Source organism: Amblyomma mixtum, chromosome 3 (genome assembly GCF_055824585.1).
Source record: "Amblyomma mixtum isolate Tamu chromosome 3, ASM5582458v1, whole genome shotgun sequence".
NCBI classification, from domain to species: Eukaryota; Metazoa; Arthropoda; class Arachnida; order Ixodida; family Ixodidae; genus Amblyomma; species Amblyomma mixtum.
The window spans coordinates 68,241,186-68,508,242 of record NC_143014.1 but is presented as its reverse complement, the minus strand read 5'-3'; the positions used below and the strand labels follow the sequence as shown (position 1 = coordinate 68,508,242).

The window sequence follows — 267,057 nt, the reverse complement described above, 5'->3', positions numbered from 1 at the left end:
GCACCCCGGATTTATGTCAGCAACATCACCTTGGTAGGCTCTCAATGTCTCGCCAGCAATCGGTTACTCGTTCTATATGCCGGTTAAAAAAAAAAAAAAATGTCTCATACCCCGAAATTCTGGACAAGCGCTCAACGGTAGGTTGTTTAAAATGCATTTTTTTAGCATCTCATAAGATTACAGCATAGCAATCGATATATTCGTAAATCCCTCCCCAGGCGCTTGTACTTTTCCGCTATTTATTATCACAAACGCACCCCTTTGATTTCATATATGGCAGCCTTAAATATATACTCGCTGCGAGCGCAGGACAAACTTTAAAAGCAAGCAATTGTTGCTCATCGGAATGTTAGACGATTTCCGTCAATATGTCCAAAACAGCATCTTACAATATTCCACAGTTGCCTCACAATTCAAAGTGCTGTCCAAAAAAGCTGGACTTTCTTATCGCATATGAAAGCAAGCACTTTGCTCTTTCTCGCTGGTATTTTACGCGTAAATAAACTGCTAAATAGGTGCAAATAATTGATGACCGTTTCAACCGCCGGTTAAGTACGCGGATCTAAGTCGCAATGACATAGGACTAATATTAAAGGAGAAATATTTGCGGCTACTATTGGTGGATACTGTTTTACTCATCGTATAAGAAAAAGGAACATACCTTGAGGAATCGACTGAACGTGCCAACGGGCCTTTCTTACAGCCACTGAGGTTGCGGGCACACCAACTCATGACGGTATACCGGCCGAACCCGGCAATTGTGTGAAGTGCAAAGCAAGTGTTCTTGCCGACGGCTGTTCAAATATTAGACGTCATAGTTTTATTTCCGCAAGAAAGCCGCTTCTAGCGAATGCTTAAAGCTAAGGGCCTTTCTATTCGTAGCATTTTGGAGAAGCGTTCCCATGAGAATCGATGCGCTTTCTTCGCACTGGTTCAGATATAAATATTATTCAGTCAGGGCCAGTGGCGCTCACAGGTACTTAGCAAATATATTTTACTTAATTATGGTCATTTATTTGCCCAAAACAAAAAATACTACTCCAGCCATTGAGCTGCAAACAGATATTGGAAATGGCACACTAGTTGACACCATATTCGGTTTATGCCCCGTGAAAATCTATTCGGAAATCAAAAAATAAAGACACTTGCGCACCGAAAGCACACCCTCAAGGCTTCGTTCTTCAATCGAATCCGCCTAAAAATTGAAAATAAGAGCATAATATGGCTAAATCGGTGCCCACAACCTCATTAAGGGCGCAGAGTGTTATAGAGAGCGAGAAAGAAAGCATTCTATTGTAAACCCCGCTCCCCTCCTCCATTTGTTTTGGTTGAGTGTGTAATTTACGTGAGACACTACAAACAAGGATAATAGTGGCGTTTTTGAGAGCAAAATGGTTCTCTGAGAGCTTGCATACAACTCCTGCGGAGACCTTGAGACGACGCGGGAACTGGCCTCATTTCTGTGGCCCCTTTCCGGTGCGGGCAGAAATGTATCACACTGCCTCCTGGCAAATCACTGAATGATTGCTGTTCGATCATAATCAAAGACGAACGGGAAATAGCCTTTGGCGGGGCACCACACCTCCTTCAGAATGTTCTCACGATTCCAGCTATGGAGCACAGCCCCCACCATCCATTTTTTTCCCCCTTCCTGTCCGGGAGATCGGTTCTCGAGATGCATGGTCGACTGCAAACTCACCCGCCGTCACCGACGAAAGCGGCGCTCACTCGTAGCTGCTTCTTTTGCTAGAACGCCTACAAGAGTCTAGAAAAGGCTGAATATGTGCAAATGTTCCATGGTATGCAGTTCACGACACGGTAGAGCAGATACGACAGAGAAGCATGCATGATAAACTCCACGAATTACTTCTGCAGCGGACAAATTTCTGTCGACACCCCCGAGGCCGCACACCGATAGCTCAACAATTAACTACACCTATCGGGCTGGATGAAGGAAAAAAGGAACAAGCAGCGAAACACCGCGAAACAGTGATAGCGCAGCTAGCTGCAGTCCCTGTTCAAATATAGCGGACGTCGGACCATTAGCATGAGCCCCCGTGCAGGTAGAGAGGCCGCTTCATGGCGTTATTCATTCATATGACACCCGTCTCGACCAGCTAAGCGCCTCCATAATACAGTTTCCCCATTTCTGCACTCGCCATGAGCTACGACGCGAGGCGTTTCATTAATCAAAGGGCTCAGCCAACTTTTAGCGGGTCGGGTGCAGCTGCGATACCGGAGTCCTTTGACAAATCCAAGGTGCTCGGGACCGGCGCCCGCTCGACGCTGATCATTTGGGCATCGATCTGCGCTAGCAGCCATTACCATCGATCAGGGCTGGAGGGTCGTCTTTCCGCCGTGACAAGTAAGTACCCGATATCCATCACGGAAGCGTCGCGGTGGACGATTACGGCGCCTCCCAGCGGCCGGCGACGGACGCACGGCTTCGGCGGAGCTGGAGTTAATTTCCACCACACCGCGGAGACCTGCGCATAAATGATGACGACGATTTTGAACATTTCCGCTCGCTCAGGGCTCGCTCGAGAAACCAAAAATTCGCAGACTGCCCGCTATAAGAACGCCGAATGTGCGGGCATAATTCCTCGTTAATACACTTCTCGGGCCGCTTTGGTTAGAAGGCGCAAATTAATTTCAGGTACTTTCTTTTTTTTTACCAATGATAGCAGTGGCACGCAGTCAAAGCCCCACCCTGCCTCCATAGAAAATCAAGAACGCCACGCAGGGAAGACCATTGTTGAAGATGCAGTGTAGCATACGTTTGATTTCCACAGTTCTCACAAAGTTCAAAGGCCTTAAGCATTTACATGAAAGCAGAGGCACAAGGACCAGTCCTCTGTCCTGCGTCGTCACCTACTTTCTTGGATATTGCTTGATTACCTTCAGGAGTTTATTTATGGGTAGCTCTGGGTGCGGGTCCCATTCGAACCATGTATTTCGTAGACATTTTTGATCGAAAAAAAAGAGCTCTAGCATGCTTCCTTACGTTAAATTTTACCCTTAGTGAGATGGAGGGGGGGGGGGGGGGGATGACGACCACCTCCCCCACCTTAAACTGCCCCTGATCATGTCTTTTTTTTTTTTTTTCACCTGAACAGCGCTGGCGCATGAATGTAGGCAGCTGAAGGTGGTCACGTGGCCAGAAGAGTGTGCGGCGTATCAGTCTTCACGGCAACGTAATTCCGGTACGAAATACCAAGGCACTTTACCGGCGGCATTGCTCGACGCCGTCAATATACTGACACCTGGATACAAGAGCAGCTGCGAAAAGCGGACTCGTAAAAATAATGTGCATCGAAGCATCTGGTGGTCGTTATTGCTCCTCTTTGTTGGGTAGATAATATTTAAGTTACGCGCACAAGCTATGTCCGCACGCCATCATTTTTCGCTGAACTCAGAATCGTGGACTTACACAAGTTGTATGAGTTTAAGCTACTGCCAATACTTACATCTGAAGTACGTAAGGGCACACACTTTAACAACATTGACAAATTTGCAAAGCGACGCTTCTTAACGCTCACTGAGGCACATAGGACTTCCGCATTTCCCAAGATCTCGCACAAACTATGGATTTCAAATGGTTCAGTCTAGCGTTCCACAGGTTTTAAATAAATGGCACCTCACAACAGAGAAATGGCCCACAGTTTATAAAATTGACTTATATATGTTTTTTTTGTATAATGCCTGTTAACATTCGTTTTGTTATTCTATTTGTTATGTAACCAAGTAGTTTGCATCTTATATCTATATTTTACAAACCAGTATCGCAGTTGTGATATTCTTTGCGTTAATTGTGCTGCTTACCTCGGCCAGTGTTCACTGCCGTTTATTGGGAGGTGGGGCTAGTCAAACTATTTGCATATGGTTTTTTTCCCACCTTCGCAACCACATCTCATGTGCAAATTGCATGTCCTTTGTGGTAAATAAATCAACTGTTACGTATAGTAGGATACAGCTTAAGTCTGCAGTGAAACTCCGCCCACATTCATGACCGTGGCACAGAATTTCTCCATGACAAAAAAATAGTCCGTTTTTAAAACTTTTCTTGTCACCTAAACAAGAAGCTAATCACATGAAAAAAAAAATTATAAGCTTTAGAATTTTGATACCTAACTTGTTTAGCAAAGTCAAACATTAAAAAAGCCGCCGCGGTGGTTCAGTGGTTATGATGCTCGGCTGCCGACTCGAAAGATGCGCGTTCGATCCCGGCAGCGGCGGTCGCATTTCGATGGAGGCGAAATTCTAGAGGCCCGTGTCCAGTGCCATGTCAGTGCACGTCAAAGAACCCCAGGTGGTTGAACTTATCCGGAGCCCTCCACTACGGCGTCCCTCATAGCCTGAGTCGCTTTGGGGCGTTGAACCCCATAAACTCAAACTCAAACATTAAAGAGCTGATTTCGTTTACTGCTGTGTTTGGCTAGCGTAGTAATACAAGACACCGCGGAACGCGGCCCAGTGTTACCAACTGTTGTTTTTGTTTAAGTTGTATCCTACTATAGTCATTTTACGAGGCTGCTACATAGTCGGATACAACATAATTCGGCAGTGAAGCTGTACCCATATTTAGGACCGGCACACACATTTCCACCGCGACAGAAAAGTAGTCCGTTGTCATAGCTTTCGTTATTACCTAAGCAAAAAAAGTAATAACAAGACGATATTATAAGCACAAGAATTCCGACACCTCTGGCTTGTTTGATATAGACAAAAGTTAAAAACCTGATTTCGTTTACTTTTGTGACTGATCATCGGAGTGATACAGGCTGTCGCGGACCATTGCCCATTGTTACCAACTGCTGTTTTGTTTTATTTGTATCCTACTATAATGCATACACATTCATCCCTCAACATATATTCGGAGTCTGCATCCGGCATAGCTAACAGACTGAAATTAGATGCAGGGCTTGTACACAACTCTAATTTTCCCATCTTCCGTTTGCCGAATCAGAAGGTACTGCTTTCGTGCTCAAGTCGCTGCTATTGCAAACACCTGAAGCCGGCCTTAATTTTCAGCGTGTGCACACACTTCCGTGTCCAATATTTCCTTCATGCGTGAATTAGAAAGGAAAGCCGACAGACACGCGGCAAAGGGCCAAGCCCGCTAACGCTGATTTGCGCAGTTACGGTCGTCGTGAACGAGGAAACGGCATGACGTGCCTAGTTACGTTTCGAGACAGCCAGTTTGAGGCATCTATAATTTGTAATAGCCTTCCTCACGCGAGTAGTCTATGGATTAACGAGTGGCCAGTACATTGTATTTGTTCAAGAAAACATCTTTGAATGTCCGGCTAGCAAAATGGTGGAGTGTTTATTAAGACGTTACAAAGTTGAAAATGCGACACAGTAATAGCGTTTATGTCAGAGTCAACCAGTGCGCACGAGCAAGCGAAGGTTTTAATGAAGGAAAAAAGTCAAGTTAGACGAGCTTGGCTCTGTCGGGCTCTTGTCTTTTCAAGAAAAGGAAAAAAAAATGCGTCTCTACTGCTGGCGAAGATTGCTTATGTTTCAGCTGCCATTAGAAAAAAAGCACCTTCTAGTAAACTTCTTGTGAGGAATACATTCCCTACATTGACGATGACAACCCTACACTTCGAAGACGAAAGCAGCTTGAAGACACCGAGTAGGACCTGGACAATATTGCCTTTTTATTCAGTTTCCATTAGATTTCGGCGATTTTTGACCTTCCTTGGTTTCAATCTTCAAGTAACAGCGCAAAAACACAGACGGGACACATAGAACGAGAACACACAACGAGCGCTGCGGAGCCATTGCTAACATGATCGGTTAGTATCGGCGCGACAAGAGAGTAAAAATGACGGACAATTTAGCGTGGTTTGGCCAAATGCGAATTATGTGCTCTAGAACTTCGTTTTTCATTGCGATTTCGGTGTTCTGGATGCACTGCGCACAGATGGAAGTCGATGAGGACGACGACATCCAAAGAAAAGCTTGAGCGACTGGCATTTAAACTCTCAGTATGTTCGGCAGCGGCAGTGGCGTGTGGCGGCGATGTATGTGTGTGCCTCCCGGAATTTTTATGTGCGGTCAAATAGATAGCAGGATGCTGGTGTGACTATGGATGACGGGTTCGCGGAATGCGGCCTGGTTGAGTAAGGCTAGAAGCCTATCAGTGTTGTACTTCCATCTGCTGTGTGAGTGCCCTGATTTGGCGACCGAAAGACGTACGCTGCGTTGTGCCCTGGGGAGCCTCGATCCTCGCCCTTTAAGAGAAAATAGGATACTGGGACCGTGACCACAACAATCGATGGCCCTCAAGGCCTACAAGGCACGGCTTTGCTTCCTGAGCGCGACTGGCTTGAGGGACCAGTTGTGACTGGGCCCCTCGCCACTTCTCTCTTTCTCTTCTTAATCTCATCACCCCTCCTTCCAAGTGCAGGGTGGACAACCAGAACACTCTTCTGGTTAACATCCCTGCCCTCTTCATCTTTATCTCTCTCTCTCTCTCTCTCTAAATGCAATGAATAAAGAAAAAGCTGGGCGATGGCGTATTGGTTTAATGCATTGGCCAGCGAAGCTGGTCTGTTTGCTTCGCCGCGTGGTCGATCCTCGCAAGGCCAAGGACCTCACCCGACACGGCGGCGACCACCTTCCCCTTCTCCTTCCCTTCCCCTCCCCCTTCCCCTGGTCCCCAAGAGTGATGCCACTAACTGGCCAACATACGCCGGGACCAGTATCCTCTCCCAAGAATATCTCATAGTATACACCACCACCACCAGCTCCTCGCAGCCATAAAGTGTCTCATTTTAGTTTATTTTACTTCATATCAATCTTAGCCAGACAGAGAGTGGCGAAATAGGTGAGTGGGGGTTTTGATGCTGGCACACTAATATAAGAGAAGCGAAGGATGACTATGGTCTCGTCCGCGGTTTTTGTCAGCAGGTGGAGCCATGTCGAAGTGATGTGCTGTTGTCCTGCATGTGCTTGGGCGAATGCCACGTTTAGTCACAATATCGCTGCGTTAAAGCGCGAAAACGGCAGGTTTGGGCATCACAACCCTGTGGCCTGGTATTTTGTCTTCTCACTTGTCAATGCTGTGCGATAGTAGAACGGAAGACCGCATGTTTTGTATTATTTGTAGTGGTCCTTGACACGAAGTCGTAATTTTTTTAGAAGCACTTTTTTTTTATGATTCTTCGAAGGCACCTGATGTGGCGTTGCATTGAAGACTGGGCGAGAGATACCGTGAAAAATGATTGGAGCTAAATTTTTACCCACGCCTTTTCAAGGAAACACCATAGAAGACTTGTCTTCCTGCTGATTCCATAGCTGACACGTTCCTGGTTCTACCTCTCCTTCGAAAGGAGCATCCCACCGCGGGACATTTTCGTCGCGGGCCTTTACTTTTTGTTCTGTAAGCACGTGAACTTTGTATATGGACGCTTAATTAATTGCTTCAACTTGTACGTTCAACGAGCAGTCTTACCACGCAGAAACCTCTTCTAAGTGCGTTTGAGGAAGAGTTCTACCACGTGTACTTGCTCTGGTATGCGTGTTCTCTGAACAGTTAGGCCACAGAACCTTTGCTCTGCACAATGTGATCTGAACAGCTCCACCATGAACCTTGTGCCCTGTGTGTTCTGCCAACAACTTTACCACGGACGATTGCTGTGTGACGCGGAGGACAAGGTAGGGTGCTTTTTTAAGGTGGAAGCCTTTAATGCCTCATCATTGTAAGCAGGAGTTGTCGACAGGAATGTCACGCTTTTCAGTTGGTCGAAATGGTTGTGACGTCACAGTGTGCGAATTTCAAACGGGGCCATTGTACTTTGGCTGGTAACCATGCAACCAATTAAATGGATGGTATAGTGATGCTCCAAACAAAACCGTAGGAAGTTGGCCGAGTTGGGGAATCGAACCGAGGTCTCCGGAGTGCGAGACGAGCACGGTAACCACTCCGCCATGCCAGCTCGATGGTTCCGAATGGACAAAGGCGCGTCTAGTGAATACGGTGTTTTTGTTCACTCCCATCTTCCTCCCTTCCCGTTACGGCGAGGTTCAGGTGTCCACCGAGACATGCGAGACAGATACATTTACTTTCCTCAAAAACCACTTTACCGACGGGCAAGGCGTAGAGCCGAAAGGGCGATGGCGTTCTGTGGACTCCCTGGCAGCGTTGCAAGACGCTGTCGCGTTCCACTCTTACAGTCGAAGCTTAACATCTTAACCACGAATCAGTGAGACAAACAGCAACACTGCGCTTAAGGCTTCCCCCTCACCGCGCTTTAGGTCAACAAAGTGCCCCCCGGAATTTTACTGTGATGTATTCGATAGTCAGCAACTGTTTCTCTTGTATCGAGCGCTCTTGTAGCGATGACTCTGCTTCTGACGAAGAACCACGTCTCCAAGTCAGTTTTAGACGATTCGTTCTAAGCCATTCCTGCGCCTACTTACGCAACCAGAATAACGAATGCGCCTGTTTAATTGGGCTCCTCTATGATCCTGTAATTTCTTTAGGCATTCGATGGCACGCAGGTGAAATGCACGTGGCTGCGAGGTAATGCAGAACACAATACCAGGAGTGGATTTAAAGAGGTTGGAGGTGCGGTCGCTCTGCTCCTCCAGCGTGAAATTTTCTCTCTGGTCTTCCTGAGTTACCTTGACATTACTGGAGGCATGATATTGGCTGTCATGACATGGTGTCTACCACTGGCACGGAGAGTTCCTCCACCCCCCCCCCCCCCCTCCCCATTTTTTTTTTTTGGCAAGTGCCAGTATAGCGGGGCCTGCTGGGCCTGTGGGAATAGCGAATGCAGGCATCGTGAGCCTGTTGGGTGTCTTGTCGGTGAATAAACGAACTGCTCCCTTCGCTTACCCATACCCATGCGTAAGATTGTCCCTCCGCATGCAACTACCTGCAAGCTTTCCCGACAGTCAGTTGCGCGAGGTAATGAAGCCGTAATAGCTATGTCAGGCGGAAATTTCGCAGGCCATACAACTCACAGTCTGTCGTCTTTCGGTTCAATAGAGCATACAGCGTTGCTGCAAATAAGCGGCTCCAAAGGTAATCGAGTCAACAGCCTGCCGAGTATACGGCGCAGCGCAGAAGCCTAAAAGATTTGGGAAGCCTTCGAGTGTCGCCAACGTGCACTCTCGGAAGTCATCATCGTGTGCTGAGTTATGTGCCGTGAATGAAGTTACTTAGTAGAAATTAAAGAGAATTAAATCAGCCAAACTACAACAACACTGCTGCCAGCACGACCTGAAAACGCCCCCTCCCCAAGCCAGAGTCATACAAAAACCCGAAATCTTCTGTGTAAAATGTGCGCGTGTGCAACTATTACGTATGAAGAAACCGGCGCAATAGGACAGCATTTGAAAACACTTGAGAAACAATAAATACCCGAATTGTTGAAGCGGCAAGCTAATGACTCTTGAACATGCAGAACCACAAGCAGCGATGACTGCGCAAGAACGGTTTAGTGTAAGATTATCGAACTTTTCAACAGCGATAGAGCTTGCCGTGAAGACGCTACACATGTGTACAGACTGTATGCAGTACCGTTCCCACTTCAAACTGTTGATCAATTCCCTCTCGCCGTACCATATGCTAGCCGTTCCGGTTAGTTTAGTTGTTAGAGTGACTGTCCTGGTGAGGCGGTAGGTCTCGGGTTCAAACCCCGGACCAGCAAGAACCTTTTTTCAACTATGAAGTTTCTGTGGAAGCTGTATATGTTTGCTTCACAGCCTTATGGGTGCGCTTGGGTGGATGCTAATCAGTAGTTACCTCCTTATTACAAATCAACTCCACATTGGGGGATTCTCCTAAACATTCAACGAACAGCTACATCGAGTTCGAAAGACTTGTTCGCTTTTGAAAGAGCCAAGGGCATTCACAACAGCCACCTCTAAACTGCCGCATATTCAGTTGACAGTCGTTGCTCACTCGCAGATTATGCTCAGACTTCCCAGTAAATTAATGTCTACGCATGTAGAACTTAATGGGCACAGATCCCACGGTAGGTTTTTCGGACGACTATTGCGTACTACCTTTCTTACCGAGGGAACTCGCCATTTTGCATGACCGGTTATCCACCCTTTACTGCACCGCAGTCGGGTCTGTCATGGACAGCCTTAAATGACGATGTGGGTTGCATTCCTGCTCATTGCAAAAATAATTAATAGTACTGATGCCTTTCAAGGCAGCATCGCAATCATGCGGAACACTAATCCGTTCATTTACCTTGTGCAGTTCTGCAGCCTTCTCGTAAGCACCACAGTGAGCTGCCCGGACGTCATCGTGGTCATCAAATCTGCGCATGACCACCATGCATAACATGGGCATGTGGATCAAGATTTTCACCTGCCAGCGTCCGACCCTTGGCAGTTCCTGCATCACCATTCCGCGTCAACATGCACAGTCTACTGTGGGCTTGAACTCCAGGTGGTGACACAGCGCAATGAAGCTATAAATGAGCCTCGCCCTGGCTTCGCAGTCACAGGACAGGGCAGCATCGGAAGCATGCGGTACACTCATCCGTTCATCTACCTTGTGCAGGTGAGAAGGAATTAATGCTTTAGTTCTAATAACCTATTCCTGCTGGTGCTGTCTTGCCTCATGCTTCGTTGCATGTTTCATGGCTTCAGGTTTTACCCGAGGAAAATGTTATCGCTGGGAAGAGACATGAGAGTCTAACTCTGGCCCTGACTTGGCGCAAATTTCAAAACAACTCAAGGGTGTTGCAGTTGATATCAAATACATAAGCGAGCCGATTAGAGGATATAGGAAAGAAATTAGGTGAATTATAGAAGCTCGGGAACAGAGTCAAGTCCTACCAGGATCACACTGACCGCATGAGTACTGAGTACTCATGCGGTCAGTACTGAGTACTGAGTACTGAGCATGAGTACTGCTACTCAGTTCTTGAGGTAACAATAGATAACATAGAGAATTACAGCAGAAGTTCAAACGTCATTGTTTATGACATTAAGGAAGCTGACGAAGAAGCGAGTGAAACCCTGCAAAAGATTGTCAACGAAGAAATTTTTGAAGACATTCTGGAGCTCGATCCTATAGCTATTGAGCACAACGCAGGCTAGGCAAGCAGTCAGAAAACCATACACTACCTCCAGGACAGCAGCTTGGGCATGTTGGTTATTCATTTGTGACGGAACAGCGCAAAACACAGGGACAAGAGACAAGCGCTGACTTAAAACTGGTTTTTATTTCGAAGAAACATTGCTTCTTATACCTGCTTCTTATAGATAACATAGAGAATTACAGCAGAAGTTCCAACGTCATTGTTTATGACATTAAGGAAGCTGACGAAGAAGCGAGTGAAACGCTGCAAAAGATACACTACCCTACACTACATACATACATACATACATACATACATACATACATACATACATACATACATACATGCATGCATGCATACATGCATACATACATACATACATACATACATACATACATACATACATACATACATACATACATACATACATACATACATACATACATACATACATACATACATACATACATACATACATACATACATACATACATACATACATACATACATACATACATACATACATACATACATACATACATACATACATACATACATACATACATACATACATACATACATACATACATACATACATACATACATACATACATACATACATACATACATACATACATACATACATACATACATACATACATACATACATACATACATACATACATACATACATACATACATACATACATACATACATACATACATACATACATACATACATACATACATACATACATACATACACTAAAAACACGGTATACACTGAAGGCCAAAGATTTTTCCGTTGGTGGGGAGTTTTCTAGAAAAGTGCGTGACGTGAGAAAGAAACTTCCGTCGAGAGCAAACCGTGAGCAAACCGTGAGAACAAAGAAAATGTTTTTTAGTGTACCTCGCAAGTGAAAAAGCACTCTTGTCTGGGGATGAATCCTCAGGGCACAAATAAAACACTTTACGACGGCGAGTGCGTTTCGAGCCCGGGGCGAAGCGAGTAGATCCGCTTTGCTGGTCACTGTAGTAGACCACTAGTCATACCATCGCCGCGATGCGAGTCGGGCGATCTACCTCTTTACTATCGCCGCAGCCGAACCGTCCCGCGAGCTAAAACTGAGTCTCTACCGCTGTGCCTTGCACGTCGCAGTCTTCATCAAATTCCATCCGTGCGCAATGGATACAAAAGCCGATGCCGAAGGGAAAAACGAAGTGCTTGCGCACCGAATTCTCATTCGGATTAAGTGCCTCGCTAGCGTAAAAGCCGTCTCGTCAGGGGGCTAATTAACGGATGAGCCAACTGCCACAGTTGACAGGGGGCAAAATAGAGAGAGGGAAATCTTCCCTTTCGTCCTGTACGGGAGAGATGGGAGAGACAAAAAACTCAGGTATAACGAAAAACCCGAACATAACGAAAGCCTTTGAAGTGTTCTTCATTACTGCTTAAAGGGAAACTGAAGAGGTTTTAGAATTCGATGAGTTTAAGGTTGCCGAATGTGCAAAATGTGCAGGTAAAGCCTACGAAATCGTTTTGCTCTACCACTTGAAATGGTGGCGTAATCACCGAATAAAGTCGTCGTCGGCATTCAGCTTCTCTTGAAGTGCACAGCGACGGGCAGAGGCCCCGATAATGACGTCACGTATGACGGCACTACGTTTCCAGCGAAGAAATGGTTATTCCATGGAAGAAAGCCAACGCCATGGAAGGTGAAGCTCACGATGCATTGTTTGGCGCCATCCGACGACGCACAGCAGCATGCAGGCGTAAGCAGCGGGAATCTGAAATTTCGGCAACAATGACGTCACTGCCGAGTTTCCTCCAACGTACTGAGGAGAAGCCTAAACATCGTCGTGGTTTTAATCGACGATTATGACGCCAATTAAAATGCCAGAGCAAAATTACTTTTCATGCTTTATCTAGAAGCTTGATAGATTCGAATTCTTGAATAACCTCGAATTCTCAAAAAAGTGTTTCAGCTTCCCTTTAAGCGGATTGAAAAGGGTGCATGCTTTCGCATTTCCGCCGCATCTGTAAAATTGGTCGCCCTAAATTTAACCCCCGATGTACTGCTAGCAGCACAATCACCAAGATTAACGAAATATACAAAGTTAAGCCAAATGACTGCGCTAGCGCACCTAAATAGCATGTAGTTTAACAGAGAAATCAGTGGTTAATTTTTTGGTATATGATAAGTTAAAGATCAATGAGGTGGCTTAAGTTTCGGAGAGCGAAAGAAATGACAGAGTGCCGGCTCAAAAAAACTTAAAACGACTAATGACGCGATGCCAAACGCAGTTGCAGAACCGCACTTCTTTGGAAGCGAGAGCGAAACGTTTATAACTTCGGGCTTTGCTCACTAAAAAGATCAGCTTGTTACGCAATGGTGTTACAGTGAAATATAAGGAAAAGTGGTTGAGAATTGTTCATATTAACGCACGCAGTGTCCTGAACAAAAAAAGATTTACTTGAAATTAAATTAACCGAAACTTGGCAGCATAATGACATAATCGATGGCCTGGTGTTTCCCTCTGACTATAAAGCTGTTCGCAAGGAGAAGGTGTCTAGAGATCGCGGAGTAGTCGTTATCTTGAAAGGCTCTATCGAATGTGTTCTCGCAAATGGCGTTCCTTATCTTGAATATCTCTGCATAAAATTATCTTGCTGACATTTACGCTATATATTTGGTCCTCCAATTCATGTCGTCGGTGCGAGATCCTCATATGTGGGCAATATTTAACTACTCCCATTCATCACTGAAATTTCCCTAGAGCGCTTGTTCAATACCTGGGACTTTGGGCTGGTATACTTAAGAAAATTTCCAAAGCTACCAAAAATAACCACACTATACAGCCTTCCAGTGGATACCTGTCCATTGCCTTATTCCTAGAAACACCGAGGCGGATGCAGCAGCTACAATCAAGCACACACCAATAATTCCACTTCTGCCTTCCGTTTTCGAGATGTGCAATGTGTAGTTTTTAAGTCCGGGCATATTGAAATGAGCGAAAAGATGCGGTTTCAGCCAAAACATGAAAGTTCTGATTTATATTTCATCGATGTATTATCATGGTTTGATATTTCAGTACCTCTCAACAGAGGTTTGGAAACTCTCACCGTTTGTGCCTGGGAGCAGCCCACAGGAAACCCTTTCTGCGTGTAAAGTGTCCGCGCACTGCGCGTACAGTTCACCGTGTGTGTGCGTGTGGTCATGAAGACGAGCGTATAGCTCACCTACGATTGCATTACCCAGAACATGAGAAATACAGGACATGATAGAAGTGGGACCTGAACGTTCTTAATTGATAGAATGCCGTTAGTCTTCAAAAGCTACTATGCCCGTGACCGACGCGTGCGCAGCAAAAATTAGCACTGATGGCACTGCAGTCATTCCTCGAAGACAGCGGCATCCTTGGGAATTACTATAGGTACTACTTGAATTGAATTGCTAGACGTTAGAGCTGCTACCTCTCTTCATTGGTGTCTCGTGAGCGTCTTCAATAACTTTAATGTTCAATTTCCTGTGATGACATTATCAGTTCAAGATAGCGATAGTAGCCGGAGAACCATTTTTGTGGCTCACATTCATGCGTCTACGATTAAGCCATTCTTGTCTACTTATGTCCTTGATTATGAAACTACCTGAAGTGTTTGCTTATTATTGCGTTCTTATGTCTCCCTAATGCCGTCAGTACGAGTGCGACAGTCTTTCCGAGCTGTATCACAAATATGGCTAATAGCTTCGGAGATTCCGACCGATGCCGAATTTAGACCCATGCCGAGGGGTGTGCCGATGTTCGAAATTTTCGAATGTCCTATTCGATTCGCTTGAACGAATCAAATAGTTCATGTTCAAAATTATTCGAAACAAATAGAATTCTTTCTCAGGTTTTCGGACAGTTTTCGAATAACTGGGACGAAGCACGCAGTAGTTTTTTTTTCGACGACTGTTTCAAAAACGGGCCCACTCCGAAGCCTCACAGCATATATACTGCCGCTGTCTGCCTGCGCAGGAAGGAGGGTTCATCGCTGTGAGGCGGTCCATTTGTGTAACTGCATTTATAACTGCCATACATATGGCCTTCGAGATTGGGCGACGCGAGAAAGTTCAGTCAGGTCTAGCAAAACCTGCCGATATGCCAATATCGGAGGCCCCGGCTCGAACTCTCGCCCCTTTCATCAACTGAAATTTGGGGATAGTTTATTCACTGCCATCGTCAGTATCAAAAGGTAGTTTTCGTGTGCGTATGACATGAAGGTCATAGCAAAAATATAATAGATTCGTATTGGCGGTCCCCTATAGTGGAGATCAGTGCTGCGGCTTTCGACAGCTAAGGTATTAAACCCCTGATTTACAGCGTCGCTGCCGGCGCTTCGCTGTTTCGCATGCATATTAGTTTTGTACGAATATTCGCACAGGTAACGAATAATCACGCAAATATTCCATTCGTATTGGATTCGGTTGTTTCACTATTCGGTCTTTAACTACACTATTCGTATCGAATTCGGTAGAAAAGCTAGAATATTCGTATTCGTTTCGGTTTCGGAAAAATATACTAAACGCACGTCCCTACCCGTGATTATAACGTGGGAAACGAAGATTACATGAGATAGACCCAAATCATATGCCGCCTCCTGAGGATGCCAGTGTTGCTTTGGCGCAGGTGATACGAAGTCGTATTCGTGTTTGTGGACAACTCTCAACATTGGAAGTTTGAGCATTTTTGGACGCGTCAGGAAATGCGAGATCTGCATCCTGATCAGGTAACATTATTTTGCTTATCTTTGCGAATACTAAAAAAGAAGGTAACCCCGAGAGTTTCTGTACACCAAGGAATGATGCCTGGATTTACAAAACGCTGCCGTTTTCTCAGAAAGTCACTAGGATAGTTTTCTTATTATATACGAGGTCTGTTAGAAAAATATCCGACTTTATTTTTTTTTGCGAACACCTGAAGGATATGAAACAAGCGCTCTTACAGCAGCTGACCTTGAACCCTCGTGCGCATGCACGAATTTTTTTCCGCCTGCCGATAGCGTCAGTCGCTGGGAAGCAGCATTTGAGTGAGGCAGTGCGCAGTGCTCTCGTCGGTTTTTTGTTGCAAGGAAAATGGCGGAGCGAGAGGAGCAGCGCTACTACCTCAAATTTTGCCAGAAACTTGGCGATAGCCAAGTGGAAACCATTGGAAATGTTCAGACGCCTTTCGGTGATGATGCTATGAGCAGCACACAGATTAAGCAGTGGTGCAACTGGTTTAAAGACGGCCGCACATCTGTGGAGAGAGAGCCACGCTCCGGTCGGCCATCAACATGCCTAAATTACCAGGTAATTGCCGAAGTGAACGCTGTGGTGATGCGGGACTGTTGTGTGACTATCCGAGAAATTGCGGAAGAGGTGTACATCAGCAATTTTTCTGCACATTCCATTATTACCGAAGATTTGGTCATGGAGAGAGTTGCGGAGAAATTCGTGCCGAAGCTTCTGACGGTGGAGAAAAAGCAGCTTCGTGTTGAAGTCTCACAGAAGATGCTGGATTGCACAAACAGTTACCCTGACTTCACCGACGCCGTAATCACTAGTGACGAGTCTTGGGTGTACGGGTACGACCCGGAAACCAAATGCCAGTCCTCACAGAGGACGCATTCCGCGTCACCAAGACCAAAAAAGGCCCGCCAAGTGCGCAGCAATGTCAAAGTGATGCTGACTGCTTTTTTGACTCCCTCTGTGTGGCACACCACGAGTAGGCACCCCACAGGATCAAAGAATGACTAAAGAGTACTACAGGGATGTCCTCCATCGCCTACGTGGTGCTGTGCGGCGCAAGAGACCGGAATTGAGGTCAACAAGAAATTGGCGCATCCCTCGCGGCATTGCTCCTGCAGATTCCTCGCATTTGATTCAGACTTTTCTGGCGAAAAACCAGACTCCTGTAGTTCAACAGGCTCCTTACTCTCCTGATATGTCGCCCTACGACTTCTGGCTGTTTCCTAAAATCAAGAGACCATTGAAAAGAGCGCGATTTCAGAAAAGAAAGGACATTATGGCTGCAACGACATCAGAGCTAAATTCCATTCCGAAAAGGGCCTTTTCGGAATACTTCCAACAATGGCAGCACCGCTGGGAGATGTATATGAAGCCCCAAGGAGACTACTTTGAAGGTTATTAGGTTTCTAACGCTCCAGCTATGCCAGTTTTTTTTTCTTGGGCCAAAGGTCGGATACTTTTCTAACAGACCTCGTATTGAAGCCAATACGAGTACACCATCCGGCCAACTATAGCCTGACATACTGGATCGCAATTTGCAAGATCTCCTGAAAAAGCTGTTCAACTTGACAGCACGGATCATTCCAAAACATTGCGTGCGTGAACAAGTGACAGTTGATGTTCTCAAGGTCAGTTAAAAAGGTGCGCTACCCTTCGCAGAGCTGTGCCGTCACCGCCGTAATTCGTCAATGTACAGAGGGCAAAACACGACCGAACTGCGTGTTTCGCAGCTCCCAGAGCAGCTGCGACCAGGAAAGCAAGAAATGATGACGAAATCCTACGAGCTTGCCATACTGACATCCAGATCATTTTTAACCAAATGTTATCTCTAGATATCGCGTGTTAAGCCCGAAACATGCCCATAACGTGTTCTAGGCAAGCGTTTTTCCGTCTGTACGTGCCGGTACTCTATGGACGAAGGGGCTTGAAAGACAATAACGCTAAAGAAAGTTTCTTAACATGCCATTTTCTGACAGGGGCACCCAATGACATAGGCAATCTGAAGCGGAGGCGATCGCCATTGGAGGGACAGGCTTTGTGCGGTTTTCGTCCTTCTTGACGCATAAGTGACAACATAGATGCATAGACCACCAAGAGGAATGAACTCTCAGGCCTGAAGACTCCAGAGCTGGATCACGTGATTGCTCATTTTCAGTGACCAGCAGGTAAGCACGGATATGCTCCATCCTCGTTGGTCAGCAAGTGATATATCATGAACGCGGGAGTGGTGTTGTCATTCTCTTTTTGTTACCATAAACGTATACCACCACTTCATCTTTAAGCTCCAAAAGCCTCCATGATAAAGTTATACACCGGAGTTGGTGCGAGAAAACGGGCGACGGAAGAGACATCCCTTTTTTTACGGGCGGGGTCCGGGGACGTCGGCTGGCTGATATAAGGCTGACGACCGCAGAATTGGCAGAACAAGCGACGATGGCGTGGCAGCTGCCACTGCTGCAGGCTCCAAGTTCAACACATGGACAATAAACAGAGAAATGAAATTAAAGGAGTCACTGGTCCTCACTGACAAGGCGTCTGTGTGGCTACACGTACCCATGGCGTTCATCGTGTTCTCTTTGATATTCGACTAAATTGGCAGATGGCAGCGAGCGGTACGCATAGCTGGCGACTCTTCCGTTGGACTGCCATCGCTGGGAACAACGAGCCGCGTCCGCCAGCGAAGAGAGAAAGGGCTGTCTCGTGCCAACTGGCCTGTCGGCCGGTCCGCCATCGTGGAGCGCCTCTATCGAAAGCCCTTTTGAGGTGCCGCCGTGTAATTATCAATTACAACGGCCGCTATTCCGGGTGGGGGCACCACTGCCCACCCCCATCCCCTTACCCTCGAGCGGTCGGTCTTGTGTGCTCCGTCTTTCTTGGCTATCTTGATTTCCCCCTCGCACATCCTCCCGCTCTCCGCTTTTATAAGTATTTTGCCATCTTGATACTCTTTGTTTCTCCGTGAATGCTGCCGGCGACAAGACCGCCACTTTCTGCACACGAACGCGGCCCTTTTTTCTATTTTTTTGATTGCTTATGCATAGTCGATGAATGTTCACAGTCGTTGACTGGTCACGTGTGCAAACTATATCTGTCGTTCCCGTCACTTTAGCTAAAGGGCATGTGTTAGCTTCTAGCTATTGCTTGCGCAATATAACAGCGTTTAAATAACAGAACGTGCTGTACAAATGAGAATACAGCTTAGATAATGCCATTAAAAAAGTGTGATTAAGCAATACACCAGATTTAGTTCATGCCGGTAGAGTGCACACGTCTGAAAGGAAATGAGAACAGACAGCTTCATGAACGGGCCCTCGCCAGCCATTTGTGTAGCTGCATACGTACAGCCCCTGTTAAAAGTATACAGCCCAAGATGTTTGTTTCTAAGATATTTATCGCGGCTCCCTAGCGCATCTAGCACTCCAAATCTTGGGAGCATTCAGGACGCAAAGCCATTCCTGTTACGAGAGATTACGATGCATTACGAGGCACGCTGCAGGCCTCGCAAGCAAATCCCTTGGGCTGTATACTATTGACGGGGGCTGTACATGGAGTGCAGCGAGTGGGAATTTCTTAGGGATGAACCTAGACGTGTCGGGTTACGCTTGTGTTGAATAAAATAAAAAGGTAAAAAATGGCATAAGTACGGAGTTACACGAACAAGAGAATCAGCCGTATAAGACCAGTTCTGTCAGGGACTAAGGCTATAACGAGCGCGGTGGACGAGAGATTTTGCTGTTTCAGTATTCTCCACACTACTTGGTTCGTGTAGAGCCTTGGTTCTCACGATTTTAAGCATTTGTACCTGAGAAAAATGAAGGAAATGGGAGGCTGTTGTGAAAGCTGGAAAGCTTTAAACCTTGTGAACAGCAGACACTGTGCGGTTGCGTTAGAGACCTCGCATATCTGCACATTATTGAAGCGAAAAATGTAGCTATAAAACACCCCGTGCAAAAGGCGAGGACCGTACAGACGTTACACTCGCAACTGAATCAAGTCAGAATGCGTCCCACCAGTGAGCAAAATAATATTCTTATCGTGCTTCCTCCACTGAGAATTTATGCTCAGCAGCATGCGAAGAACGACGTGCGGATTGTAAGCGGCGCATCCGCACTGCCGCTCAGCTGTAATTGTCCATTGGAAATTTATTACTGGTGATGTCTAGCTCAGCCGTCTATAAATCAGCATGGGTCCAGGTGTGCACCGGTTCAGATGGTATAATGAGAGTGTATATCATATAAATGGTGTGAGAGTTAAATTCTCACAACAGCTTTCACCCGTAGCGTTAGCCTGCCCTTCAGTTATCTCTGTCTATTTTTTTCCCTGCAATTTTATTCAAGTGGTCCTCCGGAACACAACGGTTCCGCACCGTTTGCCTGATGCGGCTATCTTTCTATCGACATTACCTACTCAACAAACCATATTTATCTTGGCTAATCTTCGTCTACCCAGCATACTTCGTGCATACTTCGCAGTGCTAGTTTTAATTTCCGTTGAATAATGAAATGTGGTTTTTGCGCCCTCATAAAAGCCAGAGTGAATTCGACAAAGACCCCTTTTTAGCCTCGCAAAAAAATACTAATTTCGTTCAAGGCGTGGGCAGCACAGCTGCAGTAGATCGGACATATACGTTGGATGCACTGCTGGATGCGCGTCGGAAATCCAGAAATGACGACTCATATATGTGCCACGTCATGGCTTTTCCGTAACTTGCCCCGGCGCCAAGCTGCTCGTTCGCGTCTAATCCCTCCTCGCCCCTGGCGTCTGCCCAGAGCGCGGAATGCCGCGGCATGAATTCGCGCGAGAGAAACGCACGCGCCTTCCGTTATTAAGACATTCTAGTTTCGTTTCTCTCCATCTCCTCTTTCCTCCCGTGAGCGTTTAATTTGGCCGAGGCGTCAGCGCGCGACGGCCGGGACCGCAGTTATGCTCGGGGGGTCACGACTGTGAAATTCGACCCGGCCACAATAGATACGCGTGTTATGGCACGCAAACCGCTGCTAGTCAACCGCCGCCGCAGAATGGATCCGTTTTCGGTCGGCCCCGTCAGAGTAATAGAAACCGGCCGCCTCTTGGCAGGTGCCAAGGAAGGGGCCCCGGGGTTGCGGCGCCGCCTCCTCGCCTCAACAGGCCCCATCGGCGACGGCGGCGGCGCAGTTATCTAATCGGTCAAGGGAGCTGCAGCCGGTCGCGAAGGCCTCTAATTAAATGACAGAGTGGGGCCGGCCAATGAAGCTGTACGCGAGGAAACTGCCAAAGAAAGGCGGGGCGCCGCGCGTAGCGGTTATATTGACGCATCGGTGTCCCGCGCAGCAGCAACAGCCAGGGCGCCGCGGCGACTTGCCCGCGCATGCGGAGAGCCGAGTGCCACTCGTTCAGCACACTCATCCATCAACGATCCTGCCTATTGACCGTGGTCGAGTGCGGCACCCGCAACAAGGTGTATCCTGTTTAACGGCGTCAAAGGAGCTTGATAGATGATTACTCGGAGAAAACATTCTACATCGCATCGATCGTGGCCGCCGGCCCCGTCGGAGCGAGCGCGCGCGCCAGCTGCTGCCGCCGCCGCCGAGGCTCCGACGGCGCACCGTAATCAGGCTGGAGGCGCGAGGCCCCTTCGGCGTCGCCTAATCAAGAGGGCCGCCTAAACGCGCCGGCCGGCCTTGAGCGAGCCGCGTCGACCCGCTGCGGCGACTCTATATGCGCGACGGATTGAGAAGGATGAGCGCAACATTATTATCACGATAGCTGCGAACAAACCCGTCGGCAGGCGTCCCACTTTGGCCCTCGCTTCCCCTCCAGGGGTGTACGACAATCTCGGAGGTGCTGCCCGGCCGAGCCGTGCCTCGGGTGCCGAGGCAGCTGCGCTAAATTGCCGAGAAAAAAAGAAGGAAGTCCCACGGAGAATCCTGTGCCCGCCGATTGGTCTTCCTGTACACTCTTAAACTTGCCAAGCTCGCACACTTCTAGTTACGACGTGCCGAAGAAAGAGCGCCGACCACTTCTGATAGCTTAGGTAGCTATTTTGTGCCCGAAAACGAGTTCTCTTTCTCCTTCTTTTCCTGCCGCACTTTCCATCAAAAAACGCCTGCAGTAGTACACCAGAGTATCTGCCTTGTCACGGGCAGCAACACCCATGGTGATGGAGTGCTGGTACGGCAGTTCAGGAGCTGACTGCTCTATACCGGTGTGTATAAAACCTATAAGAGTACTCTGTGCACAACGCACATGCACAATCAACACAGGCACGCGCACATTTGAACAAAACGACATGCTGAGGCAAAGATTTGTTCATCAAGCTAATCAATCCCCTTTCCCATACTCGAAGTTCACGCACTTATTGTCTTTTGCAGAAAAGGATGCCTACAGGGAAAGCAACCGCATTAGCAGGCTATCGCAAGACGTCTGCCGGACGGGGTGACAACTGCATGCGTCGCCTCGAACGCAGCAAAAGTCCATCGCCAAATCCTCCGATTGAGTATTACTGATTCCACATGCACGGGCTCAGTGAAATCTACAGGCATGCGCTAAAGACGCTTGGCTGGTAGTGTAAGAGGAACTCGACGCAGAGACTTTTTCGAGTACTATAGTCTCTATAGTATCACAAGCAATGCAGCAGCATCATGGGCCCTGGCCGCGGCAGCCCGAGTGCTGCGCGATGTCAGTGCGCTTAAAGAAAGCCATGTAGTCGAAACTGAGCTGGACCTTTCTATTGTGGCCCGTCGTCATCACTCCCTCACTTCATCTCCTGCTCCAACCCTTACCTTACAGCGCGGTTGAGGTGTCCATGCAGCATGAGTCCGGCAAGTTACTGCGTCTTTCCTTTACTTATGCCAACCTTAGCCACATTTTCATGGTTGTACGATATATGCACCTCTTCTGGGCATCTTCACAGAGATAAACACGGAATGCAAGGGCGCACCAAAAGTATTAGAGAGCAGCTGCGGTGGCTTCTCGGTTATGGTGCTCGGCTGCTGACCCAAACGACGCGGGTTTGATCCCGCGGCTGCGGCGGTAGCATTTCGATGGATGCGACATGCTAGATACCAGTGAACTATACGATTTCAGGGAACGTTAAAGAACCCCAGGTGGTCGAAATTATCCGGAGCCCTCCACTACGGCATCTCTCATACCCTAACAAGCTTTCGGAGTTAAACCTCGTAAACCAAAAGTATTAGGTGTGCGAAGAAAATTGGTTTGGTTTATGGTTTACGGTGATTTAACGTTCCACAGCGACTCAGGCTGTGAGGGATGCCGCAGTGAATGGCTCCGGAAATTTCGACCACCTGGGTTTATTTAACGTGCACTGGCATCTACAGTACACGGGCCTCTAGAATTTCGCCTCCATCTAAATGCGACCGCCGCGGCCGGGATCGAACCAGCGTCTTTCCGGTCAGCAGCCGAGTGTCATAACAACTGAGCCACTGCGTCGGCTTACGACCAACGTGTTCTAGATAACACTTAATCAATGAGTAGGTAGACATCTCTAGATTACATTAACGAATATCATTTTCAAAGACTTTCCGCCAGAATCTTCACATTCTCAAGGTGGTGCTGACATTCGACCCTGTCGTTTTTTGTTCATTTTGGTATAGAAAATAGCGCGATCGGACGAAAGACAGGGAGCAAGGAAATACACAGACGAGCGCTGACTCGCAACTACAGTTTTATCCAGAAAAAAAAACAAACATAGCTGCAGCTAACAATCACGTGACCTAGTAGCTCCCGCGCACATGCCCAGAGTACATCATAGGATAATTTCTAAAAACCCCTACACCCCGATAGCAGGAGAGCTGCGGCAACCAAAAAGTGCGAAAAAGCTTCTTTTTTTTTTTTCTGAATAAAAAAATATAGTTTGGAGTCAGCGCTCGTCTGTGTATTTCCTTGTTCTCTGTCTTTCGTCCGTTCGCGCTGTTTTCTACCCAAAACGAGCCCAACTATCCATTCTATTACATTTTTTTCGTCCAACATGAAGGGGTGTCCCATCGATCCATAGTGCTTTACTCCCACAGCAGGCATAGCCACTGATTATTTATTTATTTATTTATACAGAATACCCCTAAAGGCCCTCGAGAGGGTATTACATAGGGGGGGGGGCACAGGCAATTGAACAGAATAAAAAAAAAAACCACAAATATAAAACAAACAACAAAAGCACAAATAAGACACACTGTATGAAATAAGTAAGCAAAAGAATCAATCAAAGGCACAAATAAGACACTTTGCATGACATAAGTAAGCAAAAGAATCAAAAGAATGGCAGCGCGGCAAAGAACGAAGATTACTGCATTATTAAAATTATACAAACAGAACACTAATACAATGAATCTTTTTAGTAACAAACCCTGCAAAAACAAACCCTGCATTACCTTGTATAACAATCGAAAACGCAATTACCCAATCATGTACAAGTGCATTCTCGCTTTTTCATCATTTCTGCTTTCTAATGTAGCTCTTTGATGACATCCCGAACACGAACTCCCGATATAAATTCCGGCTTAACTAAGACGTCGCACTTGGACGTGTCTCGAACACTTTCGGGATCTGCTCATGCCAACAGATGACGCACGCACTTGTGGCCGCCGATATAATTCTATCGCAAATGTGCAGTGCTTTTTAAGAATTATGGCACCAGTTCACATGTGAACGAAAATCTCCCCTGGTGTTGCCGGATCACTTTTGTCGTTCTCTTGTGGCTCCATAGTTTCCTTATGAGAAGGGCAGTTCTTATTCCAGTCAAGGCGCGATTCAGAGCTGTTCCTATCATACGCGATGCGACCTGCTCAGAAAAGCACTGTGCTATAAGCGATGTCGAACATGTCCGGGCACCAACAGGTGAAGAGCCGAGTACTTTTGCTCAGCAGGGGCGTCTGCAGCCCCGGTCAGGCTGTATGGCGATACTGAGCTGAAGCAGTCGCGACGGCCTCCGCGAGCGGGCAAGCAGACTCTTGGCAAACAATCATCTACTCTTGATGACTGCACATTCAACGAGCGCACGGCTCATGTAGCGGGCGTAATGAGGTATTAAAGATTATCCCGGTAATTTGATTGCAGCAAAAACCAGTCACATGGCTTGAAATCTGTAGTCGAGCCATTTTTAGGGGTGCACCAAAGTACACGGATTCGTTTAGGCAGAAATAAAAAGCAACGTTTGTTGCTTCAATGCGAAAACATTAGATGGCTCACCAACACTAAAAACCCGGCGTCACCCAAAAAGTGGCTGCGTTACAAAACTCGCGACTGGTCGAAACGGTGTGACGTCATCAAAGGCGGGAAAATAAGAGACGTTAACCAGTAATAGTAAACACTAATACTTAAAACTGCTCCAACTACAAGGGAATAGAAAAGAAATAGATTAAATTGGATCAGAATTGGAATTGAATTCGAATAGAAAATGAATAGAATTAGAATGAAATTCGAATAGAGTTGCAACACGTTGCAATGCTTTCGCATTATTCTCACATAAGTTCCCGCGTCCGCCAAATTTTTCTTTTTTTTTTTTTGACGAATCTCCATAGACATATAGGTCCTATTGGCTTCACCTTTCAATGGGGGCGATAGTGAGGGCTACCTTGCCGAGTAAATTTATTTATTTACTACATATTTTTTACCCTTTTTTAACCGTTATTCCAGTTCTGGCTCTTTCCCTCTCTAATCTCTTTTTTGTGTTCTAAACTTTATTATTTTGATTTTTGTGACAGTCCGTGCAATTTATTTATCCCACTTTGACCTAACCAGTACTAGCCTTCTCTTGCTCCCTGTACCGCTGATGCTTTAATTTTACCAGCACTAATACTACATCAATACGGTGGCGCCACATAGTGGCGAGGTCGGCCGGGTGCTGCCTGCAACATGATGGCGCCGTTTCTATAATGCGTTTTAGGGCTTTTGCACCAAAAATGGCCTTGTATAGGTCAATACAAAACATCTTTTCAATGCCCTGCTTTTCGCTCTGAACTAATTTTTCCAGTATCATAAGTTTCACCTCGTACAGATCATCACCATAAAGTAGGAGTACTCTCATGTCGCACGAAAGCTTGTTTTCATTCATTCATGCCAAGAACCTCGCACGAGTAGAATCACCTTGCTTGCCTTGCAGCCGATATCCGAAATTACCACCTGTTTTGTAACAAAATATCAAGCATTTTTTCAACAGAACCGTTCTCTATAACAAATAATGTCCTGATAACGTTGTACCACGTTTCTTTTGGCGTACTGTATGTTTAACTGTCCTGCCGTTTTTTGTGTGCTATTACATTTTAGCACTTTGTTTTCGCTGCATTTTTTGTGTATTATTTTGGTGTAATTCCCGCCCCTCCCCTCTCTAATGCCTAACGACCTTGAGGATAAATAAATAAAAAAAAACCATTGGACCCATTCTCCTCTGTTACGAAATTGCCTGCGACTGCTCAAGGCGTCAAAAACAAATGTCGCCCGATGTCAGACCGTTGATATCGTCACCCAGCGCGGTATACCTGCGATGAGTGTTTTTTCTTATCCAAGGAACAATGGGTCCCGTGTAACATAATATCACTATAATGCTATTAATTGAGGAGTTGATGATGATGATGCGCTGCAGACAAGGCACGAAAGTGTGGCAGTTGATAATGTCTCCTTTTCGATTGGAAAAACACTTTCTCACACTTCGGTTGCATATGTACGGCAACAATGCAGATTTACTTGGGCAAATCATTCTATCCATCGAACAGGCTGCGTAGCTCTCGCTATCGTGTTGCTATGCAACGCTCCCCCAAGACTAGCAAAAACAGGGCACCCTGCATGCTGCGGATGGAATCACGAGGGTACACGCCGCTCTCAGCCGCAGTGGCGGTCTGCAGTGCGGCGCTCCGATCGGTAGCTTCATCTTCCGGGAGGTCAAACCTAACAGGTGGCTCAAAAGAAAAAAAAAAGACACGCTTCAGCTCGGAGGCGCGAAAGGTGGGCGTGGACTCATGATGTAACTATGGTTCCGCTGCTTGCGACACCACAGGCCGCGAAGGCAAGTTACTGCGGACCGTACCCAGCGAGATAATTACCCGTGTTAAAGTGTGTATTAGGGTGGAATAGATTATTGACGCTGACAGCGGCCTGTGACAATGCTCGTGTTTGCAACTTCATTAATTATTCAGTTCTTAGTGAAGAAAGAATTTCGAATAAGAAATAACCATTAACCCCTAACTACAGGGTGCCCGTGGAGACCAGGTGTTCAGGAGAGAAATTAACGCCGCGCCGCGCACGCGAGCCGTTAAGAGATCCCTCGACCGTTAACGCTTTACAAAGCCAACGGCGAAACCAGCCGCTGAAGGCGCGCATAGAAGACCACGCTTATCTCCACGACGCATTCGCTGTTTCCGGGTGTTCGTGTCCTCGCCATCGGAGCGACCCAGCTCGCCAGCACGCGCGCAACTCAAGAAAAGAGGAAGCAGCAAAGGAACGGACGCCTGTGGAGCGCTTTTCCGCAGCTATGCATTTATATCTGATAATGTAGAGCCATTACCAATACGGGGGTGACTACAAAGCCCCGGCGCATGCTCTTGCGGAAGCTGCGGGGACCGGCGGCGGGCGCGGCGTAAAAGAGGCGATCGATTTCCAGTGCCGCAACTCACGACTGCTCGCCGCCGGTGCCAAACCTGCAGACGCGCGGCGTGAAAGCCAGCCGCGGGGCACTTTCGGATGGAAACGGCCCCGCAGGGTCATCCATCCGCAATTAGCTGCCATCGGCGCGCTTATCGCGGCCGCCATCGGCGCTACCACCGGCCGGCCGGGCCCCACTTAATCAACTTAACAAGTAATTTGGCCGTCCTGGGCCGGCCTGCTCGCGCCTCCCTTGCGCGCTCTTCGGGAACTTCCCGACTGGCCTCATTTAATTGCTCTCTTTCCCGCCACTTTTCATTTTCTGGCGCACCTGTCAGCCGTGCGCGCGCGCGGGCAACAACGCGCTAAACTGGCAAAAACGGGCGGGACGCCGCCGCCCCCCTCTTCTCCGCGGCGTGCTCGACGCGCTGAGTGCGCACCTGACGCCCATGGGCTGCATTGTAGAGATCTCGTAAGTCCCCGCGCCTGCGGCCGGTTTTGTTGCATTCCTACGGGATCTCCCGGGACCTTGTCAGGAGCCGCGAAATTCCTTGAGGGCGGACCGCGAACTACACACTCCGCTTGCATGCACAGCCTGGCTCTTGTCGCAGTAACGAGTTATGCTGCGGACTCAATCAGGCCGAGGCTCTCAGAATAGAGGGCAGCTATTTACGAAGTGGAGAGTCGGGAACTTAGTGAAGGTTATAATGACACGAGGCACGAAAAAAAAAAACGATCTCATTCATACCATTGAAGAGGCGTAGCTTGTTGGACCAGTTGGTGCATGGAGTAATGCAGTAATGCATGCAGTAATGAGCGCGCGTGAAAAAATACTTGACCTGATGATCGCAAAGTACGCTGCAAACCCAACTGCATCGCTTTAGTAAACTTCCAAATAGTTAAGGTATCTCATAAGAGAGTCCTCGCACAGCTGCCGCCCTCACAGTTTGATGACGTCACGCCTGGCACTTGCAGCATTACTACGCGCGCCTCTATTGTTGAGGGTCACGCTGTGGTCAACACTCAAATGTTGCGTTACACGTAACAGCAATGTTCTGGTAGCTCAGTTGGTGAAGCGCTGTTTGCGACATACGTAGGTCGTGAGTTCGGATCTCATCGGCGGCATGTGTTTCTTTTTTTCTTCTTTCAATGTTTACTGTGCTGATTTGCCACTGATCAACACCACAAATAAAAAAAAAAATTTCTATGCTTTCCCTGGAGTCTATGAAAGTTGGCTTTCCTTCATAAGTTCATATGTAGTACGTCATAACGAACCCTTCGTTTCCCTACCCTTGTGTGCTCAGTTCCCTGTTCAAGAGAGAGGAGTGCACAGTCATGGGTGAAGGGCGCATAGAAAAAGAAGTAAAAAGGATGATGGGACGCAGCATGGTGAGCTGTGATCGGCCGACCATCGGCCGTGTCTTACGTGCAGGATCGTACCAGCCCGAGCACTCAGCCCGCCAGCAACATACAGGTCGTTTCACCTAAGATTTACCACATTTTTTTTAAAATAGTTTTTTTTAGTTAGGAGAGCGCTTTTGTCGGCATGACATTGTCAGTGGCGTAGTACAGCAGACTACAGCTAAGGCATACTAACTAGAAGGCTGTTTAACTAATATTGAATAATTAACTGTTTAATCATTACTGTTAGGCTCCCTAATTATTGAGAGGCGTGTAGCCCACCGTAAGTAATGTCTATATCAGTTTATAGAATTTCGAAAACACAGCTACCCTGGGCGCTGTGGCCCAAAAAATTCTGGTTACATCGCGCCACAATGCATGCGCTTTCGAGACGCTTGCAGGCAAAGCAACCTCTCCAGCTCACGTAATTCGTCGAAAGAACCAAAATTTGCCAGGCCACAGCGCTGAGGGTAACTGCGTTTTCGAAATTCTATAAACTGATATCCATATTACTTACGGTGGGCTACAAGCCTTTCAACAATGAGGGAGCCTACAGTTAATTATTCAATATCAGTTAAACAGCCTGCTAGTTTGTACGTCTTATCTGTATTCTGCTGTACCACGCCGCTGACAATGGTATGCCCAAAAAAGCTCTCTTCGCATTCAAAAGGCCTATTCTTAAAAATTGTGCAAAGTCTCAGATGAAACACTCTGTATAGGCTTACAGGAGAAGAAATGGCAACATTCAATGAATGCGTTTGGAGTATAAAATAACAACTTATTGTCGTCATCTGTGCGTAATCCTGAAAACGTTCTGCCGCCAAGAAAGGAAACGGCGCCTATTAAATAACATTTTTCGATAACGGTTACATATAAGCTATAGTAGGGCTCACCTTCGAAAAAAAAAAAAAGCAGCTGGTAACAGTGGGAAATGTCCAGCGGCGTCCCGTATTAATCCGCTGGCCAAACCGAAGAGTAAACGAAGTGAATTTTTTAATGCTTGACTCTATCAAATTAGAAAGAGACATCAAAATTCTTGCTCTCATATTTTGTCTGCTGGTTATCTTATTGTTTAGATAACAAGAAGGTATTTAACAACGGACTGCTTTTTCTTCGAGGCGGAATTCTGTGTGGCGTTCCTGAATGTGGGCGGAGCTTCACTGCAGACTTGTATTGCATCCGACTTAAGATGGTCAGGGACGTATAGTGCGCGAAAAAAGATCTCAAAAGGCGACGAAGCTGCAGGCTCGTCTTTATGAGTGCTTTTTTCGTCCATCACGGTTTTTACTTGACTGCTGGCAGACCAAGCCACGAATGGCACAAGTGTACATGGTTTGGTTTGGTTTATGGGGTTTAACGTCCCAAAGCGACTAAGGCTATGAGAGACGCCGTAGTGGAGGGCTCCGGAAATTTCGACCACCTGGGGTTCTTTAACGTGCACTGACATCGCACAGTACACGGGCCTCTAGAATTTCTCCTCCGAAGAAATTCAACCGCCGCGGCCGGGATCGAACCCGCGTCTTTCGGGTCAGTAGCCGAGCACCATAACCACTGAGCCACCGCGGCGGCCACAAGTGTACAGAATGGGCTGCTTGAATGGGCTGCTTGAAATGAAGCGATATTCTGAAGTCCAAGACATGGCGCACAACCTGAGTCCTAGTTTAGGCCACGAGCCAGTTAAAAAAAAAAATGATCACCAACCCTCAGCAGTGGAGCAATTTCCATATCATTTTGTGATAAGCTCAAGACAAAGGAATTAATTTCGACTCTTTGCTACACTTAAGGGAGCTGTTGTGTCCCGCGGGTTTTCTGCTTGTTTGTTGTACATGCGCTCTCGTCATCCACAGGACGCGACCGCCTCATGCTAATGGTGGCGACATGCGGACATGCTGTCGGATTGCGCTAAAAAATTACAAGGCTCATCTGGGTTTCTCAACTGCGGCGCCTCTCATCGCCCATGGTAGTGTTTGGAGTTGTATAAAGTTTTCTTATTCGGTACACGGTCCTTTTCGCTCTCAGTGGCAGTGAAGCTGTTCCGCTGACTTCCGACGTAAATATTTCTCTTTGTAAATGATCCGGAACCTTTGAAAAGGGAATCTTGGCAGGATTATGAGCCTTAGAACACTAGAAAAGCAAAGAAGGCATGGCTGCATATACTGGAGGTCGCACAGTAAATTTAATCGCTCCTTTTCGGCTTACTTGATACAATGTTTTGGAGAATCGCAACATAATAAGGCCTTTCGGTTTTGTAAATGTTCCGCCTCCTGATACATATTGGCATATAGCACCGACTTTTGCCTGCGCGGACGGCGTAGAGGCCGCACCGATGGAGTAAATGTAGAACATCTGCTTCTTGCGCAGATGGTGCTGAGTTCGAATCCAGGTGCCGCCATAGATATCCATGGGTTGTTTAAAACTCCCCGAGTGTAACTGGCACTGAAACCAGGCTAGGGGTGCTGCCACATCCCGGCGAACAACTCCTGAGGCTGTATGCTAGACCAAGTGCACTTACACTAAAAAGGCGCACTGAGTGCTCAGCAAAGAGCGTTCCCTCCCAGAGCAGGTGTTGACCACCCAGGTCTAATAAATCGCCTACCACCTCTCACATGAGCACGAAAACATAGATGAAGAGATGAGGACAATATGGTGGCCGCAGCAGGCGCTGGGTAACGCTGATGGGAGGTGCGTGGGAAAGCAAACTTTCCTGCGCTAGAGACGTAACCGGGGTGCTGGTGATGATTACGGCGTGCATTTCTGAAGAACGCTGACGAAGTTTTGGGCCATGTTAGAACTGTTCCGAATGGATTCACTCATTATATTAGAGGTGAGCAATGCCATATCTTCATACCAGCGCAGAATGAGGGCAAACGAGACCCTCTGTTTAAGAGGTTCAGCCCTTGCGAGGAGCCGGTTTCCAAAGTTTTCGCGAACGGTCTGCAGTTCTGGAAAGAGTGCTCCTTCGAACTATTCGCCCTTTCCCGCCAGTGAAATCCGGATGCTGAAGTGCTGCGTTTCCTTTCGACGCACTGCGGTTGCCCAGTGTGGGCCCACGGCAACTGAGGAAGCCGCATTCTGATAGAAATAAAACGCAAAAACCAAAAGCAGATGGTGGATGCAAAAACCACATGCTGGAATCAGTATAAAGCTTTCCCCTCCAGCACGATTCATGGCCGTTGTACCCGCTTTCGCAGATGAAAATTCATTTACAGTTGAACCTCGTTATAACGAAGTTTAAGGGGCCCGGCGATTACTTCGTTATAGCTATAGCTTCGTTATCGCCCGTGTTGACCGAGCTTCCAAGGGGAATCGTCATTCCTGAACTATCTGCATTATTTCCTAATAAACCATTTCGTTGTAACTAGGTTAGACTGTATTATTGTAACATTTCACCAGACGCCCATCCAAATGCGCTAAAAGATGCCTTCAGTCATTTTCAAGTTATCACCAGCTGGGGTGCCAACAACAATTCTATAATAGTCATGAACCTTTCTGAAGAAACAAAGCAAATCTCTAAAACAACGTGTCTGAAATAGATCACATGAACAATCGGGTGAGTGGAGAACGGTGAGAAAAATAGTTCGAACTTGTCACTAACGACGCGCGCAGGTCGAATGCAGCTTTAGAGATTGCGCATGCGAAAGTCGGGGGTGGGGAGACGTATGTATACGCGGTTACTGCAAGTACAGGTTAATTAATAGGCAACATAGAATGCTTTGTGCGAGTAATATTCCACTGATTTGAGTGCTTAACGGAATAAGAGAAGTATGCTTGCATCGTTGCATATGAGCACTTGCGGCGGCATCATGCGTCGCTCCTGTGAGGTGCTTGGAGGCGATTCCAACATTTCTCGTTCCGAGACGTTCGCTTTCTTGTACGGCCGTTGCCGTCGATCCATAGTGGCTAGCGCTTTTAGTAATAATAGCTGTCACTAGAGGGCGATAGCGCCCAGCGCCTGAAGTCACTTTCGAGCATCTACGTCTCCTGGCGAGTGGCGTGGCCCACAGCTGAGCACGGGTGTACCTGATGGCTGTTCATGTGTCGGTGGCGTAACATATGTATTTACAGAGGCGTGTTAAAACCCGCCGGTCTAGGTGCATACAAGCATGGGGTGCTTTATCCTAAGGCTCTGAATGGGATGATGTGTTGAATAATAATTATTTTTATTTTAAAATGTAATTCGTACCAGGACGTGTCCCATATTTGACTACTGTCGGCACCTTTTTGCAGTTCTTGGCTTGCGCCGCCCCACTTGGTAAAGGAGATGGCACAGGAGATGGTAAACTGAGGTAGTAGCCACGGAATAGAGGAGACAGTAGAACTTGCAAGAGCCAAACGTGACGTTGCGAATAGCAATCAAGCATCGAACAATATTGCTGAACACGTTGAAACACATCATCATAATATCGACTGGGACAATGCCACCGCCATAGCTAAAGAGAAGAGCGTGTCATCAAGGCTGCTACTGGAATCATTGATCAATGGGGAACCACTAACACTATGAATAGGACAAATGGAAATCTGCTAGCAGTTTACTTACGGTCATTACGTCACATACTACGTGCTTAAAGGACGACCGAATCTTCGCCACCTCAGTGAAAAAGGAATCCGCATGGGTTCCGAAACGTGAGTCATAACTTCGACATGGTCAGTGACCTTCAACTTCATCAGTAGAACTTTCTCGACGCAATGTTCCCAGTATCCATGACCCTCAGATATTGCTGCCAGTATGGGTGGCAGTTTGTTATCAAAGCACTGGACAACAATACGCTCCGTCAGGGGAGTGCTCTTAGTCCAGACTTGAAGAGTGCTGAGGCAAGCACGAATCGTAATTATTAATGACAGGGGCAGTGTGCAGAAGAGGTACGCTTTACGAACGTGCACCCAAACTATTGGTTATGCACTCGCGGAACAAATTTCTAGTTTTGCTCGCGCGCTCATGTGCATAAAGTATATACAAGGACTGCAAGCAGTTACTTGTATGCTTCATGCAAATATGAGCTAGTGTGATTTGAGCCGGCCGTGGTTATGGAGCCATTACTAAAGCTTTCGCTGTCCTACCCCCCTGTTCCTCTCTGAAACCCGCATAGTTATGAAAATATACTAGTAACTTAGTATGACGTCACAGAGTAACAAACAATGAACAGCTGATGTAGACTATATACAGCTACTGTACACAGAGGACTGTATAGAGGTAGCTGCAATACGAAAGAGAACGGTCAACTTGTCCACAAGAAAGAATTCTGTTGTTATTTTTGCACTGAAGTTGAAAACATCTCGCGGGTATGATACGTCCAGAGGAGAACTACTTGGAAAACAGGGTAATGGTGCGCTGGTCACTCATACTTACAGAATACAGACACTGGTTAATGCTCAACACGTGTTTCGTCTCATATTGGAGCCACGTACACGTTACATTAATGATATGCGCAGTGAGGATGTCTTGATGGTTGGTACTCGCAGCCGGCAGCAACTTCTTTCCATCCCACTATCGACTTCATATACACGTTTTGCCAGTGCGCGGTGAAACGTCGATGTGCCATGCGGTCGTTTCGTCGCTCTCCTCCGCCGCTGCAGTATCACAGTACGCATGCTGCGGTGCTCAAGAAGCCATCGATCGAACGCGCACGCCACAAATGCGCGCACGCGGTGGCAATCGCCGGACTGGTGCGCGCACGCGAAGGAGCCATCCGCGAGCCCGGGAGCTGCGTCGGCGGCGGTGGTGGCGAGAAGAAAGCCGGCGTGCGGCGCATACGAGCGCTTTGAGGAAACGCTATCCCAAGTCACGAACGGCAATATGGGTCAAACACGCTGCACGAACCGCCTTTCTGAGCGGCTCATTGGCCCGAAGAGTAAGTGTGAAATCTATAGCACTCCTGGCTGTACAAGAGTGCTCAATGCGGTGTGTGTGCCTTTTCTTTAGTGGCTCTAATGCAAGGCGGCACGCGACGGTAGTATTTGTGTACACGTGAGTGTGTGGGGTGAAAGCATTAGTTTCGCAAAAGACGTCAGCCAATCGGTGGTGTTAGCTTACGATTGGTCTCTGCTTCCCGGCGAAGAAACATAATGTATTAATGACTCTGCTTTTTTTTTAATATTGCTAATGTTATTCCCAGTTGCAGACATTTTTCAGTCGGAAAGCCACCTTGCAACAGGCGTTAACATTTCATTCGACGCTTTCGGGCAAACCGAACCGACCATTTCCTCCATCCTAGAAATTCGGCGCGCTCCCCGGCAGCAATTTAAAACATATGCAAATGAAAAATCTATCGGCGGCCTAACAACAACGAAACTGTATTTATCGCGCTCTGTGTGGTGCACACGAAGCGGTCTGCCTTTAGAGGCGGGTCGCAGTCGCATGTAGTACGATGCATAAAATGCTGCTCACGGGCTTTCAGGGCACGTACGGCTGCGGCACTAACGCAGTGCTGCTTGAGCTAGTCCCATCTCCCACGCAGTCTCCGACGACGCACTTTACCGCGCGCCACACCGGCGAGGTATGGCGTGATCGACGCTGAGGATCCCCCCCCCCCCCCCCCCCCCCCTCATCAAGTTGTTGGCTGCATATCGATGAAGCGAGCCGAAATTTCTTCCCAGCTACAGCACCAAGGGTCGCCTTCCTAAATCGGAAGCCGCGATTATGCACACCCTTGTAAAGTGCAGTGGCTTAGCGCCGTTTCGTTATTAGCGTGTATTAGTAAGCAATCGGTGAATTCCGCGGAAAAAAAAAAAACAACTTTAAATGCGGATATAAATCCGGCAGCGAAATTATCCTCACTTTAGCAACAATGCCTTCCTTAAATGACAACTTTGTTCCTACTTCTTCTGCAAACTGCGAGTCGAGTGAGCTTATGCGAGAACAAAGCATCATTACGCAGTATTACTTTGGTGTACTTGCCATTTACTGCTGACCTTGTTGTGTGCTATCTGCGTCACGTCGTTGTATACCGCGATATGTTTCTGTTTGTTTTTTAGTGCCCGTGTCTGTGGGACTTATTTTATGACATGTTTAGGATTTTTATATGGATCATTGTTTTTGGCTCTGCATTCTGTTTGCATGCACGCCATTCACGACTGTTTATGAACACTTTGGCCTCAGTCGTACTTAGTTCATTTCTAGAGGCACAACACGGCACCGCCTACAAAGCAAGGTCTAAGGAGGAAATAACACCCTGATGTCTGTGCTTCCCCGGACACCACATTTGCAGAGCAGTCCATATATGCACCATAAAGAACTAAGAGGAAATCAGTTTAAAGGTATGCATGGCAATCTTGGCGGCATAAAAATAACGATGTGCCTAGATAAAAAATATCAGACATTGCAGTCAATATTATAACAAACCTGCATGCACAGGAATTCGAAAGTTAGGAACAGTACCCCACAAAAAAGATGGCATTTATGTTTATCCATCGATGTCACTGGCAAAAAAGCAAAGGCTGTGATGTCAGTACAGTCACTAATGCCTGTGTCGAGTGCCACTGATCACAGTATTCAAAAGAACCTTCTTCAGAAAGAGGTAAATCATTGTCCTGATACAATATGGTATGGGGTTCAACGTCCCGAACCTGCACCGTAGGGTTCCGGAATAATTTAGTCCTCCTGGTGCTCTTTAACGTGCACAGAGACCACACGGCAAAATGGCGTTTATGCATTTGAAATGCGGCTGCCGCGGCCGTGGTTCTATACAGCGAAGTAATGGTCAGCACAGAGCACGTTTTAGTCACTGAGCATTGGCGTTGGCTTGTAAGGCAATGTTCTGGAATGGGAGGCAGCCCATCTGGTAACAATCTAACTGAACAATCCACAAAGACTTCTTATTTAATAAAAAAAAAAGTCTTCTTTTAGTTGTTCATTAAACTTCTAAATACATATATCAGCTCAGCACCAAAGAGCTAAAGCCTGGCTGGATTGGGATCAGAAGGTTGCGAGGATGACTTTCTATATTATATGTACGGATTCGACTTTTCGGTTTAAACAGATGAAATTACGTTGAATTCAGTTTTCCACATTCGGTTTTAACCGAAAAAGGTCTGTATTCTCGGCGTACAGGGCATTGCTATTAGCTGGCTGTTGAGTACTAGTTACATTCGGTCAAAGCTGAAAATCAACTAGGTAGGGAAGCCACGGGTTCGATGCGACGGTGGTAATGCTGGATGAACAGCGCAGCTGTGCGATTTGAGGCAGGCACGTAGCAAGGAATTTTTTTCCGGGAAGGTGCCAAAGTGCCTGATTTGAGGTGTTTCTCCGCTAGCCTACACGCCTCTGTAGACCGGGAAACACCACCTCCTCGCCGCCTGCTAGCTAAATGAACATAGCTCCTTTCCATCAGCACCCGCTTAGATCAGATAGTCGGTTATGTAGGTTTATCACCAGCATGACACCGACATGAAATCGTGCATGGGCGTCACGAAAAAGTATCATGTCCTGGCTACCCCAGAGATTGCGCAGCAGTTACATCCCTGCTATTAACACGCAGAGCACGTAATTCCCCACGCTAATTCCCCACTCAGGATTTCGACATTCAGTAATTCAAGTCAGTAATTCATTCCTCGAAAATAGCATACGCAAAAAAAAAGGGCTGTGTTCTAAATAAAGTTCGAAAAAAGTCCACGAATTTTCAAAAAATGAAATCGAAAAGCCCAAGCTCTAATTATATGCCAAGGAGCACACTTCGAAGCGCTTTTAAAGGCTGTCGATATGTGGTTACAACGGTCATTCCATGTACAGGGTTGGTCAAAAGTTCACAGGCCAGAAATTTTGCTTTTCAGCAGTATAGTCGGGCGTTCACGGCGCCTATGAACCTACCAAGTATGTCAGAAGTGAGGGTGAAGCTTCTCCTCCCCTCCACAGATTCTCAAGCTCCGGGGCTGTCGTAAATGCAGCACGATAAGGGCCAAAAGCTGACCCTGTGGCCTGAGATTGACCAACCTTGTACCGACGTATACATGGCTGCAACGAATTAAAACTCATTAAAAAAAACGGAGCTGTGGTAACGGTGCCAAATTAAAGCTGAAAATTTGGTCATCATCATCATATTATTATCATTAGTATTTTATGATGATTATGATATCATGGACTTCGTGTATGAGGCAAGAATTACTGCCACCCATCAATTATTCCAACAGGGTAACGCTTTCTTTTCTGCTCGCAATTTTACCGTCTGCTTCTGGCTTGCCCCAAGCCAAAATGGCTGAAAGTTGATATGGAGTGACTGTGCTTTTGCGCTAAAAAGAACGCCATTCTCCAGTATTCGATTACCTGAATTATGCCCGCAAGAAATAGTAACCCGTTCGCGTATTCATAAACCGTACAACTTACTGCAAGGGCAGTGCCACACTCGCCCACTAACTACAACGATTACGGCACAACCGACAACGCCCTGTACGTAGTGTCGCGCTCGTTGCAGAGCTAAACACGCCCGTGACTGAGTAATTAGCGTCTAAACGACATCAGGCGCAAATCACCGCACCGTCCATCCGCATTTACGCTCGGTATCGGGTCACTCGGAGCGAACGAATAGGCGCCGACGTTTCTCTTTCCACTCCGTCCACACCACCCCTCCCCCCCTTTTTTTTCGTTCTCCATTCTTTATTCGTTCTTCAGCTTGCGTAAATGGGAGAGAGACAAGGAAATTTAAACACCACGTACAATAACGGGCAACGTGGAGCGGGGTGGGTGCGGCGGGTCTTGCAGCCAGATCTTCAAGCGCGCTAGACGAACGCGGAAAACGGCGGCGCTCAAAACGAACGGCAATCAGAGAGCCCTCAGCAGATTTTTAAGCCTCATTATCAACCACCCCTGCCGCGCTCTCACCCACTTTTGACTTTGGGCACCGCCGGTTTATTTTTTCTTTTTCTCGCCCAACCTCCCGTTTTCGTTCGATTTTGTGCTTTCTCCGCTTCGATATCGCGGATGGCGCTTCGCGCCAGCCTCAAATGGCGCACAGAAAGGAATACACACACACAGACACAGGCAAAGCCGCCGCACGAGAATTGGGTTCCATCGACTTCGTTAAAAACCCAGGGACGTGCGACACGAAAGGATTTAAGCCTCGCAGACGACCGTATTGGATCGCTCAGCAAGGGCGCACGCGGGGCCTGGGAGCGGCCCGGAACAGAAACTGCCGGCAGAGAAAGGAGAGTAATCGAAACAAACAAAAAATTACAAAAGGAAAGCGAGAAAGCAGCAGAAAGTGAAAAAAAAAAAACGAACTCCACGCTGATAAACACACACACACACGAGGGGAATCGAGAGAACAGCTGCAGTTTTATTTTAATCGACTGCATGTCCTCTCGGTTCCGTTCTGCCTCAGTCGTTAAGCACCATTAAGTAAGAGTAATTTTAACTGTTCCTCCCCCCTATTCGTCTCGACAGCAATTTTAATGGGATCCTGATTAGGTTTGCTTGGAAGGCGCGCGCTAATACATTGCCCAGCGAAGCTGAACGCGATACCCGAGCGCATTCGGATATAAAAGCGCATGCCGCCGGCCTGTGCGGCGACAAGGCGCGCTGATTTCTTTCCTAATGACAGGAGGGGGGAGGGGGGGGGGGAGGGGCAGGCGGGCGCGAAACAGAAGGCACGCACAGAGGAGGACGAAGGAAAGAAGGTACGAATGCCGCGCTGTCGACGTGGATCGAACACTCCTAGGATTTTATTTGTTCGTCGATACCAGGCCTCACATAACAAATGAGGCTAAACTGAAATGATTGCCCAACAGTTCCAGCTTATACACGCTCTTCGCGACAGCCGCAGCGCAAAACAGTTTGCTGTTGAGATTCTAGAAGCGTTGTTTTAAAAGTTATAGTGGAATACGTATTTACTTCAATAATCGTGCACGAATAGCGATCGCCAGCAGAGACACGTTGTATGTTACAAGTGCACTCAAGAACAAAACATACGATACATTGCTGCGTACATGCCCAGCAGTTTTGGACAAAAAGCATTTTTGAGCGGGACACCTTTTAGGAACGCAGTTTTTTCACAGAGTGTAAGATTTCACTGTAACAATAAATATATCCGCAGGTCGCCCGATGGAAGTCTAATTTTTATTAAGATCTTTAAAAGAAAGATCTTATCAAATATCAGTAGAATGGACCATTACCTTCAATATTTCCGTAGAAGTATCTGACAATTTTCCAATTTTCAGAATTTTTGTCCGAAATTGTTGGACATGTAAAAGTAGGATCTCGGTGACATGCTCGTGATATAAAGTACCGCGATCGCGTCACGTTTGTGTGGGGCCGAAGTTATACCGGTGTTTAATCAGAGTCAGTAAGCATGCATTATGTGCAAAGCGCTTCGCCTTCGGACGAAGCGGATCGACGCTTTCTCGGTTAGTGGTGAACAATAAGAAACTGCCAAGCCGCTGGTACACAACCCCAGTGGGCAGCCAGCCACAGGCAATGCCTCCTGTATTTCAGTGCATGGCAACCACATCGCTCGCTTCGCAACGGGACCCGTTAGGACGCCTCGGTTCGTTTACTCACCGGAGTGTGGCCCCACTTATGTAGACAGGTGGATTACGTCATAGCGCCAACTGTTGGCATGACTGCTGAATGTACATCTGTGAAACGCCGACTCCCGAAGATAAAAAGAACAAAAATTACTTCACCTGCTTCCCGTGGCACATCATCAGTTATAGGACTGTCTCTCCCTCTTACTAGACGTGCTGAGCAGGCACCAAGGCTAGCGAACAGGACAGCATGAGGAAGGGTAATAGGAGTTCTGGATATGTCGATAGCAGCCCATATAGTAGGCACTCAAGTCGAGGAGGTGTTGCCGAAGCGGACAACACAGATCTCTCGTGCACCACCGCCTTCCAAAACACGATACAGAGCAATAGCAGCCATTGTCTCGAGACAGCCTCCGGCGGCAGCGGCTCCAGATTAGCTGCGTTATCATTGAAAAATTCGATGCATACAGGGGCGCATATAAGCTCCGGAAGATGAGGAGGAGCCAGTTTGTTTCGGTCGGATATTTGCATTATTTTACTAGCCTTGAAACAGAATCGATAGACCACTTGCAGCTGTTTTGCAGCCTCGTCTCCTCGTTGAGAAGAAGAGTGTTAGAGGGGCTGTTCATCCGTTTGGCCTCAGTTAAAGCAGTCCTATCTTGCTGTCATTCGGCGCCAGCATGCGGGCATAGTCACAGGAGTGTTGGTTCCAACGTTCAAAATATCATATTGCAGTCACACCCGTTGCCATGCTAAATCTCACAGTATTAACCCTTTCTGTCTTTCGTGAATTTAATTTAACCCCCCCCCCCCCCCCCCCCCCCCCCCCCCCGTGTTTTAATAGGCCCGCCTGTGCTCTACCACGCGCGTTATCGTTATTTTTTTTTTTCCTTATCCAAAACCATGTCCTGCTGATTACCCTTCTTGCTCCCCAATTCTTCGCCGATCCTCCTTTGTGGCCTCTATAGACGCCTGGATGACTACAGTAACATATTAGGCGCCCAGGGCGTCCATAGCTTGGCGCACCAAAGGTCGTCCCGCTGGGTGACCTGAGTACCAGAAAACTATACTATTCGTCACCACAGTAGGACAATCGACGACATCACCAATGGCTACACAGCACTGAAAGAGTCTGACCATGATGTTGAAAACGGGGATACGCTACATGCCTTCAACATTCTCACGCTTGCAGAGTGTTACTGTAACATCACTGGTCTCATTTGCAGGGCGCGCTTTTACGCACTATGGAAAAGTATGCTTCGCGAAATTGAAGGAAGAAAGGTTAAGTTTGCAGGCCGTACAGCAGAAGGTCATAAGCATCTCACACCCAGACGCCGTTGACTTGATTCTCTTTAGTTTTTATGTTAGGGGGCTCGTCGCGCTGCTCCGGCACGGATCGCCCGGCAGCTTTAAGAAAATACTGCAAATGACGTCCAGTGGGAACGGCGGTTACCCGACATGTATATGAAGCGGCGAGAAAAAGAAAGACGACGAAAAGAGCGGCAAGCCAAGACCTTGGAAGGTCGCATTGCTGCCGAAAAGCGAAGCCGACACGCGGGACTCTCGGGATTGGAAAGGGGCGTGTATCGTAGCAGTACGACGGCGCACCGCGCGACGAAAGACAGATGCCCCAGAGACGGACACGAAAGGGTGAGTGCGCTGCCGCTTATGTGTGCGCAGCTCCGGCTGCGTGCTAGTATTATTCCTGTTGTCGGCGTTTTTTTTTGGGGTGTGTTTTTGCTGTGTGCTGTAACCATGAGCGACAGCGCTTAACGGTTTCGTGGAACGGGGACAGGCGGAAATGCGCATGACGCGAACATTACCAAACATAAGCTGTCAAGGACGATTCCTGGAAACACCGAAGCAATAAATAACCGGCTTCGGAGGCTTCACCCGGTGGATACAGCTCCGGGCAGCAAGGCGTTGGGTTCGCCTCTCGTTGTGCCCTGAGCACAACGAAAGTGACGAGTTTTCGGCCATGCTTCTGTTTTCGTTGTTTTGTTGGCGTTGTCTTATTTTCGTAATAACCCCGTGCTATAGTATATAGTAACAACGAGGGATGCAGAAATAGTAGGCTAGGACAGTATTACGCAGCAAGAGCAAAAAATGTGTTTGTCGATTCTGGAGAAAGGTTGGTGTTTCTTTTGCTCTCTACCTTGTTTTTTTTTTATTATGCGCGAAAACCAAAATGTAAGTTAAGAATAATTGCGTTACTTTTCGGAAGCAATTGTAATTTCATTGTTTTCGAAGCAGTAATTGGTAATGGAATACAATTACACTGGCGCGATTTTAAATAATTAGTAACTTGTTTAATTACTTTTCAAAGTATTTGGCCATGCCTGCTCTACACACCACAACGCCACGTGAGAGAGGGTAGATGATGACGTCATTAACGGAACAATTCAGATTTCTGCGTTTTCAGCATCTTGGTGGAGTTCGTTTCCTTCTTTCGGGCATTTCCCATCAATAGTTCTCAAGTTCAAGCGCAAAAAAACTTGCCTGCTTCACCTGCAAGCTTGACGCATTCAAATTCCTTGAAGCACATCTAATTACAAAACTTGTTTAGTTTCCGTTTTGCTGTTATTTAATTGTGCCGAAGTGTTTAAAAAGGGCACGGAGCGCAAAAGCTTGGTTCGCAACCTAACTTAGCACGAATAATCTCGATTCTTCACTAACTAGCGGCGATCACTTCTAACTTGATTCAGCGACCCATTTAGATAGACATAATGAAAAATTCCAGTGGCCGCAACTGCCAAAGGACAGAGTTAATTGGAGAGACATGGGAGAGGCCTTTGCCCTGCAGTGGGTGTAGTCAGGCTGATGATGATGATGATGATGAATGAAAAATTGCATAACTTTTGAACTTCATTTTGGAACACCACGGAACTTCATGCGCGCATGGACGCTGCAAGCCTTCGTAGACCAATTGCAAAGTCAAACAGACTGTATTAACTAATTGTAATAATCGACTTTCCTTTGCGCATGGTATCTTCTAATTTCTGCCGTGTTAAAATAAAACTTTCGGTCTTATTAATATGTTCTCAGGCCAAAAGGTATGCTTGGTTGCTGCGCGGCTAGCACTACATCCCCAGGTCTCCAAATGTGTTCAAGGCAAGAAGGGACTTTCCTCCTCACCCCTCAACAGCTTTCAAGTGCCCGGAGGGCTTTTAAAGCTCCTCTGCCCGACGTCCGAGGAGCAAGCTCGATGACCAGACTTTTGAAAAAGGGACGTCCGTACAGCACGAGAAGCGCCATCTCCTTCCCGCCGCTTCACGTGTCTTGAAAATTTTATTGATACAGAGACAGGTGAGACGAGCGAGCTACAAGGAACAAAACCTTTTGAGATCGAAGGCTCCGTATTGACATAAGCGGGAAATTTAGTCACTTTCAAAGGGCTGTCAAAACTAGCTCGTTCATTTCAGTCCATGGCAGGGAGAGGGTAGGCAGATAGTTTCTTGACACTCACAAAGTGAAAAAGGCAGTAGGAGAAGGCCTCAGGATGCTTGTCAACGTTTCGACAAAAGGGCTTGTCGAGATGAATACAAGTGCGACAATGTCTCGACAAGTCCTTTTGTCAAAAGGTTGGCAAGCACACTGGGACTTTCCTCTCCCTTGTTCACTTTGTGAGTGCCGCTGATTTCAGGTTTTCTTTCTCCCCTATAGCTGGAGCATGAGCGAAGCCTGCTTGAAGATGCATACATGTTGCGAAGAAAGAAAGCAATTCCATCGTGTAGCATTTCGCATCGCTAAGAGCGATACGTCCTGAACTCAAGGCTCTTACGAACATCGCTTTGTTATTGTTGTCCAAATGGATGAGCTTTCGTGCACACGAACGCAACAAAAGCATTAAGGATAAATTTGTCTAAAATAACCTTACCTCCCTATTAAAGATGTTAACTAATGGTAAATTAAAATTCTCGCAGCAGACTATAGATCAAGTACCAGCCCGAGCTCGCCACGCGTCAAGCAGAAACAAGAGGCACTACCTATCCTCTTCAAACAAAGTGCAGTGCGTCACCCAGAACACTGTTACAGCAAACTGTGGATGGCACGTGTCTCCTGCAAAACATTTTAATTAAAGTTGTGACAGTTTATTGATTGAGGAAGACTTCGTTATTAGCAATGAAAGTAGGGAGGATGGTGAATCAGCCGGATCCCGTGAGTCCCGGCGGCCTCCGCGGCTAATGCCATTACAGTCGCTTGAATGGCAGGGCTACGCTGCGCATCAGTGCCTTCCACTGCTCCATGGTGTAGATATTACAGCGGGGGGTTGATAGTTACGGACATGCTCATAGAACGTGGGTTAGGTTTGCAGGTCCGTTGCAAAGCTTCCACGCACTGGTGTAGCGGCCTGGATATATGTGGGCGTACAGAGCGGGGTGCGGGTATGTGTTGGTCTCCAGGCGGCGCCAGGCATGCTCCTGGCCCTTGGAATAGCGCCTTGTGTCCCGCCGGGTACCTGCGGCAGGCCACGCTTATATTGGTGATGGCGGTGGTGGTGGAGAGGGCAAGCGCAATGGCTGTCTCTTCGGCCACCTCTGTGTCGATTGCGCGTAGTGTTCAACTAGTGAGGGGGATGCCGTTCACGTCTGTCACCACCGCTTTCATAGCAGGACAGAGGGCGTGATCCGCTGCATCCACGTATACAGCGTCTACGTCTTGATGGTAGCGTTTGGTGCAGGTGTTTGCATCTTGCTTGCCGTCGTTCTACATGGAAGTCATTGTGCATATTCCTGAGAACTGGGGGGACCAGGAGGCGAGCTCGGATGGTCCGTGAAAGGGTGTTTTTCAGCCACGTCGTGCCTTCGCGGTGAATACCAAGCTCTTGGAGGCTGTATCTGCCCGTGGAGGCGGTCGTAAGCCGTGTATATTGGGAATAGACGTGAGCCTCGATCATTTCTTCGATCGTGTTGTGGAGGTCTAGGGCTAGGAGCTTCTCTGTAGAGGTGTTCTGCGGGAGTCCTCGTGCACTTTTGTACACCCCCTCCCCAGGATTAGACGGTGGCGACTACTCGAACTATGTGCTTGTGTGCGCTCCGTATGACCACGTTGCGCTCTACTCTCTTAAACACTGTGAATCACTTTAGATTCTCAGGTTGGTAGTGTGGTCCAAGTACACTCAAGGTCTCAGAGCCGCACCATGTAGAGTATATGCTGCCGGCCATATATAAGCCAGGCTCGCGCGCTCCCACTTCATCAAAGAGCAGGTCTGCCCATTTTAAGGGACTTTCACCGAGCGCCTATAGGCCACCACAGTGAAAGCAGTTATATTCTTATAATGAACAAATTTACAAAAATAAGTGATCCTCGAGCCCGTGCTCCAAACCAATTTTTCATATCGCATCACCGTACGGGACACTTACTGTAATCACTTCCTATCAGCCAGGTTAACTTCCTGCTAAATCAACGCAAAAAACTATGAGTTGATTTCTCACCTTTTAGTGGAAGGCAGATTCGCGAGTGCTTTGTGAAGCCCTGATGTTATTCTTTTGCATATTTTTGTCACATCGTTGCATTATTTCCATGGGGGGATTACGCATATACATAATTATTCGCTGTAAATATTTCATTATTTTTACTCTTAGCGCTGCGTTTCAGTTATATTTTTATATAGTTGCTTTTCCTACCAAACAAATGCCTTGAATTGTAAGCTGCTGTTGTTATGTCTTTGCTTTTTTTTTTTTATCTACACGAGCTTTCTGCTAAACTGTCGTCTGCTGATGTACGTGTAGGCACCCGGCTCATTCAAGCGGTCTGCGATTAATTTTTCGCCGGGTGCCCACAACCTGGAGTTGGAAAATAAAAGATTGATTGATTGATTGATTGATTGATTGATTGATTGATTGATTGATTGATTGATTGATTGATTGATTGATTGATTGATTGATTGATTGATTGATCCATTATAGCGCTAGCTGGACGTTGCTACGGCAAGAAGAGGCAACAAGTTTTCTCTGTGGCATACCAGCCAGATGCTATTTGTGGATTAAATTTCCTTCGTGGCCGTTTCTTTAGTTTATGTGGTCATAGGTAATTTTAATTTCGCTCAGTGGGTGCAGCTGTCTTGAGCTGTTAAGATGCAGGCTATGCCATCGTTCTGCTACCAGCAAGGAGTTACGACTCGCAGCAAAAAAAGGAGAAAGTAGTTTACGAGAAACAGCTGAGTCAGAGCATCCAAGCTTAAACATGAAAGAATTACCTGTATTAACAGCCCCCCCCCCCCCCCCCCCCTTCAACATTTTGAATGCAGAGGCATACATCAACTGAAAGTAATATAGCCGGTATACTCTCTAATTTCCCCTTTCATCGTTTTTCAATTTTTTTTCCCTTGTACTAATGCAGAATCTTGAGGCTAGCGGTAAACATTCAGGATTGACTCGTTATGATTATTAATAAAGCGACAACACCAATAACCATACCGAAGCTGCAGAACCTACAAGACCCAAAAACTCCTTCACGGACGCGCAGAAGACTTCATCTGTTACATACTTGCGTGATAGCTGCATGCAACGAAACGTTGGGCGGCTTTTTCGGGTAAAAAACGACGTACTCGTAAGTGTTTGGCTCACTCTTTGTGTCGCTTATAGTTTAAGCGGCATTCACGGACGTTTTCATAGCTCTTGCTATGACACTAAACGCATTTTCCGCGAAGTAAATGCTGGAAAGTGCGACCACTTAACACAGAAAGACCTCGAAAGGCTTTCTTTCTAGCTCACCACGAGAGACAAGCTAAACGACAGGGGCCTAAAAATGACACGTTACAGGTGGGATACGCGCTTAAGATGACGCATTTCCTCCAGACGAGCACAAGTGGACGCAGATGAGGCGGCGGCTTACTACAGCACCCTTAAGACGAGGCTACAAGAGGCAATAAGGATACGCCATGACGAACACATGTCAAGCACCCGCCAGCAAGAAGATAAAAAAAAAAAGACACCGCGCATTATAAACCATTACGGCGCTAATGGCTTGACGTATGTATATTTGTGTGTTTATTCGTTCGTACCTTACACGCCCGCAAGGGCATAGACCAAGGCAGTCACGAGTTAAAAACCAACGCAAAATTTCAGAATCACTTTCGTAAGTTGATTACAAAACTATGAACTGTATGTAAGATTCAACAAGGGGAAGCTTTGGGCCAGTTGGTCTGACATGTTGGAGAGGAGGAATAACCGCGAACTTGGACGAGACTTAAGAACGAGAAGAAATAAGGACGAGAGGACGAGACAGACCGCTCGTCCTGTCTTCTTCTCGTTCTAAAAGTCTCGTCCAAGTTCGCGGTTATTCCTCCTCTCCAACATGTATGTAAGATATACGAGGTCTGTTAGAAAAGTATCGGACCTTTGGCCGTAGAAAAAAAAACTTGCACAACTGGAGCGTTCCAAACCTAGTCACCTTCAAAGTAGTCTACTTGGGACTCCACACACTTCTCCCAGCGGTGCTGCCATTGTTGGAAGTATTCCGAAAAGGCCCCTTTCGGAATGGAGTTTAGCTCAGCTGTCGTTGCTGCCCTAATGTTCTTCCTTGTCTGAAATCGCGCTCCTTTCAATGGCCTTTTGATTTTGGGAACCAGCCAGAAATCGCAGGGGCCATATCAGGAGAGTAAGGAGCCTGTTGAACTACAGGAGTCTGGTTTTTCGCCAAAAAAGACTGAATCAAGTGCGAGGCATGTGCAGGAGCATTGTCGTGATGGATGCGCCACTTTCCTGTCGACCTCAACTCCGGGTTCTTGCGCCGCACAGCATCACGTAGGCAACAAAGGACATCCCTGTAGCACTCTTTGGTCATTGTTTGACCCTGTGGAGTGCGCACTCGTGGTCTGCCACACAGAGGGTGTCAAAGAAAGCAGTCAGCATCACTTTCACATTGCTGTGCACTTGGCGGGCCTTCTGAAGTCTTGGTGACGTGGAATGCTTCCACTGTGACGACTGTGATCTGGTTTCCGGGTCGTACCTGTACACCCAAGACTCGTCACCAGTGATTATGATGTTTATGAAGTCGGGGTCACTGTTTGCGGAATCCAGGATGTCCTGTGAGACTTCAACACGAAGCTGTTTTTGCTCCACCGTGAGCAGCTTCGGCACGAATTTCGCCGCAACTCTCTCCATGGCCAAATATTCGGTGATAATGGAATGTGCGGAAAAATTGCCCATGTCCACCTCTTCCTCAATTTCTCGGATAGTCACGCGATAGTCCCGCATCACCACAGCGTTCAGTTCGGCAATGACCTGGTCATTTCGACATATTGATGGCCGATTGGAGCGTGGCTCGCTCCCACCGATGTGCGGCCATCTTTAAATCAACTGTACCACTGTTTAATCTGTGTGCTGCTCATAGCATCGTCACCGAAAGCCGTCTGATTATTCCGAATGGTTTCCACTTGGCTGTCGCCCAGTTTATGGCAAAATTTGATGCAGTAGCGCTGCTCCTGTCACTCCGCCATTTTCCTTGCAATAAAAAACCGACGAGAGCACTGCGCACCGACTCACTCAAATGCTGCGTCCCAGCGACTGACGCTATCGGCAGGCGGGAAAAAATTCGTGCATGCGCACGAAGGTTCAAGGTCACGTGATGCAAGCGCGCTTGTTTCATATCCGTCACGTGTTCGCAAAAAAAAATTAAAGTCTGATACTTTTCTAACAGACCTCGTATTGTTGTACAAACAAGCGCACGCGTGACGAAATCGCACGAGGTCAGCAAAAAACACAGAGAACAAAACACTAGCAACGGACAAGTAAATTAAGTGATCTTCGAAGCTTTTCATCGCTTTCTCGTGAAATTATTGGCGGTTGGATATGGAAGCGATTTATTTGTTCAGGGAGGCAATTTCAGTGTTTGATGGCCCGAGGTAATGCCATCAGTTTCCAATTGCGGCCGGACAGGCCACCATTGGAAACTGAATCTGGCAACGTTTAACACAAGAACCTTATCCAGTGAGGCTAGCTTAGCAGTGCTGTTGGAGGAATTAGCGCGTATTAAATGGGATGTCATAGGGCATAGTGAGGTTAGGAGGACAGGTGAGGCGTATACAGTACTAAATGGCGGGCACGTACTGTGCTATCGTGGATTAGCAGATAGACGAGAACTAGGTGCGAGATTGCTCATAAATCAGGATATAGCTGGCAACATCGAGGAGTTTTATAGTATTAACGAGATGGTGGTAGCTATCGTAGTTAGGCTTAATAAGAGGTACAAGCTGAAGGTGGTGCAGGCCTACGCGCCTACATCAAGCCATGATGACCAGATAGTTGAAAGCTTCTATGAAGATGTGGAATCGGCAATGACCAAAGTAAAATCACAGTACACTGTACTGATGGACGACTTTAATGCGAAGGTAGGTAAAAAGCAGGCTGGAGATCTGGCGGTAGGTGACTATGGCATAGGTTCTAGAAATAGTAGGGAAGAGTTGTTAGTAGAGTTCGCAGATATAAATAATTTAAGGATCATGAATACCTTCTTCCGCAAACCAGTAAACAGGAAGTGGACGTGGAAGAGCCCCAATGGTGAGACTAAAAATGAAATAGACTCCATACTGAGCGCTCAACCAGGCATCGAAGAGGATGTGGAGGTCCTCGGAAAGGTCAGTTGCAGCGACCACAGAATGGTAAGGTCTCGTATTAGCTTAGATTTGAAGAGGGAAGGGAGGAAACTAGTGAAGCGGAAGGCTATTAATGGGTTCGTGTTAAGAGGGAAGGTAGAGGAATTCAGGATGTCGGTGCAGAACAGATTTTCCGCTTTAACTGAAGACGACGACCGTAGTGTTGAAACAATGAATGGTAATCTGACACCTATGGTTACAGAGTGCGCTGCAGAAGTATGTGGTAGGATGGTTAGACAGGATACCGGCAAGCTATCTCAGGAGACTAAAGATCTGATTAAGAAACGCCAAAGCATGAGGACGTCTAACTCCACAGACAGGATAGAACTAGCAGAGCTATCGAAGTTAATAAATAAGCGCAAGGTAGCCGACGTAAGAAAGTTTAACATGGAGAAAATCGAGCATGCTATAAAGAACGGAGGTAGCCTAAAATCAGTGAAGAGAAAACTGGGCATAGCTAAAAACCAGATGCATGCGCTAAGAGACAAAGAGGGCAATGTCATTAGCAATATGGATAAGATAGTAGCCGAAGAGTTCTACACAAATCTATACAGTAGCGAATGTAATCATCAAGTTACTGAGAGATGCAGTCGAGCACAGCAATGGGACATCCCACCAGTAACGAAGGAGGAAGTAAAGAAAGCCTTAGGAGCAATGCAAAGGGGGAAAGCAGCTGGTGAGGATAAGTGTTACTCGTGCGTCCCACCGGCCGCAGCGTCAGTAAACGACCACCGCAGACAGCGTTGCCCGGCGAATGAACACACGTTTAATCTCGGCTTGAGAATATAGGAAAAGCATTGGAAAGAAGAAAGATAAAACGTGAGGAGGGAAAAGGCGCGACGCATGCGCCGGTAGCCAGGGGCCGGTTATCAATGTCAGCCTTCGCCGAGTCGAACTTGGCTATCAGCAATAAGGTAACAGCAGATTTGTTGAAGGACGGAGGAGAGATTGTGCTAGAAAAACTAGCCACCCTGTATAAGCAATGCCTTGTGACCTCGTGAGTACCTAGAGCTTGGAAGAACGCTCACATTATCTTAATTCATAAGAAAGGAGACGTCAAGGACTTGAAGAATTACCGACCGATCGGCTTACTGTCCGTTGCCTACAAGGTATTTAATAAGGTAATCGCTAATAGAGTCAGGACAACCTTGGACTTCAATCAACCAAATGATCAGGCAGGTTTTCGTAAAGGATACTCGACAATAGACTATATTCTCACTATCAATCAGGTGATAGAGAAATGCGCAGAATATAACCAACCCCTATATATAGCCTTCATTGACTAGGAGAAAGCATTTGACTCAGTGGAAACCTCAGCTGTCATGCAGGCACTGCGGAATCAGGGTGTAGAAGAGTGTTATGTGAAAATATTGGAAGATATTTATAATGATTGCGCAGCTACTATAGTTCTCCATAAAGTCAGCAATAAAATTCCAATACGGAAAGGTGTCAGGCAGGGAGGCACGATCTCGCCAATGCTCTTCCCTGCCTGCTTACAGGAGGTATTCCGGGGACTGGAATGGGAGCAGTTGGGGATAAGAGTTAATGGAGAATACCTGAGTAATTTGCGATTCGCTGATGACATTGCCTTGGTAAGCCACTCAGGACAAGAACTGCAAAGCATGATCAATCAGTTGGACAGGCAGAGCAGAACGGTGGGGCTAAGAATTAACATGCAGAAAACCAAAATAATGTTCAACAGCCTCGCAAGGGAACAGCAGTTCGCAATTGGTAGCGAGGTGCTAGAAGTACTAAGAGAATATGTCCACATAGGGCAGGTAGTGACCGCCGATCTAGAAGAATAAGAATGGGATGGAGTGCGTATGGCAGGTTCTCTCAGATCATGAATGGCAGTTTACCAATGTCCCTCAAGAGAAAACTATACAACAGCTGTATCTTACCAGTACTCACCTATGGGGCAGAAACGTGGAGGCTAACAAAGAGGGTTCGGCATAAGTTAAGGACAACGCAGCCAGCTGTGGAAAGAAAAATGATAGGTGCAACGTTAACAGATCGGAAGCGGGTGGAGTGGGTGAGGGAACAAACGCGGGTTAATGACACCCTAGTTGAAATCAAGAGGAAGAAATGGGCTTGGGCAGGGCATGTAATGCGAAGGCAACATAACCGCTTGTCCTGAAAGGGCAACTGAAGAGTTTTTAGAATTCGATGATTTTAGCCGAGCCGAACGCTTGAAACTTGCAGGTAAAGCATGCGAAATCTTTTTGCGCTAGGATTTGAAATGGTGATGTAATCGCCGACTAAAGGGGCATCGGCGTTCAGGCTTCCCTGCAGTGCACAGCGACAGGCAGAGGCCCCAGTGATAACGTCACATACGGCGGTGCTACGTTTCCAGCGAAGAAGCGGTTGTTTTAAGGATGAAAAAGAATGCCGTCGAAGGTGAAGCTCATGAAGCATTGTTTGGCTGCATCGGAAGACGCATGGCAGCATGTAGACGAAGGCAGTGGACATCTGAAATGCAGTCAGTTATGACGTCACCACGAGTTCCCTCGCGCTTCTCCAACGCAGTGCGGAGAAGCCTGAAAATCGCAGTGATTTTAATAGGTGATTACGTCCCCATTTTAAATGCCAGCGCAAAACTACTTTACACGCATTACCAAAAAGCTTCATAGATTCGAATTCTCGAATAACCTCGAATTGTCAAAAAACCGTTTCACTTTCCCTTTAAGGGTAACGGAGTGGATTCCAAGAGAAGGCAAACGTAGCAGGGGGCAGCAGAAAGTTAGGTGGGTGGATGAGATTAAGGAGTTTGCGGGGATACGGTGGCCGCAGCTGGCACAGGACAGGGTTAACTGCAGAGACATGGGAGAGGCCTTTGCCCTGCAGTAGGCGTAGTCAGGCTGATGATGATGATGATGATGATAGTAATAGAGATTTCTTTTACGCTAGAATTGCTGCTGTATGGATTCGAGTAATTCTGGACGGCTTTTAACATGCAGGTTAGGCAATTTTGATGTGGTGACCAAATAGATGACGCATACTGTAAAGGGGGCGAAAAAATGTCAAGTCAGTTTACGAATATCAGTTGTCGCATTTCGCAAGTGTCGCTGTAAGTAATCTAACGTCTTAATGCGATAGCATTTAGGTTGCCGTTTTGTAAAAAAACCACCGTGTTCCTCCCCGATTAAATTCCCTGATTGGTCACGAGGGTCGCGACATCATCACCACCACAAATTATGAAAATGTTAGGACTAGAATGTTCGAGTACCTTCCATTTGATTATCATATGGGATTGCACTAACCAAACCCACTAATATGCATTAATAAACCCACAAATCCGGGATTAATAATCCGTCGTAATCCATCAAGTAACCCCACTAATCCGCATCAAGCCATCAACGAATCCCAACTAATCCACCTTAGTCCATTTTTTGCGGTGTGCCTATGGTTCCAAAATTTTGGGGGCCCTTTCTAATTCTCAGGAGTCGGCCAGCTTTCAAATGTTACCGCATTTTCTTCTTTAAGAATGTGGTTGAGAAGGCCCTCAAGTTTTTATTCTTTAGCACAATGGCAGAAATGTGCGTCGGCCATGAAAGGTTGTGTCAGATGATCCCCGAGGTATACGTAGTGACTCAATTCACACTAACGTTATCTATCAGGTAGGTGAGGTTAGATAGGGCTACGTACGCTTACCGGCAAACATGATCAACTTGCACTTGATTTATTTAGGGTCATTAACATTATGAGAGCGCCATCTGTGTATTGCATGACGATCACTTCGAAGCGCCTGGTGGTCATTGTTATTACTGATTGTGCAGTAGATGAATGCACTCATCGCCAAACAGTCTGATATGGGATGAAATTTTATTTCGCTTTGGTTTGGTTTATTGGGTTTATAACGTCCCAAAGCGACTCAGGCTATGAGGGACGCCGTAGTGAAGGGCTCCGGAATAATTTCGACCACCTGGGGTTCTTTAACGTGCACTGACATCGCACAGTGCACGGCCGTTATTTGACAGACCATTAATATAAATACGAAAAAGTAAGGATCCAAGAACGCTTTTTTATTGTGCACTGTATGAAACATAAGCGGGCGAGGAATAATTAATATTTACAGCTATAATTTGTTGGCGGAGAATTAAGAAAATTCGTATCCATGACAAGGTTAGAGAGTCAGCATAGCTGGAAAAAAAATCGGGAAAGGGAACACACGGACAAAGAAGAATTACAAGGACAGGTACTAATTCGCAACTGAAGTTTCTTCGAAAAAGGTACGCGTATAAATAGGGACACAAATGGCGCAAAATACACAAATGCAGCGACCATCACATTTGACACCACGCGTTTGTTTTCTGAACTGACTATTATAACATGCAGTGCCCAAAGCAAAATAACTATCACGAGACAATGTGTGGCCCTACTTGCGCTACGCCTATGTTTCTTGCCACATCGGAGTTTACTGGCTCTATAGGGCATTACTTGCACTAGCAGATATGTCACTGGGAGAATATCGCACGTAATCACCCTGTAAGTTGCAGTCACAGTAAAGGGCTCGGCTGATCATCGGCGCCAGGATTTATAGGGAATGCGCGTAGTCATGCTGGTAGCACGATGGGCCAGCGCAATGTACGGCTGTGTGTTTCGCCTCGCCAGAAGGAAGCTTGTGAATTAAGCACGACAGATGTCTGCTCTCGAAAGAGAAAACCAGAGTGAAGAACACAGTGAAAACGAGGCTTTTGACGATATATACCGGGTGTCCCAGCTAAATGTAACCAAACTTTTAAAAAAGGCTAAGTGTGCTAGTCCAGTGAAACCAACTGAGGGTTGTTCATAGTCGCGTGGCCTAGTCTTGAGTATTTTTTTTCGCTCTTCAAAGTTAATTAATTAGTTAAGTTCAATTAGCTAACTTTTTAATTATTAACTTCAGGAAGAAAGCGTCAATAGAAAAGTTTTAGATCACCTCGAAAAACCGCTAACAGTGCTGTTTCCGTCAAGTTACGATTTACGTAGCTTTATCTATTGGCCTTAAAAGAAAGTTGTCACGTGACCAGCTGCTCGCTCACTTCTCTGCCCCAATGTGCACCCAAAGTCTCATCGAGGAGAGGACTTCAGAAAAAAATGGATTTTATTCTTTAAGGCGCGTCTTGGGACGTTGAAGTGGCACAGTTGTCATGTGGAAGCTTTTTCTTATTGTGCGGGTTATGGTTAAAGGCCGGTAAAAAAACTATACTTTACGTAAATATTACTTTGCTGCAAATGTCTCAGTAAGCTGTTTCTCAAAGCGATCTACAACTTTTCCATTGACATTTTGTTCTTCAAGTCAATAATTAAAAAGTTAGTTAATTAAGCTTAACTAATTAGTCAACCTTGAAGAACGAAAAAGATACTGCAGACTGGGTGACGCGACTCCAAACAACCCTCATTTGGGTTCAGAATAAGCAAGGTCTTTATTTATATATATATATATATATATATATATATATATATATATATATATATATATATATATATATATATATATATATATATATATATATATATAAGGGATAACAAAATCTTCAAGGCAACTGATTAAAAATATAATAAGTTGGGGAAGTCACATTGAAAAACTTAACAGATTTATTCAACGTTTCGACCAGGGACTGGTCTTTTTCAAGAATGATCATACAGTGCATGGAAGGGTCTTCTTATAGCAGTGAACATGGCACACACAGGGCTTGAAAAAGAAAAATGAGAAAAAATCAAAGGGGAAAGAGGAAGACAGCCGAGACACGAAACCCAAACGCCAAGGTGCGCCAGCAAAGGCGCCGCCGTGAAAGAGGTGAAAGAGGGTGGTGGGCCTGGGCGGGCACGCGACTAGTTAAGGGGAAAAAAAAAAAGCCTAGGGGTGGTTAACAAAAGAAGTCAAGTGCCTGCCAATTGTGTGCGTAAGTATCGCCTCTAGCCACCTCTGTGTGGCCCCGCGCGACTCCAGAAGAAAGCACGAGAACGCACAGGTTGCGGTTGAGCTAAGTGTCTCCACGGGTGGCACGCGGACTCCCAAAACCAGATGAGGTTGCATATGAAGACCATATGGAAAGCTCCTTCTTTACAGGAGTAGAAAAAAAGAATAAGTAAAGACAAAAAATGGCACTGTGATGGCCGAAGGAAACAAAACCACATGAGGGTCGCACGTGAGAACCACATGGATAGGCTCCTTCTTTACAGGAGTGGGAAAAAAAAAGTATAAATAAAGACAGAAAATGGCACTGCGATGGCCGAAAGGAACAAAAACACACACACGCAGAGGCGACATGAATACACAGAATATACACAAAATTGTGTCACTTTTGTAGCATTCTTTAGCAGAGGATAAGTGGGGAAATGCGTAAAAGCCCACAAATTATGTTAAAGGCAGCGCCAGAGTGTTAGAAAGTGTACCAAAAAGGCAAATTTCATTACAGGAAACACCGCTTAGGAATAACACAACAACAATATTAGAATAAATACAAATGGCACGCGAGATAATACAGGCGCCCAAAATAATAGAGTTCAAGAGTGTGAAAAATTGTCCCAAGAAACAAAGTTTACCCAAACGCCGTGATCAGCACCAACAAAATGATAATAATGCGGTGAATACACATAAGAGACACGCGTCACAGAATTCGTGCTTAACCACAACAAAAATAATGTCAGTACCTCGACTAGAAATGAAAGTGTTAAATACATAACAAATCGTTATGCAACTGTCATCATAGTAGATTTAAGAAACAATATTTTCGATGCAAAAGAGTTCACAAGGAAAAGAAAAACAAACAAACAAAACATTGCAGGAAGATTTAGCCAGAAAGGCAGGAGAGTTTGCCAGGGCTTTCATTAATTCCAGCAGACAAGGTGTTAAATTTAAATATTAGATATGATTCACAGGCTTCCCTGTCGTAATGTGTCTGGAAGCCAGATTGGAGTATGGTGGCCTTGAAGTTTCCAAATGAATGGCCTTTTGTCGTTACGTGTCTTGAAAGAGGCAGATCTGGCAGTGATCTTATGTGTGCTCTGTGGTTATTTATTCTCAATCGGAAAGGAGTTTCAGTTTGCCCGATATACTGAGCACGGCACACACCGCACTCGAGGAGGTAGACTACGTTGCTGGTGTCACAGTTGAAATCTCCTCGAATTTTGAATGAGAAAGACGACGCTGTGCTGCGAGCTTCTGTGACCTTATTCATCACTGGACAAAGTTTACAGCGCGGTTTATTGCACTGTATGATCATTCTTGAAAAAGACCAGTCCCTGGTCGAAACGTTGAATAAATCTGTTAAGTTTTTCAATGTGACTTCCCCAACTTATTATATATATATATATATATATATATATATATATATATATATATATATATATAAATAAAGACCTTGCTTATTCAAAAGGCCTATATATGCAAATTATGACGGGTTGTTAAGACTGCATAATGTTTTGTTGCGATTGAAAAAAGAAAAAATCTCTTCCTCTCCCGTAACGGAGAGTAGAGTAAGCATGAAATGTTTACGGGCCTAATGTCATCTCGGTGGACACCCGAACCGCACCGTACAGGAAGGGAGGAACGCCACCACCCGTTCGGCGCCTTTGAACGCAGCGCTTCTCCCCCGGATCACGTATGACAACGAAGTGTAACGTGGCATTTATGTGCTTTTTGCACGCGTTATTAGAAATCGAAAATTATAATTCCGTGCATTATCAAACCCACAGCTCCACTGATATCTTGATAAACATTGAGAAGGCACTGGCAGCAGTTATTTTTTGTCTCATTTGGAGACCAACCGGCGCTTTCATGCCGGTCGCGTAGGAGGGCTTAGAGAGTCTCGTTAAATCTCGTTAAGTCTCGTACGGTGCCCGGATGTTCTCGTTTCAGAGCCCGGATGACTGGAATTCAGTGCCCGGATGAGTGGATTTCAGTGCCCGGATGAGTGGATTTCAGTGCCCGGATGACTGGAATTCCGTGCCCGGATAACTGGAATTCAGTGCCCGGATGAGTGGATTTCAGTGCCCGGATGACTGGAATTCAGTGCCCGGATGAGTGGATTTCAGTGCCCGGATGATGGCTCTCGGTCTCGGTGTGACGTCACCACACTGCCGACAACGGGAGCTAAAAGCATTTCATGCTTAAAAAAAACTGTGGTTCCGGTGCCCCTACGGGTTGGCGGACTGTACAGTACGTCCAACTACCGTGGTAGTTCAGTAGCTTTTGTGCTAGACCGTTGCTGCCAAGGTCGCGAGATCGAATTGCGGCTGCGGCGGTTGCATTTTCACGGAGACGAAGTGTTCTGTGAGATGAGAGCGCACGTTTAAGAACCCTATGTGGTCTAAATTTTAAGGATCCCATGTGGTCTACGACGTCCTTCATAGCCCGCCTGCCGCTTCGGGACGTAAATTTGCATATATTACCTGCAGAATCGGTCCCTGCGGAAGAAGTACCGAGGGCAGGCAATTTCACATGAAATTGTTTTCAATAAAAATGTGCCTATTGCGGCATATAGGCCAGAAATTACGGTAGTTTTCAACTTATGCATGTTAGAGAAATAGGTCCGTAGTGTTTCGGAAAGCTTTTATAACGAATTTAGCCTTTTAAGCGCCATTTATGATTTTGATTTTAAATATATATTTCCTCATTATAGTATATACTATAATATCAATCATCTGCGCATAACATGACGTAAACATTAAGTAGGCACAGACACATAGGCAGTCTAAAGCCAAAGAAATTGCGTGAGTACTTTCCATTCCTTTCTTTTTGAATTTTCCTTTCGGATTTGTTTTTATTCTCATTTCTTCCGGCAAAAGCTTTTTAGTATGTCGTATTTTATTAGATATTCTATTGATCTGCACTTTTCATTCTTCGTTGTTATGAAGATGACGTGCATGGCGCTTTTCCATATAATGCAGATATTATATTTGTGGTGTTCCAACTTAGTCTTTCCGTTGTGCACGGTGTACGTTGCTGTAATAACAAATCCGCATTTTTTTTCTTTCGCAACACTGTTATGCAGGCATGGGCAGTATCGAGATACATGCATCTTTCGCACTATCTTTCGATACATTTTGCGTATCGATGTTATTTATCGCTTGCAAAAAAATTAAAGTATCGGAGTATTGGTATCGAAAGTACAGTTTCAGTGTGCCTTGCATTTCAGTGATACTCGATACCCAAAAAGAATAGTGCAGATGGTTTCGATGCCGCCGAGAGTCAGACTTCGAGCTGGCGGCACTTGCTCAGGCAGCAGCACACTTCCAAAAAAAAAAAAAAGGATATAGAGTAGAATTAGTAAGAGACGAAGCCAATATCGTTTTCCCGGTCAGCCTTCTTCCTTAATGCGCTCGTTGTTCGGAAGGGAGACGACATATATGTTGCGCTGCTGCACACTAGGCGACAGAAGGGACGAGAAGGCAGCCTCACCGTTGTGGTAGAAGCAGCAAACAACTCTCTTGTACAGCTGATGGTGATACCGATGCAGCACAACTGGTGCAAACTGAGCATAGTAAAAAATACACTAAGCTGCAAAAGCTGCTCACCGAGACGGTGTTCACGAAGGCACGTATGCGGGGCTAGCCAGTGCCCAGACTGAAATGATTTGCAACATTTCTGGGTACAGTTGCGGACAGATTTGCGCGCAGGTTCGATTATCTTTTGGAGGTAACAGCAAGTGAAAATGAAGCGAAGTTTTTGCTGTTCTTGTTTCAAATTGTGGTGGATGTCAACAGAAATTGAAGACTTCCGCAGTCGGGCTCAGGAGCTTACAGAACAAGCTGTTGACTTTGCCAGAACGACGAAGGTCAAGTGCTCTTCCACACACTGATCAATGGGATCATCAGCGCCGGCATCCTCTAATGCATGAGCTTAAGCGTTCCTTTCGTTTGGACAAGAAAGCGCTACAGCAAGCCGTAGTTCTCAAGGGGCGCTATAGAAGCTTGATTTATTCGAACCAGACCGCGGCGGCCGCGTTTCGATGGAGGCGGAACGCAAGAGGCGCCCGTGTGCTGTGCGATGTCAGTGCACGTTAAAGATCCCCAGGTGGTCGAAATTATTCCGGAGACCTCCACTACGGCACCTCTTTCTCTCTTTCTTCTTTCACTCCCACCTTCCTGCCTTTCCTTACGGCGCGGTTCAGGTGCCCACCGAGATATGTGAGACAGATACTTCTCCATTTCCTTTCCTAAAAAAAAACAAAAAAAAACAATTTACCAACTACCTCCAAGGTCCTCAAGTCGGCGAGGTTATCCTTCGCTCTTATCCGTTGAGAACAGGCGCCTTCATCAAATACAGCACGGCAACGCATGTCTGCTCCTGTAGAAAGGCTTTTAGCATCTGCTTCGCTTACAGCACGGCTGCATGGTATGAGGAAATGCTGTTACTTAAGACCTTTAAGTAGAGGGAACATCTAAATAAAATAGATCAGTCAGATATGTTTCGCCTAATATAACTTTCAACCCTTTTATTTTTTGCCGTTTTCTTTCTAGCTTTTAACACAGAATATTAAACTTCAAGCGTCTGTTAAACACTGTGCTGGGGAAATAACTGCCCGGCTTTCCCAAGCACATGGAGCTCGCATCACTTAGCACAGGACAAAGGAAGAGGCAACGCGGTAAGTATACTGCAGTAACAACCTAAAACATCATGAAAAAATTCAAGTTTCTTTGTAAGTAATGAAGTGTCCACAGGACGGTTTGAATGAAGAACAGTAGCGTTCAAACAGATGTTCCCTGGCTGCTTATGTAAGTGACCGTTTAAACATCACCATTACTTCAATCCCATGCTAAAGCTCTGAAAAAATCAGGTGTGCGGACAGTGCAGCTTAAAGAAATTGGAGCTTTAAAAAATCCGTGCAGCTGGATTTATTTAAGCCCTTTCATGAAAATGCAGAAACCAAATTTTTTTTGATAGGCAATCATATTACCGGCCTTATTATTGGCGATTTCAGTGATGTATCGAAGTATCGACCGTACAATATCGAGTATTTGTATTGCAAATCAATTTCGGTTCTATATCTTGTATCGGTATTCGAAAGACAATTTTGGGGAGTACCGGGTATCGATACTGAAGATACTTTTTTGAAGTATCCTGTCCAACCCTGCTCTAATGTAAAATTATATTGGGCCCCGTCAAGCTGCTTAGTTAGCCCTTAGCCCGGGAGATCATAGTTTTTCTAAAAAAAGGAATTAATTATTAATTAATTAATGACTGTTCAGGCCTCAAGAAAGCCATTCGTTAGTTTTCTGACGCAGCACACAAAAGGTTCATTTATGCACGCATGTCCAAAATTTCTTACAAGCTGTCAAAATAGTTGAAAACTGGAATATTAAAATACCAGGATTTGTGTAATTAACAACATAGGTATCGCGCTCGCTCTTTTGAGAAATATTTGCTACATTCGTTAGTTGGCAAAAAAGTAGCTTATTTGCAGGATGAAGGATGCTAAATTCGCCTGAAACAACAAAATTAGTGCCTGGTAGAGTACACTTTGAGGAAATCTGCGAGTCCACGATGTATAAAATTGTGTACAAGGCGCCTCCCAGCAATTCTGTACAAAAGCATTTTTTAGCGGGAAACCATTTATGAACGCAATTTTTTTTATAATGTAAGATTTCATTATAACAATAAATAGATGCGCAGATCACGCGACGGCAGTATTGTATTTTTTTTTTTCTAGTAACGCTTTTGCTATCCCCCATTGCTATCTCCATTGATTTTCTATGGCAGCCTTAACTTTTCGATGCGATCGATGGAAAACTTAAAAAAAAAAAATTGCTACATATCAGAAGAATGCGCGACTACCTTCAATGTTTCCATAACAGTGTCTTGTAATTTTAAAGTTTTGAAAATTTTCGTCCGAGAATGTTGGACATGAAGGGTTATATATCGGTATAGCTTTGGCGATCTTCCAATCAGCAGGCGATCCGCCGTTTAACAATGGCTGGTTAAAAATATGGCACACAGTTTGCTTGCAAATGGGTGCAATTTTAAGATCGTTATCTTGAAATTAGTGTTATCTATACTAGCACAAAACGACATTTCAAGTTATACGATAAATTGTGGATCACAATGTGCAGTTAGTATTATTGTTCCATAAACCGATATTTTGCTCTGTCAAAATGGGAACGCTGGAGTGAGCCTGCATGAAAACGGACGGAGACAACGCATTGAAGGCAGACGAAAATCCTACACCTGTAATCAGAGTTCGAGCCCTCATTGTACAACCGCACCTGATTTGAGGCAAGAGCAGGGGAAATTGCGTAGCAAAACTTTTGGGCATTATTTTAAGGCGGAAGCCTTTAATGCCTCATCGTTGTAAGCAAGAGTTGTCGACAGAAATGTTACGCTTTTCAATTGGCCTAAATGGTAGTGACGTCACAGTGCTCGAATTTCAAACGGGGCCAATTGTATTTTGGCTAGTAACCATGCAACCAATTAAAGGGATCGTATAGTGAAGCTCCAAGTGGGACTGAGTTTAGTTACCTGCTTAATTACCCGAATAGTTTAATTAACCTTTCTAGTCAGGCCAGATAAATAAATAAAACGGAGTAGGAAATTGGTCGAGTTCGGGAATCGAACCCCGGTCTCCGGAGTGCGAGACGAGCATGCTAGCCACTCCGCCATGCCAGCTCGATGGTTTGGAATGAACTAAGGCGCGTCTAGTGAATACGGTGTCTTCGTTCACTCCCATCTTCCTCCTTTCCCGTTATGGCGAGGTTTTGGTGTCCACCGAGATATGAGAGACAGATACATTTCCTTTCCTCAAAAACACATTTACCGACGAGCAATTTACCGAACGGGCGATGGAGTTCTATGGACTCCCTGGCAGCGTTGCAAGACGCTGTCGCATTTCACTCTTAGTGGCGAAGCTTAACACCTTAACCACACATCAGTGACACAAGCAGCAACACCGCGCTTAAGGTTTCCGCCTAACCGCACTTTAGGACAACAAAGTGCACCCCTGAATTTTTTTCAGAAAGAAAGGAAGATTGTGCGAGAAGTGTTTGTTCTATGCTGCTTTGCCATTCCGTCGCCATACAGCAGTGGCATTACTGCCGTCAAATTTCGTTTTGATAATTGGTAGTTGAACTTTTGAAGCATACAGCTGAACATCTCAAGGAAAGCGTCAGTGTCAAACAGGTTGTACGCAGAGTCGCAGGAGGCTGCCGTCATGTTGTGATGTATGGTTTTATTGTATGTATGGTTGTATCTATGTTGTACGTTGTATGTGTGGCTGTGATGTATGGTCTCGGAGCGTTGTGTGACGGTATCCGACGACGCGCGGCAGGGTTTGGCAAAGACAGCGGAAATTTGAAATCTTTCCGTCCGTGAAGTCAGCACCGAGCTTCCCCGCACTTTTCTGACGCTGTGAGGAGCAGCATGAGCTTTAGTCGGCGATAACATCATCATATTAAAAGCTGGCGTAAAGAACCTTTCCATGCTTTATTTATTTGCCTACTGCTTATTTGTTACATATAGTCGATATAGATTTGAATCCTTGAATACTGCCGAATTCTCAAAAAGTGGCGCAGTTGCAATTTAATGCCCACCTTTGATGCAAGGCTCCATGCAGGGCTCCTGTGAAAGAAAGAAGTAAATAATTAAATAAAGGAAGTCACCAAGACAGAAAACAAATAATGAATTCAAGAATGAATAATTAAACAAATTATGACCACAACAAGTGATTTAGCCATTTAACTAAGCGTAAGCTAAGCGTAGTTCAAAGCACATGTAATGCACTGCTTGAGGCAATTTGTACCGCATGTAATAAAGACTATAAATAAACACAATCCTTGGATTACACGTGAAGTGATCCGTTTAAAACGCAGAGTAAAAGGTTAAGAAAATCTAATAAATTACGCCCAGTTACAGATTACCACAAAAAAGTGAATTCATTAAACAGACAAATAAAGGAACAAACAGCAGCAGCCAAACAACGCTTTTGCAGTACAACGCTGAGCAATTTTATCAAAGATTCGCCCCAGAAATTCTGGCCCTATATAAGTCACAAAGATAACACCCGAGAACCGTTGTCACCAACGGAAGGAAGGCAGCAAGCTGAAGCGTTCAATGCCTTCTTCCATTCCGTATTTACTCCTGATAACGGCACGATTCATGATTACAGGCCAGAAATTATGCAGCAAAACGATGCATTAGGTGCACCAGTTATAACTGAAGCAGGAGTGTTCTCGCTGCTGTTAAATTTAGATGACAAAAAGTGTAATGGCCCAGACGGTATCCCTAATTGTTTTCTTGAACATTATGCGGAACCCATAAGCAAATATTTATGCCTAATTTACAATAAACCCATCAGAGAACAATGCCTCCCAGCGGATTGGAAAATTGCAAAAATAGTGCCTATCTTCAAGTCGGGAGATATTTTTTGCCAGTCAAATTATAGGCCCATTTCTCTGACGTGTACTTGGCGCAAAATTTTAGAACATATAATTTTAAAATTTATTACGCAGTTTGTCGAAGAAAGTAACATTCTTCACCCTCACCACCATGGCTTCAGAAGAGGTCTGTCTACTGTCGCCCAACTTGTTGTGATTCCACATGATTTCGCTAAAGCAATTAATGACCAAAGACAAATAGACATAATTTACCTCGACTTTTCAACAGCCTTTGACCGTGTTTGCCATGCAAAATTGCTTCTGAAACTCAAATATATTTTAGGGGATGGGCCAGTTGTGCAATGGATCTGCTGTTACTTATCTGACCGCCGCCAGTTTGTTCAGTTCGGCGCCCATACTTCCCGAACAATGCCAGTCCTCTCAGGTGTACCACAGGGCTCCGTTTTAGCGCCAACCTGTTCATCTTGTTTATAAACGACATAATTAGTCAGGTGGATTCCAAGATAAGACTATTCGCAGATGACTGCGTCCTGTATAGAGAAGTTCTGGACTGGCAAGACCAAATTGCTCTCAACAAGGATTTTGGTTTGATAGCCCAATGGTGCACGGTCTGACAAATGGCCATAACCCTTAGCAAAACAGTGTCAATGTCTATAACAAAAAAGAGATATAACCTTTGTTATTCGTACGGATGTACGAATGTACGAAACAGTCACTCAGTATAAGTACTTGGGCGTCGTGGACTCATCAGATCTGGGATGGTCAGCTCATGTAGACTATGTTGCAAACAAAGCTATGCGGAGGTTAATGTATCTAAAAAGGGCCCTGCGGTACTCTACGAGGGAAGTCAAACTTTTGGCTTATGTGATGTGTATTCGCTCGATCTTGGAATGTGCGGACATGGCATGGTTTCCGTTTGTCCAAAATCAAATATCTACGCTCGAAGCTGTCCAGCGGAAGGCCACGCGTTTTATCTGCAAGAGATCCCAGCGCACCGACTCACCCACGCAGATGCTGACCGAGATTGGGCTTCATACACTAACCAGCCGTGCGATGCTACAACGTGTGAAATTTTTAGAACCTATCTTGCATAACACGATTAAAGTAAATCCTGATACCTACATTTCTTTCAATACTTCCATAGAAACCCATCATAAGCATCAATTCACACTCCAAGATTATTTTTGTGCCAATAATACATACAGTTTTTCGTTTTTCCTGCGAGCTGTGCGTGAGTGGAATTCTTTAGATCAGAGTGTGGTCTCGCAGTCTACTATTGACGAATTTGTTGAACTTTCTGGCAATTCTGTACTGTCAACAACGAGGATGTGATGTCATCAGCAATGTGTCTTTCTTTTGCTTTTTATGTATAAATGTAAATCCTGTGATAACGTCAGTGCATGAATGACGGTATCTTAATTGTTTTTTTATGTGCTTGCCTCTTCTTTGTTGTAGTGGTCTTCGCATACTGTTGTGTACAAACGTGTGTATGGCTGTATGAGAAAATGTATACGGGTCCTTAATCCACTTCTGTAAACATCCCTAAAAGTATTGACAGTATCTCCAAATAAAAAAAAAATGAATAGCCGGTGCGCCCTGCCATGCCTAGTGGCATGCTTCGTTCAGCCAGTTGCACACCTGGCAGTAGCACGAAGCCTTCTTTTTTAATAGTGGTGTAACTGCATGTAACACACACACACACACACACACACACACACACACACACACACACACACACACACACACACACACACACACACACACACACACACACACACACACACACGCACACGCACACGCACGCGCACGCGCACACACACACACACACACACACGCACGCACACGCGCACACACACACACACACACACACACGCACGCACGCACACACGCACGCACACACACACACACACACACATATTGCGGGAGAGCTCTATTCACAGAGTGTATTTTCTTTTTTCTTGGCAGTTCGCCCTCAGAGGCTAGAGGAACGAGCATTTTTTCTCCACTCATAGTTCTAAATGTACGCTATGCATGGTTTATAGAGTAATTGCTTGAATTCAAACTTTTCTGATGGCGTGATCGGCTCGGCATTTGACGGATTCTATGTTTCAATAAGTGTCAGCCATAGTCATAATAGTGTACATGCTCTGAACCAGCTGGGACAAAGGCGCAAAAAAAGGTATATAGTTTCGCTCTATCTCACGTTTAAATATTAATCATGATATCACAATTGATATAATTGATATTTGGGCTTCCACAAGAGTGCACATTCATTTTTTCCTTTTGTGAATTAGCTTTGTATGCACGAACCCTTGCCTAAAGTCAGTTTACTACTCTATGTCCCACAAAAGCAAGCTCAAGGGTCTGAAGATAACCAGAACTATTCCTGCATGATTACCTAGCACGAACCTGTTCGTTTATTAGTGCCCTCTTATTAAAGCATTTCCTTGAAGCGAGCTTCTTTTTGTATCAGCGGAAGGTGTGGAAATCAACAAACGACATATTTACGTCAGCTGAACAGTTTGCCGTACAAACTGTTTCTTGCGTAGGACTGTGCACGACGACCTTTCGTTCAGCTCTCGACTTTAGGGCAAAGCAAAGTCACCCTGGTGATTGCAGCGACTGCACTCAAGGCGTTCGGCAAAAGCTGTCGCCTGGGGCATCGTGTCTTCACCTTATTCGGTTACCGAGCAGAATCCGATTGCCTGTCCGTACCTAACATTAAGGCAAGGCGATCTTGCGCATTCACGCTACAGTGAAGGCTCTGCAACCCACCTGCTTTAAAGTACAAAACGTCCCTGAGGCACACTTGTCCCGTAGAGCAATTATCCCAGTTTCTGTCCCCAAGTGTGATAGATCACTGTGTCGGCCTCTTGGACATGCAAAGTGCGCCTTATCGCAGGAGTTGGTGAGCAAGGAATGACCAGTGCCAAGGCAAAAACGCCGCCCGATAATAGCCGTGACTTGCACCAGGCCTGTGATAACGCTTAAATACCGAGAGCGGGGGGGGGGGGGGGGGGGGAATAATAAATAAACAAACTAAGAACCCTCGGGTGGGGAAGGGGGGGGGGGGGGGGACAGCAGCGCCGGTTCGCATTGTCAGATTTCTTGATGTGACGCAGATATTGGTATATATAATTACAGGGCAAGCAGCTGGAGGCAGAACGCGCAGTGCATCGTACTCGCGGTATATTCCGTGTCGTGAACAATATTACTGTGAGGTTACTCAGATCAGGCACCTTTTTTCAAGCTCATTTTTAGCACAGCTGTCGCTGAGCTCCAGGATTAATGATGCACCTGACAAGTGTTTTTGTATCTTGTTGTTACAAGGTAACTTATCAACAAACTAATGACTCTTCAGAACCGGCCCCCCTCGTCGAAATTCCGCGTAGTTAAGCTTCACGCAGGCAAGCGCTTTAAGTTAAACTAAACGGCAGACGAAAAAACAAAACAAAGAAAAGAAAATGCGGCCTGCGCAGGACATCGCGCACATTGCGGAAAAACAGCAGTGAAAAACTGTCGTTTGGAACCGGATGTCGTCGACGCTGCAGTCCTGGTCGCCGCAACTGGCGGCGGCAGCGGCAGCGACGGCGCTGTAGCTGCGAGACGAGGAAGGGCGCGCCGTGGGCGGGGGAGACGGGCGGCCCTGCGATGGAAGCGCGAGTTTACCGGATTTCAATTTATTTGGCCACCGCAAACTGATTGCAACCCCGGAGCCCGACCGAGAGGGGGACATTCCAGCGGAGGAAGATAAACAGCAGCGATCAGGGCGGGCCCCGATTTGGGGCGGCATCTGAAAACGTCGCCGAACGTTCAGCTCGCCTCGGCGGCAAGAAGCAACGGCGTTGCGCGCGCGTCGGCCGCGACGCTGTCATGGCATCGGCTTTGCCGCCGAAATTCCGGACCGGTGTATATAAACGCTGCGCTCCGGAGGCTCTGAAAGCGAGTTGGCGTCCCACACAGGAGGGGCACATTTCAGCGCAAGGCCGGCAAAAAGCCCCCACGCTGCCGCTTTTCATTCATCTTTCCCGGTATTGCCCCCGAGCAGCAGTGGTGGTGTGGTGATCGCTTTTCTGGCTGGAATGCGAGCGCTCCTCAAGGCGAGAACTTTTGGCGGAGTTGTCGTAGTGGGGGGACAGGGCGCGGCACAAACGGCAAATTGCGCGCAGGCTCTTCGCTTTTGTCTGCCGCGGCTGCACCAATGAGCGGCGTCGGCGGCTGAGTTGAGGAACAACCACGAGCGGAGGGGAACATTCCAAAGAGGTCCTACAAGTATCAGTACATAGTTTAGCTTCCCAACAAAACCATATCGGCTTCCTTTTGTGAGAGCCGAGCGCACAGAGCCGCAGGCGCAGCCCGCATAGCTCCCATCATTCCAGCGATCGTTGTGCGCGAACGCTCGACGCGCAGAACGAAAACACCCGAGCACTCTTTGTTCCGTTTGGGCGCGCCGTGTGCGACTCCTCTCTCCAAGACATTTCGAGAGGTTTCTTCGCAATGACAGCTGCATCCTTGTGAAGCGAGCAGATTCGTGAAGTTCGACTTGTATACGCTTGTAAGCTGCTGTGGCAGAGTTATATGAGTTTACCCCTCCAGAGCACGCGTCTCATTCGCCGTGGACTGAACATCAGTCTGTTTGGTTGTTGCGGAAAACGCCTTCATTGCAAATGTTTTAACACGAAGCACCCATCACGTGAGGTTCTTGGCAACATCCCATTTCGGTCGCCAAAGCCGAGATACGGTGCTTTGCAATTTGCGGCTGGATTTGGGGCCGTGACTTAATCAAAAAGTCCAAAGACTACCTTGTGCACAGGAACATGCAGTCACGAACCCGGCGCAAGCGTGGGAGCAGTGTGCGGTATGCCGCGGAGCACTGGCCACTCAAAAACAGACTTCAAGGCGCGGGTACCACGGCGGCCATCTTGGAAAAGATAGATTCCCGGACAGGGCATGGTTTCGCAGAACTGTCATTTAGCGTCGTTCAGATATTTCTTCTCAACAAATATTTATTGATATGCACAGCTGAGCTGACATTGTAATATCTACTAGCGGGAAATAAGATGAACACAGTTCCGGTGATATAAGAATGCGCCTTCGTCGATCACACCATGCATAAGAAAACTGGGGCATTCAATTTATTGCGTAGTTACAAACGCGCAGGAGCGGACTTTAAGGACATCAAGTGCGGGAGCGCCATATGGAGAAGCGCGAAATTTTTCATAGCCAAACCAAAGAAACCGAATTTTATCGATTGAAAATGTGCAAGAAACAGATTGTAAAAATAAGACTCCCCCCCCCCCCCCCCCCCCCCCCCCCCCCCCCAGCCTACTCTAAAGGTGGCCCATAAACCCGCCCCTGTCCATAATGCCCACAGGGTGCCTCCAACTTGGTCAATGTTGAGCCTCAGAACATTCTCGGAACCGTTTTTATGCCTAATTATGAGCCCGCTCTTGTACAGTCTTTGTCAAAAGTTTGGAGCCCAGGGAGTTCACTTCCAAGCTTTATACTGGGACTCCATGAGCATTCATGGAAGTCCTACCTATTGCAGGAGGCAGTACCAGAAATCTTCTCATGTCCACGAAATCTGCAGCGCTAGAGATCCATTAAGAATGACATGGGGCTCAAAAGAAAACCCCCTGGGCTCCAAACTTTTGACAAAGGCTGTACATTTCCACGGTACGAGTGCATTTCCGATATGCGAAGAAATAAGTGACACGTATCGTTTAAACATTTTAGGTTACCTAAATATATGCTCTTATACATGTGTGATATACGGTACATTGATATATGCATAGCTTCCTGAGATCCGAACAACTGACTGCCCGTGGTCATCTAATTGTGTGCTTCCAGATGCCTGCCTGTAAGTAGCTGCAACGGTCCGATGTTCGTCCCTGATCACTACAGCTTAAACTCGGTCGCGATCACGATCGATCATGAAGAACCACAGAAACTTCCATCCCAGACCTTATCTTGCGATTTTCGGGCACAAGGACCGAGTTTCAACTAAATACAGCCTTGTCCTCCTCCCTCCTCGCTAAATTTCTGAGCGCAGTGGTGATACGGCCCAACTGAGTATTACTTACTTGCTGATATGAAGCTTTACTCTGCAAAGAAGATGGCGTAGATCGACGCCCGTTGAAGATGCTTTGTAAGCTGTACATATTGTCAGAGAAAGACAAATCTAGTATTCCGTTTAAAGTGGCAGACCGTGGTACGGAAGATCTGTGAGGTATAAGGATGAACATGTGTCAGAGGTGCCATCTGTTTGCCAAAGAAAACTCGGCCTTGTTTCTTTCAGGACTAAGGGAAAAAGGAGGCCGTCGCTACAAAAAGATACAAAACTGTCGGATCTTCGTTTAGTAAATAGGAACAAAGGAGAGAGAAAAAGAGAGAATGGTGCGTACGCAGTGGCCATCTAACTCTGCTGAACTATAAGTGATTACTGACGCCTGTAGCCGCATAACGGGCGAGGAGGATCACTTGTCGATCGTATTTTTTCGTGTGAGTCGTGGAATTATACGCCTTACCTTGAGAAACGCGTTGTAATAGGAAGAAGCAAAGACTGGCTAACAAGATAAATTATGGTTTATGGGGGTTTAACGTCCCAAAGCGGCTCAGGCTATGAGGGACGCCGTACTGTAGGGCTTCGGAAATTTCGACCACCTGGGGTTCTCAACGTGCAATGACTTCACACAGTACACGGGCCTCAAGAATTTTGCCACCATCAAAATTCGACCGCCGAGGCCGGTATCGGACCGCGTCTTTCGGGTCAGCAGCCAAGCGCCATAGCCACTGAGCTACCGCGGGAGCTGAGAAGAGAAACTATTAAGCTGAAAGGATGCATACATCAGGACGCACATGTGTTTGCAGTCCATGCATATATTACTATGCGATAAAGGGCGTTTTTAAGATAATGATCCTGTTGGCACATATGGTAACACATCATGTTTTGGCACATAAATGTACTGCTTGAAACTTCTTGGAAGTTAGCGCGCGTGTCCGTCTCCGTTTCTGTGCCTCTCGTCTTCCGCTGCGCCACAGTTTGTTTATCGATATAGGAACTGAGCGGGGGCGTGTTTTCAAAAGTAGAACGCGCGGATTAAGACGCCAGGCATGTGCGTGGCAAAAAAAAAAGGGGGGGGGGGGGGGAGAACTAAACAGAGGGCAGCAGCGGCCAGGGGTCTCGTGGAGACTGGAGTGATGCAAACTCAAACGACGCGCGCGTTTCTTCTCTTCCTTCTCGCTCTTTTCACACATCGGCGCACATCAGACCGGCTCGCAAGGTGGACAAAAAATGATTCGGGGCGCGCATTGCGCGGCTTCCGTCGTACATTTACGATGCTCGGGGCCTCGTACAGACCCCGAACTCTATAATGACTCCGTCCTCACGACACATGTCCACACACCTCTGGGCGAGCAACGCGCCGCCGGAGCCCTCGCACTTTATGTCGCCGCTATCGCTGAACAAGTCTTTGTACCATACCGCTGTCGCCGGAATGTCTTTTTCGCCTCGACTCCGTCCGGTTAACCAAGGCACATACACTTGGCGCCGCTGTGTGCCACGAAATGCTATGTAATAATGGTGTTTCCGGCGAACGCTCTAGTGAGAAAGCATTAAGGAAGCCATGGGCTGTTGCACAGTGCTCCAAAGACGGGACGGTCTTCTTGTTGCAACGACGCTGCGTCGTTCTGCTCCTCTTTCTTGTTCGTTTTTCCTCCTCGCTTCGTGAAGAAAGTCACGCCAGATGCCATTTTCCGCTTTGTTGCTTCTAGCTCATATGAGCCATTCCGCCAGCGGAGCCGTTTCCAACTCCACTTCAGAAAGAATAATAAAAAAAAAGACAACTGCTAAATGCCTACTGGGCAGTAGATTTGCTATACGACACCTTGAAGACTCGCTGCCAGTGCATGCCCGCTGTTCTTTCCTTCATTTTCGCTGCTGGCTCTCTTGGCTCTCTTTCCTGTCTCGTCTCTAACGCGCTTGCTTTTCATGCAGCTGTGCTCCCGGTTTTTCTCCCCCCAACTCGGCATTCCGGCAGAAATGTAGACAGTGGAACCAACCCGCTTTTTAAACTGACTCGGGCTTTAAGTGACTAAGATCAGTGCGCAGGTAAATAGCGAATTAGCACATACCTTTCAAGAGCCATACGTAATGCAGCTGTGCCTAATAACGCTCTGCGCTAGTGGTATGCTGCCTGCTACCTATGTATTAACTCAGCTTCAGTGACTGGACGTGAATTACTTCCTGCAGTACGAAAGTGCACAACGCTTAAAGTGCAACATATCGTCTCTCCATAATTCACGCACACCTTGGCAAAAAAGTGATAAATTAACAAATTTAAAAACTGACATTAGTATTCCGAAAAATTTATTGCGAATTAACTTTTTTATTTCGATGTTTCTAGGGAATGCTAGTTTGAAGAAAAGCTATTGAGGTCATGTCCACAGTTGCGTATGATAATTTTGGTAAAGAGTTCCCAGCCCACACTCGCTGCCGCTGGGCCGTGCAGATCGGCCGGTATTCGACACCCAACGCTCCGAACATCTGGAAGGGGAGAAGTACTCTCGTCGTCACCCCTGCGAAGCTTTGTGGTGCGAAGGAAGGAGGCTCAGCAGGAAGCATGACACGCGGCTTGGGAAATTTTGATGAAGATTGCCTAACTTACCGAAACACGCTAAACTCCGCGAAAATCTCGTTACACCTAAACGTTATGGCATGTATACGCATTCGATAGTAACGTCTTGAAGCAACGTGCATAAGAGAAGGGTAGTGGTCATGTTGCAGGGTGTATACGCATCGAAAGTAAAGTCTTAAAGCAACGAGCATAAGAGAGGATTGGTAGTCATGTTGCAGGAAAATTTACTCAAGAAACACGCACAGCCCCTATATTTACACCGATAAGTTATGAGAAACTTTCTCCACAGTAAAGGCACTGACGAGGGTGGTATACCGTAACTGAAAAGTCTCGCATTCACCGCCTACTCGAAGATTTTCCCCAGGATGGCAGCATGCAGTACCTTTGATGGTATACACTGCCATGGTGACAACAGTGTCCAAGAGGGCAGCACTGCACTTGGTAGGTAACACTGCCCAGATAAACTACACTGTCATTGGTGGAGCACACTGCCAAGTTGGAAACACTGTCTTAGGGTAGACAACGATGCCATGGTAAGCAACACTATAGTGGGCATGCTGGGTTGCCATGGTGGGCAACCGTAAGGGGCATGTGGGCCAGGAAAAGGGCGCCCATGCGAATGCGTCCTTTCTTGTCAAGTGGTACAGGCGTGCCTAGTAGGAACCCACCGCGGTGGCTCAGCGGTTCCAGCGGTCGGCTGCTTATCCCAAGGTCGCGGGATCCAATCCCGGCTGCGGCGGCTGCATTTCAACGAATGCGAAATAGAAAAATTCCCGTGTGCTGCGCGACGTCGGTGCGCGTTAAATAACTATAGGTGGTCTAAATTAATCCGGATCCCTACACCACGGCGTCCCTCGGGACGTTAATCCCAACTTACCGCCTACCAAATACGGCTTGGAAGGAGTGCACTATATGAGTGCAGTGAGGTGCTCCGGTGCGATTACGGGTGCATGACGCAAAAGTCTACTTTTTAATACAGACACGCATTCTTGACATCCACCTGTCATTTTCCGCTAGTTTGTCCGGAATGTGGTCTCATCCATCGGGTCATTGCTACTAGGGTGCACATATACACCTTGCGCAAGCTACAGAGTGAAAAAACTACGCCATTTCGATCCCCAGATGCAGTTTAATGGCGCTGCGATATTGTTGCAGGCGGCGGCAGTTTTAGACACGTGCGCCATGACGCCGTGCCATACCACTGCCTGGTGTGAAAGTATTAGTTACAAAAAAAATTATTGAAACTCCGTGTTCGCACTGCGGCTCTGCGCAGTGTATATGGTTCCAACGCTAGAGATACGTAGTTCTTGTGAGCGATCATGTGACCACCCTGAGTCACGTAGCTCTTAACTCACACTTCGTGCAGCCTTCCCTGCCATCGGGTGGGACGTGCGGTTGTAAGACGCCGTCAAACGCTTCGAAATGCCCCGTTGGTCGCGCTGAATGCGTCTGTGCGCAGGTTGCTGAATGGCAATGCGCAGTAGCAGTCTTAACAGTGGGTGAGCACCTGGGGCCATATACTGTAAGGATCCACTATCAATTTTCCATTTCGGGTCCATTTGGTCATCTAGCACCGGTGACTTGTTCGGTGACGTAGCTAGGGCTTTCAAGAGTCCGTGAGAAGCGACCGGATCTCGCAGCATTCGCTTCATATCGCAACCAACCGTTAACTGGAGCATGAGGCGTGTGTGTCTCCGTGGGGGCATGATGGATTGTGATTTCTGTGATTGGCCACTTGCTACTTTCGTTTATAGCTGATGTCACTCCAAATGAAATAAAAAATGGGTATCCATTTCAAACGGATTCTTGAAATCCGTACCGATCGTACGTACGGATCGTACCGATCCCTGGATCGTACCGTGAAGGGGTGAAACCGCAGGGGTGAAACTGAGAGAGATTAAAGAAAAACTTAGGATCGTCTTAAAGACATATGCTTCAAGAAGAAAATGCGATGCGTATGGAAGCTGGCCCACACCCGAAAATTTCAAAGGACCCCAAAAATTTGGAAATAGGCCCAAACCAGAAAATGAATTTAGCTGGATTAGTATGGATTAGACTAATAGATATTGGTGGAAATTAGTGTGGATTAAGGTGGATTGGTGGGTCGCATTAGTATAACCACATATTATAATCCAAAGAAAGATAGCCGAACATTCTATTCCTCAGATTTCCAGAATTAGCGGTACTGATGACATCGCGGCCCTCTCAATGAATCAGGCAATTTCCTTACGGAGAAACCCGGTGGTTTTGGAAGACGACAACCTAAATGTTATTGCATTAATAAAGGCAGACAACATTTGCCTTTCATCAACAAAAAAACCTTGCACAATCACGCGCAAAATGTCGCCACACTGCATTTCGCATCAGAAGGCTTCAGCGCAGCGGAGACAATCTCTTTTGTAAAACGAAAGCGCTATGTGGGAGGCATTCCACTAAGGAGCCACGCGTCGTAGCAGTCACGCTAATTCGCATAGCTAACCCCACCGACACTTCTTAGCCAAGTTCTAGGCGTCGCCACTGGATGGCGCTGCGGGATCTCGCATCGTGCTTAAGAGCAGAAGTTCAGTCGAGATTAGACGTAAATCAGAGAGCTGTTGGAAGATTAGCACTAGGTGCCCACGGCAAAACCACAAACGAGGCAGTACAAGGGGATATGGGCTGGGCATCGTTCGAAGCACGGGAAGCTAAGAGTAAAATACTATATGAAGAACGCCTGAGGAAATTGGACGATAACAGATGGGCAGCTAAGGTATTTAAATATTTATACAGAAAGAACGTTGACTCACAGTGGCGGAAAAGAACTAGAAAACTAACCAGTAAGTATGCCGGTCATGAGGACGGAGAAAGAAAGAGCATTAAACGACAGGTTAAAAACGCGGAAGTTAAAAATTGGATGAATTCAATGGAAAAGAAACATAGTGTAGAACTATACCGATACTGGAAAAGGCAGATCAGGAAAGAATTTTTCTATGATAACTCAAGAGGCAGTGCCCTACTTTTTGAAGCTAGATCAGGGTGTCTTAGAACGCGCAGCTACAAAAAGAAATTTAACGAAGAAGATGACACATGTGCAGTGTGTGGTAGATCTGTGGAAACAATTGAACACCTCATAATCAAATGTGATGGTATCCATCCGGATGTCGATGCAGGCACAGTCACTCTTTCTGAGGCCCTAGGGTTTAAAGATAACAATGGACATGTAAATAAATCTGCAGTGGAAGTCAGCAAAAAGCGATTGGAGGATTGGTGGCTGAAAAGCAGAGATGTGGCATAAGGTTAGAATTGTAAGAAACCGTAGGTAAAGGTGATGGCGAATCTTAATGAGAATTGCCAACACAGTAAACAAAAAAAATAATAAAGAAAGAAAAGCTGAGCATGGTGGCAATTGCCACCACCCCGTTTCAAAGGGGGCGCTCCTATCTATCCATCCATCCATCGTAGTGTTTCTCGATATAGTACCGCGTTGCAGCGTGCCTGGATGTCCACTTGTCTCCGGAGTTCGCCATCGAGGCATTCTAGCGCACTGGAGTTTAAGGGCCGGAGAGAGGGCGCTGATGCAGTGAAAGCGAGAGGGTGCGGAGGAGGTTAGCACCGGCGAGGGGGTGAAGAGCTTCGTTGCAAACACGGCGGTTGGTGAGCAGAGGTAGTAGAGATGCACTGCTTTCTACGTCATCAGCATAATTAGCCTGAAAATGTCAATCGCAGGACAAAGGCCTCTTCCATATCTCTCCAATTAGGAGAGCAGAAAGTTGGGCTAGTTGGTTGGTTTGTATCGGCTTAGTCCTTATGTTTCTGCGCAATTTTTTCAGTATGCTCTCCAAATAACCCTGTCCTGTGCCAGCTGCGGCCACCCTATCCCCGCAATCTACTTAACCTCACCCGCCCAATTAACTTTCCGCCGCCCCCTACTACGCTTGCCCTCTCTTGGAGTCCAGTCATCTACCCTTAATGACCATCGGTTGTCTTGCCTTCTCATTACATGCTCTGCCCAATTGCATTCTTCTTCTTGATTTCCACTAGAATGTAATTAACCCGCGTTTATTCCCTCACCCACTCTGCCTCTTCCTGTCTCTTAACGTGACACCTATCATTTTCCTTTCCATAGTTCGCTGCGTTGTCCTCAATTTAAGTTAAACCCTTTTCTTTAGTCTCCACATTTCTGCCCCATAGGTGAGTACCGGTAAAATGCAGCTGTTATATACTTTTCTCGTGAGGGATATCGGCAAACTGCCATTCATGATCTTAGAGAACATGGAAAATGCGCTTTACCCGATTCTTATTCTTCTAGCTATTTCACTCTCGTTATATGGATCTGCGGTCACTACCTGCCCTAAGTAGTAGTATTCCCTTACCGCTTCTAGCGCCTCGCTACCAACTGTAAACTGCTGTTCCCTTCTGAGACTGTTAAACATTACTTGGGTTTTCTGCATATTAATATTTAGACCCATGGACCGTTCTGCTCTGCTCTGCCTGTCTAAGTCATTTATCATGCTTCTCAGTACGTCCCCTGAGTGACTTCGCAAGGCAATGTCATCAGCGAATCGCAGATTACTCAGGTATTCTCCTGTAACTCTCTGAATACCTCCTGTAAACAGGCAGTGAATAGCAGTGGCGAGTTCGTGTCTACCTGCCTTATACCCTTCCTTATCGGAATTTTGTTCATCACTTTATGGAGGTCTATGGTGGCTGTGCAGCCGTTATAAGTATCTTCCAGAATTTCTCATTAGGCTAATCTACCCCCTGATTCCGTAATGCCTTCATGACTGCTGATGTTTCGATTGAGTTAAATGCTTTCTTGTAATCTATGAAGGCTATATATAGCGGTTGGTTATATCCTGGGCATTTCTCTATCACCTAATTGATAGTGAGAATAGGGTTTATTTTGAGTAGCTTTTACGATAGCCTGCATGATCATGTGGTTGACTGAAGTCTAAAGTGGTCCTCATTCTATTAGCGATTACCTCAGTAAATAAATACCTTGTAGGCAACGGAGGGTAAGCTGTTCCTTCTGTAATTTTTCAAGTCCTTCAAGTCTCCTTTATTATGCATGAAGATTATAGTATCGTTCTTCAAAGCTTCTGGTACGCTCGAGGTCATAAAGCAGTGCGTATAGAGGATGGCTAGTTTTTCTAGCACAATCTGCTCTCCATCCTTCTACTGTTACCTGATTCTCAAGAGCTGCTTTCCCCCTTTGCATTGCTCCTAAGGCTTTCTTTACTTCCTCTGTCGTTAATGGCGGGATGTCCCATTGCTATGGACTACTAGATCCTGATTATATCGGCTACTGCATAAATTTGTGTACACCTCTTCGGCTGCTCTGTCTTTTCCATATTGCTAATGACACTGCCCCCTTTGTCTCTTAAAGCGCACATTTGATTTTTTCCTATGCCTAGTTTCGTCTTCACCGCTCTTGGATACCTCCGTTCTTTAGAACATGCTAAATTCTCTCCATTATAAACTTGCTTATGTCGGTTACCTTGCGCGCATTAATTAGCTTTGGTAGCTTTGCCAGTCCTATTCTGTCTGTGGGGTGAGAGTCTTTCATGCTGTGGCGTATCTTAATCAGAACTTTCGTCTCCTGAGACAGCTTGCCAGTATCCTGTCTGACCAACCCTATCGCCTACTTGTACTGTGCACTCCGCAATGACAGCTGTGAAATTAACGTTCGTTGCTTCAATAATAAGGTCGTCATCCTCAGTTAAAGTCGAATATCTGTTCAATAACGAGATCCTGAATTCCTCTACTTTCCCTCTTACCGCTAACACGTTGATGACGTTCGCCACACTAGTTTCTTCCGTCAAACGTCATACTACGTCATACTAACGTCATATTTTCAAACGGTTGGCGCGAACGAGTTTGCATGCGCGCGTGTACAGAGATTATGCCTTAACGTCCTATGGAGTGGCCGCCATTTTGTTGTACATGAAGCACGGCGAAAGAGTGCTACCGTTACTAATCTGTTTATCGTTATCTGTTCCTGCCTGCAACAATGAAGCTGCACGCTGTGCAACAAAACGGCATCCCTGATGTCATTTGAATGCCCCTACAGACGTCGTGCACGTTACGCGAGCCAGTAAGGGCCGCCGCGGTGGCTCAGTAGCTTTGGCGTTGGGCTGGTGAGCCCAAGGTCTCTGGATCGAATCCTGGTCTCGGCCGACGCATTTCGACGGCGGTGAAATGCAAAAACGCCTGTGTGCTGTGCTGTGTCAGCGGATATGAAAGAACACCAGGTGGTCTGAATAAACCCGGAGTCCTCCTCTACAGCGTTCCTCATAGCCAATGTACCGTTCAGGGAACTTAGTCTGAACATTCCACCTTGTATATGCACCCCCCCCCCCCCCCCCCTCGTGTATTTCTGATTGTGCTAGGAAAACTTGCCGCCCTGTATACGCAATGCGCAAGACCTCGAGCATACCGGAATCTTGAAGGAACGCTATCATTACCTTAATCCTTTAGAAAGTGGACGCCAAAGACTTGAAAAACTACAGCCCGATCAGCTTACGGCATCAAGAAGCTTACAGCTTCTTTAACACTGTGAGGCCCTGCTGTCGTGGAGGATTTCTTCCGCTGCAGGCTGTAGGAAAGCATTTGGCTTGGTGAGGGCACGTAATGACCGCAGGAGGAGGTCTGCTGTGAAGATGAGACAACGGTGAAGATGTGGGTGCCCTCAAAATATTTCTCGGCTAAGTAGGCGAGGGCAGCTTGCAGTAGCGCAGCTTGTGGAATGCGACTCTTCGCATTCACGCCTGGTATAAACTGTTTGATCTTTTGAGGCGAGAGTGTCCAGGGGGAAAGGACGGAATCAGTAATTATTGTGGCTGAGTAATACAAAGGAGGTGCAGGAGTTGCACAGCTTGGCCGAAGCCAGAGTTACTGTGGGCTATATTGGACACGGTGTAGGAAGTTCTTCCCTTGGACTACATGCCGGAGATGGGTACGCATAGTCTCCTTGGAGGTGATGACATCTAGCGGGAGACATCCTGCTTCCGCTACTGTTCACGCGGCACATGATCCATTTAGAAGGCCAGGACAGATTTGCAGGGGGTTCCGCGCGGCTTGGTGGTCTTCTTGGCTGTTGTGGATCGAAATACCGATAAATAATATCGTAATCTTTCTTCAACATAGGCTTTTCGAAGCAGAACTCTTGAGCGGCACTTGCTGCCCCATCGTGCTCCCGCTATTAGCCTAAAAATTTGTGAAGCTGTCGCAATCCTCTCACGGAGTTTCCTAATCTGAGATGTCCCAGAGAGATTTTTGTCAATCCCAACACCAAAGAATCACTGGGACAGTACGTAAGGTAGCACGCGTCCACCTAGTAAGAGCGAATATCTGGTCATTGTTTTTATTACGAAAGCCATGAAAACACTTTTTTTTTTGGCGAGAGACGAAGACCTCGGGGAGTCAAATACATAGAGATGTTCAGTAACGCTCCCTCAAGATTTGACTGGGTGATGTAGCGCGAGCGTGATGCCCTCCAGATACAGATATCATTTGCATAAATCATCCTTGGGGTCCCCACCAGTCTGCTAAGAAGAATGGTAATGTTCCAGGAGACGAAGGCGGGAGTTACGGGGTAGCTTAGCGATAGCTTCGTAGCTCACTTCGTCATGGCCCGGTGGCGTGCGCCTGTTTGATTCGGCGATGGTTGTGGTCAACTCTTGAGTAGTGAAGGACAGATCGAATGCAGGCACTCCTCCCGTAGGAAGACCGACTGACCATCTGCGGAGAATGTCGAAGGCCCTGACCCCGCTGGAAGTAGTCTGCAATATTCTTCGAAAACTTCCTTTGGGGATTTTCGTTCATGGACACACAGTGCGGCGAAGAGGTTAAGCTGTTGGGTTGGCGTGCGCATACCTGTAACGATCAGCCAAATTTTGGTCATCGGTCGGCGCACATTCAATGTGGAACAAAAGTCACGCCTTCTTGGCCGACTAAGTTTATTCAAGTAGCGGCGATTATGTCGTTATGCCCGCCGGCAGGCGCGATGATCTTCAAGGCTGTTTGAGCTGAAAGCTATCCTTTCAGCTCGCCTGCGAATAGCATACGTCCTTTAAAATTCCTCGTAATTTGATGGTAAACAAACACTTTTAGCTCTCAGGTTGAAGCAGTGATTCCCCTGCTTGCAGGTACTTGTATGCATCCCAGCCTGTACATTTTATAGGGATTTTCTTTAGTGGCATCTGCGCACGTACAGCTGATACAAGAATAGGGCAATGATCACTTCCCCGCGTTTCCATGTCGGTGCCCCAGCCAGTGTTATGGGCAACTGAAATTGTAGAAAAGGTCGCGTCGATATTGCTGGTAGTCGTCCAGCCTCAGAGGTAGGCAATGCTTCCGTCATTTAGAGGTTGACTCGAATGCTTAGAGAGTAGGTCTGCAAGCCTGGCACCTCGCGCACGTGTGTGTGTGAGCTGCCCCAAATTTCATGACGAGCATTGAAGCCTTCACAAATAATATGAAGGTGTCGTCGCTATCAAGTTTTCAAGCCTCAAAGTGTCGAATGGCCCCCCTGGCTCTAGGTATACTCCAGCGAGATTGTACTCTTGCTCGTCAATTACTCTTACGGCATGCACGTATTCGATGTCACTGTGAGGCAGGGCATCGACCAGAGAGGCCAGGATAACCTTGCGAAAGCCTACCAGTAATCTGCTGACGTAATCGCTCGTTGTGAATGGTGAAAATAGTATCTGTTCAATCTAAAATGTTCCTCGACAAACGATTCTGGGATGACCATGAAAGGAGAACGGTACGCTCGCACTGCCTGTCGGAAACATGAAAGTTTCGAGCGTAAGCCGCGAGCCCTCCTCTGGAATATGGTGCATTTGCAAAAGATGTAGTGGATGGTCATCTCAGGGGAGGCTGTCGTTGTATTACGACCCTGCGGAGCGTAAGTTTCTGACACCAACGGCTCCACTGCCAGAACAGCGTATACTTCTGGGAGACTTCTTGACGAGTGGTTCGCGCGGACAAGAGTCTTGATGGCTGCGAACAGTATATATGAATAATAAGCTTGTAGTGTCTTGTTCGGTGCCTGCGTTTAGCTGGCTTTCGCACGTCGTCCTGTCGCATTGTGGTGTATTAGTCTGCTTGCCGAATCTTGTTTGGAATGTTGCGGTAGCTTCGCAGAAGGCCGCGAACCCGTGAGCTTGCCTCGCTTCTTTCTGGCCGCGGCTGCGCATGTTTCCAGCTGTCTTTTCCCGTTGCGACGATGGATATTGGTAGAGATCTGGCGTGTTTGTGAAAACAACCCGAGTATAGGCGGTGGTTCATGGCGCTTGGGCGGTTTACCTTGTACTTGTTCTATCGTGTTAGCAATCGCGGCAGATTTCTTTTTATGGCACCCTCCGTATGACGGAGGGTGTGGGCCCACCACCGCCGCTTGTGCATTTAGGCTGCGCTCTCTAGATGCATTCTTTGTGCGAATGGAGGCCAGCACACACTTTGCAACAAACGGGGCCGGCACAATGCCTCGATATGTGGCCATGTCTCTGGCATTTGTAACATTGCGCAGCTGCTCCAACATAATCAGTTACAGGGTAACTATACAATCCAAGCGTAACCTGTTTGGGCAGTGAGGATTCCTTGGGGAATAATAAGAGAACCGAGCGACGACGTACCTCTTTGATCATGCTACCGGCTTCAGGAATGTAAATGGTGAGCCTCCCGACGCCTTGGTCACGCAGGTACTCCTCTAGGTCTTCACCTCAGTAAGCGACAGTTACATCTTGAATTTTGCCTTAAAAAGGCGTGTACCAGTATGGGAGCGGGCTTATACAGCCCTCCAACCTGCTCAGTTACTGTAAGCAGACGACTGGCGGCGAGCAGTGTCGATACTGTAACCATCAAGCTTCCGTCCTTGTTAAGGCGATGGCTGAGAACTTTCTCTTCAGCCGACGTTACTACCCCAGATGCTATGATCTAGTGTTGGTTTTCTATAGGCTTCCTCCATCCGAGGTGGGCCAGAAGACTATAGGAACACCAGCCGCTCTTTCTTTCTTGCAGGATAGATATAATTGTGAAGGATGCTTGGTCCCTCTCCTCTGCACTTTCGGCCGAAGGCTCGCAGGTGGCTTCTTCGTCTTGCAATCTCTTGTTCGCAGGGCCGTGGTCTTTGGCCCCGACTACAGTGGCTGTTGGATTAGAGGCAGCCACTCCTGCCATAAGTGCAACATGGAGTGCAGCTGGCGGTGAGGTTCCGAATCGGGGAGGATACGTCGCAGAGCGCCTAGGAGCTCACTTGACGTGTTTCTCCCGGTGAGCGGGGACCCCAGATTGTCGCACGCCGAGTGCACAACCCAGTAAAGTGGTAAAGTCGTTTATAGTGAGAAAAAAAAACAGAGAAAATTAAGGAGTGGTCTCAGACAGACAGACTGCTAATCCGAAATAAAGAAGAAGAAATGGGCAGAACATGTAATGCGAAGGTAAATAACCGATGGACCTTTCGAAAGCGAGTAGATTCCCAGAGAAGGCATGCGTAGCAGAGGCCGGCAGAAAATCAGGTGGGCCGATGAGATTAAGAAGTCTGCGGGGATGAGGTGGCCGCAGCTGGCACAGCACAGAGAGAAAGGAATTTTAATGAGGGAAAGGTGGAGAGGTCGGCCGGTGGTAAAATACGGCTATGGGAACTTGCAGCGAACGTAGGTAGGCTGGTCATGATGGTGATGACCCCTATACCGTTAGTAGGCGGTGAAGGGATAACGCGGTTGTGACGTCACGACAAGTATGTTTGGAACCGTCGATGTCAGGGGACGCTGTGTGATAATTATTTGCCGCTCAGATTGGCGATTTACGCAGCAAAGTTAAACACTGCACAATTTTTTTTTGTGTGCGTGTGAACACATGATCCATTTAATGTATTTTAAGCTCGATACTGAAGTAAAAATGCATTAGGTCCTTTTGTGCGAAAAAGTTTTCCTTTCAAATTCCTCCTGCCTCTGCTGCCATTCCATTTCCTTTTAATTACTCGCTTAACAGTGGTCTCTGTAAACTGTTTCTGTGGCGGTCCAGTGATTCGTTCCGCCGTCAGGCAACAATAAATCCGCCTTGTGCGGTAAAAGGCCGCTTCTAGCCCTATTTAGTGCTGTAAACATGTATAAAATGGAGGACTAACGTGACGCAAGGTTACCGGTACACACTGACGAAGCCTTCGAATGAAGTCACGAGTCTCGTGAGTGCCTGGCATAAGTGCCGCCTCTGCCACATGATTCTTGTCAAGATGCTTACTGTAATCATATTTACAGGCCATTGATAAAAAAAAACCTTCATTTTTGGCGAAAACTATATACTTACTTGCAAGACAGCATACAGCGAGAGGCGAATAGCAATAATGCCTATCTGTATGCGTCCAGCAATGCCGCACGGCAAATGAACGTCACAGTGGAAAGCTGGAAATCACTCGGAGTTCTTCACCTCGTGCCCTGATCGCAGTGATTTCCGCAGGGCGGCTATAGAAGTGTGGCGCCTGTGACGGGGTGTTGAACTCACGATCTCGCTTCCAGCAGCCGCAAGTCCTGCAAGTGTCTATTGAGCTGCACCAAGACGTGCCTTGGCGCGCCTCGGACAATGGCAGCGCGGGAGCCCCGCTCCATGTGTGCCAAGGTTAGCGCGTACAGGAGTGAGCTATCATCGACTGCAGCCCACGCTCGGCAGACGTGGTCCTCGAGAGGGCGGTCGCGTGCTCCGCGTGCAGCGACGAGCCCAGCAGCATACGGAAGTGATCGCCGATGTCGGCCCCATGGGCGAGCGGTTTCTATGGAACGCGGCGGGCTGCTCAAGATGGAAGCCTGGCCGACAGGTCTACAAGCTGTCAAGAAGCAAGATGGGGGGAAGGCAGGGGTGGGGATCTTACAGCTCACGTGTCGACTCCCATCACAATTAGGGCTCGGACACCTCAACCGGCTGCGCCGGCCGCGTCAGGAAAAATTGACTCGTTACCGTCCCTTTCGAGGCACCAGTAATTAGTGGCGTTGGGCGCGAGGGGTCTCCGGGGCCTTTCTCCTAATCGGGCGCCGCGGCGTGCAGGGCATGCGTGGGACCACCCACTGGCGGCGGCGCTGCTGCGGCTCGTGATTCGTTTGCGGAGCGGCGGCCGCCGTCTTCCGCCTGCGCACGAGCGAGCGGCGCCTTTGATGCTGCGCTCGACACACCCCGGGCCGCCGATGCCAACGGGCGCACCGCGGCCTCTCGCATTTGTCATCCCTTCTGGCTGCTGCTGCTGCTCCTGCCGCTGCGGCTGCTCGGATGACTCTCTAATGGAACGCCCGCCGGGCGTCCGGCTTCGTTTAGCGGGTGATGAATGCCTGCGACGTGTCAAAAGCTGCCTCAAAGCGCGTCAGACCTCCTCGTTGGCCGGGCAGCGAGCACCGCGCGTCCGATCTCATGCTGCACTTGCGGCCGCCGCGGCTGATGAGCCGTGCGCCGGTGGGCGACGAGCCGCGGGACGCGCTGGGCGCACAATCGAGCGCGGCCGCCCGGGGCACGCGGGGCGCCTCAAACGAGCCGCCAGGTGATCCCAAGGCGTGTCCCTCGCTATCGGCGCGTCCACCACCCGTTCTCCGAGAGCGCCTCCGCCTCCCTCGACCCGACTCTGCTCCCAGCCCTCAGGTTCGCCCCGCACTCATCTCCAGTGCATAGGGCACGGAACGCCCGCCGCATGAAAGGAAGGCCGCAAGATGGTCAGGTGCACTTGGAGCGGCGCAGTTCGATTACAAATGATTCCTCCCGCTGAGCGTGCATGCATTGTTCAAGTGGAGCTCATTATTAATGCCGCATCCCTTTAACAATAAAGAAAATCGCAAGTCTGCTGTGAAAGGATTCGCTTGTAATGTCGGACAGACTTAACACGAGAAATAGCAGCCTTCCATGCGAGACCCCACAGGTGTACAGCATAATTTGACATGAAGCACTGTCGGGTGACGTTTCGTGCGCGTGCACCCGTATGCGTGACTATTTTTAACGCTAGTCTTGACTGACAAGACACTATTCTCTGCTTCAGTTCGCGAGGGCCTTCTGAAGATGAACAAGCGCTCTTCGCTGCAGATATAAAGGAAAGCCGCCTTCAAGAGTGTCTCGCGTATCATCCACGAGAGAGTTAGTGCTTGTGTGATAAGGTTGAACTATGTAATCCACTCATTCAGAAGCCTCTGAAACGATTTCCTTAACACAACCGGCTCTTGAGAACTACAGAAAACGTATCCAGGCCGATGAAAAATATATATAGAAAGCTCTTCACGCGCATAGGAATCGTGTGATCCTTGGAAACTAAATGCATCAGTTAATGCAAACACACTCCTCACGACAGTCACAAAATGATATACTGGTACAGACAGTGCGCCTGCATGTGATGAAGGTTCTTTAGGGCGTGAAAATGAAATCCCAATAAGCGCATTTTCCGCACTGTATCCGCGCAGACAGCACGCAGGCCGAAATTGCCTGTCTGGAATGTCGCCGGCCAGCCCAGAGTGCGCATAGTACTGGAGGTTCCTGGTGCTCAGTTCTGCCGTGATTCAACTGTACCGAACTCCTTCCTAATAGCTAATGGCTAACTTAATGGTTTATTGGTTATAAATCAGACAAGGATGATATGCCGGTAACGCGCGCTGGCGCGTGTCAGGTACACACGTGTCCTTACTCAACCACGTCGACATCTGCTTCGTCAGAAAGCACACGAACTGCACTTGTATTTCCTGCTTCGAAGGTTGTCTGTTCCGCCGTTACTGAGCAAAGTACAGCCTTTGTCAAAAGTAAAGAGCCCATGCAGGTGTTCGCTTCTAAGCCGTGTAGCCCTTTTAGCACCTGCGGAAGTCTCAACTTCCACAGTGGGAAGGATGAGAGTTCCTATGACCTTCCATTCATTCGTAACGCCGGCAGTAGCAAACAAGCCACACAGCATGGCCCAGAAGCAGACTCTTTGGATTCTATACTTTTTACAAAGGCTGTACCTTTAGGAAAAGCCGACGTCACACTCGAGAAAATCCCCGGCGCGAATCATCCCAGGTTTTCGTGCAAAAATTTCTCCCGTGCCGGTTGCCCGCTCAGAAGCGGAACTGGTGGTGGTGGTTGTTGTCCTCTGTTGGAGTGGCGGTGCTCGAAGTGGCTAGGCCGCGACGGAGAAAGAAGTTGCAAGTTTCATTACAAGCGGTAGCAGTTACGGCACAATTTACCTGGGCGCACCAGGACGGATCAAGGGCGAACGTTACTTGCCAACACGTCGTGCGGCTATGATAGGTCCACCGAAGGACATTTAGTGGCCACATCGCCACCGACCACGACACTATATACAGTCCACATTGCGCAGAGTTGAGAGACTGAGGCGCGCTACTGGGCCTCTCCGTTCAGATTCGCAGGTCGGCTTCGCCATGAACTTTTTTGCATCTTCAGAAAAGGGAAGCCGCCATACGGAGGAATTTCATGCTTGTAGCCCGCAAAGGAACATGAAAATGTTTTTGGCGCTTTCAGTTTTTCAGCTTCAGCTATATGCGATAAGACGATTTCATGCAATAAAACAGACAAAACCTTTACAGTGGGACGAAAGGCCACTGCGACATCTGGCAAGTGTTATTTCTTTTCTGTTCGTGCCACTCATTCGCTGAGATGAGATTTAGTATACGGCTCCGAAACTGCACCAGATAGCCGACTGCCATAATAGCGACCATGTGTCCCATAAAGGTCTACGAGGCATGCCAAATGTCAGGTAAGCATCTCGTAATGATATTATTCTAGTTACAAGCCCAGATAAACTGGGCTTAATTTAGTTAAGTAAACAAATAAACGACGCTAAGCAATTCAAAAGGACAACCGCATAGAGGTAAATAAAGGGTGCGGTGCTGATGACCCAATGACTGAGTGCTCGTTTCTTTCCGGTACAAAACAGTGCCCATCAACAGCTGTGTTCTGCGGCCACTGCTCTGTCTTACTGCTTTCATCATCCCTATCCGCTTCAGCGCACGGAGCAATCCTGCGCCGTCGCAGAGGCAAACAATCGCTCGCGGATAGTCGACTGGGGCCGGCGAAGCGAGCAGTGCAGCGCACGAGCCACGCTCTGCTCGTGCTCGGTGGGCAGCCCATGGCGGAGCGTGCACCGAGCAGCACGGAGCCGGTCGGCGGTGCCGCGTTGCAACTTCATCGGTGGGGCGGCGGCGGTTCCTCGGCGTCGGCGGCGACCCCCCACAATGAGGCGGCCGCCCGCCTTTCTCGCACCTTCTCCGTGATGCGCGGCGCCCTGACAACAGGGCTGCCTGAAAGAGCTCCTCCACGCCCAGCGCCCTCTTCTGCCATCCTTCTTCCCCCGCCGATAAACATGCCCCCTCCAGTTTAAGGCACGCTTTCATCTTGAGCGCCGCCGCCGATGTTCCCGGTTTCCCGATGGCGGCGAAAAAGCTGACGAAAGTGCAGGGTGTCCACTGGCTGTTTGGCCGCCGCCGTGATCGCGCGGGGGGGCCCCGCTGACGCCCGGAAGGACGGCGCGTGAGCGGTCTGACGTCGGCCGCAGGCAGCGGACAAACGTCGGCCGCGCGTCCCGAGGCCTGTTTGACTACAGCTCGTCGTGTTTGACGAGACGTGGCAGACGGTCTACTACTATGCTGTGTGTGAGGTGCCGTGCCATGAACTACTTGGCCTGTCACTAGGATTCAGTGATCAACCTAAGGAGGTAAAAAATGAACATAAGGAAAAGTACGAGTCAATGGCAAAAAGAAAATTACCAACTTAGAAGCAACCGAGGACCGATTCAATTTTCCTTCAGACGTCACTGCACGCAAGGAAGGTCTCGGAGATGCTGTGGCACGACTTCAGTCGGATTATTCCTTGGCGTGATAGACTGTGACACGTCTGTTGCAATTCTGCTGAGGAAAGGGCCACCAGTGTTTATCGGCTTGGCCAAGAGGCAAATGCCGAAAAAGTAAAGTCAGGCAGAGTCAAGTCAGACCGGCTGGTCACCCTCCACATGCGAAAGGAAGACAGTAGGACGCTGCTGGGTTGAACACGGCTTTAATAACGCCGCTGAGGGAATAATGGCCAATACACGCGCTCTCGGACTGTACAGCATGACTAAACATACAGACAGCCCCGCAAGCCTTCTGAGTCTTCTTATGATGACACCTTACAAACCAGGCCTACGAATATCGAGAAAACATGTGCCAAAAGAAAAGGCATATGAGGTCAAAACATGAAAAGGAGACCCCAGTAAAGTCCAGCGTATTTACCCTGCCTTCTGCGAGCTTTTCTCGCGGTATTGTGAGGGGGTTATGCTTTCTTGTCGCATAAACAGCGAAACCATTCAGCATGCGATATGCATTCCATAACCTGCAACGACACTGTCACGTCGTATGCCTTTTGATATGAGGTTCACATCTGAGGCTTCGGCAGTGAGACACAGGAGCAGTTGGTCTCCTTGGCCTGAGTTCAAGTTTCATCATGTGAACAATGCCTTGAGGGTGACCTATAAACTAAAACCACAATGGCAGCGATGATGATGTGCTTAACGTTGTCAGGCCAGAAGTTATAAAAATGATTGTCTGCTTTCAAAATGCATGGACCTGGGCTACATCAAAAGGGCTGACAATGGGACAATGTGCCAGCTATTTCCCAAAAGTTCTTACGACACTGCAGCAAAAGTTGTGGCAGGCGCCATGTCTTCACTACCTTGAAACCCTTGAGATACCATGTTTAATAGAAAGACCTCCTTCCTTCCTTTAAACGGTCCATGCAAGCCAAAAGAAAGTCCATTATCCTGTTTTTCAACAAGCTTAGAACGCCCACTGCTCATTTTCTACAGGTATGTACAAGGTTATGTACAGATTGTCACGATGATCACACTATTGTAACATGCTTCTAACGAGCATAATATACAGAGAGAGTTGCTCACTTTTTTCAGGTAAGGCAGTCGTATCAACTACTCCGCATTCGTGACTGCGACACTCCGGGAACTACCAAGCTGGCTACCAGTGATTTGAAGTTTGTGAGCAATGCCTATATACGCGGTCGTAGTATCCGTTAACGCCACGGGGGAGAATGCGCAGCCTCTTTTTTTTCTTCGAAGAGTGATACGTTCTTGCGTCCGCATCGTCCTTCTTTGAAGACATCACCGTGACAACGTCGTAGGTCACACAGCGTGCGCATAGCGCCCTCTAATTTCTCAACATGTTCGCTGTATTACGTCCTGCGTGCAGCTCAGTATGGTCGCAGTAGCTCGAATACCCTTGCTGTGCAGCCAACGTAGCAAAGCAAGCACGCTGAAGACTGAATGAGCGGCCAGGAAGTGCCGCGTGACTCCAGCATGCTGCAAGGCTTTCCTCTGAATACAGTGTCAGTTCAGGGACAGCAGAGATCTTTTTTTTAGTTGTTGTTGTTGTTGCAAGTGACAGTTTATTTCCCACGGCCCGAAGGCATCTTTTCCTTCCTTTCTTCGATCACATCCTCAAAGATTGGACAAATCTTACACGCCTGTTCCATGGAATTCTTGTTGTCATCTCCACAGTCCACATAGGGGGCTTTCACCACTCAGATTCCCAAGGGTTCGTCAGTATACTATTCATTGGCACCACGCAGTTAATTTTTTCACAACAAGAAAGACAGCACGGGAAAATTTTTAGGTAGGAATAAGAGTGAGTAAACGGGAAAATCAGCCGCGCATTCTTATGCACACCTCGAAGCGCTGCTTTGCGAAAATAGTGAGCATATATTCGCCGACATTAAGGAAAGAAAACACGACGTTTCGGACCCGTACGATTCCCTTGATCACACAGAGCACTGGATAGAACGACGATGGCTTATGTACGGCTGAAATTGCGCAGTGAACTATTGTAGATTTCAGGAAGGTTTCCAGGAGTTTTGTTAAGAGCATGTTTCGTGTTACGTACACGAAAAGATTATAAAAGGCACGATTGTAAGTTTTTTTTTTCTCTGTGGCGATGACAGATGTTTCGTCCCAATCAATGGTGTGTCCCACTGATTAGCCGTGCTAGCCGAAACATTAGACGTAGAGCGGCCGTTCCTGACGTCACCCTGACGCTTTTTGAGCCTTTGTCTATAGCTCCCAGTTCCGCCGATATAGGTAGCGTCGCAGTCCTGGCAAGGTATCTTGTACACTGCGCCAAGGTATCTTGAGCATTCTAGGCAGTCTCTTATGTGAACCAGCTGCCGTTTTAGTTTGCTGGTTGGCACATAGGAAATATGCACACCATAGTCTCCAAAGCTGCACTTTTTCCAAGCTGCACTTAGCGATAAATCCGAGACAAAATCATTATGTCAGCTTCCACGCCTACGTCGAAGCACTTGCGGCCAGGCTGTTTTGAACAGCATTATTTTCTATGTTAGTTAAATAAAAAAGGAACATCGGTTACGGTAGGAATAGCCCTGAATTTGCCTAAAGTAAAGAAATGACTGGCAAGCGTAGAGTACACCATGAAAATGCTGAGAGCCCGCTATGTACATATTTTTTATACATAGCTTCTCCAAGGGCTAATGCGGATCTGCCGTCTCCACTCGCTGACTGTCATGATATGCAAAGTATCAGTACATAAACCCCTAGTGCAGCTGATTTGACTACATGCCTGGCGCATATTGAGGCTAACAAATACCGTTCCCGATTTGGAGAACATTAAACACTATAGTCGCTAATATAGCTATGATGTAAAGGGACACCAAAACACTTGTATACAGCGCATTCTCATGATCTCTGAAGGCTGGCTATTCCTATCGCTCCTTCCTCCTCCTGTTACACCATATACACAGACTCGATGAACGCAACTCGCTTCTCCAATCCCCCATCCTCCCGGAAGACCTCCATGATCAACTCTGTGACATCCTCATCTCCCTTAGACGCGCCACAGTAACAGTTAAGTGAATACCTGGCCACGCTTGGATTGCAGGTAATGAGCTGGCACATCAAGTCGCCGGCGATACTCTACACCGGGCAACTACGAACCCCTGAACAAGTCCACCCTCTGGTGAAAGCGCTCCTCTACAAGAAGTAAATCATGCAACACTACTCCCATTTGTGGGAATCACTGCAGGCACTTCCGTCCCCCGACCCGAATCTCTCACACCCACATCCTCCGAAAACTTCAGCTGAACACGCTCCTCTCTCCAACCGATTATTCGTCTTTCGGGCACATTCCGACTCCTCCTGTCCAAACTGGCCCCACCCATACGACAACCTAGAACATCGCTAATTCTAGTGTTCCATCGCCATGCAATCCCCCTATCCCCTGACCTACTCCTGGCGTGCATGGCAGCGACCGGCACATCTAACCGAGCAACTAGCCCTGGTGCGACAGGCCAAAGACATCCTGGGGCTTAATTTGTCGCCATATAAAGTGTTCCTCTCTTTCTTTTCCTGTCGCCATGGGTGTTGTAAGCAGGTCTAACGCAGATGCGGCTGCGCGGATGCGCGGCTGCGGCTGCATTTCATGAGTAATGTCTTTTATTTTACAGTTGTCGCGGACGTACCTCCCCTACTATGCTGTTGAGGCCGCATATATCGAATCCGGATATTTCGAATTACAGGATATATCGAACCCGCTTGTCATCCACTTGAAAATCCCGAGTGAAAGTATATAGGAAAGTCGCTCAGTATATCGAAATACAATTTTGCCAGTCGTTCTACATATCAAACTTCGCGCCCCACCCTTGCAAGTGGCACTTCTCCTAACGGTGCTTTCGATCACTTTACGCCCGCGGAGACAGGGTCGGCTGCGCGTCCTTGTGCACCTGCTGACAGCACTAGCCCTGTAGAACCGTGTGATGAGATGAACGTGGGGCGTGCTTGAGGGCAGGCTTCGATCACTTGCACTCATTTTCCACGCCACACTGCTTACATGCGGAGAAGCCAATCCAATTATCTAAAGCCTGTCGACGTCCCCCGCCTGGCATGCTTCGCTGCCGAAGGCGTTGCGGAAATGACTGTACCAATGACACATTATTATATTTATAGTACACTGGTAACAGGATTAGGCCTCTTATGATAGGTAGTTGTTCCAAAAACTAGTCCACTGCGGCTTCGGTGCGAAGCAGGTTAGGCCTATGAGCGATACGCGCCAGCACGGAGCGCGGGGGGCTGCACGTCGCTGTAAAAGGTACTTTCTCCAGAGCATAAGCACTCACGGTTACCTCCTGCTCATGTGAATCGAAGCAGACGTGGCCGATTAAAGCATTATAGGGGGCGCTCTTGTGGGGTGAGTTGACGGCGCATGTTGCAACTTCTTCGCAGCAGAGGGCGAAAATTCTGGGAGATTTTTAGCGGCGCAGTTTATGAGCACTGATGGATAAATTATATAGAAACGACTGCAAGAAACACAGAAATAAGAGCGAAAATGGACCGACAGTTCTGCTCTACATAAGAATTCTCGGCACAACGATGCCAATGTTGCGTTTGCTGGCCAGTTTACTTTTGCGTGCATAACGTCGGTAACGCGTTATCAAGATTTATAGAGGGCCCTCTTACGCTGCATATATCTGCGCACCTTCAGGAAATGGGCTGTTTTACACTACTGAGAATGTGACTGCGAAGCTAAATGTTCTCTCCGCTCATACAGAGAAATTTTACGTTCACGAGTTGTCAGTTGATAAACTGCTCACTCAAACGACTCTTCGTGTCGTTGTGTTCCAGCCTTTTCCATATATTACCAGAGTTCGCTGAACTACGGCTATATTTTTTGCGCTCGCTGTTCTTCATCGTTTCGACCTCTTTCAGTGCGTGACAAAAAAAAAAGAAAGCAGAGAAAAACAGCGTCGTGCTAGCCAAACTGTCTGGCGCGCCGCGAATGCCTACGGGGCAATCTTCACCGACGGCTCCTTGCTGTTAAAAAGGAGCCGGCAATTAAACAAGCCCGGGCCCGACGTGGCCCCCGTGGCATTTGGCCGAGCGCGAGGCGAAGAAAGGGGCGCTGAAGGGCGCGCATTAAGGATTATTCTCGGCCCCTGCGTCCGTTATGCAGCCCGCTCCGTTGCGACACGCAGCGGCCGCTCGGGGCGTTGCTTCCTTTTCTTCGCTCCTGCGCTGCTGGCCAATCTTTCGAAAAGGTCCGAATCGAGTAAATGGCGCGTGACAAAATGAGCCGCTCTTACGCCGGGCCGGCGACGAATGTCACCTCATCATTTAAAGCTGGCGCCCCCGACAGGCGGGCGCAGGCTAATGGCCGCCGCTCGCGCCACTTCGTCGTCTCCTCCTGCAGCGTCCTAGTTCCCCGCATAATGACGCGCGTAATTCATGAGTAACGAGGGCCGCAGCGCCACCAAGGGAAAGGGTTGGGGAAGAGAGACGCGTTTTTTTTTTTCTTTTTCTGTAATGCGCTGTGTGCAAACATTCGCGCGCAAAGGACCGTTCGGTTCAGGTTAAAAGAAGCTGAGATACGAGGAAGGTTGGCACCCACAGTCTTGATAAAATATGCACTGCCAAGTCAAGCGCGACCCACACTATCGCGAAACAGACGAATCCGCCCACGTAGCTGGTCCACTTTTCGAAGCCATCATGAACTGCGTGCGATGCTCGGTTAAAGCACTAGTGTTCTGCACGTACAGTATAGTGAGCGACATTCGAATTCACAGCCGGATGCTTTCATTGCAAGACATCTAAGCTGTCCGTGAAGCGAATTGCAGGAAGCATCTTTCTGCACAGTTTCAATAGGCAGTTCCTAAGTCAGGGTAATTCTGTTCAGTTGCAGCATCGTAGCAAGGTAATGCCCCCTGTGTTTAGCCCTGAACAAGGGCTTTAGTGCGCGCCCTTTTACTTGTGTTACTGCTCTATACAATGTAAGGAATTCTGCTCTTTTTGCTCACTTTTACTAAATCTACTTTGCATGACTCGGTTTGGTTTATGGTTTGGTTTATGGGGTTTAACGTCCCAAAGCGACTCAGGCTATGAGAGACGCCGTAGTGGAGGGCTCCGGAAATTTCGACCACCTGGGGTTCTTTAACGTGCACTGACATCGCACAGTACACGGGCCTCTAGAATTTCTCCTCCAAAGAAATTCTAGCCGCCGCGGCCGGGATCGAATCCGCGTCTTTCGGGTCAGCAGCCAAGCACCATAACCACTGAGCCACTGCGGCGGCCCTTTGCATGACTCGATCTGTTGCTTTAGAGATTGTATGGAAACATTTTCTCATCGCTACAGACCTTTTCATGGCCCTCAGAACGCCTTTTTTTTGTTGTTGGACTGTGAGGAGAACGGGTGGAAGCGTGGTATCTCAACTCTCCCTAGTCCTACAATTACACCATGCCTACGAACAAGTGTTCGCAACCGCCCCACAGTACTAGACTGAATTAGGCGGCGGCCCTCGTCGTCTGGGGTGAAGCCTTATGGACACAGGGGTGTAGAAGATAGGGCGAGCTGTTTATTCGTGACAACAGCAGGCAAAGCCTACAATGCAATGATGAGAAGAGGAAGAAGGAGACCGCAAAGGGACCAGAAGAGGAAACAGAAGAAAAAAGGTGGCGTTGCCGGTGAAGAGATCCGATGGGTTGGAAACGATTCTTAGCGCGCTTGCAATCTCAATGTTTCGGCCTTCCAGCAGCGCCTTCAGCGCCTTCCAAGCCACATACCGATGCCAGAGGAACCAGCAAAGGTCGGAAGAAGGACAAGGAGGTGATGCTGAGTTGCGGCTGCAGGGTGCGGCCGGATCGTGGTCGCAAAGGTGGCGGAGGAGCCAAGCTCAAGACCAGGGAAACCAAGAAGTCATTGCCACCTATTCCTATCCGGTTCATGTGGCTCTAGAGAGTCGCATCCACGGTGTACAAGCCGAGGTGCACGGAAAGCGAGCGGCGCCAAGACGAAGAGGTCTGGAGCTTGGACCGAAGGTAACCCAACACGTGCCAGTCGGTCCTCAGCCGCAGGCTAAGTGTTCGCTAGCGGCGCCTGACGGAGCCCTTCAGCATGGCCGCTTGATGGAAGTGAAGGAAGCACTCCTTGTGCGCTTCCATCGAGCGGCTGTGACGAGTTTCCTTGCAGTCAGCATATCTGGCCTGCAATTCCAATCTAAGCGAAATGCGGAATCCAGGTTCTAAGGCTGACTTGACGAGTAAGGTGTAAGCTTGAGTCTATGTACGTGCAATACAGCACCTAGACTGTTCCTGTCTGAGCGCAATGCATGTAAATGTGAGCGGTGCGCGGACTGAGAGATAGCTTGCGTTGTAAGTGTTTTGAAGACCGTGTATATACCATGTTGAACTAACCATGGCAAGCTTATTACTTTATATCACTATTATTCACAGAGGCATCGGTTCGCGCATGGTGACTTCCTTTGCTTCTTTCAATGGTCCTCTATTTTAGAGGTGATGGCCAACATACTGCATGTTTCAGCTAAGATGCAGTTTTGAAAAATAGGCTTTTTTAGTTAGAACGCATTTTCCCGCGTACTATTGTCAGCGGTATAGCGCATCAGAACAGACCTAAAACGTGCTAACTAGTAGGCTTTTTAACTAATACTGAGTTTTTAACTTTTGAACTGCTACCGTTAGCCCCCTCATTTATTGAGAGGCGTGCAGCCACCCGTAAGTAATATCCAAATCAGTTTTTACAGTTTCGAAAACGCAGTTACCCTGGGCGCTGTGGCCTAACAAATTTTGGCTACGTCATTTCAAAATACACATGCTTTCGCGAAGATTGGAGGCAAAGCAACCCCTCCAGTGCACGCAGCTCGGCGAAATAGCCAAAATTCGTTGGGCCATAGCGTCGAAGGTAACGGCGTTTTCGAAATTCTAAAAACTGATATGGATATTACTTACCGCGGGCTACACGCCTGAAGATAAATAAGGAGACGTAACAGTAACAGTTGCAAGCTGAACTACTCAAATTTAGTCAGTCAGCCTACAAGTGGCCCGTCTTGGCTGTATTCTGATGCGCTGCATCGACGCTGACAATGCTATGGCGAAAAAAATGGCGCAATATTTAGCGTGGTTAAGCCAAATGCGAATTAGTTGCGCTAGCACTTCGATTTCGGTTCGAGGCTCGGTTTTCAAGGTCAAGCGGGCTTCTGGCATAGCTCGGCGAAATCGGGCTTAAACTCCGCCTTTAACGTATTATGGGATAGCGTTAATGGCTTAATGCCCATATATGCGGAATTGGCCATTCTCTACTTTACATTCATAGATCCCTGGGAGTCCTCATACCACTCCTGGCTCAGTGGTGGAGCGGTTAAGCGATGCTCCAGTGGCCCGGGATGACAGGTGCTGCCATCGGTGGGGCTTGTGAGGCTCAGGTTGCTCTTCCCAAGTAGCCTCTCGCTACCAATCATTAACTAAACTGCCACCTGCCAAAGTGGGCACGGTAGGACCGGACAGAAAAACAACGGCGAAATCGGCGAGTAGGGGCTCTTGTGCTATAGTGCACTAAAAAGCACTCTTCTAACATAAAAAAGCCTATTTTTAAATATCGCGAACATCTTAGGTGAAACACCCGGTGTAGTGCTCTTGAGACGCCAGGTATACGTCGAAGAAGCAGCAGCTTCCTTTTTAGCGCGCTTCTGTGGTAACATGGTTCAGTTGACTCCTGCAAGCAGGTGCGTCGAAACAGTCGGAGCCCAATGGAGTTCGCTCTGTGGTCACATGGTTCAGGTGGCTCCTGGGAGTAGGTGTACTGAAGGGGGGCGGACAGTGCGTCGAAACAGTCGGAGCCCCATGGAGAGTGGGCTATTGCGATCCCATGGTTCAGGTGGCTCCTCTGAGTAGGTGCACTGAAGGGGCGGACGGTGAGCCAGAGCAGCCGGAGCCCCATGGAGGGTGCGCTTCTGTGGTCGCATGGTTCAGGTATCTCCTACGCACTGAAAGGGCGGACGGTGCGTCGAAACAGTCGGAGCCCAATGGAGAGTGCGCTTCTGTGGTCGCATGGTTCAGGTGGCTCCTGGGAGTAGGTGTACTGAAGGGGGGCGGACAGTGCGTCGAAACAGTCGGAGCCCCATGGAGAGTGGGCTACTGCGATCCCATGGTTCAGGTGGCTCCTCTGAGTAGGTGCACTGAAGGGGCGGACGGTGAGCCAGAGCAGCCGGAGCCCCATGGAGGGTGCGCTTCTGTGGTCGCATGGTTCAGGTATCTCCTACGCACTGAAAGGGCGGACGGTGCGTCGAAACAGTCGGAGCCCAATGGAGAGTGCGCTTCTGTGGTCGCATGGTTCAGGTGGCTCCTGGGAGTAGGTGTACTGAAGGGGGCGGACAGTGCGTCGAAACAGTCGGAGCCCCATGGAGAGTGGGCTACTGCGATCCCATGGTTCAGGTGGCTCCTCTGAGTAGGTGCACTGAAGGGGCGGACGGTGAGCCAGAGCAGCCGGAGCCCCATGGAGGGTGCGCTTCTGTGGTCGCATGGTTCAGGTATCTCCTACGCACTGAAAGGGCGGACGGTGCGTCGAAACAGTCGGAGCCCAATGGAGAGTGCGCTTCTGTGGTCGCATGGTTCAGGTGGCTCCTGGGAGTAGGTGTACTGAAGGGGGCGGACAGTGCGTCGAAACAGTCGGAGCCCCATGGAGAGTGGGCTACTGCGATCCCATGGTTCAGGTGGCTCCTCTGAGTAGGTGCACTGAAGGGGCGGACGGTGAGCCAGAGCAGCCGGAGCCCCATGGAGGGTGCGCTTCTGTGGTCGCATGGTTCAGGTATCTCCTACGCACTGAAAGGGCGGACGGTGCGTCGAAACAGTCGGAGCCCAATGGAGAGTGCGCTTCTGTGGTCACATGGTTCAGGTGGCTCCTGAGAGTAGGTGTACTGAAGGGGGGCGGACAGTGCGTCGAAACAGTCGGAGCCCCATGGAGAGTGGGCTACTGCGATCCCATGGTTCAGGTGGCTCCTCTGAGTAGGTGCACTGAAAGGGCGGACGGTGAGCCAGAGAAGCCGGAGCCCCATGGAGGGTGCGCTTCTGTGGTCACATGGTTCAGGTATCTCCTACGCACTGAAGGGGCGGACGGTGCGTCGAGACAGTCGGAGCCCAATGGAGAGTGTGCTTATGTGGTCACATGGTTCAGGTGGCTCCTGGGAGTAGGTGTACTGAAGGGGGGCGGACTGTGCGTCGAAACAGTTGGAGCCCCATGTAGAGTAGGCTGCTGTGATCCCATGATTCAGGTGGCTCCTGGGAGTAGGTCCACTGGAGGGGCGGACAGTGCGCTGAAGTATTCGGAGCCCCATGGAGAGTGCACCAACTGTGATGACTGTCCAGATCTACCTGTGAGTGTGCACTCAAAGTTCAAGTTCGGGTACGTCGGAATAGCCGTGGCATACCTGGATAATGGGCAACCTGCCACCTGTGGTCATCAAGGGTAGGTGGGGCTTGCTGGGTGTAGCAGATAAATGCAACTGAAGGGGCAGGGTTTGGTTACTTCGAAATAGCGGCAGCACACTGGGAGTTTTCCATGTGTAGTCGTGCAGTGAAGGTGCTCCTGTGAGTAAGGTGCGCTGATGGGGCAGGAGATGAGTATTTCAGAGAAGTTTAAGAGAGCTCGCTGGGCTAGCTGTTGGACGAGTCGGCCGTTCTTTATCTTATAGGTAACTGTGCAAACACAAAACTAGGCTGTGAAGGGTACACAACAAGTGCAGACTGCGCTTTTTGTGTATCGAAGGAGCTGCACACATCATTCCGTTGAAAGCATACCTGCTGCCGATTTCATCCGGCGCAGCAGATACCACACTGCCTGTAGTTACATTTGGATCACTCGTCGCAGACGGCACGTTAAATGCCGCGTGCTTGAATGCATTTAGCGTAACTAGCAAAGTTAGTAACGTTATGCTATATATGAAATGGCAGTAGCTGGATGGATCAACCAGGAGAACATTTATTGTGAGTGAAAAGTGTGTCTCAGACTGTGACCCCAATGCCTGAAGCGTTGCTCGTGCCCTTTTTGCCAGGTTCTTCTGGAAAGCGGGGTCTCCGCTGCTCAGGGCGGCCTTCCAAAGCTCATAGGTTGAAAGTTGAAGCTTTTTTGGGATAGCCATGTCACGTGAAAGATTTTGTCCGGTTCCCAGCATAATTGGGGCAGGCCGCATCATGTATGTCGAGGTACCATGTGTTCAGAGTGACTGGACTGGTCAGAGTGTTGGTTTGTGTTCTCCTAATTACGTGTTCTTCTCCACTATTGAGATTATTGCTAGTATGGGAAAAATTGTGCTCACCGCGTGATCTCCGCGGAGCTTAGTAGCGGGTTTGCTGTGTTGTCAAGTGTGAGCGACAACTACGTACTCAGAGCTTGGAAAAGTGTGGCTCGAGCCTCAGAGTCCGCCGCCTCATTCCTGGGCGTGTTCGTGTGCCAATGGGTCGAGATGACCAGTAAAACATCACTGCCACTGAAAATCGGAAAACGCAGCTTTCTGTGGGTCCGATATTTCAGCCAAAGGGCTGGAAAAAGAGCTTTTTGTCATTTACATTATGTATTCATGTTATGTCACGGGCGCCATTTTGTAGTACATGCAACGCGCAGCTTCAACGGTGCAGGGCGCAACAGGTGGCGATAAGCCGATTAGACATGCGCGTGACCTTAAGGCATGCTCTATATACGCAGAAAAATGGGGCTACCGTGGCTTGAATCCACACCTCTTTGGGAAAGACCAGCGGCTCAAAAAGGGGTGTTGGTTAAACAGCAAATTCATGAATAAGGGGAAAATATGAGAAGAATGGGGACAGGCCTCCGAAACAAAGACATCAGAAAATTGTCAAATTTATGCACAAGCACGTACAGTTGCGCTCGATATGACCCGTAGTACGATGGCGGCAGCGGCCACAGAGCACCACCCAGTGCCTTATAGCAATATAATGCGCATGATGGGCAGCACCAAACAGGTGAGAGCACCGTAACCGGAACCTCTTCCCTATACATCCGTCACGCAATATCTGGCAAGCTGAACTCTATCGCTGCACGCGCATGCCAGGTCATAATAAGCCCGACTTTCATGTAGTCGCAATCTACCATGCGTATACTACGTGGCGCATATGGACACTGATCCGTTACGGTCTCGGTAACTGCATGAAGAGCAAGGGTATTTGTAAGCGGTGAACTTTGTTCGGTGGATTGTATTGATAAAAATGATCGTTATGATGCAGTCTCACAACTCTTCGCACACGCAGATATGTGTGTGCGCGCATCAGCACATGCCGCATGCAAAAAGAAATAAGCGTGTTCTATAAATTTTAATTCCATCAGAGACTCGAGGACTCCGTAAAGCCAGTGATTAGTGATCAGGAAATGAAAGGCCCGGTAACTGTCATTTCTCGGTGGACACCTCAATCGTGCCGCGAGGGAAAGTATGAAGGAGGTAGTGAAACAAGAAAGACGGAAGGAGGGGCCGTAGTGGAGGACTGCGGAATAATTTCGACCACCTGCAGGTCTTCAACGTGCACTGATATCGCACAGCGTACTGGCGCCTTTTGCGTTTCGCCTCCATCGAAACGCGGCCGCCGCGGCTGGGTTCGAACCCGGGTACTCCGGTTCAGTAGCCGAGCGCTCTAACCGCTGAGCCACCGCGGCTTAGCTAATTCCCATTTTTCAATACAGATCACGCCGTTGCCGATGCAGTTGCCATACCAGGTTTCTAACTTGGTATGGGAATGAGTATGGGAGGAATGCTCAATTGCTTATTTTAGCTCATCATAATTGAGAGATCACTATAGTATCCCCGAACGTTGTCCTTTAAACGTTTAAACAAAAAGAAAACACTAGGGGCTTGCATTTTCCTGAGAACAGACTCAGCGGTTGGTGACTTCCGATCTGCATTCCCGTGTACAGGATGTTGCACAATGCAGAACGTGTGGGGTGGGGTCTTTTCTTGAAGCAACAAAATTCTGATGCTCATTGATCCTCGGTGCCTTTCTTTTTTATTTTTCCCAACACCGGAGTCAACAATCGAGTGGTATAGTTTACGGAAACACGTGATCGACCAACAGAACATCATTCTTACCCCAGAAAATGGTTATTGTGATCTTCTCGTCTCTCCGTACAATTCACGGCACCTTCAGCGGAATACTCCTGTGCTTCAAGGCCGTGCTTTTTACTCGGCGTCTAATTCTCGGTTCAACGCCGGTGAGAAACCATCTCATCGGCACTCCTCATAGCTAGCATTTCATGACAACAAGTTTACGTGGTTCGAGCATCTTCAGCACCCATAGTTAGACTTCGGGCGTCATAATTCTCAGGTGAAATCGTTTATAAGGACTTAGTAATACGCACTTCCTCAACTTCCTGCAGAACCGTTCACACGTCTGTCGGTCACGACTGCGTCTTCCATTCGAAGGCACATTCCCCTGGCGGTTGCTGCATCTGTCTACCGGGCCTGGGGTCCTCCAAAGGCACCCCTGTCATGTGTGAGCAAAGTTGCCCCCCTTCAGACAGTAGCATATGGCGACAACGCTGTACCAGTACACATTATTCTTGCGCTCATGAATGCTTGGCGGCGCTGCTGCATCTGGAGTAAGAAATTTCTTCATGCCACCATCCACGCTGCCCCTCGCCTCAGCCATATTGCCACATGCGACTCTCAGAGAGACGAAATGCAGGACTCAGAGAAAAGAACGCCATGACCCGCAATTACTACACAAAAGAATGATGCGGCATTTCGATACCGCCAGTGCATTGCGTAATACCATACGCTCAGAACTTATTGAACGCCTCCCTGGTGCATACACAAGCTCTCGCCTCTAGCCCTATGGGACCTCATGTATAAGCACAGCACGCCCTAAATAATTCGAAGTGAGCAGCGCAGTTCACACATTACCTAGAGGAAAGCAGGAAGCTTATTGTTCTCACGCACTTCACAATGGCAGATATAGCCCCGCATAAAAAGAGAAGTCATATCTTCCGCTAGGTAAATGCATACGAGCGAAGAGTTAAAGCGCTTCAACTCGCTTCACATTGTTCTGGCAGCGCTTTTAACACGACATAGCAGTCTGGCCGGACTGATCATGCCTTCTTATTTGCTGTTTTGGAGCGCATTACTTCGGATCACTATTTTCGGGAAGTGCATGTCTGTCATGATTGCCCCACGCGGCTGTCGTGGAGAGTCAGAATAGTCTTCCTGGCAACTTCATTGACATCCGGCCTCGTTACTCATAAAAAAAAAACGGTAACACATTATCCTGAAACGTTTTTACTGATAGCGTGTGTGCGTGTTTCGTGTTTTATGCGACGGCAGTAACGGTGGCACTTGAGACGGAAATGCCAGTGTTATCTGTTTGAAGCTCAGATAAGTGAGGCCACCACCCTTCAAAAGCGAGGGCTGAATCGATTTCAAAGACGCAGTGGCAAAGCCAGCTGCCATCAAGAAGCGCCACCCGCCTCCATCCACCCAGCAAAAGCATTCATTAGAGCAGGGGTTCTCAAACTGGGTTCCGCGGAACACAGGGGTTCCGCGGGCTGTCTTCTTGAGTTCCGCGAGAACCCTCACCGTCCCTGACCCGGCAGCTGATATGAGACTGGCTCCGAGTGCTGCTGAGCCACGCTTTGACTTGCTCTTAAAAGGGAAGCAGTACCACCCATCACATTAGTATTTGTATTAATCTGTGCAATAAACATTTAACTTTTGCAACTCTCTCTTTGCAAAAATGCACTCGACAACATTGCTGGTAAGTGAAAGCGGGGGGGGGGGGGGGGGGTCCTTGGAACTTATTGAAGGCTTTTGGGGTTCCTCCAAGCAAAAAAGTTTGAGAACCCCTGCATTAGAGTAAAAGCATCCAAGTAATCATCGGGGGTAAATCTAACTGCTTTCGCAGCATTCTTGCGCCAGGTTTCAATGATCATGCCGTCATATTTTCTTACTGCGAAAGCTGTTATAGGTATGGTTTAGCCCCTGTCCAACATTCTTCGACACAAATTTTGAAAATTGGAAAATTGTAAGATAAAGTTATGGAAATAATGAAGGTAATGGTCCATTCGTCTGATATGTAACAAAATCTTTCTTTTAAGGTTCTTCCATCGATCGCATCGAACAGTTAAGACAGCCATAGAAAACGAATGAAGAACGCTTTTGACGATAAAAAAAACGTTAATATGTAAACAAAAAACAAGACTGCCGTCAGGTGATCTGCGGATATATTGATTGTTATAGTGAAATCCTACATTATATGAAAAAATTTCGTTCATAAACAATTTTCCGCTCAAAAATGCTTTTGTCCAGAATTGTTGGGTGTGTATACGAGGTCTTTTAGAAAAGTATCCGACCTTTTGCTGAATAAAAAAAAATGGCATAACTGGAGCGTTGGAAACCTAATTACCTTCAAAGTAGTCTCCTTGGGACTCCACACACTTCTCCCAGATGTGCTGCCACTGTTGGAAGTATTCCGAAAAGGCCTTTTTCGGAATGGAGTTTAGCTCAGCTGTCGTTGCAGCCATAATGTCCTTTCTTGTCTGAAATCGCGCTCCTTTCAATGGCCTCTTGATTTTCGGAAACAACCAGAAGTCGCAGGGGGCCATATCAAGAGAGTAAGGAGTCTGCCGAACTACAGGAGTCTGGTTTTTCGCCAAAAAATCTTAATCAAATGCGAGGAATGTGCAGGAGAATTGTCATGATGGATGCGCCAATTTGCTGTTGACCTCAACTCCGGTCTCTTGCGCCGCACAGCATCGCGTAGGCGACGGTGGACACCCCTGCAGTACTCTTTGGTCATTGTTTGACCCTGGGGCGTGCGTACTCGTGGTGTGCCACACAGCAAGAGTCCAAGGAAGCAGTCAGCATCACTTTGACGTTGCTGAGCATTTGGCAGGCCTTCTTTGGTCTTGGGGACGTGGAAAGCTTCTACTGTGACGACTGGGATTTGGTTTCCGGGTCGTACCCGTACACCCAAGACTCGTCACTAGTGATTATGATGTTGATGAAGTCGGGGTCACTGTTTGTGGAATCCAGCGTGTCCTGTGAGACTTCAACACGAAGCTGTTTTTGCTCCACCGTGAGCAGCTTCGGCGCGAATTTCGCCGCAACTCTCTTCATGGCCGAATCTTCGCTGATAATGGAATGTGCAGAAAAACTACTGATGTGCACCTCTTCCGCAATTTCTCGGATAGTCACACGACGGTCCCGCATCACCAGAGCGTTCACTTCGGCAATGACCTGGCCATTTCGGCATGTTGATGGCCGACTGGAGCGTGTCTCGCTCTCCACCGATGTGCGGCCATCTTTAAACCAGTTGTACTATTGCTTAATTTGTGTGCTGCTCTAAGCATCATCACCGAAAACCATCTGAATATTCCGAATGGTTTCCACTTCGCTGTCGGCCCGTTTCTGGCAAAATTTGATGCATTAGCGCTGCTCCTGTCGCACCGCCATTTTGCTTGCACTAAAAAAACCGACGAGAGCACTGCGCACTACCTCACTCAAACGCTGCCTCCCAGCGACTGACGCCATCGGCAGGCTGGAAACAATTCGTGCATGCGCACGACGGTTCAAGGTCTCCTGGTGCAAGCGCGCTTGTTTCATATCCATCAGGTGTTCGCAAAAAAAAAAAAAAATAAGGTCGGATACTATTCTAACAGACCTCGTATAGCCTTGCCTTCTACCGTGGAATCGACAGCGCCAGCGTAAATGTTTGGTTTGGTTTATTGGGGTTTAACGTCCCAAAGCGACTGAGGCTATGAGAGACGCCGTAGTGGAGGGCTCCGGAAATTTCGACCACCTGGGGTTCTTTAACGTGCACTGACATCGCACAGCACACGGGCCTCTAGAATTTCGCCTTCAAGAAATTCAGCCGCCGCGGCCGGGATCGAACCCGCGTCTTTCGGGTCAGCAGCCGAGCGCCGTAACCACTGAGCCACCGCGGCGGGGCGCGCCAGCGTAAATGGTTGAGTAATTAATTTCATTTCCACCTGGCTCGGTGGGCAGGTGACAAAATGGAGAGAGGAAATCCCCCGCTCCACATCAAGGAGAGAGGAGGAAGAGGGACAGGGTGAGCGGTAATAAAGAGAGAGGGTGGGAGTCGACGGGTGGCGTAGGGGCTTGGGAGATTGCGAAGGAATGCACAAATTAAGGGCGGTTGCACGGCAGAATGCAGGGTTATACGGATAAAACAAAGCTATAACAGCTTTCCCTGATCCATGCGCTAAACTGATAAGCCTAATATCTAAAAATATTTTATTGACAATTTCTTTTTTCATTCTGTCACTCAGAGCAGTATTGTGCAACGAAGTTGAACTTGCTGCTGCTCTTTCTCACAATTTATACACTCCGCTTCACACAACAACTCCTGCTATAGCGCCTGTGATGCATTTGAATACATTAAAAATAAGTCGTAGCCGTTCTGCTTCATAGAGATTTCAAGTTAGCTCTGATCTGCTCCTGCTCAACAAAATCAGACTTGTGCAGTAGTAAGCGCGAAAGAAATGCTTTTTTCGCAAAGCAAGAGAAAATTGGAGCAAGCTTTTAATCCACCAATAGTTTTTTGTACGGCGGCTCGTACAGAGGAGAATGAAAAATGATGAATTGTGGTGTTCAACTTCCCGAAGCGACACATGAGCTATAAGGGACGCCCTAGTGGAGGGCTCCGGATTAATTTAAACCACGTGGTGTTCTTTAATGTGCACTGACAGGTGGTGACGGTAGTGGTTTACTTTAAAGAAGAAAAAAAGGAAGGAAAAGAATGTTGCCGGCGGCGGCCATTGCTATCTAATGACTTAAGCACCCGAGCTGCAGCCGGCGGAGGTGAAAGGTAAAGAGAGAGGACAGAGAGGAGAACTATAGAGGGGAGCGATAGCAAGAAAGGACAGGGGAGAGCTCTGTACACTATTTACAAAATACAAAAGTAGCTGACAGCACACGAAAGGGTTTGTATTTCACCTCTCTCGAAATACGGCTGCCGCGTCGGTATCGAACCCGCGTCCTTGGATCAGCCGACGCCAAAACCACTAAGCCACCGCGGTGTGTACAGAGGAGAATGAGTCGACGTATAGCGCTACACAGTCCGGTTCATGCGAGTCTGCGTAGGATAGTACATAGTGGCAAGAAGAACACGCATCAATCAGTGCGTTTCACTTTCTGAGCCAGAAACGTGTGCATTACAGCGTGTACATATATACTATACGCTGCTGTTCCTTTTAAATCTATTCTCAGCTGCTGAATGACAAGCCATGGTGGGACAACCTTCTCGCACAGCTATAGCAATCTGCTCCTAACGCGGTTTTCCAACTTTATTCTTGTATTTTCTGAAAGCAAATGCTCCCAAACTACTTTTTTTTTTTGTCGTTTCAGGTTCATCGCGCGAATGCCCAAGTCGACAACGGCGATCCGAAGGTGGACAGAGCTCATTCGATGCGCTACTCTATTAAATTCATCACCTGACGGTCCACTCAATCTAAGATGTCTTGCTTATGCATGCTTTGTGTACTCATACCTGCTGCATGTTTCTGTTTCGAGAAGACTACCAGCATGCATTTGCAGGAGTGACAAGCTCCCCATTTTTACGTTGCCTTCTTTGTGTTGTTACTTTCCAGCTTTGTTATGTATCCTCTTGAAGAGCGCTCTTTAAAATTTATCTTGGTTGGGTAAAACACCTGCAGGCTATTTGTTTCTGCAGAGCTTTTGATTATTATACGGGTAAATAAGTGAGGAATACGAAAATGGCCTGATACGGAATTGATTTCCGGTACGACAATCGTATCCAAATTTCATCTGCTAATAAAGACTGCGCATAACACGTTCTCACTGCATGCAAGAAAGTTCTGCTGTCAAGAAATGGTGACTACCAAGGACGAAAAGAGCAACTCCTCCGTTTTTTCGTATACTGCACGTAACTCTGTGTTGTGAGCCTAAACTAGAACGCCGTTTATGACGTACAGTCGTGAGCAATATGCGCAGGAACAAACCTCTTGCACGAAGCTGCGAATATCTTATTTATTTATCGACGAAATATGAGAATGACTGTTGTATACTGTATTCCAAAAGGAAAACTTACGAGAAAACATAAGAAAACTGTGCTTGTCAAGCATAATTAGAGAGTAATCATAACTTAATGCTTAAACTTTGTTCAATCTCATATTGCTTACGACTGTACTGCCGGCATACTAAGACGCTTACAGTGTAGTGTGAATCAAAGCATACATTTTCGCGTTCTTAATTTCACCGATGCTTCCCGTAGACACGCGAATGTGCGGGAAAGGCGCGTTTACGAACTGGTTAGCAATCGACATAATGGATTCGAGTAACGCAAAGTGTGCGCTCTCGTTTCATTTCATCCATTTGCAGGTTATTTCATTGCCGTTATACGCTATCATCGCCAGTGAAGCTAGAGACGTTACACTAAGCAGGTATACAGTCCAGTTCATAAGCTCGGTCGTCATGTCGGATGCGTTCATTATAAAAACATAACATCAGGGCTTTCGACAGTAAAGTGAATGTAACAAGACTTCGGTCAAAAAAATTGAAGGCGATCTGTTGGATCCATGCGGAGGAAATACGATAGCATGCTTCTTCCACTCGCCCCTCTATTCCAGTTTTGATTCAATTCTAATTCTGAGTTCGTTGTCTTTCATTCCCCAATACGTTCCAATTCTAACTCTATTCCAATTCCGGCTACGAAAGTACACAAAATCTCTCACATGCATATATCGCGGCGAGTCCTCGTACCACTACTGGCGCAGTGGTTAGGCGATGCACCATTGCACTGGCAGGTGGCTGTTTCATACACAGTCACCGGTGGGGCTTGTGAGATCCAGGTTGCTCTTCCCGAGCAGTACGACATGGAACATCCGGCAAGCTTCATTTCTGCGTAGATTGTTCTTCGACAGGCTGGATATTTTGCATGTAGGCTTCCTGTTGTCTGAGTTATTTTCTTCTTAGCAATTTTCATTTCTGCCGAGTGATCCTTCGTCCGGCGTCTCCCCCCTCCACTACAAGTGGAGAGGAGAGGTGGTAGAGGAGGAGAGGGGCAACAGAACAGGGAGGCGGTTGACAGGTGGAAGGTGAAGAGACGCCGACTCCGCAGCACAGTTCTCGCCTTCATGGCTTTCTTAATGCTACCGCATTAAAAAAAATTAATTCGCCTTTGTTTCGCCGATGCAGAGCCCGCGGAACCGGTGACGTGTAGATAGGGGCTCTGCTGTACGAAACTTGTTTAAGAGAGGTGATTTAGGCGGCTGTCTCTCACGACCTCACAGTCAGATGTATACAGATTTCTGAATTTCGTCACTTCATTCACCAAAATTTCAATCGTTCGCGAATTCTTGACCTTAGTGAGCGATATCTTAGTGAGTTTGCTGTTCCTGGATGCGAACGTTGGCCTCCTAAGAGAAAAAAAGTTGTGCAAAGACGTCGCTGTTGAAGATACGTTATAAGCGGGATTGCGCTATAAAAGCCCTCGACTATGCCTACTTCAGACGCGTGAAATTTCGATCAACTCTGTTCTTTTATTCTAACACAAGAGCTGAGCATTGCAATGCATGATCACCGCCCTTTATTCAAGCGCCGTTAAATCCACTATACATATGCTGATCACAATTGTAACAATATGCTCCGAAATGTTTGCTGTTCAAGTACATACGCTCAGCTAGTTAACTTATTCCCTAACTTGCGGTCTATACTTCCTGAAAAACGTGACATCACGCAACTGTTAGCTTACGGTGTTTCACTGACAATGGATAGCAGCGGCGACCGAGCCGTGTTTTTCATTTCGCTTTCAACTTTGCGAACGTTCACCGGACTATTGAAAGAAACGCTTCAGCTAGCGACAGACAAAACCAATTTGCCTCCAAATGAGCGTTAGCGTGTTTCGTTGTTTCTTTGCTACCCTGTGCCCGCTTCTTCAAATGGTACATGCATGCTCCAACAGACGCTTCATTTTAAAATGGGCCTTGGCATTGCGGGATGCCCTGCATTCCCAGCACGCTACTGAGTCGGTACAGTCTCGTCAAGAAATATACACAAAGCGCACACGTGCAAAGCGAGATGCATGCGTCAGACACGCTTTCAACGACAGTACCATTAAAGGGGCTGAGAAACACTGCTTGGGGGGATACCGGCTATACTTCAGGTGGATTCTTTATGTCACACAGATGCTGACTTGAGAAGAATTACAGGAATCGATGCACAGGAACGGGAGTTATTCAATGAAGAAATTTCAAAATACAAGCAAACAAAACGCTGCCCTTAACTCGATTTTGGCGGGGCTTCCCATTCCTATTTCGCTCTCCCAATGACGGCACCTGGCGCAACCAATCAAAACAGCCAGCCAGAGCACGTCGCGGAAGTTTGCCCTCAATGGTTGCCTGCTCTCTGTAACTCGTTCTTGCTGAGACTGGCAGCGTCGTTTCCATGCCAGAGCCCCTGGTGGGGTATTTTTATTTTACTTGCTTTGCAGGGCTTTTATCTAAGACGAACAAGTTCCTGTTGTTGATCTAATATGAAACACCGACAGGTGACAAAATGGGTCTATATTTAGTTACACAATTTGCAGTATATTTACTGTTTGTCCAATCATTAGCTCGCGCCAGGTGATGTCATATCCGCTGCTAAAACCCGCCACTGTGTGGGGACACCATCAGAGCCATGAATTTGTTTTTGGGAGGACATTAAAATATTAAAAAACGGAATATACGCGGTATTACCGACGCTAATAGCACCATTGTAACTCATTTTATGCGATCAACAGGCAAAACGGTCAACTAAGATTGTGTTTCTGGGCCCCTTTAAAGACATTACATTAGAGCAGCACACGCTAGACAGCTTTCTGCGAAGGTGCAAATATAAATGGCATTGCGAAAGCATTTCACAATTTAAAAGGATATTGCAGTGAACTCCGATTATGGCTATGTGCTGCAAAATAAGCGGCATACGACACATATAAATCATCCCGCCATGCTCCAAAGTTTTGATTTGTCCATAAAACCCAGAAAGAAAGAAAATCCTTTGCGAGGCTATCAGACCTGGCCTGTTGAGTAACGGGTGAGGTTGGGGTAAAATTGTGCAATGGGCCCTAAATGAAGTTTTTTCCGCCTCCTCCTCCTCGCATGGCGTGATATTGCGTAGCATGTCCTTTTCGTCACATATGCTCGAGTATGCTCGTTTCGCTACCAGCCCACGCCATAATCTGAGCCTACATTACCAAGTCGAGACAAGCAGAGGGCCGAATGAAAGCAAAGGAAGGAGTCAGACTGGAAGTTTACCTGGTATCGTGACGGAAAGATATTCACCCGTATAGATGAGCATTCACTGACTGTTAAAATCACAACTAAAACTTACCTGTCCAAGATAGCTAAACGTTCTTCGCAACTTGACCAATTTTTCTACGGAACCTTGTTATCCGCCAAATGTACACCAAAATATTCCTAGTTCCACGCTTACAGATGCCTAATCACTCCGAAACAAATATGAAGAGCTCATAGGTTTGTTCGAAGTTCCCATTTGGTTTTTTAATTATTACGGAAACGTAGTACACTGACAAGAGAGACATAATAATCATTCCTGGTTATACCTCATTCTTCTTAAATCGCAGTGGCAAAAAGGCGGTGGCGTTTTTATTGCGGTTTGTGAATCATGGTGATGTCCCGTCGTTCCGGAAATTTCTCAAAGTAAGCATGCGTCTGAAGTACTAACTGCTCCGCATAACAACTATATGTAGTACAGTGTTGTGTACCATCTGCCACACGGCTCTGTCACTGCACATTTTGAGGTACCATTTTTTTTGTGTACATTTCTTGCAAAGAACACTTTTTTTTTTTACGGGAGGAGATCTTAACATAAACATCCTGAGACCTTCAGACGTCAGAGCTTTATTTTTAAATCTTTTCGGTTGGAACAATACAGCTAACACGATTCCATGTCCCGCCCACATTACGCAGTCAACTGCATCAGCAACGGACCTTTTCATAACAAATATTGATGAAAACAGTACATAATCAGGAGCAGTGAGTAGTCCTATTAGTGATCATCTACCCATAGTCCCATAAACATGGCGGTCCACAGAATGTCGGTACAACGTAAGAAAAAACAAATTACATCATTTCAAAATATAACTCAAGCAACACTATAGCGCAGTTCCGAAGAGCAATAACAATAACCTCATGGGATCACGTGTACCAGGTAAATACCGGTGACCTTGTGTATGAAATTTTTCTTATAAAATTTAAATCGGCCTATGATCAGTCTCTTCCTAATAAAACAATGCACAAAAGACACGGATAGCAAAACAATGTATCCGAATGATCCGCAAAGAGAACGGGCTTTTTGCACGATTTCTTGAAACCAAAAGTATATGTACAAAAGTTCAAGGAAGTGAGAAATAAAATAGTTATAACGGTTCGTCAACTAAACAAGCTACTCGAGTTGCTTCTTTTCTCCTGAAATAATATCTAGAACACAAAAAAACTTGGTAATAAGTCAACGCTTTCCTGAATGAATCCATAGACTAGAGTTCATATCAGACTCTTAGAAAAAGAAGTTGTTGTGACAATGATAACCTAGGTACGGCTAGTCAAGTGTGTGCTATATTTAATAACACCTGCCATAACGCATATCTGCAATCTTTGTTATTCGTCAGGGCAGTATCCCAAAAAGCTTCAGGCAGCCAGAGCACAGTATATATCAGTGGAGACAGGAAAGATAGCTAAACTACAGGCTGATAACAATATCACCAATCGTGTCTAAAGGCTGCTAAAAGTTGATGTTTGCCAGGATAACACCGTTTTGTGAGAAATATTCAATTATATGAAGTGCAAAATACGGGTTTCGATCTGAGGTTCACTACTCATGCGCTTCTTGGATTAATAGAGATATTTAATAATTATGAATGAAAGTTGTTTACTTTAAGTATTTCAGAAGAACTTCTTGTTGGGCGAGTTGGTGCATACTGTTGTAGGTACGAACAGCACACAAAAGACACACACAGGAAAAAACACACACGAGGGAGACTGAAAGAGCCCAAACTATCAACAGTTGATAGTTTACGCTCTTTCAGTCTCCCTCGTGTGTGTTTTTTTTTCCTGTGTGTGTCTTTTGTGCGCAATTCGTACCTACAACTTACTTTAAGTAGCTTCGTTGATTTATTTAAGGCATTTCACAAACTAAACTACGCACTTCGCTGACGCGAATCGAACAATACGGCTTACGTGGAAGCAACCTAAAATTAAATAGAAGCGACTTCAGACAGCGTAGCCGGTGTGAAACGATTGATATAACATGGTCGAATTTCCTGTCGCTACTGGAGTCCCACAGGGTAGCATTTTCGGCCAATTTCTTTTGAATTAGCACAAAAATAATACTACTGTAAATTTAATAATTTACGTAGACGATACCGCACTCATTTTTAGTTACCCTACTATACACGAACTTGTCTAGATTGTCAACACCACTCTTCAAAATCTCTATGAATGGAGTCAAGGCAACTCTTTAGTTATCAATATAAAAAAGCTAACAAAGACAGTGGTGTTTCGAACGAGAAATGATGTAGTGGACGGAGTTCCATATTTGAAAATTACAGCATTAACGAAGCATGCGTCCGTGACACAAAAACGCTAGGTATCATCTTTGACGAAAACATGTCATGGCATGAACACGTGGGCACAATAAACCAAAACTTTTGAAAGCTTACGTGTATTATGCAAACCGAGGCCTGCTGCCTCAATAAACCTAGCTCTTAATTTACAACCCGCTTTTTTTTCGTAATTTAAATTATGCTCTTCTTGTATTGGGAGCGACAACACTAAAATACATGCATCAAATGTATGTCCCCGTCTTTTTGGCTGGTTTTTCTTAAGTATAATGTACCAACTAACCCAGATTTCAACTCTTCTTCATCAAATACAGGTCCAGCGAAAAAAGGCAGTGCGCATTATAACGAACAGCCCCGTGACACCCACAGGAGGCTTATTCGAGCGACTTAATATCATGCCCGCTGTACATGTATGCCGTCATTCTGTATCGTTCATCAAAGGAAGACAACTGCACAAGAGTTCCGGAAGAAATGGCAGAACTAACGCAAACATAACAAGAAAGTAGTTTCACTACACGCCATACTGGAAAATTCCGGTTAGCAGGTCTAACTATGGTCATAAGAGATTACGACTTGAGTTACCAGTGTTACTTAAAAACTAAAAACAGCAGACATCCTCACTGACATAATAAGTCTTCGTTCTTTGAAATTGCAGAGCGCAACATATTCTTCCACCAATGCGCTACAGTTAGCTTTCCCAGTACTTTTTAAAAGTTATCCCACTCAGTTTTGTTATCGTACACTACTGTATGATGCTGTATACATTACTGAATGTATGATGCCAAGGGCGTCTGCAGAACTTTTTCCAGGGGGGTGCAACCGATGGCCGGGTATGGGGGAGGCGGTAGGTTAGCACCAAAAAGGAACTATATTTGTGGTCTAAACTCCGAACATGAAACAAAAATTAGAAGCAGCAAATTAGTGCTAGGCTTGGAGAACAAACATTAGAATTTATTATTGAACTAAGAATTGAACTCAATAAGCAAAATCGGATAAGTTAATATCACCTAAGCGTGCTAATCAAGCTGTGTAGTTGTTTTCTACTAGTGCATAAATAATATCCGTAATTCCAAGGGGGGGGGGGGGGGGGGGGGGGGGGGGGGGCCTTCCGGACGCCCATGTATGATGCTGTTGTGTAATGCATTTGTACACCTGCACGTGCAGAATCAGCATGCCCAACCTACTTTCCCGCAAACATTCTATGCCACCGTTTTGGTTTATGGGGGTTTAACGCCGCAAATCGAATCAGGCTATGAGGGACGCCGTACTGGAGGGCCTCCGGATAATTTCTACCATCTGGGGTTCTTTAGCGTGCACTGACATCACACATTACACGGGACTCTGGAATTTCGCCTCCATCGAAATTCGACCTCCGCGGCCGGGATCGAAGCAGCTTTTTTCAGGTCAGCAGCCGAGCGCCATAACCACTGAGCTACCGCGGCGGCTTGGTCTCTGTAATAAGTCCCACTCGAAGTCGCCAGAGACACAAACGGCCTCTTTGGAAACGCTGTCCGCTTAGAAAAAGATGCGAGAGGAAACCCGCGTGAAATGCCACTGAGTGTGGTCTGTATACGAAATGAACTCTGCACTAAGCGAACGGACGATGCATGGAATCGACTAATTACTGTCCCTTGACCATTTCGTGTACACGGGTCCACAATGAAGACTTCCAAATTGCCATTTTATTATTATTTTTTTCCCAATTCATAGCCGACCTCACCAGCGGAACACAGCGCTATGACTGAGCTGTCGCTGGGCCCTCGATGTTTTTGTTTTGCGCTCTTTTAGAAAGAAAAGTGCTGCCACGCGCCGCAGCGCACAGTAGCGTCGCTTGCGAGTTGAGGATAAAAATAAACAGATGGAATGTATTGATGCAGCACATGTCTGAAGGCCGCGAGTTCTGCGTACGCGGATTATTCATAGCAAATACGGAGCACAAAAAAAAAAACGTTCCAAAAGTTCGCCACTTCACAGCACTGTACTTTTTTTTTTACCCCCCAAAAAAACACGTGTTCGTTGGCCTAAAGATGAACCCATTTTTGCAGCTGCGTATTGTACACAACATTATATCGCATAACATGAAGTTTTAACCCAGAAGTAAACTATACTTCTTAAGAGCTGCCAAATAGTAGCTTGAGTGCGCTGACGTTGCGAACACGGCTTGACGCCTGATGCGCGAAGGTGACGCGTGTTTTAATTGTTACCGCTTATCTTGCTCTAAGCGAGTGATTTCGAGGTGCGAAATGTGTCAAGGGTTATATCATCTGAGCGTGCAGCAACAGAGATGCCGATGAAAGAGAGCGCCCCTGGTTATGCCTACATCGTTCGAAGTCTGCGAACATACTCGACTTCAGTTCGCCAGATGTTCTTGCGCCTAATCGAACCATAATCGCGCCACAAAAGTCTATGTGAGTAAAAAATAATAATTAGAAACCTGGAACTGTATGTGGTGTGCGCCAAGAGAAAAATACAGGCTAAAGGTAGCAGTGACAGGCTGGCTGTAGTTTGACGATAAAAGATAACAGGAGTCTCAACCTAGAGAACGGCGGCGCTACTACGACAGCACAAAAGAGACATGCGCCGACTACCAACTGAAGTACTTTTTTTTTTTTGTATATCGCGTGTTGCGGAAATATACGCGCCCCGTAAAATGCTTCTTTCAGCTAAACGGGCGCATTGTTCGAGCTCAAATTTCGCATAGGAATGGCATTTGGTCGGCAGAATTGTTTAATACCACGTTTGCTTGGGGTACTTACCTGATTCGAACAGAATAAGTCGGATATTCACATCGTCTGCGGCGACGACGAAGGAAATTAAGCTGCTCTGTCAGCTATCGCACCGGTGGCGCCATCTCGTTTGTTGGTCGTGAACAATCGGCAAAGGAAGGGGTTTCGGGGGATTTGAAGACGCTCTTTCAACTGGTTTTTTAATGCTCACAGAAAGCTTAGCTTGCTGAAAACTAAGTTTTCTGTGAGCATTAAAAAACCAGTTGAAAGAGCGTCTTCAAATCCCCCGAAACCCCTTCCTTTGCCGATTGTTCACGACCAACAAACGAGATGGCGCCACCGGTGCGATAGCTGATAGAGCAGCTTAATTTCCTTCGTCGTCGCCGCAGACGATGTGAATATCCGACTTATTCTGTTCGAATCAGGTAAGTACCCCAAGCAAACGTGGTATTAAACAATTCTGCCGACCAAATGCCATTCCTATGCGAAATTTGAGCTCGAACAATGCGCCCGTTTAGCTGAAAGAAGCATTTTACGGGGCGCGTTTATTTCCGCAACAGTCGATAGAGGACCATTTTATGTGTTCGCATCCTTCATACGCTCAAACAGTTAGTGGTGTGCGCATGTGTCGTTCACTTCACTTTCTTGTGCTGTCGTAGTTGCGCCGCCGTTCTCTTGCATCATACACCAAGTCACCCAGCAATCCGTAACTCGGAGCCTCTTGTTAGGGCACTGCTTAGAACAACGTTTGCTTTCGGAAGCAAGAGAAAATCACCGGCCAGCGTTTCGGTTTGCTCTGCTGTGATTTGTTCGGCGTTTCGCCTCCCGACTACAGAGCACGCTGCTACTTAATACGCAAGTCAGGGCCGCACTACATTATTGTTCATAGAGTCTGATAGAGAGACCGTTAAAAATATAAACTGTCTCTAACCCTACGTATAAGCATGTAGTGCCACCTAGTGCAGGGCAATACAAACAACTTTTGGCGGTTTTTTTTAGAGGCTACTAGATGGCGCCACAACACTAACAATGACTACTTTGGCAGGTTTTAGGGTGTAAGTTTTTTCTTGTTGCTCTTGCCGAGTGAAGTCGTAACGACCCATCGAACACACACTTTCTCGAAGTTGTGCAGGACGAAGAAAAAAAAAGCACTAGAGGTCAACCTTCACTGTGACGCTCCACGGCGCAGTACAGCTCCTTTGAGACGATGCTCAGCGTCCATGTCGGGGCACACGCTTGCGGCTAGCACTTGGCAGCAAGATGAATGAATCAGGGAGGGCATCCTCCGGTGCGATATTTTCTCAGCTGCTTCTGCAGTCCCTCTCTCAGTAGTAGCATGAGGGCTGCAGGGCACCGGCCGTTTCATTCGATTCGCATCTGTCTGCGTCTTCATTGCAAGAACTGCGGATGCGTTCATTATGAAATAAAAATTGTTTTTTGAGGAAAGGAAATGGCCCAACATCTCTCTCACATCTAGGTGGACACCTGAACCGCGCCGTAAGGAAGGAAAGTGAAAGAAGAAAGGAAGAAAGAGATGCCGTAGTGGTCGGCTGGTTCATTATGGCACTTATGCAATCTGGTGCGCAATGAGATAAGTCAAACGACAGCATTCGCACGCACGTTTTCGGCCACGGTACGAGTGACAGATTGCAATCTCTTCCTTTATCGAGCTTACCACTATGTTCTACTTCCAAGGCTGCGCATGCCATACTTATGCTTTAAACGCTTAACATTAATAAGGTCAGCGTTAACCTCAATAGCATACAATACTACACATGTGGTCGAGGAAGAGCGGAAACAAACAGAAGTGAGCCGTCGGAAATGGTGTGCAGGGTTAAACGTCCCAAAGCTGCCCATTGGCTCCGGATTTGTTGCTACTACCTGAGGTTCTTTAGCGAGCATTGACATAGCACAGCCCACGGACATTTTTGCATTTCACCTCCATCGAAATGAGGCCGCCGCAGCTGGGTTTCGATCCTATGACTTCGGGCTCAGCAGCCGAACGGCTAACCCACTGAACCGCCCGGCACAACGTCGGAGAAGCAAAACGCGTCTAAAGATACGTCCGATGGACCCAGTTCATTCTCATTAAAGGCACGGCGGGCGTGCCTTTAATGCCTTTAAGGTTCACAGCTCAAATAAGTCATGTCCAACGTACATACGTGTCATACTACCAGTGCTGCTTGCTACGCGCTCTTCTCCGCGAAGCGTTTGTAACTTGCACGCCGCATTCGCTACTTTCGAGGAGCTTTAAAGAGAAGTTCGCCCATTCTAATATCTCCGGCTGTAGCTCAATCGATGCGGCGGCGACAGAACATGTCTAGCTCGTACGCTCGTTGCGACTAAACCACTAGCATAACATGCACGAAGGATCCGCGATCATAAACGCGTACTGAAACACTTCCAGCGCTCTCAAAAGTCGCACAGAGAGGCGTCTGCACGCCGTGTTGTGCGCGGCAAGCATCACCGTCACTAGCACCAGGTCGCATATATGCAAGCGGCAAGCGACGCGTACGCCAGCAGACGAGTGCTCGCTCGGTGCCTTCGTCCGGCTTAGTAAACAGTCCTGTAATCTGTCTCCTCGTTGGGCTCGCAGTTAAAGCAAGGTAGCGCCAGCATTTGTGTTGGCGGTAATTCTACACCACCTGTGAAGAGCAGCGGTATGCTTGCTAGGGATTGAGCGCCCGTACTCGGCGCAACGCGCATCTCAACCGGCAAATAGAACAGCCACCTTTAAAACTTTTAGCTTCTGCCTCACAGCCATGCCAAAAGCAACAGTATGCCGAATTTACTTGAGGACTGCGGTTGCTAACGGCGATGGCCAGGGCGGCGCTACTGCCGAGGTGAGGACGTACTCCACCGCAGTGCACGGGGACAGAGGAGATGAGCAACCGCAAAACAGGAAGCGTGTACGAGCCACTTCCGGGTAAGTCACCGACATTTTCTAGGGGAGTAGAAGTATAAAACTTTATTCCGCACAATGGGGTGGAAGGAAGGAAGGAAAGAGACTTTAATGGGGTGGTGTTCCAGGATCCCATTGGTTCTTGCTGCCTCTTCGGCCCGCTCAACCAGCGCAAGCTGATCTTGCGGGTCGGAGCTGGACAGAAGCTCCTCCCACTGCTCGACTGACGGGTTTGTAATTGTGGGCTCTATCGGGCTCTCCCGGCAGCCCCATGTGGAGTGATAGAGGGCGGCTATCTCTCCGCACCACGCGCATTCCGAAGTTTATTGCGTAGGCCAAATCTTACTGTATATGTAGCGACTTAGGTATGAGTTTGTTTCGAGGGGAAGACGAGGAAAGTGCCCTGCTCGCAGCTTGATCTTTCGCACAGAAGTTCTTTCATATAGATTTTAAACCCCCGCTGGTTCGAGCTTAGCGCGAGTTTAACCCCCCCCCCCCCCCCCCCCCCCCCCCCTCCCTGCAGCATGACTCATGTATTTCGAGCACCATTGAGCACCATTTCGAGCACTCAACTTCGACTGGAGGAAAACTGCCAGCCGCAAGGAAACGAGCTTCCAATTTCACGAGACGGACTTCGGCACACGGCAGAAAAGCACATGAGCCCCATATATGTTGGCCTGGTAATAGCCAGGCGTAATCTGCAGTTCGCACGTCTCAATGACGTGCGGCAAACGGTACAACCGGAGGACATATGTTTGTCGTGAGCGTAGCAGAACAAGCAGATCACTGTATGGCGCTCTCGAGGTATGCGCACCGAACGCCAATCGGCTTATTCCGGCCGGACTTAGAACCACACTGGTCGGATCCGCCCGACGTTCTCGGGAAAAAAATGCTCCGTATCCGTACGTACGTTCAGCCAAGCCCTTAAAAAACACTGGTCTGATCCGTCCAACGTACTCGTGGAAAAAATGTACCGGGTCTGTCCGACGTACCTTTAGCCACCCCCCCCCCCCCCCCCTAAAAAAAATATGGAATAAAATTGTCTGATTTCAGAGTGCTTGCTGCGCATGTACACAACTTGTGTGGCGCGGCCATTATGCTTCTATGGACCCTATCCACTATCAGATTTGGCGGGCGGCAGGAGGCTCGTGTTCGGCATACCTGTATCCCCCTGCCGTCATGCTATTGCGAGGTTCGAAACAACTGAGGGATGCTCATGGGCCCAATAGACGCTGCGCAAAGGGAGGTGGAGGGGGGGGGGGGGGGGGGGGGGGGGGGGGAGCAGCGCAACCCGCTTTTCTAATAGGTGTGCCGTAGGCCACTAACAAGTTCCACTCCCTCTTGCCTTGGGGAGGAGGTTATCATCAGATTTGCCGGGCAACAATGTTTGTCTCGCTCGTGTGGCCCCGAGGTATGATGCGACCGCCATCTTCTTCTGCGCTATGGTTGCCTGCATAGGCGCGCCGCACAAATGACGTCAAGTGCATAAGCTCGTAGGATCTAAGTAAAGAAGGCAGCGGCAGATAAAACTCAAAGGAGGCCGTCCAGCCAATGGCGTTGACTGACTGTCACGACATTGCGTTAATTTCACGGAGCCGCTTCCTAGTCACCTGCGATTTCAGAACTGGTCGACGACATTGGCTCGAGAGGCATTCGCCACTGCGTTCTTAACTTGCATCCGGCTATAGCTGTCACTGATTTACCAGGCCGCTCTGAGATAAGTACCAAAATCTATGATTATGCTGTTAGATTTTATTGTTGCTAGGGCAACCCAGGACAGAGCGCCAGGCGCAGAGTTAAACGGTCAGAGACAACGATGCCCATTCGGCACCACATAGCTGGCTAGAGCCAACCTGCAGTCGGAAGGAGCTGGACGGAGAGGCCCGGAGTAAGGCTGTCAACTATTACAGAGCCCACAATTTATGACGTTTCCTTTTTTTCATTCAATAAATACCTCTTGTTTATATGGTGTCAGGAGAAGAGGGATATTGGAGACACGCCAGGCAAACGAAAAATAAATACCATATTTACTCGCGTAAGAGGCGCACCATATCTTAGGCGCGCAGTCTGCTGCTGATGATACTGAGTGTTAGCACGAGTTCTTTTTGCAACAGGGAATATGCTGTACAATACTGTAAACCGCTATCTGTCGAATGTCAAGACATGTATACCAACTCACTCAGTTTTACTATTTTTTACTTTTTATGGCTAGGGTTCAAGGCTGTCGCCGTACGCTCCCTCCGCATTTTTTTTTTCGTTGTTGTTGTTCCTTCATGCGGGTTTCTAGGCATGTGCCAAAACAGAATGCGCTGCGGAAAGCGTTGTGCAGACGACGCGACGCCAAGGCTACGCCCAACCTTCTCCCGTCAGTCAGAACGATGCACCAATGGAGTGCCTTTACCGAAAGTAACCCCCATGACGTCAAGGGGGTTCAGAGTAGTGGGGCGGGTACGTTTTTGTTGAAGGAAAGAACGAGCGAGCTTTGATTTGAATTTTCGCAGCTTTTCGGGGCGCGCATGGCTCTAGTATTTTGCAGAGGTTATCTTCGATGCCTCATCTATGCAGTGGGCTCGTTTTTCAAAATGTCCGGACCCTGGTCAGTGGCCCTTTAATTAAGGGTTCTCTGTTCGAAACTAGTTGCGGTTGGGCTTGGAGCTGAATGTTGAGTTGCGCTAGAGTGAACTATAGTTGTGCTGTATTTGGGCAGCACTATGGGTCATTACATGAATCGCATGTGCAAATTTACGTACGAGGTCCTTACCAAGTTGGAGCATTACGCGATTCAAACTCTAGGCCTCATAAGACGAACCGCGGTCAAAGGTTCCTAGGGGATTGTAATAGAGGAACTTGCTGAGGCGAATACAGGCGTACATAAATAGCAGAATTAGTTACGCGACGCCCTACTTAGTCATAAAAGCCGGAGAGAGGGAGAAAACAGATGACCTCATTCGGAAATGTATTAAAAAGGCACTAGGGATACCCATGGGCAATGGCGGTCCTAAATGGCGGGGGTGGGGGGGGGGGGGGGGGAGGGGGCGGTTGCCCCCCCCCCCCCCCCCCCCCAAAAAAAAAAATTCTTTGCACATCTTCCCAAACGTCCGTTTTCGGGCTCTCACGGGGCGACATGTGATTTTTGGCGTAGAACTGGAAAGCTGATGAGTCAAGTAGTCCACTACTTTGTACGTCCACCGTGTTAGCGCCTCTCTTATTTCATACAATTCTACGTTCTACAGGTTATACGAGTAAAATTCGTAGTTATTGTCGAGGTATCAGGGTCCTGCCGTGCCCCATCGTTGTCTTGCCTTAGCGCCGGCGCGCCGACGACGGCGGCGGTGCCATTCAGCTGCGGTTAGGGTAGCCAGTGACCTCGTCGGGGCGGAAGGGAGCCACACATTCATGTCTTTATCCCACCATGGGCGAGCAGGCGGGCTCGACTTCCCGCTTGCTCTTGTAGTGCACGCTTGACAGAACGATCCGTGGGGGCTACCTCGGACGGTACGTGGCCGGGCGCCCTGCCCCGGCCGCTTGTGCAGTGTGCCGCGCGCGCGGTGAGTTCGAAAGTAGACGCTACGTACTATCTGTCGTTTTCTCTAAATGATTGTGAACAGTGGCCGCTCGCGGACTCTTATTGTCGGACAGAGCCTGGACATTTGCGCGCAAGCGACGCCAACTTCATTGATTTTTGTATTTTATAAATAGTGTACAAAGCTCTTCCCTGCGCTTTCTTGCTATCGCTGCCCTCTATACTTCTCGTCGCTATCCCAACTTCTCGTCGCTATTCCCTTTCACCTCCGCCGGTTGCAGCTCGCGTGCCTAAGATATTAGATAGCAATTGCCGCGGCCGGCAACAATCTTTTCCCTCACCTTTTTCATTTTTTCTGGAAAATGAACCATTACCACCTATCCCAACATGAGACACAGCGACGCCAGCGTGGGGATCATCCCTTCTGTTGGCTTCACAAGGCGCTCCGACCAGCCGCCTTGTCGGAGGGGACCGAGGGCGGAACAAAGCTCCTTCCCCGAACTGAGTAATGAAGGCCGCCAAACGCGCTCGTGAAATGCCCGGGCAGGTGCTTTGACCTTGCTGGACCCACCGTGGCGGAATATCTCATCCGAGGACCTTTTACCTTTTTATTGCTCCTCTAAGAAAAGGTAAAAAAACGAAAGAAAGAAAGAGGGTGCCCGGACCAGCAATGCTTTGCCAGGCTTAACGCCGATTCAAGGTAAATGAAAAAGAAGTAAATGCTCCAAAGAAAAACAATAATTTAAAGAGAAAAAGTTTGGTTTGGTTTATTGGTATTTAACGTCCCAAAGCAACTCAGGCTATGAGGGACGCCGTAGTGAAGGGCTCCGGAAATTTCGACCACCTGGGGTTCTTTAACGTGCACTGACAACGCACAGTACACGGGCCTCTAGAATTTCGCCTTCATCGAAATTCGGCCGCCGCGGCCGGGATCGAACCCGCGTCTTTCGGGTCAGCAGCCGAGCGCCGTAACCACTGAGCCACCGCGGCGGGGTAAAGAGAAAAAGAGAGCAGTAAAAAAATACAAACTCAAAAGAAGAAGAAACAAAAGGCACATCACAGTCAAAGTTACAGTAACAGCCAGACAGCCAAAGCACAGCGTGTAGTCCGCAAAATAAATAAAAAATAAGAAAATCAAAGTCACAGTATACTCATGGTCACAGTAACAGTCAAAGCAAAGCACCGAGTGCCGACCACAACAAAAATCAGAGAAGTAAAAACATAATCAAAACAAAACAAGACAAAACAAAAGTCACAGCACAGTCAAAGACAGTCACAGTCACACAGTCAAAGCACAATATACAGGCCACTATTAAAGCGCCTATGCCCAACAAAAGAGCACGGAGCCCTCCTCTGTGCAGAGCGTGGGAAAGAGAAATTAGAGGAAAGAGAAATCAGCGTGAATAATTAGGAATTGTGTTACTTATGAGGTGAACCATTTGAAGGAGAAGAGCACAAGTAGCAGGGCATCCAAATTAATATTGTTCACGCAACCGTTAACATTCAAGGCAAGAGTTATGGTATAACATATATATATCGTTCGCCATTTATTTTTAACACAAAAATTGTTGCGCAAACAAAGTGTAAATAAAAAATTGTTTTATTTTTTTACTCTCTTAATATACGGAAGTCCGTCCGCACCCCCCCCCCCCCCCCCCCCCCCCCCGATCTCTGGGACCGCCACTGCCAATGGGTACATCGATGGAGCGGCTGCTTGGGATAGGGGCACAAACACATGGCTAGAACTATAGTGGAGGCGTTGCACGCCTCTTAAATCAAGAGTCTCAGCACAACGGAAACAGTAAGGGTAATCCTAGCAAAAGTTGCAATAAATTTTCAAAGAGGGATCAAAATGAAAGTTGCAACTGACAGGGAACGAAGGAACGCCTCGGTGATGCCCCCTTTCTCGAAATATATGCACCCGGAGTTCAACGCAGAACGCAGGGCCAAGAGAGCCGAGGCTCTAGAGCTGAGGTTCGATAACATGGAGAAAGAGGACGTAGCGTATGTTTACGCGGCAGGTGACAGGACGAGAGCAGCAGTAGCTTCGGTCGTCAACGGCTGAGGGGCGCCAATCTCCGCTGCAGCCATGCGGGGGCGCAACATATATAGACTGCGGAGGAAGTTGCTATAGCGCTCGCCTGCGTAGGAACAAAAGGAAAGTTTGTAGTAAGCGACAGTGAGACTGTCATTAAAGATTTTGGACGAGGCAGGATCTCGCCGGAAGTGGCCAAGACCCTTAGCCAACAACCGCTGAATAGGAAAATTCAGTTAATTTGGACACCCGCACAAGCCACCGTCCCCGGTAACGAGGCGGCACATGAGCTAGCCCGAGTTCTTTACTTCCGGGCAACAGTAGATCCTCCCGAGCACTGGGGGAAAGAGGAGCGCCTGCAAAATTACGGGGAAAATATTGAGCATTACAAATTGGGACTTAGGCTAAATGACAGACCCAAAACTAAATGACAGAGATGCTGTCGCGTGGTGGCGGCTACAAACTAATCCGGTATGAGCGTACAACGTGTACTCAGACCTGAGATCGCATGATAGATGCACACACTGTGGGGCGAGAGGGACCCTCGAACACACCATTTGGGAGTGCCCACATTCTACGGAAGGGGGTCAAAAATTTTGACAGTAGAGAGTACTGGGAGGCCCTGCTAAGAAGCCCGGACCCTACAGCTCCAGCGCACTTCCAGTCAAGGACTGTCAGCCAGCCTCTAACCGCGGACACGCAACTCCCCGCCTCCCAGGCCTCCGTGCCGGGGGGCGGGGTTAAACGACTTTTATGATGGAAATAAAAGTTGTTCAATCAATTTAACGTGCACCGACACCGCTGAACCATTGAGGCGGCTGCACGCAACTTCCATCCCTCACTGCGTTGTAGGTACCTATACTTATTTCCCGTGACCCATTTATTCCTCCTCTCATCCCTTGCTTCACTGCGCGGTTAAGGAGCCTGGCAGGATTACGACGCCTTTCCATTCTCCATAACCTCTTCTTTCTCCTTTCCCTTCCGTACAGCACGTGAGGCCGGTAAGTGTCTCGCGCGCCGCGAGCAATGCATGCTCCGTGCGCACCAGTGACACAGCCCATTGTTTTTGTTTCGTCGCCCGGAAGAACCTCGCATTGGAAGTGCTCCGAGTAAATCAGCTGCCTGAAATTTACACAACACTGGAAACAATAGATGCCCATTCACTAAAATGTGCATAAGAATGAAAACACGCATTATCATTTGTTGCTGCTCGGTCACTTGGCTGATTAGTTGGTTAACATCGTGGAACAAAAGTCTCATCTTCCCTTAACTGACGAAGACGAAGAACGGGACGCGGCAATGTGCCACGAGCGGGATGCCATTCGAACGTCAGAAGTTACAATCGTCGCTGCGTCGTTGTACTCCAGTCCTTTACCGTTGGTACCCCTGTGCACCAAGGGAGCGTCTTTAAAGCCTTGGCAAGAAGACACGTCTCACGAGGACGTCGATCTTGAAGCCCCGACCAGCACGAGGTAACATTTGCCACTCACTGTCGACGACGTCACCACGAACGAGCTCATAGGCAAAATGGGTATCATCGCATCCTGTTGTCGTAGTGAGATCGAGGACGCCACCGCCGAGCCTCTGCTCTCGTCTCCCGCGCCTCTTACGCCGCCTTATCAGTCTGTTGCCGACCTCCTTCCGGAATTCAACCTGCCACCATTGGATTCACCCAGGAGACTAAACGAAGGACAAGGCGAAGGCAGCGACTCGCGACAGAGGAGCAGCCAGTCTCGCGCGCCTGTTATCCCACGGTATCACTATGTTGCCGACCTCATACCGGAACTCAACTGGCCACCATTGGAGCCACCCAGGAGACTGAGCGAAGGACAAGGTAAAACAAGGAACTCGCGACAGAGGAGTAGCCAGTGAGTGTCGTTGTGAAGCCGTCGACGGGACTTGATCAAGTCGCAACGGCCGAGCATCACGGACAGGAGAAGAGGCGGCTCACGACCGCGAAACAATGGCCGGCGAACTCCAGACAGCTGGGCGCCTGAGTCTGCAAATCATGAAACTCTTACGGTGCAGTGTATTAAGGTTGTACATAATAGGAAGCAATCTGATTTGTTGATCTTCTGAACGTGTGCCCAATCTAAAGGCTGCACCAAAGCGAAATAATAAAAAATGAAACAAAATGAACTTGTTCGTCTTTCGTGGTAATCGGGTCATGTAACAGTGAATTACAAATGCTGCCGGAAACGCCGACAAGCCTCCGGCCTTTGCAGTTCAAGAACGCCACCTTCGGCCTGAATGCCTCGCATGACACCTGGAATCAGTTTCGGGGTACTTTGGTGAAAAATAACTGGCGAAGTCGGCTGCACTCCATCTCCGCTTCAACCAGAGTGTTACAGTGCTAGCTGTCTCAGCATAGGTCTCTTGGTTTCGCATAGTCGTCCCATCCGGGAGGAGGAAGAAGAATAGAGAAGTAACAGAGAGAAGGAAGGAGAGTAGGGGGCGGTCGGAGCAGATCAGCACAAAGGAAGAGCGAGGTTCGATACCCAGTCCCGTCGGGTACCCACTGGTGATACAATGGGTATGGACGCCCCACTGCACCTGTACTGTGCATTGTGTCGTGTGCGCTTGCTTTTATTCTATTTTAACTGATCATCACGCTCTTCCCACGTGTATATATGTTATAACACATATAGATTAATTGTACAGTGTACCTCTCCCGCCTATCCTTTTCTCACTGTCCGCTCACCTCTTCATTTCATTTCCACACGCTGCCTGCTATCCTTTTATTTCCGCTGCCCAAGCTCAGCTGCTTCCCGTAGCGATGACAGATGCCAGGGCTAGCAGAAAGCTTTTCCTTCCTTTTATAATTATTTTATTAAAGCAACAAATACTACTGCTACAATGGGTACAAGCTTTCCCCATGGCCTGGTGCTCGGCTGCTTTGGGGTCAAATGCTTAGAAAATGTCTTTCACGCCACCTTGCGTGCACGAAAAATGTCATGTGGCATGGCACTGATTCGCCAAAGCTCCCCTTGCGCCATTATACTCTATCCTCATCATCATCATCATCGTCAGCAGCAGCAGCAGCCAGTGACTCTAGCAGCAGCAAGGAAAGGCGCCCTCTGCAAGGCGGCGCGTGGGGACAGAGTTTGCGCGCGCACGCGGGCGCTCCCGCTGCTCTCGTGCTCTTCCGGTGGCGTGATTCGATTGTGTCGCGTTGATTGACAGCTGTGCACGTGCGCCTGCACAATTGTGGCCGCCGCAGTGATGATACAACCGGTAGCGGCGACGTGGCACATCAGTTGCGCTGTGGGAATGCACCCGAGGCGGACCGTGGTGCTTGGAACGCCGCACGTATGCGGGTCCAAGGCGGTGGCTATGAGGGACGCCCGAGTGCAGGACTGGGGACTAATTTAGACCACCTGGAATTATTGAACACGCGCCACATTGCACAGCCGTTTTTGCTTTTCGGCTCAACTGAAACGCGCCCGCCGCAGCCGGGGTTCGATCCAGTGAGCGTGGAATCACAAGCCAAACGCCAACGTCCCTCAGCCACCGCGGCGGTTCCGCTGGGGCAGGGGTGTTCAGCCAGGATGCAGTAGATGTACAACTTGGCAGGGGTAAGGAGAGTGTTGGTTTTAATGAGACTGTGGGTCGTGAGGGTGGGTGTGGGGCGCTGGTAACTGAGTTATGGCGTACCGGAGCTGTACAGAGTGCTTTGTGATAATGCATTTATAGAGCCGTGCAGGTGGTCGCACCCAGGTTATTCGAGAACCCGATCGTGAGATTCATGTAGAAGCTGATGAGCCAGTTCATTAACGGGAATCCCTGCATGAGTGGGTATCGACACACCAACGACTGACGCAGGGCGCATATATACAAATATCAGAATCAGTAAACTTTTTTTATGTGTGTTTAATCTGCGTTATACAGATTGCTTATAAAATAATAAGTAAAAAATAGAGCTTTTTATGCCCTACACAAATATGAGCGCTTCGAAAAACCGTGAAAACCCAAAATTGCCGAATTGATTATTGAAATACCTGAAGTGCCCAGGATTTTAGTTCAAAAATAGCGCCCATGTTTTAAGCGCCAAAATTCGTAAAAAAAAAACTGCTGTGGTTTAGCTCTGGTTAAACCTGGAGTATTGCGAAAGTAACATCTGCGCGTAGCCATATATTGTTGCGTGAGATACATTGCCCACAGTTTCCCCGTTTCGCGTGCTCATACACGACCATACTGTGAATGCACGAGGAGCAAGTGACGTCACTACGCACCGCTGCCTCGCCGCGCGCGCTCGCCTTCCTTTCCTTAAAATGTCGGAGTGTAAAACGGTGAGAACGTCAACGCCAATGAACACAATGAACGCCGATGGCCTATGGCTTCAGCGCCGCGTTTCTGGCACAACCTTGTCAATGCCTGCAGCTCACATCTCGCTCTCATCACCCCACGTACATTTAAGAACAATTCAGGCGTACAGTGACGCAGGGAGCCATTATGCGCACTTGCTTTCCTTAAAATGATCGGAGTGTAAAACGTGGTCACTGCCAACGCCAATGAACACAAGTAACGCCGACGGCCTATGGCTTCAGCGCCGCGTTTCAGGCACAACGTTGTCAATGCCAACGCATGCAGCGCACACCTGTCACTACCGCCACTTAGCTTAAAGCATGGCTGAGGTGTCCACCATTCCAAGCGAGCAGTTATGCGCCTTCCCTCTGGTTTTGGTGTCCACCGAGATATGGACACCTTGCCCTCACCTCACGCTACGTATATTCTGGCATAGCAGAGCAAAGCCGTTGCCAATTTTATATACACCCCAAACCACGCAAATGGCGATGCGCAATCGCTGCTGCGATTGCGCATCGAGGGAGAGAGAGAGCGAGGGAGACTGTCGGCGAGGCGATGGAGAGCGCGCGGAGGCGGTCCAAGCGCGCCAGCTGTGCGCCGTATGACGTCACCTGATCCTCGCGCATGCGCAGCTTGACCTTTCAAGAGCTCCGAGTAATGGCTCGGCGACTAGCGTAGTCTTGCTTTCGCAACAAAAGAAAACCTGAAAAAGGAGGGCCAACGGGCAATTACAATTTACTTTTTTGAGTGGAATCAATAGAGTGTAAGGCGTCGTCTTCTACAAATATGCACACTCACGATCTCGCTAACCAACTACACATGTCCGAAAGCCGTCGCTTCGCGCTAGTATCTTAGAAGTCTAAATAAATAGGTTATAGGAAAAGGAAAAACACAGTAAATACTTCTCTCTAGGTGGACACCTCAACCGCGCTATTAGGGAAGAAATAAAGGAGGGAGTGAAAAAAGGAAGACCATACATTATGTTTCGATTCCATCTAAACGCAGCCAACATTTGGAATGTTGTTTTGCTTTCTTGAAGAAAGAAATTGACACAGTAACTGTGTCACACATCTCGGTGGACACCCGAACCGCACCGTAAGGGAAGGGATAAAGGAGGAAGTGAAAGAAGAAAGGAAGAAAGAGGGGCTGTAGTAGAGGTCTCCGGTATAATTTCGACCACCTGGGGATCTTTAACGCGCACCGACACTGATAAACCACTGCGGGGGCTGCACGCAACTTCCCAGCACTGCATGGTAGGTACATGTACTTCTTTCCCCTCGCCCCTTTACTCCTGCTCTAATCCCTTGCTGTACTGCATTACAAAGCCTTTCCATTCTCCGTAACCTCTTCTTTCTCCTTTCCCTTCCATCGGGCGCGTGAGGCCAGCAAGTGCCTCGCGCGCCGCGAGCAATGCATGCTCCGTGCGCACCAGTAACAGAGCCCATTGTTTGTTTCGTCTCCCAGCCGAATCTGGCATGGGAAGTGCTTCGGGAAATCAGCTGTCTCATATTTACGCAACACTGAAAACAACAGATGCCGACTAAAGCACTAAAATGTGTATAAGAATGAAAACATGCATTTTAATTGGTTGCTGTTCGGACACTTGGCTGATTAGTTGGTAAACATCATGGAACAACAGTCTCATCTTTCCTTGACTGACGACGACGAAGAACGCGTCAAGTATGTGCCATTATAAAGAGGTGAAGAAGAAGAAGAAGGAGAAGAGAACGCGCGAGGAGAATAAGAAAAGGAAGCAAACGGTGCGCCACGCGCCATTCCGTTCGAACGTCAGAGCTTACGATCGTCGCTGCGTGGTAGTACTGCTGTCGTTTGCCGTTGGTACCCCTGCGCACCAAGGGAGCGTCTTTAAAGCATTCGCAAGAAGACACATTTCCTGAGGACGTCGATCCTGAAGCCCCGTCCAGCACAAGGTAACATCTGCCACTCACTGTCGACGACGTCGCCACAAAGGAGCCCAGGCATAATGGGTATCATCGCATCCTGTTGTCGGACTGAGATCGAGGACGGCATCGCCGAGCCTGTGCTCTCGTCTCGCGCGCCTCTTATGCCGCCGTATCAGTCTGTTGCCGACATCCTTCCGGAATTCAACCTGCCACCATTGGAGGCACCCAGGAGACTGAACGAAGGACAAGGCGAAGGCAGCGACTCGCGACAGAGGAGCAGCCAGTCTCGTGTGCCTCTCATGCCGCCGTATCAGTCTGTTGCCGACCTCATACCGGAATTCAACCGGCCACCATTGGAGCCACCCAGGAGACTTGGCGAAGGACAAGGCGAAACAAGGGACTCGCGACGGAGGAGAAGGCGGTGAGTGCCGTTATGAAGTCGTCGACGTGTCCTGGTCAAGTCGAAACGGACGAGCATCACGGACAGGAGAAGAGGCGGCTCACGACCGCGAGACACTGGCCGACGACCTCCAGGCAGCGGGGCGCCTGTGCCGGCAAATAATGAAACTCTTACGGTGGAGTGTATTTAGATTGTATATAATAGGAAGCAATCTGTTTGTTGATCTGAACGTGTGTCCAATCTAAAGGCTGTACCAAACCGAAATAAAAAAAAGTGAAACATAATGAACCTGTACGTCTTTCATGGTACTCGGGTCATGTAACGAATAATTCCAAATGTTGTCGGAAGCACCGACAAGCTTACGACTTTTGGAGTTCTCCCGAACGCAACTTTCTACCCGAATGCGTCGCATGACACCGGAAAACAGTTTCGGGGAACTATGGTGAAAAATGATAACTGGCGAAGTCGGCCGCAGCCCATCTCTGCTTCAACCAGAATGTTACAGTGCTACCTGTCTGAGCATAGTTCCCCCGGTTTCGCGTAGTCATCGCCATCGTCCCATCCGGGAGGAGGAAGGAGAATAGGAGAGTAACAGGGAGAAGGAAGAAGAGTAGGCGGAGGTTGGAGAACAGCAGAAAGGAAGAGCGAGGTACGATACCCAGTCCCGCCGGGTACCCACGGGTGATATATACAATGGGCCTTGCCTTGTTTCGTGCGCGCGTTATTTTATTCTACTCTAAGATCACGCACGTCCGACCCGTATATATGTTAAAATGTAAATACATTAATTGTACAGTGTACCCCTCCCCCCAATCCTTTTCTCACTGTCCGCTCCCCTCTTTCATTTCATTTCTACACCCTGCCTCCTATCCTATTATTTCCGCTGTCCCAGCTCAGGTGCTTCCCGCAGGGATGGCAGATGCCGAGGCTAGCAAAAATCTTTTCCTTCCTTTTATTATTATTTTATTAAAACAACAACTACTACCACAATGGGTACAAGCTTTCCCCATGGCCTGGTGCTCGGCTCCTTTGGGGTGAAATGCTTAGAAAATATGTCTTTCACGCCACCTTGCGTGGACGAAAAATGCCATGTGCAATGGCGCTCATTCGCCAGAGCTCCCCTTGAGCCATTAAACCATATCGTCATCAGCAGAAGCAGCAAGGAGAGGCGTCCTCTGCAAGGCGGCGCGTGGGGACAGAGTTTGCGCGCGCACGCGGACGTTGCCGCTGCTCTCGTGCACTTCCGGTGGAGTGATTCGATTGTGTCGCGTTGACTGACAGCTGTGCGCGTGCGCCTACCGCATTCTCCAAAACAGCGTCTATACCGGGGACCCCGCTCACCGGCGTATCGTTTGGGCTCCTGCTCACATGGGCCTTGAGGGAAATGAGGCAGCTGACGCCGCCGCCCGCGCGCTCTCTCACCGGACATTCCCCTCCGACCCCGACGATCAGGAACTCGAATTCACTCCAGCTTACTCGTTTAAAGACATTTCTTTACTTTATCAATCTGGCCATAGTCTTTATCCCCGCCCGTGTAAAGGTCTCTCAAAGGCGGAGGAGCGGCTTCTGCTTCGCCTATATACAAATACTTTGCTGTGCCCGGCAGCTCTAAAACACTTTGACCCTTCTTTCTCTGGCAGCTGTCCGCACTGTGCGGAGAAGTCTTCGGACATCTACCACATGGTGTGGGCCTGCCCCTCCAACCCTGCTATCCCCCCTCACCCCAACCCAACCCGGGAGGACTGGGAGGCGACCCTGCTCGGCTGCTCTGACCTGCAGGCCCAACGGGCATTGGTCGCGCGAGCCCGGGCAGCGGCCGACGCCACTGGGGTCCCGAACTAGGGACCTCCACCTAGTACTTGTGAGGGCTGGCCCCCTTTGGGTCAGCTCATACCTCACCTCCCGAAGTTTATCTGTAAATAAATGTTTTCCACCACCACCACCCACAATTGTGGCCGCCGCAGTGATGATACAACCGGCAGCGGCGACGTGGCACATCAGTTGCGTTGTGGGAATGCACCCGAGGCGGACCGCGGTGCTTGGAACGGGCACGTATGCGGGTAAAAGGTGGTGGCTATGAGGGACGCCCGAGTGCAGGACTGGGGACTGTTGTGTTTTTACCCCCCCCCCCCCCCCCTAACTCTCTTTGTGTGTTCCCGTCACACCTGTATCCACATAGGCCATTCCCAGAGGCAGTGTGTGGTTCTGCGAAGGTGGTCTTTCTTCATGCACGCGCTCCCATGCCACCTCCTGACAGGTGGAACCGAACACGAGGGACGCATTCGACTCCTGGATTCCTCGTACCACCACTTCTGCCTAACTGCCACGACGTGTTTTCCGGAGTTCCCCTTAAACGGCCCCCAACGCAGCAGTATTGACGCTGCGACTTTGTGTGTGCATCTGCCAGGGTGACATGACTCAGCGCCTGCTGCCACCTGCGGAGACGAGCGTCTGCCATTCAACCGCACCTCGCTCTTTTGTCAACAGCAGGGTGACGCCGCAGCAGGTGTTCGCCTTTGGGGCATTTCCTTGGAACAAGATATGGAATCCACCTGGCCGGAAACGACTAGCCCGACAACACGCTCTTCTGGACATTTCCGAGTATTCAAGTGCCTCAGCGGATGAAGCGAGGTGACGACGCTGCAGGTGCTCTCCCTTGGCGTTTCCTCGAAACAAGATATGGAATCCACCTGGCCTGACGGGCCACTTCCGAGTATCCAGGGGCCTCAGCCGAGGAACACGACGAAGCGGTGAACGACCTTGGAGCACCCGGACGAAGTCCCTCCGATTGGTCGGAAAAGGCGGGAAGATCTCGGGAGGGTCTATTTAAAAGCGCTCGACACGTTCATCGAGATGCCATTCCCGGAGCGACTCCCTCAACATTTCCCTGAGACTTCTCAGCTTTTACCATGTTTGTCTCTTTTTGTAATTAATCATGTAAATATGAAAATAGTTTTTCCTTCACTTCCCCTACTCCCGGTCTCCGGCCCACGTTCCTTCCTCCTTCGGCACTGCGGCGGTGCTCCTGGACCCGATGCCTGGTGGAACACGCTACTAGCACGGCAAAACATACCAGGACTAATTTAGACCACCTGGAATTATTGAACACGCGCCACATTGCACAGCACAGCCGTTTTTGCTTTTCGACTCAACTGAAACGCGCCCGCCGCAGCCGGGGTTCGATCCCGTGACCGTGAATCACCAGCCGAACGCCAAAGTCACTCAGCCACCGCGGCAGTTCCGCTGGGGCAGGAGTGTTGGGGTCAGGATGCAGTAGACGTACAGCTTGGCAGGGGTAAGGAGAGTGTTGGTTTTAATGTGACTGTGGGTCGTTAGGGTGGGTGTGGGGCGGCGGTAACTGAGTTATGGCGTACCGGTGCTGTACAGAGTGCTTAGTGATAATGCATTTATAGAGCCGTGCCTCGGCGGTCGTAGGTGGTCGCACCCAGGTTATTCCAGAACCCGGTCGTGAGATTCATGTACAAGCTGATGAGCCAGTTCATTAACAGTAATCCCTGCATGAGTGGGTATCGACACACCAACGACTGACGCAGGGCGCATATATAAAAATATCAGAGTCAGTAAACCTTTTGTGTGTGTGTTTAACCTACGTTATAAAGATTGCTTATAAAATAATAAGCAAAAATGGAGCTTTTTATGCCCTACACAAATATGAGCGCTTCGAAAAACCGTGAAAACCCAGAATTGCCGAATTGATCATTGAAAAACCTGATGTTCCCCGGATTTTAGTTCAAAAATAGCGCCCAAGTATTAAGCTCCAAAATTCGTAAAAAATAAGAAAACCTGAAAATTACGGGCCATCGGGCTATAACACTTTAACTTTTGGGGTGGAATCAAGAGAGCGTGAGGCGACGGCTTCCACAAGTATGCACTCAAGATCTCGCTTACCAACCACACATGTCTGAAAGCCGTCGCCTCGCGCTAGTATCCTACAAGTCTATAAATAAATAGGTTATAGAAGAAAAAAAAACAGTAACTGCCTCACTCTGTGTGGACACCTCAACCGCGCCGTCAGGGAATGAATAACGGAAGGAGTGAAAAAAGGAACACCCTATATATTGTGTTTCACCTCCATCATAACGCGCCCGGCATTTGGAAAGTTGTTTTCGTTATTTGAGGAAAGGAAATGATGCAGTAACTGTCTCACATATCTCGATGGACACCCGAACCGCACCGTAAGGGAAGGGATAAAGGAGGGAGTGAACGAAGAAAGGAAGAAAGAGGGGCTGTAGTGGAGGTCTCCAGTGAAATTTCGACCACTGGGGGATCTTAATGCCAACTTACACCTCTGAACCACAGCGGCGGCTGCACGCAACTTCCCTCACTGCGTGGTAGGTACCTGTACTTTTAATGCCTCATCGTTGTCGACAGAAGGCTGGCAGCAGAGGTGTCACGCTTTTGAGGGGTGTCCATCGAGATATGTGAGACAGTAACTGCGTAATTTCCTTTCCTCAAATACAATTTTCATTTTCTTCATTACGGCCCCTCTTTCTTCTTTCACTCCCACTTCCTCTACAAACGGATGACGGGTGTCCACCGAGATATGAGAGACAGTTATTGCGTAATTTCCTTTCCTCAAATACAATTATTTTCTTCCTTGCTGCCCCTTTTTCTTGTTTCACTCCCACTTCCTCCCTTCCTGTACGGTGCAGTTCAGGTGTCCACCGAGATAACAGAGAAGTACTGCGCCATTTCCTTTCCTCTCAAAGCGTTGCGTTCAAAGGGCAAGGCATCGCGCCGAACGGGTGGTGGCGTTCCGTGGACTCCCTGGCAGCATTGCAACACGCGTTCTACTCCTAAAGGCGAAGCTCAAGCGCCAGGGATTAGCAGTCAATGAGTACTAAGTCATTAATCAGTAATTAGCCATTAATTAGTAATTTGTTATTAATTATGTGTGACGTCACCAGTTCCACAGAGGCAGTCAAAGTGGTGCGGAAAACGCTTTCGCCTCCACGCACTTTAGACGGTCAAAGTGCCCCCTGAATGTTCCCCTCGCCTCTTTATTCCTCCTTTCATCCCTAGCTTCACTGCGTGGTTAAAGCGCCTGGCAGGATTACAACGCCTTTCCATTCTCGATAACCTCTTCTTTCTGCTTTCCCTTGCGTAGGGCGCGTGAGACCAGCACGTGCCTCGCGCGCCGCGAGCAATGCATGCTCCGTGCGCACCATAACAGAGCCTACTGTTTGTTTCGTCGCCTGGCAGAATTCTGGCACTGGGAAGTGCTTCGCGTAGATCAGCCGTCTAAAATTTACGCAACACTGGAAACAATAGGTGCCGCGATTACAGCACTAAAATGTCTATAAGAATGAAAACGTGCATTTTTATTTGTTGCTGTTCGGTCCCTTGGCTGATTAGTTGGTAAGCATCGTGGAACAAGTCTAATCTTCCCTTAGCCGACGACGACGAAGAACGCGACGCGGCAATGCGCCACGCGCGGGATGCCATTCGAACGTCAGAGCCCATCGTGGATGTGCCATCGCTTCACAGGCACCAACAGCTTACAATCGTCGCTGCGTCGTAGTACTCCAGTCATTTGCCGTTGGTACCCCTGTGCACCAAGGGAGCGTTTTTAAAGCCTTGGCAAGTACACATTTTACGAGGACGTCGATCTTGAAGCCCCGACCAGCGCGAGGTAACATCTGCCACTCACTGTCGACGACGTCGCCACAAACGAGCCCAGGTAAAATGGGTATCATCGCATCCTGTTGCCGGACTGAGATCGAGGACGGCATCGCCGAGCCTGTGCTCTCGTCTCGCGCGCCTCTTATGCCGCCGTATCAGTCTGTTGCCGACCTCATACCGGAATTCAACCGGCCACCATTGGAGCCACCCAGAAGACTGAACGAAGGACAAGGCGAAGGCAGCGACTCGCGACAGAGGAGCAGCCAGTCTCGTGTGCCTCTTATGCCGCGGTATCAGTCTGTTGCCGAGCTCATACCGGAATTCAACCGGCCACCATTGGAGCCACCCAGGAGACTGAACGAAGGACAAGGCGAAGGCAGCGACTCTCGACAGAGGAGCAGCCAGTCTCGTGTGCCTCTTATTCCGCGGTATCAGTCTGTTGCCGAGCTCATACCGGAATTCAACCGGCCACCATTGGAGCCACCCAGAAGACTGAACGAAGGACAAGGCGAAGGCAGCGACTCGCGACAGAGGAGCAGCCAGTCTCGTGTGCCTCTTAAGCCGCGGTATCAGTCTGTTGCCGAACTCATACCGGAATTCAACCGGCCACCATTGGAGCCACCCAGGAGACTGAACGAAGGACAAGGCGAAGGCAGCGACTCACGACAGAGGAGCAGCCAGTCTCGTGTGCCTCTTATGCCGCGGTATCAGTCTGTTGCCGAGCGCATACCGGAATTCAACCGGCCACCATTGGAGCCACCCAGAAGACTGAACGAAGGACAAGGCGAAGGCAGCGACTCGCGACAGAGGAGCAGCCAGTCTCGTGTGCCTCTTATGCCGCGGTATCAGTCTGTTGCCGAGCTCATACCGGAATTCAACCGGCCACCATTGGAGCCACCCAGGAGACTTGGCGAAGGACAAGGCGAAACAAGGGACTCGCGACGAAGGGGAGCAGGTGGTGAGTGCCGTTATGAAGTCGTCGACGTGTCCTGGTCAAGTCGCAACGGACGAGCATTACGGACAGAAGAGGCGGCTCACGACCGCGAGACACTGGCCGACGACCTCCAGACAGCTGGGCACCTGAGTCGGCAAATCATGAAACTCTTACGGTGCAGTGTATTAAGGTCGTACATAGCCATCTGATTTGTTGATCTTCTGAACGTGTGCCCAATCTAAAGGCTGTACCAAAGCGAAATAATAAAAAATTAAACAAAATGAACTTGTACGTCTTTCTGGTAATCGGGTTATGTCATGAACAATTCCAAACGCTGCCGGAAACGCCAACAAGCCTCCGACCTTTGGAGTTCCCGACCGCAACTTTCCGCCCGAATGCGTCGCATGACATCGGGAAAGAATTTCGGGGCACTTTGGTGAAAAACGATGACTGGCGAAGTCGGCCGCACGCCATCTATGCTTCATCGAGTGTTACAGTGCTAGCTGTCTCAGCATAGTTGCCCGGTTTCGCGTGTTTGTCGCCGGTGTTGTTCCATCCGCAGCATGCCCTCCTCTCCACCTCGCTTCTCCCGGACAGGGACGAGGAAGGAGGGTACGTAGGTCAAAGACCAGCAGAAAGGAAGGGCGAGGTTCGATACCCAGTGCCGCCGGGTACCCACCGATGATACAATGGGTAGAAGCTTGCCCCATGGCCTGGTGCTCGGCTCCTTTGGGGTGAAATGCTCGGAAAATATATCTTTCAGCCACCTTGCGTGGACGAAAAGTACCATGTGCAATGGCGCTCTTTCGCCAAAGCTGCCCTTGCGCGCCATTAAAATCTATCATCATCAGTAGGAGCAAGGAGAGCCGTCGAGGAGAGAGGACAAAGACAGCGCGTGGTGAGAGTATTGCGCGGGCACGCAGATGTCCCGCGGCTCTCGTTCACTTTCGGTGGTGTGATTCGATCATGTCGCGTTGATTAGCAGCTGTGCGCGCGCCTGAGTGATGATACAATCGGCAGCGGCGACGTGGCACATCAGTTGCGTTGTGGGAAGGCCATGCATGGATGCCCACGAGGCGGAGCGTGGTGCTTGGAACGGCGCACGTATGCGGACCCACAAACGTGCGGAAAGTCGCAGAGGACGAACACTGTCGGAACGCTGTCCTCAAGTGCGCTGGGTACGCGCATTCTAACGTAAAAGCGCTGAGCGACAAGATCCTGAAGTCCCACCCTTTTGTGGTACGATGAAGCACTGTAACCTTCCGTACCATCATGTGTGGCGTTGTCAGAGTTATGACAAGGACCGCATCTGGACAGTTTTAGGTTTCGAACTGACGTTTATTGCGCCGCTCGCGCTGCATGCACAAGCACCGACTTCATTGTCGATGATTGTCACCCACCATACAGCGGGAGCCGCAGGAGAAATGGGGAATACTCATGGATGGTGCGGGCACGAAAAATGAGTCCGGAAAAAGGCCATGGTCGGAAGTGATGTGCCGCTGCCGATGACACGGTCAGTTTGTGCCATAGCTAAAGTGCGTATGCAGAGTTCTGGCAGCGGGGCAGCAGATAGCAGAAGCCGTATTTCCGAGCATGCGTAGGAGAAAGGCATGCAGCTGTGCGACGCTGTGAGCAGTCTGCGGCCTTGCATTTATTTCTCTGTTTACCATCTAATGCCTATGAGGTGATAGAGACGGGATGGGTACAGGGGTTGAACGAAAACAAAACTGAAGATGCAAAATAAGTAAAGGGGATAACAATTAGCGCACACATACACTGAACATATGATGCAAAGGTTTTTAAAAACAAAATGTTCAGGGCACAGCGTTACAAAAAAAAAATGATCGGACTAGGCAGACAGGAAATATTTCATCGCCTCTTTGAATGCCATAGGATCTTGGATGCAGACAAAGGTGTGGTGGGGGCAAGTGGTTCCAATGTTATAGCTTTCTCCAAGAAAGAGTCGAAAAGCAGATTTGTACAGCAATATGGAGTGCGATCTTTATGTGTGATTGATACATGTTGATAAGTTGGTTCAGAAACAAATTCAATTTTTAGTAAGGGGTTAGAGAAATAAATTTTGTGAAACAGGGACAAACTAGAGACCTTACTTCAAATGTGTAAGATCGGTAGACCTTGTTAAGACTTCGTTAGAGAAACACTTGCAGTGTGGGCATAATAGAATGAAGCGCATTGATGAATATTGGATTACTTTGATGTCGTCAGTTAGTGTACAAAGAGCTGGATCCTATATTGCGGAGACATACTATTCTAGTTTAGGTCAAATTAATGTTTGAAACAAAATTAGTTTGAGATGATTTGGCGCCTAAGAGAAGTTATTACGCAGACAACCGAGAGCACGATTAGCATCGTTCCTGATATAATTCGCATGAACATGCCACGAAAAGTTATTTGTTGGGTAAACTCCGAAGTATTTATTGGAAGCGATATTTTGGAGAGCTATAGAGTTAATTCTGTACCACCAGGGTTTAGGTGTGTTGGCACAGTGGGAGATTGCCATAAATGTGCATTTACTAGCATTTAAAGTCATAAGCCAATCATTAAACGAGTTGGAGATAGCATCAAGGTTGGACTGCAGGAGCATGCTATTATGAGGTTTAAGTAATAGTGAAGAAGGCTTCATTGTCCAGGTGCCCACAGATGCTGTTGACGAATGCAGCATCCTTGCCTACATCAGAGAGCAAATCAGCACATACAGACACTCACGTGTCCTCCTGATGTTGTGTGAAGGAGTGCGGCACTATTCTGGCATTCAGCTTTCGTTTCCCCAAATTCCTGACGCAAAATTTCACGGCATGCTGTCTAACTGATGTCGAGGGCATCTGAAAGAATGCAAACTGTAACGGTGCGGTCTTGCTGCACAATTTTCCTGATCCAAGCCACAATGTCTTCATTCCAAAGGCACCTCTGCCTTGTGTTGTCTTCCACAAATGTTCAGCTCGAGACTAACTCTTATACCATTCGAACGCTCGTCTCTGCAATAACATCTCGTTGCTGTAAGCATCATGAAGCAGCTCATGTCTGTCTGGCAGTCTTGCCAAGTTTTAACGCAGAATTTTATGTTAATACACTGTTCAAGACGGTCATCCGTCTCTCCACAGTCACTCACAGGAGAATGCATCAATGACTAGAGGCAACAGTGTTTCCCAACACGTGATGCCATCTAGTGGCTGCCACAGCAGCTAGCACCAATAGCCCATGTCACTGCCAGAAGAATGCACTGAACCCACGCATCAACAATTTCTTTGGGTAATTGCTTGTAAGGGAGGAAATAAGTCTCGGAACTTTACGGACAAAGATTCAGTGTTTATGGATGACCTTCTGATTGATGCAGAAACCAGTGTCAACACCTGCAGAATGCACCAGAAATTGAGACTTTTTTTGGGATTCCTGCATGAGCATTCGTAAATGGACTAGCAATGAGCCGTCATAACTACCGAGTTCAAGGAGGACTCTGCTTCAGAAGAGACCTGCCGTACCCAAGGAATATCCAAAGTTCTAGGGGCTGTCTTAGAATGTACGGAGAGACTGCTTTTCATTTAAGCCCTGAAGTACGATTCATTTCATCAAATACCATCAAGTCACGAAGAACTTCTTACTCAAAGCTGTTGCAAGAGCCTGTGACCCACTGGGTTTTCTTGCACCTTTTTTCGTGCAGGCAAAGATTCTTCTTCAAGACCTGTGGGAAGCAAATGTTCATATGAATGACCCTTTGCCAGCAGATTTGGCTGACACTTGGCTTAAGTGGAGTGAAGATATAGCTACACTCGAGGATTTCGGCATTCCGAAGTATCTAGGAGTTGCAATAGCATGAAGGCCCTAACCGCCAAGCTGAGCTTCATCTTTTCGCTGATGCTAGTCAGAGTGCCTATGTTGCCGCAACGTATTCATGCATGCATGGGCCTTGTAGAACAATCGACACGGTTTTGCTGCTCTTGAAGAGAAGGGTTGCACCTTTGAAAACGGTAACTATAACAAAGCTACAGTTGATGTCAGCATTGATGGCTGCGCTAATGTACAGCTACATTTCTTGTAACTGTGACCCTGGCCTCAGCGATGTAACTTTTCAGACGGACTCAGATATAGTTCTCTGCTAGATGTGGAAAAACCCAAGTATGCGGAAGACGTCTGTGAGCCACAGGGTTCAAAAGATGTGCCCTTTCACCGATCCATCACTCCGGCGATTCTGTCCGGGCAAGCAGAACCAGGCTGATCTGCTTACAAGAGGCATCTTCGTAGACCAGCTGCTGCAATCTACATTCACAATGGATAAGGCAGGTCGGCCAGGCCAAATTTCGAAAGAAGCCATACAGTGTGACGTGCCCAATAAAGAATTGGCTACTGTCATACATACAGTCGAAACCAAGATCCAGGATGAGCCTCTACTTGACATCAGGAGTTTCAGCTCTTTAACATGTTTTCTTCAGAATGGAAACAATTTGCCCAGCAACAACATTTATGAAATGTCACAACTGTTTTCCATTTATTAGGTTTCATTAGTTGCTTAACCAGATGCCAGAATGTCTTCAGGTTGATTACCTCAAAAACATGAGTGCTAACTACTGCTCTTGTAAGAAAAATTTGGTGCTTACACACCTCAAATGGTTTTCAGGGCTACTGCTCCTGTAGACTAAGAAATTCGAATTCATTGCACTTATTGTCTTCATGAACAAGCAGCAATGTTTCTTTTATAGTTTTGATTCATGTCAGGCAAATGGACATCATATGCTCGAAAGTGTAGTAGTTGCATATTGAACAAAGGATGTATTGAAAACAAAAATACTGCAATATCCTTTCAGTACAGTAATCAGAATTACTGAATATTGTCAACACCACTAAAATTGTCATACAATATTTAGCAACAGTTACTTCCTAAGCATTCTAAGGGTGAATTAACAAAGAAGGAAAAAACAATTCACCCAAAAGTTGCCAACCGTCTAAATATTATTACTATATACCAACATATGTGCCATGCCAACCATGCCAATAATATGTATGTGCATTTGAGCAAATGGCATGTTGTATGGTTAAGGCAAAACTACTTGTTGTCTTCTGCTTTATAAACAGGGCTGGCATCCAGAACCTAGAGCTTCAAAGAGGCACTGACATGAAGCAAGCATGGGGAAAACCCAAGGAGTAGCCGGTGCACCAGGCATGGCAGCTGTGGGAACTATGTCACGTACAAGCAATTAGACAGGATGACAGCTTATAAGCAAGCTTAGGGAGCTAATGGCAGATTTCTCGCAGCTGTACCACAAAGTGCACTGGTGCTTCACTTTCATGGCAGGCTGCAGCAAGGAAATACTACTTCACTAAGAGCTAACCCGACTACTGATGAATATGCACTGCTACACCATATGATGAATCACAGCCCCACCGACCATTTCATTGTTTACATACTGCAGTCAAAACACACCTTATGAACTGTGAATGACACATGCAGAACAGTCATACTACCACTTTCTCTGCTTGCACCAGATGCGTACAACAGTACAGTGAGAATGGTGAACGTTGGGAGTACAGCACTGCACGGACTGTAATTGTTGGCCCAGGCCCAGCCGCTAACGCTCTCTACCACTACCAGCCAGAGCCTGGCTAGAGTTTGAGGAAGCTCTCACCTACCAGGCCCAGCCCGGGCCAACAAGTGGGCAGGCCCGCTCAGGCCCAAAACAACACAAAAGCTTTAAGTGCACTACAGAAGCGCGAATGTTGTTGTTACTATGAATTTCAATGAAAAAGAGTTAATCGTCGTTACAACAGAGGTGTAAAATTCTTTAGTGTCTGCTTTTGGTCGAGTTGGTACTTTTTATTTTTTTGCCCAGAACAAAGTACATTGTCTTGAATGCCGCACATACCAATTTGCTGAAAGTAATCAACTGAAGCCTGTTTTCGGCCTCATACTTTTGAGTTTAATTTTCGCAAGCTTATATCAAACAGCCTGTAACATTGCAATCGGTTTGCCACCAACGAGCAAGAAGTCATGCAAGACCAAAAGGCAGCGAGGTGCCTGCTTATGTATGTTCAAACAGCTGCTTCTCCCATTGTTGCTTGTCTCCTAACGGCCAGTAAAAACAAAATGCAGGAAGATCAACTAGGCGCAGTTATATTACACAATGAAGATGTCAACTTCTACAGGTCCCATACTTTGCTGAAATTGAGTTAATGCAGTCGTATCTTAGACAATTAGATTCGAAAGCATTTGTAGAATTAATGAACACAAAAACAGAAAAAAAGAGGGAGAACTTGACAGACAAGAGAGAAGTCTCATAAATATTGTGGTATACATTGTGAAAAGTGCTTAGCACAAACACTGAGACTGAAAGGAGAGAAACTACACTACATGGATGCTACGAGCTAAGCATCCATTGAATGCACCCTTCAAGACCCCAATTTGCCTGCACGTGCAACCTCCTCTATGCTCCGGGAAACCCAGGGCAGTACCACCATGAAACAAAAGAAATAATACTATGGCTATCAGGAAATATGAGACTCGGTAATACCGAGTGCGGAACATTACAAAGACAAGGCACATGCTGGAGAGGAGATAAGTGTGATGCATTCAGATCTGAACATCTAGCAGGAAACAGCGAAGATAGCCTCACAGTTCCTGTCCCTCTCAGCCTATATCCGAATGATCAAAGCAAATTGTTTCGTCATCTTGTGTGTGGATGCCGTACTTATGCTTCATGAATAATGATTTCATGAAGCTAAGAAGGTGGCAAGAAAAAGCACTGTGTTTATAAGACTTTCAGTGCTTCAGAACTTAAGATATTTGCAAAGAGTGGTATATATGCTGTTCTGCTGAATTATTCTGTTTTCTGCATTGTTTTCATCTTTTTCACATGATCAACATATCACAACATATTACCGAAGATTACCAAGTTCATACTTTGGAAATAGTTTAAAAATGGGTCTAACTGTCTTGACCTGCAGTTTGTTAACCCCATGAGAACATAAGAAGCAGGCGTTCAGTGAAAGTACCTGTTCACTATACAAGCCCAAGCTCGGCTCAGGCCTGTCAGTACAAAGGCCAGAGCCCGGCCCAGGCCCACAACCCAAAGCCTGGGCTCGGCCCGAGCTTTTGGGTAAGCCTGAGGCCATGCAGTGCCTTAGGTGGGACTGCTTTTTTTGAAAAGCTTCTCATCATCATCAGCCTACCTATGACCATTGCAGGACAAAAAAGGCTCCTCCTATTCATTTCCAATAAACCCTGTCCAGCACCAGCTCTGACCACCTTGGCCCAGCAAACTTCCCAATGCCACCGTTTACCTGACTCCCTGCAGCCCCCCTTATGGTCGACTTCTCTAGAAATCCGCTTCGTTACCTTAAGGAATCATTGGCAACCTTCTCTTGGCATTACATGCGAAAGCTCTCGACAGAAACCTATATAGCATTACAAGAGTCAGAGAGATTTAAGGGACACAAATTTTCAGTATAAGACATCGCAAAGGCAGAACAGCAACTCACAAAGCAATACACCGGCACAGGGCGCACAAAGTAAGAATAATTGAAAATTGAGGTTAGTCCCCATCTTTGGTCTCTTCTGGACTTAATTAGATCAGTAAAACTTTACCATTTAACATAACCATCCCTTTTTATACCTTGAGGCAATAAACAACACTCAAAATTAAAAAACTGGAAAAAAGTGTTATGCATATTTCCCTTTTTTCCAAGAGAAAACTGCTTTTGGAAGTATATGTAATCATGGCAGACAGCTTCTATGAAATTCAGGCCACACAGATGAAAAAGGCAGTGAACAAGCCATATTATACAGCATTCAAGAATGGCTGCAAATATTCTACTAAAGGTTCTTGTCAGGCACCCTCCCATGATAAGGGTCAGGTGCACCCCACACTGCACGGAAGGAGACAGCTATTTTTATCGAGGCAAAAATCCCCATTCATGGAGAGACAAAGAAAGCTACTTAACTCACCCAAAAGAAAACACTTTCCTGCATTAAGAAAAGACCGGCGTAAAGCTGTTTCCAACAGCAAACAGGTACTTTTCACAGGTGCTACTTCGCATGTACGAACTCAATATGAAGTTCATGCAGTTTGCGCAGCATCAGAAGTAGTCATTCATTTTGAACAAGCAGTGATGCAATGAACACAATAACAAACAGGGATGGAGACTGCACTTTATTTCAGGCATCCTTTTTCCTAATTCTTGAGAATCTGGTTAGTTTGACAACAGCCCTTCACGTAGATCCACAAGGAACATGCATAATTCAATAAACTTTTCTCATTTTTTAGACATAGAAAGTGTGGTTTTTATTATGCCCCAAGTGCACAAGCAACTTCTGCTGCTTACACACATCACTGCTTGCAACAAAGAGCAAGGCCCTGTCTGCAGTTCTGAAGCCACTAAAAAAGACAGTGGTGAGACATGCACATGCAGAAGTCATCAGCAAGGTTGCATCTACTGCAAAACAAATGCTTCTCTTATTCATTTCCAATTAGCTCTGTCCTGCACTAGTCACAGAGAAACTATCCTAGCAAATTTCTTCATCTCCTCTACCCATCTGATTTTCTGCCGGCACTGGCTAATTTCTCTAACCTTATATCCCACTAAACAACCATCCTCCTCCACATTACATGTCCTTCCAAACCTCATTTCCAACTCTTAACTCCTGATAGGACACCATTAAATCGAGTTTGTTCTCAAATTCCCTGTTTTAATCCTGTCTCTTAACTTTAACCCATCAGTTTCGTTTTCATAGCTTCTGGTTTTCCTTTAAACTAAATTCAAGCTTATTAGTCTAAGTTTGTGAAACAGCCATAAACTCATCTAACCTGAGTTCGCATGTGGTCTTCCCCCGTACCACTTTCTTTCTAGCTACACTAATCACTTCACTCATCACCAGAACAGAGGCAAGCCCCTTTGATTTTCCGTGGCATCCTGGATTTCAATGGACTTCCAACAACCTAGCTTGCCCAGTGCCACTGAATGTAGATCAACACATCATTACAGCCATCACAGTGGCCAATCTTCAATTAGCACCCAAAGATATGCCAGCTAAATAACAGTGACCATCAAACGCAATAGTTTGTGGCCTTGGTGGCTGCACCACAAACTTTGCTAACCCATTTCTACACATCACATAGGTTATTAAGCCCTTAGTTTTTATCACAAGAAAGCCTCTGGTTACTTTCAAGCTCAGCAGCTGACCCAGGGTGTTGTGTTGCTGCTGTTAAGTGTATTCATGCCATGCAGGTACAGTAAAACGTCGATAATTCGAACTTGGATAATTCGAAATCCCGTATAATTCGAAGAATTTCTGTGGTCCCATAATTTCTAATGAAAATTTTACCGAATAATTCGAAGTGGTGGCAGGCAGCAGCCCGTTTAATACGAAGATCTGAGGTGCTGTGGGAGATGTCCGATCCTGATTTTGCCATCAACCAATGAAGCGACGGCCCCTTGAAGTGGCATGGCGGCGCTGCAGAGCGATGCTGATTGGACGATGCTCGATATGTGAAACGGTCCAGGCCCAGTACTCTCAACACAAAAACCGATCTGTTGCGATTTGCAGACAGCTGAAGAACGCACCTGCAGTGAACATGTGCTTCACTGCAACACAGGCATGGATACCAGTTTCAAAGTAATGTGCTCTCAGCGCTTCGTCAAGGCACGGCCGGACTGGAGACAGTGGCTCGCGCTTGTGTCGCTCCTCTCCAGCCTGGCCGTGGTCAAGGTAGCGTCTAGCGGAAACGCTGGCATCGAAGCACCTCCCACCCCTAACAGCATCAGTATGTGTCCTGCATGTGCCCGCAACGAGTTGACTGTGCGCAATGACGGCCTGTGCCACTTTTTTGAACAGTGCGCCATGGTTAGAAGGCTAGGTTGACCTTTCTTCAAAAAACGACCATCCTAAAGTTCTGGGTCAAACTATGCACACATCCAACCTATCTGCAGCGTCTAAGGTAGTTTTGGATGAGTGGCAGGTAGTACGGGCCCCTTGCTGGTGCCCATTCCCCTGTAGGATGCATGGGACTCCTTCCATAAAAAAAAAGTTGGTAATTCATAGGCAAAACAGTTCTGCCAATGAAAATTCGAATTGCACACCATTTACCCGAGTTGTTTGCACTGGCGGTCACTTTCTCCGACAAGCAGTAGGTAGCGCGAGGACAAACTTCCGATTCCGATAATCTTGTGGAAACGTTCGCACTGGAATCCGAAACTATAGGACCGTTTGCAGTTCAGTATGACGCTTGTCAGTCGGGCTGCACATGAGTGCAGAGGCAGGGTAGAATGTCGCTTTTTCGCTTTTGATTTCCACTGGCTTCAGACCGCTGCCCTTGTGTTTGCATCGTTGCGCGTTTGTTGGTTTGAGCTCATGAGCACAGCAATGCCATCCAGCGGGAAAGTACAAAACAAAATGCAGCAGCAGGACGAAGCACACATAACGACGGGTGAGTGGGGGGTGGGGGGGGGGGGTATGATGGTCAACTTATATTTCGAGTCAACTTTCTTTTTTGCCAGCAGGGGCTACGAGCTGGTCGTTCGGCTCTTACGCGGCAATATACAGCAATTGCAAAATTCGCCCAAAAAAATACCGCGTTCCCACAACGAAATTTTTTGCCTGGGACCATTTTTCTGGTATGGTTGATCAATTAGAAAACTCGGCTAATTTGAATATTTTTCGCAGTGCCAGTGAATTCAAAATAATGAGGTTTTACTGTCATTGCAGCTGCCAAGCGGTGTTGAAACGGGCTCAGCCCTTTAAACTGACCACAAGTCTATCAGTACTATTCGCTGAAATACAAAGCCTCATGTCTCAACCAGCCATTAGCAACAAGACTACTTCTGAACACAGCAAGTGAATTTGAGACTATCACAGAAGTGGCGGCATCTTGTAATTGACTTATGTTTATATAAAACTGATGTGTCCGTGTTTATTCAAACATAGTATGTCCATGTAGCCTCTATGTGTCTCTGGAAGAGCACGAGCATGTGCATGCTATTTTAGTTGTAGTTTCTTCTAGTTAGACAACCCCCTCGCCGTGCACGAGCAGAGACGTACGTGCTGCTTGTTGTGTCTATCTCTTACTTTTTCTCAGCTCAAAGTCACCCCTACTACTGCCAAAGTCTTGAGCTGCTTTTGTTTATTCGTAGACTTTTTGTCGCCTGCAGGGTACCGCTGGCAGGACAGAAGTTGTGGCCGTACGTGTCTCCTTTTAAGGTGAAAGCCTTTAATGGCTCATACTCACGGTGTCCGTCCGTGTGCTGCAATCATGCCAACTGTGGCCTCTCCTCCACGTAGTGGCGCAACCTCCTCCCCTCAGCAACTGGCACGCCGGTGGGGGGCGCACCTGTGCATAGCAACCGTGACGTCACAGAGTAACGGCAGAATGAGCGCGCGCGCGTCGGCGGTGGCAGCTGCACCGCCGCTCCTTCGCCAGACGTCTCGTTGCAGTCGAGGAAGTGACACATGGCTCCGAAGCAGCCCAGAGAGTCCCTCGTTTACTACAAGCACCTTTGGGTAATTCAAAGGAATATTGGCGAACACTGTGGCCATTCCACTGGGGCGCCATGTACAACATGGTATATGCAGTGGGTTGACCACAAGGCTTTTGCTAAACACACTTTAGAATTTCCAAAGTGTCTTAGGTAATTTTGGCCACATTTTTTGGTTGTGTCTCACTTTTTTGTTCCAAGGTCATCCAATCCAGAATCGAAGCCTAGGGCTTCTTTAGTTATCCGTTAATTTTTTACTTCTCCAAGATGGCAGCCACACAGTGTCAAAGTATAGGTGTCTACGTGTTGCCTCTTTTGTGTGTGAACTGCTTGGTACGCTTTTGGTTGGTACGCTTTTGCTTGGTACCGACTCTGTGAGTAAACCAGTGGCCGCGAGTACTTCGTCCGCTAGTGCCCGAGGACTTAAAAGGGGCCGAATGGGCATGAGCTTCAGTCCGCTCCTCAGAGGAAAAGCCACCGCTGCGTACTCCCGGTACCCCGAGCCGCTGCACCGCATTCCTGAAACCACAAGCTGCTCCGGAAGGACCGTCGCCTTCAGGGGCCGCCCTGTCTGCGTGAATGAACTGCCACCACACTCCCCGGTCAACCCTATGTTCATTCCCCTTTTGAACTTTCTTTTCGAGTGTCGCTAATTGGACTCTTTCATTCTGGTCTGTGTAGACAAGTGTTTATTCCAATGTATGACTTAATTCATTGTATTTAATGCGATGTGTTTTCCCCCACCCAGTGGTAATTGTCTCGTAGAATGTCCATTCTGCCTCTGTAAAAGCTCTCATATTCTTCGTACCAACCACTAAACGTTGTTTTGTTGTTGTTACCTCCTAACACATCTCTGTCTCATTCACTGCGTTTACTTACTGGCTCCGCCGGGCATCGAACGGCCACGTATAAACGCTGTTTTGTTATTGTTACCTCTTAACATGCCTCTGTCTCATTCACTATGATTGCTGACCGGCAACGCTGGGCATCGAACGGCCACCCCCTCATTGTCATGATCCGGCGATGACCTCGCGTGATCACCGAGCCCGTGACAGAGACCCATTGTCAAAGCTTTGTATCCACACGAGCCCAACTTCAAACATGGCAAAATAACTCTGTCCAAACAGCAACTCGGATTCGTACTTTTGAAGACTATATTGATGACAGGTAATATCATTCATGTCATGATAACCTGATATTTTATGGTTTTCCATACCCTACCGTATCAAAGACATTGTTCTGAGTCAGGATGCACAGTCACTCACCAATCCTATGAGACTCAAATATCCCTATTAAACCAAAGGACATATAATGTGTCTGTTTAGCCATTTTGGGCATGACGCACCAGAACAGAAATGTCTCATAATTGTGAAATCCTCATTATTAAAAGAATGCCTTACTTTCAAATGAAAGAAAACGAATGGGGAGGAAACTCAAAGCAAAGTCTTCACAGCATTGTCGAAGGCATTTCATGCATGGTCCAGAAGGTGCAGAAAAGGTTTTGACTGTTCACTGTCTGTCACATGTTAGGGACTAATACAGACCTTGTGACACTAACAACTAACATGTGGAACTTACTTGATGTGGTCACTTTATCCACATCTGGCATAAAGTCAATAACTGAAATTCCTCAGTAGCTTTCTTCTGCCGGCATGGATGCCCAATTATCAGGCATATTCAACTTTGAGGTCTCTTAAATTTTTTCTCCGAATGAGAAGTAGGTGCCATCTTGCAGTTTGTTTTAAAAGACATGTGGCCAATGAAAAGACTTACTAGGTCAGTCTAGTATATAAAAATCTTGTGACCCCATCTCATGCCAGAAACATTTTAGATACTGAAAAGGGAAATTTTTTTCTCAAAGAATGTTTCTTTTTCCACTCGTGTGAATGGTACCAAGTGAACATCATTGACTGAGGCATGTGGCATGAGTGCATCATGAACCTTAATATTCTCTGTTTGTGGGTGCAACAGGTCAATGAAGGCCAAAAACCAAATTTCACCACTATGTCCCCTTCTTTCCTTAAAGGTGCACTAAAGAGGAATCTGAACTCCTCTTTTTACCACGGGAACTCGACCAACACATTCCAAGCATTCTTAGAAACTTTGCATTACTGCCCTGTGCAGCTGATTTCCCTAATTTAAATCAGAGAAAACGTCCCGGCTCCAGCCTTTTTTTAACTCGCCACAGATGGCAAGAGGAGTCAACCAACGCGTGGAGTGCCTTTCAGGCAGTTGCGTGGCGGCTTCGCTTTTGCTTTTATTTTGTTTTAGGCTTTCGTGAATAAACAGATGCAGTCAGAGAAAACATAGCTGCAAATTAGTCCACGAAAATAAAAATACGCATGAACTCTTTACTTCTGCCGGTCGCTACGTATCACTCCACTGATGGCAGAGCGGCAAGTTGGCACGGGACTAGCTGAAAGGCGACTCCAGCGTTGGTTGACTCCTCCTACCATCAGTGGTGAGTTAAAAAAAAGCAGGAGCCAGGACATTTCATCTGATTTAAAATAGGCAATTGGCCTCACAGGACAATAATTTAAAGTTTCTAGGGATGCTCGGAACACGTAGACCGAGTTCCTGCAGTAAAAAGAAGAGTCCAGATTCCTCTTTAGTGCACCTTTAATATATATTAATGACCAACCTACGCATGCCTGTTCTAACATTTGGTCTATATCATCAGCCTGACTATGCCCACTGGTGGACAAAGGCCTCTCCCATGTCTCTCCAATTAAACCCTGTCTTTTTGCCAGCAGCGGCCACCTTATCCCCGCAAACTTCTTAATCTCATCCGCCCACCTATCTTTCCGCCACCCCCTGCTACACTTGCGTTATTATGGTATCCAGTCCGTTGCCCTTAATGGCCATCGGTTATTTTACCTTCGCATTACATGCTCTGCTCAAGCCAATCTCTTCTTGATTTTGACAAGGATGTCAATAACCATTAAACTACGTTTGTTTCCTGATGACCTCTGCCTTGTTCCTGTCCCTTAGCATTACGCCTACCATTTTTCTTTCTATAGCTCACTGCGTTGTCCTCAATTCAAGTTGAGCCCTTTTCGTCAGCCTCCATGTTTCTGCCTTATAGGTAAGTACTGGTAAGATACAGCTGTTATATATTCTTCTCTCTTGAGGGATATTGGAAAACTGCCTTTCATCATCTGAGAGAACCTGCCAAACACGTTCCACCTCATTCTTATTCTAGTTATTTCACTCTTGTGATCTGGATCTACGGTCACTAAGTGCCCTAAGTACACGTATTCCCTTACCGCTTCCAGCACCTCGCTAACAATCGTGAACTGCTGTTACCTTCAGAAACTGTTCAGCATTACTTTGGTTTCCTGCATGTTAATTTTTAGACCCAATGCTCTGCTCTAAATCAGTGATCCTGCTTTGCAATTCATACCCTGAGTGACTAGCAAGGCTATGTCATCAGCAAATGGCAGATTACTAAGGTATTCTCCATTAACTCTTACCCTCAACTATTCCCAAATCAGGACTCTGAACACCTCGTGTAAATAGGTGATGGATAACCTCATCCGCCCACCTAACTTTCTGCCGTCTTCTGCTATGCTATCTTTTTCTTGGAGTAAAGTCCGTTACTCTTAAGGGCCATCGGTTATCTTGCTTCATATTACATGCCCTGCCCATGGCCATTTCTTCCTCTTGATTTCGACTGGGATGCCGTCAGCTCGTGTTTGTTCCCTGACCCACTCTGCCCTCTTCCTGTACCTTAACGTTACAACTATCATTTTCCTTTCTATAGCTCGTTGGGTCGCCCTTTTTGTTATCCTCCATGTTTCTGCCCCGTAGGTGAGCAATGGTAAGATACAGCTGTTATATATTTTTCTCTTCAGGGATATTGGTAAAGAGAACCTGCCAAATGTGCTTCACCCCATTCTTACTCTTATATTTCATTTCGGTCTCGTGATTCAGATCTGTAATCACTACCTGCCCTAAGCAGATGTGTTCCCTTACCAGTTCCAGCACCTCGCTACCAACTGTGAACTGCTGTTCCCTTCCAAAACTCGTGAACATTACTTTGGTTTTCTGCATATTAGTTTTTAGACCCACCATTCTGCTCTGCCTGTCTAACCCATTGATCATGCTTTGCAGTTCATCTCCTAAGTGACTTAGCAAGGCAATGTCATTGGCGAATTGCATATTACTAAGGTGTCCTCTATTAACTCTTATCCTCAACTGTTCCCAAATCAGGACTCTAAACACCTCCCGTAAATAGGTGATGAATAGCATTGACGAGATTGTGACTCCTTGCCTGACACCCTTTCTTATTGGAATTGCTAGCTTATTGGAATTGCTTATTGCTGGCTTAATGGAGGGCTATAGTGGCTGTGCAGTCATTACAGATACCTTCCAGTATTTTTACGCAAGGCTCATCTACATCTCGATACCGTAATGCCTGCATGACTGCTGAGCTTTCAACGGAGTCAAATGCTTTCTCGTAATCTATGAAGGCTATAGAGAGATTTTCACCTAAGTCTTTACACAATTTTAAAAATAGGCTTTTTGAGTTAGAAGAGCGTTTTTTTCTGCATTACATTGTCAGTGGTGGAGTACACCAGAATGCAGCTAAAATGTGCTAACTAGCAGGCTGGTTCACTAATATTCAATAGTTAACTCCTTCACTATTACTGTTAGGTTCATAATTTATTGAGAGGCGTGTAGCCCACCTTGAAATATCCATACCAGTTTTTGTAATTTTTAAAATGCGGTTACTCCTGGAGCTGTGGCCCAACAAATTTTGCCTATTTCGATGAGTTATGCACACTGGAGAGGTTGCTTTGCCTGCAAGCTTCTCGAACGCACACGTATTTTGGCACGATGTAGGCAAAATTAGTTGGGCCACAGCGCCAAGGGTAATGCATTTCTGAAATTCTATGAACTGATATAATTATTACTTACGGTGGGCTACACACCTATTAATATTTAAGGAACCTAAAATAATAGTTAAAAAGTTAACTATTCAATATTAGTTAACCAGGCTGCTAGATAGCACGTACTACCCTGCTGACAATGCTATGCTGAAAAAAGCGCTCTTCTAACTCAAAAAGCCTGTTTTAAAAATTGTGTACCCTCTTAAGTGAAAAGTAAAACACCCTACATATAGAGGCTGGTTAGTGTGTGTGTGTGTGTGTGTGTGTATTTGTGCACGTGCATGAATACCTATACAAATACATTGAATGATCTATACAACCACCCCTACAGATGACATTTACAATGACGTAATAACCCTTAGTTAACCCTACAGCTTCAAAGTTGTTTAGGTCATTGCCTTCTCAAGTTACTTTTTAGTGCTTCCTCAACTGATAACGTCTCCTCTGCATTGCCAGCTGGAGCACTGCTTGGTGATATGGCACACGCACGCATCATATCCTTCTCGAACAAAATAATAGGATACTAACAACATCCACCTATGTAATGCTTCCCAGCAAGCAAAATACTTGCGTATACCAGGCACTCATACATTCCAGACTTGAATATGCCCATGCAATGAAGAACTGCCATCAAGTACGAATCCAATCAATGTCCTACAGTCTCTTCGAAGCCATACTACCAAGTTCATACACTCATGATATTCTAAATGACGCCAGCATACCTTAACAAAGAAAATAATCTGCTCTGTGAATCTCGCTGTTCTTCAGTGCATTCTTTGCTTATTTCATATGTTTTTCCACAGCTCACCTCATCATGTACCATATCTTCTTCTCCCAGCCCATAGATTTCACCGTATATCCCGTTCCTTCCCAGCTGCTCACATAGGTTCCTGCAAAATATTCCGGCAGCATCTTCTTTTCCCTGTGGAGCTGCTGATTGGAGTGGCCTTCCTCGAGACATCACATCAGTAATCTGCCCGTCTATATGGGAAGAAAAGAAATAATAATTTATCGTTCATGAGACAACTATTCATATCCCACTCCCTATGCAATACAGTAAAAGCCCATTGATACGTAAAGAAATTGCAGAAAAACGTATTATTCAGGAAAACATATAATCCAAACTGCCTAATTTTTAAAAACTTGACTGCTGAAAGATGTACAAAGACATTTATTGACAATTTCACTTCATAAAAATATCAGTTAGCATTTCTTGGCACAAGATCTGAACAGATCCTTTTCTAGTGCTCGCAGAATTCCGACCGCGTTTGCGCTGTCTTAAGCGCAGAAGGAACTTTGTAACACATCCGGCCCATCGGCGGCAATGACGAAGGTAACCAAAATCTCTTCCCCGTCATTTTCGAATGCTTCGCCCCTTTGCATCTAAGTACTGAGGGGCAGCCTGTTGCAGTGTTTCAGGTTATAGCACATAGAGCTCACGTTTGGAGAAGCCGTGCGTGCTGTTACACTAGTTCAGAACTGGTCAGAGATCACGACATCACACCACAGTCAACCAACGAGAGCAAGGTACGACATCAGACACGGCCAGAGAGTCGAGGCGCTTGCATCCCTCGCGGAGCCTCTTTTTTTTTTTTGAGAAGCGCTCTTTGCCACTTCTCTACACCCCCAGCCAGGTCATGCACACTGTCACATGACTTGACATGTCAACCACAGAGCAGTGGAAACTACATGCTCTGACTGCTGCGCAGCTGGCACCCCGCCAACACGGCCAACCCATGAGTGTGATTCAAAATCACACATCGGGTCAAGTGACAGTGTGTATGACCTGGCTGGTGGGGGTAGAGAATCAGCGAAGGAGTGCTCCTCAAAAATAGGCTCCATGATGGATGTGTGCATACAGTAATGGTTTATTTATTTATTTGTTTGTACATACTGTGAGCCATAAATTTGTCCCAAGCAGGAAGGGCACACAACTAAAACATAAAAGCCATAAAACCACCAGCTGCAACAGTCACAGTCATATACAGGACATCAAATCTAACAGTCATAACAATAATAATACTAGGAGCCATACTAAAAATCTTCTAACTCCTTCACGAAATACTTCGACAAAGCCGAACGAAGGGGATTCCACTCCGTGACAGTATTCTGGAAAAAACTGAACTTGAACAAATTGGTATGTGTGAAAACTGGGGCTAATGAATGCTCATGTACATGTCGTGATCTTCTAGTGCCCACCAATTTCACACAATAGGCAAGATCTGCCAACAGGTTTCCTGAGATGAAACCATGAAGCAACTAGAAGGCTAACTTTTCTTCTTACTGCTAAAGACTGTAAATTACTCTTTAGAATTAATGCACTTGGAGAATCCGTCCTTCTATATTTACCATAAGTAAAACTAATTGCTTTTTGCTGTACACGCTCCAGTTGTGCGATGTCCTTTTGATTGTGCGGATCCCAGACTGCTGCTGCATATTCAAGTCAGGACCTAACACAAGCCTTGTGCGCGGTGATTCTGGTACTGATGGGCGAATTTCTGAGTTTTCTTTTAATAAGCCATAATTTATTCATTGCGGATGCGCAGATGTCAGATATATGCAAGGACCAAGTAAGTTTGTTAGTGAGGGTTACTCAGATATTTATAGATCTCTACTTCTAAAACAGGAAGGTTGTGAAGTAGATAACTATATGTAGCCTGGGCAGCACTTTTTCCTAGTGATTCGTAACAATATGGTTTTGTCTTGGTTAATATCCATACCCCTGAGCGCACACCAATCTGCAATTGCTACTACAGCTTTCTGTAGTGACAGGCATAGTCATAATCACTTACTATCTCCTTGAAAACAACACAGTCGTTAGCAAAGAGTTTTGGAGATACATCCTTTTCAACTTGTGCTTGTGGAGTTGCGAAAGAGGGCTAAGGTGGTTTTAACGCTGTCACTTTGGCTTCTAAGAGTTGGTTAAGGTGGGCTCAGACGAGCGGACCGGACTGCGGATGGCCCGAGCGCGTCAGCACGGTTATCGTGACACGTGACCAAGCATCCGCGAGTCGGTTCAGACGTCGAGCATTCACACGTACGCAGTGGACAATCAGCGCGCACTCTCACCCCAGCGTGCTAGTGCTGTTTGCGCGACTCCGAAAACTCAGCTACCGAGAGTTTCTACATGGACGCCGAGAGAAAACGTCGTCTCGCTGCACTGGCTGTAGCCACTGAAGTGTCTGAGGATGACGAGGAAGCTTTCGTGGCTAAAAAGCGGTTATGTTAGACAAAGGCACGACTGGAAAAAAAAAGTGTATGGGCGTGCAGAAACTGCTGTACGAGGACCTACTTGAATGCGACCGGGCAAAGTATAAACGATTGCTGCGACTGAGTACAGAGCAGTTTTACCAGATACTGCCTCACTGATTCCAAATTCACTCATAATAGCAGAAAAAACAAAGCAAAGCGGGCACTCAAGCACGCGCACACGCTCAAACACACAATACGATGCAGTGCAGCAAATACGGAGTGAACAATGTAGTGAGCAAAACGCAAAAAGGAGGTCACACAAAGCTGCACTCGAGCTGCAAATGTAGCGAAAAGCACGTCAGAACAAAAGGCATCACCATGGAGCAAAGCTGACTTCATTTCGGATAGCTAGCCAGACGAGTGCTCGAGCCAACATTGACAGACCTAGAAGCAAAAAAGCGCAAAAACAAACTTGATCCGCTGCCAAGCCCCCGGACTGAATAAGGTGCTCGCCTCTTCCATCTGGTTCGTGGTCCGGGCCTGGAAAAGTCCGCGCCGCCCGCTCATCGCTCAGAGCAGTGATGTTCATGTCACGTCGCACACAGGCAGCGCTGACGCGCCTGGACCATCCGCGATCCGGTCTGCTCGTCTGAATCAACCTTTAGGAGTTTGCAGTTTTTAAGCAGCGTTCCCCAGACCTGGCCTGCTCGTATGTAAGCACGTCACTGTAGTTTATAGATGCTTTGCCCCTTGCCCTTATGCACCGCGAATAAACCTCAGCGTTTCTCCTCTTTATGTTACGTCCCCGGCTCTCTTGAATGCTAGTGCACCATTTTTATTTTGTTGTTGTTGGGGGGGGGGGGTGGTGCTTCGCCCCCTTGCACCTAGGAACCACAGAGAGGCCACCATGGCGGGTGATTGCTGCTGCATTTCAGCTCTTCATGTCACGTGCCCTCACGTTGGGCCCACTGATATGTTTGCACATGTATGGTTGGTTGGTCAGGAAACATATTATATGAGCACAATTTGTGTAAATTTCAAATGCAGAAGCTGGAAAAGTGTACTATACGGTAACATATCAACGGGAAAAAATATAGTGTAAATCTATGGAACACATTTAATGTCCACGATTTTGAGCATACGAACTGGGAAATTGTATGAACCGGGAACGTATCAATGCGGTTTGCTCTAGCTCTAAGTGGGGATCTCTGTCAAAATAAAATGATACTAATATGAAAAAAGCTGGTTCTTAACCAGCTTAAGCACACAGCTAGCACATCAAGGTAAAAGCACTTGCAGTTGCATCATCCTGGTAGGTACGGTTTTGTCTTGGAACTCCACAGATTCTTTGTTGAACCAGGCAGGATCTGGCCCTCCTACACTCTCCGGGTCTGCCACCTGTATTAGGAAATGAAATATGCACAAAACATAATGAGAATAGTTTTAAGCTTTGGCAATAGAATGATGATAACAGATAGTGGGAGCAAGTAATTCATAAGGTTCATCTCTCTAATGCTAGCCTTTGTCCTTTCCATTTCAGAAGACAATGTGGGTAGTGCAAACAGAGTCTGAATGGTGGCTCCTTTAGGTGGCATTCATATGCAAAACCACAAATGTCTCAAGATCACTATCATTATCATCATCACAGCAGCTTCATCGTAAAAGAAATGGTAGCACTAATTGCAATACCTAGGGCTTGTAAACAGAGCTTGTAATCGAGAGCTGCAAACTTTCAGCATATTCATGGTCCATCACAGCAGTGGAACAGCTAAACAGATTGGCTGCTAAACACAAAATTCAAGTTCTAAACTAGGTAGCAGCAGCTGTCTTTCTGATCGAGGTAAAACAAAAAAGATATCAATATATGTTACATTCACCATCATCATCAGCCAGGCTACATACACTGAAGGGAAAGAACTCTTCCACTGATCTCCAATTTGCCCTGTCCCGTGGAAGATGTGGCCACCCCATCAAACGTTCAGATCGCATTTGCCGATCTGTCTTTTTACAGTACCTGGCTGTTTCTTTAGACCTGGGATCCACTCTGTTACATTAATAGATCATTGGTTATCTGTTCTGGAAGTTACATATTTTGTTTATTTATTTTAAATACCCTCAGGGCCATATGGCATTACAGAGGGGAGTGGTTACACAAAGTAATAAAACATAAAAATATGAGCATAATTTTACAGAAGGCTGCTAGTTATACAATGTTAGCTAATGTATTCTTGAAATAAACAGTGACCGTTAATAAGTGTCAGTGGTGCGGGAAGGTGACTCCACTCGTAAAATGTCTGGGGTAAAAACAAATGAAAGTAGGTTTTCGTTCTGCAGAATGGTATTCCAACCTTGTGGGCTTGATCCATCCGTGGTGACACGTACTGGAAGGGGGGGGGGGGGGGGGGGGGGGGTCAAGGTGAGATAAGTTCTTCGCGCAGTTAGGAATGGTGAAAAAGTTCATGAAAAAGGCGAAGATAAAGTGCTCTACAACGAGACACAAGGGATGGCAGACTGAGACCAGCTTTCATGCTGGTTATACTTGCAGTTCTGTTGTAGTTAGAATGAATCGAGCAGCTGTATTTTGGACCCTCTCAAGTGAGTGTGTTAAGTTCTGGTGATAAGGATCCCATATTGATGCTGCGTATTCGAGTTTCTCTTAATGTCACCCCCATCACTCTCCTTTCCATAGCGGTAATACAATATAAGCATTCTTTGCCATCCTTGAGGTCGTAAGGCACTCCTGCATGACGCCTCTCCACCGTCCTTCCAAAAATCTTGAGTTACTTGCTTGTCACCTGCACCTGTCACTTATGCATTGTTTGTGATGAGTCCTCTATAATCGCTTCAGTTTAAACGGAAATTCCTATTTCCTTGTTTGCACTACTTCTTGTATTAGTGCTATTATTTTGGCCACCATATAAGCTTACATGGAAACCAGCACAAAAAAATCACTTCTGGCATATCGATTGCAGTGAGCCTCTTTCCTGAATCCCCAAGAGCCCCAGCATTCATGGCATACGAACTGATTAATGTCAGCATCAATCTGTTAGAGCAGCACACAAGAAAATGCACAGATTTTTTCTGCTGCCTTACCTACCATATTTAAACTGCTCACGACACTGCTGCCTTTGTCCCTTCCTATAAACATGTATCTCTGCCCATGCCAAATCCAGTCTTTAATCCTTTCAGGCTTCCTGGATGCTTTAGTGCTTGCTGAATTCACTTCATGGTAGTAGCTTTTTTTACTTTGCTTACTTACCTTGCACTTATTAATTTGGATGGTTCTGCATGTTCTACCTTATCTGAGAGGTCTGAAACTTTCATGCATTAACACTTCTAGTAATATGTCGTTTCCTTGGAGAGATTACCAGTATCCTACCAAGCTAGCATGCTTCCTACGTCAACTGAACACTCTGGAATTATGCTGGGAATGTCATCACATTTACCTTCTTAATGACAGTGTATTTTTATGGAGCAAGGGCATCTGCGGCCAGACAGCGCCATGGCAAAAGGTATTTTCGTTTGCTCCAGGTGGGGTCAAAGGTCCATTTCCCAAGCATTTCACCCTGATTTAGCCAAGCACCTGTACAGGGGACGCTTGTAGCCACTGTATGACCGGTGCGTACCTAGCGGCACTAGGGATTGAACCTTGCACCTCCCGCATGCGAGGTGGATGCTCAAACACTAGGCCACCGCTGAGGTCACATTTACCTTCTTCACGACAACTTTCTTCCACTCTCTATTCAATCCAGGCTGATTCTACACATCACGGCTGTGCAGACACTACATCTCTTCTCATCTGGCCCCTCTACACCCTGCATGATGCCAGGATGGGCAATCATTATGAAGTCTATTTCATTATTAGTCTCTACATTCAGTCTCTTCCATGCCTACTCCTTGTCTGCGTGCCTGCTTCTTTCGAACTTCTATACTTTCACTTGGAAGTTGCCCTACAGTGTAGTGCATTCTTATTTAATTCAAGTGAAAGAGGCTAGCCTGCACTACGATTTTCTAGTATAAGGTTGGAAAACTACAGTTTAGGTTTACATATTATCTGTTTATAAACCACTCTTTCTTTATTTCATTCACCACTAATATGACATCTTTACAGTTCCTTTTGACCACCTTGCCATTGTGACTGGTAGTTGGTGCATAGGCCCGCAGTATCTTCCACTTTCGTTTTTTATTAATCTTGATTACAATGACAGCCACCTCCTTATGTATGTACCTGTTATTTAGAGTATGCACCACATACTCTAACTCATAACATTGCTAAACCTTTGGATGTCCCATTCACTGCCCGATATTCTTCAAACACCACAACTAGGCTAGCCTCATTGAATAAGATTCTTATACTAAACACTACCAACTTTAGTTTCTAGTGGGGGCCTGGTCAGATCCAACAATTATCAGCTCCTTTCGCTGCATTACAGGCACCACCGCCACCTTAGTCAGCTCATCCACAGCCACTGGAGACTGAGTGCCGAGAGTTAACTCACAAATCCACAAAGGCGGCGATGACCAAATACATCCTCAATGGCCAGTCCCTGTTTAGTAGAGGAAGCATGCTTATAGCTCTTCACTCAGTGAGCATTACTCTCACGGTTGCATCGCAGTTATTTCCTTTCTTTGGTAGCACACAGAAAAGCAGAATATTGCTCTCCTTTACAAGGTGCTCCACGGTACCACTGATTGTCCTGAAATGTTATCAGATATTTTTATCAGAGTGCCGTCAAATACGAGCCTGAGAAAACAAGCTCTTTTAACCAAGACGCACAGGCCATTGTAATCTCATCAACAGAATTCTATGTGTGTGCTAATCCAAGTATACTGTTTGTGACATTTATTTGTTTTGTTTGTTATTATGCCTTTCCTTGTTGTGCATTCATGTTTTCCTCCTTATCAGCAGGCTGCCATGCTAATGACTTGCAAGTGAAAGAACACAAACAAATAAAAAAAGCCTTACTAGCCCTCTGAATTGTTCATTAGGATTAGGCAGCATAGCGTGTGCGATTTCAGCCCTGAACACCTTTTTTTTTTATTAACCAGTGGTTGTTTTCAACGGACACTTGAAAGCAGTCCCTCCTTCACACGAGGCACATGCTCTAACCAGTGCAAGGTGATATCAAGTGCACATTAAAACAGCTTAGGAAGCTTAAAATAATCCAGAGCCATCCATTACAGAGCAATTTACAGACTAGCTGCTGCTTCGACACTGTAGAGACCAAAGTCATTATTTCTATCTTTATACATTGTTAAGAAGCCCTTCAGATGGCTGTAGTGGTTTTCACTTTTTACCAGCACATCATGGCTGAGTTATACAGAGGTGTGTAATAAACAAATAATAATACCAATAAAAGTTATGGCACACTGAAAGAATAGCCATTTGCTGCAAGTTGACAGGTACATACTTTCATGATGCCTAACAGAAGCAGGTGAAGCACGAGTTGCTGCATGCTCTAAGTTCGGACAAGTATTGGTGGTCATGGCTCCTTATGGGCAGGAATCTATCTTCTTCAACAACTTTCGGATATATGTATGTCTATGCCTGAGGATCTGTGCGACACAAAACAGATTAAACACCTTTTACCTGCATCAAGAAATCTATATACCATACAGTACAATTCTTTCAGCCTACAGTTCTATGGGCTCTTGATGTCCTCTTGTTAAGCCCACTCTGCAAAAGTTCAAAAAAACTGTTAGCAACTATGCAGTACAATAAAAAGCTAGATTCCATGAGAGTGGCTGCCGCAAAAAATCTATGCCTAATATTCCATAGCTCACCTTTTTACCACAGAAATGGATGAAACAAGTTGCCCTGCTCCAGTGGACGAAATGTGTGGCAGGCACCTCTGCGGGCATGATGTTTGCAATGGCTTTGGCATATGCGGAGACCATCCCTTGAAAGCCCTTATTCCAAGGGCCTGCAGGACCAGTGATGGTACATTCTACACGGTGCTCCGACTACGTTGATGCATCCACCTAGGCTGCACACTGTAGACAAAAACCATCCATAAAATCCACACGCAGAAATCAGTGTACAGAATTCTGTGGACAAAAAATGCATCAATGCTTGTGCTAAGAGCACACCTCCCCTATTCTTTACTCGTGGTGGGAAAAAATGGGCTATTTCTGTTAAATTATTTTTCGGCAAGATTCATAACATAGTCACAGTCAAGTGTGTCACGTGCTTTCTTATAACATGCACTTCAAACAAATATTAGGTTCTAATGTGCAATTTTATTATTCACTACAACATTCGGCAAAAACTATGTCAACTGTATTTGTATGCTCATAAGATAAAAAGAAAGTACAATTTTAAATCACTTAAATATTCAAAATGTTTCCTGTTATTTTACCAGAAGAGCATGAAAATTTCAGAGTTGGAGCTTAAAATTTGGGATCATGGGGTTTGCTTTGGTGCCCATCACAGTGATGAAAGGGTCTGTTTCAGTGCAGACATCACGAGTTTGAATCGAGTGCCGAGAAAATGATCAAATCCATTTTTTCTCGGCAACAAGTGCGTATTCTGGGGGGGCGGGGGGGGGGGGGGGGGTGGACAAACACCAACATAGCTAGAAAGAGCGATAGAATAAATTCTTACAGAGAACAAATACTGCAAGTTGTCATCTCTGTGTCTGTTTAAAGAAAAACAAAATTGCTGGAAATGTATAATGTGCACAAAATACATCAAATTTCAATGCCTAAAACTACACATAAAGGCAAAATACAGATTTAGCTTGAAAGCTTTTCCAGATGAAAAAAAAAAAAAAACTTAACTGCCAAGTCTCACAAGCCACTGGAACAGTTTATGTGAATCAGACGCAGGGATGCAACATTCCCATTAAAGCAGAAAAGTGACTTCTGGATATGACCCTGTAAAGAACAACACCAGAAAAGCATGCCTGCTTCACTCCAGCAAAGATGCAGTACTTAAAAGAAGCTGAATGATGCCCATAAAAATGAGCGAGCCCATGAAAGGACATCCTTGCATGAGTAATATTTTTATCAATCAGCATAAGAGTTCTTGCTTAGGATGTGCACTCAAACTAATTCATGTTTGGTCTCCTCGATTTGGCTGCATTTTCTGCACCAGTTCAGGCCGCGCTGCACTCGCGCCCTCGATTTGCCAGTGCAGCTAGCGCCAGCTGCACTTCGGCGCTCGATTTGACGTTGTGCTGCACGAGTTCTCCTGCACTTTTGCACTAGCCTCCCAGCGAGCTCTCTTCTCGTGCAAGTAGTGCAAGGTGCTTGGCGCGCTCCATAGCAGACGGCTCCGGGGCCAAGCTTGTTTTAGTGAGCGGCGCTGAGACCATGGTTGAGACTGCATACCTGTACTAATCACGGCATCTCCACCGTGCTCTGACTAAACAGCTGAAATGACAGTGCTCGTACGTGTGTATGTATGCATGCGCATGTGTGTGCGTGTCTGTGTACGTGCGTAAGCGACTGGCTGGCATGGTGCACTGTGTATGGGTTCTCATCTTTCTGCCCAGCCTCGCATGTCGCTTTACACGATCTCTTTTGTGTGCAAATATTATTATTACTCGCAGCACGATGTAGCATTTCCATAAGAGGCAGATGGTGAGATGTTTTTTAACACGTGGGTGATCACTCGCTACGATACCTCCGCTTACAGCAGCAATCTACTGGCCTTGAGGTCGCCGTCAGCCCACACAGTCACCTGCCAGTTAGTCTCTGATAGTCACCCCCCCGTCACTGTCCGTCGACAGTGGACGTGAGTTGTTGAGTTCAAATATAGTCAGAGTTAACAGGCAACTCTTTCCTTCTATAATTGCAGCAGTCACTTTTCGATAGAACGGCAACAGCCCGAATCACAAGTATCAACTGTCAGAGGTCGATCGTCTCGAGCGGAAGTCTGAGTAACCTCTCGAATTAAAATTTTGTTGCTTCTTCAAAGTACCCACTGAATCGGTGACGGTCGACCGGCCTGTGCCACTTTGCAGAACGCAATGGAAAGGACGGTGTCAAATTCTTCACAACTGTTCGAACTAACAAATATCATAGCCGCTCCACGAGATATGCGCCACTTTGAACAAATGCAGAGCGTTCAGTACAGCTAGCATAATCCCGCGCATTTGTCAAACCACACGGCAAACACCAACACACGGCCGCAGCAGACGAACGTTTCGGCACTTTTGCACTCGATTTGCTTACTGCACTGAGTGCTCTAGTGTCAGGCGCTACAAGAACTGGCACTGCACTGGCATGGCACTTTTGTGAACTCGTGCAGAAAGTGCAGCCAAATCGAGGAGACCTGTTGAGTCAAATGATATGCCAGTACTGAGAAAAAAATTGCGACTATCCAGTCATCAAGACTTGATGTAAGCATGAGATGCTTTGCAGTACGGGCGTATCCCTATCTAGGATAGGCAATAGATATGGTGCTAGCCGCATTCTCTCGGGGCACCTCCCTGACGTGGCTTACTGCTTAACGAACCTGTTAAGGAATACCAAAATGACATTACTTTCCACCGGCAACCTATACAATACCGAGGGACTTCCTAGGCGTTTCTAACAACGCTCTTGCTGAACGTGGAAAAGAAGAAAAGCACGAATGCTTGCACGACACCCCCAAAAGCACAGTCACAGATGCATTCGAGGCGCCTGATTCCACAGCTCAAGTTTGCAATTGATTACGAAAGGATATCTCTGCAACTTCGGTGTCGAGCAGTTCTAATGGGCACAGGCGATATCGCAATGCTGTCCAGTAACAATCGCATGTATATAGCTGTCCACAGCCAGATGATCATTGCAGACCTCCGAGCAATCGTCACAAGGCGTGCTCAGCAACGTGCGTCCGGATGTATTAACTTCATCGCAAGCGTTAGTTGCTGTATCGTATGCATGATGGGCAGCGTGCGCAATGCCGGCTTAAACGGCAGCTGATAAGCATTATGAGCCGAAGCGCTGCGCTTGCCCCCTCGCCCTACTGTGGGTATAAATGCGCGCTGCTCAATAAAGCTGGGTCTTTTTGCCCCCTAGCATTCGCTGTGTCATGTCAGAAGTAGCCGACGTTGACGCCCACTTCTTGGAACATCTGCACAGACCAAGGAAACAAGCGGCGGGATGGATTTGCTATGACCACCAGATGCACTTCGCCTCAAAGGGAACATCACAAAGAACTAGCAGTTGTTCAAGCAGAAGTTCGAGCTATTCCTGACGACGACAGAACCCGCCGAGAAGCCACGACCAGAGGCAACGAAAACTGCGCTACTGTTGACCACTGCAGGTGAAGAAGCCATTGAGATATTTAACGCTTTCACTTTCACCAAAGGCGAAAGCTGCAAGGACTACGCCACGGTAGTCAAGAAGTTTGACGTGTACTGCGAGGCGCAAAGCAATGAGGTGTACGAACGCTATTTGTTCAGGAGGCGTGTGCAGGAACCAGGTGAACCATTCGAGCGCTTTTTGAGGGATTTGAAGACTCAAGCACGGCTCTGTAACTTTGAAGGGTTACTCGATTCAATGGTCAGGGACCAAATTCTTTTTGGCACAAATGGCGACAAAATACATGAAAAGTTATTAAGAGATAATAAACTGACCTTCCAGAAGGCAGAGCAGATCTGCAAGGATGCCAAAGCAACAGCAGCACATCAAGAAATGTGGGAACAAGACCATAAGCAAGTGCACAAAGTTCAGAAGATGCGCTCTGCCCCTCGTCGAGAGCGGCAGTCCTACAACTGCCAAAGGTGCGCACGGACACACGCATCGCGGAGCTGTCCTGCCTTTGGGCGTACGTGTCACAACTGTCAGGGAAGAAACCACTTTGCTGTCTGTTGTAACGCAAAGCAGCAAATCAGCGAGCTCACAAGTGCTGAGGAGGAATTCGATGTACTGGATATGGCTTTGCGCAGCAAGGTCAGGGAGCACGACTGGCTTGTTCAAGCAAACGTTGGCAACTGGTCGGTGAGCCTGAAAGTTGACACCGGTTTGCAAGCCAATATTCTACCCCTCAGTGTCTTCAACAAAATGCAGCAAAAGCCACCACTGAAGCCAAGCTGCGCACTTTGCGGTCCTTCGGCGGAAGCAAAATTGAACATGTTGGCACAATTACACCGGAAGTGCAGCTAAACGGTCGCAAAGCCGTCCTCAAATTTTTCATCGTGTGGAAAGGGCAAGCAATACTAAGAGATGAAGTGTGCGAACGCCTCCAGCTTCTCTCCCGGCAAATGCACAGTGTGTCGCACAACACCACAGAAGGAATAGTGGATGAATTCCGTCATCTGTTCAGCGGTACAGGTTGCGTTCAGCGTCGGACCACACTGTTCTCTGGGATGACGCCGTGCCGGTCGTACAGCCAGCGTGAAGGGTGCCACTATCCCTTCGGGAGCCACTGCGTGAGGAGCTGCAGTGCATGGAACAGGGCGGAATCATTGCCAAGGTGACAGAGCCCACAGACTGGGTAAGACCTCTTGTAATAGTACGTAAAAAGGATGGAAGGCTCCAGGTATGCATGGACCCTAGGAAGATTAATGAATGTATCAAAAGAGAGCGCTACCAGATGCCGACGCGAGAAGACATAGAAGCTGAACTGGCCGGAGCAATGACTTTCACGTGCCTAGATGCAACGTCTGGCTTCCACCAGATACCATTAGACGAGGAAACTATAAAAATATGCACCTTTGCAACACCTTTCGGGTGGTACCATTTCCTGAGGCTAGCTACCCTTCGGAGTTTTTTCAGCACCAGAAGTTTTTCAAAAGATTCTAAATGAAATCTTCGAGGGTCTGCCTGGTGTAAGGGTATATGTCGACGACATATTAGTCTGGGGCACATCAACACACGAGATAGACAAACGACTGAGATCAGCGCTAGAAGCTGCAGAACGAGCTGGTTTGCCTTTCAACGCGACCAAATGCAAAACTGGTGTGAAACAGATAGAATTCCTTGGTGACATAATCAGCCATGAGGGTGTAAGGCTGAGTCCCTCCCTGGTACAATGCATGATGCAAATGCCGGAACTGAAGGACAAGCAGTCAGTGCAAAGAATGCTTGGGGTAGCAAACTACTTCAGCAAATTTTTGCCGTCGCTGGCACACAGGACAGCACTGCTGCGAAGCTTACTAAAGCAAGGCACAATGCTTGAATGGATGGCAAACCACGTCAAAGAGTGGAACCAGCTATGCGACATCATGACCAAACAATCACTGCTATCACTTTTCGACCCTGGGAAGAGACGAAAATATCGTGTGATGCATCACAGAACGGCTTAGGCACTGCTTTGCTACAGTGTCAAGATAACGAGAGGAAGCAGGTCGCATACGCGTCTAAAGCACCGACTGAAACACAGCAGCAATATTCGCAAATAGAAAAAGAAGCGATGATGATTGTGTATGGATGTGAACGATTCAATCATTTCACATATGGACGGAAGGTTATCGAGGAAACCGACCACCGACCTTTGATAGCGATATCCCATAAAGCAATTGGTGACATGCCACTAAGGCTGCAGTGCTTCTTTCTGCGACTGCTTCGTTATGACATCAGAATCGTTCTTGTTCCAGGAAAACACCTTTTCCTGGACGACATGCTGTCCCGGGCTTCAGTCGACTGCGATAAGGAGGGCATCGACAGCGAAGATGCAGAAGTGCATGCCGTGAATGTGGTTTTGTCTCGCGTGAGCCACAGAACTTTAACACGACTGGTAGCAGAGACAAGCAAAGATAAATACCTAAGCAGTGTACTCAGAAGTCTAGGCAAAGGCAAACAGGTCGAAGGCTAGCAGAAGCCATTTAGTGCCGAGCTGTCGCAAGTCCAGGGTATTTTGTTAAAGGGATGCAAGGTTGTTATTCCCATCAGTATGAAGCGTGAAATAATGGAAAAAAATTCACCATGGCCACTTGGGTATTACTAAATGTAAGGCAAGAGCCCAGGAAGTGGTATTCTGGCCGGGATTGAGTAGCGACAATGAAGATTTTGTTCAGAAATATGCAGTCTGCAGGAAATACTCGTACAGCCAGCCACATGAACCGCTGAAGATGCGCCCGGTACCTGAGCAGCTGTGGCATCGAGTTCGCATTGACATTTTCTACTACAGCGGCAGGCCTTACCTCTGCGTTTATGACGCGCTGTCGAATTTTCCAGAGGTGGAACTTCTTAAAGATGCTTCTGCTGACACTGTCATTCAAGTAACTATCGCTATCTTCGCGAGGTACGGCATACCTATGGAAGTGTGTTCAGACAATGGACCGCCATTTTCAAGCCACCAGTTTGCCACATTTGCAAAAGAATACAATTTTCACCACAGTGCTTCAAGCCCTAGATACCCCCAGTCAAATGGCCTCGCAGAAAAAGGGGTGCAAGTGGTAAAATGAATATTAAAGAAAACCACTGAAACCAATCAAGATTTCTGGCTCGGTTTGCTGGCATACAGAACAACTCCGCTGGAAGGAGCCGAGTCACCAGCAGAGATCCTTCAGGGCAGAAAGCTCCGAACAATGCTGCCAAGCATTCAAGATGGTCCTGGTCTACATATTGTCAAGCATCGTCAGACAATGAACAAATGGCAAGCACTGCCACCTCTGCACCAAGGGGACACTCTGCATGTGAAGAAGTTCTTCTGGGACAAAAAGGCAAGGGTTGTGCAGCGCTGTGCAGAACCCAGGTCCTACAATGTTGTCACAGAGGACGGAAGACTTCTGCGTCGCAACCGAAAGCATTGGTGCCTACGAAAGCAACCTTTCAGCGTGAACTCAATGATGACAGCAAGGACACCTTTGGAAACAGCGCATCGCAGCAGCAGCAGCACCACCACCACCACCAACAGCAACCGCCGCAGCAACCAGTGACGTCTGATGGTGATGCGGTGTCAAACGCCCCGGTGTTAAAGGGACAGTGAGGAGAGCTCTATTAATATTTTTTTTAAAGCAAAATCTGATAGTTCGGCATTTCATGGCTTTGTTGCCACTTGGCCGGCAGCGAAAGATGCATTTATTTCTAAGAAATTTGGATTCGAAGTTGAAAAGTTTTTCCAGCCGCTCTGATTCAAACTTGGGATCCTCTTATGACGACACAGGACTAAGTGACGTGAAACATGACGTGCACATGACGTAACGCAGACTCCGTGATTTCTGACGGTCAGCAGAGCGGCCTAGCAGCAGCCGAAAAGAAAGCTACCGCTGGCCGCATGTTGAAGGCATCTATCGGCTATTGCAGCCGTCGCTACCGTCGCTTCGTTTACGTTTGCACCGGCGTTTTGCCAGCGTTACGATGGATCCCGTTCCCGAAGTCGTCAACGAAGTTCTCGCAAATAGACACCTTTAGCATACCGTGTACCTTGTTACCGTTAGCGGAATACCGGGAGCCTGCCTATCGCCGGTGAGTAGGCGCTGATTGGTCCCAATGCTGCAGGCGCACGCGTAGCTGCCGGGTACGTGGCACCATCTGGCGACGTCAAGGAGATTTGCGCATGCATTGGCTGCACCTCAGTGATTCGTGGCTTCTCGTGTTCTAGTGTTGCTAGAACCATTGGTTCTAGCAACACTGTTTAGTCCTATGACATCATCACGCTTGTACTTGCAAGTTTGGCCTGTGGCGGCGATACCTGTATTTTGGTTCTTGCTCTTTCCTACGTTACAAGAGCTTTGTTGTCAGTATGAGTGGCGTTTTTGTAATCAGGAGCTGGTATTCTGTCGATACAAGCCAACTTCAATTTCTCCTCAGTGTCCCTTTAAGACGATCGCAGAGACAGCGTGCACCAACGCGTCGTTTGGCATACGGCAGGAACTTTGAGCAAGTGTCTTGAGCTATTCCTTATGCAGTGAGCTGATCCTGTGCTTACAAACTTCCCTTCCTTCGTAGTTCTTTGTTATGAAAGAATAAAGATGTATCGTATGCATGACGGGCAGCGTGCGCAATGACGGCTTAAACGGGCAACTGATAAGCGTTTTGAACCGAAGCGCTGCGCTTGCCCCCTCGCCCCACTGTAAATCCTCGGCATTCGACGTGTCATGACTTAATACAGTTGCGTCCGGTTCTACTGGCTGACACTGCTGATCGGCAGATGCAGTGCAACAAGTTCCATCACCGGCAAACGACAAAAGTTCAATGTATTCGTCTATGCGCCGGTTAGTAGCCCGTCGAAACCGCCGCCACTGACTCGTCATCTTTGACGGATCCGAAACATGCTACTTTCCGAAAAAATACGAACCGAATACTCACCCCTTTCCAGGTTGGCTGCCGCCATTTCAGCTCTCCTCGAAGATGCCAGACTGAAAACGTTAGTGCACTACAGGGACAGAGCTCAACCGATATGGAGATTCATACGTCATTCCACCGGCCTTGCGCGAATAACAAGTGCGCATGGCAAGTACGAAAACTTTGGCGCCAAACCGACAGTCAGCAGCTTGGATTGGCCTCAAGCAGTTCCCGGAGCCGCAGAGGGTGTGCGAGGAGCGCGCTCATTAAGGCTCCTCTAGCAAAATAGAGGAGCCTTAGCCATAGAGAAAGATATTGATAAAGAGCGGACACTCGGCTTTGCCACCACGGGGATAGCGCCACCAGTCTTTAAACGCTAAAGCCCCTTATCAAGGGACTTTATTAAACGCGAGTTGGTTATATATATATGTTAAACTACAGTAGGTCGTGCATGGAGGAAGGAAAGAACTCCATGAGGTCGTGTGTTAAACGCGCGCGCGCGCGGCGGCCAGGGTTGCCAGGTTTGGCTACTTTTGAGAGCTCTTGGCGACAAAAATTTGAGCTTGGCTACTTGGCTACTTTTGAAGTGCTATTTATGAACACCATTATCTTGTTGTACCTGCCTTGTTGTCGATAAATGGGAAACAATTTAGCGGGGCTAGGCCAAATGCGAATTAGTTGTGCAGGCACTTCGGTTTTCACTTCGGTTTCGGTTTAAGGCTCGGTTTTACACGTCAAGCAGGCTTCAGACAAAGATCGGTGACTTAGACTTGAGCTCTGTCTTAAGGGCATGACGAGATAGCATTAATGGGTTAATGCCCAGATATGTGGAATTGGTCATTCTCTACATTTACTGATCGCTGAGAGTCCTACCTTCCTCCATGGTCTTAACACTCCTGGCGCCGTGGTGCAGTGGTTAAGCAATGCGCTACTGCCCTGCGATGGCAGGTGCTGCCATTGGTGGGGCTTGTGCCCAGGCATGCTCTTCCCAAGCAACCAGTCTCAACCAACCATTAATTTAACTTCCACAAGCCACGGTGGGGAGAGTATACTCATAATCTGGTAGGCAGGGCTTCACTCCTAGAGTTCCACGTACGCCTTCACGTAAGACTCACAAGGGCTTCACTTTGTTTACCCGTCACGAAATCGCGACATGTCCCCTCTAATGCTCACGCATTAATAACTATGACTGCGTCAAAAGAACACAGTAGCTCTGCCGAAGAGAAACTGATTTGTTCTGGTCACTTTTCAAGTCATGTCATAAATACCTCTTATGCATCCAAGTTATTTACAAGCACTTTTGCCCCATAGGTTGCCCTTTGTCTTTAAACTGTAAATTTCCTGCCTCTGGTGACGTTTTTGTGGTGTCTTGGCGCCAATTCCACACGGGTCATGAGCCGGCGCGAGCTTCACACCACCGTGCTTAGCCACATGGCACGCATTTCAAGATGCTCAAGCCACCCCCAGAAGGTGTGCATTTGGCACGAGCATGACATGGGAATGACGGGCGCTGACGGGATCCTCGTTAACCTCGTCCTCACGAGTCATGATGCCATGATGAACCCTTTAAGCCTGTTTCTGATGCAAGTGAAAACGCCAGCGAATCCTCCCACGAAACACAAAACGTCTTACGAACGTCTCGGAACAGCTTCAAATGACTACAAACGTCTTGCGCTGTGTTCAAACGTCTCATAGATGTCGACAAGAAGAAGTTTCCTCTGCGACGTCTCTTAAACATCTGCAGTCATACGTTTGCTGTGAAACTTCTGTGAAACATCTGTAGTCAGATGTTTTCTAGACTTGATTCTAACACGTGGAACTTGAGACCACGTTAAGGAGATGCGCCAGCAATCAGCAGAGAGTTGCCACCGTGGATTAAACATGCTGTAAATCACGGCACATTAATTAGATGGCTCTCCTGCTTGACGTTTCGAAGAGCAGGCGCGCCGGTGCAAAGACCGCTCTTTGTATTCGAACACAGAAAGCGCGTTTTCTCCTACGGAGCCCGAATCACGTTCCACATCGAGTGCAGCTAACCCGCCACTCGTAAGACTGGGTTTAGGTAACATATAATGGCCCTGAAAGCCGACGGTAGTTACGCGAGTGAAAAAATTTGCTTCGTGTTGCGAACGCCTCTGTTACGCCTCGGCTAGCTGGCGGCAGCATGCGGATTGACAGGCGCAGCGCACGCTGCCTTCGCCGCCTTCGCCGAGCTCGCTCGCGCGGTTTATCGCGCAGATCACCCGCGCTATAGTGAACTACCCGCGCGCTATCTTTTCGTGGCGGCGTATCTTGGTGGCAATCTTTCTTGAGTCACGCTGTCACGCCGCAGCTTGCTGTTTGGTGTCGCTCCGCACGGTGGCGATTCAGGATAGTTTGCCAAAGTGGTTTTAATCGTTTAAAGCAGAAAAAATCTTAATGGAAGCTGCAAGTTCTTAGTTTTACATGAAAGTATTAGATTCAATTTGTTTTTTGGTTCTTTGATGATTTGTTTATTTTTACGTTTAGAAATTTAGTACTTCATTTGGTCATTTGGCGTTGCAGAGGCTAGCGATAGCTACGCGCGCGAAGCTGATGCTGCGCACGTTGTAGTACGTTTCGCTGCGCACTTTTTTCCGCGCTGGTTGGCACGCCGCTGCAGTTCGCAGTTTCCTCTTTTTCTGCGGTATCGTTTACTACCAGTGTTGCACTGAGATGTGAGCCTGGTTTTCCGCAAAAGTAAGTAACCTTCCATTTCTCTTCTGTGGTGAAAGCGTCGGCTTTGCCGGCTAAGCCACTAACGCGCCTGATTTAACCTTTGGTTTACAAAGCACAAAACAGTATCAGCCAGTGTTTTACATACCAAAGTGCAGCGTTGAATACATTAAAACAGAGCATTTGCATGTATTTGAGCGTTTGTTAAGTGGATACAGCTAGGCTGCTCTCGCATGCGAGTTGCTTTCTTTACCAAGGCGATGACAAGGTGAACAAAGCTTGAAACCAACCAGCTTTGTTTAAGCGTACGTTGATAAGGCGCGAATTTTTTCCTGCACGGTTTTATTCTTGCCAAGGACTCTCATCTGGCCACCTGTGTGCTCCAATTCTCCTTGCTGTGATTGCCGTCAGTGAAACGCGTTAAAAAGGTGTTGGTTATCTTAACTGCGTCAAGCTTTTATTTCATTGCGATTGAGAGCCCCGGCACAAAGGTAGTTTACTCAGTGGTGCTGCTCTGTATGTGTGCAGGCTGTTTGACAGTGCAGTGAAGTACTACGGCTCTTTGCAGGCATGGCAGCTTTTATTTTTTGGAAAACCATTGCACCGTGCACAGCTGGCGTTGTCCCTACTTCACTGTGTATGTACATTTCGTTCTGGGTACAGGCTGTTCAACAGTGGTTTTCAGAAGACCTCCTTGCCTGCTCAACTTCTCAAGTTTTGGTAAGCACACTTTGCAGCTGACACCTTTTCTTTCACTTCATGATTTCTTGTATAGGTCTAGGCTCTTTGCTAATGTTCATTCCACAAGCCCCATTATTTGTTTGTCCTTTAGAACTCCAACTGTTGGCCGGAGGAGCAAGGACCTGGTCTAGTTTCACGCAAATTAATAGCAGCATCTTGTACTTGGTTGTTCAGACGACTTTGCCTGGAGATTGTTTCAGTTCTGAGGTGGGAACCTGGACTAATACTTCTTGTGCAGTGGTGTAAGTAATCTCTTGCCCACTGTTTGAGCTTCATCGTACAGATTAGAAAGGGCTTCTTTGGCAATGCAGTGTTAGGAACCTTATACACATGCACTTTTATTTGTTTTATCTTTCAGATGTGCCCTGTGTGGCTGTCAAGTTAACGTCCAAGATTTAACACATCTCTGGTGTGTACTGAAGTGATGCAGGCATTACCAGGACAGCAGCATCTGCTATGTTTTCATGCGACGGGTGCAAGATGTCAAACATCAACCATTTTTGATTCAGCCACATCTTGCAGGTAAGAGAAAGCCTGTTTGCAAGATGCAGCTTAGGACGTTCTATGAGTACAGTGTGCATCACAGTAAGGCAGTGCACTTGCTATTGACTGCTTGGCTTTCAGTGTCCATGCACGCTGTTTGAATTTTGCTTCTGTTAAAGGCCTCCACAGTGATTGACTTCTTGAGTTTATGGTGAGCCGTAGCACTCTGCTGAAATGCCGCTTGCAATGACATCATATGCATATATGTTTTTGGTTAGCTTATTTTATTGCCTGTGCTGTCACTCCTTGCCATTTTCTGGTCTTATTTGCTTCCGACTCCTCATTGGCCATTCTACATGCACCTGACTGACTGTGCTTTTGGTTACTCTAATATTTTTCACTTCTGCAGGCTGCTGAACAGAGCTGGATTTGACTTCCCCTTGTTACCGTCTAGTTGGCATCCTCCTTGCAAGAAAAGCGATGTTTGGAACACCTAGCGAGCTCTTCATTGCCATCCACATCACAGCAACTTGATCATCAGCGCATCCGTTGTGAACAAGGCCTGGGGCCAAATGAATTTTTGATTTAACAATTGGTTGCTGCTCGGCACTTTCCCGCCATCCAAGTGCTCACCATTGTAATGTCAGCCAAACCAGTGAAGCTACCTCCTCCATTAACATTAATTTCCTGGTCCCTTTCTTTTATTGTGTGGTTGTATGCACTGGATTCAATAAAGAGTAACGCAGTGACTGAAAAGTGTGCTAGCACATGCATTTATGGCTCATTACTACAGCCATACATCCCTTGTAATGTGGGCTTATTGTTTGGGTCATTGCAAATAAGCTTTGAGTTCATTTTTGAGTGTATACCAGAAAAATGAACTAACATTTTTGAAGATTTAGAGGGTTTAAAGGCAGCACTAAAAATCAGTCTTGAAATGCGTAAGATATTACAGGCACCCATTTCGGAAAAAAAAAGGAACGTCTAAAAAAATTATAGAAAAGTTCTACCTCAGAAGTTTTCTAGCCGTATACAAGCGTAGCGTTAGCAGAGCTAATAGAGGGCTAGTAAACGTGTAAGTCTAAAACACTGCTTAGATGAAACTTCTAGATGTCAAGCTTTTTTTTCCGATACTTTTTTTAGACGTCTATTAGCGCTTTTTGTGTTTCGTGGGCTGCCACCGCAGCGCAAAAACCTATTTTGAATCGTCGCTGCTGTGCCAGTCCACGTTAAAGAAATTAATGATGATGATGATGATGTATACCCACGGCTGGGGATTGGCCAGCGTGCATAGCGGATACAAACGCACTTATTCCTGAGCCCTTCACTACGGCATCACTTCTTTCCTTACTTCTCTCACTCCCTCCTTTATCCCTTCCCCTACGGCGCGGTTCAGGTGCCCACCAAGATATGAGACAGATACTGCGCCATTTCCCTTCCCAAAAACCCGATTTAATTTAATTTAAGTGTTCGCGGTGGCAAGCAGCGAGGTTCCAACAAGTTGGAAATATTCAGTAGCTTGCATGTCAACCAGCTTTACGGCTTCCGGCTTTACATCAATACGGCAGTTAAAGTCGAAGCCAAGCGCCGAGTGGTGGTGGTGTGCAAGGTGTGTCTTGAAACGCTTCGAGACCATGTTCGAGACTCTGGTCACTTTAACTCTGGTAAGCTTCCCAGAGCCACGGTGCTCACAGTTCTCACAGCCAGCTTCGAGCGCTTCCTGACGGGGTGTTCGGTAGTCTCCATTAACTTTTCCTTGATAGTGGCTTCATCGTGTCGTGCCGCGATCTCTCTCTTACTGTGCGGGACCATAGCTGTGGCATCGGGCGTCTACGGGTAATGCACGATGGCTCCGGAGAATTGTGTTGTGACCGCAGCGGTTGCGACGGATTCAATACCGTGCGGGACCATAGCTGTGGCATCGGGCGTCTACGGGTAATGCACGATGGCTCCGGAGAATTGTGTTGTGACCGCAGCGGTTGCGACGGATTCAATACCGTGCGGGACCATAGCTGTGGCATCGGGCGTCTACGGGTAATGCACGATGGCTCCGGAGAATTTTGTTTTGACCGCAGCGGTTGCGACGGATTCAATACCGTGTCCGCGTAATGTGCCTTTTAAAGTTTGCGTCCCAGTTCGTGTGACTTACTACGATGGACCGGCCAGAGTCTTCCTGCGTTACAACCCGGATGGCTTGCCTGAATACCCCTACGAGAACTTCTGCGTTGATGACCAGAGACGCCACGTACGCGAAGCGTTTATTGGAATGTATTGCCTGGTGTGTCAGGACGGCAGAATGGAAGAGGGGCTTCGTGCGCAGATAAGAGACGTGCGCACAAATTTGAGTGGCTTACAAGCACTGGTCAGAGTCCTTTACGTAGACACCGGCCGCGAGGATTTTGTAGAGCTGTACTGTGTGTACCCCATCGACGCGCGGGCGATAGCCGAACCTTGTGGGACCGTGGAATGTTGCCTGCGTGGGATACGGCCAACAGTGCGCAGCTCGCGCTTGGACTTGATGGAATTGTTGCCCTCCTGCGTACCTTCATACGAAGCCATATTCCACAGCGTCACAGAAGCAGGCGTCTACGAGGTTGACCTGTTCGTTACGTGCTCCACAAAGAGAATGGGAGAGGTTAGGCTAAATGTTGGCGAGATGCTTGTCTATAATTGCTATGCCCAGCGCTTGCGTTACCTTGATGACATCCCGGCTATAGACGGAAACCAGGCGCTAGTTACAAGTAGGCTTGCATTGCGTCCGTGCGAAGAAGGCGCCTCCACGACGTGTGAAGCATCACCATCGACTCTTTCAGACCGCGCTGACACTCCCAGCGAGGGATCGGCGTCCTGCTATGAATTAGCGGTGGCGGAAATACCAAGGGGACATTCCTGGCAGATTAAGGTCACATATATTTGCGCACCTGATCACTGGTATGGACAGCTCACTGCCAAGTCGAAGGACCTTTTGGAAGTGTGCAGCATTATAAGCTCCTCGTGCAGTGAGAGGGCATGCCCTAAACGTGAAATCAAAAAGGGCTCACACTTCATCTATCGTGATTTGCCACATGAGACGGGAGCCAGGGTACGAGTTGAAGAGGTTCTGAACTTTAAAAAATGTCGCATCTTTTTAATAGACTATGGAAATAGGAAAGTCGTGAGTTCTTCGTGCCTGTTCAGGATGGACAGAAGGCTTTGTTCCATAAGCCCTCTTGCTCTGAGGTTCCATCTTACTGGCATTCGACCATGGTCAGAGTGGACGGAGGCAGCTGTCTCGAGTTTTGAAGCACTCACTCATGCTGACACGGCACTTACAGTGAAAATTCTGGAGACACAGAGCTGTGGTGACGAATTTGGTGACAAAGTCCACCTAGTAAAGCTGTTTAGCAATACTCACGGCAATGTGGCTAAGTGCATGATCAGAGATGGCTATGCAAGGATGGCGACTGAAAGAAAGGCGAGAAAGGAAGCGCCTGTACAAAGTACAAATTTCACAGACATGCAGTTTGATCCCATGCAGGATGACTACAACGATGTGCTCAACAGCTACAATGTGAACACCGATGACCCAGGCGTGGCAACCTCGAAGTTCGCTGTCAAAAATGGTCACCGCATCTCTAAATTTTTCAGTGCGCAGGGCACTTGTAAGCAGGGACAATATTGTGTTTACAGCCATGTTGCTGAAGAAGCCAACTCAGCGCTACTGCACGTCAATGAGCCTGTTCTCAGCCTTTCAAGAAAAATGCGGCCACCTGTTATGAAGAGCTGGGTATTTGGGCAGGTGTCTGCATGGAAGAGCCCAAGTTTCTTCTACCTTATATTCCCTTATGGGAAAAGTCCGTTTGAGCAGATTGTTGAAGATGTAGCTTTCAAATCAAAGCTGTCTTTGGAAGGCCTCGTGGAAGACATGCAACATGAGTGCAATCGCAGGAATTTCGGCGAGGACAGATTGTTCATAAAGGCCAAAGGAGAGCTTGTGGCTGCCAGGAGCAATCGCTACAAGTGTTGGTACAGAGGACAAGTTGTGTCTGTTGGCCACAATGATTTTCTCCGGGTGTTCTTCGTGGACTTTGGGTTTTGTGAGTGGCTGCCGGTGAAGGAAGTGAAAGCCCTCAATGCGTGCTTTGCACACTTGCCATTGCAGGCGTATCCGGCTTGCATTGTTGCAGATGGACTCAGCTGTCCAGGTGACAAGACATCTTCAAACACGGAAATGAATGAGGTATTTCTGGACTGCATCACTCGCAAAGACCTCCTTGTCGAAATTGTCCGAATTTCGGACGGACTTCTGCATGTCAGGCTATTCTTTTTCAAGGACGATATGCTCTTTAACGTAACTGACTGTATGAAGGCTCGCATGAGACAGTAGATCAAAGAAGAGTTACGTGTGCGCTCCACCTTTACAAAAACTCGTATGGTGCCTTTTTAGGTGTGCATGATATTTTGTTTTTGATGTTTATACAAACAAGTATGACATTTTCTCGGGTGTGGATGGTCATTTATTTTTTTGTTTGAGTTTGTGTGCATTGTTAAGTGGATGAATTTACCATTGACTGAACTTTGATTTTGTACCATAATTAGTGCTTGCTCCATCTTTATAAAAGCCCTCAAGGGGCCTTCTTAGGTGTGCATGATCTTTTGTGTTTCACATTACGTGCATTGTTGTATCATTTATATGCATTTACCCTTGACAAACCTAATGACTGTGTCCCAAAATTTAGTATTAAGTGTGAGATTTGTGCTTTTTTTTTTACAGCAACAACTTTCACTATGCATTCACTAGATAATAAATTTTTTGTGCTTGAGGTACATCAAGGAAAAATGACTGGTCATTTATTTGAAGGTATAGTGCAAGGAATGAAAGTGTTAATGACTGTGCAAAAATGTCTGCAAAAACAGCACATGGGATTGAAGCTGAAGAAAAACCTTCATTCTCTACTATAATGTACTTTGTAGGAAACTTGCTGGAAAATGTGAGTACATTCATCACTTGCTCAACACTTGAGGCAAAGTTCTTGGATAACGTGCTTTGCTTTTATAGTAAACTCGCTGTAAAATGTGAGTACATTCTACACTGGCTCAACACTTGTAGAGGCAAAGTTGGAAGAGCAAGCAAGGTTGCTAAGTGGGCCATAACATGGAATTTATAGCGAGAGTTGCAAGAGAGAGTGAAGGCTTGTGAGAAATGCCAGCCTTGATGTTTGAAGCTGATGGTCTTCGCCTTTCTAGGTGCTCTCCTTCTACCTCTTCATCATCTGCACCACTCAAAGGGTGCAGAAATCGAGATTAGACCACAAAAAAAAAATGCTTTTAGTGGCACTAGCTACTACTGGGGGCAAAAGCTTCCAGGGGCTGTATTCTGTAACAATCCATTGCATTTGGCCCTGACGTCAATGTTCCGAAAGCAACAGCAGGTGGGAAAGTTAATGCCTAAGTCACATACACAGCTGGTCTGGTCACGGCGCTACCACTAGCGAGCATCTTGCTGCCTCAGCTAGTCCGGCTGAGTCACATGGACCACGCCATGCCAATTTGTCACACAAACGACATCCAGTTTCTTTGCCCAGAGTGCAATAAAGCTCATCAGGCATGTCAAAGGCGTCATCAATCACCATCACCTGCAGGTGTCTTTGCCTGTCAGCCAGTGTGACATGAGCTCGAGATGTGTTTGTGCATGCAGGTGGCATCATAGGCATGTTTCTGTTAAATTTACCAATTTGTTAAATTTACCAAGGATGACACGCAAAATCGTGAAGCGTTCCACATTTTTACAATCCCTGGCATTAAAAGAAAAACAAACACCCCAAAACCTGCACTTAAATACTTTGCGCTTGAGCACATCCACGGTTGCTACAATGCTTACCGCCACATCTACACTGATGGCTCTGTCACGTCCTTATCAGCGATTGGTGTCTGGATTCCGTCAACGTGCACCACAATTTCAGCGACACTCAGTCACCGCAGCTCGACTACTGCTACCGAGCTGGCTGCTCTGCGTGCTGCATTTACTTACATTCTACAACAACCGCCAACAGCGTAGGTTATCTTCAGTGACTCTCGCGCTGCTCTACAATCGATAAAGTCAACAGGAAGCCATCAGGAGCAGATCGTCGATGACTTGAACAGATTACACACTGAGGCCTGTGAGCTACGTCACCGTGTTGTGCTTCAGTGGTTACCCAGTCACTGCGGCCTCGCAGGCAACGATCGTGCTGACGGTGCAGCAAGGTCGGCGCATGGCGACACCTCCTTGTTCCTACCCATAGCCTTTTTTCGTAGTGATGGCGCGAGACTTCTCGCTACTAAATCCTGGCAGATGCAACGCTCTTTGTGGTGTGATCCGCGGCGTCAATACAGACCCCTCCTTCGCATCGACCCCACTTGTGAATTCCGCATGCCACGTAATTTAGATAGACATGACTTTAATTGCCTGCACCGAATTCGTCTGGACATTGCCCTTACTAAATTCTATCTTTATAAAATTGGTGTATCAGGTAGCCCTCTGTGCCCGACTTGTGGTTTGCGCGAGGATCTTCAACACTTGATCTGCCACTGCCAAATCTTTAATACCCATCGCAAGGCACTGTTAAGTGCTTTAGGACTTCGTCAGGACGGCCCCGTGCACCTAGAGCATGTCCTTGGAAAGCGGAAAGTTGGGCAAGTTGGATAACGTTCATGATGTAAAAAATAGCGCACAGGGAACACAAGGGACGGAAAGTAAACGACGCAGACAAGCGCTAGCCTTGTCTTAGCGCTTGTCTGCGTCGTTTACTTTCCGTCCCTTGTGTTCCCTGTGCGCTATTTTTTACATCATGTCCTTGGACCCTGGACTAATGCGACTTCGGCTGAGCGAGGGACAAAAGCATTCTTAGTTTTCTAAGGGACACGATGTTAGGGGACATACTTTGACAATCATGTGTGTTTGTGAGTGTTGAGTATGTTTGATGTCAACGTTTTTTTCTCTCTCTCTCTCTTTTTCACCCTCTTCTCTCACCCTCATCTGGAGTAACATGCCAGGCCCATAACCAGGCAGACCTCTCCATTATTCATTAAAGTCTCCTCTCCTCTCCTCTCTCTGTCGTAACCAGTGTGACACCTGCTCTAATGCCCTGTGGCATTGGGAGCAGTGACCAATTGCAGAGGACCAAATGGAATAGAAAGGAACCATTACAAAATTAGTGGTTTGAGCGCCCGTCTCGGCTGCGGGAGGTGGTTGGTTCGAAACCAACCCACCGCCGGGCACCCACCGGTCAAAAGGGTACAAGCGTCCCCCGGCCTGGCGCTCGGCTTCCTTTAGGGGTGTACGTTTGGGAGAAGTGAAAAAAAAAGGGCCACGAATTGGGCTTATGCCGCACGAGGCGGACTTATGGTTGCTTGGCAGGGGAACTTATCACTCATCCGCCAAGGCAACTGTTTGGTCTAAGACCCTTTTCCCAAGCATTTCACCCTAGAAGAGCCGAGCACCAGGCCAGGGGAAATCTTGTACCCATTAAAGAAACCGGTGGGTGCCCGGCGGCACTGGGGATCGAACCCAGCACCTCCCGAATGCGAGGCGGATGCTCTACCACAAGGCCACGCTTCGGTCCGTTCAGACAACGATCGTTAAACGATCGTTGTCTGAACAGTCTCGAAAGAAGTGTCACTATTAGCAGAGAAGGAATAGTAGAACTACTCCTGCGGCTAGACCCCAAGAAATCCCCCGGCCCCGATAATATTCCCACTACCTTTCTTAAAATGTACGCTGAAATACTAGCCAAGTTTTTGATAATAATATTTAATAAGTCCCTTGAGTCGGGTACAGTACCAGATGAATGGAAAATTTCTCGCGTGGTTCCGGTTTTTAAAAGCGGCAGCCGACTACAAGTTGGTAATTACCGCCCTATTTCATTGATTTCCACCTCCTGCAAAGTGCTAGAACACGTACTCACCAAATACTTCAATAATTATTTAGACCACACGGGAATAATGACCAAAGCGCAACATGGCTTCCGTCGAGGATTCTCAACTACAACACAGCTAGTGGTCACTGTAGATGAACTTGCTAAAGTGCTTGATTGCGGTGGCCAGGTCGACATGATTTTTTTAGATTATTCTAAAGCTTTCGATAGAGTACCTCATCATAAACTAGTAATAAAAATGAAATTATTAGGCATTCCGGATCAAATAATAAATTGGGTCACATCATACTTATCAAAGCGAAAGCAGTTTGTCGACATCGATGGAGCCACCTCTCGATTCTTAGAGGTTTACTCAGGTGTGCCTCAGGGATCGGTTCTGGGTCCAGTACTATTCAATATCTATATAAACGATCTCCCAGAAGCTCTCGATCCCTCTGTGTCCGTAAAGCTGTTTGCGGATGATTGTATTATATTTAAGTCTATCAAATCTGTGTCTGACCAGCTTACTTTGAATGCAAATCTACAATATTTAGCTAAATGGTGTAATGAATGGGAAATGGTTATTAACTTTGACAAAACAGTTTCTCTTTGCATCTGTAAAAAGACCACGCAACATAATTTTTTATACAACATTAATAACATTGCAATCAGAGCTGTAAAAGAATATAAGTATCTAGGTGTCACAATAACGTCACGGCTCAAATGGACGAAACACATCGAAAATATATGCTCCTCCACCCGCAAAAAGCTAGGATTTCTGAAGCTTCGGATGAGCGGTTGCCCTAGTGCCCTAAGACTGAAAGCATATAAATCTATTGTAAGGCCCAGTCTCGAATATGCCTGCATTGTATGGGACCCCTACACGGTAGATGACATCCAAAAACTAGAAAGAATGCAACATCTTGCGGCACGATTCATTTACAACCGTTACAGGCGCCTAGACTCTCCTTCCGCCATGTTGAAACTCGCAGACTTAGAACCACTGGCAGATAGAAGGAAGAAAGCCCGTCTCAACTTCCTTCATTCATTATACTTTTCTCGACTTGGTATCCGACCTGAAAATTACATCGTTAATGATTCCACACGAGCCTCGCGCCATAAGCATGCCCTTAGCCTGAAACCTATTTTTGCACGCACAGATGCCTACAAGTTTTCTTTTTTTCCGAGAACAGTTTCTCAATGGAATGCTCTACCGGAGAACTCTCCGTTGTTTTGTAATCATTCTTGATTTTCACTGCTGGTTTAGTAGCTGTGCTGTAACCGCGTTCTCAATTGTACTTTTGCGTTGCTTGTTTTGTTGTATTTATATCGTTCGTTACTATCGCACCTGTTTTGCTTTTCCCTCCTGTATGTATTTCCCTCTCCTGCTTGGACATACAGCATGTCCGCAGTATTCAATAAATAAATAAATAAATAAATAAAATACGGCCCTAGGACACGCAAAAAGTGGTCCAAGCACATAGCTGCCATATCTGTGAAGGATCACTTCCATTGGACTACCACAGTTTAGAGGATTCTAGCTGGCGTCCCTCATAGCCCGAGTCGCTTTGGGTTGCTAAACCCCCATAAACCATAAACCGCATCCCATATCTACAAGTTGGGCTTGAGCCACAGTGTAAAAACAGCTGTTGGCTTTGGTTGCCACATACGTCTCTTCAGACTTGGTTCCCTATAGTACATCTAAAAAAATACTCAACAATGAAATAAGCTTTCAGCCTGTTTCAGGAGAAACCAGAGCTAGAATGGCAAGCAGGGTGCTGAGATAGAATTGCAGTCTGTGAGATTCTCGTTATTTTAGTGCTTGGCATAAGACCAGCGATAAAAAAATGAAGTTTTAGCAAACGAGCCATGCTTCTATGTATTTCGCTGTAAATGATCTCTGAGCACAATGGCAAATGTTGTCGTGTCAGTACACACAAGTTGGCTCCCTCACAGGTGTCGAATTCGGGTCTTGTGCTGTAACAGGGCACTTTTGCACTGATGCCAGAGCAATGCAGTTTTGTTTCAAATTGCACAGCACAGGCTTTTGTAGGACTACTCGAAAAGCAGAATGGCCTGCTGGACAGTACTGTTAGAGTGTTTGTGAACTGAGTTCTGAGCAAAAGTGGTCTTTTTTTTGGGGGTAAGAAGATGCTCATGATACAGTAGGGTACTAGCAGCTATTGCACCGGGAGAATCTTGGGATACCAGTGTTGTTCAAACATGCTTTGCATCTAGAGAAAACTACGCATGCATGTGTGCCTTCTTTTGTGAAGAATACTTTGTGAAGGTGCTTGTGTTGTAACAGAAGTAAGATGTCAGATGGGAACTGTGTGTTGCACACATACATTGAATACAGCACTGAAGTGGCTTTTTGAGAAACGAGTTTTGAGGCACTTGTCTGCCATTGTAACCTGAGCTTCACTATTGCTTTCTTTTATAGCAAGCACTGAAGATGTAGTATTGGCATTTTCCTTCTTGTGCAGTGTCCTTCACATTAAATTTTTTTACTTTGAGCATGTGTGCGGGCTTTTTTTCCTCTTTCCTTGTTCCTTTGGGCAAAACATCACTGTCTGGAGTTGGGTTTTCGCACGATGAGCAAGCTCTGCTTTGGATCTTTATTTTTCTTTTACCTGCTGTCACATTTCTTCTGTGAGACAGTTCAGTGATGAGGTACTGGTTGCAACAATACTGGTGCATGATGCTTTCAGAGTTAGCATAGCTCAGTTTAGTGGCTCTGCGTTTTGGTGTGGATGAAATGCAAAAGGTACCCATGTCCTGTGCGATGTTAGCGCAAGTTAAAGAGCACCAGGTGGTTGAAATTCTTCCAGAGCCGTCCACTATGGCACCTTCTCTCTTCTTCCACTCCCTCCTTCATCCCTCCTCTCATAGCACAGTTGAGGTCTTCACGGAGATTACCGTGTCTTTCCTTTCCTCAAAACCAATTGCTTTCTAGCTCACCGGCCCTCAGATGGTTCACTTACGCAATGAGCTTACTGTGTTTATTCCACTTCTCTGGCAGTCCGTATGCTTCCTGTGGAAACCTAATGCTTCTCTCTCCTGGTTGGCGTGGTGTCATCTACACTAACAACGTAGACATCACCTTATGAGTACATATTGATGGAGCCCCACTCCGCATGGCCTATAAAAGCATATGACACTCAAAATATAGAAAAATATCGCTGAAGCATCTCCTATGCATTATAGCAGCCAGTACTGACACTAGCCATACTTGTCTGGTGGTTGCCTGCATGGGGTCAGACTCCAATTATAACCTTGGAATTGGTGAGAGGCCTTTTGGTGGGCTAGCTTTACGTGTACTGCCAGGCGCAAAACTGCTGTATGCTTCGTGATGCTGTGTTGCTTGCTGCTCTTGCGATGCCTTTTTATGTTTTTGTTGTGCAGGAATGGCGAGGATCAACTGGAGCATACTGGTTTGCCTCTAGATAAAAGCATTAACCTCCTCACTTGTCTTGGCAGCTGATGCTGCCAAGAAATGGCATGGCAATGCGAAGCGAAGCTCGAGTGGTATACCCCCACTTTGCTTCCGACCGATATGTCAGCATGACAGGCACTTGTGAAGTGAAGTGGTCAGCATTTGAAGTTCAGAAAGCGTCGAGCAAGACTGTATGAATAGTAAATAAAGCAAATTAAAAACTGTGTTGAGCTAGAGTCATTGCCACGTTGGCGGCAGTTTGCGAGCCTTGCGTTATTTCATGAATTTTACTGTCATCCCACACTGTATGATGACTTCCTTCTGCCACCCCCTGCAATCTGCAGGTGCTGTGACCATGATAAATCAAAATGCATAACGTGATGCACATTGCTTTATGGAAGGTCATTCATGTACCGCATTATAACAGACTGGAACAGCCAGCTGTTACATATTGCAAATAAATCAACATATGATTTCAAGATATTTTGCACTGGGATAGTATGATTTGGCTGCTTACGATCCACTAGTTGTGTTATGTGCAGTATAACTTGTGACTACTACCTGTGTTGTTTTCTGCTGTGTACATCGCTTCGTTGTGCAAGAAAACATGCCAAACTGATAACAAAGATGCAAAGACAGAAAGAAATGACTAGACAGATGAAATGCCTGCTCTTAAATGATTTTTATTACTCGAAAAAAGCTGTTTTACACAGAAACATAGCTGTGATAGTGAGATATATCCTCCTGAGACCCGAAGTGAATTTGAGTGCACGAAAACTTTGTAGGGTTTAAGAATAAGCTGGTAGGAGTACAAAGGTGAAAAGTGAGAGATATTTTCTCAACAGAACTAATAGTTTCAGCTCAGCACGATGTCCAATATATTGGACACTAGGACTCTAGCCGTATTTTCCCACCCAGTGGGCGTGCCACAAAATACTTCAGATAAAGCTGTGAAAGTTGTGCGAAAAAAATACTTTATTATCACAAAAGTCAAAGTAGCAAAATATACGTCAACTGAATAAAAAAGTTTCGCTGTGCTCACTTGCTGTGTCTCTTTTCGAAGCATCTTCTGTCTTTTGTTATGCAGAACTGCTGACATTTTGTGCAAAAAAACTTTGTTTTCATGGTGCACCCCTCAAACCTGCAGCGCGCAGCGCTAGCTGCGTCAGACAGCCTTGGGAAGTGGTAGGCACTTTTGTTGGTCTCTCCTCGTCGAGCTTGCTTTGATGGTGGGCTCCACTCAACTTCACTGTCACTCTCTGTTTCTTGTTGTTTTTTTTTCCTTGACGTTTATTGCTTCTTGACGTTTCTTGGGTTTCTTGCTGTTTTTGGATCGACAACAGTGTCGTCGTCACTGTTGTCTGATGTGTTGGAGGCCGCCGCGGTGGCTCAGTGGTTAAGGTGCTCGGCTGCTGACCCAAAAGACGCGGGCTCGATCCCGGCCGCGGCGGCTGGAATTTCTTTGGAGGAGAAATTCTAGAGGTCCGTGTACTGTGCGATGTCAGTGCACGTTAAAGAACCCCAGGTGGCCGACATTTCTGGAGCCCTTCACTACGGCGTCTTCCATAGCCTTAGTTGCTTTGGGACGTTAAACCCCATAAACCAACTAGCTGATGTGTTGGCTTGTGCAATTCTTTGTAAAACTGCTTCGGCCGTCTCATCAGGAAAGCGAGGCCTGTCTCCTACAACAAAAAAGACGTTATTTCGTCCCCAGCCGTTAAATACCAGCAGTATTCGTTTACTGTTATTGCGAAAGCCATCTCAAAAGCGCGGTCAAAATAACCGGGCTGAGTCCCAGCGTCCAACGTATTGGACACGTGAAATCAGATTGAGAGCACAGAAAAGTTAGGTCATGTAGAGTTATAATTATGATATCTACATGTTTTCTGTTCTATTTCTGTTGATATCCAACAAAATTTACGCGTTCAAAGTAGGTAAAATCGCAGAAACAACACTTCTCCGGCAGGTGCCATAGAACGCCGCCGTTTTCAAATTGTTTTGGCGGGAAAGTGAGCAGTTCAATTTCAAAAAACGTGCACAGATGGCGCCACCAGTTGTCCAATGTATTGGACAAGTGGGTTTTATGAAGATGAATCTTTCGGCGCGGGAGTACTAGCTTAAAAGCTAATGTCCAATATATTGGACAAATTGCCATACACGGGTCTCGGGAGGATATAGGAACTTGCATCACGAAAACAACAACTGCAAGCAAAATAACGACAACTGCTTTTACTGTGATTAGCGCGATATCTGTTACGTTCGAGGAGTTGTGTGATGCGCGTCCGATGCGCGGGCAGCCGAACGTTACCTTATTCCCTTCGGGTTTGGATGGGGCATCCGTGATCACGTGACCACCCTGTGCCTCGCGCCTCGTGAAACCTTTGTCATTGGGTGGTACGCGCGCGGTCGAAAGGCAACTCCAAACGCTAGGAAACGCATTTGTAGGCTGCATGTAACCAAGAGGCCAAACTCCGCATACACCTGGCACGTCATGGAGCACGCGCTCGGGACGCTGCCGCCAAATGTTCTGCTCGATGGGATCCGCAAGTCTGTGCGCACCAGGGGCGTAGCCAGGGGGGGGTGCTTATGGAGCTTCAGCCCCCCCCCCCCCCCCCCCCCCCGAAATTTTTTCAAACTGTCACGCACCGGTGACCAAAACAACCACTGGCGCCGGAAGTCATTCTGGATTTTGTTACCTACAATGTCTTTTTCAGACTAGAAAAGACATTTTGGCGCGAACATTGCTGATTCGGGTTGGATTTCGTGGCAACGCCCATGCACCTGGAGTCACGGAACACAAGCATCAGTTAGCATCATGGTCAAAATTACCATGCGAATACGAAAATTTTGAGAACATCAATAACCTATCTTGACTGACTGCTTATTGAAAGGCCTGCCCAGGCGACGTTTCCCAACATACACATTCAGTTATTGCTTATTTCAGCTTGCGGCATCATTCGTGGCTTTCGTTTATCCTTCTATTTCCTTTATAGCTAACTGCTTTTACTTTTCTTTGAACCAATGGAATACCCTTCTGTAATTATGGGTGCAGAATAATTGTCGCCGTGCAGGCACTTAAAAAATGCGAACTTTCGTATTGATTTCTGCATTGTTCCTCTATTATTCTAACCATATGGTGCTGTCCCGAGCGCAGCATGGCCCAAGTACATATCGCGACTTCAGCTATCATAGTTTTGTTCTTGCCTGAATCGTCTGTCTATAGTAGGATACAACTTAAAAAAACAGCAGTTGCTAACACTGGGCTGCGGTTCACGGTGTCCTGTATTACTCCGCTGGCCAATCGCAACAGTGAACGAAATCGGCTTTTTAATGTTTGACTACATCAAACAATCCACGTAACAAAATTCTAGAGCTCATCATTTTTTTCTTGTAATAAGCTTCTTGTTTAGGCAACAAGAAACGTTTAAGCAGCGGGCAACTTTTTCGTCGCGGAGGAATTCTGTGCGCGGAGGCTGAATGTGGGCGGAGCTATGCGACTATAACGTGTGTAAAGTTTACTATCAGTGATTGCGCAAGGTGTTTATTTGCCTTGTTTGACGCATTATATAGAGTGACTTTTGGTTAGAAACATAGATGTAATGGAGACATACGTATTTTAAATATCTTGTTGCGAGGTTTTGTGTATACATACAGTGACTTTGTTTCCTTTGACACTTTTTTTGTCCTTTATCAAGTTGTACCTTCGCATTTCTAATACTCCATTTTATCTTTGCACTTCTAATGTATATTTTACAGAACTCCTCGTTTATACATATTCTCGTTGTTGCGACTAAAATTTCGGTGCAATTGCTCGCAATACATGATCGGTGACAGCTTCTGGAGCCCAGTACAATGGAATGAAGGACAGCGCCGTTGAGATTTTTTCCTGGCCGTTCTGAGTACAAAAATTTCAAGGTTCATGAATGACAAAGATTCATTAAATATTTCTCCTGGATACTTGCTAATTTCATGTCCTGTAAGTTTTTCATATCAGCGGCATGCACAGCTTTGCTGGTTTCGGACTGATATAGTTCTAGACTTCATGTGATATTTTCTTTACTTATTATATACTCAAAAACATGAAAGCATTGGTATCAGTTATGTCTGCCACGGTTTTTAAGACATACGAATGCATTCTTTCATTAAAAAAAATACATATTTCACTTGTCTAGACAGTGCGTTGCGTTAACTAATACACAATGGCAATGCAGTTATTATTCTTGCGTTTGATCCCTCCACAAATTCTATGAGGAGGCCGCGCTGCAACATGAGCCCCCCCGAACAAAATTTCTGGGTACCCCACTGGTGCGCACACATTTCATGGACAATAAAGAACTCCGTGTCACACCTATAATAGGTGGCGCCGCACGCGTCATTATATGCTTGGATTACGTGTCACCCGCGAAAGCGAAGCGTGTATGCACTCGGTGAAATGCTTGTTTGAGACCGAACGTGCAAGTGGAGAAACCACTTCACCGATCACAAGGCAGTCTTGACGAATCGATGGTGTTGGCGCACAGGTTTCTTCGCGGCAAGAGTGTATGGGGAAGTGCGGTTCCGCAAGCATAAACAAAAAAAAAATGGCTGAGGCTGAGGGACACGGAGCGGCAAGCATCTTTGCGCCGCTAGACTCATGCCCGGTCCACATCAGGTGTAACACTTTGCCACCGCACACCAGCGCCTGCGCGCTGCTTGGCTACTGAAGTTCGCACCAGAAAAGGCAAAATAGCGATGTTATCAGAAAGACTTCCGGCTGTACTCGGGCGGCGACAAAGCATGCCTGCCCACGTAGCGCGCTTTCGGCAACGGCGCTGGACGCGGGCGCGCCGGGTGACGAACTGCACTGCTCTCTGGCTGCCCTGGTCGTCGCTAGGCCTGTCTCGCATCGCGGTGGACAGCACTTCTAAAGTAGCCTGGGTTATAAGAAAATGCCTGCTTTTGGCATCGCTCTACTGTGAGCAGCATCGTGTCACAACAAAAAATATGGTCATTTTTGCGGTGCGCTCGGCAGCGGAGCTATATATAGCGGACGCCAGGCGCGCAAGCCGGACCGCAACGGCCGGGCAGCGGCGGTTGTGGCAATTTGCTCGTATTACAGTTGCTGCTTTTACCGGCAACTCGGCATTGTTCAACGATCCTCAAAAATGATCTATTTTCCACACTTCTTGCTCCCACAGTTTATTATTTACGTGAAGAAAAATCTTTAGCTCATTTTTATGACGCCAGCGGACGGGATCCAGGTTTGCCGGCCGGTCTGCAGACTCGATCGCTGTATTTCACATTCGCACCAGAAAAGACAAAACAGCCATGCTATCAGAAAGGCTGCCTGTTATATTCGAGCAGTGGCAACATGCCGAGCTTTCGGCAACGACGCCGCCTGCGGACGCGCCGGGCGATGAACTGCGAGGCTTGCCGGCGGCCCTGGTCGTCGCTTTTTGCATCGATACTATCGATACCGCAGCTGAGGGAGCTTCGGAACTAGTCAGCGCTGTAAAAGGTACTACTCTCGTCACCCCTTTAACTGTGAACCTGTCCCATAATAAAATAAAGATATGCTCGATTTCCGCGACGCCAGCGGAGCTAGCAAATGCCAGCTATGCGAGCGGCGACCAGGCAGTAAATAAAGCGGTCATGGGATGAAATTTGCTTGTATCGCCGAATTAAATACTGCCAGCAACTTGGCATCAGCCAACGATCCTCAAAAATGATTCATTTCTGGCATTCATCTATTCCAGTGCTTGTTAGGAGCGTGAAAAAATAATACTAGCGTGTTTTTCTGACGCCGGCGGCCGGCATCCAGGCTGACAGGCCGGCCCCGAGAAACGCGCCAAATCACGTGATACATGACGTCACACCACGTGACACGATGACGTCACGACAGTAGAGAAACGGGGGCCCACTTCGCGCCGTCGCTGTGGTTGTGCGCCTCCAAATCACGTGATACATGACGTCACACCACGTGACACGATGACGTCACGACAGTGGAGAAACGGGGGCCCACCTCGCGCCGTCGCTGTGGTTGTGTGCCTCCAAATCACGTGATAAATGACGTCACACCACGTGACACGATGACGTCACGACAGTGGAGAAACGGGGGCCCATGCGCCTCCAAATTACGCGACACGATGATGCTTCGCATTCTCCAGGCTTAAAGGGGTTGTGAAAAGAAAATGAAGCTGCCCGGTTTTAATTTTTACTGCTTCCATAAACATTAGACATGCTGATTCCGAAATATTTCGTCTCAATATTGAGTCTGCATTTAATAAAGCCCGTTCGAAATTGCTACCTTTTTGCGTTCATGAAACGACCATGCGCCGCCGTCGGCCGGCACACGCACTACTCGACTACGTCATTTTAAGACCATCAGAAACGTATAGAGATATCTTCAACTTTCGTTTACCCTAAAATAATAGCTTTATGAGAAATTCAGAAAGTGAAACAAGGTTTTCCAATTATTTGCACGCGTAATTGCACTCTGTTAAACTGCAGCGCGTGGTCATACATCAATCACTGAACTGGGACCAGTTTCGGTTTCGGTTCTGCTTCTCCATCCTCCTTGGCTTCAGTATCAGCGGCTCGATATAGCCTTGCTTACGTGAACCTATTTAGGTGGTGTTCCTTGACAGCGGTGGTTTGAGTCAGAGAATGTCGCCTTCTCGACCTCTGTCTGCGCAGTACCTTTTTCACCTACAACGGAGAATTTTTCAAGCAAACAACCGGAACTGCTATGGGGGCATCAATTTCAGTCACAGTGGCTAACCTAACCATGGAAGACGTCGAAAGCCGGGCCCTCTCCTCCTTTAATCCCAAGCCAAAGTTATTCCTCCGTTATGTAGACGACTGCTTTTGTGTGGTGAAAACCTCAGAGATAGAAAACCTCCAGAGTCATCTAAATTCAGTTGAACCGGCCATACAATTTACTGTTGAGCATGAACAGCAGGGCAGCCTGCCTTTTCTGGATGTCCTACTTACAAGGCACGACAAAGGCCTGCAGTCCTCGGTGCACAGGAAGCCAACCCACACAGGACGGTACCTACATTTCGATTCGAACCATCCCATCCCGCACAAAGCATCTGTCGTGACGTCATTACTGAAGAGAGCCGACTCCATATGTTCCTCAAGTGAAGAAAAAAGGAAGGAGAAGAACCGAGTCATTTCTGACCTCCAAAAGAACGGCTACCCAAGCACATTCATCCGGCGCATTATCAGGAAACAAGAAAGGCAAAACAAAATCCGGTCTATTATTTCCTCAGACGCATGCCAGAAGCGGAAACGTGTTTGCATCCCCTACGTGAGAGGCGTGAGCGAGACGCTCGGTCGCATTCTCGGAAAAGAAGGGGTGCTGACAACGCACAAACCGACCAGCACTATCGGTCGCCTTCTCCCCCGCCCAAAAAACCGGCAGCCCAGAGAAAAGGCCCAGGGCGTCGTGTACAAAATTCCGTGTTCCGTCTGCCCGGCGTCGTACATAGGGGAAACGAAGAACTTCGCGGAAAGGATGAACCAACACAAAGCGGACGTCCGTCACATGAATCGTCAACGCAGCGCCGTGGCCGAACACTGTGAAGGGTGTGACCACCCAATTGACTTCGACAGCACCATTGTATTGGAAACGGAAGCTAACCCACGCAGGAGGCTTCTACTCGAGTCGTGGCACATACAGCAAACACGAGAGAATGTTAATCGTTCCCTGGGGACTCTCCCCTCATCCTACGTCCATGGGCTGCGGCCATTGACCCGCAGGTCCTCCACACAGGGGCTTAAAAAGCCAAGCTGCGCTCGCCCGTAGTCACACCGTGAAGAAGGGGCCGAGCCGGTCCCGAAACGTCGTGTTTTTCCTGTATTTTACTTGGTTGGCGTCACTTACCTTCTCCTAACAAACAGAGAGTCGTCTAGATGGGCTGACCTTGCTCAGCTCGATTCTCTGACTCAAACCACCGCTGTCAAGGAACACCACCTAAATAGGTTCACGTAAGCAAGGCTATATCGAGCCGCTGATACTGAAGCCAAGGAGGATGGAGAAGCAGAACCGAAACCGAAACTGGTCCCAGTTCAGTGATTGATGTATGACCACGCGCTGCAGTTTAACAGAGTGCAATTACGCGTGCAAATAATTGGAAAACCTTGTTTCACTTTCTGAATTTCTCATAAAGCTATTATTTTAGGGTAAACGAAAGTTGAAGATATCTCTATACGTTTCTGATGGTCTTAAAATGACGTAGTCGAGTAGTGCGTGTGCCGGCCGACGGCGGCGCATGGTCGTTTCATGAACGCAAAAAGGTAGCAATTTCGAACGGGCTTTATTAAATGCAGACTCAATATTGAGACGAAATATTTCGGAATCAGCATGTCTAATGTTTATGGAAGCAGTAAAAATTAAAACCGGGCAGCTTCATTTTCTTTTCACAACCCCTTTAAGCCTGGAGAATGCGAAGCATCATCGTGTCGCGTAATTTGGAGGCGCATGGGCCCCCGTTTCTCCACTGTCGTGACGTCATCGTGTCACGTGGTGTGACGTCATTTATCACGTGATTTGGAGGCACACAACCACAGCGACGGCGCGAGGTGGGCCCCCGTTTCTCCACTGTCGTGACGTCATCGTGTCACGTGGTGTGACGTCATGTATCACGTGATTTGGAGGCGCACAACCACAGCGACGGCGCGAAGTGGGCCCCCGTTTCTCTACTGTCGTGACGTCATCGTGTCACGTGGTGTGACGTCATGTATCACGTGATTTGGAGGCGCATAAGCACAGTGAAGGGCTGAAGTGGTAGCTAAAGTAGTATGCTTCGCATAAAAAAAGATTGCACTTTGTGTTCTGCGTGAAGCACGAAACACGGCAATAGCTATAGCCATTGGACTGCCCGAACATGTGCAGTGTGCGTGCCACGCAGAGCCGACGTCGTGTACAGTTTAACAGACTCGGTGAAAGCGTAAATGTAAATTTTTAGAGCGCAGCTCAGCTAAAGCGCCTGTTCGTTGGTTGGGTGGCGTCCCTCGCCGTAATCCGGGCGACGAGCATAAAAAGTATGGGGTTACTTTGGCAGTCTAAAGTGCGCTAGGCGAAAGCCTTTGTGGCCTAGAGAGCCGTACTCCCCCACTAGCTGCCGCACACCGACTGACGACGGACTCGCTACTTTTGAGACCGTGGCTACCGTGGCCATAGATTGGCTACTTTCTGGCTACTTTTATCAGTTTCGTGGCTATTTTTTGAGATTAGGACCTGGCAACCCTGGCGGCGGCAGACCCATCCGAGCAGCAGACGACGGAGCATTGTGGGGGCAGTTTTGTGCGCGTGAAAGCGTGCGGCGTATCTGTTCGTGCGGGCAGACCGCAATTTTTTTCGTTTCTCTTGCCCTTCGACGCACAACTCCTCCTGTTTATGACGACGGCAAGGTGAGAAATGTTTATTTGTGGAAGTACGCTGCATTGCAAGCAATTCAGGCGGCCGCGCCGGCCGCCGGTGCCTGTCTGCAGTTCGTGAAGCGGCGCGCTCGCTCTGTGGCCAGCCGGCTGTTGTTCATGGCATTCTTGCAGTTTGTGACAAAGTCAAGGAAGGAATGTTTTGTTTTTGCAAAAGTACGCTACATTTCAAGCACTTTATGCAAAATTACGCTGCATTTAAAGCACTCTAGCTTAGTACGCCGGCGCAGTTGTGAAGGGCGCGCGCACGCTGTGTCATGCTACGCCGTGGGCGGGAGTGGCGGGAGGAATGATGCTGCATGATGCAGCCTCGCCGGTCGGTGCGTCGAAAAAAAAAAAAAAAACCTGCCCACGGCCTGTGGCCCGACGCGCCGCGCCTAGCGGTTAGTTTTGCTTGGTTTCGCGCGGTGTTTCTCGGGACGTGACGATTTTGTATGGCCCCCGACAATATGCAACTTCTTTTGGGTGACATTTGTCGCTGTAAGCTTAAAATGTACTATCGGGGACAAAAGTGGTATACTCCACCCGACCGGAGCCGGAGCAACGGAAAACTGCGTTTCAACGCCATCTGCAGGCGGCATCTGGGACCCAGACAGCCAATCTGCGACCTTTATTATCAGCAGGCATGTAGCTTGGCTGATTTCAATGTTTCGTGCTTTTGCTCGCCAAAATGCCCAGCGACGCCGCAGCAGCAGCACTCTGGTAGCCCTCTTTTCATTTTGTGTCTTTTTTTCAACGCGCGTTCGAGATATGGCTTGAGAGCCGGCGCTCACACCGTCATGATGCGATCAAATGCCCGCGCGCGCGTGGCTAACTTGTCGTGGAAGCAGCGAATTTTTGAAACATTGAAACGAGCCAAGCGACATGCCTGCTGATAATAAAGGTCACAGATTGGTTATCTGGGTCTGAGATTGCGCCTGTAGATGGCGTTGCAACGCAGTTTTCCGTTGCTCGGGCTCCCGCCGCGTGGAGTATACCACTTTTGTCCCCGATAGTACTTACTATCGGGGACAAAAGTGGTATACTGCACGCGGCGGGAGCCGGAGCAATGGAAAACTGCGTTGCAACGCCATCTCGGACCCAGATAGCCAATCTGTGAACTTTATTATCAGCATGCAGGCATGTCGTTGGCTAGTTTCAATGATTCTAAAATGCGCTGCTTCCACAATTGTTAGCCACGCGCGCGCGGGCATTTGATCGCATCATGACGGTGCGCGCGCCGGCTCTCGAGCCGTATCTGGAACGCGCGTTGAAAAAAAGGACACAAGATGAAAAGAGGGCCACCAGATTGCTACTGCTGCGGCGCCGCGTGGCATTTTGGCGAGCAAAAGCACGAAACATCGAAACGAGTCAAGTGACGTGCCTGCTGATATTAAAGGTCACAGATTGGATGTCTGGGTCCGAGGGACGCAGCCTTTTTCTCTTTCCTCTGATCTTTTAACTCTCCTCTGTCTGCACGTGGCAGCGGTGGTGGCTCGGCTCGAGCCAGTAGGCAGGCCCGTGCAATTTCCTTTTCATCCTTTTCTCAGTCACAACAACAACAACAGGTCCGAGATGCCGCCTTCAGATGGCGTTGCAACGCAGTTTTCGTTGCTTTGAAAGTGGGCGATCGGCGATGACGACCGTTCCCGCGCAGCAAGTACGGGACCGTAGTTTTCAGGACTGGTGGAAAAAAAAGATGACACACGAAAAGCTCAAAAACCTTGCTCTTGTACGTATGTATGTAGTACTACGTGTGAAAGACTGCGTTATCTCCGCTCGTGGAAACGCGCACATTTCACCCGTGCATTGACAACACAGGAATGCGCTTTTGAAAACCGGCAAAAAAAGGCAACGCGTCGGCCTTTCTAAACTCTAAAGAGCTTGAAAACCAATAACTGTTGCGATAGTTTAATTTTCTACGCTTCTTAAAACATACGTTGCACCCGTGTATTTCTCAGTGCTCCTAACACATTGTCTACTTCTGGATCGTAGTCCGTGTTGTGGCCGTCTGTGTACGAAATATTTTTCTCGAACAAAACGCGTACTCTGCTGTCCACCTAGGTTTTAGAAGGTATAGACAATAACGTCGGGGAATGTAGAAATGCCTGCAAAAAGTTAATTGGTATCTGCCGTGTAGTATAGGGTTTGTGTACTTTGCGCATCGACGATCAGCACGCGAGGTTCGCAAAAACATGTCGACTCCGCTCGTAATTTCATTCCCTCGCCGCTTTCGCACCTTTTCACTGTTTACAGAGTTACAATATAAGGAGACTGAGAATGACCATACTTGCAAATTTTTCAGGTGATGCCACCCGTCGGCAACACCTGCTGTGTGCCGTGGTGCCGCAACAGGAGCACCTTGAGCAGGAGGCCAGGAACCATCTTCTTCCGCATCCCACGGGACAGCAGGTCTGTTGTGCTTTTTCAGATTGCCATTTGTCATAGTTTAATATGCAGATAATCGTCTATTTCCGCAGCGATATAACTGAATGTGTTTATAGGCATAAAATAAATGACCGTGACGTTGTTTGACAGATATGAGTAGCAGTGAATATTTTCACATGGCAGCAAATTCATCATGTGATAACCATAGAGAAAGATATTGGTAAAGAGCGGACAGTGCGTTTGTATCCGCTATGCACCCTGGCCAAATTCCCCCGCCGTGGGTATGTGCCATTAAAGGGACAGTGAGGAGAGCTCTAATATTTTTTTTCAAGCAAAATCCGATAGTTCGGCATTTCATGGCTTTGTTGCCACTTGGCCGGCAGTGAAATATGCATTAATTTCTAAGAAATTTGGATTCGAAGTTGAAAAAGTTTTTCCTGCCGCACTGCAGATTCAAACCTGGGATTCTCTTATGACGACACAGGACTAAGTGACGTCAAACAAGACGTGCACATGACGTAATGCAGACTCCGTGATTTATGGCGGCCAGCAGTGCGGCCTAGCAGCAGCCGAAAAGAAAGCTACCGCCGGCCGCACGTTGAAGGCATCTTTCGGCTATTGCGGCCGTCGCTACCGTCAACTTCGTTTACGTTTGCACCGGCATTTTGCCAGCGTTACGATGGATCCCGTTCTCAAAGTCGTCAACGAAGTTCTCGCAAATAGACGCCTTTACCATACCGTGTTCCTTGTTACCGTTAGCGGAATACCGGGAGCTCGCCTACAGCCAGTGAGCACGCGCTGATTGGTCCCGATGCTGCGGGCGCGTGCGTAGCTGCCGGGTACGTGGCGCCATCTGGCGACGTCAAGGATATTTGCGCATGCATTGGCTGTGCCTCAGTGATTCGTGACCTTGCACATTTCTTGCACATTTCTTGTGCACTTAAATCCAGCACCCCCGACCTTCAAGTCCTGTGGGCTCGCATTTCACGCCCTCTTCTCCCTTCAAGAGCAACCTTTTGGCAGTATATACCGAATCGATAAAATACAGCTACCGTGCGGGCATTACAACACTGCTTTACTCTTAAGTTCTGGCATACGGTTAAAGTAAATGAGCGTACAATTCACATTTCACACTCGGGTCCCTTGTTGGCAGTGAATAGCAGCTTGACAGATCGAACCCTTCCCCCCCCCTCTCCCCTAGTGGTGCTGCTGCACCTCCTGGGGGACCACAGCCACCCCCGTCCCCCACCACCACCCCAGCCACCACCAATATTTTGACCTAGTCGCACTGCTACTCACTGCAAAGTAGGAAGCAGTAGGAGTTGTGAAACGACAACCGTATGCTCATTTCTTCAACCTACAGAGCAACGAGGGCCACTACAAAAAGTGCTTATGTGTCAAAACATAATGGAACACATGAAATGCACTCAATAAATTAGGCGGCACCTAGAGAAATCCTGCAGAGGCTTGCACATTGCTTGTGCACTTAAATCCAGTCCCCCCACCCTTCAAGTCCTGTGGGCTGACCTTCCATCCTGTGTACTTCTCTGAAAGATTATGTTGAGGGACGTTGGTTCCAAGTTAACTATGCTTCAACGCAACATTAACCTTTAAATTTATCAAGTTGTACACCAGAAACTGATGACTGAAAGAGAACTTTGTCTAAATTTCTCTTCACAAATCTCACATGCCAGCGTAAACGAATACTACAATACATTTTCTCAAACTTCTGCCGGCACTCAAGTGAACAAAAATCAAAATCCCCAATGCATTGGAGATGTCGCAGCAAAACATCACAAACCCTTTCTAGATGTGCAGTATCCTCAACCAAAGCAAGAAAGTGGGTCTCAAGTGCTTGCACAAATGTGAATGCCCTTTGCGATGGTACAGTTAAATTTCCAAACACTTTGCCTGGTACATGATATGCTTTGAGCATCGTAAAATATTGATGACAACCACTCAATGTATTGTCCTCATCTTTCAACAACTGAGGGCAAATGCAATTCTTTGCATATTTACTAACAAGATATTTCACCAAGAAGCCTGCCACGTAATAGACAACGGAATCGTCAATAACATGAGAGTGCTTATCCGCGGCTAGCTCTGAAACATCTTGCAAGGACGGAAAGTCGTCAGCAGGAGCCTGCCCAACATTATCAACTAGAGATGCCCTGCTAACAGAGAATGGTGCACATTCCAGTAGAAGTTCACATCTACCCTCCTCAGCATTACCTTGTTCAGAAAGTTTAAACAGTTTCTGAATGCAAATATGCTTTAAACCAGAGATAAACTGGAAAACATTCGGATTCATGTTGCAGCCTTGCTTCTGCCTAATGTGCCCAAACATATTCCCCAGCGAATCCTGCTGCAGCCGACGGGTACGTGAGGAGGTGCAAAAAATTATGATTTTGAGAAAGATCACTCCAAAGAAGCAAAACAACCTGCCAGCCTATGATTGTTTGTGGCTGACGCTTGAGAGCAAACTTCCACGTTTTAATCTAGTGAAGTTGATCTTGAAGGAAGTGAACAAGTTCGTCATCACCCCTTTTAATCGCATGGCGATACCTTTGCGCTGTTTTTTTTAGGAGTTGAGCTGTTCAGTGCATCAAACAGTTTATCCATTCTTTCGCAAAACTGCGCTGTAGCCATTGCTGCTGCGGGCAGCTCCTCTGCATATATTAAAGCCATAATGGCCACACTCACTGAAGCACTCAGTACTTGTGCTGCTCTCCTTACTTTCATATTAGAAAACGGTTTTTGAAAAATGTGCCGCTCGGTCAGCTTTGGGGCTAAACGCAAGCGCAACTCGAGGGACGAATTGTACAGGCGCTCAATTGTAAGCCCAATCCACAACCTCTTCCCCAATTAGCAACTTGTGAGCTTGCACATTATTACGAGTAGTTTTAATGGGATGGGGCGCGTCAAAAATAAAATTTATCCGCTCACCCCTTCTTTCAAAGAAAGGCCTGTCAACAGACACACCCAGCTGATAACAAAAGCTGATGTTTGACGCCCCTTGGTCGCAAACAACTGCTTTCACTGTCAGTTTGGCTATTTCTTTAAGTTTATCAATAAGGGACATGAGCAATTTACTCATAATAGGTGCTGGTGTTCAAGTGTGTCTTATTGTAAATGGTATTGGCTGATCCCACCTCTTGGAGATTCCACCCACCACAACAACCAAGGCTCTGTCTGCAATTGTCGATGTCCGCACATTACCATCATCCACAAAGCTATGAATAACATCCTGACTGGAATCGTAGCACAAGTTTTTTTTTCAGTACTATTTCATCGAAGATCAAAGTGCATGCTTGATCTCTTCTATCCCAAGTCTGACTTGTCGCTGAAAGCGACTGAATGACCCCAGGAATCACACCTGGTTTCATGTTGACGTTAGCCAACCATCATCTCAGCGAACGCTGGGTTGGCAAGGTGAAAATGGGTGCTAAAAATCTATACGCCCGTGGTCCACGAAAGTTTAGGTGCAACGCAAACTTCTTTAGCCACAAAGGAAATCGTTTGCCTTTGCCCCTTGGCTTTGAACGCACGTGTGCAGTGAGAAGTTTGAACACTTCGTCAGTGACAAATGACCGGATGACACCTAGTGCTCTCGAAATAGTTGGCTACAAGCTGTGTTGTTGTTTGTGCAACCTTGCGATGGTCTTACGGCAACTCTTCACCTTCGCCTGCAGCCTCCTTACAGTTGCTGTGGCCCTGGACTTGAAATACTGCAGACAATTTGTGTATGCTGAGCCCATTGCAGGATCGCTGCCAAGAACTGCAATAAAAGAAAAAGAGGTAGCAATAAAGTCAGCCTTGGCACAATGCCTTTTAATGGTTCCGTCACAGTAAACATTGCTTGCAGTAAGTGTAACGTATTGCATTACGGTTATTTTTCTATGATCTTAATGCACTCTGCGCGATTCATTATACAACCCATGAACACGACTGTCCAGAATATAACTTGTCCCAGAGTAAGATTCCTGCGTGTAAAGTAAATGCTTCCAGCGTTACATTACACCTTATGCATTCAAGGCTATGGTTAACACCCCTAGTTTCCTGTGAATGCGAAAATAACGTCCACTTAAGCATTTGCCGCACATTTGTGTAAAGAGCCGCATTTTCTTTTTGGATGATGCTGTTACCGACATCTGTAGGAACACGTCAGACAAATGACTTTTACCTTATCTGGATGAGTACAATGATGGGAGCTTGAGGGTTGAGATATTTAAATTAATTGAACCAAAAAAGGCATTGCTTCAGACGCATGTACCAAAACAGCGAGGGCAAACCTCCGACACATTAATGCATGCAGCTCCCCACACAGCACCATCAGCAGTCACTCCTGTTTCCAGCCACCCAGTGCTGGCCCCGTTTTCTGTTCTTTGCTTTCTTTGCTGCACTCAATTCTGCCAGCGTCTTCTCTTTCTGACCAACAGGTACTATGGGTATAAACTTCTATGCGAAGCATATCGCTAGAGATATGCCCCACGCCGTCACCGTGGCTGTAGGCGTCCAACCACGTGACACGATGACGTCACACCACGTGACACGATGACGTCATGACAGATGAGAAACAGGTCCCCCACCTTGCGCCGTTGCTCGGAGCTGTACGCGACCAACCACGTGACACGATGACGTCACACCACGTGACACGATGACGCCATGACAGATGAGAAACAGGTCCCCCACCTCGCGCCGTCGCTCGGAGCTGTACGCGACCAACCACGTGACACGATGACGTCACGACAGATCGCCGTCACGCGCTGGGAGAGGGAGAACGATGCCATCGCACAGACGCCGGAATGTCCTCGAGCGGCATTCCCGCGCATTTCGAACGCGCGTTCACACTCGGTGTAGGTGAAACGCTCGCTCCACCGGGCAGGTGGACGCGGCTTCCGTGGCAATCCAGGCGCTCACCCAACGCGCGTCTCGGGGTTAGTCGGCGTTCCGCTGTAGCCATGCCGTTGTCTTCCCCCACGACGAAGGCTTCTAGTGGTTGTATTAAAATGACCAAGTATTCAACCAAGGAAAGCCATGTATTACCAAGCCTAGCCATCAATATGCTTCGCATCTGACAAGGCTTAACCTTAGCTAAGCCTCAGCCATTTTTTGTATGTACACAGCCGCCTTCCTTGCACTTGCGCACCAAGTCGCAAGCTCACTGAAAACATGGCCTCTCTTACCAGCTTATGAGCCTAATAGCAAAGGTTTGTTTGCCTACAGTGAATAGGTGGGGAAAAAACTGAAACTAATAGTTCTCATTATTACATGAGGGGCATTGAAGTGCATTTTGATGTTTTCTGCAGAATACTGCGGCTTGTTTGTTCTTAAGGCATGAAATTTAAGATTTTCTACAGTGGAAAGTTATGTTTCTGAGGTCTAAAGGGAACACAAGAGCCGAACACAACGTCGTGGAATACACAAATTTGCATTGGCACATGCAATTCAGGTAGTAAAAGGGGTGCTGAGGCAAGCACACATTCCTCTCTGTTCTTGTTTGCAATGCCTCTGTAAGGCACTTCCTGTCATCGCTTGTCAATTGCAGTCAGTGTCTGCAGTTTCACTGGGCCCCCTTTTAGAGTGATGGCTGTACTCAGCGTGCCAACCAGCTTGCAGGTCACGGGACCTTGTCCGGCGCATACCAATTACCTACAGCCTAGGCAAGGTCAAACTCTACTTAGTGACAGGTCAACCATATTAGTACAGAATATTGATGACTTGTCGAAACTACGAAATAGTCGTCTAGCCTAATTCCAGCATGGGCAACACGATGGCGACAACCAAACTTTACCCAGGCCACCTCAAATATAAACTTTATACATAACAAATATACTATAAAAATTTACTCGAACTGCATATACGAAACATTAAGGAGCATGTGCATGTAGAGAAGTGAGGAACTATATGTTTTCAACAGTTCACAAATCTATCGAGTGAGCTGTACCAGCACTTAAAGGGGCCCAGAAACACAATCTTAGTTGACTGTTTTGCCTGTTGATCGCATACAGGGAGTGTAGCGGCCTTTATTGGCAAGAGATGACTGGTAGTTAAGGCCGGTTAGAGCGGGCAAGGGAGGTCCGGTCCCGGAACAGTTGATGCTTTTGCCGCGCGTCGGTTCTGCTGCTTCAGCTGCCGATCGTCTTATTCTCGCCTCGCGCCGCGCATCGGTTCTGTTGCTCCGTCTGCTAAGCGTCTTCCTCTTTACATTGGCCCCCGGGGGAAAAAGAGCCATCCTGGCGATTTAGGGAGTCAACAGGACGCAGGGGTCGTAATACGGCTTCAAACGCGAAACGTGAACGGTCTCGCGCCCACGTCGTCGGAGATCGGGTGATGGCGTCACGGGCTCAACGATGTAAGTGACGGGAGAAGTGCGCTCAAGGACACGGTAGGGTCCGTGGTATTTCGGCAGCAACTTGGTAGAGAGACCTGGGGCAGCAGAAGGCACACGGAGCCAAACAAGGGATTGCGGCTGAAAAGTGTCTGTGCCATGGGAGTGGTCGAAACGGTATTTCTGGCGCCCTTGGTCGTCAGACGTGAATGACCGGGCGAGCTGGCGGCACTCTTCAGCGTGTCTGGAGGCTTCAGATACGGTTGTGGATTCCGACGAATCAGGTTGGTACGGAAGAATAGTGTCGAGCGGCGAGGATGGTTCACGGCCGTATAGAAGGAAGAATGGTGAGAAACCAGCAGTGCTCTGCGTAGCGGTGTTGTAGGCATATGTGACGAAGGGGAGGACGACGTCCCAGTTAGAATGGTCTGCCGCGACGTACATTGACAACATGTCACCTAATGTTCGATTGAAACGTTCTGTCAAGCCGTTCGTCTGGGGATGATAGGCAGTAGTGGTGCGGCGAGTAATGTTGCATTGCTGCAGAAGAGATGAAACTACGTCTGACAGAAACACCCGCCCACGGTCGCTCAACAGTTCACGCGGGGCTCCGTGCCGAAGTATGAAATGGTGCAAGAGGAAGGCTGCAACATCCCGCGCCGTAGCAGCTGGGAGGGCGGCTGTTTCGGCGTACCGTGTCAGGTGGTCTACAGCGACGATGACCCAGCGGTTTCCTGCAGCAGTGTAGGGAAGTGGTCCATACAGGTCAATGCCAACTCGGTCAAATGGCCTGGATGGGCAAGACAAAGGCTGCATAGGGCCGGTCGAATGGTGATGAGCGAGCTTGCGGCGCTGGCAATCGGGGCAGGAACGGACGAATTTTCGTACGTAGTTATACATGCCGCGCCAGTAACAGCGGAGGCGAAGCCGGTTGTAGGTCTTAAAAGCACCGCCGTGACCAGCTTGCGGGTCGCTATGAAAGGCTGCGCATATTTCTGAGCGTAAATGTCCAGGGATCACTAGGAGCCATTTGCGGCCATCAGAGAGATAATTTCGGCGGTACAAAATCCCATCATGAATAGTGAAGTGGGCAGCCTGACGGCGGATTGCTCGCGGTACCGGCACAACAGAACGGTCTGAAAGATAGCGTAAAAGAGAAGTGATCCAAGGGTCCTTGGACTGCTCGTTGGGCATGTCGTCCAATGACAAGGAGGCGCAGTCGATGGCGGGAGGAGAGGCACGTTCATTGGCTAGAGGTGAACGAGAGAGAGCGTCGGCGTCGTTATGCTTCCTGCCAGAGCGATAGATCACACGAATATCGTACTCTTGAAGGCGTAAGGCCCATCGGGCGAGGCGGCCATTTGGGTCTTTTATGGAGGACAGCCAACATAGGGAATGGTGGTCCGTGACGACCGCGAAAGGCCGGCCGTACACGTAAGGCCGAAATTTCCCGATCGCCCAAACGATCGCCAAGCACTCTTTTTCAGTTACTGAGTAGTTTTGCTCTGGCTTCGTCAGGGTGCGGCTCGCGTATGCAACAACATACTCCGCATACCCCGGTTTGCGTTGAGCAAGAACAGCACCGATACCAACGCCACTGGCATCTGTGTGGATTTCAGTTGGAGAAGCAGGGTCAAAGTGGCGCAGTATGGGCGGAGAGGTAAGTAGACGGCGCAACGTGATGAACGCGTCGTCACAGGCAGGACTCCAGCTTGATAGGTCGCTACTGCCACGAAGAAGTGCAGTCAGAGGTGCGATGATACAAGCGAAATTTCGGATAAAGCGCCGGAAGTAAGAACATAAGCCGATGAAATTGCGAAGTTCCTTCATCGTAGAGGGCTTCGGAAACTCAGACAGCACGAAGCTTTGCTGGGTCAGGAAGGACACCCTGTTTCGACACGACGTGGCCCAAAATCGTCAACTGACGAGCAGCGAAGCGACATTTCTTTAAATTGAGTTGAAGCCCGGCTGCCGCGAGGCATCCCAAAACTTGCTCCAGGCGAACGAGGTGCGTCTGGAAATCTGGGGAGAAAACAACGATATCGTCCAAGTAACATAAGCATGTTTTCCATTTCAGGCCGCGCAGTATCGTGTCCATCATCCGCTCAAAAGTGGCAGGGGCATTGCATAGTCCGAAGGGCATGACGTTGAATTCATAGAGCCCGTCAGGCGTCACAAAGGCTGTCTTGGAGCGGTCAGCGTCGGCCATCGGGACTTGCCAATAACCCGAACGTAGATCTAAAGAAGAAAAGAATTCAGCTCCCTGCAAGCAGTCAAGTGCGTCATCAATGCGGGGCAGCGGGTAGACGTCTTTGCGGGTAATTTTGTTCAGGCGCCGGTAGTCAACGCAAAAGCGGATAGAGTCATCTTTTTTGGTGACAAGGACGACGGGGGAAGCCCAAGGACTGTGCGATGGTTGTATGACGCCCCTCTGTAGCATGTCATTTACCTGGGCGTCGATAACTTGGCGTTCGGTGGCCGAGACGCGATATGGGCGTTGGCGCAACGGCGTATGTGCGCCAGTGTCGATCCTATGGGTAACAGCTGATGTGCGGCCCAAACGGTGGTTGGAGAAGTCAAACGATGACCGAAACTTATTTAGCAGGGCCTCAAGCTGGGTCTTCTGCGGTGGCGAAAGATTCGCGTCGATTGGGCGCTCAAAGACGGCTTCGGGAGCGGGATCAGGAGACGATGGGGAAGAAGTAAGTGAAGACACTTGCATGCGGCAGGGGTCATCCTCATAAGGGTCCCAGGCGACGATGGAGGCGAAAGGCTGGACACGTCCCAGGCATTCACCGCGAAGTAGATTAGAGGGGCACAGGAATGGATTTGACAGGGGTAAGGCGCTGCAGCCGGCTGAGACGGTAAGGACGGCGAATGGCAGGGGTAGACAGTGACGAGAAGCGAAGGAGTCGGACGGGATGAAGATGACAGGGCCGTTGGATGCAGAGTCGCAATGAACAGAGACGAGCACAGCAGAGCACGGCGGGATCACGACGTCATCAGCTACAGTCAACTTGGAGCACGGGTTAGTGGAAGCGCTCACCGATGTGTCGCCGAATGGAAGAAGGGCGACTTCGGAACGAGTGCAGTCGATGACAGCTTCATGTCGCGAGAGAAAGTCCCAGCCTAAGATGACGTCGTGAGATGGCGATGCGAAGACGATGAATTCAACAACGTACAGAACGTCCTGAATAGTAACTCGAGCTGTACAGGCCCCCAAAGGCGCGATAATTTGCGAATTAGCAGGGTCGCGCTGGCGGAGCGCGACCCTGCCGTCTTCAGCGGCACGGACGATCACGACGTGGATGATTGGTTGTCCTCTTACGACAGGGTGAGCGCTCATAACCGTTGGGACGACACTATGAAACTCACCAACGTCATCTTCTACCTAACTGGCGTCGCCCACCTTTGGTTCCAAAACCACGAATCGGACTTCACCACCTGGACCGAATTTAAAACCAGCTTCACCGACATCTTCGGCCGTCCGGCAGTACGCAAACTTCGCGCCGAGCAGCGTCTTCGCGTTCGCGCACAGCAGAGTGGTGAATCATACACCAGCTACATAGAAGATGTCATCAATCTCTGCAAGCGCGTCAATGCGTCCATGGCGGAGGCCGAAAAAGTTAAACACGTCCTGAAAGGAATCGAAGACGACGCTTTCAATATGCTTGTGGGCTAAAACGTCACATCTGTCACCGATATATTCGACCACTGCCAAAGCTACGACGAGCTCCGCCGACAGCGCGTTTTCATCGGCAGCCCTCTGCACAGACAGACACAGTAACTAGCCTGAGCATGACGACAGAGGACAGCTCGCTACTGCTCCAGATCAAGCAGTTTGTCCGTGAGGAGGTTGCGCGGCAGCTTTCGCTTCTTCCTACCGTTCCGAGTCCATCTAACCTAACTCCGACACTCCAGCACGTGATCCGGGAGCAAGTGTCCGAGGCCCTGCCGCCGGTTTCCTCCCAGTCTCCCGTCGCTGCGCCACTAACCTACGCCGAAGCAGTCAGGCGTCCCCGCCCAGACACATTCGTGTCGTACCAACATCCACCGCAGTCGACCCCATTTCGTCCTGCCCGGCCACCACCGCAACGTTTCCGCCCATGGCGCACACCAGACAACCTAGCCATTTGTTATGCCTGCGGCATTCCTGGCCACGTGATGCGTCACTGCCGCCGCCAAGTTTCGTCCCCTGCTGCGGATACCGACCCTCGAGGTTACGCCTACGCCCCTCCCCAGCCTTTTCACCGCACTTCGCCTTCTGAGCCCACTGGTTCCTCCGATTACAGCCCCTCTATTCGCCGCCGTTCTCCATCTCCGCGTCGCCGCTCGGTTTCCCCGATGCGCCGTCGTCCCTCTTCCCCTTCGGAAAACTAGTGCCCGCAGTTCCGGAGGCAAGAACTGCGTGCTCGTCGCCAAGCTCAAGACCTCGACTTTCTCCGGCCAATCTGATCACCGTTTCTGTGGAGGGCACCGATGCTTTCGCGCTTGTTGACACCGGTGCTGCTGTATCTGTACTCAGTGCAAAATTGTGCCGCCAGTTACGAAAAGTGATGACTCCGCTATCTGGTTTTATGCCTCGCGCCGCGCATCGGTTCTGTTGCTCCGTCTGCTAAGCGTCTTCCTCTTTACAGGAGTTACAATGGTGCTATTAGCGTCGGTAATACCGCGTATATTCCGTTTTTTAATATTTTAATGTCCTCCCAAAAACAAATTCATGGCTGTGATGGTGCCCCACACAGTGGCAAGTTTTAGCAGCGAATATGGCATCACCTGGCGCGATCTGATGATTGGACAAACAGTACTGCAAATTGTGTGAATAAATAGAGACACATTTTATCACCTGTCGATGTTTTATATTAGATCAACAAAAACAACTTGTTCGTCTTAGATAAAAGCCCTGCAAAGCAAGTAAAATAAAAATACACCACCAGGGTCTCTGGTATGGAAACGACGCTGTCAGTTTCAGCAAGAACGAGTTACAGAGACCAGGCAACCACGGAGTGCAAACTTCCGCGACGTGCTCTGGCAGGCTGTTTTGATTGGTTGCGTCAGGTGCCGTCATTGGGAGAGCAAAATAGGAGTGGGAAGCCCTGCCAAAATCGAGTTGAGGGCAGTGTTTTGTTTGCTTGTATTTTGAAATTTCTTCATTGAATAACTCCCATTCCTGTGCATCGATTCCTGTAATTCTTCTTAAGTCAGCATCTGTGTGACATAAATCCACCTGAAGTATAGCCGGTATCCCCCCAAGCAGTGTTTCGCAGCCCCTTTAAACCATAACTTGGAAACTTTACCGTCAGCAGAAAAACGGTGAACAGACAGACGTTCTGTATGATGCAACAAGACACGATAAACATTCAGTTTAAAAGTCACACGAAAATCAACGCTTCCCTAACTAATTTTAAACTGTCTGTTCTTACAATGGGCAAAAATGATAGTGTACACTATCCGAAGAATATGCTACATATGCTACTGAACACTACTACTGAAAATGCTACTAAGCAGCTTTAAAGGAACAAGCACTAACCAACGCAGCTGCTTTCTTGAGGGCTTGCACCCCTTTCAGCCAAGTCAGGAAAGCGGCTATTGCTTGGGGGGAAGAGAATAACCATGATCTGCCACGTTTGTTGTGGTACGGCCATGGTCCATGGGCACATGCGGCGCTGCAGGCAATGGCAGAAAACATGAGCAAATGTCTCATTTATACCGCTTTGTCTCAAAGCGAATCAGACTACGAGAGACATGGTGGTGAATGACTCCGGAAATTTGGACCACCGTTGTGCATTAATGCGTGCTGACATCACACAGTACACACGGCCTCAAGCATTTTGCCTGCAGCGAAATCTGAATGGGATCGAACCCACTTCTTTGATATCACCAGCCAGGCACCACCAGCCCTGAGCCACCACGGCAACAGCCACTATACTAAGAAAATGCTACCAATTCGTGCACTGAACACCTTTAAAGGAACCAAACACTCACTAGTGCACTCTCCTGCTGTACAGCTTGCACCCCTTTCAGCCAAGTCAGGAAAGTGGAAAGTGGCTGCTCCTTGGGGGAAGAGAACACCCATGATCTACCACGTCTGTTGTGGTATGGCCATAGTCCATGAGCAGATGCGGCGCTGCAGGCAATGGCTGGAAACATGAGCAATCGTCTGGTTTATACTGCTTTGTCTCAATGCGAATCAGGCTACGAGAGACTTGCTGGTGAATGACTCTGAAAATTTGGACCACGTGGTGTACATTCATGCGTGCTGACATCACACAGTACACAGGGCCTCAAGCATTTTGCCTGCATTGAAATCTAAATGGGATCAAACCCACTTCTTTGAGATCACCAGCCAGGCACTAGAAGCCCTCATCCACCACGGCAACTAATCAATGTTCAGAATGAGTACGGCAGTCATATGAGCGCACATCTGTGAATGCAGAGCCTCTTGCTTAAAAAACAGTGTGGAAAGGCTCAGCAGAAGAGTGAAATTATTGACCACGAAGCAAAACAAAAACTCTCAAGCCAACTGAAGTGAACTGCAGCATAAGGAAAGATACGAACTATAGGCACGTATACATTATCTGCTGTATAGCACGTCAGCTTAATTCTTGATTACCTGCTACAGTATTTACCTCAAATATATATGCTGTGACCAGCTTGCCTTGCAAACCTGGACACACAGAAGGCACAGCCAATTTAGTGAGTCGAGTGTGCCCGGGATCCATAAAGTCCTTTGCTGTGAAGTGGTCATTGCACATCCGGTAACTAGTGTACAGGGAACTGGGCGGTTTTTCCAAAAGGTCACTTCTTCCACTGTATGACACCCATGCTGTCGACCTGCGTACGTGTTTAAGGCACTCCATTACTTCATTGCTGAAACTCTGCTTTGATTTGTATGGGGTTTAACGTCCCAAAACAACTGAGGCTATGAGGGACGCCGCAGTGGAGGTCTCCTGATAATTTAGACCACCTTGGGTTCTTTAACTTCACTGACATCGCACAGTACACGGGCCTGTAGCATTTCATCTCCATTGAAATGTGACCGCCATGACTGGGACTGAACCCACATGTTTCGGGTCAGTAGCCGAGCACCATAACCACTGAGCCACCGCGGTGCAGTCATTGTTGAATGTATAAGCATGAAGTGCTTCACTAGCATCCAAACAAGTCGCCGCAAGTGTTCTTCATAACAGGCCATGAGACATTTGGGGAAGTGGTACATTACCTGACTGTAGAAAAGCACCGTCGCAATGGTTTTCAAAGTGCATAGGTGCTGCAGCCTACCTAGTATTCACCTCACAACAAAAATGTAACAGTTGCAAAATTATTTCTATCCACAGTGCACAACACTTTCATCATTCAAATGGCTTCATTATTATACATGCCCCTCATAGCCTGAGTCAGTTTGGGACGTTGCACCATACAAAGTAAGCAACCCTACGTGGTTAAGTGATTTTTCTGTGAATAAACTCAGTTGGAAGTTGGCGCCAGTCCTGTCTTGTTGTGTGTTTGTGACGGAACAGCGCAAAACACCGGGACAAGAGACAAGCGCTGAGGGAAATGAGAGTTTGGAAGTCGAGAGTGAAACACTGAAAAGAGCCCGAGGTACTAGAAATGAAATCAGCCAGGACAGCTGCTTGGGCATGTTGGTTGTTCATTTGTGACGGAACAGCGCAAAACACCGGGACAAGAGGCAAGCGCTGTCTCACAAATGAATAACCAACATGCCCAAGCTGCTGTCCTGGCTGATTTCATTTCTAGTACCTCGGGCTCTTTTCAGTGTTTCACTCCCGACTTCCAAACTCTCATTTCCCTCAGCGCTTGTCTCTTGTCCCAGTGTTTTGCGCTGTTCCGTCACAAATGAATAACCAACATCCCCAAGCTGCTGTCCTTGTTGTGTGTATTGTCTCCGTTTTTTGGCGGCAGTACGCTTTTTGCGTAAACATGTCAAGCAACCTAGTATACTAGTTATCACATATGATGAATTTGCTGCCATGTGAAAATATTCACTGCTACATGTCTGTCAAACAACGTCACGGTCATTTATTTTATGCCTATAAACACATTCACAGTTACATCGCTGTGGAAATAGGTGATTATCTGTATATTGAACTACGACAAATGGCAAGCTGAAAACCCAAAGCACAACAGACCTGCTGTCCCGTGGGATGCGGAAGAAGATGGTTCCTGGCCTCCTGCTCAAGGTGCTCCTGTTGCGGCACCACGGCACACAGCAGGTGTTGCCGACGGGTGGCATCACCCGAAAAATTCGCAAGTATGGTAATTCTCAGTCTCCTTATAGCCACAAAGGCACAAAAAGGCACAACATGGCAGAGTAGCAGAGCGCGGCCATCTTTCGACAGCAGCGCCGTCTTGCGTCTGGCCGATTTCTCCGCCATGTTGGCTTGGGTGGCCGCCGCTGCAATACAGGAAGCGAGTACTCGCCGCTCTGTTCAGCCTTATCCGAGTGTTGATTTCTGCATTATTTTGACCTGCAAAGTGTTGCACTGTATGCACCGAGCAACTGTGAGCAAAATGGCCCGTGCTTCGGCGAGCGGCGATGCGGATGTTTCCCTGCAAGTTGTGCCGAAATTCGACTTTGGAGGTGCGCTTCTACGCAAGTGTGCGCAATTCATTTAACGGCTTTCTGGTATCTATAAAGGAGAAATTTTTTAATGCGAGCACGAAACTTGCTGAGCACTTCTATATTGAAGTTATAATTATAAAAGAAAAACCGCTCCGTTCCGAGCTAACAGCAGTACGTGTTGCTGTCAAGGGCTAAAGCGGTCTGCTCCGCGTTGCGCCGGTGACAGGAACAGATTGAAACTGCGTTCGACCGCGTCTTTCACTACATTTTCCCTCTGCACTGTCCTAAAAAACGGTACTTTCTGTAGGTCTACATGGAGAAGGCACCGCTGGAGCGCATACGCGCACAGAATTCTGTTGCGGCTTTTGGCTTTGCATAAATTTTTTGATTACTTCGTACTAACGGTAGAATAACTGGTGAAGCGTGCAAATATAGAGTGGTCCACTCATAGCGTGAACATGCGAGTGTGTGGCGCAGCGCTCTTCGCAGCGCCAGTGCATCCGTCGGCGCCGCGCGTCGAAGCAAAGTGTCGCAGGAACAGAGGAAACTGGATGTGGAGCTTCGCGTCGTCTGACATTTCGCTAAACTCGGAAAAAGATGTAGTAGAGAGGCATCTGGCCTTAGAATGCAATGTAATTTATACACTCGAAACTGGTGCACCTGCTGTGACAGTTCCTGAGGGGCGTATCTGCGGCCGCTGATTAATGCCGAAAGAGCGAGAAAGCGCGTGCGTGTGGTCGGGCGGGCACTGCGTGCCTGCTGATTGCACGTCCCTAATAGGCACATTTTTTTAAACAATCGGCACTTTGCATTATGGCGTCAGTTGACAATAGTATTTGGTCGAAGCATGAGGTGTCATGATGCAAGGTGCACACGTCAAAGCTGCGGCCTTCAGTTTTTTAAGTCCTGCTAGTTTATCGGATATTTAATGCAAACAAACAGCTGTGGCATTTGTGCAATGCATCATGGCTTTCAAGTATACTGTCAAATAGCTATGTTTACAGTGCTGTTGTCATTAATAATCAGTCGCCAGTGTCGGCAGTTATAACAGAAATGTTGCACGTAACCCGCAGTGCTGCTGCATCATTTCCCCGAATTATTACTTGTGTTTTGATTTTGCAAGGGTCACAGACGACATATATCTTAGCGACATCAGCAGTAGGTGCTCGCGTGTAAGGTATGTGTAGCTGAAACAGCCCGCAACCGCACTGCCGCCGTGGCTCTGTGTTCTTCACACTGCTCCGCTTCAAGCCGCCTTCGCTCCCTGTAGTTGTTTGAACAGCAGACGACTGCGCAGTGGTTTCCCGAAGACCTCGTTTCAGCCTTAATCGCGCATACACCCAAATCGAGCTACTACAGCTAAGCAACCGCATACAGTAAACACTGAGAACCGCAGAGAACGCACGGGACGCACGGACACCGCCTTTCCGAACCAGCCAGAGAGGAGGAAAGCAACGGGTTCGGTGCGCTGGGAGCGAGGCTAAAACTGAAAAAGGTCTATTCGACGATGAGGATTGTGCGTCATTTCCTGGGGCCACATTTCGCCGAGTGCCCGCTCTTTACCAATACTAGCATACTAAGGTTGCTTACTTTGTATGGTGCAACGTCCCAAAATGACTCAGGCTATGAGGGACATGTATAATGATGAAGCCATTTGAATAATGAAAGTGTTGTGCACTGTGGATAGAAATAATTTTGCAAGTGTTACATTTTTGTTGTGCGGTGAATACTAGGTAGGCTGCAGCACCTATGCACCAGTTTGAAAACCTTTGCGACGGTGCTTTTCTGCAATCGGGTAATGTACCATTTCCCCAAATGTCTCATGGCCTGTTATGAAGAACACTTGCGGCGATTTGTTTGGATGCTAGTGAAGCACTTCATGCTTATACATTCAACAATGATGGCACCGCGGTGGCTCAGTGGTTATGGTGCTCTGCTACTGACCCGAAACAGGTGGGTTCAGTCCCAGTCTTGGCGGTCACATTTCAATGGAGACGAAATACTACAGGCCCATGTACTGTGCGATGTCAGTGAAGTTACAGAACCCAAGGTGGTCTAAATTACCCGGAGACCTCCACTGCGGCGCCCCTCATAGCCTCAGTTGTTTTGGGATGTTAAACCCCATAAAAATCAAAGCATAGTTTCAGCAATGAAGTAATAGAGTGCCTTAAACACGTACGCAGGTCGACAGCATGGGTGTCATACAGTGGAAGAAGTGACCTTTTGGAAAAACCGCCCAGTTCCCTGTACACCAGGTACCGGATGTGCAATGACCACTTCACAGCAAAGGACTTTATGGATCCCGGGCACACGCGACTCACTAAATTGGCTGTGCCTTCTGTGTGTCCAGGTTTGCAAGGCAAGCTGGTCACAGCATATATATTTGAGGTAAATATTGTAGCAGGTAATCAAGAATTAAGCTGACGTGCTATACAGCAGATAATGTATACGTGTCTAGTTCGTATCTTTCCTTATGCTGCAGTTCACTTCAGTTGGCTTGAGAGTTTTTGTTTTGCTTCATGGACAATAATTTCACTCTTCTGCTGAGCCTTTCCACACTGTTTTTCAAGCAAGAGGCTCTGCATTCACAGATGTGTGCTCATATGACTGCCGTACTCATTCTGAACATTGATTAGTTGCCGTGGTGGATGAGGGCTTCTAGTGCCTGGCTGGTGATCTCAAAGAAGTGGGTTCGATCCCATTCAGATTTCGATGCAGGCAAAATGCTTGAGGCCCTGTGTACTGTGTGCCGTCAGCATGCATGAATGCACAACGGTGGTCCAAATTTTCAGAGTCATTCACCAGCAAGTCTCTCGTAGCCTGATTCGAATTGAGACAAAGCAGTATAAATCAGACGATTGCTCATGTTTTCTGCCATTGCCTGCAGCGCCACATGTGCCCATGGACCATGGCCGTGCCACAACAAACGTGGCAGATCATGGTTATTCTCTTCCCCCAAGCAGCAGCCGCTTTCCTGATTTGGCTGAAAGGGGTGCAAGCCCTCAAGAAAGCAGCTGCGTTGGTTAGTGCTTGTTCCTTTAAAGCTGCTTAGTAGCATTTTCAGTAGTAGTGTTCAGTAGCATATGTAGCATATTCTTCGGATAATGTACACTGTATCATTTTTGCCCATTGTAAGAACAGACAGTTTAAAATTAGTTAGGGAAGCGTTGATTTTCGTGTGACTTTTAAACTGAATGTTTATCGTGTCTTGTTGCATCATACGGAACGTCTGTCTGTTCACCGTTTTTCTGCTGACGGTAAAGTTTCCAAGTTATGGTTTAAAGGGGCTGCAAAACACTGATTGGGGAGATACCGGCTATACTTCAGGTGGATGCTTTATGCCACACAGATGCTGACTTAAGAATAATTACAGGAATCGATGCACAGGAACGGGAGTTATTCAATGAAGAAATTTCAAAATACAAGCAAACAAAACACTGCCCTCAACTCGATTTTGGCGGGGCTTCCCACTCCTATTTCGCTCTCCCAATGACGGCACCTGGCGCAACCAATCAAAACAGCCTGCCAGAGCACGTCGCGGAAGTTTACACTCCATGGTTGCCTGCTCTCTGTAACTCGTTCTTGCTGAGGCTGACAGCGTCGCTTCCATACCAGAGACCCTGGTGGTGTATTTTTATTTTACTTGCTTTGCAGGGCTTTTATCTAAGACGAACAAGTTGTTTCCTCACTTCTCTACTTGCACATGCTCCTTAATGTTTCGTATATGCAGTTCGAGTAAATTTTTATGGTATATTTGTTATGTTTAAAGTTTATATTTGAGGTGGCCTGGGTAAAGCTTGGTTGTCGCCATCGTGTTGCCCATGCTGGAATTAGGCTAGACGACTATTTCGTAGTTTCGACAAGTCATCAATATTCTGTACTAATATGGTTGACCTGTCACTAAGTAGAGTTTGACCTTGCCTAGGCTGTAGGTAATTGGTATGCGCCGGACAAGGTCCCGTGACCTGCAAGCTGGTTGGCACGCTGAGTACAGCTATCACTCTAAAAGGGGGCCCAGTGAAACTGCAGACACTGACTGCAATTGACAAGCGATGAGAGGAAGTGCCTTACAGAGGCATTGCAAACAAGAACAGAGAGGAATGTGTGCTTGCCTCAGCACCCCTTTTACTACCTGAATTGCATGTGCCAATGCAAATTTGTGTATTCCATGACGTTGTGTTCGGCTCTTGTGTTCCCTTTAGACCTCAGAAACATAACTTTCCACTGTAGAAAATCTTAAATTTCATGCTTTAAGAACAAACAAGCCGCAGTATTCTGCAGAAAACGTCAAAATGCGCTTCAGTGCCCCTCGTGTAATAATGAGAACTATTAGTTTCATTTTTTTTCCCCACCTATTCACTGTAGGCAAACAAACCTTTGCTATTAGGCTCATAAGCTGGTAAGAGAGGCCATGTTTTCAGTGAGCTTGCGACTTGGTGCGCAAGTGCAAGGAAGGTGGCTGTGTACATAAAAAAGTTTATACCCATAGTACCTGTTGGTCAGAAAGAGAAGACGCTGGCAGAATTGAGTGCAGCAAAGAAAGCAAAGAACAGCAAACGGGGCCAGCACTGGGTGGCTGGAAACAGGAGGGACTGCTGATGGTGCTGTGTGGGGAGCTGCATGCATTAATGTGTCGGAGGTCTGCCCTCACTGTTTTGGTACATGCGTCTGAAGCAATGCCTTTTTTGTTCAATTAATTTAAATATCTCCTCAACCCTCAAGCTCCCATCATTGTACTCATCCAGATAAGGTAAAAATCATTTGTCTGATGTGTTCCTACAGATGTCGGTAACAGCATCATCCAAAAAGAAAATGCGACTCTTTACACAAATGTGCAGCAAATGCTTAAGTGGACGTTATTTTGTGCATTCACAGGAAACTAGGGGTGTTAACCATAGCCTTGAATGCATAAGGTGTAATGTAACACTAGAAGCGTTTACTTTACATGCAGGAATCTTACTCTTGGACAAGTTATATTCTGGACAGTCCTGTTCATGGGTTGTATAATGAATCGCGCAGAGTGCATTAAGATCATAGAAAAATAACCGTAATGCAATATGTTACTTACTGCAAGCAATGTTTACTGTGACGGAACCATTAAAAGGCATTGTGCCAAGGCTGACTTTATTGCTGCCTCTTTTTCTTGTATTGCAGTTCTTGCAGCGATCCTGCAATGGGCTCAGCATACACAAATTGTCTGCAGTATTCCAAGTCCAGGGCCACAGCAACTATAAGGAGGCTGCAGGCGAAGGTGAAGAGTTGCCGTAAGACCATCGCAAGGTTGCACAAACAACAACACAGCTTGTAGCCAACTATTTCGAGGGCACTAGGTGTCATCCGGTCATTTGTCACTGACGAAGTGTTCAAACTTCTCACTGCACACGTGCGTTCAAAGCCAAGGGGCAAAGGCAAACGATTTCCTTTGTGGCTAAAGAAGTTTGCGTTGCACCTAAACTTTCGTGGACCACGGGCGTATAGATTTTTAATACCCATTTTCACCTTGCCAACCCAGCGTTCGCTGAGACGATGGTTGGCTAACGTCAACATGAAACCAGGTGTGATTCCTGGGGTCATTCAGTCGCTTTCAGCGACAAGTCAGACTTGGGATAGAAGAGATCAAGCATGCACTTTGATCTTCGATGGAATAGTACTGAAAAAAAAAACTTGTGCTACGATTCCAGTCAGGATGTTATTCATGGCTTTGTGGATGATGGTAATGTGCGGACATCGACAATTGCAGACAGAGCCTTGGTTGTTGTGGTGGGTGGAATCTCCAAGAGGTGGGATCAGCCAATACCATTTACAATAAGACACACTTGAACACCAGCACCTATTATGCGTAAATTGCTCATGTCCCTTATTGATAAACTTAAAGAAATAGCCAAACTGACTGTGAAAGCAATTGTTTGCGACCAAGGGGCGTCAAACATTAGCTTTTGTTATCAACTGGGCGTGTATGTTGACAGGCCTTTCTTTGAAAGAAGGGGTGAGCGGATATATTTTATTTTTGACGCACCCCATCCCATTAAAACTACTCGTAATAATGTGCAAGCTCACAAGTTGCTAATTGGGGAAGAGGTTGTGGATTGGGCTTACATTGAGCGCCTGTACAATTCGTCCCACAAGTTGCGCTTGCGTTTAGCCCCAAAGCTGACCGAGCGGCACATTTTTCAAAAGCCGTTTTCTAATATGAAAGTAAGCAGAGCAGCACAAGTACTGAGTGCTTCAGTGAGTGTGGCCATTATGGCTTTAATATATGCAGAGGAGCTGCCCGCAGCAGCAATGGCTACAACGCAGTTTTGCGAAAGAATGGATAAACTGTTTGATGCACTGAACAGCTCAACTCCTAAAGAAAAACAGCGCAAAGGTATCGCCATGCGATTAAAAGGGGTGATGACGAACTTGTTCACTTCCTTCAAGATCAACTTCACTAGATTAAAACGTGGAAGTTTGCTCTCAAGCGTCAGCCACAAACAATCATAGGCTGGCAGGTTGTTTTGCTTCTTTGGAGTGATCTTTCTGAAAATCATAATTTTTTGCACCTCCTCACGTACCCGTCGGCTGCAGCAGGATTCGCTGGGGAATATGTTGGGGCACATTAGGCAGAAGCAAGGCTGCAACATTAATCCGAATGTTTTCCAGTTTATCTCTGGTTTAAAGCATATTTGCATTCAGAAACTGTTTAAACTTTCTGAACAAGGTAATGCTGAGGAGGGTAGATGTGAACTTCTACTGGAATGTGCACCATTCTCTGTTAGCAGGGCATCTCTAGTTGATAATGTTGGGCAGGCTCCTGCTGACGACTTTCCGTCCTTGCAAGATGTTTCAGAGCTAGCCGCGGATAAGCACTCTCATGTTATTGACGATTCTGTTGTCTATTACGTGGCAGGCTTCTTGGTGAAATATCTTGTTAGTAAATATGCAAAGAATTGCATTTGCCCTCAGTTGTTGAAAGATGAGGACAATACATTGAGTGGTTGTCATCAATATTTTACGATGCTCAAAGCATATCATGTACCAGGCAAAGTGTTTGGAAATTTAACTGTACCATCGCAAAGGGCATTCACATTTGTGCAAGCACTTGAGACCCACTTTCTTGCTTTGGTTGAGGATACTGCACATCTAGAAAGGGTTTGTGATGTTTTGCTGCGACATCTCCAATGCATTGGGGATTTTGATTTTTGTTCACTTGAGTGCCGGCAGAAGTTTGAGAAAATGTATTGTAGTATTCGTTTATGCTGGCATGTTAGATTTGTGAAGAGAAATTTAGACAAAGTTCTCTTTCAGTCATCAGTTTCTGGTGTACAACTTGATAAATTTAAAGGTTAATGTTGCGTTGAAGCATAGTTAACTTGGAACCAACGTCCCTCAACATAATCTTTCAGAGAAGTACACAGGATGGAAGGTCAGCCCACAGGACTTGAAGGGTGGGGGGGACTGGATTGAAGTGCACAAGCAATGTGCAAGCCTCTGCAGGATTGCTCTAGGTGCCGCCTAATTAATCGAGTGCATTCGATGTGTTCCATTATGTTTTGACACATAAACGCTTTTTGTAGTGGCCCTCGTTGCTCTGTAGGTTGAAGAAATGAGCATACGGTTGTCGTTTCACAACTCCTTCTGCTTCCTACTTTGCAGTGAGTAGCAGTGCGACTAGGTCAAAATATTGGTGGTGGCCCCCCAGGAGGTGCAGCAGCACCTCTAGGGGAGAGGGGGGGAAGGGTTCGATCTGTAAAGCTGCTATTCACTGCCAACAAGGGACCCGAGTGTGAAATGTGAATTGTACACTCATTTACTTTAACCGTAGGCCAGAACTTAAGAGTAAAGCAGTGTTGTAATGCCCGCACGGTAGCTGTATTTTATCGATTCGGTATATACTGCCAAAAGGTTGCTCTTGAAGGGAGAAGAGGGCGTGAAATGCGAGCCCACAGGACTTGAAGGTCGGGGGTGCTGGATATAAGTGCACAAGAAATGTGCAAGTCTCCGCAGTATATTGCTGTAGGTGCCGCTGTTGTGTCGTGCATGATGTGTTGCACTTTGTAAATGTACGACACACTAGTGTTTACTTTCTGCCTATGTATTGTTTCTTGCCTCTTGAGAGTTGCAATTTCTGTGCGTTATTTGTTTTTGTACTTTGCACATCAGCTCATGTGTCGTAAGTTTTGTATCTGAAGTCTCCACATGATGCACCAAATGGTAAAATTCATTGTATCGGCTTTATGTTGCAGGAAATAAATGTTCTCATTTCACACAGCACCTGGTGTCTTTTGTGGAGTGCTAATATTTGGCAAAGGCTGTGATGCAGCTGCGTTCATGGCTGGTCAAAAGCACTCGAAATCTATTGAATTATACGCTGCGAACGGCGCAGCGGGGTGCGGTGTATGGTAACATTCAAACCGCGCGCCCCTGAAACCGGAATCGGAAGCCGCCCCAGGCAGCGAGGCGCAGCGCATGCATCCTCCTTGGCGCATGCAGGCATTCAAACTGCGCGCGCTTGTAACTGAAACCGGACGTTATGAGGCTCTGCCCGCTTGGTGCGCTGCAGCGCCCACAACGCTAGGGTGCCTCGATGCACGCACGCTCCGCTGAGGGTGAAGACAACTGCGTCGTCTGCTACGGCGGCCGCCATTGCCATGCCCACTTCAAAGGCGCGGGGCGTGCACCAAGAGGCTTTGTGCACTTGCCGCTGCAAAAGCGCGCTTGTCTTCGTGACCAAAACAAAACACAACTACGTTTCACACCTTTTCTAATGAAGTGTCAGCAGAATATGCTTGTAAGGGACACATGTCCAAATATTTTAAGATTTGGACCGTCGTTTCTCCTAGCACACGGCGACTCGGGTGCTAGGAAAGAGTTCATAGTGCGCACTAGGAACCTAACTGCAGGATTAAAATAAATAATAACAGTAATATCATAAGCAGATAGATTGCATTCAATCACTCAAATGTGTGACGAATTAAGAACGCTCCAATTGCCTTATTCACATTTATTGTCAACCTCTGTACTTGAATGACAATTTTTTGTAAAAGAAAAAAGATTAATGTGCTTTACGTACTTTGTCCTATGAAATAAAAGCCAGCGCATTCGCCATACGTACACGAACCAAATATCGCAGTACCTGGGCCGCGCATGCGTGCATTGTGCTCTGAAAACCCCAGATATCTGCAGGTATTTTTATATGCGTGTAGTCGGCCATTCGAACTTGACGGGATCCCTGTATATCGGTCAAATGATGAGGAAAGTTATTAGTCGCAGGGAAAATACATCCGTTTATATTCGAATGGAATCGAAATTTTGGTGTCATTGATAGGCCAAACTAATGAGAGTCGACTGCATTAGCATAATTCAACGCACACTGAAGACAGTGTTTTAAAGACAAAGTAACAATCTATTGCCGCGATCAGAGGTTAATTGAAACCAAACAATCAATAATAGTTTTTTATAACCATGAAAGTTGTTTATTTGCCCTGAAAAAATATATTTCAGGGTACTTTGAAGGCACGTTTGCACAGATCATCCTTGTCTTCAAAACCTGTAGTCAATGCAAAACAAACAACGCAATTTAGGACACTTATTAGGTGTACTAATAGGAACTCTGCTAATGCTAGCAGCATGGGTGTACTTCAGTGTAGATAGAAGCTTAGGTTAAATTAACTCCTGCACACGTCTTGCTTGCGTGACCGTTGAGACAAGCTTTCTGAAGGTGTCGAAGGAATATGCGCAGTCTCAATCTTGCGTACCTGTCGGTTAGCGTTTTTCGGATTTCTTTATCATGGCTTGCGCAGAGCTTCAAGCGCGGTCGGTATGCATGCATGTAGCAGACCTTTCCTAGGTATGCTGTAAGTGAGCGGAGAGGTGACTTCATTGTCACTAGTTTGCCTGTGCACCATGAGTTTATTCGAACAAAGTGCTCCTCGTAGATTTTGAGCATGTGCATGACGTCATTACTGGGATAAATTAGGTTGTCACCTTCTGACACATTCCTTCAGAGCAGTCAGAGAGGCATGTTCATCACTTGCACATCCCAGCAGGGCATCCTTGCATTGCTGGCAGGTGACAGACGGCAAGATTCTTTTCAAAATGAAGCCTCCTATGTAGTGTAGAATGCTGCACTCTGTTGTGAACAGTTCTTCAATGAACAGAATTTCTCAGTCATTTATCTCATCAGCTTCCTTTCTTCTTTGCCTGGGAGAGAAGGTCTACCAGATATTCGCGGTCATCGAGATCGTAGCTCGTCGTCCCCGGGGTAAATAAAAACTGGCTCACGCTCACAAGCATCAGAACGCATTTCATGTCATACGCACTGGACATAGGTTTTCTCAGTCGAACCACCGAAAAGAGGTTCTCGAGACAATCCTGCTGGTAAGAAAAAACTCGTACCCCTCATTTCCTGTCAACACTTCTTGGAGGCGGATGACAACGGTTGTTGCAGCGAGAAGGCCAGCTTAGCATGGTTTCCATAGTGATGTGGACCCTATTTTCATACTTCTAATGGTCTCCATTGCCGTGTGCAACATGTCTAGGGCGGCATAATACTTGGCCATACTCCTGCGACCTGGCTGGTGCTGGTGGTCGGTGCAGTGCGGCACACAACAACCCGGAATTGTTCGATGTGCGCCCGGTCAGCACCAAGATGGTTGGTTTGGTTTATGGGGCTTAACGTCCCAAAGCGACTAAGGATATATGAGAGACGCCGTAGTGGAGGGCTCCGGAAATTTCGACCACCTGGGGTTCTTTAACGTGCACTGACGCGCCTTTTCTCTTGGTCAGCACCAAGAGAAAAGGCGACAAAGCGAACGCACGTGTTACCGCCGCCGCGCCGCCGCGAGAAAGGGCATGAAAATGGCCCCCGATGGACTGTCACGGCCGACGAGGCGGCACTCGCCCTCCCAAAGGGTGACTCCACCCTAGAGAGGGCGCGCGCGCATCGAGGCACCCTACACAACGCTCGCGGCGCGGAGAGAACGCGTGCGCGTCTGCTTCTGCACCTCGCTTCCTGCGTTGGTTTCTGCCGAATCGCGTTGTTTTACGGTCGTGCAATGGTGGAAAGTTCACTGAAGAAAACTATGGAGAAACTGTGGGTCAAGCGAGACGCTCGTGAAAGGTCACTTGGGAAGGCGGGCGTGGGAGACATTGAAGGTTCATGTCCCATGCACTAGTGGTCACTGTCACTCGATTTTCATGCAATATTCCAAAATAACCCAGTTTGCAAGCTCTAAAGGAATAAGCGTTACTTTTCCTGCTGATGGTTAGGAGCGGAACTTCTTTAGATTCGGCGACCAGCTACGACGGCACTTGCTTTTTTTAATTTTTAGTTGGTAATAATGCACCCTAGTTTCATCTCCTGTAACAGTTGCCGGTTCCGCGCGTTGAAGGAGCAGCTGCGCAAGGCCTCCGCCTCTGGCGCTCAGTCAAAGGTTGAGGCTTCCTACGAACTTCGGTTGTGTCAGCTTTTCTAGTGCAGTAGTGTTTCCGCAATTAAAAAATTTGAGCGCAGCAAATAAGCTGTTTCACCTTTTCGATAGTGAGTCAACCCCAGCTGCGGAGTTGGTTTCAGGGACAACGCCGCCGATGCCGACACAAACAATATGATACCCTCGCTTCCGCAGCGCTAAGAACCAGGTCTAGCCGTGGGAAGGTGGTCTCGTATTCGTCGACGTGCCGGGGCCTACGTGAAATAACCGGCGCGTCGGCAACTGAAGAGCACCCTATCCGCCACACAAGAACAGGGGGGGGGGGGACCCTTTCCTCCTCTTTCTGCATGGCGGCGACGGTGTTCTATGCAGTCACGTTATCTTGACTCTCTAGCGGCGTCAGCGGCATCCAGCGGTATCAGTCGGTCGTTATCAGTCGGTCGCTGCTAGCGCTGGGGGGATGAAAGGGGGGCGGAGCTGGTTACGAGTCCGACGACGACGCGAAACCCAGGAACGGACGCCAAAGAGCTGCGCTCTAAAAGCAACTGTAAACACTGGGCCACGGCCCACTGTCTGCAGCATAGAGTTAATAACCAACTCTCAGCGCGCAGTTCTTCCGTTTGAGACCAGATGGCGCCACAGGTGCGGTCAAACACTGCGCCATTCCGGGCTCGTAAATCGCCAGCGTGTTCGCCTCGACGCAGCCGTGGAAATATCGCGGGTGGCTGCCCACTGTGTTCTTCTTACGAAGGTGTGGAAAGGCAGACGAAATACGTGCTGTGTTGTTGATTGCAAGAATTGCGACAGAGTTTAAGGTGCGGCATGCGAGCTTCACGGAACCGAACTGCACAAGGACCTCTGTTCGCGCCCGTTCGCCATGCACCATTTCCGAACGGGCGAACGCAACAAATACGTTCGCCAACGCTAGATAGCCACTATAGAAAGAAAGGTTTCGATCTTGAAAAATCTGTGAGGGTAAGTGCGCATAGCCGCGTGAACAAGCTGCTCCGCCACCGAAACAGTCACTTCGTGCTTTCATTCGCTGTGCGGTGTGCTGGGACCCGATTGTTCGTAAGTTGAGGTGTGCGGCCCTTCGTAAAATAAGTGCCCGAGGCCGAATTAGGACCGGAAAAAAATAGACGACTTGCGCTTCCACGTACAGCTACTGTATATTGTGCAGTGCACAGCCGTGCGAGTTGACAACGCTTGTCGCGCCGTCCTCGTGCTACTGTTCAACTTCGCTCCAAGTAGCGCGGTTTTCGTGTACCATAATCGGAATAAAGCATTTGCGTCACGGCTGCTGCGCTGGGTGGTTGTCACTTCCTGCGGTCCATGCGAGACAGTCACTAAGTGGCTGCGGCTCAGAGTGAAGCTGATCACTTACAACCAACTATCGAGACCTCGAGCATATTCATGTCCGCATATCGAACATGGAGCGTACCACAATTTTCTATGTGAGGATGACTGAACCTCATGTAGTATGAAGGCGTTGCCGTGCGCGCTTTATAACAATTATATTGCGGAACCCTTCGAAACGATTGCACGCCAGCTTGAGAAGGCTGCTTGATGCATGATACTGCTTACATAGTTATTTGAGATTTGTGTGTCTATATATTTTTGTCGGCTTTCTGTGTTTAACGAACCAGTAGAAAATATTTCAGGTTTCCTAAGCCCCATTAACGGGTTGTAAACAAATGCGTACGATTTGCATGCGAGCGTTTTAGAGGGGTGTCTACATGCATGTACACAATACAACGAACAGCTGTGCTGCCGCAGGAGCATTAAACCTTGCCGTGTTGATAATAACAATAAAAAAAAAACATTAAGCGAAGCGTTCAGCGAATGCAAGGACAAGCATTCAGGCGATCCTTCCGTTGGCTCGAAGAGGCAGAGGGCTCAGCGGATCTCCGCGACATGAAGCCCGATCACGTTTTCACGCCTCAAGTGATCAAATTATGATTCTCAAATGTCCTTCGAAGGTTGGGACAAATCATAGTGTCGTCTTCCCACTCGTTTATAGCCCTATGAGCCGAAACACTGTCTGTCGGAACCGAACTACCAGACGCAGCAGCCGTCGTGGCGAGGCGCGCGCCGAGCAGCCAGGAGGCGTATAATGGCGACGTGATCACGTGATCAAAGATGGCCGCCTCCATGATACGGCGCTGTAACCACAACACTAAACGCAATCAGCTTTTAATGTAGACAAGCCCGGTATCAAAATTCTAGAGCTTATAGTTTTTTTTTCATGTGAATAGCTTCTTTTTTAGGAAACAAGAAAAGTTTAATTTCAAGAAAAGTTTAATGGCAAGAAAAAGACTACTTTTTTTTGCCATGAATAAATTCTGAACGCGCGGCGGTCTTGAATGTGGGCAGAGCTTCACTGCAGATTTAAGTTGTATCCAACTATATGCAGTGCAGAGTTTTGAGGAAAGTGGCGTCATTCGCCAGGAGAGCGCCTAAAGGCATTTTCGCATGCAGTGCACACAGTGCGATCGGATTGATGTTCGCCAATAAACCAGCTTCAATCTAATTTCACAGTACGTTCATTGCTGCGTCTAATGACTGCTGAGGCACAGCAGCATTTATTTCCTTCTCGTCGTCCCTCCAAGCAGTAAAAAACTTCCCCTTTGGTTTTTACCCACGACTAGTTCTGCCCAGCTGGCCCTCAATTGGGAATTTTTGCTTCCCACTTGACCCACAAATGGAACCACTTACTTCCCAGTTGGTCCCCAGTGCCTCCCATTTGGCCCTCGACTGGGGAACGATGTTTCCCAACCTGGAAAACTGGGAAAGTAGCATAGGGATAGTCTATCGATAGACTATCGATAGTAGTATCGACAGTGGAATCGATAGTGCGATAGTACCGGTATCGATAACAAGGCTATCGATAGTGAGACTGTCGATAGTAAGACTAGCGATAGTAACACTATTGATATTAAGCATTTGTTGGCCAGCGATATAGCCAAAACATTTGCGGTACCTGATTGGTTTAACGGTCATATGAGGCTTAACGTCCCAAAGAGACTCAAGCTATGAGGGATGCTGTAGTGGAGGTCTGCGGATAAATTTAGACCAGCTGCACGTGGTTCTTTAACGTGCACTGGCATCGCACAGTACACGCGCTTTTTGCCTTTCGCCTCCATCGTAATAGAGCCACCGTGGCCCGGGACCGAAACCGCGTCTTTCTAGCTAGCAGCCGAGTACCATTACCCCCGTGCCACAACAGCGGCATTTGCGATAACTGACTGTAAGCAATGCTCAATTCATGCATTCATGAAATATCTTTGTGGACAAATGAAATATTTATTTCCGCGCTAAAAGACCCGGAGTTTGTTCATCGAACCATTCATAGGCAATGCCATAAGCCGCAAGTTTAACGGTTATTTTTGTATTTCGGCTACTAACAAAGCACTGATCAGCAATAAACGCTTTGAAAAGCTATCAATTTTTGTAGCATCTTTCATAAGATATTGCATAATCCAAACTACTTTAGCTTCAGAAATGTAAGAAAAGATACAAACGAGCTAGTAGACTTTTAGTATTCTGGAAACTCTTGATCTAGGAGCAAGAGAAAATTCAAACGACCGACAGAAGCAACAGCTGAGATCGTTTCAAGAACGATGAACATCAGCTCGACCTTGCTTAGGCCTTTAACAACATACACAAATATGGACCGTAACTGTACAGAATTATAGATGGACTGTACAGAAAACACTCCAGGCTGTCGTATTAACCTAAATGTATTCGAGATTGGCAAAGAAAAATTCGAAGTATAGTCAAATTTATGTTTGCTGTTTTCATCTTTAAAATAATGCGTAACACATTAGAATAAATGGATCACCACAAGGTATTCATCTACGACAGCTAAATCGTTTATAATTCCATTTCTTGTTACTGTTTTGGTTTCATCAGCTGCTTGATTGTCGTGATATGCAGAAGGCGTTTAGGTCTTGTGAGGCATGAAAAAATAATGTAACTGATGATGCATCATTTGTTTTCGTACCTTTGTAAATGAAAACTATGTGTCAGCCATTATAGTGTAGTTTTATTCATGCCTCACGTGGCGTTAAACAAAATACACATCATAGAAGTCGCTTGGCTGGTGAAACCGAAAGACATCAAGAAGTTAACTTGTAAATTGCAGTTATACAAGGATCTCCATGCATTGATTTATGTGTTCTAATGTGTAACACATTGTTTGCAAGAAGACGCACAACTTAATTTGGTGTCTGTTGTCCCGAATTGATGCCATACTACATGAAAATACCTCAGGCCATCATATGGACGACCTAAATGTATTCCATTGACAAAAAAAACATTAAACTGATGCCACACTGTATTATGAAGACTCCATGCCGTCATATTGACAGCGAATCGTTTAATTGATGCCATACTGTAATATCAAAAGACATGAGGCCGTCATAATGACGGCTCAGTTGTGTTCCTAGTTGAAGAGCAAAAAGTCAAAATGATAAAAAACAGTCATTTGAAAATGACGGCCGGCTGTCATTTTGACGGTTAGATGCTTGGAAATAGAGCTGCCAAGATATTTTCCGTCCTGTTGACTGATTTTTTTTTTACAGTGTACATTCACATGGCGGTGCTCATAGTCCTCATATGTGGCTTCAGAGATTGGACGACGCGGCAGGGCCCAGGCAGGTTCAGCGAAGCCTGCCTTTATGCCTGACCTCAGAGGCCATGCCTCATACGTAGCTCTCGCCCGTCTCATGTTCGCCTCGCTGTTTCTCACGATTGTCACTGAATTTTCGCACTAGTGAAAATTTGTAAAAAAATAATCGATTCGATTTTTAGCTAAATTATTCATATTCGATTCGGTGGCAAAGCTGCGCTATTTGTTTTCGATTCGGTTCTGAAAAATTACCATTTGCATACCCGTACTTGAATCGATGCTGTGCTTCAAATGACAGGTAGCTATGGCCTGGTCCCCATCCGAATATCTGCCACGGCTTTCACACATTGGCTGTATTAAAACCTGAAGACTAATGATGCTCAGCCATCCCTTCTTTTACAGAATGACGAAGTTAAAGTTCGGTTTAGATGTGACCCAACAAACACACGCACGAACCATTCACACGTCCATGAACTTAGTGAAAGACCTTTTATTTCTCAGCCCGCGAGTCGCCAAACTTCGCCAGGGCTCAGCACCAACCTCGTTGACTTGCTACATTATGACTTTTAAACTGCATGGCATTCTTGCTTCAAGGCTTTCAAATTTTTCAAGGCTCTTCATTCATGGCAGACTTGTAGACAGCGAGCAATCTGTCCTTCTCAACACCCGCACCCACCCAGACGCTGCTTGGTGCCACAAAGTTCGAAACAGTGCGGCATAAAGGGCAGGCATGAACGACCGCACGTTGAAACTCCTTGGAGGCCCGCCATGTTCGTATACAGGAAAGACAAAAGACATGGCCGCAGTTCTCAAGAATTCCAAATTGGCGGTCTGAGGACGACTCCTTCTGTATGACCACTTCCATGCAAATTCCACATTCCTTTTTCCTGTCCTTGGCAGGCAAGAGCCCCGTGCGCAGCATCTGGCGCCTGGCACACACTTGCGTGTGCTGCATGCGTTATTCGTGGCTTTTTGGGTGCATGCAGCGCTCCTGACAGAGGTCGCACTGCTCAAGGTGCATGTATCTGCATTTTTCGCCAAACAGGCAGGCAAGGTTAGGTTGCTCGTACGGGCACATTAGCAGCGGCGTCACCGGGGATGTTCTTTTTGCTTCGCTTCTCGGGACGAACTCCGGCGCGCCGGCCGAAGTTGAAGGATGTGGGGTGTCAACGGCTTTGGCCTTGACGTTCCCTTCTTGGAGCACTGTCCGCCATTTTTGGCACTCTTTGCGGAAAATCTTCGATGGGGGCGCTGAGATCTAGTGAGCCGACGGTGTCCACTGCAAGTTGATGTCAAAGAAAAACAGCCTTCCGATGTGGCTTAAATAGAGACTTACTTTTAGAATAGCAGCGCTTACGTACACGAGAATTTTAACGGCCGTTAAGGAAAACGGCAGTTGGCCTTAACGGCCGTTAGGCGGAGTTACACGGCAGCGCCGTTGGAAATCCAACGGCGTTGACATCAACGGAGCTCGCTGGTCTCCGTTCTATATCCGTTCCGCCGCCGTTTCCGTCCGTTTCGTCGTGAAATAGGCGAGATGGCAGCCCCCAGCAGCAACGTGTCCCCGCTGCAGGCGAGCGCGCCGGCGCAAAAACGCTTTGCCTGGACAGCGTCACTGGTGCATTTACTTATCATCTTGTGGCTTTGGCCTTGACGTTCACTTCTTGAAGCACCCTCCGCCATTTTGGCACTCTTTGCGGAAAATCTTCGATGGGGGCGCTGAGATCTAGTGAGCCGACGGTGTCCACTGCAAGTTGCGCACTTAAGGATGTCAAAGAAAAGCAGTCTTCCGATGTGGCTTAAATAGAGATTTACTTTTAGGGTAGCAGCGCTTACGTGTGTATACGCAAGAATTTAGCACGAGGTTGTGGACGATTCCTCTGCGCGAGGACGCACAGACAGCAACTCGAGCCAGGTCTTTGTAAAGAAGTCTTTTGTCTCACACTGTCGGTGTCGCGGCAGGGAGTTCAGGCATCGTTGTGGCCGAGGGTCAAGGGGTCTCCGGGACAGGTGTCAAGAGGCCGCCTCGGCGGTCGGGACCCCCATAAATAGCCTCCCCCGCATAGCCTTGTTCCCCTTGCCCCCCCCCCCCCCCCCCCCACACACACACACTTTGAAGGAAGGGTGGTCGAGGGTACCCGCGGTGGTGGTGCAGGATTTGAGTGGGTCCGCGAGCGGGCCCTACATCGCTCCTCCTCCCTCAAACGTCCGTCTCGGGGTCCGCCAGTAGACGCTCAACGACCTCCGGGTCCGGGTCGGCGTCCATGGCTTCGTCGAAGGGGGGAGGGGAGCTCGCCGGGGGGCCGCTCACCGCTGGCTGGATCAGCTGACCACCAGTCTGCTGCGGGAGCGAGGTGCTTGGCTTCACTGGGCGTCCTGCCGGCAGCGCCTTGCTGAGCTCCTCGGCCGCCGGGGACAGCAGCTCTGGCCGGCTGGTCTGGCGGATGCGGAGGGCCGCCTCCTCCGAGCTACCCCTCTGGAGAGGCCGCTGCAACCGCCATACATTGCTGCGCCTCCTCCTTGCGCGCCCTGTGGAGCGCACCGGCCTAATGGCCGACCTGGTGCACGAGTGTGCCGCAGAGGGAGCACAGGCCAACCAGCTCATCGTCGTTGTACTTGGCCGGTGGCTCCTGGTCCCGCTCCTCCAGGGTCAGGCCGCGGAAAGGCTGTGGCACTGCCTGCAGGTCGTTGCCGCGAATAGGCTGCGCCTACTCCCGCCACCTGGACCTCGCGCAGTAAGAGACGACCGCTCCGTTGGCGACTGTGGTCCAGGTGGCCACGTGCCTCAGGACCCTGGGCCGCTTGGGTCGCGGCTGCTCGGCGGCCGGTGTGCCGGCTGGGTGCTAAGTCGCCCGTGTTGAAAACGACGTGACGGCAGCCTTTACTGTACTGATCCGCCTGCTCCACGCGCGTGACATCGAGGTTTTCGCGAGCCGCGCGCTGCGCTGCCTCCAGACACTCCCGGAGCCTTGCCGCATATTGCGAAAGCGGAGGGGGCGCGGGCCCTGCCACCTCGAGTAGGGCATTCTCTAGCGGAAAAACGATCTCTCTGCCAAAATTCAGGTAAGCAGGTGCAATACCCACCGACCTGCTCGCGGTTGTCCTTGTAGTGAACGCCAATTCGGACAGCCGCGCGTCCCGATCTCAGTGCTGCTCGGTCGTCGCGGCCAGCATGCTCTTCAGATTTCGATTCACCCGCTCGGTATGTTACTCTGAGCGTGGTAGGGACTCGTTCTTCTGTGGTTGATTTGAAGCGCCCGACAGGAATCTAGAAAGACTTTGCTTGTGAAATAAGCATTATCTGTAATCAGGTCGGAAGGAAAACCGAAACGAGTGAATGTCTCCAACGGTTTTCCCCAAATTCGTTCCGACACAAGCTTCCTAAGTGTGGGCAGTTGCTAACTGCTGTTGCGACCCGGCTAGCAAGGCCGGACCGGTGATGGGACGAGGAGGATGGGATACTGGGTTAGGAGGAAGGCAAAGAAAACTTTATACAATTATTTACATTGTTTACAAAAGAGCGGCTGAGAATGACTCTCAGTGGAAGGGAACTTCGTCAACCGGAGTCGACGGGAGTTAACAGGCGTCTCCCTCGGCCACACTCACAGCCGAGTTAAATAGGGTTCGGATTCCCCAGGTCCTTGACTGGGGAATAAAGTTCGAAGTGCGCTGTCCAATCGGATGGACAGATGTGGACGCTGGTGTTACCACCCACGGCAGGGGCGGTGCGGGGCTGTCCTGCTCTCTCGCAGCTCGGTCGATGGGTAGGGGTAGAGGCTGAGTAATCAAGCACGGCTGGAAATAATCTCCCGCAGTCTACCAGCAGGTGAACGTCCTCGTGCTTCCCCGCCTGATGTCCAAAACATGAGACCTCTGCCGAGGACAAAGCTGTCTTTCAATTAACAGCAGCCACTTGACTGTGCGTAGCACCACTCCGTCGTCCGGCGACCCGAGGGTAGACTCGGCCTGACGGCACCACCGTCGCTACTGCCCCCTCTGGATCTTTTCCGATAGCTGATGCGGTTCGCCCGATCGGCGGTGCTCGCCGCTGTCGCACGCTAGCCCCAAGGGTAGCGTTGACCTGGCGGTCCGGTGTCCGGCGGAGGGCATCGGTAGGTTCGGTGGCATCGTCTAACAAGAACAAGGTTTAATACTGCATCTCGTACGAACGGCAAGAGAAACTGGCCCCTGAGAGAAATCTGACACGCCCACACAGCAGGTGTCTCGACGGCAACCTAGCGGCGGGAGCATCCTTCAGAGGGAAAGGAGGAAGGTTCCGGAGACGCGCACGTGTCGAACCAGCGGTCATGTTCACGGCAAGCGTCGCTTACTCAGACCCGGCGGCGCCGTGATCCGGATCTATCCGGCCCGGGGCAAACACTCTCTCCCCGAGCGCCGTGCTCTCACAAGCGTTTGCACACACGCACGCACGCACACGACGACACTTGGCAAGTGGATCTATCTGGACACGATTCCCGAGACGTCTCTGTGCGGCAGTCGGCCGAGCAAATTATCCGTTGCTCGGAATGATACTCCTGCGTCCACTGCAGCCGCACTGATCTCGCACGGCGGTGACGAAACGTAACGCGGTCTACTTGCACGTTGCTCATCCCTTGAGTGTATTTTTTAATAACTGCAGATTTACAATGTCGTTGCTTCGGAAGATATCTGGGTCTCAAAAGAAGATCAACAACTTCTTCGTGCCTGGGACGAAACGTTTAGGCCATGGAAGCGAGGTTGCGCAAGGTATATTGCGTGACAAGGGGGCTTGTTAGCTCTAGGTTCATACATCCAACAAGCATGATCGTGGTTGAAACGCAGCCGCAGATCTAAAAACCTAATGCTGTCCTGTGCCGGCAACCCTTGAGCGATCTGTTTTTAGCTTACTTCGACAAGGCTCTTTTTGAGCGCCTAGATAAACTTAGGATTTTAAACATTTTTAGTTATGTTGATGATTGTTTAATTGTTTTAGGTGGACCTGTTTTTATTGACTCGAATGTATCGCGAATTTTAGACTCTTTTAATGGCCCCTAACCTTTACTCATGAGTTGCCGGCACAGGACAGCATTAGGTTTTTAGATCTGCGGCTGCGTTTCAACCACGATCATGCTTGCTGGATGTATGAGCCTAGAGCTAACAAGCCCCATTTGCCTTACAGCTCTGCTCATTTAAAGTTGGTAAAAAGGGGAATTGTTCTTTCCTTCTTGTCGAGCGCTCTCTGCAAGTCATGCGAACATGCTGTGGAAGAAAGTGTACGAAAGCAGGTAGAACGTTTGGAGGCGGCGAGTTATCCCAAACATGTCATTGTCTCAGTCGCTGAAGGCCTGCATCGCAGAAGAAAAGTTGCGTCACACATGAGCGACGAACAGAGAGCGGAGGAGAGAAGGAAAATGGAAGAAAAAAAGAAAGAAAAGGTAGCTGTGATTCCCTACCGGCATAAGGTCGCGCACAATCTAAGGAAGGTAGGGCAACGTTCTGGAGTGAAAGTAGTATTCACGGCACCTAAAAAGCTTTTGAGTGCGAGTAAAAATAGCTGCCCTACCAGAACGCGGAAACCTGAGTGCAGGATTAAGCACAGAAATGCCTACGTGCCTTGCAGGAAGGGGTGGTGTACAAAATTCCCCTTTAATGTGGTAGGCTGTACATAGGGCAAACGGGCAGGTGTTTGAATGTGCGCCTATTAGAGCACAATGTGGGTCAATGGAACGAAGACACGCGTAATGATAGATCGCAAGCTCAACAGCCGATCTCTCTTGCAGTCGGCGTATATTTTTGATATTTAGGACGAATCACATTATGTAAAGAAAATCCCCCCGAAATTCCGGTGCTGGAGACCTTTCCGAGCCGCTTCGTCGGCCTTTCCGTTGTCCAGTGTCCAGGAAGTAAAAGATGGAGCAAAGATTCATACGTACACCTAATTATTATATCATTTGGCATTGCGATAACATTAGAAGCCGGTGGTGCCGTTGCCGGAAGTGATGTCACTTCCGGCAACTGGGCAAGTCACACTCCTCTCAAAGTAGCAAATTCAATGCGGAGACTCTTCTTCTTGAGGCGCTCACTAAAGTCATCCTCACCTAGTGTTCGTCTCTTGGCGTACAATTCCCTCATCCGTCCGTTACTAGAATATGCCGTAATCATTTGGGACGAGTGAAGTTCGCGGTGCTGTATTTTGTTTACCGCATCCGGTTGCGTTAGTGGAATGCCCATTACGTCCTTTTTCTTGGGCCCTCCGCACAACCGCACAGAAAGGGGTCAGTCAACCCAGCGGGAGAAGGGGGGCACCGAATGGAGGGAGATTACGGGAGAGCCGCGTTTACATGAATGCGACAGCAGCGCATCGCATTTCCTAGCGTATCCCGTGGAGCCGATGCGCTACTGTTTACACGTACAGCATCAAGTCGGGTGGGACAGTGACCCTTCGCCCATTTGCACGCTGCAGAGGGGTCCTGTGACGCCCATCTTGAGCCAAGTCTGCTTTGTTATCCGACGGGGGGGGGGGGGGGGGGGGGGTATTGTATAGGCAGGACAAGAAGGAGGAGGGACACCTCCAAACCTGTTTCCATTCACCGCTGAAGTCGACTTGCCATTTTAGATCTACCCCCATCTGGCGCATTGATGCGATGCGCTTTCCTAGCGCATTATCACCGTTTACATGAATACGATGCGCTAAAAAGTTGATGCGATGCGCTGCTGTCGCATTCATGTAAACGCGGCTGTGGACCGAGTCGTTAGGTCGCATCCTGTGTGCACGTGTTTATGGCGAGGCGAACCCGCATCACAGTGCGTGGCTTTTTTGCAATGTCTGCAGCGGCGTGCTTTGACATATTGTCACGCTAGCTGCAGGCATCAGGAGCGACGATGAGAAACAGATGGGTTGAAGTGGCTTTCCTTGAACTTGGGGCAACCGGACGTTGGGAAAGCGAGTGTTCGCGAAGCTCGCAACAGGAAAGCATAATTATCCGAAATCGTGATGGTGGAAAGTGTGCATAGTGTACGGTGTCGCGATGAGTTACCTTCTTTCCCCAATCATTCATTGGTTGTATTATCCTTTCCAAATTGCTGATTGGTGATGTTTTCCTTTCCCCAATAAGTTATTGGGTGGATGTTTGTACAGTACCTGATTGGTTATTCTCCCCACCGAGGGCGGGGACATAAGGTTTACAACCAGCTGCTTCGGCAGGACCGAGGGCTGGTTTCGTCACATCGAGTCAGTCAAGTGTAAATATATTTTCTCCTTGCTTGTATCTTCCTTTGTGCTTTTAATTGTTATAAAAAGTTAACCTCTCCAGAAGTGTCCTCTTGCAATGTGATTGAGCAATTCGAATCTGCAAGACGTCAAGAATCCTACAACAATCATCTTTCCCCGCCGCGGTGGCTCAGTGGTTATGGCGCTCGGCTGCTGACCCGAAAGACGCGGGTTCGATCCCGGCCGCGGCGGTTGAATTTCTTTGGAGGTGAAATTTTTGAGGCCCGCGTACTGTGCGATGTCAGTGCACGTTAAAGAACCCCAGGTGGTCGAAATTTCCGGAGCCCTCCACTACGGCGTCTCTCATAGCCTTAGTCGCTTTGGGACGTTAAACCCCATAAAAACCAAACCAAACAATCATCTTTAACCCAATTTCCCTCTACGAGATCTTAAGAGAGGATTTCAACTGGCGCAGCCGTAGAGGGGACATTTTAACTGGACCCTTTCACGTTAACAAACATTCGCAAATTAGAGCGAATACAGCATAAAGTAGCTAGATTTGTTTTTAACTCATGTGGCCGTACATCTGTAAGTGAGCTCGTGATGCGAAGTGGGTTACCCCCAGTCGTTGAGCGCAATCGTGTTTGTCGACTAAAGTTTTTCTTCCAGCTTATAAAAGGTCATTATAGAGTTGATTATTTTTCGTACTCTTCAAGTTATAACTCGAGACAAAGGCATGCACTAACAATAACCCCTTTGAACGCGGGAAATAACTGCTATAAATATTCTTTTTTTCCGAGGACAATTACTGATTGGAACAAACTTAAGAGCGAGTCTGTTAATCATAATTCTTTACTGCTGTTAGAAAAGTGCCTGCAAATGTTATGAATTTGAGTGTGTTTATATGCTTGTATTTTGTTTTGTCCCACCCTGCTGTGATCTGTACAAGATCGCAGTATCTATAAATAAATAAATAAATAAATAAATATTAGTGCGGAAAAAGCTAGAATATGCTTGCGCAGTATGGGATCCCACTCAAATCACATTAATGAACACACTTGAATCCATTCAAAATCTCGCAGCACGTTTCATCTTATCTAACTATTCCCGTCAGGCCAGCATTACTTCCATGAAAGACACCCTTACCCTGCCAGACCTTTCTTCACGCCGTAAATGTTTTCGACTCTGTATTTTCCATAGAATGTATCATCACAGCCCTGTATTAAAAGGATCATCTTTTTGCTCGCCCATCATATATATCGTCCCGTTCTGACCACATGTTTAAAGTTGCTGTTCCATTTTCCAGAACAAAAGTGTGTCGTAATTCATTTATTCCCAAAACGAGCGCAGACTGGAAGACCTTCCTCCCTCCATAGCTGCCATTTCTGACATCTACAAGTTCAAGAGTACTGTATTTTCTGCCGTTTTGTAAAATAATATTGTATAACATGCACCGTTTATTTTATGTACCTTACCACTTCCTTTCTCTAATGCCTTCGGGCCTGGAAAGTATCCGGAATAAATAAATAAATAAACCGTCAAAAACAACGTAGTGCTCCTTCGACGTAAACGGTAGTTACTGCCCCATCGTGTTCCCACCATATACCTGAATATCGGCGATGCTGTAGCAACTTCCTCAAAAAGCTTTTTAACTTTAGGTGACCGAGAGGTTCCTATCGATCATAATACCGAGGAACCTCTGATTTCGCAGGTAGGGGAGCGAGCACGTCCACCCAGCAGTAGAGGATAACGGTTCATTAATTTTCTTGTAAAGGCCATGGCACGCTCTTTTCCGACGAGAGAAAAAGACCTCGAGGTGCCAAATACTTCGAGATGTTGAATAATTCTCTCTGTAGGCTGTGCACTGCAACGTAATGTAAACGCGACGAGCTCCAGATGCAAATTTCGTCCGCATATAACGTAATATGTACTACTCCTGGCGATAGGCTCTGTTTCATGTTAATGGAGACGATGCCAAACAGTAGAGGACCAAGCACAGCTCCGTGTGGTACGCTCTTCTCTGCAACATCATACGACATCGGGCTATTTGGTGTACTCACGAGAAGCTGTCTTTCTTTAAAACAGAGTACAGTCCACTTGTAGAGCTTTCCTTCGATACCAATACTGCTCAGAGCCGCGAAAAAGAGGGTTGAAAGCGGCCTTCATGTCGAGTAAAATTACGATTGACGTATGTTCACAGTGAAGGTCCTATTCAAGTGATGAGACGAAGGCGATGACGCCGTCAATCGCGGATCTGAAAATCGTTCATTTCTCGAAGAGACACATTTAGGCTTTCAAGGACAGTGTTAATCTTTTGCAGATAAGTATGTGTAATGGTTTACCTACACATCCTAGTAAGATACGTATGGGTCTGAAAGATGCGTAGATCGTTGACTGCTTTTGGGGTTTCCGAACGGGGACGATCTTCGCCTCCTTCCACTCGATGGGAACCTCACCAGTCATTCAGGAAGAATTGAAGAATTCAAGGCGAAGAAGACGAGAGTTGCTGTGTACGAGAGCGACAGCCTTGTAGCTGACCTCGTCATGAGCTACTGACGGGAGCTTGCAATTGATTCGGTAATAGCTGTCGATAACTCTTCAAGACATCGTGAAGGGTAGATCTAACGCTGGCACTGCCGCTCTTGGGAGGTCAGTCTGAGTATTTTTGGAGAGTGTTGTAGGCTCTTAAGGCCTGTGCAGAAGGATGTAGTACTCTTCAGAGACTCTTCAGAGTAGAAAGCGCAGCAAAAGGGCAGAGCTGTTGCAGCTGCGTGCGGATTCCTCAACAACCTGCCAGATTTTGGTTGCCGGTTGATGCACATCTAGCGTAGCACAAAAGTTTCGCTACCTTTGTCAAGTAAGATTAGCCAAGATTAGCAAGAATGTGGCTTAGCGTCCGCTGGCAAAGCGCGGAAGTCTTTGGTTTTTTGTGCGCCAGGCTTTCCTTACGTCCCGCCTCCGAAAAGAACAAAGCTTTTGAAACGTCTTTTCATTTGATGGTAAACTGCTGTATTTAGCAACAACGCTTTCAGGCAACGAGCTACTGCAAGGACCAGTAAAGTGCCATCTTGAGCTGATTAGGAGGTGAAAAAGTCAAGTACGTTGATAGCGCCGTTGTGTCATGTTTCTTTCGTTCGCCTACTTCTCGCGCTCTTTTGGTCGGTATATGTATGTGCACGGGGTCAAACATAGCGAAACTGCACCTGGGCTATGAAAGGCGCATTAGCGGAGGACTCGGAATCAGTTTCCTTCCGGGGTTCTTCAACCTGCCCTGGCATTACGCAGGCCATGGGTGTTTTTGCATTCCGTTCTCATGGGAATGCGACCGCTGTGGCCGCGATTCAATCCCACGACTTTGAGCTCAGGAGCTGACCGCTCAGCCATTGAGCCTACGCAGAGGGTCCTCGCTCACTTTTACTTTTTGAGCACAGATTTGTGGTTCTTTTCGAGAAGGTTATCTGAAATTTCCGAAAACATTCGTTTTTTTATTTAGTGTATCCGTGCGGAGTAATTTTTCAATTTATAAATAAATAAATTGAAAATTACTATAACGCACTATATAAAAATAAATAAATAAATAAATAAATAAATAAATAAACGGCAATGTACAACACACACACACACGCGCACACACACACACACACACACACACACACACACACACACACACACACACACACACACACACACACACACACACACACACACACACACACACACACACACACACACACACACACACAGAGAGAGAGATTATATCTAACATGTTTGAAAACAGCGCGAACACTGTGATAGGTTGTAACCAAAAATTCAGGGGCACTTTGACTGTCTAAAGTGCGTAGAGGCGAAAGCGTTTTCCGAACCACTTTCGCTGCTTCTGTGCCACTGGTGGCGTCACATATAATTGAGTACTGATTACTAAGTGACGACAAATCACTAATTAATGGTTAATTACTGATTAATGCCTGAATACTAATTAACTGCTAATTAATGACGCCTAAGCTTCGCCTTTAGGAGTGGAACGCGACAGCGTATTGTAGCGCTGCCAGGGAGTCCGCGGAACACCACCACCCGTTCGGCGTGATGCCTTGCCCTTTGAACGCAACGCTTTTTCGAGGAAAGGAAATGGCGCAGTAATTCTCTGTAATCTGGGTGGACACCTGAACCGCACCGTAGAGGAAGGGAGGAAGTGAGAGTGAAAGAAGACAGAGAGGGCCCCAAATGAAGGAAATGAAAATTGTATTTGAGGAAAGGAAATTACGCAGTAACTGTCTCACATATCTCGGTGAACACCCGTCGAAATTCAGGGGGGGGGGGGGGGCACTTTTTTTACCTAAAGTGTGGTCACTGATGTGTGGTTAAGATGTTAAGCTTCGCCTCTATGAGTAGAATGCGACAGCATCTTGCAACGCTGCCAGGGAGTCCATAGAACGCCGTTGCCCATTCGGTTCTACGCCTCGCTCATCGGTAAATTGGTTTTTGAGGAAAGGAAATGTATCTGTCTCTCATACCTCGGTGGACACCTAAACCTCTCCGGAAGGGAAGGGAGGAGGATGAGAGTGAGCGAAGACACCGTATTCACTACACGCGCCTTTGTTCGTTCCAAACCATCGAGCTGGCATGGCGGAGTGGATAGCAAGCTCGTCTCGCACGCCGAAGACCGGGGTTCGATTCCCGAGCTCGACCAATTTCCTACTCGTTTTTATTTATTTATATGTCCTGACTAGAAAAGTTAATTAGGCTAATTGGGTAATTAAGCAATTAACTAAGCTCAGTCTCACTTACTTGGAGTATCACTATACGATCCCTTCAATTGGTAGCATGGTTACTAGGCAAAGTACAATTGGCCCGTTTGAAATTCGCGCACTGTGATGTCACGGCCGTTTCGACCAATTGAAAAGCGTGACATTTTCTGTCGACAACTGCTGCTTACAACGATGAGGCATTAAAGGCTTTCGCCTTAATAAATTGAAGAAATGCACAACGAACACAACACAAAGAAAATATCATGTGACACCGATAGCTGTTAAAAATGAATTTAATGAATGAGACCGCGTTATGCCAGGAATTAAGTTCCAATGTCCAATAGTACGAGGAAAAAAAGCTGTTCTTGGAATTATTAGTACGGGCGAAGTGTGGCTTAACATTAAATAGACTATGCAACGAATTAAAAGTCGCTTGTAAATGTTTTCAGTGCTTAGAAATGATGCTAAGAAGCATTCACACCAAGTATGAGTCTTCGGAGCTGAGCCGGCAATTTATTATCACTTTTTAAAAAACGTTTTTTAAAATTCGCGGGCCGATTGGTGTCTTCGTAGTGACCAATTTTGAAACTAAAATCGTGAAAATAGACGTCACCAGTCCCGTGAGGTCGGCAGGCCACCACACGCTGTCATTCGCTGGAGCCACGGCAGCCAGGACGTCACGGGCGCACTTCCGGTAGCCGTGAAAATGGTCTGCTCGTGCCGCCGCGCCACCCCCTCGGGCAAGCACGAGCCAGGGCATTGCCTTCGCGCATATGTTTTCAAATTACCTCTGCCACCTCTTTCTGTCGGGAGTTCGGGAGCCACTCGCAATGCCTGTGTCGCATTGACAAGCGAAGAAATCCGACTCGCGCGGCAATCCAGGAACGCGAAGAGAGACCGGAGAGACGCTGCCGACGCTGCTGCTGGGGTGCTGGATGCGACAACCGGAAGTCGAAAACCGATCGTCAGCGAATGACGTAATCATGGGCGGGGCCCAGTCTCAGAGCTGGTTTCTGTATTTTTTTTTCTGGTGCCGGCGTGTGCAAGTTGAGGGGGGGAGAGGTGGAGCGCAATTTTTAATCGTCTATAACTTCTTTGTTATTGATGCTAGCTCAAAAATTCTTGCGCTGGGGTGACGAGTGATGGAATGCCTATCTCCCGTCTGCTTTACGTAATCTCAATTAATTTATTGCATAGTCCCTTTAAGGCTGTGTGTGACTCCTGGTTGATCGGGGAATAACAGGGGTAAGATAGACATTAGGTGTGACCTGTGATAAAGTGAATTGACGAAACAGTGCAAGAACTTCAGTGAATCCACCTGACGGCTCAATTTCAATTGCTCAAACACACAACGTGGAATCATGAGCAGATTGCGACGTTGATGGCTGCTGTAGTGTCGGTGGCTGTGGAGATGGGGTGCTGAGCACGAAGTCGAGGGTTCGAATCTTGGTAGCAGTGTTCGCATTTCGATGGAGTAGAAATGCAAGAACTACAGTGTCTTGTGCGTGCGATGTTAGTGCACGTTAAAGGAACCCCAGTTGGTCGAAATTAATCCGGAGCCAACCACTAAGGCGATTCTATTTCCTTCAGTTCTTCCCTCATGATGTGGTTCGGGTGTCCACCGTGGCTGAGACATATGCTGTGGGTTTCTTTTTCTCATAACCACCACCACCAGCACCCAGTTGTAGTCTGTCACGTGACCACGTGATCGCACATAGCTAAATATCCCTCGGCGGGCATTTTCTTTGGCTGCGAAAAGCGCGGCACGTTTTCTACTGCTTCATTCCGGCATAGTCCGGCTAAGCCATCTCCTTTCAAGAAATGCCATCGCGAACCCCGAAAAAAAAAAAAAACGCACTCACCCAATTACCTTTTCGCTGTCAACTTTGGAACAGCGGCTAACTTGCATGTTTTAACGGAACTGTTCTCGTCACTGCTTGCGGAGTGATCTCTTTGCGTGGCAGCAGCAAGGATCAATCTGCACTATACTACACTACGTCGTGAAGTTTGGTTGGCCACTCTGCCGTGTGAAGGCGCAAGGCCCCGCAGTGGGTTTGAGAAGAGGCGCATGGGAGCAGCTTGCTTACGGCCATGTAACCCTCTCCTAAACATGTCGAGAAACTTGAACGGCAATCCTTTAGTTCAGTTGCTTGTTGCACGTGAGGTGCTGGTGATTACTATAGAGCTGAAACGAAATTATAGCGGGGAGTTGAGGAAGATCATGCTTCCAGCCCAAGAGAGAAAGTTTCGTTTGGAAACCGGGCCCCCACTTTTTTTCGACGAAAAGAGTTCAACAAGTGCACTGCGCCAGCATAGCACCACCACCTCAAGGAGTTTCTCATAAATCTGCTAGCTCGTTAGACCTAGCTAATCCTTGCTGCAAATTTATGAGGTATGATAGGGTCACATGCCGCGGCCACTTCTTGACGTACATTGCGCCATTAAAGACTGCACCATGCCTTCTATGAACGTGTCGTTTTTGTCAATTTGAATAAATATTAAGGCGAAAGCCTTTAATGTCTCATCGTTGTAAGCAGAAATTGTCGACAGAAATGTCACGCTTTTCAGTTGGTCGAAACGGTCGTGACGTCACAGAGCGCCAATTTCAAACGGGGCCAATTGTACTTCGGCTAGTAACCATGCAACCAATTGAAGGGATCATATGGTGATGCTCCAAGTGGGACTGAGCTTAGTTAATTCCTTAATTACCCAATTAGCCAAAGTAACTTTTCTAGTCAGGCCATATAAATAATAAAACCTAGTAGGAAATTGGTCGAGCTCGGGAATCGAACCCCGGTCTTCGGAGTGCGAGACGAGCATGCTATCCACTCGGCCATGCCAGCTCGATGGTTTGGAATGAACAAAGGCGCGTCTAGTGAATACGGTGTCTTCGCTCACTGCCATCCTCCTCCCTTCCCTTCCGGCGAGGTTTAGGTGTGCACCGAGATATGAGAGACAGATACATTTCTTTTCCTCAAGAACCAATTTACCACGAGCGAGGCGTAGAACCGAATGGGCGATGGCGTTCTATGGACTCCCTGACAGCGTTCCAAGACGCTGTTGCGTTCCACTCTTAGAGGCGAACCACACATCAGTGACCGCACTTTAGGTCAAAAAAGTGCACCCCCCCCCCCCCCCCCCCCCCTGAATTTTGACGGGTGTCCACCAAGATATGTGAGACAGTTACTGCGTAATTTCCTTTCCTCAAATACAATTTTCATTTTCTTCATTACGGGCCATCTTTGTCTTTCTTTCCCACTTCCTCCCTTCCTCTACGGTGCGGTTCAGGTGTCCACCGAGATGACAGAGAATTACTGCGCCATTTCCTTTCCTCAAAAAGCGTTGCGTTCAAGCGGCAAGGCATCGCGCCGAACGGGTGGTGGCGTTCCGTGGACTCCCTGGCAGCGCTACAACACGCTGTCGCGTTCCACTCCTAAAGGTCAAGCTTAAGCATCATTAATTAGCATTTAATTAGTATTCAGGCATTAATCAGTAATGAACCATTAATTAGTGATTTGTCATCACTTAGTAATTAGTACTCAATTATATGTGACGCCACCAGTGCCACAGAAGCAGTCGTTCGGAAAACGCTTTCGCCTCTACGCACTTTAGACAGTCAAAGTGCACCTGAATTTTTGCAGAAGCGCAGCTCGCTATAGTTCCACAATATACACCTGTCGCTGACACTCAGTCGCGCTACGCGTTGTGCAGCGTTGCTTAATCGGCGGCGACCCGTGATAAGTGCGCGCGGCACAAAAGTTTGTACCTGTTGCATGCGCGCTGTATTGAGGGGTGATGGCCCGCAACGCTAATGGGGCAGTTGCAGCCACAAAAAACGCTGAGGCTTGTAGCTTCCCAGCGGGGTGAAGATTTGACCGCGACAATTGCAGCGAACTCCCCTCATCAGGAGAACGCCCAGTGTTTCGTAATAGTCATATATATACAGAGCTCTATCTCTAGAGCTCTCGCCCCCCGACTCACCGAATAACAGTATCATTTCGTGCAGCAGCGAGGATTAGAGTTCCGGGCCTTGAGATACTACGCACACGAGCGTTACTGCGGGGAAAACCTTAAAAAGAGGTATAGATGTGCAATGTGTCTCGATGGTAACCTCGCTTTCCTTTGCAGCTTGAAAATGGTTGCCTAATACATTTGGCCTTATGCGCTTATAGTTCCAGAATTTTGGGATCTTTCGGCGATCGTAAAGAGCGACGGCGGTTTTCACACCCCAGTGTGGGCGAAGTGGGGCGCCGCCCTGCGTGGCCTACGTCCCACGTATGGTATTGAATACACAGACTGATTCGTCGCTTCCATGCGGTCCTCAGTAGAAGTTTATTCGTCAGCTCACTATGGCCCTACGCTAACTAACGCCAACTTGAATGGCGTAGTTAGAGTACACCCCTTCTCTCTGATCCGCAGGTGCGCTTGTGATGTGACGTGAACACGGGAATGCTTTTCAAGCTACCACTTCTCAGAAGATGGTGGCCTGATGTAATCACGAAGTCTTTAGACCTAACGCTGTCCACGACGGTGCATGCCCAGGAAAACCTGCTCAGAAGCTATCGCCGATAAATGCGCTTCAGAGCTGCTAAGCTCGCTCGACAACAATGTGAGACCGCGCTGTTGTGCATCGAATCTTCCTTCAGTGCTCTTTACTTTTCATCATTGGCAACCGTTACCTGCTCTGCCAGGCCTATCACATTTCAAGGCTTCGCTCCTTTACGTACTCGCAGCCAGTTGTTGCCACATTTTGACAACATATCTGTCATTCTGCGCTAAAATACGTATTTATTCATAAATAATAATATGGTAACGAAATAACAGATAGGTTCTGCAATTCTACTCTTTCTCAATTGGACGAGCCGCACCTCTGGTTTTCATAAAATGAGTGAGGCCAGCACCACAAGATAAAATTAAAACGGCGATAAAATTGCAGGGTGCTTATAATAATGCGGCTATATCATTAAATCCGGAATAGTTCATACTTCTTGAAATGACGCAGAGATGAGACCAAGAGAATAAGGAAGAAGAGAACGACGCATAATCGCTGCCCTTTATTTCATATACCGGATGTTTCAGCGAGCACTTTCGAAAATTCCTAAAAATAGGCTGCTCCAAATACAAACCTTTTTCAAGAACAAACTCAGCTGTGGTTGACGTCAGTAGTTTTAAAAAAGAACTCTAAATAGCTAGGTAGGTAACGTACGTTTAGTAATGAATTGTTTAATTATCACAGAATGGTGGTTATAGGGCCAAAGGTGCGACTGCAGTCACGACGAAGACGATACCACAACGATTTTTGAAACTAAGAAAAAGTCTTCTAAACCACGCGTTGCAGTACCTGCGGCGCCGAACTCAAACTGCTTGCACCACTATATTGCTGCATGTTCTTTCCTTTGCTTCGTCACGTGATGAAAGTCAAATTTTATTCGCCGCCAACTGTGCGGCCGTCGTTTTTGAAAGCGTCGAAACGAAAGAGTATGCAGCGGTATAAAGGAGGCTGTTCGAATCGGACGCCTTTGTAACACGCCACCGGAGATGCTGCGTTTGCACTCAGTTACAGCGTACCTCATGCGCTCTGCTTCGGTTTTGTGCGGAAAAGAACCCCGGATTTCCTCGCGCTGCAAAAGTATATTGGGCGACTTTGCCCTAGTTTCAGAAAGTGATATGGCGTTGTCTTTTGTCCGTTGCTGCGAACTCGCCTTCGACCCTAACCACCAGACTGTGCTAGTTAAAAAGTTCATCAGTAAATTTTAGTTAAGCAGCCCGTTAATTAATAATATTTTAAAACTACTGACGTCCACTGCAGCTGATAGTTTCTTTCTGGAAAGATTTCCTTCGCATGTCAATCACCCTACTTTAGGAATTTTTGAAAGTTTTCACTCAAACACCAAGTATGTTTCCACGCCTCTGAATTCCTCGATTTCACCAAAGCACACTCCACAGAAGTATACACTATAAATACAGAACTGCTCATTCAGGATTCTGCATCGCAAGCTAGATAAAAGGAGGAGGAAGACGTTATGAGGAAAGTTGGTTGGTTTATGGGGTTTAACGTCCCAAAGCGACTAAGGCTATGAGAGACGCCGTAGTGGAAAGGGAAGGCGCTGTATGTGCCGTTAGAAGGTGGGACAACAACAGCACCTTAGAGGCGCCGTAACTGTCTCATGTTAGATTTACGCCTAAACAATGTCGGGAGGAAAAGGATGAAGGGTGTGAAAAGAAAGAGAGAAATAGAGAGAGAGAGAGATGCTACGTCGTAACGAAACCCCGACAATGAATGTTTGCCGTCGGCAAATGTTCACAGAAAAGAGCATGACTACCTACAGACATTGTTATAACGGGGGCACTTGAATCTGAACGAGTCCACGAATCTTGTCAGGAGAAGCGCTAGGGGGTCGTCATTTCTGTTTACTCTCTTTTTTTGCTTTCAACATTTAAGTCTAAAAAAAAAAACATCAACGAGCCCAGAATGACATTCAATTCGCAATTTTATGTTGCCGAATATATTTTGGGAGCCTTCATTATATTCTTGTTCTTCCTTCATGGCGACGTCATGGTTTATTACGCGCTTAAAAGGATCTTTAATTAATTATTTTAAAGAATTATGATCGTACTTTTTACTATTTCAGGAAGGAAGGGGAATAATTCCAGTCTAAATCTTGTGTAAATTAAAAACAGAAGGAAGCATTATTGCCCTCTTTTTGACAGCACTGCGTTGTCAGCCGATTTGCTGGCACATTGTGCCTGAGTGAAGTGAAAGCGTCGAAACATTTCCGTTTCCTGTCGATATTGCCGAGACTTTTTAGGCTGTTAGCCCGAGCGTACTTGTTTATTTCTATCTGTCTGTTACTGTGAGGCGTACGGAAAAGACTTCACGCTGGGCACCACATTTAAGGACTATAAAGTGTGACGTGTGAACACTTCTAGTCACATTTCCGCCGAGCAAGGTGAAAAATTAAAATAGTAGTTCTACATGAGCCTCTGCTACAAGTCGAAGTCTATTCATCCGTGAAGTTAGATGGAAAGGAATAAAAAAATTGTCGAAAGGTGACTAAACAGTTATCGAATACACTCATGCAAGGACCACAACTTTTTGTTCGAGATTTTACCGTGTGCTGTCCTTACACGAAAGCGACATTTTTCCGCTCAGTTTTTCCAACTACAATAGAACCCAGAATGTGCGTGCTTCAATTGTGCGAAGACCTGTATTTTTCAGACTAATTAGTGTGGACATGGTGGACACATTAAGGCCATAACGCACTGAAAGCCAGGGACGATGCGCCGACAGGCTGGAAAGCTGAAAGCTCGCAGTAAAACAGCCTCATGGGGCATTTTACGGACAGTCGTCACGTCTCCCCACGTTATTCTGCATACGTTTAAGAATAAGGCAGCTCTAGCAGCCCCGTAGCTCCCCGCGGAATGTCCCACTCGAAGGAAGCGCACACACGTGAAACGCAACTGCTGTAGTAGTAGCAGTAGACCTTTATTAGGCCGTAATTTACTGGCCGAGCATGTCGACCGCCTGGGCGACCAATCGTCACAGTTCTTCCTCCCTTTCAGCGCCAAGTCAGCCGAGCCAGGTGGTGATGGATAGAGAAGGTGGGGAGTAGGAACCCGTCTGACCAGCCGGGGCAATAGAAGAGGCAATGGGCCAGGTCCGCATAGATGAGGGGCAGTTGGGACAGGAAGGGTCCGACCGATAGCGATAGAGAATGGGGCGGGACGGGGTGATGACTGCATTCATTTGGATGTGCTGAAGAAGGCGAGCCTCCGGCACAGTGAGTGATGGATGAGGGGGAGGATAAAGGCATTTATTGAGGCGGAGCTCAAGGTAGATCTCTTTTATGGTGCGGCGCAGGGTGAGTCTCCCACCGTCTTCCGAGGGCTTGAGCCAGGGGATCAACGGTGCCCGGAAAAGAGTGTCGCGGCCGAACTGATGCCGAACTGATGCTCATTGCCGTCAATCCCTGAATCAGGGACCCAGCGAAGGAAAACGATGGAAGGCTGCAGTGTGGAGACTGCTCATTCGACGTCCTGTTGGAGAGAAGGGGTTAGGGTGCGGTTCTATATGTGGTAGATAGCGGCTTGAGGGTCTGAATAGACTGTGTACTCTTGAAGAAAGGGAAGGAGGGCAAATGACTGGAGGGCATGCGCAATGGCGAGGACCTCGAGGGACAATGCGCCCGGAGGGCGTAGGTACGGCCCGCTGGTGTGGGTTTCAGGTGCGGGGAGGTGGGGATGGTACAGGGCGTAGCCGCAGGAACTTCGAGGAGCCACGAAAAAGGCATCCGTGTAGGCTACACCCTGGGTCTCAAAGAGAGGGGAACGGTGGTGCGCGGCCGCATGACGACGGCCGGCGTGCAGGTCAGGGGACATGTTGGTCGGGAGGGGGGGAGATACGAAGATTGGGAGCCGGAGGGGAATAGGAGAGGTAAAAGGGAAGATTGGAATGGGCGAGATACCCGCTTGAGTCAATAACCATTGACCCTGACGGGTAAGGGAAAGCCGGGCAAGCTGCGAATCATGAGGGAGAGTGAGAAGAGAACGGAGAGGATGGAAGAGGCCTGTGGCAAAGGGCTTAGCGGTAGACGTAGTGATAGAGAGGTTGAGAGCTGCCTTGTAGAGGCCCACATGGGCAGTCTCGAGTGATGGAAACGTAGGGCGCAAAGTACAACACCTTGTTGAGGGCCAGCGCGTGGGCATAGCTTCTATTTTTTCAAAATGTCGGTTGCCAAGTTGGAGAGAGTGGCTCTTACACAAAATCAGCCAATACACGAGTGTATACGGTATATATGATGGCTCAGTATTGACTGTGTCGACACATTTACTATTTTGATGCTCATTTAGTGACGACATCTGATATTAAGCATTATAATAGGATCAACAGCGAAAATAACATTTGCTCTTATTTGATTTATGAAAAGTAATAGTAGCCAGGTTAGTACTGTATAAATCGACTTGTTAGGCGCCATTCAAATTACTTATCAGCGCCGGCTGGCTTTCGTGGAAGATATTTCCAGTACGCACTCACACAAACAAGGACGAAATTCCGAAGCTGCAAGCTATAACTGCACACAAGCAGGGACCTCAGTGAACGAATGTGTTTTCGAGGGGAGTCCGTTTCAGAGACAGCTTATTGCGATTTAAACTTAGCATCCACTCTGGCTTTCTGCACACCGCTGCGCATCGGCGACGCCAAGCAACAATACACAGCGGCCTTGTTCCGACCCTGGTGCATCTCCTTTCGCGCCATGCTCTCGTGACTTTTACCGGCGTCATTAAAGGCCGCAGTGGTCGCCGGCCGCAAAAGCACGAGGCGTCATCGGGCATGTGCGCCGGCAGAGCACGTGGCAGGGTGGGGGACTCGTCCTTCAGTGCCTCGCTCAAGCTGTATACCTTCCGATTCGCGAGGGCACTGCTCGGGGAACAAAACGTCGGGCCACCCGGGCACTTGCACTGTTTAGGTGTTCGGTGGGAAGCGATCGCTGGCGGAATCTCCGTGGGTGGGCCCGGCAGCCGCGCGCGTAACACGAGACTCGAGCCCGAAGCCCGGCGCACCATTGGGACGCCTGGCTGGGGTCGCCGGCACGGCCTCGTCGTCATCGGCGCGCTACGAGTCTCCCGTGCGGCCGGAGCCAAACAACGGACTGCGGCAAGAAAAACGCACCAAGCACGAACGGATCGTCTGCGCTGCACATGCCGACCAGCGCTGACTGCGGTTATGGTCGGCTGTAAACGGTCGCCGCGGGCTGCCGTGCCGCCGCCGCCGGCGCAGCGCCGTGCGCCAGCGAGGGCCACCACCTCCTCGTCTTGCGCCCTCTCCCGGTGCTTTTCTCGTCGTTTTCTTTACGCCTCGGGTTTTTTACGCCGCGAAAGAAGCGAAAACGATCGGTGGCATCGGACGAGAGGACACGTGTTTATCTTCGCTCCGGGAACGGCGGCACGACTGCTGCCAACGCGCGCAAGAGACCGCGCAACTGTCCCACCCGAGTGGAGGAGTCTCTGCTCCCTTTTTCAGCCACTGCTGCACCGTGTGGCCTAAAGTCGAGTGCATGTTTGCGTTGGCATGTTGCGGCGGCGGCAATAAATGCCCTCCGCCTCTTCTGCATCTTCGGGCTTTTGTTTACGTCGTGCTCTTTTGTCTCAGCCCTATCAGTAGCAAGCCGCAACACGTACGAATACAGTGTGTTTCATGTCATTCGCAAACGTCAGCGCAGGAGCTTCGGTGCTCACTCTACATCTCCGTTTTTTATATTGACAGCAGTTGCGTGTGTCCTTCGCTGCTAAACACCAGATAAGTTTTCCAGACACCTTTCCGTTCAGACACAGGCTTGTTTAGCTCACGTTTTACTCATGCATTAGCGACGCGGGAAAGGTAGAGGGCTCAACGTCGGTTTGGTAGTTTTTCTGGTCCGCATTTACTGTTTCGTCACAATGCATGCGCGTGTGTGAAGCCCTCATTCTTGGTTGCAACCTCTCTCGCACGAACTTTTCATATTACGAGTTTATGCTCCTGTTATCATAATGTCTTTCCATCGTTTTCCTTGCAGCCACTTAGAATTTCTCATCACCCTCAAGCTGGCTAGCACAGAAAACTAATTAGACATTCGCACTCGGTGATTTAGACAGAGTTAAATGCAGACCACGTATAAGAAGCCTTTAACGATGGCCTGTTAACACGAGTATTAGCATTTGAGTGTTGAGAGGGGCTAGCATAAGACCGCAGCAATCTAGAAGGATCCCCATACATTGCACGTTCAGCTGTACCGAGAGACAGCTCCCATATGAGCAGGCCAGCGCACATCTGAATAAGGTCGTTTACCAGCGTTCAAGAAACGGCATAAAGCCCGAGCTACACAAAAAAATTATCTCATTCTAGGCTTTTTTTTCAAATTTATTTTATTTCTGGTCCTGTACTTCCTGCCTAGAAATTCTTTCGTTGATGGAACGGGTTACCTATAGAGGTCCTCTCAGAGCGGTTTGAATGGTTTATGGTTTATTGGGGTTTAACGTCCCAAAGCGACTGAGGCTATGAGGGACGCCGTAGTGAAGGGCACCGGAAATTTCGACCACCTGGGGTTCTTTAACGTGCACTGACATCGCACAGTACTCGGGCCTCTAGAATTTCGCCTCCATCGAAATTCGACCGCCGCAGCCGGCATCGAACCCGCGTCTTTCGGGTCAGCAGCCGAGCTCCATAACCACACAGCTACCGCGGCGGCCCCCTTGAGAGCGGGTTTTTTTTCTCGCAGTTGGCTTGATTATTTACGAAACAAACACCGGTGGAGACAGTAATCTTTCGCGAAACTTCTTCACACATTCATTTCATTTCATTCGGTTTAATTCAACCTATCCCACAAATAACACACACTGAAGCGAAACCGAGAACGGTGGGACGAACTGAAGCGCTTGGTCCTCCCGACGAACGGCCAGTCCGTTGCGGAGACTAGCTGCATTTGCAATTTATCCCCCGATAGGAATAATGGCTGTGGCAACGCAGTTACTCCTCAAGGACTAACCGATGCGCCTTTTACTATTTTCAATCCTTCCTGGTTGAGAGTGTATAATGAAAAGAATATGTAGTTCACAAACTTGCACGAGTAATAACGGGTAGCAGGAATGTTTCCATGGGCAGCAGGTCGAAAAATCGAACTATGACGATTATTCGACTATTCCTTATTGAATACAATAGCGCCAAAAATATTTCTCCGGAGCCAAAAAAAAATTTAACATGACACATGTCGCCACCCACTCAATGCAGAGAGAAGTGAAAATATTTTACCACGAAAACTCTTGCTGTGACAATTTTTTTTTTTTGCGTGTGGGGTGGGAGGAGGATGACAGCACATATCACCAGGTCTTCTGCATAATACATTGCGGCTTTTACAGCTCATAAAAAAGCAAAAATAGGCCAAGGCCAGTTTTTCAACATAAATGAGGACAACTGCGAAACCTGCGACTGAGATGCACTGACAGCTTCGTTGCTTACCCACCTACATTAAACCAGAGATAATGTACTGCAGTTCTGCTGTTTTTTTTCCTCATATCTGAATGGTCTAGTCTTTCATGACTATAGAACATAGTGGTACCCATTAAAAACTGGGTACCTGAACGTGTCTACGCCCTATAGATGCGCACGAACTCCCACAATGCGGCACTTTCTTGCTCCACAGCACTTCCAGCGTTAGAATTTCAGCACCCTGCAGTGACTGTTTCTGCCTCCTGGATCGGTTATATAAGCTGGGAGTCAGCCTAAATAAGGGTTCGCCTAAAAAATGAGCCGACGCTGAGTCAGCGATCGAATATCGAGCGTTAACACAACTAGCATAGGTCGCCGGTTCGAATCCCTGCCGCGAGCTAGGCTCTCAGTTATGTAATAAGTTTATGCTGCACGAAACGCGAAATCGTATGCCACCACTCCAACGCTCAGCGACAAACGGTTGAACCGCAATGTTCATATGAAGATTCGTAAAGACATGGAATTGGGGACACATAGGTCGCCAGTTCGAATCCCTGCCCAGAGCTAGGGTCTCTATTAACTAGCAAATTCATGCTGCGCGACGCGCTCAATCGTATGACACCATCCGAAACATTCTGCGGCAAACGGTTGGCCCACAAATTTTACACAAATGCCGGGAAAAAATTTCGCTGCATCGTGCGAAAAATACATGCGCTATCGAAAGCATGCAGGCAGAGCAACCCCTCCAGTGCACGTAACTAGTCGAAAAAGCCAAATTTTGTCGAGTCATAGCGCCAAGGATAATCATGTTTTCGAAATTCTAAAAACTGATATGACCATTACTAACGACTGGCTACAAATATCTAATTGCAACTAGGCACCTAACTCAAATAGTTAAATAGTTAATTATTAAAAATTAGTTAGCCAGCTTACTACTGAATACGATTCACCGGTTTTGTGGTGTCTCCGCCAACACTGGTAATATATATATATATATATATATATATATATATATATATATATATATATATATATATATATATATATATATATATATATATATATATATATATATATATATATATATATATACGAGGTCTGTTAGAAAAGTATCCGACCTTATTTTTTTTTTGCGAACACCTGATGGATATGAAACAAGCGCGCTTGCACCAGCAGACCTTGAATGCGAATTTTTTCCCGCCTGCCGATAGCGTCAGTCGCTGGGAGGCAGCGTTTGAGTGAGGTAGTGCGCAGTGCTCTCGTCGGTTTTTTAGTGCAAGCAAAATGGCGGTGCGACAGCAGCAGCGCTAATGCATCAAATTTTGCCAGAAACGGGGCGACAGCCAAGTGGAAACCATTCGGAATATTCAGACGGTTTTCGGTGATGGTGCTTAGAGCAGCACACAAATTAAGCAATAGTACAACTGGTTTAAAGATGTACGCACATCGGTGGAGAGCGAGCCACGCTCCAGTCGGCCATCAACATGCCGAAATGGCCAGGTCATTGCCGAAGTGAACGCTCTGGTGATGCGGGACCGTCGTGTGACTATCCGAGAAATTTCGGAAGAGGTGAACATCAGTAGTTTTTCTGCACATTCCATTATCACCGAAGATTTGGCCATGAAGAGAGTTGCGGCGAAATTCGCGCCGAAGCTGCTCACGGTGGAGCAAAAGCAGCTTCGTGTTGAAGTCTCACAGGACACGCTGGATTCCACAAACGGTGACCCCGACTTCATCAATACCATAATCAGTGGTGACGAGTCTTGGGTGTACGGGTACGACCCGGAAACCAAATCCCAGTCGTCACAGTAGAAGCATTCCACGTCCCCAAGACCAAAGAAGGCCTGCCAAATGCTCATCAACGTCAAAGTAATGCTGAGTGCTTTCTTGGACTCTCGCTGTGTGGCACACCACGAGTACGCACGCCCCAGGGTCAAACAATGACCAAAGATTACTACAGGGGTGTCCTCCGTCGCCTACGCGATGCTGTGCGGCGCAAGAGACCGGAGTTGAGGTCAACAGGAAATTGGCGCATCCATCATGACAATGCTCCTGCACATTCCTCGCATTTGATTCAGATTTTTTGGCGAAAAACCAGACTCCTATAGTTCGGCAGACTCCTTACTCTCTTGATATGGCCCCCTGCGACTTCTGGTTGTTTCCGAAAATCAAGAGGCCATTGAAAGGAGCGCGATTTCAGACAAGAGAGGACATTATGGCTGCAACGACAGCTGAGCTAAACTCCATTCCGAAAAAGGCCTTTTCGGAATACTTCCAACAGTGGCAGCACATCTGGGAGAAGTGTGTGGAGTCCCAAGGAGACTACTTTGAAGGTAATTAGGTTTTCAACGCTCCAGTTATGTCATTTTTTTTTCTTCGGCCAAAGGTCGGATACTTTTCTAACAGACCTCGTATACGCCGGATCGACAGTTTAGTTTTGAGTTGTGGTGCTCGGGCATCACGCTTTCAGCTGTTATTATTGTATTCCCTTATGTAACCACCTCGGTTACCATGGAAACCACTGGAATACAATGTCGTTGCTATGGAGGCCGCCATCTTGGATTCTATCCATGCAATCAGCATAACTCGGAGGCTCGAAAAGCGAGTTAAGACGTGCTAGCTAGCAGGCTGGTTAACTCATATTAAACAGTTAATTTTTCAACTATTACTCTTAGGCTCCTTAATTATTGAGAAGCGCGTAGTCCATGGTAAGTAATATGTATATCATTTTTCGAATTTCGAAAACACCGTTACTCTCGGCGCTGTGGCCCGGCAATTTATGGCTTCATCGAGCCAAAATACATGCGCCTTTGAGAAGTTTGCAGGCAAAGCAACCTCTTCAGTTCTTCTAACTCGTTGAAATAGCCAAAATGTTTTGATCGAAATTTTTGGTCGAAAGTCTTCGAAATTCTAAAAACTGATATGGATATTACTAACGGTAGGCTACACCATTCTTAATAATTAAGGAGCCTAACAGGATTAATTACCAAGTTAACTATTCAATATTAGTTAGCCATTCTGCTTGTTAGCACAGCTTCTGATGTACAATGCTGAGACGAAACAATGACAGTGCTAAGAAATGCCAATGCTAAGACAAAAAAAGCGCTCTTGTAACTCAAAAAGCCTATTTTTAAAAATTGTGCAAAGTCTTAGGTGTAACACCCTGTATATATATCGGATCACTGCTGCTCAATCCAGTCTTAATTGCAGAGTAATGTATAAGCACATATGAGATCACTTTTAACAGACGGCAATACTCGAGACACCAAGAAAAAGGGAGAGAAATGGGAGACTCGGACATACGTAATTATGTGATTACAACTTAGATTATTGCCTTGGTACTACAAGACGATGTGCGCTTATAATTGCACTTAAGTTATTGCACTGGCATGCTCGATTATTTCCGGGTTGTGGAGTGGCAGGGCAGAGCAGGTTCCTCCGGCCAACCTCTTCCGCGCAATCAACCATTTCGTTCTCACACATTTCTCGACACCGAGAGACGCACCTTGAGGTCAGTGCGCGCATTCGCGTAAATATCGCGCTAATAAAATCCCAGCAGCAGCATTACGCAAAGGTTGGAAGAAAAAGGAAAGCCCGTGCATTCATACCACGCGTCAGCCCAGAGCTTGCCACTCAGCTCCAAGGCCACACAACAACAATGGGAAACGCAGTGCAAAGTACCTATCCGGCAAAAGCCACGAGTAAAAAAAAAACCACTCCCCCCCCCCCCCCCCACCCCCAATTCAAAACAGCTCTAAGCCGTTTTGAATCTTTTTTCTTTTTTTATCATTTCGCGCCTCCTCCCGGATAGGATTAGTAATGTTTCTAGTTCGCACTACTTTCGTTTATTTCGTTTTGTATTTTTTTCTGGCTTGAAAGCTCCAGTTGTTGGAATGGGTCTAGCCTTGACTTCGACGTTCGTGGCTTGATTTGAGGACTCTTCGTTCATGTGTTCACTGATGTTTTGTCACGTATATGTGGCGAACGTGAGGTTGTTCGAGCATGTGCAGAACAGGCCACTAGTAGCCTTTGCTCTCCCTCTCTTTTTATTTCCCTCTCCACCTGTGCTCGACTCAAGAGAAACCCCTTCGATGGAACCAGACTTTAAGCACTGACATTGATTAGGTGCAACAAGCTACTGGCACGAAACAGGCTGTTTCACGGGCTATATAACTTCCATCAACACTTCTTCGAGGGCGCAGTGGTGTGTGCTTGCGTGCGTGCGTGCGTGCGTTTATGGGCGTGTGTGTAGAACTGTATGCCAAAATAAGAGTAGTTTATTAAGCACACCTTGCTTAAAGTTGCAGAAGCATTTTAAATACTTAAGCTATACGCATGGAAGCAGTCTATTGCACCTGGACACGTCACAAAATGCACAATTTTAATGAATATATTGCAGTTCCATGTCCCGCAGCACCGCATGAGATTAGTGTTGGCTTCTAACAATCGCCACTGTGCATGGTGCTCACAGAGGAAGAAAATTTTGCTTTGTGTCGCTTTGTCTGATCGGCTCCGTGAAATTGCATTCACAGGAAAACATGAGCTTTGCTTGTTTCTTAAGAAGCGCCTTTAAAAAGGTATCGCTGTTACTGTCTGTATTTACGCCTAGCCTGGAACACTTTTCAATAACCGTGCATTTAGTGAGTGTCCCGTAGGAAGTGTACTACACTTATATAGTAAACGACAACTTTTAGTCGTGTTCTCTGATGTGGCATAGGGAAAAGAGGTCTAATCGTTGCGACAGGATTCAAGGCCTTGTTAGCGCCTGCTGCTTCTATGAGAGTCAAATTCTCGTATTTGATTTGGGATGCTTACTCTGCGGCGCAAGTAAGCGCATTTGTTATAGATTTTTTTATTACTCTGTAAAGGAACACTTGAGTCTTGGTCGCTGTCAAAAACGCGCCCCAGTAGTGGCATAACGTTTTCCTGGGAACAATAAATTTTTCTTCTGGGTAAGTTGGTAATACCTCACTGTGGATGGTACAGCGCGAAACAGAAGAAGAACAAAGGTAGAAGATGACGCGCTCGTCTGTGTCGTCTTCCTCCTTTTTATTTTGTCCGTTTTGCGCTGTGCCACCCACAATGAACTGAAGAGCTCTTTAAGTATATATGAATATGAGAGAATAAATAGGGATTTAAATGCATTCACTGCTCCGCGATTTGAAACAAAAAGCATTGCTCATCAGACCATTAATAATAGTTTGTTTACCTGTGCACATCCACCGTTAACAGTTATGCAATGGCGTTATCTTCGCGTCGAATTTCTCAGTCGACATCGGCCGAAACATCGTGCGTTTCTTTAGCACATACTGCTGTAATATAGTAATATGTGAATTTTTATACACTTATGAAGCCCATGACGAGGGACGGACGCCGTAGTCCAGAAGTATGCATCCATTTTAATCACTAGTTGTGGCTTCATCGTGCATAGGACTCTCGGAAATTCTCTCTCCATTGAATTGCATCCGGCGTAGCTAGGAAGGGATGTCAGGAATTTCTAAATAGATTGAATCTGAGGATTTTTATACAAAAAGAAAAGTAATCCTTAGTGCAATAGGAACGATTTTGCAGTGCACGACGGTTTGCAGGTATTTTCACCTGTGGCTTCAAAAAGCACCATTAAGTTTTCCGGTGCGCGAACGGCATCGGTACAATTTGCTGACATTAGATCCTTATTCGCTGATATATAGCTGTTCCTGAATGGCGAACTTCGACTACGACTTGTCAACAAAACATTTAAGATAAGTCTTTGCGGTGTGCATCGTTTCTGAAGGTGTAGAATGGCTCTACGAAAAACTACCTGTTTATAGCGACCGGTTTAGGCAAAATACCAGAGCGCCTTATCGCTATCATTGTAGTACAAGAAACCAGGAAGGCTTTGCTTCCACTTTAAGTGGCGTATGTACCTAAAAGTACAGAAAATCCAACGCGTTTCAGGAATACCAAAATGAGCTTGATATACGTGGGAAAAGAATTGAACAGTAGTACTAAAGCCTGCAGGCCTTAGAAGGTAAGGCGGCACTGTGCTGAATAAGAATGCAAGCAGTATATGAGCCGACACCAGAATTGAATCGGAGTGACTGGATTATTAGGGGATCGGTGAATGGTTTTTCAGGAAGTCGTCGATCGGCAAATGAAGTTGCTTCACTCAGCGCACTGAAATTGCTCTGAGAACTGTGAAACGCATTTCTAGATGTTAAAAAGAGGGGTGCGCAAAGATATAAACCACTCTTTCTTACACAAAATTTGGCAAAAAGAATGTGCGGCTAGTAAAACTGTGTGCTTATTAAAAGGAATCTATAAGCAGAACAGGATATGTAATGGTGACCTGCGATGGAATGGAAGGCTTAGCGAGTCTGAAGACAAAAAGTAAGCAGGATTTTTCATTTTCATCCCTACTTTCCTAGGTTCATGTGAGGAGAAATTAAATATAAAATGAAATAAAATTCATTAAATAAAAAGTAAGATTTCGTACGAAGAACGGGTTTGGCCAAACGAGGAGGAGCAGTGGGCGGCCACAGCTTTCGGTGCTCATGCTGCTGTAAGAGCTGACACACCATGAAGGAGGAGAACTGCATAATCAGAAAACGCCCTCCACCTCTCGGGGTCTGGAGAAATCGTCTAGCCAATTTATGGGGCGGTGGCCTCAACCCGTCGCTTCCCCTTAGCGCCCACACTGCACGTTATTATTTTACAATGCGTCATATCACTGCCGAAAACGTTATCGGTAAGTTGAAGGCATCGATAATTCCGACTACATTTCGAGAAACACCAAAGGCACCGGAAAGGAGCAGCGCAGAAACAGTCAGTGATTTCATACAAATCGGAGGATATCGTAAATAAGAGCAACGTGGCCCAGTTTACGCGAGCTCTTGCAAGCCTGCATGTGGTCGGGATAAATTCTTCCTCGGCTCTTGGAAAGACTGGCGTCACTCCCCAAGCTCTTCACGTGAACGGCGGCGCGCTCTCGGCAAACGACTCGCCGGCCGCGCAGCTAGAGCAGGGCCCGTGTTCCGAGGGCTCCATCTCTATCCCCATCCCGTCGTCCCCGTCATGTCCTCGGGCTCTTCTTCTTTTAAGAACGAGCCCGTAATTAACGAACCGAGGATGATTGCTCACAGTCCGCTGCGAGCGCGATATATCACCGCCGTGCCGAGTCCGTTTTCTCTCCGCGCTCCTCCCTGCTCAATCCGGCCCCGAAGACACATGGCCTCTTCTTCCACATGGGAGGTCGCCATGGCAGCCGCGGCGCAGACACAGCGGCCCGCTGCGGCACGCGCGGTGAAACGCGCGCGGCCCTCCGCCGACTTACGGGAGCCCCAAGCAAACTGAGCCAAAAATTGTCCCCGGCCACGATCGTCGCCGTAATAAGGGAGCAAGTTATATAAACTGTAGACACGGCTTCTGGTCAGTACCACTCATCGTGCTCGAGAGTAAACACGCTTTCTTTGCGCTTCTGCCGCTATCTTTGTTTTTTTGAGCGCGCAGCCGGGCTCCCGGAATGGCGGAGGAGGGGGGCGGCATGCGAACGCAGCGGTGGCGGCGGCCCCCGCGTCGGGCCTTTTAGTGCGCGCGCCTGGCACTCGTCAAGCGCTCCCGAGGAAGCCTCCGCGCTCGCCCTCCGCCGACGCCGGCAACAGGGGAATTATTCAGTGTCCAACCAATTATAGATTGCCCATTCACCTTCGCCATCCGTTTTTCGGCTGCGCTGCTGCGCGCGGGCCGCGCCGGTTTAGCCGCACTTTGGAAGCTTGCCACGCTGAGCGCGTATCAGCAGCAGACTCAGCGGATCACTTGGCGGGGGCCCCGGCCACTGATACTGGAGTGATATACCTGCTGGATAGGGAGCGCTGCTTCGTAGGCGACTATTATCTGCCCTCCGTCTCGGTTGTGGTGTCGAGTGGACTTGAGGTACTGACAAAAGAAAGAGGAAAAGGTGACTCAAGGAAGTGCAAAAAATGCTCTCCGACGACCGCTCGGTACGCGTTCAGGATTTCTGGCGAAAATTCCTTCATTAAAAACGCGCACCACCGATGGCTTTGTGACGTGCCTACTCCAGATTCATAATGAGGCTTAGTGAGGTTATGTTTGGGCTGATTGGTGGTCCATACTTGACACAAAGCGCGCAGAGAACACTAGGACGAGTGAGGACGAAAGACCAGCGCTAGTCTGTCTTCACTCGTCCTCGTGTTTTCTGCGCGCTTTGTGTCATAATGACGCACGTATCATTTCACTTGATTACTGATGCGCTATACAGCTTCGAAGTATGCAGACATCAGTGGTCGTCAACTTTATCAAGAAAACATTCTCTTCCTTAACCAAAGTGAGTTGGCCTTTGAACGACCTAAACAAAGTGTTTTAAGTGCACCTACAAGTTATTTTGTTGTCCTTTTTTCCCCTTCATGTCACTGCTTTTTAGTTCAGTTAACTTTGGTTCCCGCGTGCCGTTAAATTAATTAAAAGCCCCGAGCTATTACGCTCTCACGCATTGCTGTGTATCACAACCCCTAGATAACCTCATCTGCTCTCAAAACTTCCGCGCCTAATTTCTCTTCGTCTTAAAACCCAGAAACGGCGCAGTAGAAATCATTAAGAGACATGCAAGAATGATGCAGTCTCACTGCAGCAGATTTCGAACGGTCCAGACACAGCTAACTACCGCACTATACGCTTGCACAGATCGCGGCCATATTGCTACAGAGGACGCGTAGGCGATCGAATTTTTGTCACCCATTACCTACAGAAAATTAGGTGGTAGTTCATGCATATGCAGCGGATGCCGCTGTATACGCGCAAGCATACACAAAGAAGCCTCTTAATCTTTTTCTATGGATTGCGAGCAAAAAGTTAAAAAGCCGAAGTGTGCTCCGTATTATTTCGGACACCCCCTATACACTGCTTTGCTAGGTAAGCGGTCATCGCCAAACTAAAATTGTGTGCGCACATATGTATCGACACAAGACACGAAACGTGCTGGCTCGAAACGGTGTTGAAAGTGGGCGATAAAGAAATAATCTGCTGCCGTTTGTCGCTCTGTCTGTATATATACATGTGTATTTGTGTACGTTCGCACAATTGTTAGAAAGCGTGCACAGACAAAAAATAGAAGCAAAAACGACTCGGAACTTTCACATGTGTGGTTTATTTCCGCGGCGCCGCTGTGTTTGTTAGTTTGCATTCTGGATCGGAAACAGAGCGAGAAGCTTGGCCCGTCTGAATCTTCCCAAGCACGAGGCTTACCTCAATACACAAGCTTTGGCTTTGTCGGGGCTGAGCTCTTACTTCGGGCGCGCCTGAATTGTTTCCTGTATCTTTCATGTGCTACGAACATTTTTTTTTCTGCACAGGCAACACCGGAGTTCATTCCCCCACCTTTCAGGTATCTGGAGAGTTCCGAGCAAAAAATAGTTTTACGCATGGTGCATGGTAATTGACGCAGGTTGTTTTTGCCCTATTTCACTCCAGCTGCATGGAATGCATGCCGGTCTAGACTGCACTCTACATTGCACATAATCCTATTTGAGCTTGCGGAACAAAACAGGCGCTTGCATCTGTGGATAGGACCAGCCGCGGTGGCTCAGTGGCTCTGGCGTTCCGCTGCTGACTCCTGCGCCGCGGGTTCGATCCCGGTCGTGACGGACACATTTCGATGAAAGCGAAATATAAAAATACTCATGTGCTGTGCACTGTCCGCGCACATTAAGGAGCCCCACGTGGTCTAAATTAATCTGAGACCCCTTCACTACGGCACTCATCATAACCCACGCGTCTCTTCGGGACGTTTCAACCTCACAATTTATGAATTTTTTTGAAAGCGCAGGTGAAAGCAAACGACGACAGAGCTGTACAGTGCAAGCGCTTCTCCTGCCCTATTCTGTCGTCCCTTGTCTTCACCTGCGTCGTTTGCTCTGTCCTCTCTTGCCTTCACCTGCGCTTGCAAAGAATTAAGTATGCTTTACCAACTTATCCCAACAGACAACTTTGTTAAGCCAAAATTTACAATTTTTTCTTCGGCCGGCAGACTCCGAACCATGTTCTCTGTATTGTCAACTAGACGCCCGATTTTGATACGGGGAGCCACGAGTGGTAAATTGAGCAAGGAATATGCATCCCCTTCCACTTTCGCCGCCGCAGTGGCTCAGTGGTTATGGTGCTCGGCTGCTGACCCGGAAGACGCGGGTTCGATCCCGGTATATTCCAGTTTTTAATATTTTAATTAGTTCGCAAAAACAAATTCATTGCGCTGATGGTGTCACCACACAATGACGATTTTCAGCAGTGGATGTGACATCGCCGGACGTGAGCTTGATGATTGGACGAACAGTAAATATAATGCAAACTGTGTTAATGAATGAATATACGTTTTGCCATGTTTTTGGGTTTTGTATTAGATCAACAAAGCCAACATGTTTGCCTTGCGTAAAAGCACTTCGAAGAAAGCAAAACAAAAAAAAAAAACACCACCAGAGGCTCTGGCTGTGGTTTGATCCCGGCCACGCGAATTTCGATGCAGGCGAAATTCTAGAAGCCCGTGTAATGTGCGATGTCAGTGCACGTCAAAGAACACCAGGTGGTCGAAATTTCCGGAGCCCTTCACTACGGCGTCTCTCATAGTCTTGAGTCGCTTTGGGACGTTAAACCCCATAAACCAAACCAAACCAACCTTCCACCTTCCTTCTGGCAAGCTGAACAAGCCCCTTTGTGCAAGAATGAAGATGCTACTAGCGCGTTGTATTAACAAAAAGCAAAGCATGCAGAGTTTTTGCGCTCGCCAACCTAACAATGCTTGGCATACCTCCAAAATCGTTAATATAAGTCAAGATAAGGGCAACAGACAAAAAAAAAGACAAAGAGAAAAGCTAAGGTCGACAAAGTATACACTAAAGATGTAGGACAGAAAACTGGGCTTGTGGGTACGGGCCGATTTTGTGTACATCACCACGAAGTCTGGCGTCGTCTGGCGGCGTCGCTCAAGGAGTCCACATAATCTGGGACTGCACGGAGAATCCGCCTCTGGCAGATCTGGTCACATCTTCCGCGCTTGAAAAATGGGAAGCTGCTCCCGCTAGCCCGAACCGGGACGTTGAGTCCAGGGCCACGGAAAGAACGCAAGAGGTCGCCGACAGACTCAAACTGCCGGCCATCTGGAGCGGCTGAAGTACCCAAGAACATCACCAACGTATTGCTGACAATAAAGTTTTTTTTCTCTCTCTCTCCCAGCAGAGGAGGAGACAAAGACAAAAAAAAAAAAAAAACTGACGAGCCCGACCCTCTCCCGCGCGCACAATTCCTCGCGACGTCCTCCTCTTGCGCTTACGTGATCGCAGGGATCGATGCGCTAAGCAGCGACCAAGAAAATTACGAAGAGGTAAATTATTTGTCTTTGGATCAATTTTTCATGCATTTTATAGTGTGTTATATAATGAACAAATATTATTACACATCCTCGCAGTGAACCTTAATTTAAAACTGCAGTGAAGAAATTATTGCTGCGGCCCAGAAAAGACGACGATGTGTGAGTGGAATGCACGAGCAGCGAGAGGAAGAAGAGAAAGGAACGTTTTTTCACGTGATCGGTACAGGTTCGGGCAGTGTTCTTGGTCATCGATTTAGTCCCAACCTTTGCTATGCCTGAGATACGAAGCCGACCTGAGGTGCGAGATGCGAACGTCCTGGATTGCGCTCAACGAGGAGACTCCTTCCACACGCCCCACGACGACGCCACCACCGCCACCAAGAGCGACGCAGTCCTTCCGCAGCCGCAGCGGGTGAGCACTGCTTCTACATCGTCGCGACGCCACATCCAAAGCGCCCATGCTTCCTCGCGCCTTCACTCAAGCCCACAACATTGCGGTGGTGGCGGGGAAGCCAAATTTTGGAGTTGTCGAGGAGAGGCTTGGACGACTGCTCGTGGGTCAACTGCTCGCTCGTCCAGGACACCACGGCGTTGCGGACGTCGAAGTCTCCTTTCCTCAGGGACATCGGAAGGCGCTTGCGAGCCGGCATGGGGGTTCCTGCACGGCTGAAGGCAGGAGCGTCGTCCGTGGACTTGGGGCTGGAAGTCAACGCTACCTCGACGTCGCCGAGTTCATGACACTGGCCTCCATTGTGCCTGCCGCTTGCATCTGTCGAGACGAGCTAATATGGCAGGAAGAAGAAACTGCACGAAGCACAGAAGAAAAAGAGAAAATAAGCAAAAATAAATTCGTTATGCGATAATGAAAACGTGCAGCTACTGTCTCAAATCTCCCAGCCACAACCGCGCCTTGAAGTGAGTGATGGAGGAGGGATCGAAAGCAATGAGAGAGAAATAGGTGGCGTAGTTGTCGGCTTCGCATTAATTTAACCACCATGGTTGCTTAACACAACGGCGGGATACAAGCCTCGTAATAATTAAGGAGCCCAACAGTAACAGCTAAAAGGCTAACTAGTCAGTATTAGTTAACCAGCCTGCTAGTTAGCACGTCTTAGTTGTGTTCTGATGTACTAAACCTCTGAGAGTGGAATGCCGAAAAAAAAGGGCCCTTCTAGCTCAAAAGGCCTATTTTTGAAAAGTGTGTAAAAGCTAAGGGAAACACCCTGTATAACAAAGGCAACTATTTGACGGCGCCGAATCTGCGCCGACGCAGAAAATTCTATGAAGGAGACAGGACGCTTCTGGTCAAAAACAAACAAAAAAACGAGCAACGTATGCAACACAGGGCGCACGTGCGGTCGTAGAAAGTGCATTCTTGAATACGGCCGCCCAGTTCGGGCACGCTGTGGCTTGAATTTCACTGTAAATCAAGATACCGCATATAAGCAGCACGTGCTTTTCCGGCAACCTCTAAGGTGAATTTCAGCGACAGCTGGGGCGGCACGCAGTGCTAAATGTTCGCGACTACGCCGCTTCGTTACGATGTCGGTGGCGAGCACATTTGTACCTGCGTCTGTTGGATATTTTCGCGCTGCGCGTTTGGGGCCAGCGCTCCGTTCTGTGCACTGCTGGCATAGACCGCAGTCATGGCTTCTGCGGGCCCCCCGCTGACGTGCAGCGTCCCATGCACGAAGCCCACTCTCGGCTGCGCCCGTACACGTCCAGCACTGACATTCACCCTCTCTTCTTTCCGGCCATGATTGCACGAAGACTAGTGTCTGAAGCAGTCACTCTAGCGGATCTCACGTACCCCTTCACGGCCTCCCTTCCCCCTCCGCTTGCTCCCCATCGTGCCTTCTTCCTCCTCACTGCGGTAACGTCACTACAGCGATCGATGCGCTCCACAGTGACGAAGCAGCGAAGAGAAAGACGGACAGACGAAGTGCGTATAACTTGCGTAGTTTTGTAAGGTGCATAGGGCGGTATGTAATGAACATTTATTATTAGATACCGTCGCCGTGAACCTACATGTAAAGCTGCAGTGACCAAATTATTGCTGCGGCCAGAAAAAAACGACGATGTGCAATCAGAGTGCACGAGCAAGGCGAAGAAGAAGAGAAAGGTGCATATTACCACTATGTGCAACGATCCATTGCTGTCTACTATTGACTACCACCATCTCACGTACCCATGGAAGGTTCGTGCTTGTAAATCCCGGCAGTGTGAGGTTGCAATGACACTCCTGCGGTGCAGAATTCCCCGCTTAAATCTTTATTTATGCAGATGCGGGTTCAGTCCCTCAAACCTTTGTGCGACTTGTGGAGAGGTGGAAACACTGGAGCATTTCCTACTCTATTGCCGGAGGTTCGCACTTCAGAGAAGGACGTATCTCGAAATTCCAATTTCTCGAATGGGACTCACTTTGTCGGTTCCGCTTCTTCTCTCCTTCGGTGCTAGCGCCAGAGGTTTCGCATTGCATCAAGTTTGCGATTTCTTCCACAATTACATAATTGCTACCGGCAGGTTCCCTTGCTAATGGTACCCAAAATGTCCGCATTGCAAAATCATTCAG

At 47.6% G+C, this 267,057-nt stretch overlaps 1 protein-coding gene, 1 long non-coding RNA gene and 1 pseudogene across 14 annotated transcripts; 1 reads left to right on the top strand and 2 right to left on the bottom strand.

Annotated features, from left to right (window-relative positions):
• Window positions 1-79,325: 79,325 nt before the first annotated feature.
• Window positions 79,326-202,035, bottom strand: LOC149350511 (uncharacterized; annotated as a pseudogene).
• On the bottom strand, window positions 145,682-171,676 carry LOC149350513 (uncharacterized). Of its 2 annotated transcripts, XR_016290385.1 has the most exons (7): window positions 171,284-171,676; window positions 163,841-163,975; window positions 162,884-163,095; window positions 159,448-159,480; window positions 158,397-158,497; window positions 154,716-154,888; window positions 145,682-148,870 (listed from the first exon to the last, which is right to left on the bottom strand). It is a non-coding gene; the product is annotated as an uncharacterized LOC149350513 (long non-coding RNA). The 2 variants fall into 2 exon arrangements; XR_016290386.1 differs by lacking the exon at window positions 159,448-159,480.
• LOC149350512 (uncharacterized) lies at window positions 173,741-186,713 on the top strand. 12 transcript variants are annotated; one of them, XR_016290382.1, is made up of 7 exons: window positions 173,741-173,977; window positions 174,617-174,673; window positions 174,786-174,936; window positions 175,053-175,216; window positions 175,587-176,841; window positions 179,319-180,147; window positions 186,457-186,713. XR_016290382.1 is itself a non-coding variant. In XM_089579558.1 (2 exons), the coding sequence occupies exons 1-2, from the start codon at window positions 177,222-177,224 to the stop codon at window positions 186,499-186,501; spliced, it is 2,220 nt and encodes a 739-aa protein (XP_089435684.1). In that variant the 5' UTR covers window positions 176,848-177,221; the 3' UTR covers window positions 186,502-186,713. The 12 variants fall into 12 exon arrangements, 1 of the variants encoding a protein (XP_089435684.1); XR_016290383.1 differs by lacking the exon at window positions 174,786-174,936; XR_016290381.1 differs by having other exon boundaries at window positions 174,617-174,936.
• Window positions 202,036-267,057: the final 65,022 nt, after the last annotated feature.

Bases quoted from the DNA above. Each gene is read 5' to 3' on its own strand.
- LOC149350512 (XM_089579558.1), top strand. From the start codon at position 177,222: ATGGCTCCGGAGAATTTTGTTTTGACCGCAGCGGTTGCGACGGATTCA. The intron at 179,397-186,456 runs GTATTTCTGGAC...TTTGTTGTGCAG, and splicing joins CAAACACGGAAATGAATGAG to GAATGGCGAGGATCAACTGG.